This window comes from Protopterus annectens, chromosome 2.part0 (assembly GCF_019279795.1).
Source record: "Protopterus annectens isolate FY-2018-M chromosome 2.part0, PAN1.0, whole genome shotgun sequence".
Taxonomy (NCBI): domain Eukaryota; kingdom Metazoa; phylum Chordata; order Ceratodontiformes; family Protopteridae; genus Protopterus; species Protopterus annectens.
This window is the reverse complement of record NC_056728.1, coordinates 698,614,935-698,903,292: the sequence shown is the minus strand read 5'-3', so window position 1 is coordinate 698,903,292 and position 288,358 is coordinate 698,614,935.

The following is a 288,358-nucleotide window of genomic DNA, read 5'->3' as shown; positions in this document are numbered from 1 at the left end:
TACCAATTCGGCAATTGATACTCCAAGATTCAGTTTTAGTGCTTGTTGTTTTGTCTTGCCCTTAGTCCATTAAATGGTAACACCATTCAAGTTCTGATTTTTTCTCATCATAAAATGTTGTTTGTTCTCTTTACTCTAACTGCAGACACATCACATAAAAATAAAATGTATATAACTTTATATCCTTCTGTTTCCTGTGTGTTCCAAAGACTGAATTCCATGGGCAAACCATTTTGGCTGTCGTCATACCTATCAACCTCATAATGCAAGAAATCTGGACAAAGCCTAAAATAATGGGGGAGTAAAGCCTTAAAAATAGGGGTAGACTTTAAATATTGCTCTTACAAACTTAGAAAGTTGCTAGAATAACAGGATTTGCGTTAGTGTGCATTTCCTGAAGTACATGAAGCCTGAAACTCAAATGTATATCATTATTCAGTGACTTCAATACTCAGTGATTTGCCAGAGAACCAAAATTTTACAAGGGAAATACAAAAATATGAAGCAAAAATCTGGGCATTCTGCAAAAATCTGGACACTTGAGAGATATGGGCCAATCTCAAACTGTTCTCTTAGATATTTGCCACATGATCTGCTACTTTATAGGGACTCCAGTGAAACTGTAGAAAATGGAAGGGGAAGCTACATCCAAGGTATTCACTGTCTCAATAAAATAAAGTGATGTGGCCAAAATTCAGAACTAGTTTTAACATTCCCTAGAATGATGTCAGGTCATTTCTACAAGTGACTTATTGGTCAGAACAGTAAGAATTCTAAGTGATAGGTTAATTGACATCTTAAACTGCAATGGTAGTTTAACAAAAGTGTATAACTTTGCAGTTCTTTCTGGCAAAACATTAAATCCGTAGAAGATTAATACTAATAAAAAAAAGCACAGGAACTCATTAAAATAGTTATTGACATTTTCCAGAAACACTTGTAGCAAAAATTTAGAGCTCTTACACTGTCTGTAATGATTCCAATACTGATAAAACTAGACGGTTAACCTCACCGTCACGGCTATGTTTTGAAAAGTAGCATGCAGGCTCACTCGAATAAGGCAAAAAAGCTTTTTCTTCCAAAAATAATCAATTTAATGAACTCGTAACACCAACCACAATATTACAGATTAAAATCCATATGTTAAGCGCTTTCATCTGTGTATCGCAGACTTCTTCAGAACAGCTGATTAACACACATTACATTCCTTTTAAAACCTTTTTGGCGCCATTCTGACCTACATTTAAAGTGCCAGTGCGTATCTTTAAACTATACATACATAATTAAAAACAATAAATACTTGATTATGCCTTAAAAATTACTTAATATCATGATACTGTAACAGATGAAAAAACAATATTAATAAAAATGCTAAATACGTATGACATGAACAATAATATAATTCATAATTCATTTCATATTTGTATATCATAACCTAAGACAATATAGATAAATAACAAGATGGTAAATTACATCAAGCTAACAAAAGAAAGGATTTAATATAAATAAAATCATTTATACCCGGTTCCCTTGTAGAATCAGTCAGCACCTGCGAAATACTTTCTTTTTTACTTAATAATGCCTTAAAATTACCTCCTCTATTGGAAGTAAAAACTTGATCAATTATGGCAAAACTGAAACTATGTTGTTCTCCTTTCTTCTCTATATGTCTATATAGAGAATTTTTAGTATTATGCACCCTGATTCTATAAATATGATCATAAATTATTTTCTTAAATGGTCTCTCAGTTTTGCCAATATAATAGGCAGGGCATGATGTACAACTGGCTAGATAAATGATATTATTGCTATTACAATTCCCCCTTCTAAATTTTATATAAGTCCTATTTAAATTTTGTAATTTTATTCCTTCTTTCTCATTAATCAAATAACACTGATTGCATGAACCACATTTAGTAGTAACTTTACTAAAATTATGTCTCTCTCTTTTTGTATTCCCTATTTGTAACAACCTCTTAATGTTCAAACCCATCTTGTACACAAAACATGGTTTATCCCCTAATACTTCTTTCATTTCATGAGCAACTATTAAATTCTTCCAGTATTTAAAAACAATATTCATAACTTCGTTCACATACGGTGAATATGTTAGTGTACAGACTCTGTTAATTGGTACATTTTCTGACTTTCCATTTTTCTGTCTATTAATCTCTTGACCTATTCCTAATATGGGGGGGTACTTATTTCCCCATTCTTTAATGACAAATTGTGAAACATCCTTCAACAACCACTCCGGGTAACCTCTATTGATAAACATAGATGTTATGAATTCAATTTCCTTAATCATAACTTCATGTTTGGAGGACATTCTGGCTGCTCTTATGCATTGACCCTTAAAAATGTTTTTTAACATATGTCTTGGGTGATGGCTTGTAAATTCCATATATCCATTTGAAAATGTTTTCTTCCTATATATCTCTGATTGGAATCCCATATCAGTGTGTTTTTATGTAAGTATCTAGATATTTAATAGTTGCTGATGAAATGAAAGAAATATTAAGGGATAAACCATGTTTTGTGTACAAGATGGGTTTGAACATTAAGAGGTTGTTACAAATAGGGAATACAAAAAGAGAGAGACATAATTTTAGTAAAGCTACTACTAAATGTGGGTCATGTAATCAGTGTTATTTGATTAATGAGAAAGAAGGAATACAATTACAAAATTTAAATAGGACTTATATAAAATTTAGAAGGGGGAATTGTAATAGCAAGAATATAATTTATCTAGCCAGTTGTACATCATGCCCTGCCTATTATATTGGCAAAACTGAGAGACCATTTAAGAAAAAAATTTATGATCATATTTATAGAATCAGGGTGCATGATACTAAAAATGCTCTATATAGACATATAGAGAAGAAAGGAGAACAACATAGTTTCAGTTTTGCCATAATTGATCAAGTTTAAACTTCCAATAGAGGAGGTAATTTTAAGGCATTATTAAGTAAAAAAGAAAGTATTTCGCAGGTGCTGACTGATTCTACAAGGGAACCAGGTATAAATGATTTTATTTATATTAAATCCTTTCTTTTGTTAGCTTGATGTAATTTACCATCTTGTTATTTATCTATATTGTCTTAGGTTATGATATACAAATATGAAATGAATTATGAATTATATTATTGTTCATGTCATACGTATTTAGCATTTTTATTAATATTGTTTTTTCATCTGTTACAGTATCATGATATTAAGTAATTTTTAAGGCATAATCAAGTATTTATTGTTTTTAATTATGTATGTATAGTTTAAAGATACGCACTGGCACTTTAAATGTAGGTCAGAATGGCGCCAAAAAGGTTTTAAAAGGAATGTAATGTGTGTTAATCAGCTGTTCTGAAGAAGTCTGCGATACACAGATGAAAGCGCTTAACATATGGATTTTAGTCTGTAATATTGTGGTTGGTGTTACGAGTTCATTAAATTGATTATTTTTGGAAGAAAAAGCTTTTTTGCCTTTTTTGAGTGAGCCTGCACGTTACTTTTCAAAACATAGCCGTGACGGTGAGGTTAACCATCTTGTTTTATCAGTATTGGAGTTGTTGTTCGTTGTAGACTTCTTACTGTCTGTAATGATATGACAGAAAAATGTTTCCAATCTTACTATGCCATACAACAAAGCTAAAGACTGCATTGTGAGATGATGTTTGGATGAAAAAAAATCACATCAGTATAGGAGCCCCAGGGATGTCATTTTGAGGTACAACAAATTACAAAACAGTATCAACCACTTTTACTTTTGCAGAAGTATTATTACTACAGAGAAACCATTTATTTATTTATTTATTTCCAGTTTGATGACTGGGGAGGTCCACTGGGCTCAAATAGCCCATTTTCAGTGGAGGCCCAGGGAGAAAGGCTCCAGTACTACATAGTACAAGCTTCATAATATGAAGTACAATACATAGTAGAAACAGAAACAAACTAAGCAAATTTTACATACAAAATAGCAAAAACTAAACAAAAGTTAAACAGCAGCTTGGAGAAGGATGTAAAACAGATTTACATGTTTAGTGGTTGAGAACAGTAGTACAAGGTTAAATTAATACAGAGGTTTAAATCCTATGAGAGTGGTATAGAGTTAGCATTAGCATGAAGGCAGTACATAGGGTTGATCAATAGTGTGTAAGGAAGAACAAAGTTTGTGTGTTATAAAGTATTTATGTATTAAGCAGGTTAGATAGGTGCAGTGCAATTGCATTTCCATTTTTGGGAGAGGTAAGAATGCAGCTGAGTTTTGAAGTATTCAGAGTTCTCAGAAATTCTTAGAGATGGAGGGAGAGAATTCCATTTTATGGTGATGGAAAAGGATAGGAGAAGCTGACCAGTAGGATGGTATGGTTTATAAACAGAGATTAGATTTTGGTGGGTTCTGTTTGGGGTGTATAATGTTAAGATGTTTGTTAGTGCTGGGCATATAGTTGGTTTGAAAATAAGCTTATGAGTGGTGATGAGTTGGAGGTAATCAAGGTAGTTTGGGAGTTCTAGCCATTGCAGCTGGTGGAGAGGTTTACAGTGTTGAGTGGAGTATTTGGAAGTGGTGGCAAACTTTGAGATTTTATTGTAACAGGATTCTAGTTTAGAAGATATGGAGGAAGATAGGTTGGTTAGTAGTGGAGCACTATAAATTAGTGAAGGTAGTAAGAAGGTAGTGGCGAGGGTCTGTCTTGTTGAGGTGGAGAGGAAGTGGGAGTTTCTGTACAGCATGCCAAGTTTCTGATGGGTTTTCTTTATATTTAGCTGAATATGGGTATCGAATTTTAGGTGTTCGTCAATAGTAACTCCAAGAGGTTTAGCAAAAGAAACTATGAAATAAAAAATCCACCATCTAAATGGACTCGTCTTTTGCATCATTTCCTTAACCGATTCAGTTACGACTACAGTTTAAACCCAGAAAAGAAAATTGCCAAGTAACATTCATCCTCCTTTTTGAGGAAGCCTAAGATTTTATGGTTTATCCCATAACTAATTGAGATTACAACTACAGATGGCTAAAACATGTTTTCAGATGATTATAAGAATAACATGTGACATTGATAACTATGCAAAAGTTATAACTATATCAAGAAACTTGATAAATTGATACATCAACAAAGGAGCAGTGAATGTGGTAAAAAAAGAAATGGCATACATGTATATGATATATCAAAATATAAATATGAGAATCAATTCAGCATAAAAATAAACATAAAGATTAGTAAGGAATAGTTTTGAAGACCGTGGCTAATAATGGAAATTGATTTGACAAATTGTTTTACTAAGAATAAAGTTCAAGCTATAAAACAACCAACCTTAGAAATTATATTGCATAGCTTAGGTGCATTTGACTGGCCACAAGAAAACTGTTTAATGCCATTCATGTTGGTGAACAAAAAGCAGCATATGGAAATATTATGTATTACGGTCTTAAGGTAAGTACATGGCTCTTTGAAATCAGTCATATGTACAGACCTCAAACAGTGGAACTGCATAAATACTTACTAAATCATCAGATATCAGTACAAAAAAGTTCTAAATCATTAAAAAAAATAGATGACCTCCTTTCTCAGACTAACGGGAGCATTTCAAAAGACACCAGAGTTGTGTATTAAGCCACAAGATGACAAGCTGCAACAAAAAGTCCAAGCAAAATAAAATTTGCAAGGGATGAGGAAAGGAAAGGAAAGGAAAGGAAAGGAAAGAAAGCCCACAACTATAATGACAAAATACTGAATTACTTGAAAAGCAATACGATTATGAATAAATGACGCATGGATGGCTAAAATGATACTTTTACGCTAAGGATGGTGAAGATATCTAATGATGGAGGACTACAGTCATACAGGTTCCAAAACTGTGAAGAGAAAATATAAGAGATGTAGACAAATGCAGGCTCTATAATCAAAAACTAGAAAGAAATACACATTAGGTGGCTACCTGAACACTATGCATATCTGATGGTTTGTAAACTGAAAAATGCAATAACATGACAATATTATACCACTCAGAATATTATGAGTGGTATAATGTACACACATCTGAGAAGCTCTTGGGAGCAAGAAAGACAAACAATTATTGATAATTAAGAATTAATTGTCATGTTGAATTACTCACTACCAAATGATAAGAAAGCTGATGTGAGAAAACCAGATATATTTTATTGAAGGGAAGAAATGTTAAAGTTGTGTTAATTATTGATTCAATCAGTCCCTGTTACTACAATGCCCTCTACTGCAAGATATATGAAATATTTAAACTGTGCATAAATTATGAAATTATAGCACTGCAAAAAGATATGCATTACAATATGTTACACTTCATCTGCAAGACTAGAATATGAAATAGTAAGTCCATATATTCTGATTTTATACAAATTTAATATTTTACCCTCCCTCCAGCCCTACTTTCTGCCCTGCTCTTTCTCTACTTGCCCCATGCCTTCTTGAATCTCACTATGGATTTCTCCTCACCACACATTTTAATAATCCATTCCATGGGTTTAGAACCTTTTCTATGATTAAACACTTTCAGAGATCCAGGGGCTGTTAGTCTGTACAATCTGTTGCCTGTGATCCCTCATTCTGCCATTTCTCATTCCTGTTCAGGATGATTCCTTTACATCTCCCTGACATCATCCTGTGTGCTTGTATCATGCCCTCTGTACTTCTTCTGGCCACTAGTGAGAAGAGTTCCAGTGCCCATGCTCTCTATTCATATTACTTTTTTAGCACCGTCCAATGCACCTTGGTGGTAACTTTCTTCCTGACTCTTTCCAGCAGCCAGATATTTTTTCTTTACATGACTTCTAGAAATACACCCACATCTCAAGGTATGGCCTGACCAAGGTCCATTAGAGCAGAAGCATTAGCTATTTGTTTCTGGATTCAGTGACCCTAAGGGTATACCGCAATACTTTGTTTGCTATTGCTACTGTTCTTTCATGCTCTATTAATGGTGGTCTAGTGCTGATGTTGCCCAGTACGCACTGTTTCCTGTTCTGTTTCCATCAGTTTCATATCCTCAAATGACACATCATACCATGATTTCTGTGGCAGATGTGACATCACTGAACATCATTTGCTGTTTTTCCACCTAGATGAGTAGCCTTTCCAAGTCTTTCCTTTGACTCTTCCCCCTATCTGCCATTTTTGCAAATAACTTTTTTCTTCAGTGAAGAAGATGCTTTTTTTTCTTGTTTCTCTAAGATATATCTGAAGTAAGTGCAAAACTGAATCCTGAGGTACAGCACCAGTCTTTAATTCTGAAGTCAGTCATTTCCCTACATCCCTCCGTATCCTACACTTCAGTTCTCTAGTCTTGGTTCTACCCACAAGCAACGCGATTTTCCTAACAACCAACTGTGTGGTATGAAACAAAAAGTTACCAGTGAAGTCAAGGTACACTATATCTACTGGTACTCCCTAATGTACACTGTATCTATCAGTACTCCTTAACGTACACTGTATCTACCAGTACTCCCTAATGTACACTGTATTTACTGGTACATACATTGTATCTACCAGTACTCCTTAATGTACACTGTATCTACTGGCACTCCTTAATATACATTGTATCTACTGGCACTCCTTAATATACATTGTATCTACTGGTACTCCCTAATTTACAATGTATCTACTGGTATTCCGTAATGTACACTATCTACCAGTAATCCCTAAGGAGCACTGTATCTACCGGTACTCCCTAATGTACACTGCATCTACTGGTACTCCTTAAAGGACAGTGTCTCTATTGGTACCCCCTAATGTACACTGTATCTATCAGTTCTCCCTAATATACACTGTATCTATGGTAGTCCTTAATATATACATTGTATCTACCAGTACTCCCTAATTTGCACTGTATCTAGCAGTACTTTCTAATTTACACTGCATGTAACATAACTATCTAATTTATAGTCTATCTACCAGTACTCTCTAACTGACACTGTATCTACCGGTACTCTATAATGTACACTATCTCTACCAGTACTCCCTAAGGAATGCTGCATCTACCAGTACTCCCTAATTTGCACTGTATCTACCAATACTCACTAATGTATACTATATCTAGCAGTAAACTTAAGGTACACTATATATACCAGTATCTCCTATCATACACTGCATCTACCAGTACTCCCTAACATACTCTGTATCTACCAGTACTCCTTAAGGTACACTGTATCTACTGGAACTCTGTAACTTACACTGTATCTACCGGTACACCCTAAGTTACACTATGTCTATCAGTATTCCCTAATGTACACTGGGTTACACTATGTCTATCAGTATTCCCTAATGTACACTGTATCTACCATACTCCCTAAGGTACACTGTATCTACTGGTACTCCTTAAGATACACTGTTTCTACTGGTACTTCCTAATTTATATTGTATTTATCAATACTGCCTAACGTACACTGTCTCTACTGGTACTCCCTAATGTAGATTGTATGTACCAGTATTCCCTAATGTTCACTGTATCTACTAGTACTCCTTAATATACATTGTATCTATAGGTATTCCATAATCTACACTGTATCTAATAGTACTTCCTAATTCACACAGCATGCACCAGATCTCCCTAATTTACATTCTATCTACTGGTACTCTCTAATTTACACTGTATCTACAGGTACTCCCTAAGGTACATTGTATTTACCAGTTCTCCCCAATGTACACTGTATCTACCAATACTTCTTAAGGTACACTATATCTACTGGTACTCCCTAACGTACACTGCATCTACCAGTATTCCCTAATTTCCAATGTATCTGCTGGTACTCCTAAATGTACATTATATCTAGCAGTACTCTTTAAGGTACACTGTATCGAATAGTACTCCTTAATTTACACTATAGCTACCAGTACTCCCTAACATACGCTGTATCTACCAGTACTCCCTAAGTGACACTGTGTCTACCAGAACTCCCTAACATACACTGTATCGACAAGTACTCCCTAAAGTGCACTGTATCTACTGGTACACCCTAACACAAAGTGTATCTGCCAGTAGTCCCAAATTTACACTATATCTACCAGTACTCCTTAACGTACACTATATCTACCGGTACTCCCTAATGTATATTGTATCGACCAGTACTGCCTAAGGCACAGTGTATCTACTGGTACTGCGTAATGTACATTGTGTATACCAGTACTCCTTAAGGTACACTGTAGCCATTGGTACTCCATAATGTGCACTGTTTCTTCCAGCATTCCTTAATGTACACTGTATTTACCGTTACTCACTAAAGTACACTGCATCTACCAGTACTCCCTAAGGTACACTGTATCTACCGGTACTCCCTAATATACACTGTATGTACCAGTATTCCTTAAGTTACACTAGATCTACCAGTACTCCCTACTGTAACACTGGATCTACCAGTACTCCCTACTGTACACTGTATCTACCAGTGCTCCTTAATTTATGCTATATTTACCAGTAATCCCTAACATACACTATATCTACCGGTACTCCTTAACATACACTGTATCTACCAGTACTCCCGAAGGTACGCTGTATCTACCGGAACTCCCTGCAGGCACTGTATCTACCAGTCCTCCCTAAAGTACACTGTATCTACTGGTACTCCCCAACATACACTGTATCTGCCAGTACTCCCTAATATCCACTGTATCTACCAGTACTCTCTAATGTACACTATATCTACTGGTACTCCCTAATGTATATTGTATCTACCAATACTCCCTAAGGTACACTGTAACTATTGGTACTCTCTAAGGTATACTGTATCTGCCAGTACTCCCTAATTTACACCGTATCTACTACCACTCCCCAGTCTACAGTGCATCTACCAGAACTCCCTAACATGCACTGTATCTATCAGCATTCCATAAGGCACATTATTTCTACTGGTACTCCCTAATGTACACAATATCTACCGGCACTCCCTAATATACACTGTATATACCGGTGCTCCATAATTTACACTGCACTACATCTAATGATATTTCCTAAGGTACACTGTATCTAACAGTGCTCCCTAAGGTACACTGTATCTACCAGTATTCCTTAAGGTATACTGTATCTGCTTGTATATCCTTGTTAGGTTCTTCTGTTACCCAGCCATAAAACTGAAACAGGTTTGACTGACTGCTACCTCTGTCCATGAACCTTCCTTATTTGATGTACTAGAGATTAGTAGCCTTTAAGAAGGCAGCCAGCCTTATCTTCAGGATACCTTTCATGACTTTTAATGCCACTGGTAGTAAATTAATTGTCCCATAGTTCAATGGATCTTTACTTTTCCCGGTTTATAAGAATATAATGCTTACCACTCACCAGTCCCTGGCACTTCTGAATCAGATGGTGATCTGCTAAAGATCACAGTTAGGGGGATATATTAACACATTGGCCAGATTGCTGAGGATGGTGGATGGTAGCCATTCTAATCCTTTTTCATTAATCTCCCTAAGAGCAGCCAGTTCGATTTCCAATTCTTCATTCTCTATTCTGGTATCATTGCACTGCTCTCCTCACTTGTCCATGCCTACCTTCCAGTGTGCAACCCTCCCCTGGCTTACTATGTGTAGACTGAAGCAAAGTCTTCTTTCAGTGCTTCTACTCATTATTTCCAGTCTCCTATGCCCCCTCATCCATTGCCAGCCTGTCAAAGTATAACCCTTCCTTCTCCTCCTCATTTTCTTCTAAAGACCTCTGCTGCCCTCACCACTTTTGTTATCTGCTGCTAGCCTTCATGTTCTTTCCTACCTCTACCCCTCCTCCTTTTCTTTTCCACATCTTCTATGCCTTATCCTTTACGGTTATTTTAGGCTTCACAATCTTAGTTAACTACACTGTCTTTTTCCCAGTCAGTTTCATTGGTAACCAAGGAAACCAGACAGGCACCAAAAATTATGTGAAGAATATTCAAAATGCATTTAGTGCTTTTGTCCTTGTATTACAAACACCAGGATTTCATCAGAATAAATATAAATGACTCATACAAGCTGGGATTCAATAAACACTGTGTTGGCTTCGTGCACGGCCTACACAGAATTTACATGTGTGAGCGGTAGTGTATGGCAAGCAGCAGCAGCATGCATCAATGTGCAATGCATATACATGCCACTCGCCATGTCTAGTTGAGGTTTCGTGGCTAGCAACAGTGTTGCTGGCCAGGAAACCATGTAAGTGAACATGGATAGCAATCCTGCTTAAACCAGAACTCTTACTGCCTGTGGTTTTGTGTGGAATGCCACAGTGATCACCAGGGCTTTACAGATAGCTCTCATTCTCTAAGTTCAGCACATCTGCACAAAGGCCAACATAATGCAGGGACAATACCTAGAAATAGGGTCATACCTGACATAGATGCCTTATAGAAATGTAGTAGAAGTACATGTTCTGAAGGATTTTAATTATGAAATTCAAACATACCTCTCAACCTCTTAGAGCAAGAAATCTAGACAAAGCCATACATAATGGGGGGACAAAGGCCCAAAAATAGGTATAGATTTTTTAATGTTGCTCTTACAAACTAAGAAAGTTGATAGAATAATAGGTTTTACATTAGCATGAATTTTCTGAAGAGCATGAAATTTGAAACTCAAATGTCTGTCATTATTTTCTGACTTCAGTCCAGAATGACATGCTAATGATTTGCCAGAAAACCAACATTTTATGAGGAAAAGATCCTAAATATGAGACACAAGTCTGGACATTCTGCAAAGATCTGGACAGTTGAGACGTATGAACTCAAATGTATATAATATTGAGTCACATCAGTCCTGAGATCATCCCAGCGATATGGCAGAAAGCCACAAATTTGATAAGGAACACATCTGGATATCTTGTGAATAACTGGACAGTTGAAAGATATGAATACAAAGTATACAGTCCAAACACAGAACAGGACAGTGCATCTACAGTGCAAAGAATTGTGATATCCAATTCCTGGCATGCTGTACTGAAGTTGTGTAAATAATCTGTAATGGTACACACTGCTATCTACAATAAACACTGAGGGGAAGTGTGTGCATTGAATAGGGACACACAGATGAATTGTAGGAATGAACACAAGGAAAGAGGACAGGTGAAACAACCTAATGTACAGCAGATGACACCATGTCAATGGCAAATGGTTGTAGCAGTAGCAACAATCACATATCTATATGGTACAGTAGGGACTGCACAGTAAAAATGTGTTTAATGTGACTGTCACACAAGGTGACATAATAATGGGGATGATGTCAGTGTGAAATAAGCATCCTTACATTAATAATGCAGAGGACATCTATCAGGGATCTGACATACAACTTGGGTAGGATGCATTTTGTGAAGCTGTGTAAACTGTTTTGCCTGAATGAGTGTAATCTCACCAGAGATCTCCAGCAAGTGGGGCACAGGTAAAGGCTCATGAAAAAACATTAAAAGAACCAACCACAATCATGGACAATATCAGTATAATACCACCAGTAATCCCATACCTCTGACATAACATATGTGATTTAGAATGATAAGAGATGAGTCTGCACAAACACACTTAAACAACTGTTGTCAAACACCAGTGTATGTGGTGAGTGCACCAACAGACCAGATAGCACACATGCATCTGCTGTAACAACTTGATTGTTCTTCTGCACTATCAGACAGTCATGTATATGCCACAAAAAGAAAACCTAGGCATGGCCAATAAGCTGTGTGACATCTCACTGTGACAAAGGTGGTGCACTTTAGTTACACATCACTGGAGAATGTATAGAGAGGTACATGAAGAAGGGTGCATTGTACTCAGTTACTGCTGTCATGAAGGGTTGAAAATATGAAAGTATTATGGCCTCTAATGTGGGTGTTCTTCACATACTTGGTACTTGTGTTACACACAAGGGAGTAGTCAGCACTGTGACCACATGCTGGTGGATGTTCTGCTTAACATCTAGCCTGGAACACAGGTCACATACCTATTGGTCTGATTATGAGGTATGATGTCCACATTATACTTGAGTTTTGTGTAAGTTTTCTTGACTTAACAAATCCTCCCATGTTTTCTTGTCATTGCAGGTGTTGTCATGGCTGTGGCAGCAATCTGTGGTATGTGTTGATACTGTCTGTATTATATTAATTTCACAGCTGGAGTCAATGATTACCCACAATTTGTAGCCCTTCAGGTAGCTGTTTGGACACAGGATGTGAATGTCATCTGTGATGTCCATCGCTTAAATAATGAACAGGAAAGAGCCTAACAAGACATCCATGATGTACGGACCTGATCACTGGACCTGAGATATAGGTCACTTTACAGATTTCAACTTAGTGGGATGTCACTTATGTGATACACTGGTCTATCCACTTGCTGATATAGCTGTTTATGGCCACATATGACAGTGTAGACTGAATACATCAGTGTGGATTTGTGTCAAATGCCTTCACCTGGTTAAATTCCACAAAACTATACTGTTGTCATCTGTCATTGTGCATGCCATCGATGACCTCTTTGAGAGCATCTATCAGATGTAACAGACATGATGTAGCATTAACAACTGACACAGGTCTGCTGCACACAGCCAGAATATTACTAATGTCCATTTTGAAGAGGTCCATGATGACATGTTGGTCTATCTCACAGCTGAGGAGAGTCAGGATGTCTCTATACATGCATGCATCAGGTGCAGTCCCCCCAACTTAGATGGGTGCATGTTGATAAACCTAGCCCATGTGGAGGGTGTTTGAAGTGTGTATTCAACTGTATTAGGAAGGTGTATGTGCTGAGTCACAACATGGGTGATCTGTGATGTCACATCCCATTAATTCCATGTGATATGACTGGATGAAGGTAAGTCAGAGCACACTGACTATTGTGGTATGGCTTAGGGTTTGTACACAATCTCCCATGCAGGAAACATTGAGAAACTCTTCCAGCTAGGAAGTAACCCTTACATCACTAGATGGATAACCAATTGGTTCACTGACAGAACAAATACTATGAAAGTTGGTGAAGCAACCTGTACTAGTAGAGCTGTCACCACTGGCAAAACCCAGGGATCTGTGCTTGGCTATTTCCTGGTTGGACTCTATTTCTTGGCAGTTCAGGCTAAAGTATATGGCCTTTGGCTTACCATATTTGCCGATTATTGCATATTGGATGCAATCACTGAGTCCACTAATGATGATAACATACTACAGGAAGAACTAATACAGACAAATGATGGTGAGAAATCCACATGATCTAAAAATAAATACAGAAATGTGTCTTTATATTGTTCTTCTGAAAAGTGGAAGTCCATGTTAATTACATTATAGCATTGATAACAGTCCTGCTATGCTGAAACCCAGGTCCAGTGATGCAGGTACTGGAAACACAAATAGATAACAATCTGAACTTCGACCAGCAAGTGTCTACAATGGCATTGAAACCCTATGTTGTACACATCATACATCGCACCATCATATTCAGATCTTAGGACTGTATAACAGCACTGCACTCAAACCTCATTAGAGCACTAATAGAGTATAATGCTCTGTTATGCATGTACCACACCAGTCACATGCAGCAGCTGGACAGAACAGGGGGCTTTCTCAGTAAGAAAACACAGAGTCTACAAACCATGCCATGATGTATGTGGATAGATTGAAAACCATGTCACTGTAATCTCCACAAGTGTGGATGACTCCACACTTATATCCATCTCAAATAACATTCCTGAACTACACTCCCTGACCCAACAGGCCCTACTATCCACTGAACAATGTCTCTCTCACAACCTATTGATCCTAAATCCCAAAAAGACCAAACTTCTACTTTTCCTTCCCCGTTCTGTTTCTCATCACAAAACCTCCTTTTTTATTACATCTTCTAACAATACAAATATCCAACCTGACACCCACACAAAATTCCTAGGGGTCATTATCGATGACGAACTCAAGTTCAACCTACACATACTCCAATGTATAAAAGAAAACAAACCAGAAACTAGGTCTGCTATATCAGAACAAAAAATTCCTAACCCCTGAATCTAGACTTACCCTGGGCCAGGCACTTCTCCTCCCCTCCCTCTTATACGCCGCCCCAGTTCTTACCAATATCCAGGCCTCCACTCTAAACAAACTGCAACAGACTTACCATAAAATAGCCAGATTCATTACTAACTCCCCATACAACTAACACCACTGCATTTCTTTAAACTCTCTTCAATGGCTTGAACTTCCCCAGTTTCTGCTATCTTATCAATTTCATATGCTACACTCTATTCTTTATAAACCCTCCTTCTGTCCATCTCTATCTTCCTTAGTCTCCATCTACATCCCATCCCGGACCCTCCGTACTTCTAACCAACAATTACTTGATATCTACCACCCAAAAAGGTCAGTAGGCAAACTACTCTACCAACACTCCCTTGCCCATGCTTGGAACAAACTTCCCCTTGACTTACATTCAATCTCCCACACCTCACACTTTAAAAATGAACTAAAAGCTTATTTTCTCAATTCCAGAACCTGCCCTTGCCATGACCCTACCTAGTCTTCCTTCCATTTATGTACCCTCAAAAGAACCATACTTAGTACCTCATTACACCTCTCTCTCCAATGTGTCTACTATGCATTTGTACAATTTTATAGAAACAAAAAATGTTAATTGTTGACCTATTGAACTATATCAATGTAAAATTGTTACTTAGCTTCTTTTTAATGCAACTTTAACTTTATGCATGTATCCCAACATATGTGAATCATTTTGCTATAACTGCTATTATATCAATATTGTTTAAAATTGTACTTGTTTTAAAATGTATTACTGGAGCTTTTCTCCTCGGGTCTCCACTGAAAATGGGCCACAAGCCCAGTTGGACAAACCCGGTTAACAAATGTCAATAAATAAATAAATAAATAAATAAAAATAATCTGTATGGTATAGGAGGAGGTGACTTCTGCTTGGCCTCCAGGCCAGTCTCTGATCCTGCCCTGCTAAGAATCATGCATATCCACAGAACTGATATAGCTGATGACATCAGCAGTGTCTGTTAATGAGAATATGGTAATAACAGTGTCCCATATGCTGGTGTAGGTCTGTGTAATGTCAAGCAAGAGCACACACACACACACACACACACACACACACACACACACACACACACACACACTCACACACACACACACACACACACACACACACACACACACACACACACACACACACACACACACACACACACACCAGTTGTCTGCAATGACACTACAAAACCTACCTATCCAAGTATACAAACTACAGATCTCTGCATTTAAGGCAAACATCACAGCTCAAGTCTGACTTGGAGTGTCCCATGCAACACTTTATAGCTGATGACATCAGCAGTGTCTGTTGAGGATAATACAGTAATAACAGTGTCCCACATGCTGGTGCAAAAGGCTGTAGTAATGTCAAACAAGAACACAAAGACACACCCACACAAGTTCTCTGTAGTGAGAAGACAACCCCTACCTATCTAAAGACACAGACTACAGAACTCAGTATTGTACACAAGCTCCATGGCACAAGGCTGACTTGACGTACCTCAGGCAATACCTCAAAGCTGATGACATCATTTGTGTCTGTTGAGGAGAATATGGTAATAACAGTGTCCCACATGCCAGTGTAAAATGCTCTTTGTAATGTCAGGCAAGAGTACACACACACACACACACACACACACACACACACACACACACACACACACACACACACACACACACACACACACACACACACACACACACACACACACACACACACACACACACATACACACACACACACACACACACACACACACACACACACACACACACACACACGCACACACACACATTTGACTGCAGTGAGAATAGAACCCCTACTTATCTAAATACACAGACTACAGAACTTAGTACTGTATGCAAGCAACACTGCACAAGTCAGACTTGGAGTGTCTCAGACAACACCAGTGTTTGTTGATCAGAATATGGTAATAACAGTGTCACACAAGCTGGTTTAAAATGCACTCTATAATGTCAAGCAAGAGCACACACACATACACACAGTTGACTGCAGTAAGATTAGAACCTCTACCTACCTAGGTACACAGACTACAGAACTCAGTACGTTATACATGCACCACAGCACAAGTCTGACTTTTACATGAGTGCAGGTCAACTTATAGTGGATTACATCAGCAGGCCATGTGGGACAGCAGATGTTAAGAGGCCTGCATAAGTTCATAGCTTCATAGGTTCATAACTGGTTACTAGCCTAATGGTCCTAGGGTGTTTACAAGTCTAGCTGTGTAAAAACACGAGTACCATTATTGAGCATAGTTAGATGGTCATTGTTAGCAGAGCGATTTTGTGAGCAGCACCAAATGGCCCTGTCCGTAATGGGCACAGGTGCCACCCCAGGGGTGACTTTACAATCACCCAAGCAGTTGTTAAGGTTGCACTTGAACAGGGCCATTGAGGAACACTGCTTTAGATGCAGTGGGAGCCTATTACAGAGTAGTCATTTGCCTGTTCTTTTGGGTGGTGGTGGAGCAAAGCATTTCTGTTATGGCACAAATAAGGATATGTTGCTGTTGTTACTGTCCTTTGTTTGCATTCCAGCCTGCACATATAAGTCAACTATGTCTCTGGTGTCAAATTTTAATGTAATTTCTGTACAAATCTCCCAACTTTTACTTGCTTACACTGCCAAGTCAGAACATGCAAGGATATGCCAATCATTCATATTATTACACAATACACTCCAGGTTTAAGACTTACTGTGACTGTGTAAATGCAGCAGTTGCCACATTTTTAGTTCAGGGCTGTCTGATACAAGCAGTACACAGTCAATACATGGAGAGGTAAAGGTTGTGAGAGTTGCCTGACATCAATGTTACTATATGTATATGTGTAGGAGGAAGGTTTTAGTCCGTAGGTGGTGAGTGAGTGTGCTATGTGTTGTCTCTTAAACAATGCAAGGGCATATTGAGCATGCCTACATCTGCCTACACCCACAGCAGCTGAGGGTTCCCCCCTCTGATTCCTTATCTGCCTGTGGCTGTGGTGACCTTGGCATTAGTGGTGGGATGTGTGCTCCTTCCCCTTGCTAATCCTGTTGAAGCTGTTTTCTTAGTATGATGTTATCTAGCATGGCACAAAATGTGAATATTTCAGTACATATACATGACTGTACTGCAGGGCTCCCCAGATGTATCTAGATACCAGAACCGTGACTTCAGCAACTCAAACACATGCTCTATGATATTTCTGGTTTAAGAGTGTGCCTTATTATGGCATTCTTCAGTGGGTGTGTATGTATTTCTGATGGGTGTCATCCAGTGCATAGCCTGCAGCCCCAAGTAAATGACCCTGTAGGATACTCCTCGTGAACACCTGGTACAGTTGGGAGGTGTGCCATATATGTGAGTTATGGTAATTGTCAGCACACATGTTCAAGATGATTCCCTTGGCATTATATATGACTTGCCAGTTAATAGAGTGGTAGCCCTTTCTGTTTATGTAGAGCCTATGCTGTTCCCCAGGTGGTGCCTTAATTTCTATATGTTTGCAATCTATGGCACCCAGTACTTTAGGGTAGTGTGCTACATGGTAAAACTCCTGCATATTTCTGGCCCTCTCTTCAGGTGTATGGGCAAAATAGATGTGGTCACTAGCATGTTGGAGCATTGCATAGCAGTTACTGATGGAAGATCCTGGATGCTGATGCCTGTGACACTCCCAGTATGTCCCCTGTTGGTCTCTGAAAGGTATATGTAGCTAAGATTCTAAGTGATATACGTACCTTTGTCTCCACTGTGATGGGTCCCCCTTGGTTGGCTCTAGCTCTGAATTGAGGATGTGTCCCTATCCACCCTGTAGCACTCTACAATTTCCGCATCTGTAGGCTGTAAAAAGTTAAATGAGGCATAAAAACTCTTTTCCTTCTTGGCCTATGTCTATTGGCAACACCAGCAGAATAGGCTTCAGCATGTTGCACATACAACTGAATTAAAGTAGCAACAGCCTCTAACATTCTTTCTACATAGAATCCTTCCTGTGGCTGTATTCCAAAGATTTGGAATTCAAAGGGAAAGTGAACACTGAGTCTATACAATTGTTTTATAGCTTGTTGAATAGATCCACCATGTTGGATTGGTTGATTAGCATGCAATTCAGCTGCTTATGCTGTAATTAGCATGCCACAGCATTTACCGTGTTTTTGAGGTGGTGGGCACATCTACACAGTGCTTACTGAATTTAAAACTCTGTGCGTCCATATGTGCATCATGGTGTGATGCAAACACAATAGAAACAGACCATGTAGGATGTGACTGTCCCTACTTTGGGCCAGTAATCAAGAAGCCTCAATCCTCACTACTGATACTGGTGAGGGATGGCCACTAGGAGCAAAAATGGATACACTCAGTATTTTCAGATGTAGTTCTCTGAACCAAGCACAATTTCCCTTAAGAGCATACAGGGAACATACTACAAACCTGGGGTTGGACTATGTTTCTCTCTTGAGGCCCCAAACAAGACCCCACACTGACCACTTTGGAGTTCTGTGTCCCTGTTCCCAGTAGCACACACTTGGATATTTGATTTTCTCACACATACACACATACACTCTTGGATATTTGATTTTCTCGCACACACACACACACACACACACACACACACACACACACACACACACATGCACACACCTGGGAAAGGCTGGCATGGATTTACCAGTTGTGCCCCCTCTACTCAGACTATGAGGTAATTATGCTGCCACCAGTCAGCTACTCTAAGGTTCTTACAAGGGTACCCAATTACACTGAATAAAAGTAATACTAATACAAATGGTAGAGTTTGACCAATGCAGCATGGCTTTCAGGAGCAGCCACAGTGTCACCGAAATAATCATAAGTACTCTCAAGATGTTAAAAGTATTCTCTAAAGGATCAGACACAATTAAAGGTATAGAAATATTTAATAATACATATAATAAAATAGAAAACATGAGAATACTGAATACCTAGTTACAATAAACACCACCGTTTCAAGTCACAGGAGACATACAAAGTAACTCAGTTGGATAGATTCACACAGAGGCAGAAAAACAATACTTAACTAATCTCACCATATTTTCATGACTGACTAAAGTATTACTGTTCCCTGGTTACTTAAGCAAAGCAAGATGACGAGTGCTGAATTGCTTACTACAGCAAGGCAAGATGAGGTGTGAGCTTGTGTGAGTTATCTGTGAAAGATCTTTCCTGTCAGGTTCCAAAAAACAAAGTGCTGCTGTGAGATTTCTGTCATATCTCTCACTAATATCTAATCTCTCACTAATATCTAAAGAATAATTTCAGTGCTGGTTATAGAATGACATCACATCTGGTCATCTGACTCTTGTATATTGCACAGCCAGAGCTTTGCTAAGATCTGTTGCAGCATCTGAAAGCTATAAAAAAAATTCAAAAACTTCCACCCTTCCAGGGTAGGAATTAGTTCACCCCTAAGGACAATACAGTATGATTCATAGTCCTGGTTTTCCAGGACATTTTTGTCTCTGGTTACAATCAGACCTGTAAGATAAAATCTTTATGGCCTAAACCAATCAGTTACATTTTCAACCTATTTTTCAAAATTAGCTGGACTGAGATTAACCTCTTCCCTTCCAGAATTCTCTATTAAAACATATGCATATAATCATTTATAATAATACTGTCCGGCATACACACACACACACACACACACACACACACATATATATATATATATATATATATATATATATATATATCTTTTCTGTCCAGCAGGACCCACTGTTGATGCATGTTGAACACAAGCAACTTTACAAATACATTTTTAACACAAGCATCTGTTCAAATCAGTGTGATAGTCAAATGACATAAAAGTCTTTACAAAGCTCCAGCTAGCTATGCTGGCATATGTTACACATACACTGCCCTACTCTCCCTGGCACAGATGGCCCTACCTCATATGATCACATATTGTTTATTGAATTTGGCTGAAGGTTTAAATAACCTCAAAATTAACTCATGGCCACAGTCATGACCCACACAAAATAGGCATATATAAAAATCATGAACATACTTCCAAAACATTCACAATTGCAAAAATAATTTGAACTGATATAAATAAAAACATATATAATTTAGATGCACGTAATCTTAAAATACAAGAAATAGAAATAACATTGTTCAGACCAGGTAGCTAGCTAGCATTAAGTCTTAACTGCCAAGCCAGTTCCTGGGATTCCAACTTGTCACCTTCATGACCCACTCTAGGATCCCTTAACATGTATTCTACAAAACTGGAAACAAACTTACTTAAATTAGGACACATGTCTGCATGTTTTACCAAGGAATTATTACAGTCAAGTTTAAAAATGCCAAAAGTATGTTCATATTTTTTTTTTCCTAAAATACAAGACTTTTTTGAACATAAAATGCCAGGCACTAAATCTATACCACTGTGTACACTACACCAACAGAACCACAATTAAAATGTCATTACAACTTATTAATGATGTATAACCATGAATTTTAATACAACCTTCCCCACCATATATTCACACCAAGGAATAGCCATGCATTTAAAGAACCATGAATACCAACTGAAACTACAGCCCATATTTTCCCAAAGTGTGCTTATAATTCTTGTCTCTACTAAAAGCTAAATAACATTTAAACGATATTCTTAAAAAGCACATTCAACATCAGATTTAAAGAAATTTCCAGAATAATCCAATTAATAAGTATTACAACTGGATAAAACTGGAGTGAACCTGGTAGACCTATTTTTGGTCATATATTCAGCACTATCCTGTAAAATTTTTAATGGGTATCCCCTCAATAAAAATACTTTTTGAAAAAGTAAATTTCCTGTAAAAAATATGTATTGTCAGCAATGCACCTGAATACTTGAATCATTTGGGATTTAACAAGCCCCCCCCCAGGTGTATAGGGTGGCAACTTGTAAAATGCTGATAATTTGAAAATGTGGGCCTTGACAAACTCTCAACAAATGCCCATTATTTAAAATGTCCTTATATATACTAATATCCAAGTTATCTATAACATCCTTGGAAAACCTATGTAGTTAATATAATCTAAACACTCTTCAAAACTCAATATTTCACCAAGCCAAATCAATGAAAAGATCATCCAAAAACCTGAACTATATCTTAATATGGTCCCAAAGAATATAATTAAACACAAAATAATGTTCCCAATAAATCAATACCATATCTGCATAAATGGGGCTGTCAATGCATTCACTGCAACTCCCTTCTTTTATCTGTAATATTCTCCTTCAAAAAAGAAAAAAATGCAGTAATAAAACATCCATAAAATCCCCAATAAGTACTAAGAATCCAGTTGAACTATCATTGTCTCTGACAAAGAGGTAATGAAACCCATTCTAAGTTTTCCTGTGTGAGACATAAGTAAATACATTTTGAAGATCAATACTAACAAAATAAGCTTCTGAAAAAGATCTTTACACATAGTTCTTAAAAATCCCATAGATCATTTCAAGCATGCCTATGTTTGTTTAAAACAGATTTTAAGTTTCAGTTAATAAATATAGACAAAGGTTTGAACTTAGAACTGTAAGCAAATAAAATATGATGTAAACTTGAGTCCCTTTTCATCCTTATGAACTCTGGGTATCTCAAACATCCCCACTGAGTCCTTAAGAGTCAAAAATTTACTTAACATTCAACATGAAACCTATCTTTCTATAGGAAAGATTTACCTCATGTTTTAAGGCTACCTTGTAAAAGGAAAAAGCTGACAAAATGTCACACCTTTTGCATAAATATTCTATATAATCCATAAGAACCATGCTATTTGGCAGGTTTCATAACCTGAAGAAATGTACAATTAGATAATTCCTTTAAACATTCTGTCTCCTGATTAAATTGCAAAATATGTGTTTCTAACTTAATTTTCTCAAATCAAATTCACAATGTTTTTTAAATAAAGAAATCATGGGATGAAAAGGGAGATTCATAATGTTTTTCCTTCTAAGATTTCAAGTAATTGGACCATTCAAGGCCTTCCCCCCTCAAAAAAAAATGCAAACTTTAAATCAATCAAGCAGTTAGCTAGATCAAAAACATTATGCAGGAAAAAAGAAAAAAAATCTCTCATAAAAAGAGAATAATGTGTTTCTGACAATACAAAATTACTATAAGTAAAAACTCAAACATGTCCTGCCCAACTGTGCACGATTGACAGTTCCTGAAATTAAGTCTACCCTTCCTCAAAATCTTTGAGGTCTGTTGGAGCCAGTGTTCTGGTAGGATGTCTTTCTCAGGTGTTGCTTCTGTGCTAACATATTTGAATGCCAGAAATGGGGAAACCCCCCTTCTCCCAATTATTAATAATGTCATTGATGCCTTATCCAAAAGAAGATGTGCCCCTTTAGCATCATCACCAGTTAAGCAATATACTTTTCCTTGCTCATAAACAATCTTATCTCTTGTGACCTTTTCTCCTTATGAGACAAAATCATTTCACATGACATACTTTGTATTCCTTGTATTTTAAGATTACATGCATCATAAAATATATATTTTTTATTTGTATCAGTTCATGTTATTTTTATAATATTGAACATTTTAGAAGGAAATTAATGATCTTTGTATGTGTTTATTTTGGGTTCCTATGAGTACAACAAAAACGCATTATGCCGAATGCGTTTTCATCCACACATGTAGAGCGAACAGGCAAAACAGTGAAGTGGCTGTTCAGTGAATTCTTTCCCTGAGAAAGAAGTCGCTTGACCGCTTCGTTGTTTTGCCATGTTCTGAAGTGTAGTGTGGTCCTTTGTCCGGTATAGCTCCCGAGCATGATTGTGCAGCAGTTACTGACCTTATGGTTAGGGTGCGGGTTAAGGTAAGTGTATATGTATGAAAGTGTTTACTGTTTTATATTTTGTGTTAAATGTATGGTTGAGTTACGTGTATGTGTTTTCAGTTGTTTACTTATGTTTTGGGGGGTAGAATTAGGGTTAAGGTAAGTGTATATGTGTTTGGATCTGTTTATGTAAATGTGCGAGAGTTACTGACCTTAGGGTTAGGGTGCGGGTTAAGGTAAGTGCATATGGTTTAAAATGTTTACTTTTTTTTTTCATTAAATGTATGTTTGGGTTATGTGTATATGTGTATTTAGTTGTTTACTGTTTTTGGGGGGGGGTATAATTAGGATTGGGTATGTGTGTATGTGTTTGGAAGTGTGTAATGTGTTTTAGGAAAGAAATCGCTGTTCTTTGGATTCGATATTTTCAGCTTTCACTGAAAATGTGTCGATGTAACATCATTCGCTGTTTTAAGCGTTCGATGTTGCAATATAGACCCATTTATTTTGTGTGGGTCATGTGTGGCCACTTGAAAATTTTGAGGTTATTTAAGCTTTGTGTGAGTTTGAGTATTCTTCACATCTTTCTGGACATCTGTACAGTTTGTTTGGTTACTGTATTTATTATTATTGCATTGTTTTACCTTCTTCCATCTTTGCCAGTTCATCTGTACCCCAGTCATAAAATTACAAAATGTTTGACTGACAGCCCTTTCTGGCCATGAACTTTTATTGTTTGCTGTTTGGAACACTGTTGTCCTCTCAAAAAGCAACCAGTCATATTCTAAGGATTCTTTGCATGACTTTTCATGCATGCAACTTCTGCCTCTATCTCCTTGTTATTACTTGCACTTCTGTCTGCACCTCTTCTGCCTCTTTGTCTTCCTACTCCTTATCCTTGTTTTTTATGGCTACTACCTTCCTCATGTCAGCTTGCCTCTACTCCTCAGATGAAACCTGCCTATGTAACTCCTATTTCCTGCCATGTTTCCATATCTTTTTTATCCTCATTCTCTCTTTCTCTCTACTGTCCACCTCTTGCTTCCTCTTCTTCTACAGCCCAACTGTATTCTCTCAAATGACTAAGCAAACCATTATCGTTTATCCCTCTTATATCTTCCCCTATGGTTCTCTGTTCTGTGACAGACACTGTATACTTTGCCACACTACTATTTCCATTGCCAGACAGATCCCATGAATCAAAAGCACCTCACAGATCTACAGATCTGTCTCCCAGCGCACCAGTCTTCCCAACCTATATATATATATATATATATGGTTCTACCTGACGTTGCAGAACATCGACAATGCAGAAGACCGGAAAGGCTGTGTGAGGTATCGGATTGACTGACGGACGTTAAGAGGTAGAGGGTAAGTGTGTGGATTGGTGTGTGGGGGGGTGGGGGTTAGGTTAGTGTTGTTAGGTTAGGGTAGGGGGGGGGTTAGGTGGAGTTAAGTGGGTTAGGGTTAAGGGCGGCTGGCGAGTAGTGTGGTTAAAGTTAGGGTTAGGGGGCGGGTTAAGTGAGTTAGGGATTGGAGTTAGGTTAGTGCAAGGAGGGTGGGTTGTGAGTTAGTTGGTGTGCCTTGTGTTGTGTGTGTGGTTTGTGGAATGGGGATGTGTTTTGTTTTGTATGGTTATTTGTTATCGGGTGTTTATGGACTGTCTGTGGTTGTCGGTGTTGTGTGGTTTATATATATATATATATATATATATATATATATATATATATATATATATATATATATATATAATCTTCTATATGTAACATCTGTCATTCGGGAGTCAGCAGAGTTTAGTTATAAATAAATTCCAAATGCTTCCACTATAAGTGGATGAATGTCAGTCTGCCAAAGCACTACCTCCCCAAACACAAATCCCTGAAAAAAAACCTCTCTCAAAGTACTATTTTCAGTGTTTTTTGCAGGAGGGCCGTGCCCCCCAAACCTAACTAATATAATCAACCCTACAACTGCACTACAAGAGGGAAGAGGCAAACTCCCAGAAATGGCATTCGGTGTCTGCACAATTCCTTGACAATGCTTTTCAATGGAGATGCCAGCTTTGTTGAGGAACTTAGTTTCAGGGAGTTGAGGCTTGTGGATTTGGGATTTGTCCAGCAATAGAATAGCTCTTCCAAACATGTTCACATGTGTTATGAGTAGTGGTAGCAGTTTCCCCTACACACGCACTAATTGAAATAGTTCAAAGTCAGCCCAGAGGAAAAAAAAGCTGACTGTCATAACACTGAACACTGTTTACACACAGAATCATTACTGCTGCAATTGCTAATTGTGCATCAAGAATGATTCACTTCTTTATGGAGTTTTCTTCCTTCTTTGAGTTGTTTTCACCATATAGTTAGTATATATAAGTTCAGGGTAAGGGGGCTTGCCCTAATATCTAGAGGGTAAAATGGGGCTTGCCCCCTTGCAAAGATCAAAAAGAGATTTTCATCTTTTTGGATTTTGGGCACTTATTTTCATTCTTTTGGAAAACTAACTTTCAGGAAGTTAGTGTTTCATAGTAAATCCAGCGGTAACTCTATATGAATTAGTGAAATATTTAATTATAAGTACTCCAAGAGTGCAAGCAAAGTGTTTTCTTAGTAAAAATGAAAATCAGAAGAAACCTTTTTCTCATGAAATTTAAGTATGCCCTGATTTATGAATGGGATCTATTCCCACTAATATGATTAAAAGAACTTATTATTGGGAGAAATTGTAGTCTCACAAAGTATTACTGCATACAAATCTTCCTGTTCACATCATTACTATTCCTCCATACTACTCTTCCTTTTCACATCATTAGTATTGTACATACTAATCTTCCTCTTCACACCATTAATATTGCTGCATACTAATCTTCCTCTTCACATCATTAGTACACTGCATTCAAATCTTCTTCTTCACATCATTAGTGTATATATGAATAATCTTCCTCTTCACATCACTACTATACTGCATATAAATCTTGATTTTTACATTATACTAATCCACTTCCTCACACCATTAGTGCACTGCATTTAAATCTTCCTCTTCATATCATTAGTATTGCTGCATAAAAATCTTCCTCTTCCCATCATTAGTACATAAATCCAGATCTTTCACGTCACATCATTAGTATGCAGCATACTAATTATCCTCTTCACATCATTAGTATTTTTGTATTCAAATCTTCCTTTACACATCATTAGTATGCAGCATACTAATCTTCCTCTTCACATCATTAGTATGCTGTATACTAATCTTTGTCTTCACATCATTATTATGTTGCATACTAATCTTCCACTTCACATCATTAGTATTGCTACAAACTACTCTTCCTCTTCACAACATTAGTAGGTTGCATACTAATCTTCCTCTTCACATCATTAGTATTGCTGCATACTAATAATCTTCTTCACATCATTAACATGCTGCATATTAATCTTACTCTTCATATAATTAGTATTGCTGTATACTAATCTTCCTCTCCACATCATTAGTACTGCCACATACTAATCTTCCTCTTCACAAGATAAGTATGCAGCCTACTAATCTTCTGCTTCACATCAATAGTGTTGCAGCATACTAATCTTCCTCCTCACATCCCTAGTATTCCTGCATACTAATCTTCCTCTCCACATCATTAGCATGCTGCATATCAAGCTTTCTTTTCACATCATTAGTATGCTGCATACTAATCTTCCTCTTCACATCATTAGCATGCTGCATACTAATCTTCCTCTTCACATCATTAATACTGCTGCATACTAATCTTCCTCTTCACATGATTAGTATGCTGCATATTAATCTTCCTCTTCACATCATTAGTATTGCTGCATACTAATCTTCCTCTTCAGATCATTAGTACTGCTGCATACTAATCCTCCTCTTCACATCATAAGTATGTTGCATACTAATCTTCCTCTTCACATCAATAGTATTACAGTATATTAATCTTCTTCTTCACATCATTAGTATTGCTGCAAACTAATCATCCTCTTCACATCATTAGTATGCTGCATATCTAGCTTCCTCTTCACATCATTAGTATGCTGAATACTAATCTTCATCTTCACATCATTAGCATGCTGCATATTAATCTTCTTCATCACCTCATTGCTATTGCTGCATACCAATCTACCTCTACACATCATTAGTACTGCCACATACTAAGCCTCCTCTTCACATGTAAGTATGCTACATACTAATCTCCCTTTTCACATCAAAAGTATTGCAGCATAATAATCTTCCTCTTCACATCATTATTACTACTGCACACTAATCTTCCTCTTCACATCATTAGTATGCTGCATATTAATCTTCCTCTTCACATCATTAGTATTGCTGCATACTAATCTTCCTCACACCATTAGTACTGCTACATACTAATCCTCCTCTACAAATCATAAGTATGTTGCATACTCATCTTCTCTTCACATCAGTAGTATTGCAGCATACTAATCTTCCTCCTCACATCCCTAGTATTCCTGCATACTAATCGTCCTCTCCACATCATTAGCATGCTGCATATCAAGCTTTCTTTTCACATCATTAGTATGCTGCATACTAATCTTCCTGTTCATGTCATTAGCATGCTGCATACTAATCTTCCTCTTCACATCATTAGTTTTGCTGCATACTAATCTTCCTCTTCACATCATTAGCATGTTGCATAGTAATCTTCTTCACATCATTAGTATTGCTGAATACTAATATTCCTCTTCACATCATTAATACACTGCATATTAATCTTCCTCTTCACATCATTAGTATTACTGCATACTAATCTTCCTCTACACATCATTAGTACTGCTGCATAATAATCCGCTTCTTCACATCATAAGTATGCTGTATACTAATCTTCCTCTTCACATCAATAGTATTGTAGCATACTAATCTTCCTCTTCACATCATTAGTATTACTGCATACTAATCTTCCTCTTCACATTAGTATGCTGCACACTAATCTTCCTCTTCACATCATTAGCATGCTGCATACTAATCTTCTTCACATCATTATTACTGCTGCATACTAATCTTCCTCTTTACATCATTAGCGTGCTGCATACTAATCTTCCTCTTCACATCATTAGTACTGCTGCATACTGATATTCCTCTTCACATCAATAGTGCTGCTGTATACCAATCTTCCTCTTCACATCATTAGTACTGCTGCCAACTAATCTTCCTCTTCACATTATTAGTATTCTGCATAATAATCTTCCTCTCCACATCATTAGTATTGTTGCATACTAATCTTCCTCTTCACATCATTAGTATGCTGCATATTAATCTTCCTCTTCACATCATTAGTATTACTGCATACTAATCTTCCTCTTCACATCATTAGTATGCTGCATACAAATCTTCCTTGTCATGTCATTAGCATGCTGCATACTAATCTTACTCTTCACATCATTGGTACTGCTGCATACTAATCGTCCTCTTCACATCATTAGTACTGCTGCATACTAATCTTCCTCTTCACATCATTAGCATGCTGCATACTAATTTTCATCTTCACATCATTAGTACAGCTGCATACTAATCTTCCTCTTCACATCATTAGTACACTGCATTCAAATCTTCTTCTTCACATCATTAGTGTATATATGAATAATCTTCCTCTTCACATCACTACTATACTGCATATAAATCTTGATTTTTACATTATACTAATCCACTTCCTCACACCATTAGTGCACTGCATTTAAATCTTCCTCTTCATATCATTAGTATTGTTGCATAAAAATCTTCCTCTTCCCATCATTAGTACATAAATCCAGATCTTTCTCGTCACATTATTAGTATGCAGCATACTAATTATCCTCTTCACATCATTAGTATTTTTGTATTCAAATCTTCCTTTACACATCATTAGTATGCAGCATACTAATCTTCCTCTTCACATCATTAGTATGCTGCATACTAATCTTTGTCTTCACATCATTATTATGTTGCATACTAATCTTCCACTTCACATCATTAGTATTGCTACAAACTACTCTTCCTCTTCACAACATTAGTATGTTGCATACTAATCTTCCTCTTCACATCATTAGTATTGCTGCATACTAATAATCTTCTTCACATCATTAACATGCTGCATATTAATCTTACTCTTCATATCATTAGTATTGCTGTATACTAATCTTCCTCTCCACATCATTAGTACTGCCACATACTAATCTTCCTCTTCACAAGATAAGTATGCAGCCTACTAATCTTCTGCTTCACATCAATAGTGTTGCAGCATACTAATCTTCCTCCTCACATCCCTAGTATTCCTGCATACTAATCTTCCTCTCCACATCATTAGCATGCTGCATATCAAGCTTTCTTTTCACATCATTAGTATGCTGCATACTAATCTTCCTCTTCACATCATTAGCATGCTGCATACTAATCTTCCTCTTCACATCATTAATACTGCTGCATACTAATCTTCCTCTTCACATGATTAGTATGCTGTATATTAATCTTCCTCTTCACATCATTAGTATTGCTGCATACTAATCTTCCTCTTCAGATCATTAGTACTGCTGCATACTAATCCTCCTCTTCACATCATAAGTATGTTGCATATTATCTTCCTCTTCACATCAATAGTATTACAGCATATTAATCTTCTTCTTCACATCATTAGTATTGCTGCAAACTAATCATCCTCTTCACATCATTAGTATGCTGCATATCAAGCTTCCTCTTCACATCATTAGTATGCTGAATACTAATCTTCATCTTCACATCATTAGCATGCTGCATATTAATCTTCTTCATCACCTCATTGCTATTGCTGCATACCAATCTTCCTCTGCACATCATTAGTACTGCCACATACTAAGCCTCCTCTTCACATGTAAGTATGCTGCATACTAATCTCCCTTTTCACATCAAAAGTATTGCAGCATACTAATCTTCCTCTTCACATCATTAGTACTACTGCACACTAATCTTCCTCTTCACGTCATAAGTATGCTGCATATTAATCTTCCTCTTCACATCATTAGTATTGCTGCATACTAATCTTCTTCCTCACACCATTAGTACTGCTACATACTAATCCTCCTCTACAAATCATAAGTATGTTGCATACTCATCTTCTCTTCACATCAGTAGTATTGCAGCATACTAATCTTCCTCCTCACATCCCTAGTATTCCTGCATACTATCTTCCTCTCCACATCATTAGCATGCTGCATATCAAGCTTTCTTTTCACATCATTACTATGCTGCATACTAATCTTCCTGTTCATGTCATTAGCATGCTGCATACTAATCTTCCTCTTCACATCATTAGTTTTGCTGCCTACTAATCTTCCTCTTCACATCATTAGCATGCTGCATAGTAATCTTCTTCAAATCATTAGTATTGCTGAATACTAATATTCCTCTTCACATCATTAATACACTGCATATTAATCTTCCTCTTCACATCATTAGTATTACTGCATACTAATCTTCCTCTACACATCATTAGTACTGCTGCATAATAATCTGCTTCTTCACATCATAAGTATGCTGTATACTAATCTTCCTCTTCACATCTATAGTATTGTAGCATACTAATCTTCTTCTTCACATCATTAGTATTACTGCATACTAATCTTCCTCTTCAGATTAGTATGCTGCACACTAATCTTCCTCTTCACATCATTAGCATGCTGCATACTAATCTTCCTCACATCATTATTACTGCTGCATGCTAATGTTCCTCTTTACATCATTAGCGTGCTGCATACTAATCTTCCTCTTCACATCATTAGTACTGCTGCATACTAATATTCCTCTTCACATTATTAGTATTCTGCATAATAATCTTCCTCTCCACATCATTAGTATTGTTGCATACTAATCTTCCTCTTCACATCATTAGTATGCTGCATATTAATCTTCCTCTTCACATCATTAGTATTACTGCATACTAATCTTCCTCTTCACATCATTAGTATGCTGCATACAAATCTTCCTCGTCATGTCATTAGCATGCTGCATACTAATCTTCTTCTTCACATCATTAGTATTGCTGCAAACTAATCTTCCCCTTCACATTATTAGTATTCTGCATAATAATCCTCCTCTTCACATCATAAGTATGCTGCATACTAATCTTCCTCTTCACATCAATAGTATTGTAGCATACTAATCTTCCTCTTCACATCATTAGTATTACTGCATAGTAATCTTCCTCTTCACATCATTAGTAGGCTGCACACTAATCTTCCTCTTCACATCATTAGCATGCTACATACTAATCTTCCTCTTCACATCATTGGTACTGCTGCATACTAATCGTCCTCTTCACATCATTAGTACTGCTGCATAGTAATCTTCCTCTTCACATAATTAGCATGCTGCATACTAATTTTCCTCTTCACATCATTAGTACTGCTGCATACTAATCTTCCTCTTCACATCATTAATATGCTGCATATTAATCCTCTTCTTCACATCATTAGTATTGCTGCATGCTAATTTTCCTCTACACATTTGTACTGCCACATACTAATCCTCCTCTACACAGTGTAAGTATACTGCATACTAATCTTCCTCTTCACAGCTAAAGTATTGCAGCCTACTGCTCTCCCTCTTCACATCATTAGTACTGCTGCATACTAATCTTCCTATTCACATCATTAGTATTGCTGCATACTAATCTTCCTCTCCATATCCTTAGTATGCTGCATAATAATCTTCCTCTTCACATCATTAGTATGCTGCATACTAATCTTCTTCTTCACATCATTAGCATGTTGCACACTAATCTTCCTCTTCACATCATTAGTATGCTGCATACTAATGTTCCTCTTCACATCATTAGTATTGCTGGATACTAATCTTCCTTTTCACATCATTAGTATGATGCATAATAATCTTCCTCTTCACAATATTAGTATTATTGCATACTAATCTTCCTCATCACATCAAAAGTATTGTAGCATACTAGTCTTCCTCATCACATCACAAGCATGCTGCATACTAATATTCCTCTTCATATCATTAGTATTACTAAAAAACAGGAAAAAGAAAAAGCAAACTGGTAAAAACCTCAAAACAAGAACAGAGTTCCCCAACACAAATTTATTAGGGTGAATTGAGTTCCAAATAACAGCTTTCATCTACTCCAATGAATAGACTTCTTCAGAATAACCCAACAAAAAACAAATGAGTTTAAATACACTTGCTATAGATATACCCCCAAATGCATAAATGATTAAACAACAAGCAATATAAAATTTCATAAAATAATCCATAAAACTAATCTTCTTCTTCATATAATTAGCATGCAGCACACAAATCTTCCTCGCATCATTAGTGTGATGTATATTAGTCTTCCTCATCACATCATTAGTATTGCTGCATACTAATCTTCTTCACAGCATTAGAATGTTGCATACTAATCTTCCTCCTCACATCATTAATATTGCTGCATACTAATCTTTCTCTTCACATCAATAGTATTGCCACAGACTAATCTTCCACTTCACATCATTAGTACTGCTGCAAACTAATCTTCCTCTTCACATCATTAGTGTGCTGCATACTAATCTTCCGCTTCACATCATTAGTATTGCTGCATACTAATCTTCCTTTTCACATCATTAGTATGATGCATATTAATCTTCCTCATCACATCATTAGTATTGTTGCATACTAATATTTCTCGTCACATCATTAGTATTGCTGCAAACTTATTTTTCTTGTGACATCACTAGTATGATGCATACTAATCTTCCTCTTCACATCATCAATACTGTTGCATACTAATATTCCTCTTCGCATCAATGGTATTGCAGCATACTGATCTTCCTCTTCACATCATTAGTATTGCTGCATACTAATCTTCCTCTTCATATCATTAGTATTGCTGCATACTAATCTTCTTCTTCACATCATTAGTAGTACTGCATATTAATCTTCCTCTTCACATCATTAGTATGCTGCATACCAGTCTTTCTCCTCACATCATTAGTATTGCTGCATACTAATCTTCCTCTTCATATCATTAGTATTGCAGCATACTGATCTTCCTCTTCACATCATTAGTATTGCTGCATACTAATCTTCCTCTTCATATCATTAGTATTGCTGCATACTAATCTTCCTTTTCATATCATTAGTATTGCTGCATACGAATCTTCCTCTTCATATCATTAGTATTGCAGCATACTGATCTTCCTCTTCACATCATTAGTATTGCTGCATACTAATCTTCCTCTTCATATCATTAGTATTGCTGCATACTAATCTTCCTTTTCATATCATTAGTATTGCTGCATACTAATCTTCCTCTTCATATCATTAGTAGTGCTGCATATTCATCTTCCTCTTCACATCATTAGTATGCTGCATATTAATCTTCTTCACAACATTAGCATGCTGCATATTAATCTTCCTCTTTACATCATTAGTATTACTGCATACTGTACTAATCTTCCTCTTTATATCACTATTATACTGGATATGAATTTTTCTCTTTAAGTTATACTAATCCACTTAGTTACATCGATAATGCACTGCATTTAAATCTTCCTCTTCATATCATTAGTATTGCTGCATACTAATATTCATTATCACATCATTAGTACACTACATCCAAATCTTCCTCTTCAAATCATTGGTATGCTGCATAGTAATCTTCCTCTTCACATCATTGGCATGCTGCATACTAATCTTCCTCTTCACATCATTAATATATTCCATACTAATCTTCCTCTTCACATCATTAGTATTGCTGCAATCTACTCTTCCCCTTCAAGTCATTAGTGTGCTGCATACTAATCTTCCTTATCACATCATTAATATGCTACATATTAATCTTCTACTTCACGTCATTAGTATTGCTGCAAACTAATCTTCCTCTTCACATCATTAGTATTGCTGAATACTAATATTCCTCTTCACATCATTAATATGCTGCATATTAAGCTTTCTCTTCACATCATTAGTATTACTGCATACTAATCTTCCTCTACACATCATTAGTACTGCTGTATAATAATCCTCTTCTTCACATCATATGTATGCTGTATACTAATCTTCCTCTTCACATCAATAGTACTGTAGCATACCAATCTTCCTCTTCACATCATTACTATTACTGCATACTAATCTTCCTCTTCACATCATTAGTATGCTGCATACTAATCTTCCTCTTCACGTCATTAGCATGCTGCATACTAATCTTCTTCACATCATTAGTATTATGGCATACTAATTTTCCTCTTCACATCATTAATATGCTGCATACAAATCTTCCTCTTCATGTCATTAGCATGCTGCATTACTAATCTTCTTCTTCACATCATTAGTATTGCTGCAAAATAATCTTCCACTTCACATTATTAGTAATCTGCATAATAATCCTCCTCTTCACATCATAAGTATGCCGCATACGAATCTTCCTCTTCACATCATAGTATTGTAGCATACTAATCTTCCTCTTCACATCATTAGTATTACTGCATAGTAATATTCCTCTTCACATCATTAGTATGTTGCACACTAATCTTCCTCTTCACATCATTAGCATGCTGCATACTAATCTTCCTCTTCACATCATTAGTACTGCTGCATACTAATCTTCCTCTTCACATCATTAGCATGCTGCATACTAATCTTCCTCTTCACATCATTAGTACTGCTGCATACTAATCTTCCTCTTCACATCATTAGCATGCTGCATACTGATCTTCCTTTTCACATCATTAGTATTATTGCATACTAATCTTCCTCTTCACATCATTAGTATGCTGCATACTAATCTTCCTCTTCACGTCATTAGCATGCTGCATACTAATCTTTCTCTTCACATCATTAGTACTGCTGCATACTAATCTTCCTCTTCACATCATTAGCATGCTGCATACTAATCTTCCTCTTCACATCATTAGTATTGCTGCAATCTACTCTTCCTCTTCACATCATTAGCATGCTGCATACTAATCTTCCTCTTCACATCATTAGTATTGCTGAATACTAATATTCCTCTTCACATCATTAATATGATGCATATTAATCTTCCTCTTCACATAATTAGTATTACTGCATACTAATCTTCCTCTACACATCATTAGTACTGCTGCATAATAATTTGCTTCTTCACATCAATAGTATGCTGTATACTAATTTTCCTCTTCACATTATTACTATTAATTCATACTAATCTTCCTCTTCACGTCATTAGCATGCTGCATATTAATCTTCACATCATTATTACTGCTGCATACTAATCTTCCTCTTTACATCATTAGCGTGCTGCATACTAATCGTCCTCTTCACATCATTAGTACTGCTGCATACGAATATTCCTCTTCACATCAATAGTACTGCTGTATACCAATCTTCCTCTTCACATCATTAGTATTGCTGCAAACTAATCTTCCTCTTCACATTATTAGTATTCTGCATAATAATCTTCCTCTCCAATCACTGCATACTATCTTCCTCTTCACATCATTAGTATGCTGCCTATTAATCTTCCTCTTCACATCATTAGTATTACTGCATACTAATCTTCCTCTTCACATCATTAGTATGCTGTATACAAATCTTCCTCTTCATGTCATTAGTATGCTGCATATTAATCTTCCTCTTCACATCATTAGTATTACTGCATACTAATCTTCCTCTTCACATCATTAGTATGCTGCATACAAATCTTCCTTATCATGTCATTAGCATGCTGCATACTAATCTTCTTCTTCACATCATTAGTATTGCTGCAAACTAATCTTCCCCTTCACATTATTAGTATTCTGCATAATAATCCTCCTCTTCACATCATAAGTATGCTGCATACTAATCTTCCTCTTCACATCAATAGTATTGTAGCATACTAATCTTCCTCTTCACATCATTAGTATTACTGCATAGTAATCTTCCTCTTCACATCATTAGTATGCTGCACACTAATATTCCTCTTCACATCATTAGCATGCTGCATACTAATCTTCCTCTTCACATCATTAGTACTGCTGCATACTAATCTTCCACTTCACATGATTAGCATGCTGCATACTAATCTTCCTCTTCACATCATTAGTACTGCTGCATACTAATCTTCCACTTCACATGATTAGCATGCTGCATACTGATCTTCCTCTTCACATCATTAGTACTGCTGCATACTAATATTCCTGTTCACATCATTAGTATTGCTGCAAACTAATCTTCCAACTCACATTATTAGTAGTCTGCATAATAATCTTCCGCTTCACATCATTAGTATTGCTGCATACTTATCTTCCTCTTCACATCATTAGCATGCTGTATATTAATCTTACTCATCACATCATTAGTATTGCTGCAAACTAATCTTCTTCACATCGTTAGTATGCTGCATACTAATCCTCCTCTACACATCATTAGTGCTGCCACTTACTAATCCTCCTCTTCACATCATAAGTATGCTGCATACTAATTTTCCTCTTCACATAATAGTATTGCAGCATACTAATCTTCCTCTTTAAATTAGTAGTATTGCTGCATACTAATCTTCCTCTTCACATCGTTAGTATTCTACATAATAATCTTCTTCACATAATTAGTAAGCTGCATACTAATCTTCTTTTTCATATCATTAGCATGCTGCACACTAATCTTCCTCTTCAGGTCATTAGTACTGCTGCATACTAATCTTCCTCTTCAAGTCATTAGTATGCTGCATACTAATCTTCCTCTTCACATCATTAGTATTGCTGCATATTAATCTTCCTCTTCACATCATTAGTACTGTTGTATACTAATCTTCCTCTTCATATCAATAGTATTGCAGCATACTAATCTTCCTCTTCACATCATAAGTATGCTGCATACTAATATTCCTTCATATCATAAGCATTGGTGTAAACTAATCTTCCTTTTCACATCATTAGTATTGCACATACTTATCTTCCTCTTTATTTCTGTTTGACAAGCAGTGGGGTAATTCTACTCAGAAGCTCAAAAGCTAAGTACCCATAAAACAAAACAGTTGAAAGTTATGATAGAAAAGATTCAGTATGAATTTACTCAAAAATGATAGGCTTAAATGAATTAACATAAAAGTTAAAGTTGGTCATTTTGAAACTATTCTTTGGGATATAGAAGTTGAGAATAAATAGTATTGTGGCTTGAAATGCATTTAAAGAAAATGTTTATGACTGTACTAGATTGTATAATGCCAATAAAACCCAGAGTTGAAATATATACATTTCTGTATAAAAGCTAAAAAAGGAAACAAAAATAGTGAACTGAATGAATAGTTAGAGTAATAGACACAATGTATAGCAGTACCCATTTTTGCTCACTGAATGAGACAAAAAATATTTTGAGGATTAACAGGATGGACATATGGAGTTTTTGACCTCAAAAATCCTGAACTCAGGATTTTACAGCTTTATTCTTATGTGCACTAAATTTTCATTTAATATTTTATTAAGTATTTAGACAGTGTGTTATTGTTACACAATTTACGTTAACATTAAAATGCAAAGACACATCAGACGAATGAAGAAAACATTAGTATTAGCTTCTCAAATTTTAAATAATACTACAACTCTTCAGGCTTCGTTTTTTATGACAAAATGATAAAGCCATTATAGAAGAAATAATGATACATAGCTGTCACTAATACAACAAAAAGAATAATAATGAGTGTGTATGTGGGGCAGTTGTTTTCCTGGGTGTTAACCGCATATCTAATTTCGCTAAGTGGAACTTCATTTATGACTACTTTCAATGGATTTGTCAGTTTGGTTTGACATTGTATATGTAGGTATTGTAAAAATACTAATGGTGCTAACTATGCTAAATGCATTAATATCACCATTATTCAGAAATATAATGGGAGCTGTCAAAATTTATGACTGATAATGAGTGTGTGACCTTCGTATAAATATATCAGCTATAGCAACCTTATATAGAACATCGACGTCACTGTTCAGATTTCATTTCTGAGTAATTATTCCCAGAAGGAAATGTCACCTCAGACCGGATCATGCTACCATTCTTCCAGTTACTTAAAAGCTTCTCCAATATCATGTTCAGATTTCACTATCTGCATAGTCCTTTGAATCATATATCATATTTGCTGTGCTGACTATTATGTTACTCTTCTTTTACTGAAACGTGTATAGGGACTATTGTACATTGTGGAACTGATATTTTTCAAATCACTTTCCAACATGACAACTTTGCAATCTTTCTGTTATATCTCATTTCTGGTTGTGAAGAAATGGAATGTAGACTGAAGAAACAGCTGCAGAATTAATGTTACAGCTATCACACAGGCAAATTATGATGGCAAACCTCTCTCTTATCTATGGAAATAACAGATAAACAGAAGTTCATAAGAGCTGTAAAAGAGGAAATGATTCATTTTCTTACAGATATATGACCCAGGTCATGCCATTTACATAGGCAGCAAAGAAACACAGGAATTTTTGATTCAGTGTTTAGTATGCATCTTGTGTGACAGACCTTTTCTGTTTGCTATTTAACTGTACATTCTATCTGTCTTTCCTATGAAATTAAACTGCAGATTTGTAATTGAGCTGCATTCATCTGATTTTAAAATATCTTACTGAAACTGAAGAAGGGTACCATAGTTAAATGATGGCTATAAGTAAATTATAGAACCTATCTAATATATTAAGTGCAGTGTTTTTCAAGAAGTCCCGAGTTTTATATATAAGCGCTGAATTTCTTATGGAAGATCATGAGCTTTGTCTGTGCCTATGCTGACCTGCTATTTCTATGCAAAGCTTCACTTAACAGATAAATGTTTTGTAAAATAATTTAATTTATTAAATTTAATATACATTGAAGTGTCATCAAGGTACCAAAATGAACAGCAGTCATAGAAACACAAACTGACACATTCATGCTAGAACATAAGTGAAAGGAACATTATGCCTTCAAAAAAACAGAAGCATGACGTACAAGTGGTATCCTGACCCTGATTTAGTCACAAAGAATTATCTAAATGTAAATTGAATGAGCTGGTATTTAAATTTCTAATGGAATGGAAAGCTTTCCAGAATGTTGTGAGTATTTTTCAACTTCAGTATTTTTAACTTTATTTTATTTTATTTTGCATTTGTTGACCAGGAATGTCCAACTGAACAGTGACCCATTTTTAGCAGAGGTCTGGGGAGAAAAGCACCAAGACAGTATATCCAAATGCTTAAGGTCAGATTGGGACATCACAGGCATCAGCCTCTAGAATATTATATAAATTTGTAAATGCAATGCTACAATATCCAAGGGATCACATCTGTTTCCCACACACCTCACAGAAGAGAGCAAGAACCATGCAGGAATTTTATGCAATAACAGTGCTGGGGGGGGCAAAAATTGCACACACATAGAAATAAAAGCTTCACCTGGTGAACAGAGAAGGAGGTACATCAACAGAAAAGAATATCCATCTATAAACTATTAGGCTGGGTGTAATAACCAAGGAATCATCTACAATTTTGTGCAGGTAACCCAGGTAGTTTTCATGACTCACACATATGGCACACCTGCAAGCTCTATACAAGGTTTGCTAGAGATTATGTTCCACAAGGGCATATAGTGAGGGATGCTGGTTATGCATTGAAGTCCTGGCTCTTGACATCCATGAGAAAGCCACACAACCTTACTGAGAAAGGATATGAGGCCCATCCTCAAACTAGGAATATCATAGAAAGTGTGTTTGGATTGCTCAAATCAAAGTTCAAGTCTCTAGGCACATCTGGAAATGCCCTGCAGTATGACCCCCTGCCCAAATACTCACAGTCTGTGCCATGTTACTTGAATAATTCTCAGGAAACAGCTTCAACAGGGACAGCAAGGTGCAGGACCACAGTTTCAAGGACCACAGATAGGGCCAGCAGCAGCAGATATAGATAAGGTGTTACAGGAAGAATCACCAGCTGCCGATGGTGCTGGCAGATGGATGCATGCAGAGAATTCCCTGGCTCTGACTAAGAGGCATACAGATAGCACACACACTCACTATATAGCTCAAAGCCTAAGATCCCACCCTTATACAAATAGGAAAATTGATGGCTTTCAGATACAACCTTTACTTAACCATGTAATCGCTGTGTTCTGATAGCAACAAACATGGACAAGCCCAGGACACAATTTCTACATGCAGTAATGGCAAGATATGTGTGGGACCTGCAAGGAAAAAAATGTATGTATAACTGAGTACTCTCATATGTAAATATGTATATGCCCCTAAGCAGAACCTTTGTCTGAAGTGTACATTGATGTTAGTAATAGCTTATATGAGTGATGTTTGTAATATAAAGCTATTTATTCTACCCAATACTGTGCATCAAGCATTTCACTTAATCACTGTCTATAAACCATGGAGCAAATCAGTTACACCCCCATTTGCACAAATATATCAAGAAACAAGACCGAGGTACCTACTGGTTTGACTACTTTACTTACAATACTAACTAAAGTGCAGTCAAGTTCAACAATTATATAAGCAATCATTCAGAAATGAATAGGAGCAAGAAATCAAAACTCTTCTTCTGCAATGCATATTGATAAATGAAAGCTTGTGAGTAAGCAAGCAGTAGCTATCTACTGTGTAGATCAGACATATAACCAACCCTAAGTCATAAAGACATGTATAAAGGGACAGGGCAAATTCATCCTCATTTGCAAAGGGTGGGGAGGGGGTGGCAGGAGGGCAAGGCTAACACCTAAGTAGTGAATATGTGTGTGAGTAAAAATGCAAGTATACAGTGATCTCAGGGTCAGTACCAAGAGATCTATAGCACTCAAAAGTACTGTTCAGATAGCTTGCATGTGTGTGAAGTGGTATGGGCAAGTGTTTTTTTTTTCATTTTGTGTATGTGTGTATGAACACAGTCAAGCACTTGTGCTAGCACTACATCCTGGCATCTCAGACAGGTGTGAGCCTAGCATATTACAGTAGTTACTTCAGCATCATCATCCCAAACGATGACAGCTATCTCTGCCAGGAGTTGCACTGCTACTTCCACAGCCCTGGCTAGAAGTCAGGGTGCTACCTGAATGTGATTGATGCCTGTTGGACTAGCTCTCATCACAGCTACATCCAGAATCATGAACCTGTGGCCTATAATGTCCTGTTGTGGATACTGCAATCACTGTTGGAGAAGTGGGAGTAGTACCACTGTGGAAATGGGATCTGGTATAGCCACATCTGCTAACACTTGATGATGCAATTACCTCTCTGGCCATGGGGACATCCACTTTCGCCTAGCTGAGGTTATATTACTGGCACTGCCCGATCCAGTGTGTCATTCATCTTGTCCAAGGAGTGATACATATGGTTCAGGGAGTCATGCATCAGACCACACAACATTTATTACTCACACTATCTCTACTTAGGCCCTAGTGAAACATGCCTGTGCCTCCATTATGGCTCTTCACATGAGACTGGTGGCATCTAGTGACACACCAGCATTAGGAGGTAGGTAGGCAGCAGGCCTCCTTCAAACACCTCTACATATTCCCCTGTGTGGCACCTCACCCTCACAATGGCTATGGAGAGAATCAACTGGTTCTGTAACTGGAGTAACCACACTACCCTGATCAGCTGTGTCACCCTCAACCTGTCCTATATCAGTGGGCTCCATACCATCATTATGTGTAGGCATACTGACTGTGTTGGAAGTATGAGCAGGAGGTGTGGCAGCCACAACCTCTGTGTCAGACTGACCCTCTGCATCCCCAGACTGGGCCTCTTTATTGCCACTATCATCATCAGAGGTTACTGATATTCTGACTTCAGGTGGTAGGAGTTCTACAGTGCCGCTGTCAGGATCATCTATGATAACAACAAATAAACACAAAAAAGAGAGAAACGGGAAATGAAAGTGATTAAACCTTTGTTGAATGAAAGGTATGTTAAGCTATAATAGATGCAAAAGCAGTACAGACATTAGTCTACGTTAGACCTAAATCTGCCTTATATGCACTAATAACAGTAAAAAATGTCTGCTTACCATGTGCAGATCATCTTGCAGACTACAATCCAGATGTCCCTGTATGTAACGAAGAAAGAGGAAAGAAGCCTGATAAGTATCACAATGCAAATGAAACAAGAATCCGAAAACAATCCCTTTTACATGTGCATATTAAAAATCATTACATACAGAAAGCTAGTAACCAGTTGAATACCCACCAAACATCCTCCTCTTTCTCTCTTATACTATGTCTTCTAACTGACACTTATTGCTGGTTCTAGATATATCAGACATATAAGATATATGCAGATAAAGATATATAGAATGACAGTTGCATTATTGTTATTTTGCATACCCAAAAGTTCTGCTTGAGACACACTGGGTCTGTCGTCTACATCAGTACCAGCCTCGAGGTTTCAGTGAGAACCCTATGCTGAGCTATCTGGATTTCTGACAGTGAACAGGAACTCCTCTGTTTTGTCAGTAATGGTTTGGTAGCAGGACCAACTCAAAAACCACTGTTCCTGGGTAACTGCAGATAGCCTACAGTGGGTAGTGATCATATCACTTTCCCTGTGTCATATCTGAGAATAAGTTCTTCCATGCCCTCTGATAGCACTGATGTCATCAACTACATTCTTCCATATCATGTCTCAGGTAAATTTGTCACCTCTACCTCTCCCTAAGAGAAAAGCTCCATGGTGACAAAAGCCTGGGTAATTACCTCATCTTCTGCAGCAGTGAATGGCAGCTTGTGGGGTACAAATGTCTTGGGCACCATATCCCCTATACGAGAAGAAACAGAAAACAGACACAAAAATAATTTTATAATACACAGACAGGATGGATGTGAACTCAATTATGTATAAATGTATCAATACATCATGCATACAATTGAAAAGGTAATACTCCCTATGACTACACTCAGGTTAAGACAGGCCCCCTACAATAACAGTTCAGTAATGCAGACAACAGTTGTGTAACTGTATAGTACATTACAACATTATAAATCCTAATTAACAATGTCAAGTAGAAATGAAGAAATCATAGTGCCATCTCCACTGGTGTGGATGGCAGGCAGGTAGATATCACAATATTAACACATTTTTGAGCTACGCATGTAAAAATACCTGACCTTGCTGCAAAATTATAGAATGCTGTTCTTCAATAACTGTTCAAATTTCCAGAAAATAAAACTTACACAATTATGTCAGGTAGCATTCTTTACCAAACCTTGTAATGCAGGCAAATAACTGATATATATGGGTTATGCCAACAATAAATGATAAAGAAGATGCAGACAAAACAATGGTTGTTTTGGGAATTGCACTCCATCCTTAATGTTAACTAAAGGCATTCTGCAAAAAATGGTAACATACCTTGACAAGAAAGAAGTTGAGAAATTGATAAATCTCCTCAAAATGTATTTAGCAGTATAGAGCTTTCTGGATCCAAACAGTCTTCCCCACTATGATACAAGTTCCTTTAGTTCATACGTGTGTGCTAGGCTAATGGTCCTGGAGCCTTCTCAAGCCAAGCCCATAAAAGTGCCCTGGCATCATGCCACCCAATGTTGGCTCCCAGTGCCCCTATCCAGTAGCGGCACTGGATTGATCCTAGGGGGAACTTTCTGTTACCCATCCACTCATCGAGATTCTTCTTGAAGAGGGCGAGCGAGGTGTTCTGCTTGACATGTATGGGAAGCCTATTCCAGAGCATGGGCAGTCTCTGGGTGATGAACCTGTCCCTCCAGCATGTTCTGTTGATTGAGGTAATGAGATTAAGGTCTCTGGAGCATGTGATGTGGTGGGATTGGGATTTCTTTAGCTGTACCATTTCTAGCAGGGCTGGGTCAGACATGGCTTTGTAAGTCAAGGAAAGATAGCCTCTAAGTAGGTGATAAGCGATGGAGAATAGCTGAAGTTTCCTGAGTCTGTCCATGTAGGACATGTGTTTAAGGCCTAGGATCCTCTTCTTGAGGTACTTCTGTGGCCTCTCCAGCTGTTGCAGGTGTCTAGCGAGATACATGCCAAATGGAGCATTATACTCAATGACTGGTCTAATGAGGGATGAGTAGAGAGAAATGATAATCTCTTTCTTCCTGGATGCAAAACCCTTGGTTATGAGATGTGCCCACATAGAAGGACTTTCTGACTACAGTGGTAATGTTATGGTTGAAGGAGAGGTTGCTGACAACCTGGGTACCCAGATCTCTTGTAACACTTTCAGTGTTCAGTGGGCTCCCATCAATGTGATAATTTGTGGGAACTGAGTTTCTACCATAGGGAATAACAATGCATTTTTTGGCGTTAAGCTTAAATCCATGGCTCCAACACCAGTCATTGGTCTCAGTGAGGGCTTTCTGCAGGATGTATGCATCACTTGGGGAGTTAATAATTGTTCCCAGCTTGCAGTCATCTGTGAACTTGGTCAGCCAGAGTCCTTCTGCATTGGCCTGAACTTCTGAGAAGTAAATGCCAAACAGGAGAGGACCCAGGACCCAGGACCGATCCCTGTGGGCCTCCACTTGAGACTGGTCAGCAGTCTGACTTGGAATCCACTACTTTCACTCTGTGGGTCCTATCTGTGAGCCATTTTGCACCCCACTTGGTGATATAGGGATTGATGCCTAGTTTGGTGAGTTTATCAATAATTCCTGAGTGAGAAATGGCATCAAAGGCCTTGGCCAGATCAACATAGGCTGTGTGCACTGCCTTACCCTCATCCACAGTCTTGGTGACTGACTCAAAGAAGTCAACCAGGTTAAGTAGGCAGGATCTTCCTTTAACAAATCCAAATTGCATGGGGTCCAGGGTTTGGAGATTACCTATATCCTTGTTAATCAAGTCCATGATGATGCGCTCCATAGCTTTACATATCAGACTTTTCAAGCTAATGGGGCAATAATTCCTAGGGTCTGTAGTCACTCCCCCTTTAAGGAGAGGGATGACTGTAACAGTGTGCCATTTGGTAGGGACAAAGCCTACGGTAAGGCTGTGACTGAACAAGGCACAAAGATGTGGTGCCATTTCATTTTTTAGTTCAAGTAGAACACAGCCTTGGATATTGTCAGGTCCCATGGATACTGTATTCTAGGCTATGGACAATGCAGTTTTTACCTGTGCAGCAGCGATGCTGGGTACTTGGCATTCTTTTGGTATTGTGATTGGTCCTTTTGGGGGAGAGAGAGGGATAAAGTTGGCACTGAATCTGTTGGCAAGTATGTTGGCAATATTTGTTGGCTCAGTATAGGAGGTACCATTGTGCAGTAACTCATAGCAAATCTGGGTATTGCCATGAAGGTTCTTGATATAGCTATAGAAGGCTTTGTGGTTGTTTTTTGTGTCTGTCACAATTCTGCCTTTATAGCTGGCTTTAGAGGATTTGATAAGGGATCTCAACTTTTTGTTGAGGCTAATAAGGGAGTTTTTCCAGTCTTGGGGCTTCACCATTTTCTGCAACAGTTTCTTCCTTCTGTTGTAGAGTTTATTGGTGGCTGCGGAACACCAGATTGGCTTCCTTTTTTTGGAGGAGAGTGTCTTGGTTCTATTGGGTAGGGCTAGTTCCATGCATTTATGTACGTGTTCATACAGAGCATTGGTGTATGATTCGGCTGTCATGCAGCTATTTTCCATTGACATGGGTGCAATGAAGTTAGTCACTTCTGTTTTTAGGAGCCCAAAAGTCAGCTTTGGAGAAGTTTTTCAAGGTGGTTACCTTTGTGGGGGGTGAGATGTGGATTTCCGGGGTGATTAGTTTGTGGTCAGATCTAACCAGGGAGGAATGGGCTATTGATGTAGTGCAATGGTCACCCATGTTAGTGATAACCAGGTCTAGGATGTTGCTTCCTTTAGTGGGGGTCAGGACGAGCTGGTTCAGGGCATTTGGAATTGATGAAGTCCAGGAAGCGTTGGGCCAGTGTATTGGTTCTTGAGAAGTTTTCCCAATTGATGGAGGGGTAGTTGAAGTCTCCTAGTATGAGAGTATTGGTCTGGATCTTGATTGATTCCAGGGTGCTTAGGAATGTGGGGGGTGTGAGTCTAAGGACATGGTTGGGGTCCTATAGCAGACTATGACCTGAATCACCATCTTACACAGTGAGAGTTGTATCTGAAGTATCTCAGATGCATTATGTGGGGCTACCAGTCTGGAGGTGTGCAAATTCTTTAAGAATATGGAAACACCACCACCTCTAGAGCTTACAGCCATGTTCTGGGGCTGAAAGCTGTGGAATGAGTTATAGTCTGGAAGTGCAGGGGTGCTTTCTGATGCTTCAAACCAGGTCTCCATGACAGCACAAATGTCAATGTTCTCCAGTTTGAGGAGTGCTTCGAGCGAGTGCATCTTGAGATTTAGTCTTCTAGCACTAAGCAGCATGACCCTCAGATTGCATTTGTTTGCAGCTGTTATGGTGGAATTTTGCTGTTTGGAATACTGCCTAAAAAGGCACTATAGGGGTAGCAAGAGCCTTAGCCAGTACCTGGAATCCCAGGGGTGACAGATGCAGGCCATCTCTGGCAGGGCATCAAGGCCTGTCAATCATGTCACCCCATGCAGACAGATACTGGATCCCCTTAGAATGACAGCAGAAAGAAGTCAATCATTTTCTGCTTGTACTGTGGTATTATTCTGGGTGACATTAGGATACTGCTCAGGGTTAGGGTCATACCTGCCTGGGCCACATAATCCGAGAGCTCCTCCATGTCTCTTTTCATGTAGTCTGTGGAAGTGTGTCTCAGGTCAATCACACCCACATGAACAATGACTGAGTCATGCTTGTACTTGTTGTGGAGTGACCTGAGTGCATGTGTTATGTGGCAGATCCTGGCACCTGAGAGACAAGAGACTGTTGCCTTCTCCTTACTCAACCTAGTGAGTGGGACATCTGTGTGCCTCACTATTGAGTCTCCTATGATTAGTGTATTGGGATAAGTGCTTAGGTTGAGGGGCACATTGTGGATGTGTGCTATGTGTCCTGTGGTCGGTGCTGTGTTGTGGTGGTTGAGTGCATTTCTGCCTTGGAGGTCTCTGCTGCTTGGGTAAATTTCTATTGACAGCCTCTATGAAAGTGGGTGTGTGATTTGTGTTTCTATGTGTGAGCTGTGATGGTGGGTGTTCTGGAGGGCTATGTGTTCTATGTGGTGTGGTGTGGGTGTTGACCTTCTCCTTTCGACCAGCTAGTCTGGTCTTGGCTGGAGAGTGCATAGCTTCCAGTTTGGTGATATAGCTTCATATCTCACAAGTCCGAGTGTTGGGAGGTAGGAGGAGAGGGTTGTCTGTGTACAAGAGGCAGTTGCTACCCTGCCTCAGCATGCCAAAGTGCACCAGAATAGCAGGAGAAAGCACAGGAAGCTGCCCTGTAAACATGACAGGGGGGATGGACATAACTACTAAGTACTGGTGCTTTTACTGTGTAAAACAACTGCTGATAGCACCTAGGTGAGCTATAATAATTGCTACAAAAGCCTGATAAAGTGCAGAGCAATTAAGCAATTAGAAGTGCAAGAAAGAAGAGAGCTAGCAAGATCTAAGGGAAAGTTAACAAAGCAAGGCAAACATGGTGTAAGGATCTACACAATTGCATGTACACATCCTAACACTGCAAGGACAAGCATTGAGAAGTGTTATCTATTAATGGCTTTTAGGTGTCAATGATTAGTCTGACTGCAGGAACAATCAGTGTTTTACAGTCTCCCCTGTTTGACGTACACTTACTATCAATGGCTTGCAGGTGTCAATGATTAGTTTGACTGCAGGAACAATCAGTGTTTTACAGTCTCCCATTTGACATACACTTACTAAGAATGTGGCAGGAAGTAGAGACTTACCAGAAGGTCTGAAAATACACTGATTGAGTTAGAAGAGCAACAACTGCAACATTCATATGCTGTTTTTAAGACCACAGTTACTGCCTTTTACTAAGAAATATTGTGCATATTCAAGAGAGTTCATTACTTATTGATACAGATACCATATTCAATAAGAATGAGATAGCATTGCTTTTAGGAAAGCATAGATAAATGAATGAAGCACTCCAAATAATGAGCTTAATACAGCTGCAGTCTTTGCATTCATTGTTTAACATTATGTAAGTACATGGGTATCCTAACTGTCACCAATATCCAACCCATCCAGACATATACTGGCAAATGAGAAAGGACAACTTTCATAACTTGTTTCTGTTGCACCTTTAATGTGACTTTATACAATGTCACATTGGGTGCATTTAAACAGTTTTTGTCCTTGCTAATATGTGTCTTTTTCTGTGGCAAATATGGGAAATAATCTCAAATTAATTTTCTTAATACCCTGGTATGATGGTTCAAATCCATACAGGTTACTGTTGCAAGATAAAGATGAGGAATCATCAGAAATATACATTTAAAGTACAGTTTCAAAATGTGTCCTTTTTTCTTTATCCCTTGTTGCAAGATAAAGATGAGGAATCATCAGAAATATACATTTAAAGTACAGTTTCAAAATGTGTCCTTTTTTCTTTATCCCTTGTGCACTGTTCGACATTGTACTCCATTGACTGGTAGTGGTCAGTATCAATGAATGGCAGTTCACCTCCTTAGATAAAAACTGGCAAATTTAATTTGGAATACCATCATTAGAGCAATTGAGATTGACATTGGTGCACTTTTCTCAGCACTCTGAAGACTACTGAGTGAAAAAATTCAGACTATCACATACCTATCTCTGTGGAAAAATGAGTAAATGAAATGAGCTTAGAGAAACAGTACAGGTGATGCAGGGTTCAAAACTTGTTTACAAATCATTTTATAGTTTGGAGGTTATAATAACTATTGACACTCATTTTAGTATATGAATGTGCTGATGTGGGAAACTCAAGTAATGTGAGTATTAAGTAAACCTGAAAGACAGACATGCCATTTGAAATTATTTCGCTAGTAATTGTATGTACTGTGCGAAAATTTAAAGCAGTTCTGCTGTTCCCTGTCCCCTTTTCCATTACCACAGCATTAGCCAAGTCCTGGTGTTGTAAGACAGGAATGATAGTAGTGATGTGGCAAAGAGATATGAGAAGGCTATGAGAGATGTGCTAGATATACACTTTGATTCATTTCATGTTGCTTTAAATTGTTATCCAAGACAAAACAATTTTTGCATTTTTAATAGTGCCTTCTGCATTTGTCAATCAAGTTTCATGGCTCCAGGAAAAAAAGTATCACAAATAAGTCTGCCATCAATACATAGCTGTCAACACTGTAGATAGTAATGACTGCAAATAATGTACCTGACAGATGTCCAGCTCTGTGGTATTAGGTGTAAATGAAGTGAACCAAGAGAAATAAGACAGATGATGCAGTGTTTGAATCCTGTTTACATATCATGATTCAATTCTTCTCAATGTTTTCCTTTTTTATTTGCAATCTCTATTTGCACACTGCTCAGCAGCAAACAAACCAGGTCCACTACCAAAGGAAAAAAGTGAAAAAAATAATTTGGTCTGCCTTTTGTACTACAAACATGTCTGGCAATGGTGCATGAACATCAGCACTCTGGTAATACTTAGAAAATACATTCCACATCTCCAGATAACTATCCATGTGGCACAAGGTATAACTGAATTAAATTGAGAGAAATAAGAATGGGGTTGCAAGGTTCAAATACAGTCAGTTATTAATTTTACAGAGTGTGGTATGAATGCACATTTACTCACATTTTGTGATCTCATTGTGTTATTGTATAAAAATCAACTATTCTTGGGAGTTCAGAGTGGGTGAAAGCCAGAGGTGATTATATTACTCTGGCACAGAAAACTCCTTTGGCAGAAGCAACTGTATCCATGGGTGGTCCTAGAGACAGAGGTATTATGTTTTCCCCAGGTACTGGTGAAATGATGAGGAACCCATCATGGCAATGACTGAAGGACTGCTTTAAAGAAAAAGTTGAATTACATGGCAGTTCTAATGCTGACAATTCCAACTATGGCTCCATGGATAAGCAACTACATGCCTTTGAAGCAAAATTAACAATATAAAGGAAATTGCAAATGAACAACTGTTATTTGAGAAAGTGTATATGACTTCAGTGAGTGCCTAAGGGCATCAGGTATTAGAAGTATACAACAGGACTTTTGGCAGATTCCCAACTGTACCAGGACTTAATTAAATTATCTGATCGATATGGTTGTCAATATATGGAACTCCTTATCAAATATAACAGTAAAGGCATGGATATTTTAATGCATGAATTAACAGGTTTGGACAAAAATATTAATAATGATCTGCTAACTTAATGACTTTGAACTAGCATATGAAAGTCTGTTGGCATATTTAGCTCCAAGGGAAAAAAAAAGGTTACTTATTAGTTATAGACAAAGACAAATGTATGTGTATGTATGCATGCACATATACACACATACAGACATAGAGACATACAGACAAGCACACTCACATGCACGCATACACATAGTTGCACATTCAGAGATAGGCACATACACATGCGCGCACAAATGCACACATACACGCTCATGCACATACACTAATGCTATTTCAGGGGGGTGGGTTGGAAAAATAAGTAAAGAATTAAAAAAATACAAAATTTGGGAAGTGGCTATACTTCTCATGTAATTATCTCTTATTTCTTAGTCCTCTAATACAATTGCATTTGTTTACAGACATGGGGCTCGGAAGCAACTGGAGCAAATATGTATTTCAAATCCATGGAATAAACATCAAATAATTTTGCCAACACCATTGCCTTTTACATACCTGAAGCAATTTCTCAGTTAAGAAGTTTTGTGACATATTTCTAATAAGAATCAGTCAGGCTCACATTTCTGAATATGATACATCTCCATGTGCTTTTACAATCTGTGTTGTCAAATATGTACTCGAAGCACAGAGCAATGGATAGGAACATATCAAATGACCACTCTGCAGTTAAGATCCACTTTCAGTTTTTATTAGAATGCAGCTTTTGTTAACATGGAGCCATTTCTGCATTAGGAAAGTAGGTATGAAACCCACATGACCTTAAATTGTTTACTTAAATATGGTTTGTGAATGTCAGTACAACCCATCTGTACTATTTACCCACGTTAAACATACTGGTGGACACAACATTGTTCTAGTCTTTTCAAGGCTTCTGCATAGGAAGATGTACAGAAACATAACATACTAAAATGAATTTAGAGAAGTATTGTAGTCTTTAATGTAATGCTTAAAAGTTGCTTTATTTTAAAATAACTAATTTAAGTCCCATGTACCCAGACAGAATCAAGCATTTCTACTACCTATTCCCATTTCCTTCCAGGCTTATATTTTCTCATCACATTCATGAACATGCCATGTGTCCCAGCCATTGACACAACACACTGAAGAGTAATTCTAATTCAAATGGTAATGTGCAGGGCAAACACCTGAATGTAAGAAGTAGTGCTTAGCTATGATCAGCACTGACTTCTTATTTATAGGTGGCCTGGAGGAAGTATTTCTTCATCTCTGTTTTATGGTTTTATTGTGTGATTTGATAAATATAGTATCATTACTGCTTAGATGATAAATAACATTTTACTTAAATCTGTCACAGTCATCAGGGACTTGCCTACCTATGCTGATTAAAGGCTCTCCTTTGAACAGTGTCTTGGTGTTGGTTAGAAAATCCACTTTGCTCAAATTATGTTTCATGGTATTTTCTCAAGGAAGAAAAATATTAGTCTCACCTTATTTATCTCTTATTAGGCTCATCATTTAATGTGCCCTTCAGCATGTACCTCTCTAAGCACCTAAACCAGCTCAAGAGGATGCATCCTCTCTAAAAGATTTCTTGTCAGTGACCATAAACACTTTGACAGAATGAAAACCCTATCCTACTTTTCAATGCCATGTAAACTCATGAGAAATTATGTCTATTTAGATTCTCATGCTATGAATGACCCTACACTCTCTGAACTATTTTCTGAAAATGGAACCAGTGTTATAGCAACCTATATTATAGCAACCTATCTCTGCAGACCTGAATGTCAGTTGCCTTACAACAGTAAGAAGCTGAGATCCCTTATAAGATCCTCCAAAGCTAGCTACGAAAACAAAATCGCCAGTAATTCTAAGGACAACCACAAAGCATTCTATAGCTATGTCAAGAATCTCAATGGCAACACCCAGATCTGCTCTGAGTTACAGCACAACGGCACGAAAATTACAGAACCAACTGATATTGCCAACATCCTGGCAGATAGGTTCAGTGCTAACTTTACCCCCCCCACCCCCAAAAGGGCCCATAACTATACAGGAAGAATGCAGAGTCCCTGTAATCACAACTACCCAGGTAAAAGCTGCACTCTCCAAAGCCAAAAACACAGCATCCATGGGACCGGACAACATCCCAGGCTGCATTTTACATGAACTTCAGAACAAACTGGCTCCCCACTTAAGCACCATGTTCAATAATAGCCTCGCATCAGGCTTTGTGCCCCCTGAATGGCGCACAGCAACAGTTATCCCACTCCACAAAGGGGGAGCCACCACTGATCCCAGGAACTATCGACCTATTAGCCTGACGAGCCTGGTCTACAAGGTCATGGAACGTATCATCATGGAACTCATAAACAAAGACATTGGTAACCTCCAAACTCTGGATCCCACCCAGTTCAGGTTTGTGAAAGGCAAATCATGCCTCCTGAACCTGATTGACTTCTTTGAGGCAGTCACCAAAGCCGTAGATGAGGGTAAGGTGGTTCACACAGCCTATCTTGACCTCGCCAAGGCTTTTGACACCATCCCCCATTCTGGAGTTATAGCTAAACTCACTAAACTAGGTATAAATCCCTATGTCACAAGATGGGTTGCCAACTGGCTCACTGACAGAACCTACACTGTAAAAGTTGCAGACTCCAAATCTGACCTCAAAGCAGTGACAAGTAGAGTACCACAGGGTTCCATCCTGGGACCTCTCCTGTTTGGTATCTACTTCTCTGAAGTACAGGCTAACACATAAGGCCTCTGGCTAATGAAGTTTGCAGATAACTGCAAACTAGGAGCCATAGTCAAGTCCCCAAATGATGTGGACATCCTACAGAAGGGCCTCTCTGAGACAGATGCCTGTTGTCAGAGCCATGGCCTCACGCTCAGTGCCAAAAAGTGCAGTGTCATCCCCTTTGGTAAAAACTCTGTACCCATGAAATACCACATATGCAGCAATCTACTTAACATGAAATGTGTGATTAGAGACCTTGGGACCCAGGTGGACAATAGCCTCTCCTTTGATAGTCACATCGCCACAGTAGTCAGGAAGTCCTTCTACGTGGCACACCTCATCATAAAAGGGTTCACATCCAGGAAAAAAGAGGTCATTGTTCCCCTCTACTCAACACTCATTAGATACATTATAGAGTACAACGCCCCTTTTGGAATGTACCTCACAAGACATCTGCAGCAGCTGGAAAGGCTGCAGAAGTACCTCACAAAGAGGATTACTGCCCTCAAACAAATGCCCTACACTGACCTTCTCAAAAAACTCCATCTTTTCTCCATAGCATATTGCCTACTCCGAGGTGATCTCTGCCTAACATATAAAGCTATGTAAAACCCAGAGCTGCTGGACATGCTAAACCTAAAGAAATCCCAATACCTCCAAGCTACATGCTCTAGGGACCTAAATCTTGTCACCACAATAAACAGGACATGCTGGAGGGATAGATTCCTGTCCCAGAGACTTCCCATACTCTGGAACAGGCTACCCATCTATGTCAAGCAAAGTTCTTCATTAGCACTCTTCAAGAAAAATCTTGATGAGTGGATGGGAAATAAGAAATACACCTCTGGGATCACTTCTGTGTCTCTGCTCGACAGTGGCACAGGAAAATAACTTTCTTGGGTGGCATAAGCCAGGGAACCTTGTTGGCTAGGCTTATGTAGTCCCTTGGGCCGATAGCCTAGTACCTACCTATCAACTTATGAACCTATAATACCACATTAACACCACCAGATGGCATTTTAGGTACATACAGTGGCTATAAAAAGTGTACACACCCCTGTTAAAATGCCAGGTTTTTGTGATATAAAAAAATGAGACCACAATAAATAATTTCAAAACTTTTCCCACCTTTAATGTGACCTATAACCTGTACAATTCAATTGAAAAACAAACAAATCTGTTAGGGAAAAATATGAAAAATAAAAAATGTACAACAAGCTGGTTGCATAAGTGTGCAAACCCTTAAAATAATACTTTGCTGAAGCACTTTTTGATTTAATTACATTCAGTTTTCTTGGGTACACACCTGCCATCAGTTAAAGAGACTCTGATTAACCCCAAATAAAGTTCAGCTGTCCTAGTAGGGTTTCCCTGACATTTACTCCATTGCCTGCTACAGCAAAGGCCATCGTCCACAGAGAGCTTACAAAGCATCAAAGGGATCTCATTGTTGAAGGCTGTCAGTCAGGAGAAGGGTACAAAAACATTTTCCACAGCATTGGATATACCAAGGAAAACAGTAAACACAGTCATCAAAAAGTGGAGTAAATATGGGAGAACAGCGATGTTGCAAAGAACAGGACATCCCTCCAAAACTGATGAAAATACATGATAAAAACTGTTCATGGAGGCTGCTAAGAGACCTACAGCAACACAGAAGGAGCTGCAGGAATTTCTGGCAAGTACTGGTTGTGTACTACATGTGACAACAATCTCCCGTATTCTCCATATATCTGGGCTAATGGGTAGGGTTGCAAGACAGAAGCCTTTTCTTACACTGAAAAACATCCAGGCCAGGCTATTATTTCCAACACAATACATTGAGTTTCCCAAAAGCATGTGGGAAAATGTGTTATGGTCTGATGAGACCAAGGTTGCACATTTTGGCCACATTTCCAAAAGATATGTTTGGTACAAAAATAACACTTTGCATCACCAAAAGAACACCATCCCCACGGTGAAGCATGGTGGTGGTGGCAGTATCATGCTTTGGGGTTGCTTTTCTTCAGCTGGAACTGGGGCTTTAGTTAAGGTGGAGGGAATTATGAACAGTTCCAAATACCAGTCACTTTTGGCCCAAAACCTTCAGGCGTCTGCTAGAAAGCTGAAGATGAAGATGAATCTCACCTTTACGCATGACAATGACCCCAAGCATACATCCAAATCAACAAAAGAATGACTTCACCAGAAGAAAATTAAAGTTTTGGAATGGCCGAGCCAGAGCATAGGCTTAAATACAATAGAAAATCTGTGGGGTGACCTGAAGAGGGCTGTGCACAAGAGATACCCTCGCAATCTGACAGATTTGGAGTGCTTTTGCATTGAAGAGTGGGCAAATATTGCCAAGTCAAGATGTGCTATGCTGATAGACTCCTACCCAAGAAGACTGAATGCTGTAATTAAATCAAAAGGTGCTTCAACAACGTATTAGTTTTAGGGTGTACACACTTATGCAACCAGCTTATTGTACGTTTTTATTTTTTTATAATTTTTCCCCCTAACAGATTTGTTTGTTTTTTAATTGAATTTGCAGGTTATAAATCACATTAAAGGTGGGAAAAGTTTTGAAATTATTTATTGTAGTCTCATCATTTTATATCACAAAAACCTGGCATTTTAACAGGGGTGTGTACACTTTTTATATCCACTGTAACTCAATGTATTCCCTACTTCTGGACTAGGCTGCCTTTACAAATCAAGAAGGATACTTACTCAGCAACCTTTAAAAAAACAGTGTGGATGTTCGGATGGGTAACTGCAAATTTCAAATGAAATATGTGGGAAAAATGTGGGGGCATTGTTAGTCACCCACCTTTAATGGGTGATATAGCTGAGCTTCACGATGGTCTCTTTTGCCATAAGCTTACTGTAAGGTAGTACTTCTTCTTGTCTGTGGATAGAATGTCTTGGGAGTTGTCTGAAATCTGTGCATGTAGGTCTGTATGCATACTTCTTAGATTGATATTAGTAAGTTTTAAAGGAGCTTTACTGAGTGATTTGCAATGTGTGTAGGGTACACTGCATTTTTTTAACTGGGGTAAATGTCCCTACACTGAAATATAGTGCAGGTTAGTATGTAGGTGGATGGAAACCATTTGTATTTGGCATGTGATAGTGTGCAGAGTGTGGACTGAGTCTGATACAGTTTTAGGTAGGTAACATTGAAAAGGTGAATGCCATTGTGTGGTTGTATAGGGTGGATGAAACTCTTACTGTGTGGTCATCAGTGTCTTGTGCAAATGTAAATGAAGAGATTGGTAACAGGAAGTTGGGAAGGGGAGAGTGGTATGATGCTAGATATGGGAAAGACAGTATTTTGGTAGACTTAATAGCTTAATGAGAATTATGCAGTTTGGAAGAGTTGTTCCTGAAGAATAGAAAGATTATATAAAATTACTGAAAAAGACTGCTAGGACACATGGTAAAGAAAGCGTTTGTGTGTTGCAGTGGTTGTATGCTTCAGTATGTTATAAATCTTTGTGATAGTGTGCTTAGGGAATATTATCAGTATGTTGTGACTATGTACTGTTGAATGGCTTGGTGATTTTAAGGATGAGGCAAAGACAGTAAACTGGGGGTGAGGATGGTTAATATAAAAATGAGTTTAGAGGATGACTGGGGAATTGCAGCTGGGAGGGAAGCAAAGTGGGATTCATCTCCAGTTTTTCTCCTGAAATTAATCAGTCTGATCAAGCCCTGAACCCCTGACTCACAGAGCCAGGATTCAGACCAAGTAAGTAAACCAAAACTTAAGTTGAATACCACAAAAAATGAAATATTCTATACCAAATGTGCTGTAGACGTTACTCTTAAAGCAAAATAAAACAAGAACTCTAGCACATAAAGGGAGATAGTCCCTTACTGCTGAACTCATCAAATGCAAAATTTCAATGACGTAGGGGTATCAAAGAACAAAGCACTTAACAGAGAGACCAAGTCTAACAATTATTTCTCTATAAAGGGAAAAGCAGCTGAAAAATGCTGCAGGTAATCTTACTTGTGTCTGCAGTACAGTGTGTCATTTACCTAAATGTCTTCTTAGAAAGGGGTACAGAAGCACAGAAAAGGTAAGCAGCTACTCAGCTACAATGGGATATGTTTACAGTTCTCTGTAGTCCACATGGCTTTGCATTAGCAGCCCTTTGTAAGCACACTACCTACATGCAGAGATGAATGATCTATTAAGAATCCTGTGCTAAGTATAAAATGTAACACGCCTGTATAAAATGTAAATGTTTTCAAGTTTTAAAAAGCTTATTTTATTTTCAATTTTTTTTTCTGCTGAAATTCCGTACCTTATTTCCTATGAGCATGTTTGTGAGAGAAGGTACATGGGTGGCTGTAAATGTACGAGTATGTATTCACAAAGACGTGTGCAGGGGGGGGTAGATGGATGACTGCATGTACAAAAGTATACGTATGCAGAAAGTCAAAAAAAAACACAAATTGTTTAGCTTCTGTATGACTTCTGGAGGATCATACTGAAAATGTTACAAAAATTAATGCTTTTGAAAGCACATTAGGAACTCTCTCTCCTACTTTGCATATAATGGATGGTCGACTTTATTGCTTGCCTTTATATTTTGCTTATTTTGTATTTCACATATTTTACTACTTTATTATTGTCTTAATATTTGTAACCATTGTTCAGTTTAATTTTCTTTATGTGTACTGTGGAGCTTTTTTCCCCGGGCCTCCACTGAAAATGGGCTCATGCCCAGTCGGACTTTCCTGGTAAACAAATGTCAAATAAATAAATAAAATAAATATAATGTTTCATTGCACATACATTCTTTAATCCTAGTAATAACTTGAAAACTAAGCTTTAATCCCACTCTCATTGTGATTGGAAGAGTAGTTTCTTTTGCTGCTTTTTCTGCTCTTAAAGCTGGTTAATAGATTTCTTCCCAAAAATGTTTATATTTAAAATCAATTTTGTTTCTTAAGGTATTTTTAATGTAACACTTGTAAAAATGATAAAGTAATTGCTGAAATGTCTCCTTCTCTCTTTTAGCCATTTCCTGGTGTGACTGAATCCTACCATATATGTATGCCTTGTTGATATTAGATATTTGTTTGGTGGAGGTTTTATTACTTTTTAGTAATGAGATGATTATGAGACTGCAGAACATTAGGTCGACAGATGGTTGCTTTACTGTCCCATAACCACAAGATAAGATGTTAATAAAACCTTTACATAAATGTGACCAGTGAATTCTGCAAGGGATATACAGAACATTCACTTAGAAACATCAGCAAACACATTAACTTACAGTAAATCAGTCATAAAGAAATGTCCCTATAATTTAGTTTTTGGAAAGCTTGGCTGAAGAGACATTTACTTAAAGTACACAGTGTGAATTATTTTTTTTTTAAATAAACTTTAGTTTACTTGGAGACAATTACCTAGCATAGCACAAAATATAAAGAAACAGAAGACAAAAATTGATGTTTGAGTTCTGATGATCCAAGCATTTAACTATAGTTTTGACGTTAGTATCAAGGTAATATTGTAATTTTCAGGTACATTCAGTGGTGGCTGGTGACTTCAAATCAAAGGGAGGCTGCAAGAGACAGCTGAATGGGAGGAGTCAATGGGAATGGGGTGTGGTCAACTAGAAAGGGGAGGAGCTATGTCCAAAACCACGAAAACTGTAACTTTAATTAAATATGCTGCCCTGGGTGCCAAACTGTCATTATGAGAGTCCAATCAAGACAAAGTGAAGTGTAGAAGAAAAACATATTTCAATGCATTGGCTGTATAACAGCTTACTTAATATTTAAATGGAAACAAAAAGGTTGAGAGGCATGAAAAAATAAATTACTTTCTAAATACATTACTGGAATGCCAGTCAAAATCAAGTATAAGAAAAACAAGCAGCACTCAACTCAAACCACTTCTCCTTGCACTGCAGTTTTAATTATAATTTATATTCAGCTTTATTAAATAACCAAGTAACATGCTGAAGGTAGCAATATCTGTGATACCCCCACTTGTAAAAATGTTTATTATCCAAAAAAGACCTGCTGCCTGACAACAGCTATCTATTTGTTTCATGGGGAAAACATGATCAAAGTAAAAAATGAAAAGCAAACAAGAAACAAGCTCAAGATACATTGCTTAAAGGATTACTGCACAGGTTATGGACCACACATGATATATTTGCATTCTGTTTAGTTTACAGGTAAAGCCTGCAAAGATGACTGCAAGTCTCCAATAAATGTAATGAGCTTCTTAAAATAATGTAATCCTGTCCTTTATTACAAATACTGTCATATGCATTTTAATACCCAAGGCTTATACGTTATCTAGTTAAGTAAGTATTCCCTGCATGGCAACAACAGAAAGGCTTTCAAAATGTTGGCATTTCTTTAATAGTATACGTATTAAAGCTTACTTGCATCTTATAATCTCAAGTAAGCTTACCTGATGGTTATTAAAGCATTGCTACTTAAACACAGAGCAACAGGCACTTTCTGAATAAATAATAAGCATAAATCAATAGTATAAAAATTTGACAGAAAGCAGAACATTCTGCAAAATCAAGGACAGATGAAAAGCCATTGTAGTACTTGTGTCTACCTTGGATGAGGGGATACTCTGCACATTTACATTGCATAGCTGCTCCTTTCCTTGCTTGGACACATCCAGAGTCACTACATGGGAGAGTGGGGTGCAACATGTATGTCACAATTTGAAATATCTCTGGCTGACTGTAATGGCCCTGACACATTTATCATACCTCTCAACCTCAGAGCAAGACATCTGGACAAAGCCATAAATAGAAGTGGGAGAAAGGCCCAAAATAAGGACAAATTTTAAATATTGCTCTTATAAACTTAGAAAGATAATAGAGTAGTAGGTCTTGCATTAGTATGAATTTTCTGAAGGGTATGAAATCTGAAACTCAAATGTCTGTCATTATTTTCTAACTTCAGTCTTTAATGATTTGCCACTAATTCACCAAAAAAAAAACACAGTTTTATGAAAAATGGACCAAAAATGTGATGCAAAAATATAAAATAGCCACATAATATAGCCAGGAACCTGTCAAAGAAGGGACACTTTTATAATATTAGTACTACTAACTTGAGCAGCTGACAAAATAAAAGGATCTACATGCATTTCTGAAATAAAAGTAATCTATAACTCTGATTATTACAGTTATTTATTAATTGTAAACCCTCCACGTTTTCTTCCAAAATTGCCATTTTGTGGAGGGATTATTAGGGGAAGAGCAACATTTTTGAGTCAAAATCGGGGACAGTTGAGAGGTTTGGATATTCCTAATTCTATAAAGCAATTTATTTGCATGTACCTCTCAACCTGTTAATGCAGGAAATCTGGACAAGGCCAAATATATTGGGGGAACATATAAACAGTACTAATAATTGCTCCTGCATAAACTGAAACAGTTGATAGAATATAACAGGTCTTGCTTTAGCATGCATTTTTCTGAAGGTTATGAAGTCTGAAACTCAGTGTCTGTCATTATTTAGTGACTTAATTCCTAAATGATTTGCCAGAAAACCACAAATGTTATGAGGAACAAACCAAAAATAAGAAGCAAAAATCTATTCATTCTGTGAAAATCTGGACAGTTGAGAGGTATAGTTCAGCCGGGGCTGTATTTGAGTTTGCCGCCCTTCCCACTCTCAAAAATCATTGTCGAATGGAGCCTCCCCCCTGAAGCCATTCCAATGAACCATTACTTGGCTAATTCACTTCATCTACCATAAACACTAATGTGCATACTGTTTTACCTCTATGATGATTTGGGCTTCATTTGAAAGTTTTATTTTGCATTTTACAGCACAAACACTGAGACATCTGCTAAACAAAGCAATGCAGTCTCACAATGAAAACAGACTTAGCATTAAAACTTCTCTGCCCTTAAAACTCACATTCATTGAAACAGCATTGAAACCCACATTCAAAGAAAATACATTTTGCCAGTGGCAGATAAAGATTAACTTTGGGCTGTTTTCAAATCATAGGCCCCTTGCACACCGAACATACACATGCTCTTTGATACACCTTCCTGATTAAATTATATTCCTTGTACAATATAGTACAGTTGTTAGAGAGCGTTTTAAAGTTATTGTTTTGAACATTTTTCCAGTAAACAATGAAACAAAATGCTTGCACCAATAATGACAAAACTGCCTAATTCTGAACATTTTTCCAGTAAACAATGAAACAAAATGCATGCACCAATAATGACAAAACTGCCCAATTCAGAACATTTCCATCATAAAAGTCTACTCAAACTTCTACAGTCCACTATTATTAGTAAATATGCACAATCTCTGAAGAAGTAAAAGTCATCTAAATAATTTCACATTAAAGGAATCTTTAACTAATGAAGAGGTTGCTGCTAGCAAACAACTTTATATGTCATTCTTTCATCTACAAATAAAGTGCTTGTTGCCCTTGAGGAATAAATTACCTATGTTGCATTAAAAAAATGATAAGCTAGTAATATTGCAATAGGGAATAGATGGCAAACTGATAACAGGTTCATAGTTACTAGGTATCTTCGCCAAAAAGGACTGCAACATCCACTCCTTTTACAACACAGTACAATATTAGCAATGCATATACCTACTGCGGGAGTAGAACCCACAGCCTTCTGCATCAAAAGCAAGTACATTACCCGTTGTGCTATTAACAATGCAAGCAAGTCCACCATAAGCAGCACTAAACTTTTGTTCCCCTGCAGCTCTCAGCTTCTTGTAAAATCTACTTGACACTCAGCTGTATCTCTGTACTTTGTAGTCCAAGAAATCTGGAAAAAGCCAACATTTATCGGTGGGGGGGGCAAAAGCCCAAAAACCAGGGACACATTTTAAACATTGCTTGTATAATGTTGGAAAGTTGCTAGAATAAAATGCTGTGTTACCACCATACATTTCACTACTAAGTATTGAACCCAGGACCCTGTGCAAAACAGTCAGAGAAACATACCACTATGCCAAATATTCTGTTTTGTGAAAGAGCAGAAGATTGAAACTTAAATGGCTACCATTTAGTGAATTCAGTTTTCACCATAGCTGTCAACCTCTTAGCGCAAAACACCTGAACAAAGCCAGTAATGGAGGAATACAGCCCCCAAACATATTCAGCAAATTCAGTTCTTACCATAGCTCTCAACCTCTTAGCAACAAACACGTAGACAAAGCCAGTAATGGGGGAATACGGCCCCCCCAAATATATTCAGTGAATTCAGTTCTCACCATTGCTCAACCTTAGCACAAAAAACCTGGACAAAGCCAATAATGGGGGAATACAATCCCAAAAATAGGGACAAATTTCAAATACTCATGTTATAAACTTAGAAAATTGCTAGAATAAAAGATCATGTACTTTCTGAAGAATATGAAGTCTGAAATTCAAATGCCTGTTATTTTTATTTAACATTTGTTAACCAGGAAAGTCTGACTTGGAAAAAAAGCCAATTTTCAGCAGAGCAGGGAGAAACACTCCAGACACATGTCTTTGTAAGATGGAAAGATATGCAGACTCCACACAGAAAGCACCCCAGCCAAGAATCAAACCAGAGAACCTGTAGGTGTCAGGCAACAATGCTACGAGTGAACCACTGCACTACGGACTTTGCCAGGAACAACAAACATACAGAAACCACAGATTTTTATGAGGAACAGCACAAATATGATGCAAAAATCTGCAAATTTTTTTATAGGGAATTTAGGCCCTTACCACCTGCATCAAAAGTACAGGGTTCAAGCCTGAGTATCCTCTAGCCACCAGTATATAGCAACTGGGGCATTACACACACACACACACACACACACACACACACACACACACACACACACACACACACACACATACACACACACACACACACACACACACACACACACACACACACACACACACACACACACACACACCATTCGTCTTTCATAGCAGCCAGATCAGTCCTGAATACACCCTGCCTCCATAATAGCAGATCAAACTCTGTTTGTCCTCTGTAGCAGCCTGAATCTGCCCACTGCAGCAGCCCACTCAAGCTATACAGACCATCCATCCTTTGTAGCAGCCTGCGCAAGCTATACTGGTTTCCCCATGAGACAAGAGTAGGTTGGAGCCCCCAGCCTGTGGCTGATGCAGTCCGGTGTCCTCCCAGTCTGTGTGGTCATCACTGCACAGACTTCTGGGGCTGCAGGGCAGAGATCCCTTTCTTCCCTATCTGGACTGCCTAACACAGCAGTCTGGAGTTCTGTGAGTACCAGGAACTCCAAGCACACGTGTGGAGTTCTGGGACTTGCAATATTTTTTTTATTCTTTTTTTTTTCTTTCTACAGGTGGGGGGGGGGGCTGCAGTCCTGCAGTCCTATAGCACGAGCCACCCCTGGGTACATTACATATGTTATAATGGGTCTGCCTTTTCATCTCTTTGTAAAATGACCGGTGTTTGGCTACAATTATGAAGTACCAGGACGTACTATACTGCACTAAAAACCTTCTTCTATTACTTTGTAACAGAATATAAGACTTTTTTTCCACCACATTCCATTTAAAACTGATTTTATAAATAAAATGTGACTATATGTTTTGATTAGTACCCCAGTTCTTCATACAGTATGTTTTAGATATATATATTTTTTTTTTGACTGAATGGTATGGTTTTGCTTAGTTGTCTTAAAAATAACCATACACATATTTTTTGCTTATGCACTGCCTTTCTTCTTTGAAAAGTTGCATTATATTTTTTTTCATTTTCATATTGTCTGGCTATATATTTCCTTTTATTTAAAGACTTTTTTTATTGTAATTGTGCTTCTGTTATCTTTCAGCTTTTCTGTTTTAGACTCCAATGAAAATGGAATATTCCCGTTTGAACATTCACAGTCAACAAATGCAAATAAAAAAGTTGTATCTGTTTGACGTGTATCCTTGTTACAAGGTTTTATTAGCTAGCTAGTTTGTCTTCTTATTTTGATAACCCACCAGTAAAAGGAGCAAGTAAACTTTTTGTGTGAATGATCATGGTTACTATAAGCATTGCAAAGTGAAATTCATATTATTATTAGTATTAGTAGTAGTACTATTATTTTTACTGTTATTATTAAAGTAATTTTGAATGCTGGCATTTAACGAAAACTAAAGAGCAGTCTATTCAATTGCAAGTATGAAAACCATCTTTCTCTGAAGACAGTGTCATCTCATTTGGCTACACTATATTGCACAATAATGTTTCTGAAGACAAAACTTTAGTTTTGTCATTGCAACTATTCCATGACAAGGCCTCCCCAAAAAACAGCTGGGAAGTAAGTCTGGGATGGCAGGGCAGACGAAAAGTATGACTGACACTGTTTAGGCTCACAAGCAATTTCTGAACAAATTAGGTATATGAACTTGTATGCCCCATGTGAACAACTGAGCTTCATTGTTACCAAATTTAAAAGGGAGCTTGACATTCTTAAAGACCTTCCCCGGGATTCATGAACCTTGCGCCAGGCGCCAGCATAGCGTCGGCGTTATAACGCCAAATATGGCTGCTTAGCGATTCAGGTATGAATGAATTCCACGTGCACTACCGGCGTGCGCCGGACCGTCCCCGCCCCCGGCGTAGGTATGCAAAACACACTGTGTGCGGTATTGCACCATGCAAATGAGGGCAAATAGCGATCCACGAAGTGGCGCAGGCGTAGCGTAAGGGCACGGCAATGTAAACCAAAAAAAACGGTTTACATTTACCCAAACATACCGGAGGAGTAACGGAAGGCTGTCAAAGTCAGGTATCATATAGGTGCAATATGCCAATGTGGAAAGGCACCGAGAATGTCCAAAGAAAATATGCACAAAATGTAAAAATGACATAAATGGCACGTACGTAGAAAGAACAGCAGACCCCCGGGATGTGTGCACAGAAGTTGTAAAGCAATGAAATAATATGATAATGTCCGAAAAGAGCATTAGAACACAAATCAGCTGCACAGCCACCACACACCATAGTATGTATGTAAAGCTGCAACCCCAGCGCAATGGTTGTCAAGGAGTGGAGGCGGTGTCCGGCGCCGTAACCAGGTATTAGTAGTCAATTCCATGCAAATGAGGCAGATAATAGTGAATCGCAAAAACGGCGCCAGCGTAAGGATGGAGCAAACGGCGTAGCGGTACTACACCGAGGAGTGGCCTACACGAGATACATGTCAACCACACAGGGTGTGCCACTGTAGGAGGAAGGATATTGGAGGACAGCAAATCTGGGCTGTACAATGCACATTACAGCATCATGACTGGCGTGTTAGGAAATAGATGCGCTGACAGTACAGAATGCGCGTACAAATGCATGTGCACGAGGATGACTACGTTCCCGAAACCAGTCATGTGACGGCCTCACCGGCAACAACCAGGGATATAGGAAGGTAATGCGGAGAATACGAGGAAATGCGGAAGCAGTGTAAATGTATCCGTAACGAGCAATTAACACCAATCAATGCAGGAAGGGCAAACGCCGGCAGCTGATAAGTCTGCATGCAGACTCCTGCAGAACAGGAAAGGGGAGGCATATGAGAGCAAAGGTAATAGGGATGTAGTAGAAGTAAAAAGGCGAACCGGACGCCGCGAGGTAGCAAACCGGCGAAAAAATGCACTTTCCCATTGGCAATGCGAATTAGGCCAGGCAAGGAAGAGGCAATGTAAAAACTAACATACCCACGAAGGTAAAAAGGAAATAACCCATATGGGGCCCAAACCCCAATGAACCCCGGGATGCCAAAGAAAAAGGGAATGAAAAAAAATTTTCCCACCGGGGGAAAAAGGGGGGGAAATTTTAACAGAAGGGGGTCCCCCGGGGGATATAGGTATGTGGAAGACAAAAAATTTGGTCCCAAAACCACCACCTAAGGAGAAGGGACAGCCAAAGGGGTGCCAAGGGGCTGCGGCCTAGTATAGGGGTCATGGGGGGAAGCAGAAATAGGGGAGCCGGCCGCCTAAAAAAAGAGAAACGAGGGACCCACCCAGTGGCAAAAAGGTATTGTACCAAATTGGCACGGTAAAAGGGGGGACAAATGGGCTTACAGGCATCAGCACCCAGGGTTAAAGTTCCGGGACCATTTTCCCAATGCCCATACAATAAAGCCCCCAATCTCAAAGTTGGCGCTACCGCCCACCGGGGGAAATAGGAGGTTTCGAAGATGAAAAATGAAAAAAGTAACCTGGGGAGCAAAACCAATAAAGAAAGGGAACCCCTATAATTGCCGGGTCGGAAGGGGGCTTTATAGGAGGTTTGGGAGTGGAATCCACCCCCCCAACGGATCCCCACAGCGTACAGGTATTCCGGGGGCAAAAAGGCATTTTTGGGGGGAGGGGCCGCAGGACCCGTTTGATCCCCCCCCCAAGAAATGCAAAAACCCCAATGAAAACGCCAAAAGGGCAAAAAAAAACCAGAAAATATAAGGGGTTTGGGGAAACACCCTGCATCACCGGGTAGCCCAGTATTAGGAAATGCCCACAACAAGGGTTCAACGACTGGGAAACAGCGGCCAACATAATCCCGGGGGCCCCCCCCGACAAGAGGGCAAGCAAGGAAGGGGGGGCCACACCACGAGCCCCCCAGGGGGAAAAGGGGGCCCCAAAATTGCCTACGCCCTGGAAAAGGGGAAGACCAAAAACGGGGTCCCCCCAGGACGCATTGACCGCCCCAGAAAAGGAGCCAAAAGGGCCCTTGTGACCAGGGGTTGTGTGACTAAAAAAGGCCCCGAAACCTAAACCCCCAAAAGACAAATGGACCCAACACCTAAACCCCGGGGTTCAACAAAACCCGGGAGCCTTTGTCCACATGCCCTGACCACAATCCCAAAAGATGGTAATATCGTCACTGTGAAAAAAGGGCTCCGATAAAAAGGACAACGGGGAATAGGAACCCGGGAGAAAGTTACGTAATAACAAATCCCACAATTAAAAAAGTGACCGAAAACCCATACCCTGGAGGGTGGGGGGGGGCCCAGCCGGGAAAAGAAACCGACCATACCCTGTCGGGATGGTGGGCCAGGACATAACGGATTGGAGGGTACCCCCTGCCCCGGGGGGGACACCATTTCGGGTTTGCCCAAAAACTTTGCAAAAGGCAAATGGGAAAGGAAAAAACCTTTTTCCCATAAACTTTTTGTTCGAAAACGTTTTTTGTGGAAACATAAAAAATTGAAAATAAACAAATAAAAACAAATCAAGTTTGTTTTCCAAAAAAGTGAACGCTGTCCGTAGGGCCGGGGAGGGGCGCAAAATCGCACAAAAGCCCCGGCCTTTTGAAAATGGCAACCCTAAAGGGGCAAAAAGGCCGGAAAAGCCCCCGGCCAACTTTGGGTTTCCCCGGGTCCCCAAAAAAGCAACCAGTAATGCCCCAAAAACCATTGGGGGAAAAAAGTCTTTTCCCCATTTCCTCCAACCACAAAAATGCCCCAAACAACCAGTTGGAAGAATAAAGCATCCGGTAAAAGAAGTACCATATGTTGAAACTTCCGAAGTAAACACAATTAAAAATTGCCTACAGTAAATTTTCATATCCATTACATGTGAATTATGCCCATTTTTTTAAACACGGTTGCCCAGGGAAATAAAAGGGTTGCAGAGGCGGAATATTTATTGGGGGGGGAGGGTCTTTTGGGTGGGGGTAAGGGGCCATGAAATTTTATGGGGGACATTCCGCATGTTAACGGCAGGTACAGTACGGAAAGGGGTGTACACGTCCCACGTGAGACATCCCTGGGCTTGCCGCAAAAATGAAAAGGGAAATGCCCCAAATGTAACACCATCAAACAAGTGCAAAACGTTAAAAACACCTATAGGGGATAACGAACCCACGGTTCCCCGAAACCGATCGGCTGCCGGGTACTGGCCTGGAGTGTAAAAATCAGGGTCCTAAATCCCTTGCCAAAAGGTGCAACCAATAGGGGCTACCTAGCATACAGTCCCCCCAAAGATGGCCACAAAGAACTTCGCGCAAAATCCAAAGGGAGGTACCAAAAATGAGAAAAAAAATGGGGGAAACGGGGGGGCCCATCCATCCAAAAGGGAAAATCCAAAAAAAACATTGGGAAAAAAAGGCCCCCCGGTAAAGGGGGGAGGGACCAAAAGATAGGTATGTATAAATGCAAACTACACCTAGCCCCCCACCCCCCGGGGTTTCCCCTTTGCCATAAAAAAGGGTAACAAAAAACCGTAAAAAATACGGGGGGCAGGGGGAAAAAAAGCCCTGGGAAAATAGGGGTAGCCCCTGTTCGCTTGTAAAAAAATGCCATGTAAACTTTGAATGAAAGTGACAGGCCGCCGGAAAGGGGAACAGCAAAAAATCCCATCCCCAAAACCAACCAGGTAACAACAAAATGTCCCCAAACACCTAGGGATGCAGTCCCAAAAATGATCAAAATCCATTACAAGGTTTTGCAAAAAAAGCCAAGGAAAAACCAGGCCAGTGGCGGCCAAAACAAAAGGGGGGGTCCCGCGAACTAAACAAAAGGGCAGTAGGCCCTTTTCCCCAATGCATCGGCACCAAATAAGGAAATCCTGGTACAAACCGATTTTATACCAAAAAAACAAAAGAAAAAACAAAATAAACGAACTCAGAACAAAAGGCAAAGGATGTCCCCACGACTTTCGGTTTACAAAAGGGAATCGTCAGAGGAACTGGGGAAAAACCGCCATCAAAAAACGAAAAAAGTAACGCAGCCCAAAAACGTGGACAACCACAGCATGGGAAAATGAAACCCCCATCCCCCAGGGCGGGACCCCAAAACCAAAGGGAAACGCAACCTTCAATTTACAGGTGGACACATACCCACAAAAAAGGTTGAACCCACTCGCTAAAAAAAATGATCTTGTACAGATTTTTTTTTTTTAAATTGGAATGAAAACATAAAAAGGAGAAACCACATAAGAATATAAACCCACAATCCAGGCACCAGGAAAATTTTGTCGGACACAACTCCCCGGGGGGGAGTCCCCAAAGGGGACATTCCCCTCCACTCCAAGGGGGGTTGCAAAAAAACAATGCCCCCAAAGGGACTGGCAGTGGTACCAAAGAAGGACACGGGGATAGGCTTTTAGTAACACAGAACAGTATGGGCTATACCCCATGAAAGGAATTTAGGGGCCCTATCACCGTGGGGCATACAATTAAAGAAAGGGAAGGATAGAAAAATCAAACAACAAGGATGACAGAGGGACGGCAATTTATATACATAAGTATGTAGGTGAATAGGGACTGTTAGCAGAAAGGCCAAATGGAGGAAAAGCAAGGCCAGTCCAAACGTAACGGTCAAGTGGACAAATGTACACCGTAACGGTGACCTCAACCCCCATGGATGCCACACCAGAACGGTGCAATTCATGTCATACAACCCCCTTGGGGGGTTAATTTTGTGCCCCCTACCAGAAGGGCTATTGCTGTAACAGTTGTGTATTAAGGATATGCCCCAACGGGGGTTGGTATTGGGGATGTCCAAAACCGGCAAATTGTGAAAATGCAGGACCCCCCTGCCCAAGAAACGCCTGAAGTCACATGACTACGGGGCATGGACAAGACATTCACCCCGGTTGTGGCATGATACACGAGTGACAGTGCATTTGATATGTCAACCTGGCTGGGAAACCAGCATACAATGGGACTTTATCCAAAAAATTTTTTTGAAAATTTAAAGGGGGGAAAAAAAGGTATCAGCTAGACATAGGCCGAAATTTTTTCCTCACAGGAAAGTATGGTGAATATGGCAAAAGAAATTTGGGGCCTTGGTACAAAAATGACAAGGAAGTTATGGGGCAGCCCATGTGCACAATGATGTCAAGAAAAGGGGTGTACACATGGGGATGTAACGTCTAAATTCCATGAAAATTTCCACACGAACCTGAGGGGTGTCAGCAACAAGGGGGGTGTGTCCAGGTTGTGAATTAAGAGGCAGTACAGATTTGGTGACACGGGTGTGCCCTTGAAATACGACGGGGGGGGCCCTTTTGGGGAAACGTAAATGCCACACCCCCTGAAATGTGAGTCACATGAATGCCTCCCCGGGAACGCAGAAGGAATCAAACATCCCATCATAGGGTAAAATGCATGGAAGTAAATAAAAAAGGGGAATGGTGCGAAGGGAAAAGGCGGTCATTCTATTAACCCCTCTGCCCCCCCAAACCCAGAAATAATATACTGGACAGGGGAGTGGTTCTGTAAGAACCCAAAAAGGGTCCGGAAAGGCATGCAGGTAGCAAGAGGGAACAGTATGTAAATTTGGGCCCAGTGATCTGAATGGCCCAGTATGGTGTAAATGCACCCCAGGCCCAATGGCCATTTTTATTAAAAAATTGGGGGGGCCCACAAAAAAGGGGCAGAGCAGGGGTGTGCCAGGAATGTAACGATTGGCGGGATACAACAATAGGGGGATGACAGGGGATGGTTCCCAACATAAAGGGGGCCCAGACTAATGTGAAGGGGTTTAAATAAATGTCCAGAAGGTTGGGCCCCCGTAGGGGTAGAGGGATTTTGGTAGGCCCCATTGGAGGAGGTCCCAGCAACACTTTTCCCAATGTGCAGCCGGGGTATGCTGCAAATGGGGATGTAAAAAAGCAAGCAACCCCCCAATCTGGGGGCCCCAATGAATGCTGGAGTCATGTATAGCTATGGATTGTCTGAAGCAGGCCCAACCATGCTGAAGTGAACCCACCAAAAAAAACCCCAAATGACAGTGCCCAAAGGTGTGCTGGAACGGGAAACCACGGGGCCAAAAACCCAGCAAAGTCTAGTGGGGAAAAGCAGGGTTCCAGTGTGAAATGTACGAAGGCCGTATTTTTGGATGGGCCAAAACGCCATGGGGGGGTCCATCCCTTATTGATGGATGTGAAATGGGTAGGTGAACCATGATGCTGCTATGGGTGTGTTTAGGGGGGTACGGGGAGGTGCGGTTTTCAAAAACAGGGGGAGGGGGTTGGCCGTCAAACATATTGCATGCGGGGGTATTGGTATGGTAGGTTAATTTTCCCCCAGGGGCCCGGGAAGAGTGTGGGGGGGGTCCAATGGGAAGGTGGGTTTGGGGCAATCTAGCGTGAACTCCCCATGAATGTAAGAGCCCCCCCGCGGCTTTAACCTGTGGGCACTGCATGTCGGCAAAATGTTTTGGGAAAAAACTGGGTATTCAGGGACACCAGACAATGTGTCAGGGAAAAACAAGGGGAAACACGGTTTTTAACCCACCCCCCTGGGGGTTTTCAGCCATTTGTGAGGGGAGGATACTGTGCTTGGGAGGGCGGGGGCCGGTAGGGTGGAGGCAGGTCCCCCAGTAAATGACAGGTGCACTGGGGTTCATGTGGAAAGCACATGGATGTCTTTGCCCTCCCATGCCCCTACCTTGCAGTGCCAGAACGCTGTGAAGTCCAGGCAGCTGCATGGGTGTCTGGGGCTGCAATTACCCGATGTCCACACCCAGGGGAGGTTTTGGGTTCAACAGACAAAAGGGGAAAAAGCCATCCCTGTAAAAAGTATGAATGTAAAAGTCCCAGTGAAAAGGAGGCCAATGTGACTTTCATCAGAAGTTCTGGCATCTAGCAACACCGGGGCTTTTTCACCTTTGGCCCCCCTGCCAGCCTGTGGGAAATGTCTCACGGGGGGTCACAATGGGGTGGCAACAACAGGTGTACCAGGGATTTCATGTGCAATGTTATGAATACATTTGAAATACTGGGGGTGTAACACTGTGTGGAATCAGTAACTGGGAGCTGGACATTGGGGGTTGCGGTGTCCAGTTTGACAGGTCCAGTTTTTTTAGGACCATGTGGGGGCCCCCGTGTTTGCAGGGGTATACAAACATAGAACATGTTCACAAATGAAATTGTCACTGTGCGCGGGAAGGGGGGAATGTACACCCGAAGCACCATCTGGGAGTCATGGTTGAAACACCTAAAAAAGAGTCAAACCCAGTCCCGAAATGTTTTCACACCCTTGCCCGGGGACAAGGCACAGGGCGGAACACCTCCATGTCACAAGCGGTACAGATGGCGGGAAGGGCTGTAGAAAAAAACTGGCCCCTAATACCAATAGCCATCACATGTCAGCCATGTCCGCAAAAATGCCCCCAAAAGCACAAAAAGCATTGCAAGGAACAGGTTACAAATGGGTATGTTAATTGAGTACAAGTCACATGGCCATACTGGTGCAAAAATACTACAGGAGACCATGTAAGGGGGGGGCTTTGCTTGTGTATTGTACTGTTCACAGACATGTTGTAGCCGCCATGTGGGGACGGGGTATTCCATGGCATCCCATACGTTTCCCATCCCCCGCAGGAATTTTTAGGTGTGCCCAATGTGCTGCTAAAAATTGGGTTTTGGGTGGGTGTACCTTTAAAGCATGGGTGAAAAGGAAATGTTGAAAGGCACACAACCCCACATGGGCCAAGCCGAAATCAGTCATTTTTGGGTGTGCCCCCAAGGAATGGGGGACCCCCCACCCACAGGGGGACGGTTTTAGCCCAAAATGACATTGGGGTAGCCAAGGTACGGGTCGCAGTACATATTTTCAGCAAACCCATGCCCACCAGGGCCGGGGACCAGGAAAACAACAAATTGCATTGAATGTGCCAGCAACACGAGTACCCAAAAGGGTCCCATGTAACAGGGCAAGAGGTCGCCCACCCAGTAAACATTTAGGCCCCCCCCCCCAAAAATGTCCAAAACAGAGGGGCCATGCCCGGTATTTTGTTGTAATCTGGCATGCAAATACCGACCTTTGTCAAAATTGTTTGGGTTTTTAAAGGGTGCACATATGTGTATGGCGCGGGTACCTGTGGGCCTGTTGTAAAACCCCAGCCCCAAAATATCCCTTGTGACCAACCCACATTCAACGGGAGGGAGGGGTGTGATGAGCACAACAGGGGTGGAGGGGAATGAGCACAATGTGCCCCCTCATTTCAGGCAATACCATTGAGGGTAGCGGTTGTAAAATCGCATTTTCAAAAACCCCCAGCACATCCCTGGGGGGCCAACGGGGTTGTGAACCGATGACACAAATAACAAGCACCAGACCCCCGGGGGGACAGGCCCAACCATGGTGTAAACATGTTAAGCCTATTAAAACAGTTGAAAAAACACCACCCCCCAAAACCCCAGTGGGGGGGGAAACCCCTTGATGTATGTGGATCCCTCCCATATCTGCAAATGACCACAATGATGGTATAAGTCCCAAGGGTGAATGGAAAAAAGGATCACATAACCATAAAAGTGTTGTTGGGATCACCCTGTCTTTACAGGTCTTGTGAGCCCACAATTCGGAATTTGGGTTTCCGCAATGTGTTGGCACCCCCATTTACACATAGAACCATAGTGGGGAAAGTTTCCAGCAGGAAGGGCGTGGGGAATACATGGCACAACACGCATTGCATGCCAGGTAGTGTACATGGTGTGGTCCGGGACAAACATTTCACAAACACGGGACGGGAACAGTGCCACCCATGGGGAAACCAATGAAGGGCATATCACCGGGTACAAGCCATGGCGGGCAACTCAATTTCGCCGGGGTTTGGGGTCACACAGAATGAGTGCACCCTGCCAATTGGAAACAACAGGCTGTGCACCCCAGTCCCCACAGTCATGGCAAGCACTTCATACAAATTTCCAAAGTTGCCAGCACGCATGTAAGTGCCTGACCTCAATGTTTCCGTAATCCCAGCCCTTCCCCATTTGGGAAAAGGGGGAAGGTCACATACCATACCTAAGTCAAAACGCCCTTTTTCCCTGTGAACAGGCAAAAACCCGGGGAATGTGGGGGGGTTGTCGGGGGGGGTGAACAGTGGGGAACCCCGCGCTCCCAAATGCGGGCATGACGCCCTCCCCCAAAAGCAGGGCGTGCAACGCCAGGCAACAACGTGGGACATGGTGGGCCAAACACAGCCCCCACTACACTACGGGGGTCCGGATTGGGGACCCCCGAAAAAGGAACCATTCCCATGTGGGGGTGGGTGTCCCCACAGGGCCTAGTCAGGGTGCAGTTTTGCATTTTTTATAAGGCCGGGGGGGGTTCAAGTACAACACAGATTGAATACTGCCATATAGGGCCCCAAATAAAAACCTTGTTCAAGAGAAGTCATACACTCAAAACACAAGCTGTTTCACACGGGCGCCAGAAGAAGGTAATGTGAATTGGAAGTTTAGGGGGGGCCCCCAAACAATCGGCAGGAAGCTGTTCCAGCAAACGCTTTTCCTTTTTGAACCCCAGTGCAGGTGGCCACCGGGGCCCCCCTAAACAAGCTCGCCCACCGAAAAAACCCCCCCAACAGAAAACACCCTCGGAGTGGTTGCCCCACAACCTTGGTGTGTTAGTCATTGCTATTAAATGGGAGGGTTCAAATCCATTGTATAGTTTTTATGCCAGGATATGGACACAGTCCACAATGAGCTTGTTGGGAGAGACATGTTACCAAGGGACCCATCCCCCTGCATCGGTCACCGGAATGGGATCCCATGTATCCGGGGTGCTCGAGCTTGTCCAAGAAGCCTTGCAAACTGGCATCAACGCAGTTCCCGGGAATTGAACCCATGTAGGGTGATGTCACGGGGCCCCCAGGGGGTTAAAAGCTCCAAGAAATAAAACAAAAAGGCCAGGTTGATACCTACAGGGTTGCCACACACAAAATGGGTTACCATTCCCCCCTGAACAATGTGGGTTCACAATGTAGGGGCCCCCCCTGGAATCTGAGTAGACCCCAGTCATAAAATTTTCCCAAGCACAAGGTGCCCCCAAATGTACCTTTTGTGCTGGGCACAATGCCAGACATGGCAATGAAGGCCCAGGCACGATCGCCGCACATTTTTCCTGTAGGGCAGGGGCACAACCCCGCAACACCCCGTCAGCTATAAAAAGCCACAGAAATAAAGCACACGCCTACATTGTTCACACTGTCAAAAAAACCGCCCCAGACAGCCATGTGATTTCAGCGGCCCCCACACCCCACATGTACCCACATTTTGCTGTACAACATAGTGTTCACCAGGGTTAAACCCCGGCCACGGTGTATCACCGTGCATGAAATCCAAAGGTTTACGTGCCTCAAATGCCCCCTTTGTCTCCCCCACCAGGGATGTTACGCCATTGAATGTCGGTCTGCACACTGGCTGTGTTTGTAATGTGCATGCCACCCAAAACACAGCAGGGGGTTTTTTTTTGGGGGTTTTTGGGGTTTTGTTTTTTTGTTTGTTGTTTGTTGGGGGTTGGTATGCCTTTTTAACAGGTCGATTTTTTCCCTTCTCAATTGAGCAGTGTCCCCCAATCGGGTATAGCTGTGCATGACACAAGGGTACGGAAAGGCCACTAGAACTCCCCGCCCCACCCGCCAGTTTCCGCACTAAAACCCGTCATAATGGGGTTTAAGGCTGTTGCCCCGACAGGAAGGGTTGGTGGTGGGGTGGGGTGTGTTGCCATGTAAGGATGGTACCCCCCGGGTTTGGGGCAGGTGCTGGGGGGGCCCGCGCACCCCGGTCCACGGAAAACCAGGGGATGCCAGAGAATGGGGGCGGGCCCAGGCAAAACCAGGGGGGGCAACCAAGGCCCCAATCCGCAAAAGCCCCGGGTTTGGCGAATCCAAAAACCCCTTGCCATGTTGGGGATAGGGTTCAAGGGTGGTCCCTCCCGGGCCCCCTTTGGGGAAGCCGGGGGCACCAGGAGGGGGGAAAGGGCACGGGGCCCCGGGAAACACCCCCCTTGCGGTCAGCGGGGTTTAAACCCCCACCCCCCCAAAAGACGTATGGGCGAGCACCACGCACCAAAACCCCAAGGCGACGGCCATGCGGGCCCGGGCGGCGGGGCACCCCCGGAATGTGAATGGAGAGGGAAGCTGTCCTCCCCCCGGTGGCCTCCCCCCGGCAGGCGCGGCCCGGGAGCACAGGACCCGAACACCCCTGTCAGTCAGGGGCCCCAACTCCCGGGGCACACAGAATAAAGTGTACACCACCCACCACAAAACAAAACGGGGCCCCAAAACCCCACAAAAACCTGCGCCCCTAAAGCACGGCCCCAAACCCACATGTGCACCCATTGGACAGCCCTCCTGTTCCCCCGGAAAGTTGTCCGGCAAACGTGACCCACACCATAATGGGGAACTAAGATCACAGGGGGGCCCGAAAAAGGAACCTGTGGGAAACCCCGGGGGTTATTTTTGGGGGTTTTGATGGCTTACATTGATGTATTTTGGGGCCATGGCAAATACCGGGGAAGGTAGCTTCGATATGTGCACAATTTGGGGTTAAGTGACAATTGGTGCATTAACCCGATGTAGAGGTGTTTTGGTCCACGGGGCCCTGTTTGTTGGTTTTGGGGGGGCCCCAAGGATGTTGGCAAAATCAGCAAGACATCCCCAATGGGCAGGCCCCCCTTTGGAATGGACACATATGGGGTATGTCCCACTGGGGGATACGATGTTGTGGTCTCCCCCCCAATGGGAGCCTTATCCCCCCCGGCAGGGACCACAGGGTTGCTGGCAAAAAAACACCCCCGGGTTTAAAAAGGTCGGGGTTTCCCACATGGCCTGGCACCCCCCCCTTTTAGGTGTTTCCTCCCTTTTCCCCACAGCCCACCCGGGTTGATTTCTAAGTCCCCCCCGTTTCGGGGGGGCCCGGGGAGGGGTTCCCCTTCCCCCAGGGACTGGGGGGTGGCACGTCACCAGGGGCATTGGGGTTAAAGTACAGGGTCCCTTTGCATGGAAATGTCCCCCCCGCGTGGCGTTTGCCCCAGGTCCCAGGGGGGGTTTAAGGCCACAGTGCCGGCCCACTTGGGGATGTCGGGGGACATAACCCCCTTGTGGTGCCTTCCATCCAGCCGGGGGCCCAAAAGGAATGCCACACCCACTTTGCCTTGTGTGTGTTGCAGGGTCCAACAGGGGGGTGTTTCCTCTTTCCACCAAAGGGGTCCCCACAACTTTGGGGAAAAATGTTCCAGGGGGCCCCCCCGGGGTGGGGCCCATCCGGGCCCCAGTCACCATTTAGGGCCCCCATATTTTTGGAAAGGGTTTGGGTTCCCCTTTGGCATTGAAACCTGTCTGCACAACCCCTTTTCATGCCTTGGGGTGGATGTACAGGGGCGGAGGGGCCCCGTGGGCCCCCCCGTTTGGGTGTACAACCCTTAGCACCCCCCTGGGTGGTGCCTAAGGGGTGGAGAAGCCGGGGCTTTGCCCCCATGATGCGGCCCTTTTACACCCTGTGTGGGGCTCAACGAAGGGCATGGGGGTTTCCCCCTTCCCCTAAAGGGCCTTTGGGTGCCTAACTAAGGGTTGGGGGGACCCCCCCATTGTTGGGGTACCATTGGTACAGTTCGAACCTGCCCATGTTGGTAAATTTGCGAAAACCTTTTGGGTATGGGGGGGCTTTTGACCCCAAAGGGCACCCCCTGGAAGGGGGGGTGCCTTGGCATCCTTTGGGACCCCATAGTGGCAAATGCAATGGCCCTTTGGGGGGCCAGAAAAGGGGAAGGGTACAACACCAGGGAAAAGGGCCCAGGGGGCAAACCCCAAAGAAATGGGCACCCAGGCCAAACATGTTTGGGAATCACCGGGTGGGAGTTTCCCTGTTGGGGGATTTTCTGGAAATGTTGGGGATGAAAAATGTCGGGGGTGCAGTGCTTTTTTTTCCCCCTTTTCCCTTTTCCCCCCCTGTCCCCCAAAATTAAACCCTTGGGGCCCTTTTCTAAACCCCCCCCCTTTTTGGATGTGGGGGGGGGGGGAAATGGGGGGTTTTGGTAGCATTCCCCCTGCCATGTAGTGCTCCAACTGTTGATGTACAGGTAGTCAGTGGCTGCGTCCACCACACCATGTGCCACCTGTGGTGGAAAGGTCCTGATGTCACATGTTTGCCTGTTGGAAAGCATGTGGGGGGTCGGGAAGGCATTGGTTTAGGCCGTCCCCCACATGGGCCCCCATTTTTGGGACAACTGGGGGTTTGTTGTGTGGAACCAGGTGGTCCCATTCCACCCGCGCCCCTGTTGCATGTTGATTTTCCACGTGTCTGACATCCCAGTAGGCAGTGGTGCACACCGGCCACCTGGGGAGGTGCATGCCCCCCCAATGGGCCCGTGGCATGGCCAGGTTTCTGTTGTGGGTGCACACAGGTCCCCCTCCACCCTCCCCGGCTGTGTTTCATGGGGGGTGTCTGAGCATGCCCATATGGTTGTCCTTTGGGGTTTTTTTTTCCCTGCAGCCAAAAGGTGTGTGCTGGGGGGGTAAAGGGTGCTTGTCCCAAAACCCCCCTTTCCTTTTGCCACCCGGGGGATGTCCACAGCCCTGCCCGTAAACTTGCGTCTGTAAATGCCATAGTGTGTTCTTGTGGGGAGGTTGCCCCCCCCTTTTGGGGGTGTGTGTGTGTGTGTGTGTGTGTGTTTTGGGGCGGGTGTGTGGCCCGGCCCTGGTGTTTGCTTTCAACACATGCCGGGATTGCCAACATTGTCCTGGGTGAACACCACAAGTATGCCTGTGACAGCCTGTTAGAAACCTGGTCTGTAAATGCCAAGTGTGTGTTCATGTAGATAGTGAGGTTGTCCCGCCCCTTTCCGGTGTGTGTTGTGTGTGTTTCCAGCGTCCACATTATGCTTTTTGAGGAACACATGCCTTTGGGTATTGCCAACATTGTCTTTGGACGCCAGCAGCCTGAGCCCGTGACAGCCTGTTTGAAACCTAGGGCCCGTTGCTTCAAAAGTGTGTGTTCATGTAGATAGTGAGGTTCCCCCGCCCTTCCGGGGGGTGTGTGTGTCCCGCTGCCTCCCGATTATGCTTTTGGCGCCCACATGCCTTTGGGATTGCCAACTATTGTCTTGGGGGCGCCCGCAGCCTACAAGTATGCCTGTGACAGGCCGTTTAGCAAACTGGGAGCCCTCTGTAAATGCTTCATACAGTAGTGTTTATGTAGATAGTCGAGGTTCGTCCCCCCCCTTCCGTGGTGTTTTTTGGGGTTTTGTGTTTCCAGCGCCCTGCACTGATTATGCTTTTAGCCCCCAAAAATGCCTTGGCTATTGAAAATTGTCTTCTGACGCCAGCAGCCTACAAGTATGCCTGTGACAGGCCCGTTTTCCTAGCGTTTTGTAAATGCTTCATACAGTAGTGTGTTCATGTAGATAGTCGAGGTTCCCCGGCCCTTCCGGGGTGTGTGTGTTTCCAGCTGCCTCTGGGCTGATTATGCTTTTAGCCCCAACACATGCCTTGGCTATTGCCAACTATTGTCTTTGGTGATGTCAGCAGCCTACAAGTATGCCTGTGACAGCCTGTTTAGCAAACTCGGGAGCGCTCTGTAAATGCTTCATACAGTAGTGTGTTCATGTAGATAGCGAGGTTCGCCCCCCCCCCTTCCGGGGGGGTGTGTGTGTGTTTCCAGCTGCCTCTGCGACTGATTATGCTTTTAGCGCCCGAACACATGCCTTGGCTATTGCCAACTATTGTCTTGGTGATGTCAGCAGCCTACAAGTATGCCTTGGTGACAAACTCGGGAGCGGTTTTGTAAATGCTTCATACAGTAGTGTGTTCATGTAGATAGTAGGTTCGCCCCGCCCCCTTCCGTGTGTGTGTTTCCAGCTGCCTCTGCGACTGATTATGCTTTTAGCGCCCAAAACATGCCTTGGCTATTGCCAACTATTGTCTTGGGGGGATGTCAGCAGCCTACAAGTATGCCTGTGACAGCCTGTTTAGCAAAATGAGCGTCTGTAAATGCTTCATACAGTAGTGTGTTTATGTAGATAGTGAGGTTCGCCCCGCCCCCTTTCCGGGTGTGTGTGTTTCCAGCTCCCCTGCGACTGATTATGCTTTTAGGGCCCCCAAAACATGCCTTGGCTATTGCCAACTATTGTCTTTTGAGCCCCAGCCTACAAGTATGCCTGTGACAGGGCCCGTTTAGCAAACTCGAGCGCTCTGTAAATGCTTCATACAGTAGTGTGTTCATGTAGATAGTCGAGGTTCGCCCCCCCTTCCGTGTGTGTGTGTTTCCAGCTGTCTACTGATTATGCTTTTAGGCCCGCCCCATGCCTTGGTTTTCCAACTATTGTCTTGGGGGATGCAGGCCTACAAGTATGCCTGTGACAGCCTGTTTAGCCTCGGGAGCGCTCTGTAAATGCTTTCAGTAGTGTGTTCATGTAGATAGGGGTTCGCCCCCCCCCTTCCGGGGGGTGTGTGTGTGTTTCCAGCTGTCTACTGATTATGCTTTTAGCGCCCCAACACATGCCTTGGCTATTGCCAACTATTGTCTTTGGTGATGTCAGCAGCCTACAAGTATGCCTGTGACAGCCTTTTAAAAATGCGTTTTTAAATGCTTCATACAGTAGTGTGTTCATGTAGATAGTGGGTTCGCCCCCCCCCTTCCGGGGTGTGTGTGTTTCCAGCCCTCTACTGATTATGCTTTTTGCGCCCGAACACATGTTGGGTATTGCCAACTATTGTCTTGGGGATGTCAGCAGCCTACAAGTATGCCTGTGACAGGGTCTGTTTACAATTTGGGGGTTTTGTAAATGTTCCAGTAGTGTGTTCATGTAGATAGTCGGGTTCCCCCCCCCCTTCCGGGGTGTGTGTTTCCAGCTTTTGTTATGCTTTTAGGCCCCAAAACATGTTGGGTATTTAATATTGTCCGGGGGAGCAGCCAGTATGTTGACAGCGCCCGCCGTCGGTTGTAAATGTTCATAGTTTGGGTTTATGTAATGGAGGTTTCGCCCCCTTCCGTGTGTTTTGTGTTTCCGTTTTGCTTTTTAACACCCTTTTTTGCCCAAATTGTTTTGGGGTTCACACCACAAATTGTTAATCTGTTAAAAACATTTTTTGTTTAAAATTTTAGGAAAAGCAATTTTCCGTTTGGGGCCCCCCCTTATTTTTTGGGAAAAATGTTTATTCCCAAATTTTTTGGGGACCACAATATTGTGCAGGTCGTTTGTGTGGCGTAAAAACATGTAAGTGTGTTTATAGATTGCCCCCCCCTTTTGTGTGTTTTGTGGTGTTTGTTTTGCGGCCCCCCATGCCCTTGGGTATTTGCTGATTAGATACAAATGGAAGTTTTTTAAATGGTTTTTAAAACTTATACTATTTTTATGTGTAGTTTGGGCCCCCGGGGGTGGTTTGGTCCCCTGCCCCCGGGTATTTTAACCGCCCTGTTCCCAAAAGTTTTGGGGGGGGACACCTAAAGTTTTGACAGGGCCTTTGGGGCCGGGAAAGTTTTCCCTGTTCATTTGGGGTTTGCCCTTGGTGTTTGGGCTCAAACCATTAATTTCACCAAAGGTGTTTTCTGAAACCCATTTTGGTTTTGCATTCTTGTATTTCCCCCAACCGTGGGCCATTGATTTTAAATGAACTGCAAATTTTAAACGGGTGTCCTGATTTCTTCCAGGGTGGGTGGGCAAAATTTTTAAAGGTTTTCTGATGTTTTTTGATTTACAGTTTGTTTTGGTAGTTCCAGCTGGGAACCCCCTTGGCTAGGGGGCAAAAAATTTGGGGGTTTCCTGGGTTCCTTTTTGGCTAGGGAAAGGGGGTCAACATTCAAAGTCCTTTTATTCCCGTTAAATGGTTTTTTATTCCGGTACATTGTTTTGGCCAAAGGGACCCCGGGGGTGTTTCCAATACACAACCATTAAACAAAGGGGTTTTTTCCTGTTCAAGCCAAGTTTTCCCCTTTGCCCCCAGTGTGGATTGGAACCCAGGGACCCCCGCCTGGGGCCTATCCCCCTAAAGTCTGGGACATAGGTTTTTTTGGCCCTGTGGGGGGGACATATCTTTTTCCTGGGTTTTCCTTAAAAGCTGTATTTCCCCCGGGTTTCATATGGGGGGCCATCTTGGTATTTTGGGTGCCATGGACAGAGGGCTGAAATTTACATGATTTCCATTTCCGGGGTGGGTTTTAAACTGCCCAAGCCCCCCGGGGGGTTTCTGTCCCCCACCCCATATAGTAAGGGCTGAACCCCCGGCCTTCCACCCATTCAAGGGTTTAAACTGTGGGCGCAGTGGGGGGGCCTTTCATATTTCCCCACAGGACCTTCATCCCCCTTAAACAGTTCAACTACCTGTGCCTATCAGGCGTATTTGGTTAATTGTTGCCCAATTTTAGGGGAAAAATTTTTTCCTCAATGGAACCCTTGTTGGTTGCATTTATGTTTCCCAGGGGTTTTTCGGTATGTTCCCCATGGAGCGTGTCCCAATTTTGATCATCCGTGCCTTCCCAATTTCCCCAGGGGGTTTTGTACCCGCGGGTTCCATTTTAAAATTTCCGGTCCCTTTTAAATGCCCCGTTTTTATCCAGGGCTTGCCCATTATTCATCTTTTCATTTTTCCCCTTTTAAATGCCCTGGGCCGTTTTGGGTGAAAATTTTCCACAGGTTTGTTCCCATTGATCCTACTATAGCACCCCCTTTTCGCGGGTTCCCCGGCGGAAGGATTATCGCCACACCGGACCCATTTTGGATTCCCCAGGGTAAGGGTGCCCCCCCGGGACGTTTTTCCATCCTTAAAAGTTGGGAAATGGGGATGGACCCTTTACAGCCAGTTCCCGGGGACCTTTGGGGAATGTCCCAGTCCCCCGGGGGCGGTTTTTCAACCCAAACACCCCTTTTGCATAAGGTCCAGGGGTGAACCCCCCCGGGGCCATTTCTGTTTCTGGGAATGGCAAAACAAATCGGGGGTTTTTTGGATTTTCCTTACAATTCCCGGTGGGGCATATGTTTTGGGGGTAGACGGTTTGACTTTTTTCCCTCTGGCCCAGTTTTTGGTTTCTGGCCGGGGGGTTTTTTATTTTTTCCCCCCCAGGGTTTCGGTGTGTTTTGCTTGACTACCCATCGTTTGTATGACATGGCCTATCTATATCCACGTGCCAGTATGCGAATACAGCAAACCAGGCGCCCTGCCCATCTTCATAAACGACATTATGGAACATATATCGGCAGAAACAGACACTGTCAAATACGATAGACTCCACAGTGAAAGGATACTGAGCTCTCTCAACTACTAACATGGGGCACCGTCCGAGTAATGCGGATGTCATGACATAGCCGTCTCCTAATTCACTTCCTTCAGAGTCGGTTTAGCGAAATAATCAATAAACCTGCTCATAGTTAGGTGGACAGTGCTCCAAGTCTTGATTATAACGTGACATATACATATCAGTGTTGCATGCCTTACTTCATGGAAACAATAACACGGCAACAATGTGTTAATATATCTACAATATTGGTAAATACAATCAGTATCCGGACACATAGTTGATAATTGGTGAGAGTGCACCTTAGAATGTAGTGTGTTGATCAGGTTATTGTATATCGATGTGTATATTAGTAGCATTACGATAACAAAGCATGGAATCAATAGGTACTATTTAAGCATATATTTGACAATTATGAATGTAAACGCAGGAGGAGACATCCGTAACCTTCCCTGGTTCCACTGGATCACCCACGACACGCATACACTCGCATGTCCGGATTGTGGGTTACGCCCACGCGCACATGCATATGCGTGGTCCGGTTATATATGTTTACTGTGGCTGGGTGGGTACGTGTTTTGCGTTACTTGTGACTATTCCGGTAACATATGTCTGATCCGCTGACGGACGTGTGAAAAGCACACAGCTTTATATATGTAACAGTCTTCGCAGCATGGGCGCTTTACGTATTGCAGCACATCTATATGTTCTATAGTCATAATTCCAACGTGACTGCAGTCACGCTTGACTCTACTGTGACCAGTGCACGTTAGCTGTTCGTTGTCATTAATATGCATACCCGTGGTACCTATGTACATTTACATATCACCCCCGCACACACGCACGCCACAGGCATCCATTCTCCTGCTGGGAAAGGTGCGGTACTGCATGTTGAACATTCCTAATTCCTCGCCATGGCCCAGGATGCATATGTCGTCACCACAGGGCTGTTCAGATGACAGCTGCTTATATCCCATATGCATACAGGCCTTCATTGTCAGGGTGTTGCTGTGGTGCTTTGGGTTTGGTCTTGGCAGCCCACTGTACGGGACCGCCTGACCCTGTAATAATGTTAGATGAGTCACATGGGCACGTTTTGTCCGTGTCCATGGTACTATGTCACGCCCCCAATTAGTCTTAACCGTGCCCGATTGGCGGTGTATCCGTTGTAGATCTCGTTATACTAATTGCACACGGTCTGATCGAATCCAACCTACTGCCATTACTAACCCTCCGTGATGTATGGCCTGTGTCACAATATTACAAGGGTTTAACATTGCGTGACTTTCACTGAGCCACAGACATGTCCGTTGCTTTGTTTGGCCTGGTTCCGCTGTGCTACACACATTTAACATGGCGTAACAGGTTGAACAGCTCAGACACGAGGACATCGGGTTGTCCGTCGTTGTCTATTATTGAATGTCTCTGTGGAGTTTGTTTCACAAAGCGACACATTGTCGGCATTGTTAACGGACATCTCGTGCAGTACGTCCGCAACGACGCGGGTGACGTATGTCTGCCTTTGGCCGGCGAACAGGCATTATGCTGTGCCATTATGTCTGGGGATATATGGTTTCCTTCCTTACGTAGATGATGTGCCATACTAGCAATGACCCTAGCGATGACCCGCGTCTGGGTGTGGGTACTGCTGTATTACCCACGGGAAGAGTGGCCTTAGGGTAAGTGGTGACCTAGGCAGAGGTTGCCACCGATACGCTACCGCCCTCCTGGTCTACCTACACCAAATAGAGTCTGGAAAGGTGCCCCGAGTAGAGCAACACCCTAGACGGCTACCTACTTGGCCTATGCCTAAGGCCGGCTATGTGTGTGGTCCCTTGGGCATCGGACTCGAACGTGGCACGCCTGCCGTTGGTATGTCCAGCATTACCCACATCCAGCCCCAAGGCAGTCAACACAACATCCATGGGTCCACATGGTGTCCCAGCTGTGCACTCCAGGAACTCTATGGGGAATTTAACCCACACTTCGGACAGCTGTGTAATCCTAGCCTCACCTCAGGATACGCATCCTGAGTAGTAGCACAGGCGACTGTAGTCACACTCCACATAGATGGTGCCTCCACTGACCCTGGGTATTACCATACCATTAGTTTGACAAGCCTTATCTGCAAAGCCATGGAGATGGATCATAATGGGACACATAGATGAGGACATAGGGACCGCATACTTTGGATACAACCCAGTTTAGCTTGGTCATAGTCAGATCATGCCCTTTACACGTGTTTCACTTTGTAGAATCAGTCACCAAGGCCATTGCTGAGGGTAAACCAGTCCATACAGCCTACCTCAACCCGGCAGAGGCCGTCGACACAATACCCCCTTGGGTATACTTGATAAACCCGTCATCTTGAATGTAAATCCATACATCGCCATATGGGTTGCAAACGGGCTAGGTCACAGAACACACATGGCCATAGTTGCTGGCGCCATGTCATACTCACAGCCAGTCACAGGTGGTGTCCCATGGGCTCAGTCCTGGGTCCACTATTTCCAGCATCTACGTTTCCAATGTACACGCACACACAGGTGTTATGGGTGACTATGTTTGCATACGACTGCAAACCGGATGCCAAGTCAGACACACATCTGACACAGATATCCTTCAGGAGTGCCTCACAGATGTGGATAAGTGGTACCAGAGACATGTCCTACAGCTAAATGCCAGGAAATGCATAGGCATACCCTTCGGGATGAACAAGGTTACCCCGAGCTACCATATAGGTGGCAGTCCACTGAACACGGAGGGGGTTACCAGTGATCTGGGGACACGTGTTGTTGTTAACCGTTCATTAGACACACATGTTGCTAACATAGTTGGGTAGACCTTCCACATTGCCCACATCATCATGAAGGGATTCACATCTAGATCAGGGGAGGTCATTGTCCCCTTGTACTCATCACTCAATAGACCTATGATTGGGTACAATGCCCCGTTCAGAATGTATCTGACCCAACACCTGCAGCAGCTGGAAAGGCACCAACAGTTCTTTGACAAACGGATGCAGGGTCTCAGGTATATGTGTTATACTGACCGACTGAAAGGATTCCAGCTGTATACAGTTGCATACCACTTGCCCAGAGGTGACCCGTGCCTGGCATGCACGGCTAGGTCGAACCCAGATCTGATGACTATGCTTCACGTAAATAAGGTAGATCCCTCAGAACCACAAGGGCAGCTGATGTACACCTTGACACTGTCATTAATCGAACGTGTTGTTGGGACGGATTCATCACCCAGACACTCACTATGCTGTGGAACGACATCCCAGTACATGTGAGGGCAAGCACCTCGCTGGCCTTCTGTTAGTATTTACACATGGATGTCTGGATTGATTTATTTCAGTAACCTTCTAAATGAATGTTACATTAGCACATTGTGAATCTTTACATTTCGTTGGTCTATTTTACAGTAGTCATATTCATACGGTTTATGTGTATATATTATGGTTCATTCATATTACTAGGTGTCTGCAGTTCTGTTAATATATTGGCACAATCTGTAGGACATATATATGTAGCTTACACAGTCAGACATTTGGAAAACATTTTATGTTGGTTCATGTTTCATATATGTACATATATTTCCATTTTCCGATGAAGACTGTACCTTCAAGCAATGTCTGATGTCCTCACTGTGTGGGATGTGTAACCCAAGTAAGGTTTGTTCGCTTGTCTGCCTTTAAGGCATGTAATTAGTACCTAGCACATCTAATGTACCAACCAATTAATGCTTGTAAATGTAGTAGGTTGGACTGCATTGTATGTAGTCTGAATAAGTCTGCTTATGAAGCAGGCGGAGTGGGCTCCAATAGACTATGGTGACTGCCTTTAATTCTTGGTGTGCTCTGGTTGGTCACTGACGGTCCCTACAGTACCTCGTCTTTGCTTTGGACTTCATCGCTGGTTGTCTGTGTTTCTTGTATGGGGAATGTCAACTGTAGTCCCTATGTGTATGACTTGTGTAATGCCTTACTACGGCAGTGTAATTCCACCGGGTTTGCATTTATGTGTGCCATCTTAGTCATAATGCTTGTCCATCCATGTGAATTGCCTACTATACACTGGTATGGGGCTGTACACATTTCACACCTGCATTTTGCATTCCCGGAGTATGGTGTGCATTATTAGCGGAGAGTGGCGCATGTGCTACGCACGTCCCTCCCACGGGCGGACAAAGGATTGCCTGTGAAACAACACGAGGCCAGATTCTACATACCCAGACTCCCTTGACTGCAACAGTGGACAGTACCCATTACACATCCTTCATGTGTGCTGCAGTGTGATGTGGACGCAGCTGAATGGACCCGATACCCTGGGTATTTCTGTGCATGTGTGCTGCAGTTCATGGACAGCTATCATCAACATTGAACACGCTTTGCGTGCCTATGTGTACCTGTGACGTGGTGATGACAATTAGATCACATGAGTAATGCAGGAAGCTAGCAGGCATTCTCTGAACAGAATTTTGGGTCCTACAATGGACACCGATGTGCATATGTCAAGTTAGATGTTGCTGGACTGTGTCCACCTGCCCAGAGCTTTTCACTGCTGGTGTATGTTCCCCAATCGCTGGATGTCTGTTTGACTACCCATTCCACATGGTGCTACATAACCGCTGCGTTAGTACTGTGAACAAATGACATACATCCAAAGATGCTGGTTACCAACTGCTTCATATAAACCTCAGACATCCCAATGGGACATATCCGTCACTATATTTCCAATATAACACCACCGGAACATGTTGCTTACCTATGCATTCATTTAACCATGTTGTCTTCGTAGGTGGGAATGCCATAGTTTACACATCCTACGTGACGTTGTGTGTGTGCCATTAGTATGTGTTCCACAGGTCGCACATCTGTTCCGCGGGTGCTCCTCAGTCTGTTGCTGGCAGACTGAGTGCTGTGTACGCCGGTGTTGGCACGAGTCCGCTCTGTATGTGGAATGTCAACTGTGGTCCCTATGTGTATTTCCTGTGTCATGCCTTACCGCGGCTATGTCATTTACCCGGGTTTGCAGTTGTGGGTGCCATCCTGGCCATACGGGTGTCCATCCATGACAATTGCCTACTGGACACTAGTATAGGGCTGTACACATTCCACACCTACATTTAGCATTCTCCGGAGTATGGTTTGCATTATTAGCGGAGAGTAAGGCAGGTGCTACGACACATCCCTCCCACAGGGCGGGAAGAAGGATTGCCTGCGAAACAACACCGAGCACAGAGTCTACATACCCAGAATCCCTTGACCGCAACAATTGCCGGTACCCATTACACATCCGCCATGTGTGCGGAAGTGAGAGGTGTATGCAGTTCTATGGATCCGGTACCTGGGTATTTCTGTGCATCTGTGCTGCATTACATGGAGAGCTATCAGCAACATTAAACACGCTTGCGGTGCATATGTGTACCTGCGACTACAATGAGTTCCGTTAGGTGATTAAATAAGGCGGAAGAGCTGTCTTTAGACAAATTTTTGGGTCCTACAATGGACACCACTGTGCATATGTAAAGTGTAGAGCTTGTCGGACTGTGTCCTTGTGAGCATTGATTTCACTGATACTGTGTGTTCAGGAATCGCGGATGTCTGTTTGACTACCCATTCCACATGGTGCTACATAACCAGCTGATTTAGTACTGTGAACAATTGACATACATCCAAAGATGCTGGTTACCAACTGCTTCATATAAACCGCAGACATCCCAATGGGACATATCCGTCACTGTATTTCCAATATAACACCACCGGAACATGTTGCTTACCTATGCATTCATTTAACCATGTTGTCTTCATAGGTGGGAATGCCATAGCTTACATATCCTACTTGACGTTGTGTGTGTGCCATTAGTATGTGTTCCACAGGTCGTACATCTGTTCCGCTGTACGGTAGCGGGTGCTCCTCAGTCTGTTGCTGGCAAATTGAGTGCTGTGTACGCCGGTGTTGGCACGAGAGTCCGGCTCTGTATGTGGAATGTCAACTGTGGTCCCTATGTGTATTTCCTGTGTCATGCCTTACCGCTGCTATGTCATTTACCCGGGTTTGCAGTTGTGGGTGCCATCCTGGCCATACGGGTGTCCATCCATGACAATTGCCTACTGGACACTAGTATAGGGCTGTACACATTCCACACCTACATTTAGCATTCTCCGGAGTATGGTTTGCATTATTAGCGGAGAGTAGGGCAGGTGCTACGCACATCCCTCCCACAGGGCGGGAGGAAGGATTGCCTGCGAAACAACACCGAGCACAGAGTCTACATACCCAGAATCCCTTGACCGCAACAATTGACAGTACCCATTACACATCCGTCATGTGTGCGGAAGTGTGATGTGGATGCAGTGCTATGGACCCGGTACCCTGGGTATTTCTGTGCATCTGTGCTGCATTACATGGACAGCTATCAGCAACATTAAACACGCTTGCGGTGCATATGTGTACCTGTGACGACAATGAGTTCACTTAAGTGTTGAAAGAAGGCGGCATTCCTGTCTTTAGACAAATGTTTGGGTCCTACATTGGACACCACTGTGCATATGTAAAGTGTAGAGCTTGTCGGACTGTGTCCTTGTGAGCAGTGGGTTTCACTGATACTGTGTGTTCAGAAATCGCGGATGTCTGTTGGACTACCCATTCCACATGGTGCTACATAACCAGGTGATTTACTACTGTGGACAAATTACATACATCCAAAGATGCTGGTTAGCAAATGCTCAATTTAAACCGCAGACGTCCCAATGGGACATATCCGTCACTGTATTTCCACTATAACACCACCAGAACATGTTGCTTACCTATGCATTCATTTAACCATGTTGTCTTCATAGGTGGGAAAGCCATAGTTTACATATCCTACTTGACGTTGTGTGTGTGCCATTAGTATGTGTTCCACAGGTCGCACATCTGTTACGCTGTACGGTAGCGGTGCTCCTCAGTGTGTTACTGGCATATTGAGTGCTGTGTGTACGGTGTTGGCACGACGGTCCTGCTTTGTATGTGGAATGTCAACTGTAGTCCCTATGTGTATTTCCTGTGTTATGCCTTCCGCCGGCTATGTCATTTACCCGGTTTGCAGTTGTGGGTGCCATTCTGGCCATACGGGTGTCCATCCATGACAATTGCCTACTGGACAGTAGTATGGGGCTGTACACATTCCACACCTACATTTAGCATTCTCCGGAGTATGGTTTGCATTATTAGCGGAGACTGAGGCAGGTGATACAAGACACATCCTCCCACGGGCGGAGAAAGGATTGCCTGCAAAACAACACCGAGCACAGAGTCTACATACCCAGAATCCCTTGACTGCAACAATTGACAGTACCCATTACACATCCGTCATGTGTGCGGAAGTGTGATGTGGATGCAGTTCTATGGACCCGGTACCTGGGTATTTCTGTGCATCTGTGCTGCATTACATGGAGAGCTATCAGCAACATTAAACACGCTTGCGGTGCATATGTGTACCTGTGACGACAATGTGTTCAGGTGCGCGTTGGAATAACACATTATTCGATTCTTTCCACAATTTTTGGGTCCTACAATGGACACCACTGTGCATATGTAAAGTGTAGAGCTTGTCGGACTGTGTCCTTGTGGGCAGTGGGTACTCTTTTATGCTACCATTTTGATATATATCTGGGAAATGTTTGTCCTGAGATATCAGGACATTTGACATGTGTTCGGTTTATTTACAGGACACGGCTGGCCAGAGAGGGCATATCCCTCTCAGGGTGGAACAGGTGTTTACCTTGGTACATATGCATCGGATTTTCAGCGATTACAATGTTTCAGTAACGGTATGTTGCCTAATATACCATCAATGTCATATTTATTACCCCATTTTGCTGCGTAACTCACATTATGTGCTCTCTGCGATTGCATATTCTTCACGCCACCGTCAAATGCGGATCACATGATCTGTTGCTTCAATAATCTCCCATATCCTCTACACGACTGCTACGCACTTCTGTCATAACACGTGTCTCCTTCCCTGTATCCACTGTAGTGTCTACATTCACTATTTACTCTGCTGTGTGTTCCCCTGACCTATGTTCAGATTTAACAGTATGTGGGTAGGTCTTCGACCCGATATCACTACTGTTAACAGAAACACAATGTTGTCTGGTCCCTGATCTACAATAGACACATAAAGGCAGACACTCCTTACCTGGGCCTCCTGTTTAAGGCTGCACGTTTTCTTCTTGGGATCCAGTTTTCCGCTTTTCAGCCACAGATCAGACAGTAAACAGCCTCTTTACACACAACAATTCAGTCGGAGGTCTTTTCATTCAAGAAGAACCATTTATGCATATTCTCCGCGCATGTCTAACCAGCCATGCACTCTGACCTGTAGCTTACCAAGGGAATTCGGTTACAAGGATCACGAGGTCAAATAAATTGTTACAACCAGACTGTAGTTATCAGTAGACTTTTCTAAGTGACAGCCGATAACACAGAAGGCTCGGTTCGACAGTTTTAGTAGTGTACACAGGCAGGCTAAATAATGTACAGTCCAAGTATGGGAGTTTTGTCTGACTCTATACAGTAAGCAGTTTCTTTATATAGTGTTTACAATCAGCATTTGCCCAACTTACTGACGGGTCGGTCACAGGGCATTTCCATCACTATGGTCCGCAATAGTGTATACATACGAGGGTGCTGGGCTCGTGCTTTTAAATTGTTTTCTCATGGGAATAACGCAGGCTTGCAAGGCACCTTGTACATTACAGTATCCTTTTGTGATTGTAGCTGTTTCAAGGACCCTAGACTGTTACGATACAGTGGACAGTTAATTTCTTGATACGTTGCTTTGTCTGTCTGGTAGGGAGTTGTACTGCTATCTTCCATTGAGCTCACAAGGCCATCCTCCTCTGGGGAAGGAGTGCTGTTATGCATGTACATACATTTATTGTTCTGTAACCCAGCAAATAATTAATGATGACAGACATGAGCCTGCTGTCCTGCTTACTGCCAGGTTCAGAATTCCATCACAGTACAGCTTAGCTTCACCAATTACATGCAGGCTTAGTTCTGCTGCCATATTGTACGGTACAATTCAATACATTATATAGTATTTCGAGTGTAAACTGGAACTTCATATGTGTTTCTATATATTTTACTTAACAACATCCATCCAGCCATATGCATGTTGTTCCATCCTTTACCTTGACCGTGTGTATTTGTCCATCCAGCCACGCCATCTCCACATGTGATGTCCCAGTTTCCCCTTCTTTGCCTGTAGCACCCTGTTAGGATGTCCTGTGTGTTAGGCACCTGTTCCGCTATATGTGATCGACTTCACTGCAGAGATGATCGCCGATGTGGTGGTCCACCGACCGACTTGTCCACATGTGTACACTTATGTGCACCGTGTCGTATGCAAACCTAGATGGTTTGGACGGGTACATACTACATGCCGGATGTACACATTCTGCTGACACATTCACATGCAGCCATTTACATATCTGTACCTGCGGTGGGTTGCTGACATGTGGGTACGATTTGCCCGTGTGGCATTGCCTAACACAAACATCTTACCACAGTTCAGGTATGCACATTGTGTGTGGTTGTATAGCTGCACACGGATGCTAGCAGGTTTGGGTGCAGGGGTATACATGGGTGTGACTGACATGTACAATGAGGCTATTGTGTAGTACATCCGAATGCATGTGTTCTGCTTCTGGATATTACACTTCATCATACACCATCCGTGTATGCAACAAAGATGTTGCTGGGTCTGGGATATGTTGCTATGCACATGTTTGCCTGTGTTTGGGGTATCTTGCTTCCTTACTGTTGTTATGTCGGCACAGCTACCCGGCTATGTACTGTCACTACTGCTTGTGACCATTATGGTTGGCACCTTTTCCAATGCCCATGGTGGGGCATGTTATGTGACACTTCGATATTTGCAGGACTACACATACCCAGGGCTAGTGCAGTGGACAGAACTTCACTTGTTTGCCATACTATGAGCCTATTCTGTTAGCGTTTGGGTTCCTTATTTATTTTCTTATGCCATGTCTGTGTTCCATACCGTAATGTATATGTTTTATGCTACTATTTACATGTATATTGCGGAATTTGCGTGGCAGGGGATCGCAGGTCATTTTCCATTTTACGATTGTTGCAGGGACACGATTGTCCAATCAGGGACTGTCCATGGCACTTTGGGACAGCAGGTAACCCTGGTGACCATGCCCATGTCGCTGCTGGGGTTTCCACCTTTCCATTTTCCGATCTGGGATATTTCCGGGACTCACATCTGCCTTTACAGGCCGACACATACAAACGGTCACTATATAGCATAGAAATTCACTTGTTTGCCTAAATAATTTGCTTATTATTGTGGCAATTTCCTTGCTTATTCTGTTTATTGTGTCATTTACGTATTTCTGTTACAGAAATTTCCAATTCATGCTACCATTTCATTAAATACGCGTTATCATTGTGTCCTACATTCAGTAGCACATCAGCCATTTCTAATACGTTTTTCGGGACACACCTGTCCATGGAGAGACTGCCCCAAACACAGTGGGACAGGTGGTGACCTTAGTCGCTGCTCCTATGTCGGTGCGGCGCTGACATGCGCTGTACACCTTCTCTGAGTGTAAACACTGACAGTACATTGCGGACGGCGGTCTTATCGTATCCTTTGCTCCTTGAACGGGTACACTTATGCCTTGGTGGCTTCTATTTGCTTCTCCGCTGATTTGGAACGGGACTATGTTATGCATACGTGCGTTTCATTCTGCACGGGACCTGGCTGCTGCCATTACTATTGTGGGCGGACCGTGGCTGTCAGCACATTAGGTTGCTCACCTCCTGCCGGCTTAGACACGCCTCCAGACGCATCCTACCTGGGCTCGCCACGCACACACGCGTGTCTGTGATTCCGGTGCACTCTCATTAATATGTATATGGCGCTACTGCGCCGGATATTCCATGCACCGCCGGCGCAGGCCTTACGCCGGCCTTGCGCCGAGCTTCATGAATCCCGGGGCTTATCGTAGTAGGGTTTCATAAAATGCAAGGAAGTATACTGATTTCTGTAGGCAGAAACAAAGACTGCCAACAGCCATGTAATGGAACGGTACAATATAAGGCAGCTTATACCACGGTAAAAAATTTCTCCAAAGCCATCTTCATGCTTCTTAAGACAGAAGTGGTGAACTTCATGACACCCATGCAGATGGACAATACAGTTACTGCACAAACCAAAAAGAAAAGATAAACTGAAGACCACAGATGAAGAATCCACCTAAAACACCAGTTTATTGCACCTCTAGCGCTACGGCAACCGCCTTCAAGGAGTATAAAACATCACATAACTTACACAGTTTATATACCCTGATACATCTAACAATTAAACAAGCAGCCTAAACCAATTAATCAATAAACATTAAAAAATACTTAATACCACTTTCTCATCAGATAAGAAGCCTCCAGTTACATTCCACATTCAGACCCTGAGGAAATAAAGTGTCATATTTCAAAATAAAAATACTTTCTTTATATAACAACTTCTTTTTATACAAATCATCAGAAAATACACCCTTCATAATATGCTCTAAGATAGTGGCTTGTAAGCCATTTGGATTAGAATTGTGAACCAGCATAAAATGTTTAGCAACAGGGCTATCTTCTTTATTATTTATAATATTCCTGACATGCTCCTGCAGTCTAGTTTTAAACTTCATTTTACTTTCTCCTATATATACAAGGTTACAGGGACATTTCAACGCATAAATAATACCTTCAGTATTACAGCTATATATATTTTTAACCTCAAATACACGGCCATTTATATACTTAAAAGTTGGAACAATATAATGACATACATTGCAATGACCACAGGGTGAAGTTCCTAGTTTATGCATGGTCCTATATTGTAATGTCTCAGTGGGATATTTAAATTTATTATGTACCAAAATATCTTTTAAATTCCTACTTCTACGAAATGAGATGCCTAAAGACCTAGACAATAAATTTTTTAGGTCCATTGATCTAAACAAAAAATTCCGGTAGTGTTTAACAATATCTATTAAAACATCACTGAAAACACTATATGTAGAGACAAAATAAATTAATGTTTTCTCTTGATTTTTAACATCTAACTTATACCCCTTGCTTCCATACTTATAAGTACCAACTTTATGTTGTTCATTAACAGCCTTATCTATAGCTGTTTGAATACTAGCTTCACTATAGCCCCTCAATCTAAACATCTCACTAGTCACACTAATTTCTTTAAAGAAGTCCATGTCAGTATTACATAGCCAACTAAGTCTCATACATTCCCCATAGGACAAAGAGGCCAAAGTATGAACTGGATGACAGCTAGTTTAATTGTTAGATGTATTAGGGTATATAAACTGTGTAAGTTATGTGATGTTTTATACTCCTTGAAAGCGGTTGGTGAAGGACAATACAATTACAACTGCTGAATCCTACACAAATACACTCTATAAGCACTAACATGAGTGCATGGATCATGCTATCCTAAACACAACCAAGATGCTATCCTCCAAAAAAAGGAAGCCAATCTGATGGTCCCCTACCATAAACAAACTGTACAACAGAAGGAAAAACTGTTGCAAAATCTCATGAGTGGATGAGCTCCTTGGTCAGCCTCAGTAAGAAGCTGAGATTCCTTATAAGATCCTCCAAAGCTAGCAATGAAAACAAAATTGCCACTAATTCTAAGGACAACCACAACGCATTCTATAGCTATGTCAAGAATCTCGATGGCAACACCCAGATCTGGTCTGAGTTACAGCACAAAGGCATGAAAATTACAGAACCAACTGCATTGCCAACATCCTGGCAGATAGGTTCAGTGCTAACTTTACCTCCCCCCCCCACCCCCTAAAGGGCCCATATCTATACAGGAAGAATGCAGAGTCCCTGTAATCATAACTATGCAGGTAAAAGCTGCACTCTCTAAAGCCAAAAACACAGCATTCATGGGACTGGACAACATCCCAGGCTGCATTTTGCAAGAACTTCAGAATGAACTGGCTCCCCACTTAAGCACCATATTCAATAATAGCCTCGCATCAGGCTTTCTGCCCACTGAATGGCGCACAGCAACAGTTATCCCACTCCACAAAGGGGGAGCCACCACTGATCCCGGGAACTATCGACCTATTAGCCTGACAAGCCTGGTCTGCAAGACCATGGAATGTATCATCATGGAACTCATAAACAAAGACATTGGTAACCTCCAAACTCTGAATCCCACCCAGTTCGGTTTTGCGAAAGGCAGAACATGCCTCCTGAACCTGAACGACTTTTTTGAGGCAGTCACCAAAGCTGTAGATGAGGGTAAGGTGGTGCACACAGCCAATCTTGACCTCACCAAGGCTTTCGACACCATCCCTCATTCTGGAATTATAGCTAAACTCAATAAACTAGGTATAAATCCCTACGTCACAAGATGGGTTGCCAACTGGCTCACTGACAGAACCCACACTGTAAAAGTTGCAGACTCCAAATCTGACCTCAAAGCAGTGACATTTGGAGCACCACAGGTTTCAGTCCTGGGACCTCTCCTGTTTGGTATCTACTTCTCTGAAGTACAGGCTAACACAGAAGGCTTCTGGCTAATGAAGTTTGCAGATGACTGCAAACTAGGAGCCATAGTCAAGTCCCCAAATGATGTGGACATCCTACAGAAGGGCCTCGCTGAGACAGATGCCTGGTGTCAGAGCCATGGCCTCAAGCTTAATGCCAAAAAGTGCAGTGTCATCCCCTTTGGTAAAAGCTCTGCACCCATGAACTACCACATAGGCAGCAATCTACTTAACACCGAATGTGTGATAAGAGACCTTGGGACCCAGGTGGACAATAGTCTCTCCTTTGATAGTCTCATCACCACAGTAGTCAGGAAGTCCTTCTATGTGGCACACCTCATCATAAAAGGGTTCTCATCCAGGAAAAAAGAGGTCATTGTTCCCCTCTACTCAACACTCATTAGACCCATTATAGAATACAATGTCCCTTTTGGAATGTACCTCACAAGACATCTGCAGCAGCTGGAAAAGCCACAGAAGTACCTCACAAAGAGGATGATTACTGGCTTCAAACAAATGCCCTACACTGACCGCCTCAAAAAACTCCAGCTTTACTCCATAGCATATCACCTACTCCAAGGTGATCTCTGCCTAACATATAAAGCTATGTCAAACCCCAGAGCTGTTGGACATGCTACACCTAAAGAAATCCCAGTCCCTCCGAGCTACACGCTCTAGGGATCTAAACCTTGTCACCACAATAAACAGGACATGCTGAAGGGATAGATTCCTGTCCCAGAGACTTACCATACTCTGGATATATATATATATATATATATATATATATATATATATATATATATATATATATGTACTTTATTCAGCTGTTCTTATTGTAACTGTCTTAGTTGCTGTTCTGCATGCTATCTGTTCAGTGGCTCTTAATTTGCACTTATTACTGCTTGTTAGTAGCCTTCTAATTTAATGCCTTCTGCACTTGTTTTTTTTTTGTCATTTGTTAATTTAATTGCATTTAAATAAACTGTATTTGCCGTAATATTGTTACATATTTGTGCTAGCCTGCACTGCATTTGAATTGTATATACTTCTGTTTTAGCTGCTTTTCTGTAAAAAAAAAAAAATCTAAGCTAGTTTCCTGCCTTTCCTATAACTAGTCTAGTCCACCAGGACAGTTTGTAAGCTCCTGAGCCGCCCAAGCCTTTTTATGTTGAAGGGAAGCCTTCTAGCTTATCAGTGGGAGTGGTAAGCACTAGGTAGCCTATCTACCACAGGAGGAGATGTTTCTGGCTCAGAAATTATAGTTTTTTGGCTGTTTGGGAAGCTTTTCCATCTCTTTCAACCTTCTGATTTAAAAGCTTGTGTTTGCACTTGTTCCCCGCCTTTCTTGTAACTAGTCTAGTCCAGTTACAGATTTGATGTATCCGGGACTCTTTGTAAACTTCTGAGCCCTCCAATCCTTTCTGTGTTAGAGGGAAGCCTTCCAGCTTATCAGTGGGAGTGGTAAGCATTAGTTAGCCTATCTACCACAAGAGGATTGGTCCCTGGCCCAGAAATTGTAGCTATTGGCCGTTTTGGGCAGTTTTCTTCCATCTCATTCAACTTTCTGGTTTGAAAGCCGCACATGTGCTTGTTTCCCACCTTTCCTGTAACTAGCCTAGTCCAGATACAGAGTTACTGTATCCAGGATTGTTGGTAAGCTTCTGAGCCCCCCAAGCCTTTCTGTATTGGAGGAAAGCCTTCTAGCTTATCAGTGGGAGTGGTAAGCACTAGGTAGCTTATCTACCACAAGATGAGTGGCTCCTGGCCCAGAACTTGTACCTTATTGGCCATTTGAGCAGTTTTTTTCCCATCTCTTTCAACTTTCTGGTTTAAAAGCCACATTTACGCTTGTTTCCTGCCTTCCCTGTAACTAGTCTAGTCCAAATACAGACTTGCTGTATCCGAGACTGTTGGTAAGCATCTGATCCCCCAAGCCTTTCTATGTTGGAGGGAAGCCTTCTAGCTTATCAGTGGGAGTGGCAAGCACTAGGTAGCCTATCTTCCATGGGAAGAGTGGGTTTTGACCCATAAATTATAGTTTCTTGGCCGTTTAGGCAGTTTTCCATCTCTTTCAACTTGTTGGCTTAAAAGCCTGCATTTGTGCTTGTTTCCCGCCTTTCCTGTAACTAGTCTAGTCCAGGTACAGATTTGCTGTATCCAGGACTCTTTGTAAGCTTCTGAGCCCCCCAAGCCTTTCTGTGTTGGAGGAAAACCTTCTAGCTTATCAGTGGGAGTGGTAAGCATTAGGTAGCCTATCTACCACAAGAGGAGTGGTTCCTGCCCCAGAAATTGTAGCTACCGGACGTTTGGGCAGTTTTTTCCCATCTCTTTCAACTTTCTGGTTTAAAAGCCACACGCGCTTGTTTCCTGCCTTTCCTGTAACTAGCCTAGTCCAGATACAGAGTTGCATATCGAGGACTGTTAGTAAGCTTTTGAGCCCCGCAAGCCTTTCTGTGTTGGAGGGAAGCCTTCTAACTTATCAGTGGGAGTGGTAAGTACCAGGTAGCCTCTCTACCACAAGAGGAGTGGTTCTTGGCCCAGGAATTGTAGTTTATTGATCATTTGGGAAGCTGTCCATCTCTTTCAACTTTCTGGTTTAAAAGACCACATCTGTGCTTGTTTCCCATCGTTCCTGTAACTAACTTACTGGAAAGCACCAGAAAGCCTTAAAACTGATACAAACCTTTTAGCTTAAAAGAGTCTTTGGAGTGATTAAGTATCATTTTTCTGTATTTTCTTGCTGTACTTAACTGTTTTCTGCCTAAATGCTGATTTTCCGGTGTTTATTGTGATTTAAAAGCATAGCTTTTTCACATATTGTACTTATTTGACTGCCTGCACTTTTAAAAAGTCATTTTTTCTTTAAATAATTTGTTTAACTGTTGTAGGCTACACACTAAAGTACAATAGTCTTTTTTGATCGCTTGTAGCCGTTTAAAGCTGTTTTAAGTGTATTTTTTATTGTTTTTGCCTTATCTTTTCAAAAAAAAAAAAAAAACAAAACAAAAAACAAAAACATTCCTTGTTTCTCACCCTTCTAAGGTAGTATAGTCCAGTTTTCAGGCTAGTGCTGAATTAAGGGCTGTGTTACAAGTTTCTAAGTTGCCCATACCTTACTTGGATAGAGGGAAGTTTCTCTGTTCACCTGTGAGAGAGGGGAACTTTGAGCAGCCCTCTTTCCCTGGAGGAGTGGTTCTAGCCCAGACGTTAGTAGTTTAAAAACCAGGTTTGCATGGTTTTGCTCACCGGGCAGCACCGGTTAGCTACGGTTAAATTATTCCCGGCTCCACTAAGTCTCCTCTTCAGTTTTTCCCTTGAAACTAGTCTCTCAACCTAAGCACTCAAAAATCATCCTACAGTCCAGCACTTGTTCAGACCTAATAGCAAGCACTAATATACCCCGACACTTGCTTGCCCAGCAGGCAAGGCTCTTTATCCAACCCTCACCAACCAAGCGACTAAGCAGCTCACCCTACTATTCAGGCATGACCAAAGGGCAACTTCAGGTGTACTCTCCAGTCCAGCTGGTGAACCTGGTTATCCTGAAGCAATGTTACATCTGCCTCATGTATACAGACAACCCTCTCCTCCTACCACAAAACACTAACATATGCGAGAGATGCAATTATACAGCCAAATTTGAGGCTAAGGTCTCTCCACCCAAGACTGGAACACACAGTCATGAGGAGAAGGTTAACACTTGCACCACACCTCCAGTCTCACATAGACCTACTAAACCAGCACTGGCAAAAAATACACATAAATACACAGAATCATACTTGGAAGCTCTAAATAAAAACCTGCAAAAGCATCCAAGAGCTCCAAAGCAGACACCCAAAAAACCTGCACCTTCCATCACAAATCAGACAACACATAAAACACAAAATCAATGTGGTGCACAATCACAGCCCTTAAGGTGAAATAACATACCTAACACACTAGTAATGGGTGACTCTATAGTCAGGTACACGGATGTCCCACTCACTAGGCTGGACAAGCAGAAGGTTACTGTTAGCTGCCTGTTGGGAGCCAGAATCCGCCACATAACACAAGCACTCAGGTCACTCCAGAACAAGTACAAATATGACTCTATCATTGTTCATGTTGGTGTGAATGACCTGAGATGTACCTCCCTGGACTACATGAAAAGAGACATGGAAGAGCTCTCTGATCATGTAGCCCAGGCAGGTATGACCCTGACCATGAGTAGCATCCTGCCCTCACCAAGAATGATACCTCAGTATAAAGAAAAAATGATCAATTTCAACAATTGGCTAAGCTTCTGGTGTCATTCAAAGGGGATTCAGTGTCTGTCAGCCTGGGACGGCATGCTCGGCAAGCCACGTTGCTTCACAAGAGACAGCTTGCACCTGTCAACCCTAGGCTTTCGAATATTGGCCAAGGCTCTTGCTGCCCCCATAGTGCCTTTTTTAGGCAAGGCTCAAAAGTCAAACCCACCTCCGTAAACAGCACAAATAAAAAAATGAGGGTTATGCTACTCAACGCCAGGAGATTAAATCTCAAAATGCATGCACTCGAAGCACTCTTCAGTATGGAGAACGTCGACATCTGTGCAGTAACTGAAATCTGGTTCAAGGCTCCAGAGAGAACTCCAGCACTACTGGGCTACAACTCATACCACACATTTCAGCCACAGAACACGGACCGAAACACAAAAGGAGGGTGTGTATCCATATTCATCAAGGATACCTACACCTCCAGGTTAGTGGTGCAGCATGATACCTCTGAGATCATCCATGTGCAACTAACATCAGGCAAATCTGCAGTGCAAATTGTGGCCTGCTACAGATCACCCTCCATGACTCAGGACCACCACTCTGCCTTTCTGGAGACACTGGAAAACATGAAGGTCCTACTTAACACGCTGATATTGGGTGATTTCAATTACCCTACCATTAACTGGGAAAACTACTTGAGTACAAACTCCCAAGCTCAGCGCTTCCTGGAATTTATCAACTCAAATGCCCTGGATCAGCTGGTAAACTCCCCTACCAGACGTGAAAACATATTGGACCTGGTCATCACCAACATGAGCGACAGGTCTTCCGCACCGGAGGTCAACCTGCCACTGGTTATATCAGACCATAAACTAATCACTCTGGATGTCTACACCCCACCACCACCCCCAACCAAGGAAACCAAAGTGAAAAACTTTTCTAAAGCAAACTTCACCTTACTTAAGACAGAGGTGGCAAGTTTCACAGCCACCACGCTAAGGGATAACACTGCCCAAGATGCAGAATCCTTTACAAATGCACTCTATGAGCATCTACAATGATGTATGGATTGTGCCATCCCTAGCAAAATCAAGACTCACTCCCCTAAGAGAAGGAAACCAGTCTGGTGGATCCCTGCCATAAACAGGTTATACAACAAAAGGAGGAAACTAGTTCAGAAAAAAAGCAAATCCCAAGAAGGAAAGACATCCCTGATCAGTATCAGTAAGAAACTAAGGTCCCTCATAAAACCATCCAAGGCTAACTTCGAAAGAAAAATAGCCAAGGATTCAAAAGATAACCACAAAGCCTTCTTTAGCTATGTCAATAATCTAAGTGGCAACTCACAGATATGCTCTGAGCTAGAGCAAAATAGCAGAAAATATACTGAACCTACTGATATTGCCAACATCCTGGCAGATAGATTCAGTGCAAACTTCACCCCCCTCACACCTCCAAAAGGGCCCACAACAATACCGGAAAAGTGCAGTGTCCCAGAAATCACAGATGCACAGGTGAAAACAGCCTTTTCAAAAGCCAAAAACACAGTGTCAATGGGGCCAAATGGTGTCCCAGGATGCATCTTGCATGAACTACAAAACAAACTAACCCCCCCACCTAAACATGCTGTTCAACCTCAGCCTCTCCACAGGCTACATGCCCATAGAATGGCACACAGCAATGGTTATTCCACTCCAGAAAGGAGGGGCCACAATTGACCCTGGTAACTATCACCCCATAAGCCTGACTACCCTGGTCTGCAAGGCTATTGAGCGCATCATCATGGTACTCATTAACAAAGACATTGGGAACCTCCAAACTCTTGACCTGACCCAGTTCGGCTTTGTTAAGGGCAGATCATACCTACTAAACCTGGTTGACTTCTTTGAGACAGTCACCAAGGCCATAAACAAGGAAAAGGTGGTTCACACAGCCTACCTTGACCTCGCCAAGTCATTTGACACCATTTCTCCATCAGGTGTTATAGAAAAACTCAACAGCCTGAACATAAACCCCTACATCACAAGATGGGTTGCCAACTAGCTTACAGACAGAACTCACGCGGTAAGAATAGCAGGCTCCAGGTCCGACTCTAAACCAGTCACAAGTGGTGTCCCACAAGGCTTGGTCCTGGGACCCCTACTGTTTGGCATATACGTCTCAGGACTATGGCTAACCAAGTTTGCCGATGACTGCAAACTAGGAGCCATAATTGACTCTCCGGCTGACACGGACATCCTCCAAAAAGGCCTTACTGAGATAGACACCTGGTGTCAAAGTCATGGCCTCAAGCTAAATGCCAAAAAATGCATAGTCATCCCATTTGGGAAAAACAAATCACCCACGAATTACCACATAGGTGGCAGCCCCCTTAATACAGAATAGGTAATAAGAGATATGGGGACCCAGGTAGATAGTAATCTCTCCTTTGACAATCATATTGCCAAAGTAGATAGGAAATCCTTCTATGTGGCCCATCTAATTACTAAAGAGTTTGCATCTAGAAATAAAGAGGTTATAGTGCCCTTCTACTCATCACTCATCAGACCCATCATAGAATACAATGCCCCATTTGGGATGTACCTCACAAGACACTTCCAACAGCTGGAAAGACCAAAAAAGTACCTCACCAAGAGGATTACTGGCCTCAAACATATGTCTTATGCAGACCAACTGAAAAAACTCTGGCTGTATTCAATGGCATATTGCTTACTCAGAGGTGATCTCTGCCTGACTTACAAAGCCATGTCCAACTCAGAATTGATGGACATGCTCCACCTAAAGAAATCCAAGTCACTACGAGCCACGCGCTCTAGTGAGCTAAACCTCACCACAACAATAAATAGAACATGCTGGAGGGATAGAGTCCTGTTACAGAGATTCCCCATGCTTTGGAACAAAATTCCTATCTACATTAGGCAGAGCCCCCTCACTAACACTCTGCAAGAGAAACCCTGATGAGTGGATGGGTAACAGAAAATACACCCCTGGGATCACTTCATTGGCTCTGCTTGACAGAGGCTCAGTTAATTAATCAATGGGGTGGTGAAAGCTGACACAGTCTGGCTAGGCTTATAAATGCCCTCGGGCAGGTAACCTAGTACCTACCTATGAAAGGGCACTTTAAGTAAAACTAAAGCAAGGCAACTGCATGTGTTTTGGCAAAGGGCTATGGTTTGGCATAACTACGACTTCATATTGTATCAAAGGCATAACTAAAGTTAGTCGAAGTATCTCAAAGTGTGTAAAAGTGCTTACATTGTGCGCATATTACTGTCATGTATTTTGAAGAGTTTATTGTGTGCAAAGTGCAACTATTTTGTGAGATACAGTCAAAGTATAGCCATTTTGAAATGTTTCTTGGGCTGGGTGTCTATATGCAAAGAGATGCCATTACAGAGTGTTTCTTGCACTGTAAAGAGTTGCCTAGCTAGTTACTGCCATTCTGGGGACATTTCAGTGTGCAGTTATTTGCAAAGTGCAATTACTTCGGAATGCTATTGAGTTTAGGGCAAGAGATGTCCAGTTTATTCACATTGTGCACTTATTTGAAATGCTTTTTAAAATGTTGATAAACAACTTTAGCATTGCAAAAAGAAAAATTATATTACAAGAGTATTACAGTGCCCAACAGTTTATTTCATTCAGAACCTAAAGTTGTTTGAGATGTTTCTTAAAATGATAAGTGACTTTAGCAATGCAAAACAATATTACAAGAGTGTTAAAGTGCCCTAGAAGTTTATTTTGCAAAGTCCAGTTAGTCAGAGGTACTATGAGTTTGTCCATTAGCATAATTTTGAAAAGGCCAAAAGGTATAAAATTCAGAAGCACAAAGACATTAGATAAAGTTACAAATAGTAGCATAAGTGTCTGGCATATGTGCATGTGTGTATGTTTGTGCTTATTTGCAAAACCCTTCACTGGCATGTGTTAATATGGCAGACGGATTTCAAAAGCCCCTACCATTTATGTTTGATCAGAATATTGCAGAGAATTGAAGAATATTTAAGCAAGAGTACGATATTTTTATGCAAGCAGCTTATTCAGATAGCGATGCATGCATCATTTTGCTAAAACTATCTGGGTCAGAGGCCATAGAAAGAGAGCATTCATTTCTGTATGCACCTGCAGTATATGAAGAAGGTGAAAACTGACATATTGTTGTACAGGGTGAATCAAGAGAAGACGCTGAGTTTTTGAAGTGCAAGTTCAGAGAAATGTGTAACCCCCAGACAAATATTACATTAGGGAGTCACTTGTTTTACATGAGAGATCAGAAACCAGGGGAAACATCTGCAGCTTATATAACTGACCTGAAAAATAAAGCTCAAACGTGTTAGTTTGGTGACTTAAAAGATGAGTTGATAAAGGACAGGCTTGTGTGTGGTTTTAATAGTGCTGCTGTGAGAAAGATTTTACTTCGTGATAGTGATTTAATGTTGAGCAAAGCCATAGAGATTTGTTAAATCCATGAGGTGACAGAAAAACACACAAGTATGCTTGTCAGTGATAAGAGCATGGTTTCAGTTGGCTCCAGAGCAAATGCAGATAGCATGCAACACATGGCAAACAAAAGCAGGTCCAAACATATGGTAGCTATGGGGTTTCCAGGGAAGACATATAGCTTTCCAGCAAGTTCTAAGAAGGGAGCAAGCTCAATGCAGTACAAGCATGACTCAACAAAACCCAAGTCTAGCTTTATTGTTAACTGTCGCAGTTGTGGTGCAAATCATGAATTGAAAATAGAGGCATGCTTAGCATTTGGCCAGCAATGTCACAAGTGTAAAAATGGGACCATTTCCAAAAGTTTTGCAAATCAAGTAAACCTCACACAATTGTAAAGAAAGGTCACACAAAAAAAGCAAGTTGATTAAGTAGAGCTGAAGCAGTCAGCTTTTTATGTAGATGGTCTATCAGTGCTTAATGAAAGAGTTGACGCAGTGAATTTATTAACAAGGACCTAAGTGTTTTGTACTGTCTGGATTAATGGAAGATCCACAGAGCTTAAAGTAGACACTGGTTCAAAGTGTAATGTTATAGCAAATGCAAAAAACATAAATACATTATTCAACACAGTCAGGAAATAAAATCACTGCATATATAAACATATTAAGATTCATCCAGATCATAATTTTAACTGTTTGGTTTTGCAACTGATAAACACTGGATTTCGTGGGGGTGACATAATTAACAAAGCAGAAGTAGCTGAGATTGGGTGGATCACTACCCTTCAAGTGCATAGGAGTCCTTGTTTGAATGGGACTATACCTTTAAAACCTTTATTAAAGGCAAGGGGATTGTTTCATTGATTTGTTAACTGCCTGATTTCTTGATTATTTAAGGCTGCGTTGTTTTGATGCACTATGGTCTGATGAAGTGCATGGTGTATACACGAAAGAAATTACCTGTTTTATCTGTTTTATATTAATAAGTATCCAGTGATTTTATTTCCTGGCTGTGTTGAACAGTGTATTTTTGTTTTTTGCATTTGGTATTTTGGTATCATCGTTCTTTGTTCACTTTGTCTGTTACGTTTATTTAAATTTTTGTAATGTTATATCAGCAGACACATTTGTGCAGTGAGAACTAATGAACAACTTAATGTAGCCAGTAGTGTGAGACTTGCTTATGAAGGTGAAGAAATTCAAACCGAAGGTTCCGTGATGCTTTCATGTTATTTCGCCAGGAACTGTTACAGCTTCTTATTCTACATAGTCCGAAAACTCTGGCAGATACAGATTCCTAAGGATGCCATTTGGAATAAATTCTGCAAGTGAAGTCTTTTATCGTGCAATGGAGCAAATTTTTTCCAGTTACCCTTGTGCCACAACAGTAGATAATTTATTGGTTGGAGGCAATGGTGAAGCAGAGCATCACAGAAAGCTAAAGAAAATTCTAGACAGAGCACGTGAAGTAAACTTGAAGCTCAATCCTCTGAAGTGCAAATTCAGACTTCCAGAAGTTACCTACATAGGTCATTTGTTCACAAGTGCAGGCTTGAGACCAGACCCGACCAAGCAAACAGATATTTTTGCGATATCAGCAACAGATAATATACAAGCTCTACAATGCTTCCAGGGCATGGTCAACTATTTAGGCAAGTTTATACCAGAGTTCAATGAGTTGACAGCACCTTTAAGAGAGCTAACATGCAAAAATGTTGTATAGTCATGGTAGGAACAGCACCAGAAGACATTTGAAGATCTTAATCAGAAAACTGCCTCCCACCTACATTAAGATACTATGATGTGAACAAACCAGATACTCTTTCCTGTGATGCTTCAAAATTTTGTCTTGGTGCAGATATACTTCAAGAGGGCAGACCAGTAGCCTATGAATCTAGAAAACTTACACCAACTGAAATGCAGTATACTCAAATTAAGAAGGAGCTTTTGGCAATAGTATTTGCATGTTTCAAGTTTCATGATTATATTTATGGTCAAGTTATTCAGATTGAAACTGACCACCAACCTCTAGTTGCTATTCTAAAGAAACCTACGCATTCTGCTCCAGTGAGATTACAAAGAATGATGCTCAAATTGCAAAAGTACAATTTCAAAATGGTCTATACGAAAAGCAAATTGCTCTGTCTGGCTGATACCTTATTTAGATCACCCAGAAATATCACAGAACAGCTTGATGCAAAGAATTTTGAGTTTGATGTGATGTGAGTGCATAATTTTTCTACCACCAGACTTGATGAGTTAAGAGATCACACTTAGACTGGTCCAATTTTACAGAAGCTCAATCACTACATTAATGTTGGATGGCCGTCAAAGCAATCTAGTGTATCACCTGAAGTGTAAACCTATTTTCCTTACACAGATGAATTGTTGATGGAACATGGCATTATTTTCAAAGGTCCTAAAATCATTGTTCCTGCCTCCTTACAACAATAATATATACATATTTTTGCATCATGATCACCCAGGATCCACATCCACTAAGAGAAAAGTGAGTGAATTAGTATTTCTTGTTCAGTATGCAATAGTTAGTACTAGACCACATTTGCAAAGAGAACCTCTTCAGCTAAGTCCAGTTTGTGAACTACCTTGTTCAACCATTGCAACTGATATATTTGAGTGGAACAATCAACACTACTTGGTTTTGGTCGACTCTTATTCGAACTGATTTGAGATTGATCTACTACTACCTAACCTAACATCCACTGCTGTTATTACTAAGTTGAAACATCATTTCTCAGTTCATGGTAGTCCACACAAAGTTGTTTCTGACAATGGTACTCAATTTACTAGCCAGTTGTTTCAGAAATTTGCAAAAGACTGGGACTTTGTACATGTTACTAGTAGTCCTGAATATCCTCAGTCCAATGGTCTAGCTGAATGTGCAGTGCAGAGTGCAAAGCCATTACTTGAAAGGTCAAAGCGTGACAATACCGATGTGTTCTTGAATTTGCTTAATCTCAGAAACATACCCCATGACAATATTCTTGGCTCACCTGCTCAAAAACTATTTTCCAGGCAAACTAGAACTATGCTATCCATTACTTCAAGTTTATTGAAGCCTAAACCTAAGAACAAAAAAAAAAAATCAAGGCTTAATTATTTAAGAAGCGTAATAGTCAGATTTCTAGTTATGATTCATCAAGCAGATTACTTCATCCATTGAGGGAAGGAGAGAAGGTATGAATTCAGACAACAAAAGGTTTTGATTGAATAGGACAGATTACAGGCATCTGTGTTGAGCCAATATCCTACCTGGTAGACTCCGAGGGTGTGGAATATAGGAGGAACCATTGACATCTTCTTACTGTACCAGAATCATCATCACCATCACAACATTGTTTCTGTGATGCAGACTTGAAATCTAAGAGTGACTCATACACTGTTCCCATGCCAGAATGTGTTCAAAATTCTGATTCCATTCCTGTAAATTTTCCGAACATTCCACAGGTCAAATATTTTGCAGAGACAGTTCCAGTTGCTAAATCTAATTCCCAGTTTTATGTCACATGATATGGACGAGTATCAAAGCCTAGTGTGAAATACGCAGCAACGTGGACTTGATTGTAATATTTGTGTACTTAGTATTGTATAATGCATGACAAAGAATTACCTGTGATTTCTGCATGCTAAATAGACTCATAGCATTGTATGATCCATTTCTCAAAGAGGGAGGATGTAGATCAGAGTGCAAGTTAAGTGTGCTGTATCTTTAAGAAGTATGTTAAGGATGTACATGCACGTGTAGCTTACAGACACGTGCACTCCCTAGTGCCATTTTGTAAGAGCAGCCAGAGTGAGAGCATGCATGATCGCAGTTGTTAGTTTGTATATAAGTTACTTAAGTTAAAGTCAGTAAACTTCTATAGTGATGTGTTTGTATAAAATAAAGTTGTTCGAACTGAACCCATGTGTCCAAAATAGGAGAGCGACAAAAACCCCAGGGCCCAGATGCAGTATCTAACTTCTGGCTAAAAGTATTAACATCTTTGCACAAAGATTTAGCCATGAGTAAGAACTATTTATAGCATACCCTGAACAGACTCCAACCTGGTTAAATCTTACATAAGAGCAAACCTGCAAATTATCCTAAGAACTATAGACCAATAACTTGCCTTCTGGCAATGTAAAACTATACACTGGAATTGATGCAAACAGAGTTTATAGTCATTTAGAAAAAAACTCAATCATGACAGAGCAAAATGGTAATAAAAGAAAGCCATGTGGAACAAAGGATAATTTGATCTTAAAGTCATAACAGAGAACTGTAAAAAGGGGAAGAATCTAAGTATGGCATGGATACACTACAGAAAAACATTTGACAGTATCCCACATTCATGGATAAAAGAGTGCTTAAAAATGTAGAAGATACATCCAACACTGATGGATTACATTACAGAAATTATGAAACAGTGGCAAACCACTTTGCAGTTAAACCATGATAAATGACAAATTATTATTCCAGGGATAAAAATTTAAAGGGGGATATTCCAGTGTGACTCTCTGTCACTGCTGCTCTGTTGTCTTGCTCTTAATCCATTAAGCTGTCTACTTTACAGATTAGGTCATGGTTAAATCTGACTCCCAGAAAACAACAAAGTGCTTTTGTAGCTGATTTAAAATTGTTCATTAGATGAGGAACTAAAAGTATGAATGCAAGTGGTCAAAACTCTTTCAGATGATTTAAGAATGTCATTTGGCCTTGATAAATGTGGAAAAGGAACCTTTAAAGCAGGAAAGCAGCAGCACCAAGAAAATAAGAAGTTATGTACTTACCATAATGTTCCATGTTTGTAGTCCATCTCATCTACATTCTTACTGGATGGGTTCGGAGCTGATCCCTGGCTCCAACTCGGCCGATACTAAAGCTCGAGAGTTTTTACTGGCTTGAGGCTATCCTATATCCCATGGTGCACCACGGCAATTCCCCTTGTTTACAAGAAAGTAAGTAAATACATAATAGTAATTATACTATCAATAACTTTGTACATACAAACAAAAAGACTTTGTTTTACTATTTATGCAATGTGGACAGACAACTATAACAAGGTCAGACAGCATAATGGATAGTCCGCCAGTTCCTCCAGGATACAGGAAGGGGGAAGGAGGGTGGGACGTAAGAATGTAGGCGAGATGGATTACAAACATGGAATGTTAAGTACATAACTTCTTAATGTTATGTAGTCCTATCTTAACGTAATTCCTGCTGGATAGGACAGCGTCCCCAGCACCTTTATCTCGGGTGGCTCAAGCAAGACTCTTCAGCACAGTGGACCCAAAAGATGGCCTGTCCTGGGAGGCCAAATCCAATTTGTAATGAGTGACAAAAGTATGAGTTCATGCCCAAGTAGCTGCTGCACAAATGGTATCAATTGGGAGTTTTGATTTGAAGGCATATGAAGCTGATACTGCTGTAGTTGAATGGCCTTTCACTTTAACAGGTAGTTGTTTCCCAACATTTATGTAAGCAAATGAGATGCAATCTGAAAGCCATTTAGACAGATTCACCTTGGAAACAGGCAAGCCTTTGTTTTTCTCTGAGAAGGGAACAAACAATTGATCCAATTTCCTAAAATCTTTAGTCCTGTGCAGGTAAAATCGGAGAATTTTATGGACATCTATTTGATGCAGTCTGTATTCTGATTTACTACTGTAATTGGGGAAGAATACTGGTAATTCAATAGTTGTGTTTAGATTATGTTTTGAGCATACCTTAGGGAGGAAAGAAGGATTAGTTCTTAGAGAGACTCTATCCTTATGGAATATAATATACGGAGGTCGAATGGTCAGAGCTTGCAATTCTGAAACCCTCCTAGCAGATGTTATAGCTACTAAGAACAATGTCTTCCAAGACAACAATTTCAAGTCGGATGAAGAAGATGGTTCAAATGGTGGAGAAATCAATGAGGTCAGAACTAAGTTTAAGTCACAGGGCTCTGGAGGTTGCCTGATTGGAGGTCTGAGAAGGAGGACTCCTTTCAAAACGGTTTTACATAAAGAGTGGGACATAATAGGATTTCCCATGTTCCCAAAATTATAATTTGAGATTGCAGCCAACTGAACTTTAATGGTAGCAGCTGCAGCTCCTTCTTGAAAAATAGATGCAAGGAAGGACAGGATAGACTATATGGGGCTGAGTAGGGATCCATGCATTGTTTAGCTGCCCAAATGGAAAACCTTTTCCATTTGCTGGAATATAATTTCCTGGTGGAAGGCTTGTGGGAAGAAAAGATGATGTGTTTAATGGTAGGAGAAAGGGCTATACACCTGGCTATTCTTGGAACTGGAGCAGCCATGCCGTCAATTTCAGGGTTTGGATGATAGGATGGAACTATCCTGACTGGTGAATCAGAAGGTCTGGAGATGTTTCCAGAATCCATGGTTCCTCCAAGAGATAGGGCCACAGGAAGGGGAACCAGACTTGGTGAGGCCTGTAAGGAGCAATGAGGATCAGGGTACTCTTCAACAGTTTTGCTTTCTGAATCACTTTAGGTATGAGAGGGAAGGGTGGAAAAGCATAAAGAAGTCCCGGAGACCAATTGTGGACCAGAGCATTCCTGGATGACATCCTCAGATGGGGAATGAGGGCAAAGTAGTTGCTGCATTTGGCATTCATGTACATGGGGAATAGATCACAGCAAGGGTGGCCCCATTTGTGGAAAATATCTTCTGCAACTTCTGTTTTCAGTGACCACTCATGAGGCATCAGAATTGCTCGACTCAGTTTGTCTGCTATCACATTGGACTTCCCCGGAATGTGCATTACTACCAGAAAATGTTGAGAGTCCATCGCCCATTTCCATACTCTTTGTACCTCTCGACAAAGTGGGTAAGACTTGGTTCCCCCTTGCTTGTTATGTACCACACTACAGACATGTTGTCTGATTGAATCGCAATTGTCCCGGTGGGAAGAGAACTGTGAAGTGCTTGCAACGCATATAACACTGCACTTATCTGCAGAACATTTATGTGCAAGTGGTTCTTGATATCCTGCCAGATACCTTGGACCATCATTCCCAGATAATGCCCCCCCCCCCCATCTGGGAAGCGTCCGTGGTCAAGACTGCATTTTTTGAGGGAGAACAAGGGGACAACTTAAATAAAGCTGATCTGTATGTAACCGCCATGTTAGATCCTTCTTACAGGAGTTTGTAATGAGTATTTGGTGGGACAAGGGTAGATCCTGCATTGACCACTGGGCAAATAGTAGCCACTGAAGTACTCTCATGTACTCAGGTGAAGGCTGCCCTCTCCAAAGCAAAAAACACTGCTTCCATGGGACCAGATGGCGTCCCAGGTTGCGTCCTACATGAACTCCAAGAGGAACTAATCCCTCAAATAAAACAGCTATACAATCTCAGCCTCACTACAGGATATGTGCCCACAGAATGGCGTACAGCAACAGTGGTCCCACTCCACAAAGGTGGAGCCTCTACAGACCCTGGAAACTATTGCCCCATAAGCCTGACTAGCTTAGTCTGCAAGGCTATGGAGAGGATCATCATGGAGCTCATAAACAAAGACATTGGGGACCTACAGACACTAGATCCTACCCAGTTCGGCTTTGTCAAGGGCAGATCCTGCCTTTTGAACCTGGTTGACTTCTTCGAAACAGTCACCAAAGCCATAGATGAAGGGAAGGTAGTCCACACAGCCTATCTGGACCTTGCAAAGGCATTTGACACAATACCCCACTCGGGCATCATAGATAAGCTATCCAGCTTAAATATAAACCCCTATGTCACAAGATGGTTCGCAAACTGGCTAAAAGACAGAACCCACAGAGTGAGAGTTGCTGGAGCCATGTCAGACTCGAAACCGGTCACAAGTGGCATCCCACAGGGTTCTGTCCTGGGACCACTCTTGTTCGGTATATACTTTTCCAAGGTACAGGCAAACGTGGGAGGACTATGGCTCACCAAGTTCGCAGACGACTGCAAACTGGGCGCCATAATTGACTCTCCAGCTGACACAAACATCCTTCAAAAAGGTCTCACAGAGACAGATAACTGGTGCCAGCGCCATGGTTTAAAGCTAAATGCCAAAAAATGTATAGTCATACCTTTTGGCAAAAACAATGTGCCCACAAATTACCACATAGGCGGAAACCCATTAAGTACAGAGAAAGTTATTAGGGACCTGGGGACCCAAGTTGATAGCAATCTCTCGTTTGAAAACCACATTGCCAAAGTGGTTAGAAAGACCTTCTACATAGCCCACCTCATCACAAAGGGTTTCACATCTAGATCAAGAGAGGTAATCGTGCCCCTTTATTCATCCCTCATCAGGCCCATCATAGAATACAATGCCCCTTTTGGGATGTACCTTACCCGACACCTGCAGCAATTAGAAAGACCCCAAAAGTATCTCACCAAGAGGATCAAGGGTCTCAAACAGATGCCATATGCTGCTCGGTTAAAAAAACTCCAGCTCTACTCAGTTGCATACCGCCTACTTTGAGGCGATCTATGCCTGACATACAAAGCTATGTCAAATCCAGAATTAATGGACATGCTCCACCTCAGTAAATCTAAATCCCTTAGAGCCTCACGCTCGAGGGACTTGAACCTCAGCACAGTAATAGATAGAACTTGCTGGAGGGACAGGTTCATAACCCAGAGGCTCCCTTCGCTCTGGAATAGAATTCCAGTTCATGTGAGGCAGAGCACCTCACTGAATTTCTTCAAGAAGAATCTCGATAGGTGGATGGGGGATCATAGGTTTGTCCCAGGGATTACTCCCGTGTCGCTATTAGACAGAGGCACAGTAAACTAAACCTTAAAAAGGGCACAGTATACTCAAATCAAGGGGTGGCATAAGCCATACAGAATCGGGCTAGGCTTATAATTGCCCCAGGGCAGATAGCCTAGTATGAACCTATGAACCTATGAACCTATGTGTAGGCAGGCTAGGGGAACTAAAAGAATGGTGGATGCCATAGTCCCTAGAACTTAAAGAACTATCCTGGCCTGTACTTTTTCTTTGCTCAGCAAGAATCTGACGTGGTTGTGCAACGATTCTATCCTTTCTGGTGTCAGTTTTGCTGTCATGGTGGTTGAGTCTATGTCTGAGCCTAAGAAGACAATGCGCTGTGATGGAGATAAGGTGGATTTTTTTAGATTTACTGTAATTCCTAATCTGGAGCACAAGGATAGAGTCTCGTCCCTGGCTCGGATTAGTTGGTGCTTGGTGGTAGCAGTGAGGAGCCAGTCATTAAAGTATGGAAACACCTGGAATCCCTAACATCTCAGGTGAGCTGTGACCACTGCCATATATTTGCTGAACACTCTGGGGGCTGTAGTGAGGCCAAAGGGCAGTGTTCAAAATTGAAAATGACTGGCTCCCAGCCAAAAGCATAGATGTCTTCTGGAGCACCTGTCCATTCTGATATGGTAGTATGCGTCCTGAAGTTCTGTGGAGCACATCCAATTGTCTTTTCTGATAAACAGAAAAATTGACTGCAGAGGGATCATACAGAACGTTGATTTTTTACAGACTTGTTTAGCTTGCTGAGATCTAGAATTGATCTCCAGTCCCCGGTCTTTTTTGGAACTAAAAAGAATCGTAAGTTCCGGATCCTATTTGCTCTATGGGGACTTCTTGAATTACTGTTTTTTGAAGCAACAAGATGACCTCTGATGTTGCACGGTCTATTTGATTGGGTGGTACATCTGGTAAAGACTGATTTGTAGGGGGATCGGAAACAAAAGGAATGAGGTAACATCTGGAAATTATATTTTGTACACATCAATCTTGGGAAACTTGTAGCCAGGTGCTTGAGTACCGTGAGAGATGACCCCCAACTGCCTCCAGAGATGGACAGTTGGGCAATCCCTCAGGGGAGATGAAAGGGTCGATCAGAGAAAGCATCTCTATCACCCAGGTGTTGCGGACCCCCTCTGCCATGAGAGCAGCGTTTTCTATTATAATCTCCCCCTCTACCTCTAGGGGAGGGTTGACCTTGTGCTTGAGGGAAACCTTTTTGGGATTTACTGAACTACATTTTCCCTCCTGTTTGACTCTTGGGATAGGGTCTGGAAGGAAGGGAGAAACAGACTCCGACAGCAGATAAGGTTTTCCCTTCCTGCTCACACCTGGTCAAAGTCTCTTTTACCTGAGGTCCAAAAAGAGTTGAACCATCAAAGGGGGTGTTGGTAAAGGAAGACTTGAAGGATTCCGTAAAGATGCATAGAGGCATCCAAGAATGTCCCTTAAGAAAGATCCCTACTGTGGCTACCCTGCTCACTCCGTCAGCTGCATAGGAAATCAGCCTCATGGAGGAGTTAGCAATAGAGGTTAAGGGTGGAGAGCTGTGCAGATACCTTGTCAACGGATCCCATACCTACTGAACCCTGAAGGGTATCTCCCAACTCCTTTAGGAGACCCCTTTGAAGCCTAATATCATGGGACAGCTAATTCAGTGATCGTAAGGTAAAGGCCACTGAAGAAAAGGTACACTTTCCATACCTATCCATCGTCCTAGACTCTTTATTAGGAGGATGGATATTTGAGGATGTCTCAGATAACTCCTTCTTTGTGGCTACTGCTACCACCATAGCATCCACAGGTACTCCCTTGGTTAGAAATGATTTGTCTTTTGGAGCAGTGATAAATTTATTTGGCCTCCTTGGGACAGGATCCACTGTGTCCAGAGAGGTCCAAGCTTTCTGAGATATGACCCCTAACAGTTGGTCATATGGCGGTGTCACCCAGGAGGTGGAAGGTCGGGAACCAAAAGCCTCAAGGTGCACTGATTCATCTTCAGTAGGGTTAGAGGTCTTCCAATCACCCCTCTGTCTAAGGATTTCAAGGATGTCCACAAGAGAGACATCCTCAGGGTGGGATCTTGGGGACCCTTCTGACTCATCCAAATCAGTATCAGAAGTGACAGACTCAGGTGAGTCAATGTGCTTCCTCTTACAAACGCTTTTCTGAGGGACCTCTCCAGTGGGGTAATCTGGGGAGGTCTTGGAAGAGGGGACACCTCCAGTGGGGCCTCCTTGGGGCTCTGGCTCCCTACGCTTAGGGGCAGGTGGGGGAGAAAAGGCTGCTGCAGGCTGCTGGAGGGACATCAGGTCCAATGGCAGGGTTTTAGCACTAGACAAAGCTCTCTCTATTGCCTCAAAAGCCTTACCACCACACTCCAAAGACCTCCGCTCTGAGGAAATGAAGGTTGACTCCGAGCAAGAGGAGCAGGCTCTGAAGTGGACATGGAAGATGAGCTCACATGAGCCGAAGCACTGAGAGGGAGGGTCGGTTCCAAAGGAAAACTGGGGTGACTATCCCTCTCGGAGTTGACCAGAGAGCGTCGGCTCCCAGACCCCTTGGCTCCAGACTGAGCCGATGAGGTTAGAGTTATCGGTTCCAAGGAAGCAGGAAGAATTCTCGGAACTGAAGGTTCCAGCACTAAAGGACCCGAAACACTAGACTCCAAGAGCAAAGCAGTCAGAGGAGGAATGGTAGACTGAAGACGGGATGGCTCCAAAGCCTTTGAGTCTGGAGGAGCGAAAATTTTCAACAGCGCCGGGTCACAGAGCAGCCTCTTCACCACCCACTCTATATCCTCATTAGATAGTGTCCTGGATGAACGGGTGGAGATAGATTGAGATCTCCTCCTTTCCAAAATTTGAGATCTTAAGGTTGGTGAAACCAGTTCCAAGATTGGTGAGAGTCTAGACAGAGAAGATTGTTTCGGCACTGATGAAACAGACAGCACCAAGACTGAAGAAGCAGAATTCGAGTCAGAACTCTTTGGCTCCGTCGCTTTTGATTTGTTTGTCAGTTCCAAAGCAGGAACCAATGGAGATTTCCTTTTGTGACTTTTAGGAACTGTCTAACCTTCCAGCTGTTATTGGAAGGAACTAGTCATAAGGCTCCTACTGATAAGTTTTCTTTTCTTTTCATTAAGAACTCTGGTACTGAACGCATGACAGAAGGTACAGGGTTCTTGCAAATGAGCCTTTCCAAGACAGTACACACAATTGGTGTGGCTGTCAGTCAATGACATTTTTTGAGAACATTTATTACATTTTTAAAACGAGATGGGTGGTGTTCTTTGTGTTCTGTCTTTATCCTTTGACATATTTCTTTTGATAAGAAAGAACAAATACAATAACAAAAACCAATAGTGCAACTATAAGAAGAAGTATATATATTTCTGTTTTTTTTTTTGTTTTTTTTTTATAGAAGAAGAAAAAGACTAGCACACAGAGAGGAAAGGCCCTTTAATTTAAACAGGCAACTAAGGCCCTCTAACTAAACCGGGCCATACAATCCTTAAAGAAAGGGGACAGGGGTAGCAAACACTCACGACAATCACTCAGATAATAAAGGAAAAAAACTATTAATGAGAAAAGTGAAGAGATATAGTCAAAAATATCAAAATATTTCACTTAGTCAATGAGCCAGTAAGAAGACAACCTCAAATCTTTCACAGCAGACGAGATCTAGGGAATTGCCGTGGTGCACCATGGGATAGAGCTTTAGTATCGGCCGAGTTGGTGCCGAACCCATCCAGCAAGAATTACGGTGAGATAGGACTACATAACTTCATCAGTTTGGGACAATAATGTGATATAAAAGAACTTGGGAAAGAGGGAGTGTATAAATATTTGAGAACCGATGACGGATCAACAATAAAACATGAACAAATGCAAATAAAACTTAGTAAGGAATATTTTAGAAGATTGAAGTTAATACTGAAAACAGTGTTGACATCTAGAAATAAAGTCCAAGCTATAAACCAATTTGCTCTTCCTGTCCTAACCTACAGTTTTGGAGTAATTCACTAGCCCCAAAAGGTGTTGGACAGGTTGGACAGGAAAACAAGAAGGATGCTTCATGCTCATCAAATGATTTATAAAAATTAGTGCATACCAAGATTACATATTCCCTGTTCTGAAGGCGGTATAGGCCTCCTTAAAATTGATTACGTGTACAGATCTGCAACAGTGGGACTGCTTACATATCTGCTGACCTCTCAAAATGCAAATGTAGTGAAAGTGTTAAAATATGAGGAGAATACATCTAAGATGACTTCCCTGCTTAGTTTAGCAGAAGCATATTGGCATCAAGCAGAAATGGAAATCAAACCAAAAGTAGATAAAAATCAGGCAGCAAATGAATGTGCCAAAAACAAAAGAACGAATATAAGGGGAAGGATCAGAAGAGAAGGCAAGAAATGTGGAAAGTTGCATAAATACAGTTGCAAGTATAGAAAACTCTTGGAACAACCCCATGTTGATCAGGACAGAACACAGGAATGGTTAAGGAGAGGTGAATTTAAACCAAAAAATGAAAGGTTAATATTGGCAGCCCAAGATAGTGGACTACGTACACTTTGGTTTACAGAGTACACTGAACATGTGAGAGAAAGGGGCAAATGTAGATTTAGTAAAACAGAATTGGAAACATTCGCACATCTTGTTGCAATTGTGGTATACTAATGGCAGAAAGACTCTATACTTAAATGCATAATAATGTGACAAGATTGTTGTATTGTGGATTGTGTAAGCATTTTAATAGTGAAGTAGCTGAAAAACACTGGAAACATGAGCAACAAAGCATTACAGAAGAAAATGACAAAGTTTATATCTTGTAGGATCACCCAGTACCAACAGTTAAAAAAACTGACGCGAGAAAACCAGATATAGTTGTCCATGAAAAGAAGGAAAAAGTAGCATTGATCATTAAATTGCTACACCCAGTGACTACAGTGTCTTACATACATAGAGACACAAAGTCATAAAATACCAGGATTTTTAGGCAGAGACAAGGGCAGTGTGGAAGAAGGATACCCAGACAGTTCCAATAGTAGGGGCAATGGGTATTCTAAAAAAAGAATTTACAATCATACTTAGATATGTTACTGATGATACATGTAACTCTGTACGCATTGCAGAAGGAGTCATTACTGGGTACATTGCAGGTGCTGTGAAGAGCATGTCTGGCTAACAATACTAATTTCATGAACTTTAATCATGCTTTGACTTAGGAATGGGGTTCATTCCTGTCATAATACTAGAAACCCAAAAGACTTGGAGAAATTAAAGAATGAAAATCCAGAAGATATAGCAAATGTACTGTCAGTTTCAGCTCTAACTTTATCTCTCCCTTCTTCCCTCTCAACTTCCCATGAAGAAGTATCATCAAATTTAACATGACATTAAGTTCAGTGCCAGACAAAAAAAAATTGCATTCCACCATCTTCCTGAATCATTCTAAGCTGATTTAATTTGGAATTGCAGAAAAAAGATCTACCACTCGCACAGTAACTATATAGTCATTTGTAGTGATGAGATCATTGTTCAGCATGTTTAGAATCTAATCTATTAATTAATGATTACAGCACTTCATAAAGGATTTTGTGTATGTATCCACTAGCATACCCAAAAGTGGCATCTTAGACTTCTGGCATCCACTATCAGGTGTAAAGGGGGGGAAGGGTCTAGTAAAGACTTGTGTGCACCTTTAGTATCTCACATATTTGGTTATAGCAGGCTTATACATACACACAAATACCAGTATCTGTCAATGTCAACAAATTTCTGTGACAGTAAATTATTAAAGCAAAACATCAATTTTATAGCATGCAATGTTGATTCAATAATAGTTGCTTCTATATAAGTGTGAGTATCATTTAAAATCCAGAGCATTTTTGCAATATAAGCAGTGTTGTCCATAATTACAATGCATTCTCCTTTGTCAGGCTTCCTATAGTTGATTGAATGATCTTCTGTTAAAGTTTTCAGCAGAGCTGGTTTAGCATAGGAAAGGTTTGAAACAACCCATCTCTTCCAGCTAATAAGACATTCCTTAATGTTATTTTCAGAAACTCTTTCAAAAAGATTTAGAATTGTATTTAAAGAAGGGTTAGAATGCTTCATCATAAAATTTTAAAGAATCAAGTTTGTGTTGTAGTTAAAACAGCTATTTAAACATTAACAATGATGCATACTATGCTTTGCCTGCCAAAGGGTTCAATTTTGTGCCCAAAATTACACCCAATTAAGCAGATTGTTTACTTAAGTAGTTCCATGAGGAAGCTTAATCTTAGTGTAATATTTAACTCAGGTAGTGCAAAAATTGAATGCGACAACAACAATTTAATTTTGAGATTAAGGAACAGTTTTAACTCTCCTTTAAATGCAATTCTAAATCTTTTTGAAAATGTTACTGAAAATGACATCATAGGATGCCAGGAGAGATGTGATGTTCTGAACCTTTTCAAGCTGATGCATCCCTTCTTTGTATATTTACACTGAAAAAATGTTTTTTAACAATACTAACATCACTATAACAGCATCTGCGATACTCCTACCCCCAACTCTAGCTGAGGACTAAAAAAAAAAAAAAAAAAAAGTATTCTGTCCAAGTTGAGAGTTATAAAAAAGTCCTCTCCAGCTAGAGGTCTAAAAACCTCTTATGCTGTCAAACTGTAGACTTGTTACAAAAGTAACAAGCAGTTTGTTATCATTGTAATACTGCACATGAAAAGATTCAGTGCTTTGGTTATGACCACAAATACAGTAATGAGATTTACTTCTGAATGTTGGTACTGTACTTCCCTCCCATTGGCATCTGCCAACCATGCCCACTAACACTCTGCACCCAGGGCAATTGCTCCCTTTATCCTGCCCTAGCTACACCTCTGCCCAGAACTAATGGTTAGTGAGCATGGACATATTTTCTCCTAGGTGCTAGGAATGAATCATGTACTGTAAAAGGAGATATGTCACTGAGTGTTGAGGTAAATCATGATAGCTGAGTAAGTACTGTTGAGACTCTTGTTATCTTGACTTTATATATACATATATGTACATATATATATATATATATATATATATATATATATAATTATATATATATATATATATATATATATATATATATATATATATATATATATATATATATATATATATAGAGAGAGAGGGAAAGAATTGATAGGACTGTAGAATACTAGGATGAGATGGAAACAACCAGAAGAAACTGGAAAGAATGTCGTAAATGTTCTTGTACTTTTCAGAATGAAGTTTGCACATGCTGTAGTTCAGCTAAGAATGCCTTATTATGTGTAGTGTAGGAAGATGTCAAAAATATCACAATACTGTTTCTAATAACAGTGCTGAAAAACTGACAGTCCTCTGATTTCATATTCATATTTCTTTACTCAAAATTTTTTTATTGAATTATTTCAAAAGTATTGGATATTCATATTTCTTTGATAAACTGAAATAGTCCTCTGCATTCATATTTTTTTTCTCCTGAATAGTATAATTAATATTCTGAAATACTGGATATTTGGCCCGACTTCTGCTCTCATAGCCGTACTCCTTCCTGAAGACTGCACTGCCATGAATTTCTGCATATCAGTCCAAACGAAGCTAACTTAATTAACTGTATCCGAAGTATTTCCTAATCATATCAAAACACTGTAAAGTTCTACACGCCTCTTAAGCCTTGGTTTCCAAGCATTGTAGCATACAAACAAGATGTGTTTGTCCTCAAATGTATAGCACATTCTGTTCTTATCAGTATTCTTGACTGATGGTTATTTTTACTGAACCTGAATGCAAACTGAAAAGCCTGCTTTAATATAGCTGCATTTCTGGAGTTACGCAAAGGGAATACTCTATTTTTGTACATTTAAATGACACCTGATCTAACACACACACACACACGTGTGTGTGTGTTTGTGTACTTCAAAATGCTGAAATAATACAAAGTCAAACATCAAAGGATCAAAAATAAAAACACTGAAAAAAAAAACTAAATATTTATTTTGCAGGTGGTGGTCAAGCCCACAAGCACCCCAAGTGAGGAACTATGCCCCCAACACCCTGCTAATTATATATACCAACTCCAAGACCTCCCATGAAATAATGCTGGGGATATGAAGTCAGAGGTTGCAAAAAATATTCAGAAGAAATAATAACTGAAAAGCAGATCCCATCTCTGGGCCCATTCATGCGTACTCTGATATGCACTATATTTCTGCTGGGAATAAATAAGCCAAAACTTACATGCAATTATTTGCTACTTATCCAAGATCCTAGGAGTGTTCATGGTGCCAGAATATACAGCAGTGTTGGCCAGGAGCTGAGAAGTTTTCATAATGGCAAAACATATGGCTCTATGCAGTTCTGGTTATGGTGACAATGGAAAAACAATTGCACAAGCTGTGAGGTATAGAGTTCCTAAAATGAAACAATGCCCTTCAGTGTCAGACAGTTACAAGTAGCTTGATACTTCTTCCAGTGACCTTAACATGACCTTCATAAATCAGTGCTGTACTCATGGTTAGGTCTACCCAAATCCATGCCAGACAGGGATTTATTTATTCATTCACAGAAACTGCTGTGGAACAGACTCCCCATCCACATAAAACAAAGTTCATCCCTGCACAGAAAATTTATCCTAGGACTGCCCCTTGTACTACTAATGGACAGAGGCAACTCCTAAATGCTTTATCCCATGCAAGGCTCCTCTGGTGCTGGGCATAGACTACTTCAGATATGTTAGATATCATACTCTGACAGTGAAACATAGTGCCAAATGTAGTCTTCAATGGACCAGAGCAAGCCCTGTCTTTTTCCTTATGCATTTCTAAATCTGCCTCTTTCTCTACATCAGTAGTCCCCCTCTGAAAATGAATAAAGACTTGTACATGTATGATAGATACATGGTAAGATCCCAATTACTGTCACTGGGGCAATATTTAATTATCAACCATGGTATGGTTAAGACCAATCCACAACCAAATTTATTTTGAGCACAAAAAGAAATTGGCTAAGTTTAAAATGGCCCACAAAGGCAGTAAGCCCATAGCTCTCAACCTCTTGGCACAAAAAAAAAAAAAACTGAACAAAGCCAAAAATAATGAGGGGATAAAACCACAAAAATAGTGCCAAATTTTAAATATTGCTGTTAAAAACTTAGTAAGTTGCTAGAATAAAAGGCCTTGTGTTACCATGTGTTTTCTGAAGGACATGAAGTCTGAAACTCAAATGTCTGTCATTACTCAGTGAATTCAGTCCTCACCAAGTTGTCACAAAAATCCAGAAAAGCACAAATTTTATGAGGAGAAAACCAAAAATATGAGACAAACATCTGAACATTCTATGAAAATCTGAACAGTTGATAGGTATGAGTAAGTCTAGTGCTCACACATGAGCTTATGAACCTATACCCACAAATCACATTTTGGAAAAATCTAATCATACCTATTTAGTCAAAAGGGTGAACACCTCCATTTTATTTAACTTACCCTTAGGTTGTGCAGTCTTGGACATGGTTATATTAGTTTAGGAGGTGCAAGAGGTGAGAACCATCATATGAGGTGGAGTGGATTGCTCTTCAAACACTTAAAAAGCTATTTGTGATTCTGCATTCAGATGAATAGGTAAGAATGCGTAGGCATCCTTGGAGAAAGTGGTTTGCAGACACAAATTATATTAATTAGAAATGCCAGTCTGAAGGACGTTTCAGCCAGAGATGCACTGCACTATTACCCATCGTATATGTAGAAAGTGCTTTTTGCACATATTCAGGGGAGAAAGAAGAAACATTTGCAAACTGGAAGTAGGTTGTTCTAAAGGGACAAATGGCAGAAACATCACTTTCTTAGTGCAAGACTTCAGCAAATGCAGGAGGAAAAAATGTAAAAAAAATAACAAAGAATGCAACAAGGAAGGAGGAAACATTTAACCAATTCAGTTTCCGTGAAGGAAGATCAATATGCAATTAGAGCTGGATTTTAAAATAGGTGAAACATTCTTTAAGAAAAAGTATAACTAAAATACACTTTGTATTCCTTATGAATGCTATGACTTCAGCAATTATGACAGCCAATTTTTAGATAGCCTTAAAAAATGAAGTTAAACAAAACATCACTTTCGTTTATTACTTTATTTAACAAACTGAAAAACACTAATGGAGCCATAGCATTACTGACCTACATTTTATGTAGCAGAGCTAAGAAATCGTTTATATGTATCAGCATAATAGGTCACATCTTTAGTATGTTTCTGATTGTTTCTTTTCTTGATTTTTATCTATTTTGTCTTCTTGTGTTTTGGCAAAAAACATCATCCAGTTTCTGCCTCCATTTTACTAACTTCTTTTTGCAATGAAAACGCTCTACTGCATACTGCATCCATGGTCCTCTGTGAGCTTCTGTATAGGCACCATCTGGGTCTAATAGCTCATAGACTTTGACATGAGGAAAAAAGCGAACCTGCAGAAAGAAAATGTTACAGGATTAAAGGAAACTGCACCACTTTAGATTTCACATCTCTGTAACATTGCTTGGCACAGCCTATCCTTTCTCCAGCTATGTAAACCCTTACTTGCTACTTAACATGAAAGATTCCCAGTGAAAGGCAGCAGGCCAATGTAGTTCATGATATGTGGGCATCGGTCTTCCTTGATCTCAGAATTCAATGTGCAAAACTCTTCCTAATCCTTTTTCATTAAATGATCTATACTATTTCAGAGGCAGGCATCTAACAAATGTAATATAGCCCTCTTCAAATAAATGCAGTTTAATCATAGGATCATATGAGTTTACTAGGCCATCGACCCAGAGGTCATTTCAAGCCTCGCCATTTCATTCCAATATAATACTACAGAAATACTAGTCAATACCCAGGATTGCATTTAGTAATGACTGCCCATGTCCAGGAGGGTGTGGGTGCTCTCCCTGGAAAGAATTTACTGCGCCCCATCCACTCGTCCAGGTTCCTCTTGAACAGTGTCATAGAAGTGCTCTGTTTGACATGAATTGGTAGCCTGTTTCAAAGACATGACAGTATTTGGGAGACAAACCTGTCCCCCCAGCTTGTTCTATTTAAGTCACAGGCCATATTTAGGTCCTTGGAATGCATAGCTCTAGTCCTGTTTGATTTACGAATGTGCAGCAATTTCATAAGGTTTGGATCTGAGATTGCTCTGTAAGCCAGGCACAAGTCTTCCCTAAGAAGTTTATATGATACAGGGAATAGTGACAGTGACTTTAGTTGGTCTGAACTTCATTGTTAGAAAGCTTTGAGGTCTCTCCAATTGTTGCAGGTACTTTGTATGGTACATGCTGAATGAGGTGTTATACTCAATTATGAGCCAGATTAATGCAGAGTATGGAGGGGTTATAACCTCCTTTGCTCTCGAGGTGATGTATTTACTAATCAAGTGTGCTATGTACAAAGTCTTCCTTACTACAGTAGACACATGGTGGTCAAAGTTAAGGTCGCGGTCAACTTGTGATCCCAGATCTCTTACCACTTCATGGGTACTTACGGCATTGTTGTTGTTTTGATAGTGTGAAGGGACACAGATTCTGCCAAAGGGAATAATGGTGCACTTCTTTGCATTCAGTTTGACCGTGGCTATGACACCAGTTGTTGGTCTGTGAAAAAAAGCACCTGGAGTATACTGACATTATTTGGGGATGCCGTAATTTCACCCAGTTTGGAGTTGTCATGCAAACTTGGTCAGCCATAACACCTTCGTTTTGGTCTGAACTTCTGAAAAGTATATAGCACACACTAGAGGACCCAGCACTGAACCCTGTGGCACCCTGCTGGTGACAGGTCTGCTGGATGATGTGGAGTCACCCACTTTGACATTGTGTATCCTGTCTGTGAGCCAGCTGGCAACCTATCTTACAACAAAGGGGTTTACATTCGGTTTGCTAAGTTTATCAGTAATGCCTGAGTGTAGGATTGTGTTGAAAGCCTATGCCAAGTCAAGGTATGCCCTGTGCACAGATCTGCCCTTCTCAATGGCTCTGGTCACATTTTCGAAGGAAGCCACCAGATTTAACAGGCAGGATCTGCCCTTGATGAAGCCGAATTGGGTTAGATCCGGGGTTTTAATTATTTAATACAATATATGCCTCCCCTCATAAATGAGACAATCTATAAGGATTTCCCTGTTTGAATTAGTGATACTGAATATTGCACTTAAAGACAGCTGGCTGCTTTCACAGCAATGCTGACTACAGCACTGCAAAATCTAACCAGCACAATAGAATGTTGGCTTGCACAACTAACCTCATAATAAAGCCTGCGCAACACACAACTTCTGTTGCTCCTGTGGCTTTACACAATATTGCAACCACAGATAGAAATCAGATACACATCTGCCAACCTGTCTCTCAGATGACCATTGCAAAGTGAGGGAAATAACCAGGTTATTTTAACTTTCCAACACAGGAGAGTTGGAGCCTGTTCTACTTACTGATGTGACTAACTTAACGACTTTTAAGCAGCACATGGGGTTTGTTGGCATATGTAGCGCTAAGAGAAATAATGGTTACATATTATACACACACACACACACACACACACACACACACACACACACACACACACACACACACACACACACACACACACACACACACACACACACACACACACACACACACACACACGCACATGGATGGATGCATGCATGTATACATATACACACATACACATAAATGCTGTTTCAGCAGGCTGAAGAAATAATTAAAGAATAAAAAATTGTACAGAATTTGGTAAGTGGTTACACTTCTCATCCAGTCATCTTTCACTTCTTAGTCCTGTAATAAAATCGCATATGTTAACAGATTTGGGGCTTGCAAGCAGCTGGAGCAAATATGTATTTCAAATCCATGGAATAAACATGAAATTATTTTGTCAGCCACACTGCCTTTCATATACCTGAAGAAATTTCTCAAGTTTGCTTTTTGTATCAAATTTCTATTACATAAGAATCAATCAACTCAAAACTTCTGTATAGGATACATCTCCATGTGCGTCTAGTATCTCTGTTGTAAAATATGTAGTCAGAGCACACAGCAGTGGGTAGGAACTGATCAGATGACCACACTGCAGTTATGATCCACCCTCCATTTTTGTTAGAATGCAGGTTCTGTTCACATGGAGCCATTTCAGCATTAAGAAAATGGCTATGAAACCCCCTGATCCTAACTTGTTACCTTAAATATGGTTTGTGAAGGTCAGTACAACCCATGTATACCATTTATCCATTTTAAATATTCTGTTTGACATAACATTGTTCTAGTCTTGTCAAGAATTCTGCACTAATCCTTAAAACTTCATGGCAGATTGGGAAAGCACATGCCTCTTTAAATTAGATTCGTTCCAGTCATGTGTCAAGTTTTATGCCAGATTTGTTGACGACCTTTTCCTTATTTGGAATTCAGGAGAATATGAGTTGAATGAGTTCTTACATCAAATTAATAGGCTGACGAGTTTCTTGAAATTTACTATCGTTGCTTCTAGAGAAAAGATCCCTTTTTTGGATGTTTTTGTGGAGAGATTGCCCTCAGGCTTGTTGAATACAGGTGTGTTCAGGAAGATGTGTCATAGGAATGCTTTGTTGCACCGCTCCAGTATGCACCCTAGATTTGTTTTTAGGAACATCTTAAAGGGACAGGCTATGAGGGCATCTCGCTTAAATTCATCCGATGGAGGCTTTGTTGATGAAATTTTGAATCTTGAACAAGCCTTTAATGACAGGTCCTATAGTCAGGATGATATAGCCAATGCTGTCACCGAAGTTACGGGCTTGAGGCAGGGGAGAGCCCAACCATATTTCTCTACTAGTGGCAGTTTTGATGTTCATCAAACTGATGTAAATGAACCTCAGGAAGTAGCTGGCGTAAGAGTCTGCATTTACTACACAAGATGTGAATCAGATAATGGACTCTTACCTAAGGTTTTGGAATATACTTACAGTTGATCCCAATATCCTTGAGGTGATTGGTGATAGACCCAGATTTACTTATAAAAACAAAATTAATTTACATAGAATGTTATGTGGACCAAACAAGTTACAACATAGAGTCCATACAGCGACTAAGAATGGTTGCACGAGACCGTGTTATAAATGCAATTACTGTGAGTTTATAGATGGTTCAGGAGGATTCACACATCCACTTACCAACAGATTTTATTGTTTTTATGCACAGGCCACTTGTGACACGCAACATATTGTTTATCTTGCGACCTCTTCGGCTTGTCCTGCATTTTATGTGGGCAAGACCGACAGAAAATTAAAAGAAAGGGTTAAAAAACACGTATATAATATTAGGATCAGATCAGACAATAATGCCCTTTCCAAACACGTCACCGAGAATACGTCTGAACATAGGTTTAAATTTCAAGTTATCCAAAGGAATTTCGTTAGTATTAGAAGAGGGGATGTCAGAAATATGACAGAACAGATTGAAAGGAAATGGATCATTAGACTAAGGGCTGACAAGCAGCCTGGGTTAAATGATAGAGTTTCAATCAAACCTGCTTTAAAAGCAAGGAGGTTAAGGAAATAAATACGTAGGGTTGCTTTGTACTTGGACCTTCCTTTCAACAGGGGTCGCTAAAGTCTAGAGTCGATATAAATTTGTTAATGAATGTGCAGTGTTAGGTAAAAATGTGCCACACATTACATTTTAGTTACTGCTTTATTTAATATATAGGTTTTTACTAAAGTATATATTTATATATTTATATATTTTTTATCAACATATTCATAGTTATATGCATTTACTTCTAATCTAGACAGATTGTATTTTTATAATATGATTTTTATGTGAATCGAATGTGATTATATTGTAATGCTTTTAAATAGGCATGCGGAAGTGATGTCAATGGTGTGTAGACTATTTAAATGTTTGAATACTAAATCTTTTTAACTGGCCTGAAGAAGCCTATATGGTGAAAGTGCTTGCCTTTTAATTCTGTCAATAAACAGATGTCACGTTGCTAGTTGGATTTCCTTTGGATTTATTCGTGGTGGATTGTGAATTGCGGTTTCAGAGTTTTTCTTGTTGAGTTGTATTCGGCTTCATTCATTTTGCAGTTTTGAGCATATTGTTCTGCCGTCCTCCCGTTGTTTCTTAGTTAATCCTTAAAACTTGCTTTGTTTTAAAATAAAGTCTTAAAAGTTTAAAAATGTAAGCCCAATGCTCCCAAACAAAATAAAGCATTTCTACCCCCCCCTCCCCTTCCTTCCAGTCTTTTTTTTTCTCAGCATATTCATAAATGTGTTGTATGTCCCAGCCAATAACACAACAGCCTAAAGAGTAATTCAAATGGTAATGTGTAGGGCACCTGAACATAAGAAACAGTGCAAAATATAAACAGCAGTGGCTTTTTATTTATAGGTAGGACTCACACATACATATGTTGTTGTTGTTGTGTCTTTCGGCTTTTCCCGGTTAGGGGTCGCCACAGCGGAACTCCGGTCCGCTAATGATTGGTAGTTGATTTTTACATGTCGAGTTACCAGCCCTGATGCACAACCTTCAACCAAGGTATGCCCATTCACACATGCCTCCACACAGAAGACGCTCTAGCTGAGAATCGAACCAGACAGTGTCTTACTGTGAGGCGATAATGCTACCGCAGCACAACCACCGCGGAATCACACATACATATGTAAAAAGTATATAATGCGCAGTGACTTCTCATTTACAAACAAGGCAAACACCTACTTGCAAGAAGCACTGCTCAGATGTAATCAGCAATGGTTTCTCATTTAAACTGCTTGAGACCAGTCCTATGTACTCAAGTCTCTCTCAGTTCAGGAGTTAAACTTGCCTTTACCTTTCCACTGAGGCCAAGAGTGTCGTAAAACTCTTTCTGTTGCACTTTTCACCAGTGTGGTCATAAATGTGAGTTAGTTTACAGGGAATACAAAAGAAAAGAATGAATGAGGGTGCATGAAGAAGAAATGCTACATTTTATTATGCTTATGTTCTATACTCAAAACACAGCAAACATATTTACACAGAACTGCTGAAATGATTACAGGGCACTAAAGCAGAAACTATGTATTGCCTTTAGAACTGTCGCAATTTACATGGCAACGTCCAGAAATCCTATTCCACTGAGAAATGTAACCCTCCCATGGCGGTTGTATTTGTATTCAGAGTAGACAAACCCACAGTACCTTCTCATGTGGTTGGCAGTGTGACTGATGAGGAAACAGCCAACTAACATGAGAAAGCAACCCAGAATCTATGAAGGGTAAGGGACAAAGATATTGAAACAGCCTACTCTGACTTTACAAGTGGCTGAGGGAGTAGCGGAAACAACCCAGGTTCCAAAAAGACACAAGATGTGGAAACAGCCTGTTCTCACAAATGGATAAGAATCCAGAAGGAGGAAACACTATGCAGCCACACAAACAGAATATAGTGCATGCACACACACACATTTACACACATAGCTACATATACAGGAGAGCGATATACTTGTCAAAAAGTGAAACATGCCTTCTTAAAACTCTTCCAGTGGTACTGTGCATTTTCAAGGTTTTCTTCAGCTGTTTAAGCACTTGACTGTTCATCTTTATCAGTAGGCTTCCCTGGTGCTGGGCATGGACTGCTTCAGGTATGTTAGATATTGTACTGTCACACTGATCCATACTGTCAAATGCAGTCTTCAGTGGACTGGAGCAAGCCCTTACATTTTCCCTATGCATTTCTATATCTGCATCTTTCTCTACATTAGTGGTCTCCCTCTGCACAGCTGCAGATTGTCAAAACTTTTTCAGATGATATAAGAATGTCATTTGGTCTTGATAAGTGTGCAAAAGCAACCTTTAAAGCAGGAAAACTGCAGCACCAAGAAAAATATCAGTTTGGGACAAGAATGTGATATAAAAGAACTTGAGCAAGAGGGAGTGTATAAATATTTGGGAATTGATGAAGGATCAACAATAAAACATGAACAAATGTGAATAAAACTTAGTAAGGAATACTTTAGAAGACTTAAATTAATCCTGAAAACAGTGTTGACATCTAGGAACAAAATCCAAGCTATCAACCAATTTGCTCTTCCTGTCCTAATTTACAGTTTTGGAGTGACTGCCTGGCCCCAAAATGTTTTGGATAGATTGGAGAGGAAAACAAGGATGCTTCATGCTCACCAAATAATTTATAAAAATCAGTGCATACCAAGATTATATTTTCCCTGTTCCGAAGGAGGGATGGGCCTCCTTGAAAGTGATTACATGTACAGAGCTGCACTTGTGGGACTCCACACATATCTGCTGACCTCACAAGAACCAATTGTAGTCAAAGTTTTGAAACATGAGCAGAATAAATCTAAGATGACTTCTCTGCTTAATTTAGCAGAAGCATATTGGCATCAAGCAGGAATGGAAATCAAACCAGAGGTAGATAAAAATCAGGCAGCAACTGAATGTGCCAAAAACAAAAGAAAGAATATAAGGTGAAGGACCAGATGAGAAGGCAAGAAATGTGGAAAAAGCATAAATATAGTTGCAAGTATAGAAAACTTCTGGAAGAACCTCATGTCGAGCAGGAACAAATTCTGGAATGGTTAAGGAGAGGCAAATTCAAAACAAGAGATGAAAGGTAATTATTGGCATCCCAAGATAGTGGGCTGTGTACATGTTGGTTTGGTTTACAAAGTCCATTCAACATGTGAGAGAAACAGACAAATGTAGGTTTTGTAAAACAGAATTGGAAACAGTTGCATACCTTGTTGCTGGTTGTGACATACTAATGGCAGAAGGACTCTATACTGAAAGGCATAATAATGTGATGAGACTTTTGCACTGGGGATTGTGCAAACATTATGGTATTGAAGTGGCTGAAAAACACTGGAAACATGAGCCACAAAGCATCATAGAAAATGATGAAGTTTATGTAACATGGGATCATCCACTGCCAACAGTTCAAAAGATAGATGCTAGAAAACCGGATATAGTGGTCCAAGAAAAGAAGACAAGAGTAGCATTGATCATTGAAATCACCACACCCATTGACTACAGTGTCCTGCATACAGAGAGACACAAAGTCATAAAATATCAGAGTCTGCAGGTAGAAACAACAGCAATATGGAAGAAAGATACCCAGACAGTTCCAATAGTAGTAGGAGCAATGAGTTTTATAAAAAAGAATCTACAATCGTATTTATATATGTTACCAATCCATGTAACTCTGTACAAATTGCAGAAGAAGTCATTACTGGGCACACTGTGGGTGCTGCGAAGAGCATTTTTGGCTGACATCAAAGATTGAAACAATACTAATTTCATAAACTTTAATCGTACTTTGACTTAGGAATGGGGTCCATTCCCGTCATGGTATTAGAAACCCAAAATAAAGAGTGAATGAATGAATAAGGACTTGTTCAGATATGTTATTTTGCTGTGACAGGCATGCAAAGTATCAAATGCAGTCTTCAATGGATTGAAGCACAACTTTTCCTTATGTGTAGCAAACTCTGACTCTTTCAGTACTTCTGTGGGACTCCTTTGAAAATGATCATGGACTACTTCTAGTATGTTAGATATTGTGCAGTCACAGTCATCCAAATTGTCAAATGTATTCTTCACTGGACTGGAGCAAAACATTTTCTTTTCTTCATGTTTTGGAAAACTTCTCCAGAGTTTAGAAAAGGAAAGTGGATAATAGTTATTATTGATTAAGGAGTTTAGCTGTTGCTCGCCATCATCCAAGTCTATATTATCTTCATAATCAGTGGACCTCACAGTGTCGTCATCATCATCAAAGTGTAAATCATTCTCAGAGTTAATGAACCTCTCACTGTCATACCTGTCACTATGGTCAGACATGCATTTTGGAACAGTGTGCTCATCTTTAACACCAACTTGAGTGTCATGATAGCTTCTCTGTTTATCAACAGAAACAGTTTGGATATCTCACCAAGTATCCAATGACACATCTAAGCTAACCATTTCTATGGGACAATCAGATGTTCTATCTTTCTCGTCCTTGTCCTCATAAGCATAAAGAATCTGGTGAATCTAGTTTTGAGGGTTCTTCATCATGGGCATTAGTAATTTCTGGCTCTTCTTTTTCAGTCATGTTTTCTTCACTAATGTTACCGAATGTCAAGGGCATTGAACTAGACTTGATGCAACAGCTTTTTGATGTGGCCTTGTCACCTGCTGTAGCACCTGTATGGATGTCTGTATCTGAGTCTTTTGTTGATTTAGAGTTGGTGTTTTTTTACCACACACTTGGAACATGTCTTCTTCAGATTAAAGCAGGGCTTATGCAATTTTTTAAACTTTCTAAAGCACAAGGCTGCTTTTCTCCTCTCTTCCTGTAAATATAATAAAACTATTTAGAATATTGTATTTCAAAAATGAATCGACTAATAATATATAAGGAAAAGTAAATAATAAACACCAGCTAAATAATAAAAATAAGGACAATAAAATAAAACATAACCTAATATTTAAAAATAAGCAGGGAAATCTAGCTAATTGCATTACTGATGAGTTGTTTGTAAAAAAAATGTGCTCCATACACTGGGAAAAACAAATCCCTTCCGAATAATGATAGCTTCACAAATAAATTATTCAGCTTAAGACATTCCAACAAGCCAAGAACCAAACAGTACAAAAAGGAGATGAGGCAACAACACAGGAACCAGGACAATTATAATTTAATCCAAGTTTCAGAAACTGTAGTAACAATTCAAAAACATCCATTTAAATAACCCTCCCAAAAACCATGTGACTAAGAAAAAAACTTCTAAAGAAACAGCTACAAATTCAAACAAATACTCATAACCACTATAAATATACATAACAACTATACATATAAATATGCAGAAATGTTAAAATACACATTCAAAAAATGCATTTTTTTAAAAACTCAATTAAACCAAATAAGAATGTAGTTTGAGAATACAGGCAATGGAAACACTATCATTAAGCCCTGGATGAAAACAGGCATTAAGTCTAATCTGCCACCTCAGTTCTTTAAGCTCTATAAATTCATTCCAAGGGCTCCTCTAACATCCTTATGCACAATATTAATACCCATAAAAGCAAACTCATGGTCAGGATTCTCAAGTACATGTCTCGCCAAAGCATTGTGAACATTCCCCTTCGTAATATCAGAGATATGTTCATAAAAAAAATGTGCTCCATACTCTGGGAAAAACAAATCCCTTCCAAATAATGATAGCTTCACAAATAAATTATTCAAGCTTATTCAGAACAGTTTTCCCATCAAAAATGTGGCTTCTGCCTTTAAACAAGCAGGAGGCTTCTCTGTCACTTTATTACTTATCTTGGAATCCACCGATATACAGTGTGTCTAGCCTATATTACCATAACAGGAATTGTCATACTGATCAGCCAAATACTGACAAACATGGAATTGTGTCTACAGTGTACTGAGTATGCCTCAGGATACGTATGGACATGCAGAGTAATTGAACATATAAATTACCACAAAAAGAAAAGTCTGTCTGTGTAGACATAAGTGGCAGCCAGAGCAAACTGCTAGCCATCCCCTTTTCTTCTCATCCTCCTGTGCCCTGCCTGTTAAAAGTATATCAGTGTATGCACTCTTTACCTTCTAGCACTACACTTTGGGCCCTAACATAATTTCTTGAAAGAGACAGCTCTTGTAACTATATTTTGAAATTTCTATCCTTTTTGCTATAACTGTATTCCGTGATCTGCACCTTCCCATTTCTTGTTAAGCATTCACATTACTCTGTCCCATCCTGGTAGGATTTACCAACCCCAGCTGCAGAACTATTGGTGAAGTTTGCAGCATTCTTCTCTGTCTCATGGCTGTAGATGAATATAGCAGTGGACAGCTTCCAAAGCTATAGAATGATTGCTAGCATAACAAGGGCTAACCTACAACTGTGCACACTAATTCATAAAGTTTAAATCAGAAACACTGCCCGGTACTAGCCACATTCTTGAATAAAAGTCAGACCTACAACACTAAAGACCCCTGCATGTGCCCAAGCACCCATTACTTCCCACCATACCCTATACTTTGCACATGTATGGCATTTGCCATTAAAGGGCTAGAATACTGACACTCACTGTGAGTCTCTTACATATCAATCTGCTGTAAGTAGATTCACTGTGTGCTATAAACAACACTTCACAGTTTAATCTCTGTACACTGACTTTGTAAACTTAGAAAAAATATGACTAAGGAAACATAAAATGTCATGCTGATGACAGAAGATCTATGGAGAATTTCTTAAAATGTATATAAGTGATAACTTCTTCATCAGCCCCACTGCAAACATGTGATCCATTGATTCCTGACTCCCTAACAAACATGAAGTTGTGTCTACAGTGTACTGAGTATGCCTCAGGACATGTATGGACAACCGGGGTAACTGAATACATAAATCAACAAAAAAAAAAAAAAAAAAAGTATGTCCATGTAGACTTAAGCAGCAGCCAGAGCAAACTGCTACTCATCCCCCTTTCTTCTCATCCACCTGTACCCTGCCTGCTACAAGTGTATCAGAGTATGGACTCCCTTTACCTTCTAACACTATACTCTGGGGCCCTAACACAGTCTCTTGGAAGAAACAGCTAATTGACAGGAGGGCTTAGTTACCAATGTTATGCATGTGTGTATTTGTGTATGTATGTATGCTTGTGCATGTGTGTGTATATGTGTGACTGTATGTATATTTGTATGTATGAAATGACTTTACTTGCATGTAAGATTTCTGTTGTGCTTTTTCATGCTGTGATTATTTTGTATTACAGTACGACATTTTCTTATTTGTGTAATTATGTCATAGTTCACAAAGGTAGGAAATTGGTCCACCCCACTTACTTGCTTAATAAAAAGAACTAGAACATGGAATCTTGCTGCTCCTTCTCATATTTACCCCTCTCTTACCAGAGTATGGACTATTTCAGCAGAAGATGATACCCATCACAGGGTGAGACTATCCCATATAGATTAGTGGAAATTTCCAGAATGAGCAGACCTCTTAAATGTGTCAGTATTCTAATAGCAACTAGCCTTCCAGTTTTTCCTCTGTTTTCTAACTGGTTACAATGAGCATTACTTGTAACATTCAAGTCATGTTTGCACATTACATAAACATGAAACTGTAAAAAAGGTTTGCAGTTTATAGAAGAAGCCTAAACTGTAATCATTTCAGTTACACATACACTCAATAATTGACATTAAATGCAGGTATCCCTATTAGATTCCCACCAGGACTAAGTTGCATTTTGTTTAAGGAGTAAATATCTTTAGATTAAGGCACAACCTGTATAAATTATCATTGTAAACTATTACTCCATCCAATCCTGGAAAATGCTGAATCAATAAACTGGGTACTTACTTAAAAAGGCTTAAATAATCAGTAACAGTTTCATGTTGCTTCTTAATTTGGGAAATACCACAACGGAAATGACTAGACAAACAAGCATGAAAGCAGATAGGTCATCTATTTTTCTACAAGTTCTAGAATTTTACTTTGTGACCTCATAATACAGAGTGAGATGACTGTTGGTTGTTCTGTTGCTTTGGTAACTGTAATGTCTCTGTTTACATGTAAGTTTTAATGTACCAGATTCTTTAATTATGTTGCTTTGGTAAGATCAGGTATGCTGGCCACAAGTGTCCTTTTTAAAAAACAGCTCACAAATCAGTTAAAAACTAAACAATATTGCATGTTAGGGTGGGCATTATAGGGAAATAGACCATCCAGGGATGGTGGCAGATGTCCTCACCACTCCTGGAGGGTCCATTATTTCCATGTAGGGCGAACCCTGTGGAGGACTGTTGTGGTTATATAATGGGCTACTTGTTAAATTGTTTGTATTTGTTTTATTAATATATACATTTTTGTATTTTCAATTTAAAATAGATTCATCATATATGAGGCTTGCACTGGGAGGTTGCTGCTGTCTCCATTTTTAGACCTATCAGACCTTATGCTGAATGCCTTCCCTGAAGTCTACCATAGGATATCTTCAATTCTCTTTTGACATTGCTGTGTTGCACAATTAGTGACACCGACTACATTGATGTCTTGGTGTCCTAGGAGCAGGTGGGCACTTCCTGTCTCAAAAAGGCATTGGCTATAAGTCTTTGTAGCAGAACAGCATTGTCCACAGGGCTGAATTGGTCTAACCTCTGCCATCTGCTGCTTTAGATGAGACTGTAGTTGTAAGACACTGGTATCTCAGGGGAGTGGGGTAGGGATGGGGTATAGCAACTTGATTTGGCAGTACACAACAGGAGAAGATGCCACAGGGCTAGGACATCAGGTAGAATAACAGATATGATATAGACATGTCATCAGTACATGTAATGTTAACCAAGGTAAACAAGGTTTTGAATGTACTAAGGAATATCTACAACTGGAGTGAGTAACATACTATTGGAATCCACAGGTAGATGTAGGTGAAGGGGGTCACCACAGGAAGCAGAGCTGGGGACTGAATGGTGAGTCTAGGTGAAACAGTGTCATTTACTATTCCAACAGGAGATATGGGAGTGATTTTAGTACCCAATTGGCAGAGGTAGTGCCAGTGATGGTAAATGAGAATTTAAGGCTAGGAAGAAATACACCATCACTATTTGCACACCTACCCTGTTTTGTTAGGAGGTTGTTTATACTACTGTATGCATAAATATAGATATAATTTTCATAGTTCAGACAAATTAATTGAGTAGCTAAGCCAGATCTCGTACTACTTTCAGACAACTACCATCTGGGGGGATGAGTTTCCTTTTGTCATTGCATAAGCTTAGAGAGTTATGAGTTTCAAAACCCACTGCACTTGTTTTGTTAATATTACCTATGAGTCTATTGTGTTTGCATGCCTGACAAAGTTCAGCATAGTCGTGCACAATGATACTCAGATATTTTGAGGTAAACTGTCCCTGTGATTCCCTAATGTCAATATTATATAAGAGGATGTTTCTTGTTCTGCTGGATGTGAGGGAATTAATGTAGATGGTAAACAGAAATGGACTAAGGCACAGACTTGTGGAAAGACAGGGTAGAAAGTGAACTGTGGATCAGGAGAACAGTTATGAAGAAATTACTACAAAGGCAGTCAGCAGGACAGTATAAATGAAGGTTGGTTACGCTGAATACAGTGAGAGTTCTTTAATCAATAAGTGATGGTCAACAAGGTCACATGCTTTGGAGGTATCTGTGAATAACAGCCCCACCAAAATTCTCTTTGTTGACTACATGGTAATACTGCATCACTAAGGGACACTGCTGTTGTCGCAGGGCTATGTCTCTTTCTAAATCCATTCTGATGGCCAGAAGGAAGGACACATGTCTCATTGTGGTGCTGTAGCTCAGAGGCATTAGTCTTCTCTAATATTTGACAATACGTGAAGCAGCTGGCTGAAATAAGTCAGGGTTTGATTTAGTACATTTAGGAACTGGAATGACATCAGCAAGTTTCCATAGGTTTGAAAATACACCAGTTGAGAAGGATGTGTTGATAGTATGCTTTAGTGGAGAACAATGAAAGTATTAGATTATTTTTTGCATAATTCATAAAAATTCTTAGATACTTAAAGTCTGTTTTAGTCTAATGACCATGTATGCCTTTCCAATAACCACCCTCAGACTTTCTCTAGGAGGGAGAGACCACTTAGTCATGAGATACATTTGAGAGCACTCAACCAGTCACTAAGGTTTAATTAGAAGGGAGATATAACGTCACATTGTTAAATGTGCAGAAAAAGATTATCCCAGAGAAAAGGGATATAGTGGGTGATTAAACTCTCTCTCACTCTCTCTCTAACTAATTCTGTTTACCTGCCAATGAAAGTAGAGGTCTGTGGTTCTACAGTTAGCTAAGGTTTTCCTTACTGAGATAAAAAAAAGGTCGAGGACCACTGGATTTTTAATGGCATGGTAAGTAAGGCCCACATCAAGGCAAAGACAGAATGATAAAGATGGTAGTCAGGCACCCTTCATATGGGATGCCAGCAACAACATACTCACCAGTCCGCAGAACATCAAAGGCAGATGGAAGGAATACTTCCAACAGCTTCTGAATAAAAAAAACCCAACATAAGCTGTTCTGCCACAGACACAACCTAGGATGAGAGAAGAGGAGAAGTCCGCCCTAAAAGAAGTAAGAATAGCATTAAGGAAAATGAAGTCAGTGCAAGCAGCAGGGTCAGATGATGTTACAGCAAATATGATAAAGATGCATGGTGAGATGGGGATAAATGGCTGCTGAGAGTACTCATAGCAGTGTGGAGAGAAAAGCAAATCCCAGATGTGTATAAGAGTAAACTGGACTTCCACAACTGTGGGCAGTACAGAGGTATCAAATTCCTGTCACACCACATGAAAGTTCTGGAGAGGGTGATGAATAGACAGATACGTAGAAAAGTAGAAAGTAAGATGGGAGATGAACAGTTCAGATTCAGATCAGGAGGCAGCATAATTGACCTAATGCTTCCAGTCAGACAGATAGATGAGAAGAAGTTAGAGATGAGGAAAAGCTAGAGATAAGGAAAAAGTCCAACTGGGCATTACTAAACTTGGAGAAAGCATGACAAGATCCCAAAAAAGCTGATTTAGGCAGTACTGCAGTGGTTCAAAGTCCCAGAAACATTGGTAGAATTAGTGCAGGTTATGTACAAGGACCCAGTGACTCATGTACAAACAGTGTTTGGTCTCACACTGGGGTTCCCAGTGGAAGTGGGTGTGCACCAGGGTTCAGCTCTGAACCCATTGCTGTTCATACTAGTGATGGACAACATTAGCAAATAGGTCAGAGGGTAGAGATCAACAGAGCTGTTGTATGCAGACAATATGGCATTACAGGCAGACTGAGCAAGAATGTCAGCAAAGGATGGGCGATGAATCACAAAACTGATGGCATATGGGATGAAACTAAGTACAGGTAAGACAGTGGCAGCAAACTGAGGAAATCAGCTGAAAATTGAGACAGAAGGGAAAATAGTGGAACAGGTTAATAACTTCAAGTATCTGGGAGGTGTGGTTGAGGAGAAGGGAATCTGAATGAAGAGGTCAAAGTTAGAGTAAAAGGGGCTGTAGCCAACTGGCACAGAATGTCAGGTGTAGTGTTTGACAGAAGAATGCCAAAGAAGCTTTGTTGGGACCAGTACTACTGTATGGTACAGAAACCTTGGCAGTAAAGGCAGAGCAGATGAGGAAGCTAGAGGCGATGGGAATGAAGTATCTGAGAAGGGTGGTAGGATGCACACTGTGGGTCAGATGAAGAAATGAGGACATAAGAGCAGAAGCCAAAGTAGCTGCAATTGCAGAAACGATCAAAGAGAACAGATAACAGTGGTTTGGGCACATGTGCTGAAAACCAGAAGACAGTCTGGTTAAGAAGATTTAGGACAGACAGGAAGAAGGTAAGAAGAAACAAGGGCATCTAGCAAAGAGGTGGAAGGACTGTGTAAGAGAAGATCTGTGACAGTCAAGCACGAGTGTTGAAAAAGGCAGGAGTGTGTCATTGAATTGAGAGAGAGATGGTGACAGTTTGGATGACACCCTGACGCCATGTAGAAAATAGGAAAAAAGGGGGATGATAATGATGATGTGAAGTCCACATCACCCCCGGGATATCCATAAGACATGCACTACAGGGATAGTAGTTTGTCCTCATAGCTAAGGTTCTTAAGACCAGACAGGGGTGCAGGAAGCTGCTGAAAGCTGTGGAGGTGAGAGGAAAAGGGGTACTTAATCTAAAAGGTCAGAGTTTTAGCTGTGTAGTGCCATAACAGAACCATATCTATGACACAATATGCATATAATGTAAATATGAGTTACATTTGGAATGACTGCATAGAAATTTCATAGAAAAGTACAAATGAAGCTAACGTAGCACATGCGTGGTATGTGTTCTGGTAGTCATATATTTAAAAGTTAGAGAAGTTACTGACAGAACCCACACTGTAAAAGTAGCTGACTCCAAATCCAGCTCCAGACAAGTGACAAGTGGAGTAACTCAGGGTTCAGTCCTGGGACCGGTCTTGTTTCACATCTACTTCTCTGAAGTACAGGCCAACACTAAGGGACTCTGGCTAACAAAGTTCACAGATGACTGCAAACTGGGAGCCATTATTGAATCCCCAAATGATGTGGATACTCTACAAAAGGGCCTTACAGAAATAGATGCTTGGTGCCAGAGCCATGGGCTCAAGCTCAATGCCAAGAAATGTATAGTTATCCCCTTTGGGAAAAAACATGTACCCATGAATTACCACATAGGTGGCAGTACACTAAACACCAAAAGTGTGATAAGAGACTTAGGGACACAGGTGGACAGTGGTCTCACCTTCGATAACCACATCACCACAACAGTCAGGAAATCCTTCTATGTGGCACACCTCATCACTAAGGGCTTTTCATCCAGAAAAAAGGAGGTCATTGTCCCGCTGTACTCATCCCTCATTAGACCCATTATAGAATACAACACCCTGTTTGGTATGTACCTCTCAAGACATCTTCAACAACTGGAAAGGTTGCAGAAATACCTCACTAAAAGAATCACAGGCCTAAAGCAGATGCCCTATGCTGACCGCCTTGAAAAACTCCAATTATACTCTGTTGCATATCGTCTACTCAGACGCGATCTCTGCTTAACATACAAGGCCATGTCAAACCCAGAGCTGTTGGACATGCTACACTTAAAGAAATCCCAATCCCTCAGAGCCACATGCTCCAGGGATCTAAACCTTGTCATCACAATAAACAAAACATGCTGGAGGGATAGGTTCCTGACCCAGAGACTCCCCAGACTCTGGAATAGACTGCCCATACATGTCAAGCAGAACACCTCTTTGGCCCTCTTCAACAGGAACATTGACAATTAGATGGGAGAAAGGAAATTCATCCCGAGGATCACGTCAGGTCCAGGGAAGTAAATAGTGTGGGAAGAAATAGCCAGGGAATTGTTATGGCTAGGCTTGTATAGGCCCTGGGGCCGATAGCCTAGTACCAACCCATGAACCTATAAGAAAGTACATTGAGTGGTAACATACCTACCTCTGCTATGCAGAAAAAACACCACAGAAATGTGGTGGGAAGCTGTTAAACACTTCATTCAGACTTTTATGCACTTCAGTCTGACTTTAGAAAAACATCTAAATGAAGTGTTTAACAGTCTGCCACTGCTCTTTTATGGTAATTGTGGACTGCTGTTAATACTCTAGTGTGTGACGAGAGCTTAACAGTAGTAAGATGTACTAAATAAAAGCTTAAGAACATTTCTGATGTCCTGGCATCATCCACAACTCAGGTTGGAGAACTGATGGCTTCTGCCTTGGACTCACCTGTTCTACAACTTTCCCTACTCAGAGGTGGGCATAGAAGGTTGCTACAGATTGTGTTTGTAAACAGTGGAGGCTGAAAACAGTGAGATTATTTCTTAAATTCTTCTTGCAATCAAACCTCAGATTTGTGCACAGAGGGTCGGTATAACTAGTTTGGGACTCTGGAAAGTGTGGCCATTATTTCTCAAATGTTCCTCACAATAAAACCTTAGAGGTTTGCAGAAAAGGTTACCATGGCTTTTGTGGGACTGTGACAGTGGGGTTATTGTTTGTTTAATTTTTCATGCAGTCCTATCTCACAGGTATGCATATAACATGACTGTAACTTGTGTAGGGCCAGTGTACTGTTTAGGAGCAACAGGCTGGATTACATGACTGTGATAATTTTTCTCTTTTCTCACAATCACATATCAGAAGTGTATATACAGGTGGCTAACTTTGGATAGTAGGGGTAAGATGGTATATTGTGAATATACACCTGTGATCAACAAGTTAAAATATGTTAATATATTCTGGTCATCAGATGGATACACAGATGGTAGCTGTCTTTCAGGGGTAGTGGTGAAGAGGCAAGTTGCATGATGTATGACAGCAGCAAATTGAATTATATGACACATACCTCTCAACTGTCCAGAATTTTGCAGAATCTCCAGATTTTTGCTTCATATTTTTGGTGTGTTCCTCATAAGATTTGTTGTTTTCTAGCAAATCACTGGGGATTGAAGTCACTAAATAATGGCAGACATTTGTGTTTGCAGCCTGCAGACTATCACCTTAATTCTACTATTTCCTCCAGTTATTATTACACTGCAGTCTTGGCCTTTTAGGGAGTGGTGAGAGGACGCAGGAAGAAAATTAAGCGTAAGAATGAATTTGTTTCTTTAGCCACAATTTTTGTTCAGGTCATCTTTGTCTCAAAAGGTTTGAAAAAAAAGCTCTAAAATGCAACTCAGGGCATCTAGAACCCAGTGGCTTCTGGGGCAGGGTGGACAGTTAGGATATATTGAAACAATGCATAAAAAATCTGAAGTGTACAACAAAGTATGAGAAAACAAGAAAAAAGTAATCTAAATGGTGTGGCAAGGCCAGGATAGGGGAAAGTAGTGGGCACACTGGAAGGACAGTAGACAGCATGGGGTCCATGGAGTCCTCTTCCAAGGGTTTCATTTCATCAAAAGTCAAAATGTTCAGCATTGCCAGGGACTACCCCATTTAAGTACATCAAGCAGCTTATCAGCAAGGTCTGTTACTTTACATAAAATACAACACTGAAACATCTGGATGAGAAAAAAAAACTCAATATGCTTAATTTAGTCAGATTTCTATTGCACAGCAATCCTTTTGATTATATCTTTATTTACTATTACATATCATATACCTGGTTGCATAATAGCGCTAAGCATGCCCTTGCAAACACTCCTCAAACTGTTTAACATAAGTCTAGCTAACTACTGGCATTGTCCCTGATTTTTATTTATTTAACAGTTGTTACCAGGTCTGACTTGGAACAAGTCAATTTTCAATAGAGGCCCAGGGAAAAATGCTCCAGAAGCTTGTCTTTGTAATGTGGGAAGAAACAGAAGCACCATCAGAAAACTCACATGAACACAGGGAGGACATGAAGAATCTGCCTAAAGGGCACCCCAGCCAAGAACCAAATCAGAGAACCTCTTGCTATGAGGCAACAATGCAAACCTCTGCACCACTGCACCATGATGAGTGGCACATTACAGTAGTGATGCCCCTTGATAAGGGTGGCCTTACAACTCAGCTGGATAGCTAAAAGTCCTATTAGCCTTACAAGCCTCATGTACAAACCATGGGGTGTACTATTAACATCGAAGAATTACATGAATAACAGATTTTGATTTCACAATACATGACAGACACGTAACTTAAAGTAGAGTCGACATAGAAACATTGAAAATAGTATAAATATTACAAAGGTACATTTTCAGGCATATGCTAATAGGGAGTGCAAGGAGCAAAACAGAAAAAAAAAAGTTATGTACTTACCATAACGATCCATGTGAGTTGTTCATCTCGTCTTCATTCTTACTGATGGATTCGGAGCCGATCCCTTGGCTCCGAGTCAGCCTACTACAAAGCTCGAGGTTTTCAAATAGCTTGAGGCCAAGTCCCTATCCCATGATGCACCTAGAGTTACCTCAGATCTTGTTTGCTGTGTATAATAATACCATATGTCATTCTATAACTCCATAAGAGAAAGTACAGAAGGGTTGAGTGACCGGGAAGGATCTAGAATCTCCGTCTTCAGAAAACCCAGGAGGGGGTAGGAGGAAGGGACATAAAAATGAAGGCGAGATGAACAACTCACATGGAACATTATGGTAAGTACATAACTTTTTTATGGGAAGTTGCTTTGTCTCGCCGTTCATTCTTACTGATGGGTAGCATCCCAAGCACCATCTATCTCGGGTGGCTCACGGGAGTATATTTTTCAGGACAGTGGATGCAAAGGAGACTCTGTCAACTTTGTAATGAGAGATAAAGGTATGAGGTCTTGACCAAGTGGCTGATGCACAAATGTTAGCAATAGGAAGTCTAGCAGAAAAAGCAGAGGATGTAGAAACTGCTCTGGTTGAGTGAGCTTTAATTTTATGTTGCAAAGGCATACTGGCAGCTGAATAAGCAAATGCGATACAATCAGATAACTATTTAGACAGAGTTGTTTTAGCCACTGGCATACCTTTCCTGGAGTCTGAAAATGAAAGAAAAAGCTGTTCCGATTTCTTAAAATATTTTGTTCTAAGTAAAATCTGAGCTGTCTGTGAACATCAAGTTTATGCAGCATGTATTCTAGATTGTTGGAGTGATTGGGGAAGAAAACTGGCAAATCAATAATTTGGTTAAGATTAGTTTCAGTGCAAACCTTAGGCAAAAAGGAGGGGGTTGTTCGAAGTGAGACTCTGTCAGCATGGAAAATAAAGTAAGGAGGTATAATGAACAAGGCTTGAAGCTCTGACACTCTGCAGGCAGAAGTAATAGCCACTAAAAAGATAGTCTTTCATGACAAAAATTTGAGGTCACATGAGGATTCTGGTTCAAATGGAGGAAGAATGATGCGGGAAAGCATAACATTTAGATTCCATGGGGAATAGGGAAATTTCATAGGTGGTCTGAGATGAAAGATCCCTTTGAGAAAGGCTTTCGATAATTTGTGTGACATAATATTCAATCCTTCGAATCCAAGATGAAAGTTAGAAATGGCAGCAAGTTGAACACAGACTTTATTGAAGATCATGATCAAGAACTCTAGTACAGAGGCCATAGGGGCTTGGAAAGGATCAATATTGTTTTTAGTGGCCCATATAGAATTTATTTTTCCATTTGCTAAGGTATAGCTTCCTCGTAGAGGATTTATGAGAGGATAAGAGAATTTGCTTTGTCTCATTGGAAAGGTTATGGAACCTGGCTATGATGGGAATTGGTGCAGCCAAGCTGTCAGCTTCAGGGACTGCAGAGAGGGATGAAGTTCCCCCAACAAGTGCATCAGAAAATCCAGAACTGGGTCCAGAATCCAAGGGTCCTCCAAAAGATGAAGTTGAAGAAAGGGGAACCAAATCTGATGAGGCCAATGAGGGGATATTAGAATGATGATCCTTCTCACAGTTTTTGTTTTCTGTAAAACATTGGGTATCAATGGGATTGGTGGAAAGGCATAAAGGAGACCTGGAGGCCAATCATGAATGAGTGCGTCCCTTGGGGCTTCTCCTGGAGGGGGAATTAGGGCAAAGTAGCTTCTGCATTTCATGTTCATGTGACTGGCAAAAAGGTCACAACAAGGCTGGCCCCACCTGCAGAATATCCTGTCCACTATTTCTTTCTTGATGGACCACCAGTGGGGCAATAAAATTGCTCTGCTCATCTTGTCTGATATCACGCTGGATTTCCCCAGGATGTGCATTGCTAACAGAAAGCACTGGGTGGATATAGCCCACTGCCATACTCTTAGGGCCTCTCGACAAAGGGGATATGACCTTGTTCCTCCTTGTCTGTTCAAGTACCAGACCACTGACATGTTGTCTGTCTGAATCGCAATCATACCCAGAGGAAAAGAGTCCTGGAAGTACTGCAACACTAAAAGCACTGCTCTCATCTCTAAGACATTAATATGCAGATGTGTCTCTTGATTGGTCCATGTGCCTTGGGCTGTCCTTCCCTGGAAATGCCTCCCCACCCTATCAGGGAAGCATCCATGGTCACTGTGGCCGCTGGTGTGGATAAAACAAAGGGTTGTCCTATCATGACATGAAGTGAAGTCAACCACCGCTGAAGATCCTTTTTGCAAGAGTTTGTGATCATTATCAGGTGAGATATGGGAAGCTGTTGGTAAGACCATTGAGTGAACAACAGCCATTGCAGTATCCGCATGTGCATACAACCCAGCGGTATGGCCAGAATTGCAGCTGCCATCATGCCTAACAACTTCAGAACTTCTGATGCTGGAGCTTTGTTTTTGAATATCAGAATGCAGACATGCAGATGGAGTAGTAAGACTCTTTCTACTGGAAGTCTTAGCATGGTCATGGTGGTGTCCAGTTCTGCTCCAATAAAAATGATATGTTGTGATAGCGACAAGGCAGATTTTTCTGAGTTTATCGTAATGCCCAGCTGGCTGCAGAGTGACAGAGTGGACTCCTTGGCTTGAATGAGTTGATGCCTGGTGGTGGCGGTGAGGAGCCAATCATCTAGGTACAGAAACACCCGGAATCTTAAATGTCTCAGGTGAGCCGTGACCACTGCCATACATTTGGTGAACATTCTGGGGGCTGTAGTGAGACCAAAGGGCAGGTCTCAAAACTTGTAATGATTGGCTCCCAGCTGGAAGTGCAGATGATCCCTGGATGGTCTGGCCATTTTTATGTGGTAGTATGCATCCTTGAGATCTATCGAGCACATCCAATTGTCTTTCCATAAAAAGGGAAGTATCGACTGAAGCGTGACCATCCAAAACTTCTCTTTCTTGACAGATTTGTTTAATCTGCTGAGGTCCAAAATAGATCTCCAGCCCCCTGTCTTTTTTGAAACTAAAAAGAATCTTAAGTAAGTTCTGGATCCTGTCTGGTCTGCTGGGACTGGTTGGATGACTCTTTTTCTTAGCAACGCTTGGAACTCTACTGTTGCTTGTTCCCTGTAACTGGGTGGAACGTCCAGGATTTTTCTTGTTGGTGGAGGGGATGTGGCGAAGGAAATGAAGTATCCTCTGGAAATGATACTTTGTACCCAGTTGTCATTTTGTATTTTGAGCCAGGCATCTGGCTACAAAGATAAGTGACCCCCCAACTGCTTCCAGAGCAGGACAGTTGGGCCTCCCTTCAGGAGCACTGGTAGGGATTACCAAAGAAGTGATCTCTGTTGCCCTGGTTTTGCGGACCCCCTCTGCTGTGAGGGCAGCGTCTCCCATTATTGCCCCCTGGAGGGGGGGTCACCACGTGTGTCCTGAAAGGCTCCTTGGGCTATTCAGAAACATATTTTCCCTCCCCTTTGACCCTTGTGGTAGGGTCTGATAGGGGTGGAAAAATGGACTCCAATGGCAGATAGAGTCTTTCCATCCTGCTCACACCTGATCAAAGTTTCCTTGACTTTGGGCCCGAAAAGAGATGAGCCCTCAAAAGGGGTATTCACAAAGGATGACTTGAAGGGCTCTGTGAAGGAACACAAGTGCATCCAGGAATGTCTCCTAAGAGCAATTCCTGTACCCGCTGCCCTACCCATTCCATCAGCTGCAAAAGAAATGAGGCACATAGACGTGTTAGCAATGGAGTTGAGGATAGCAAGCTGGGAAGCAACTTTGTCTGAAGCTCCTGCAGCTACTGTACCCTGAGGAGCATCTCCCAGTTCTTTAAGGAGATCTCTTTGCAGTCTCCTGAAATGGGCTAAGTAGTTGAGCGAACTGAGTGCAAAAGTCACTGAACTAAACATGCGCTTCCCATATCTATCCATGATCCTGGAGTCTCTGTTAGGAGGACGGATAGAAGAGGAAGTTTCTGACATTTCCTTTTTGGTGGCGGCCGCCACCACCATGGCATCAACTGGCACACCTTTGGTCAAAAAAGATTTATCTTGGGGAGCAGATATAAACTTATTAGTCCTCCTAGGGACAGACTCCATGGTGTCCAGAGACTCCACCGCCCTTCATGAGACCAGCTGCATAAGCTCATCAAAGGGTGGAGACACCCACAAGGTGGAGGGCTGAGACCCGAAAGCCTTCAGGAGAACTGACTCATCTTCAGTAGGGTTTGTAGACTGCCAGTCACTCCTCTGCCTAAGGATTTCAAGTATCTCTGCAAATGTGATATCCTCAGAGGAGGACTGTGGGGACCCTTCTGATTCATCCAAGTAAGTATCAGATGTTAGGGACTCCTGAGAGGAGTCTAGATGTTTCCTCTTACAAACTCTCTTCCTGGGAACCTCATCAGTGGGAGCTTCTGCTGAGGTCTCGGAAGAGCATGGGCCATCCAATGGGGCTTCCTGAGGCACTGGGTCTCTATGCTTTGCCAGGATCTGTGAAGCAGAAGCAGACACAGGCGCTTAGGGGATGAAGAAGCCGGACCTGAGGTTGAAGATGTCTTAGGAGACATAACTCTCCTCATGGCTTCAAAGGCACCCCTGCTCCGATGCGAAGGGACCGATGGATCCAAGGAAATCGTCAATACCCCCAGCACCAGGAAAGTGGGCTCTGAGCCTGAGGTAGGAGCTGAGCTCATCCAAGCTGAAGCTCTGAGAGGCAGAGTCAGAACTGACAAGTTGGTCCAACTATCCTCCCCGGACCCAGCCAGAGAGTGTCGGCTCCTAGAGTCCTCAATCGGCACCGAGGATGTCAGAGTGAACGGAGCCAAAGACACTGGAGCAGGCGTTGGCTCCAAAGGCTCCACAATCAACACGTCCAACTCCTCTGGCTCTGAAGGACCGGTATGGCTTGGAGGAGGAAGAGTTGCAGCTGGCATAAGGGTCTTCAGCTCCAAAGCTGCCTTGGTTGGAGCCGATAACAATTTTGCAAAGGCTGGTGCCTGTAAAACCTTCTGCACCACATGATCCACATCCAAATCCGAAAGGCTAACAGAAGACTGAGATGAATGGAACGATGGTGGTACTGACTGTAATAATGGAGATTTTGGAATTTCGGTTACCGGTTCCAAAACCAGGGACCGGCTCTAAAACGATAAGACAGTCAGCTCTGAGACCTGTGGAGCCAATGTCACAGACTTTTTAAAGTTTTTTTTATTCCATGAAAGTCTTGGAAGACTTTGAGGACTTAGTAGATCCATCCTGGTCACTCAAAGTCTCCTGGAAAGAAGGTTTCAATAAATCTCTATCGATAAAGTTCCTCTTTCTGTCTTGGAGAACTCGAGAAGAAAAGGAATAGCATATGGAGCAGGTTTCTTGCAAGTGTAATGCTCCTAAGCAATAAACACAATTGACATGACTGTCAGTGACAGATATCTTCTGCCCGCATTTAGGGCATTTTTTAAACCCTAACTTAGAGTTTTTTCCTTGTCATCAGCCACGACAGAAAATTAGACACACCCAGCATTAATCAAATATATCAATAAGCCTTCTAATAAAAAACAGGCTAAATATAAAAACAGAAGCCCTTCAAACTAAGGCTAACAAATCACACACACACTATTTATCTAAGCAGATAATACCCAGTAGTAACAAAAATCACTATCTAAATGCAAATAATCAAGCTATACTCTAATAAAGTTAACTCTAATAACTATAAAGCTGTGACAAAGATCACTATCTAAGCACACAATACTATTTCTAAGAAAAAAGGTGACAGAAGGTCACTGTTTAAACAACTTTTTAGTCAGAAATTTAAATAGGGCTAAGAAAAAAAATGAGGCTGAATATTAATCTATGAAAAAAGGCACACAAGGGAAAGGGAAACTACAGATAAAGCTGTAAGAGCTTAGCTAACTAACTATCTAACTAACTATTTTTTGAAGAAAATATCAACAATATTTGAAATATAGAGAAAAGTAAGATTTTTACTGGGCCGAGCTAGCGGGAGCCACTGATCTGTTGCAGCGGCAAACTAGATCTGAGGTAACTCTAGGTGCATCATGGGATAGGGACTTGGCCTCGAGCTATTTGAAAATCTCGAGCTTTGTAGTAGGCAGACTCAGAGCCGTGGGATTGGCTCCGAACCCATCAGTAAGAATGAACGGCGAGATAGAACAACTTCACATCATGCATTATTAAAAACTATTTCACATTACCAATTTAGTAAAAAAGCAGTTCATATAACAGACTTTCTTGTCTTAATATCGAGACAGTGAAATAATGCAAATATTGCAAGAATTAATTGTTTTTGAATTTGCATGTAGATGAACAAGCAGCAAAAACAGAAAAATGTACAGATTTGTATATTTTTTTACATTTCCAATGGAGAGATATACTGAGGTATATTTATGTAATCAATATTTCAAAGATAAAAGAGTACAGTGAGCACCGATCAGGGTAAGAACTAGAGGAAAAGGTTAAGAGAATAGATTGAATGATTTGGGTAAACTACTGACTAGTTTAGGTCTGTGCACAAGCACTTCCATTTAGTTGTAAAGTGGTGTTATTATTTTAAAGTTTAATGTGTTAGTAAATCTTACATTTAGAGGTAAGGAATTCCCGATTTTCACTACACAATTAGAGTAAAGGGAGTCACCTGCAGCATTTTTACTTTTGCCCTTGACCTTCTCTTTCTCCACAGGCCCAATATCTTCACAAGTATTAGTACCCGGAACCTACATCTTCACCAGCAGATAAATACAGCACAGTGGAGAGGCATGCTTATATCAGCACCTCCCAAACTTTCAGAATAAATTTCCCCTATATGTTAAGAAGTGTGATTCACTATCTTACTTTAAACATAAACTAATGACTGCATGTGTATCCACAAATTTACTCTAGGTTGCACTGGTGGTAATGCTCTCCTGGAGAAAGGAGATGCTGCTTGAGGGAGGGTACTGGCAAGCCGTGAATGGTCATTAGATTCACAGATATTCCAAGGCAAAAGAATCTTACCTGTTTTTAATGTTTACTCTCATAGCTTGTCAGGACATCTCTGTCTATTCTCATAAAGATCTTAAAACAGCAGAAAGTAGGTGAATAATTAAATACAGTAAAATGATTACTATACTGTAAGTCAGTCTAAGTCCAGTGAAATGTACCTTTGTGGAAAATTCTGCCTCATACAGCCTTGTAGACAAGAGTGAGAAATTATCCTTGCACTCAGTGGGTGAAAGACAATAAACATGCAATTAAACTTCACTTGTAGAACATACCTTTCAACTGTATGAAGTATGTGCATGAATGTAATGTCTCATTCTGCTTTTCTGAAGTGTTGTCATTACTGCTGTTGATCCTGGGTTGTTCTGAAAAGGATCAATACCCCACTTACCTAGTAAACAAACAGCAATCAATCAATGAACAAATAGACTGTCCAGAATTTTGAAGCGCATCCTAGATTTTGCCTCATATTTTCCCCTGCCCCCTGTAACACATTTAATTTTCTGGTAAATCACTCAAAATCATACTTCTCTACTCATCCAAAATTTCACAGAATGTCAACATTACTGCCTTGTGTTTTTTGGTCTATTCCTCGTAAAATTTGTGGTTTTCTAGGAAATTGTTGAGGATAGTGCTCACTAAATAAGGAAACATTTAAGTCTGAGACTTCATATCCTTCAGAAAGGATATGCTAATGCAAAACCAGTTATTCTAGAAGCTTTCTACGTTTATAAAAGTAATATTTAAAATCTGTCACTGATTTTGTCCCCTTATCCCCCCATTATTTTTGGCTTTCTCCAGAATTCTTAAGTAAAGTTGAAAGGTATTCAGAGGATTACAGTCAGCCACTAAAGTCAGACATTAAAGTTTCATGTCTATTGTTCAGAAAATGCATGTTGATGCCAAACTTGTTCTGTTAAAATTTTAAATTAATAAGTTATAGTCAAAACATTTCCCTAGTGTTAAGCCTTCATTACCTTGTTATTTTTAGCTTTATCCAAAATTCTTTAGGAAAGAAGTTGATTGGTATTCCTTAGAAACACTCACATGAGCATTTCCATGATAATTGCTAGCTCAGGCAGCAGGAAAAAAGATGGGTTTTTACTTAAATTGTCATCTTCTGGCTGCCTGAGCTTGCGATTACCTTGGAAATGCTAATGTGAAGGATTCTGTGCAACTTGTACTCCAGTAGCAATTTCAAGGCACTTTGGATAGCTGTTGAAAGTGGGGGGGGGGCACTTACCCACCTCCCACCCTATGGCTCCACCACCCATAAGACTAGAGTTTTTTGGTTTTTTTAGTTATACACCTCTGGGACTTTTTGAATTTCTTGAATGTCATTTGACGGATTTACTTCATATGGTTGACATTTCAGAATGTTGAAGACCATATGGCCGAGTCCATATGATCGACATTCGAAATGTCTACCATTAAATTAAAAAAAAAAAAAAAAAAAAAACACAACAAAAACTTACCTTCACCCTGCTAACAGGGGAGACTACACCCCCTGCACCCCCCCCCCGGAACTTAAATATACCAACTCTGAGATTGCACTACAGTGCGGAAAATGGAAATTTTCCATTACACACTGTATGGAGATGCCGGTTCCGCATAGTCGGCATTTTGAATGTCGATCATATGGTCTTAGCCATATAGTCTTCAACATTCTGAAATGTCGAACATGTGAAGAGGACCCCATTTGACATATATCAAATGTAGCTCTGTACCCTACAATAGGTCTGATCACTGCTGAGTATAGTGGGACAGTAAACATCTTTAGATTATGATGAAATACCTTTGGCTACTAATTGTAGACTAATTTCCTGGCAACAGTTGCTACATGATGATGAAAGGAGATGAACTGTTGATCCAAGTGCCCAGTTCCCTGCCTACCTTTTCATTTTATAGGGCTGTGCTATTTATACTGTATATTGTGGGTAAAAAGAAGTTATGTCTTACCATAATATTCCATCTGAGTTGCCCATCTTCATCTGTCATCACCTGTGGGTTTGGTTCAGAACTCGGCCGTTTCTATAGCTCATGGACTCCAAAAACTCTCGAGCACATCCCTTGCCCATAATGCATATGGTAGATTACCTCAGATCGAATTTGCTGATTACAGAATGAAAGACCTAAAAGAGTATTGAAAGAGACCATATCTGGATTATAATTATATTCCAAAAGGAACTCACGTGTGAAAGCTGTTCATCCAGGAAGTCCGGTAGGGGAAAGGTGGTGATGACAGATGAAGATGGACAACTCAGATGGAATGTTATGGTAAAATAAAACTTCTTTATCTGAAGTTGTCAGTCTTCATCCTGTCATCACCTGTGGGACAGATTCCCCAGCTACCTAGAACCCTGGGTTGATTCAAAGAAGGATATTCTTGAGCATTATTAAACAAAATGGTGCTCTTTCCCTAGAGACCATATCTAACTTGTAATGAGTAATAAGTTATGGGGAGATGCCCAGGTTGCAACTGCACATTTGTCATCCATGGAAGTTCTTGATTGAAAAGACCGCAGAAGTAGCTGTCACTCAAGTTGAATGCGCTTTTGGCGATAAAGGTAAGGACATACCTCTCTTCTTATAAACAAAGGAAATACAGTCTGAAATCCACTTAGGTAGGGTTACTTTTTTTACAGGTTGTCCCAATTTGATATGTGAAAAAGAAACAAACAAGTGGTCATATTTCCTGATGTCCTTGGTTTTGTCAAGGTAGAATCTTAGCTGTCTCTGAACATCTAATAGATGTAATGTGTACTCTCCCTTGTTAGAATAATTTGGGAAAAACACTGGAAGATTAATGCACTGATTAAGATTGGTTTCTGACACAGCTTTATGTAAAAACAATGGGTTGTTCCTGAGAGAAACTCTATCCTTGTGAAAAATCTAGTATGGTAGTCTACACAAAAGTGCCTGAATTTCTGAAATTCTTGTAGCTGAGGTAATGGTATTAAGAAGAGTTTTCCAGGATAGAAAGTTCAGATCAAATCTAGAGGTCGGCTCAAAAGAGATTTGTGTTCATGCCTGCAACATTAAAGTAAAGCCCCAAGGAGGAGTAGGGTCCTTGTAAAGGGGCTTTAAGAGGACAGCACCTCTTTAAAGGCTTTGCAAAGTCTATGCAAGACCATGGAAGATCCATGGAAACCATTGTGAAAATTGGAGATGGCTGCCAGTTAAACTTTAATCGTAGAGGTGGAAGTGCCATCACTGAAAATAGAGGCTAGGAAGTGAATAATTTCATGGATTGGTGCTGAAAGGGGATCAAAGTCATGTAAGGAAAAGTCATGTAAGGAGGCTCAGTGAACAAATCTCTTCCATTTACTCGCATAATGTTTGTGAGTAGATGGTTTATGAGATGCCAAAAGCATGTGTTTAACTGGGGAAGAGAGCATATCATGCCTGGCCACTAATGGAATTGGAGAAACCAAGCTGTCAGCTTGAGACTTGTAATGTCTGGATGACTGATGCCCATTGGGTGTGACTGGAGGTCTGGAGTTGGATCCAGAATCCATGGTGCTTGCACCAGATGAGGCCATAGGAAAGGGAAGCAAATCTACTGAGGCCAAAAGGTGGCAATAAGGATGACTCTGATCTTCAACTTGGCTGCTTTCTGTAGAAATTTGGTAATTAGTGGGATCAGAGGAAAGGTGTAAAGTAGACCGGGGCCAATTGTAGAGAAGAGGGTCCCTCAGTAATTCCCCCTCTGGGGGGATGAGGGTAAAGTAGCTGCTGCATTTGTTGTTCAGAGGAGAGGCATAAGGTCACAGCAAGGCTGATTCCATAATTGGAAAATCCTTTTTGACACTTTTGGATTGAGGAACCACTCATGAGGTAGAAGGATGCACCTACTCAATCTGTCTGCTATCACACTGGACTTCCCCGGAATATGTCTTGTGATCAGAAAGTGGTTGGATGAGATGTCCCACTGTCAAACTCTGAGGGCTTCTTGGCATAACAGGTAAGATTCTGTTCCCCCATTTGTTGATGTACCAGACCACTGACATGTTGTATGGCTGAACTGCACTCGTCCCCAGAGGCAGAGAGTCTCGGAAAGCTCGCAATGCCAGTAGCACAGCTCTCGTCTCTAGAACGTTTATGTGCAGCTTGGCTTCTGATGGGGACCAAGTGCCTTGGACTGTCTTTCCCTGGCAACCCCCCCCCCCATTCAAGCTGGGAACCATCTGTGGTCACTGTAGTCTTGGGCTGAGCGGGAATGAATGGGCGTCCTTGTTGAATTAGCTTAAATGAATCTACCAGAGAAGATCCCCTTTGCATATACTGGTGATCAATACTGCCATTTGTTAAAAGATGTTGAAGGATTGACCATTGTACCGCATGTAGCCATTGCAATATTCTCATATGAAACCTGGCTAGGGGAACAAAAGTTATGGCTGCCACCACTGATCCTAATGCTTGAAACATTACATGTGCATGGACTTAGTTTCTAGCAGAACCTGAACTTGAGTATGGATACTTTCCAATCAATACAGAGGGAGTGAGGCAATGGAGTTTCTTGTGCCTAACAGTGCTCCTATAAACATTAGATTCTTTGTGGGTTCCAGCGAGGATTTGTCGAAGATGATCATGATGCCTAGTGGCCACATAACTGTAGAACCTTTTGTTTTGCTGCTAGTAGTAGTTACCTGGTAGTAGCAGAAATGAACCAGTCATCTAAGTACAGAAACACCCGGACTCCTTGGAGTCTTAGGTACGCTGCTACTACTGCCATTCATTTGGTGAACACCCTGGGGGCTGTGGTGAGGCCAAAGGGCAGAACTCTGAATTGGTAATAACTGGCTCCCAGCTGGAAGTGAAGGAATCTTCTGTACATATCCTGAAGATCTATAGAGCACATCCAGTCATCTTTTCCTAAAAACAGATGAATGGACTGAATCGTGACCATCCGGAATTTGGTTTTTAAAACATATTTGTTCAGTTCTCTGAGATACAAAATTGGTCTCCAGCCCCCTATCTTTTTTGGCACTAAGAAGAATTTTGAGTAAAATCTGGATCATATTTGGTCTGGTAGGACTTCTTGGATAACCTTTTTTTCTAGCAGCTTTTGGGTGGAACATTGGGGGATCTGTTTGAACAGGGAGGATGAAGGAAAAAGGAATGATGTCATCTCTAGAAATTATTCTCTGCACCGAAGTAGCGGAGGTGATTTCTTGACAGGCTTTTAGGTGCAGGATCAAGCGACCCCCCTGATTGCCTTCAGAGGTGGACAATCGTACCTCCATTCAGGATCCTTGGAAGGGTTTCCCAAAGAAGGAATCCCAGGAACCCTGATGTTGTAGGCCACCTCTGCTGCAAGGATGGCATCTTCCATTACTGTTATCCCCTCTGCCTCTGGGGGAACTTTCACCAAGAGTAGTCTGGAAAGACCCCCGAGACTTCCTAAACCACATTTTGCCCATTCCTCATTGGTTCCTAGAAAAGGGCCTCTGAAGAGTGGAAGAACGGGTTCCTATTACATGATCGAAGTTTTGAAACTTAGAACATGACAATATCGAACTTGTCTGTTCGAAGTTTCAACACTTCAAACACGGCAAAAAAAATGAAAGATGCAACAGTAAACTAACTGTTACAAGCAGGGGGGCAAGCCCCCCTGCACCCCCCACTATAGTGCGATCTCGTAGTTGGTATATATAAAGAGCATGGGGTGTGGGGGGCAGGGGGGCTTGCCCCCTGCTTGCAACAGTTAGTTTACTGTTGTAGCTTTCATTTTTTTTGCCGTGTTTGAAGTTTTGAAACTGTTGCATCTTTAATTTATTTATTTTTCTGTATTCGAACTTCAGCAAGTTCGACTATATGGTTTTGACCATATAGGGTTCTAACTTGTTGAAGTTCGATAACGTAATAGGAACCCTGGAAAAACATGCTCCTATGGCAGAAGGGGTTTTCTCATCTTTTTCACACCTGGTTAAAGTGTATCTAACAGTTGGGCCAAAAAAGGAAGAGCCGTCAAAGAGTGCATTGACAAACGAAGACTTGAAGTGCTCCGCAAAATTACACATGTGCATCCAGAGATGCCTCCTTATGGAAGCTCCTGAACCAGCTGCTCTTGTCATTCCTTCGGCATGAGAAATGAGTTTCATGGAAGAATTGGAAATGGATGTCAGGGTAGCTAACTGAGAGGTAACTGAATCCTGTACCTCTTCAGGAACAGGTCTTAAGACAGTATCTGACAGCTCCTTGATCAGATCTCTCTGAAATCTTGTAAAATATGCCAGGCAGTTCACACATCATAAGGCAAAGGTCGATGAAGCATAAACTCTCTTCCCGAATCTATCCATCACCCTCGACTCTTTGTTGGGGGGATGGATAGAGGAACTTTTTTTCCAGTAGTTCCTTCTTAATGGCCACTGCTACTGCCATGGCACCTACAGGAACTCCCTTAGTCCAAAAAGGCTTGTCTTCTTGGGCTGTAATGGTCTCTTGAGAATTGGTTCAGTAGCACCAGGAGCCTTCCACACTCATCAAGAGATCAATTAGATGAGCTCATCAGCGGGTGAAGACACCCAAGAAGTAGACGGGCAGTTATCACAGGTACACATATTCCTCAGTTGAAGGATTGTGGGATTTCTAACCACCTCTCTGTTTAAGTATTTCCAAGATGTCTCCAAATGAGACATCATCAGGAGGTGATCTGGGGACCCTTCACATTCTTTGAAATCCATGTCTTCTGTGACAGACTCTTCTGGAGAGCCCAGGTGCTTCCTCTTGCATGATTTCATTTGAGGGGCCTCTTCAGGGTAAACATCTTGAGAGGTTTCAGAAGAAGAAGAAGAAGGGGTACCCCACTGGGTAGCCTGAGGTTGCAGTATCAAGTGTCCCTTTGAAGGAGTTAGTTGATGCTCCAGAACTGAGAGGCCAGAGACAGAGGCTCCAAGGAGGAAGGAACCAACCTGTTGGAAGTAGGCAATACCCTCTTCATGGCCTTGAAGGCTGACCCACCAGAAGAGAAAGGGTGCTCCAGAGCCAAAAAGGAAAGCCTCAGCTCCAAAGTCCCCCCTGCCTCGATGAGTCCCCATCAAAACCGAAGTGGGACCCAAGCACATCCTTGCCAACTTACCAAGGTGCCTAGACTGCTCTGAAAACCCAGGAGCAGTCTCGAACAACTCAGAACCGACCTCCATGCTGGGGACTCCGAGAGAACTCCGGTTCAAATACAACTGGAGTAGAAAGAAACATTTGAAAATGACATGGTCAGTTCCGGGAAACTTGGAACCAAATACTCTTAAGTTATCTGTGGAGGTTAGAGGAGGATAGTTAGCAGGGAAAGTGTAAGGTGTCAGTGCCTGATATAAAGGGGTAGGAGCCAATGGAGTGCCTGACACACCTTGGTCCCAAAGAAGCTTCATCACCAACCTCTCCACGTTGACTTCAGTGAGACTCCTGGAAGAACAGCCTGAGACCACCGAGGGGGACTTTAGTCTCTCTAAAAAGGGAGACAGTGGTCTATCTGCAAAATGATCCAGTGAAGGGGAACATTGTGTCCTTGGCAGGAAAGTGATTGGTATAGCAGGGTGTTCTGAAGCCAATGAAAGAGTCAGAACCGATAAACAGTAATAGACAGTTCCAAAGAATCGTTCAGGATCGAAGCTTTAGAAGTCAGCTCCAATGTCCTTTTTATTTTAGATCTCAGCACTGAGGAAACACTTGGAACAGAGGAAGGTTACATCATCACCTCTGTGGAGCTAGAAGACAAGGAAGAAGAAGAAGATGTACATCCAGATTTATGTTTTGACATGTCCCGAGAACCAGATAAGGCCTCCCCAAAGGAGAAGGGAAGGAGACCTTTAAGTATAAGCTTATTCTGTCTATCTAACAACACTGAGTTACTAAAAGTGTGGCAGACAGAACAGTCCTCTTGCAAATGAAGAGGACCATGACAAGAGACACCAAGAGAATGCTGGTCAGAAAACCGAATCTTACGACCACATTTAGTGCATTTTTTGAACCCAGTCTGACTTTTCTTTTTATCAGCCATCCTAAGAAACAAACACACACACACACACACACACACACACACACACACACACACACACACACACACACACACACACACACACACACGAAACACTCTGTGAGGAACAAAAAATTAGAAAGGGAGAGAAAGATTTAGACTTTTCTTTTTTTGTTTTTTTAGAAATTACCAACATGGTAACTGAAGACTTACCAAGAGGTAAGAGGGAAGGGTAAGGGATACCAGTGATGGTATTAGAGAGTTACCTTACATTAATTATGGAGGGAGAGAGAGAATAAATATATTGAGGAAAAAACTGCCTAAAACACAATGGCTATAAGTTCAGAAGATGCGATAGCGGTAGGTAAAGGTATTTAAAAGGATAGGAAGAGATTTAATGTACATTATCACACTTAACTGGTAGGCTCAAGAGTGATATGGAGAAACCATGTCTGAAGCTGAAAGCAGCAAATGAGATATGAGTTAATCTACCCTATGCATTATGGGTAAGGAATGTGCTTGAGAGTTGTTGGAGTCGAGCTATAGAAACAGCCGAGTTGTTTCCTAAGATTCGGAACTGAACTCACAGTTGATGACACGATGAAGGTTGACAACTTCAGATCTTCTTTTTCTGAAATAAACAGTGCTATACCTTTTGTTATTCAACTGAAGTTTATTTTCCACCAAGTAAGGTAAGCTTTTTTTTTGAATGGTGCAGATAACTGAAGGTTTTTTAACAATTTCACTCATTTTGCTTGTCTACAAATTTAGTTTACCAGAGGGCCTAGTTATTACTATTTTGTATCAGCAAAGTAGATTCCAAACAGAAGATGGCCAAGCACAGACGCCTGGGGATGTCACTAGTTATCTTAGCACTATTTGAAGAGTCACCTTTCACTTGAACCATGAAGGTTCTGTCTTTCAGCTATTTGACAAGTCGTTCTTATCATATATGGATCCACGTTTAAGGTTGATATTTTCCACAGAATTCAGATATGGGGTATGTTATTGAATGCTCTACCCAGATCAAGATATGCTCTATGAATAACATGACCACTGTTGAAAGCTTGTGTAACCCCTCTGAAGAAATTAACAAGGCTTACAAAGCATAACCTTTCTTTGATGAAAGCAAATTATTAGGGTACAAGCTTGGTGACATTTTTAATATCACAGCTAATGAAGTCAGTTATGATATGCTCCACAGTGTTACAGGTCAATGGTAGAGCTACCTTTGTAGAGGGGCATTACCACAACAGTGCACCAGGATTTAGGTACATTGTCTGTGGCTAGGCTTTGATTAAACAATTTAAGGAGAGGTTTACCTAGAGCCTGTTTTACACTGATTAATAGGCACCTATGTACGTTACTCGAAGCCATGTAGGAAATATTTTCGATTTAAGATAATACCTTAAAAATGTTTTTTTTAATAATCCTGGAAGATAAAGACATCTGAGGTGAGTGGTACTGGAATAGGGGTTTTGTGGATGAAGTTTGCTGTGACCTTATTTTCTAGTATATTTGCAATGTCATTTGAGCTGGAATGGGTAGTCCCATTAAAATGTTCAGTCCAGTCTTGAATATTACTCTTTAGTTTTCAAACATAATATAAGAAGAGTGACTTTTTTAAGAAATGAATATTTGTTCATGAGTTGCTTTATTGGGCTTATAGTGTTTTTCATTTTCTTCGTAATATATTTTATACTATCCTCATTCCAAGAAATTCTTGCCTTATTATACAGTTTAATGAGCTATTTGTCTTGTAAAGTTTGTTAATGTCAGCTGACCAGATGATTTTAAATTTCCAGTTGTATCTGGCACTACTATGGAGTTCTAGATCTATGCATTTGTCTAAGTGGGCATAAAACTTCTTAGTGAGGTGCCCACACTTCACCTGTCCCAGGAATCCACACCCAAAAGAAACAACATTAAAGTAAACCACAAAAACACTTTTTAATGCAAAGAGTTAAGTACTTTCATCTTATCTTTTACAAGACTTCATCAGTTCAGTTTGTGTTGATTCCTTAATGAGGTTGGCTGCAGTCCCCACAGAAAGTTTGCCCTGTACAATGGAACCTAAACGTTGCATGGAATTTCTTGCTGCTTATCCATTTATCCTAGAAGTGTTCATGGCACCAGAATGTACAGCAGTGTTCCTAGGCCAAAGTTAAGGCACCATGCAATTCTGGTCATGATGGCAGGGGAAAAGCAATTACACAAGGTGTGAGGTATATAATTCCTAAGATAAAACAATGTCCTTCAGTGTCACACGGGTACAAGGAGATTGATACTTAGTGATCTTATCATGTCTTAGAACTAGTGCTCTGCTCATTGCCAAGCCTACTCTAATCTATGTCAAAGAGGGTTTATGTCCACAACCCAGATAATCATACCCACTCAGTCAAGATGATGAACACCTGTATTCTATTTAACATACACTTGGTTGTGCAGTCCTGGAACTGGTTATGTTAGTTTAAGAGGTGCAAAAGGTAATAATCCTCATATGAGCAGGAGTGGATTGCTCTTCAGACACACAAAAACGCTGTTCATGCTTCTGCATTTGAATAAATAGACAACAGTGTTTAGGTATCCTTAGAAAGTGATTTGCAGACACAAACTGTATTAATTACAGATACCAGTCTGAAGGAAGTTTCCACCACAGATGCACATTGTACTATTACCCTTAGGGCTATCCTACATTTAGAAGGTGCTTCTATTTCATATTAAGGGGATAAAAACTGAAGGTATGTATGCTGGAAGTAGATTGTTCTGAATGGATGGGTGGCAGAAATATCACATCTGATGTCAATTTTCATTCTGTCCTCAACTGATGGGTTTGATCAGAACTGTTGGACTTAACTTGACCGTTGCACAACCAACATAGAACTCTTAAGCGTCTCCCTTACCCAGAATGCACCAACCCCAATTACCTCTGATCTCGTTTGCTGCTTCCAGCAAAAAACTAAGTTGTTAGACTTTCAAGCTTAAAGTTGGATAAGTGCATTTTTATATTAATTTTCTTGTTTCTTGTATTCCAATTGTCTTTTTTCTGTCTCCTAGTACTAGCGTACACTGTAGAATACTATTGATAGTATTTTTCTCTCTTTCTCTTTCTTCTTGTCTTCTACGCTCATCGTAGCACTTATTTACCTTTGAAGATAGTTTCCTGTTTCTTCCTCTTCCCTTTTCACTTCACCAAAAAAAAAAAAAAAACCTTTATAGTCCTTTCCGGGTTGTTTGACTTTACTGTTTTGAATTAGATGTTGACAGTTTTCAAGCTGACAGGTTAAAGTTCAAGTTAGACTTTAAAAATTTAAAGTTACAGTTTTACAGTTTTTGGAGTGTGTTTGTTGTTGTTATTATCCTATTAGTTGTTAGTAGAAGCACTAGAGTTTGCTATTAAGATGTCTGAAAAAGAGAAAAGCTTGGCAGGCTTTAAGAAATGTAGTAAATGTAGTCAGAGAATTCATTTTTCTGAAGCTCCCATACTTTGTGAGTACTGTCTTGGACCCCTCCATCTCCAAGAAAATGATTCCATTTGTCATGCATTCAACCCAAGGGCCTTGATTGAACACAAGTACAAATTAATACTGAAGGGTTTGCTTCTGTCATCCTTTAGTGAGGCTTTATGTGGAGCTACAATAGAAAAATCAAAGAAAGTGTCTTCCACTTCTCCAAGTACCTCAACTGCCTCTTCTAAGGCTTTAGAGAAGTCCTTGAAAAAAAGAAGTTATGTACTTACCATAACATTCCATGTTTGTAGTCCATCTCACCTACATTCTTGCTGGATGGGTTCGGAGCCGATATTCGGCTCTGACTCAGCCAATACTAAAGCTCGAGAGCTTTTACTTGCTCGAGGCTAGCCCCTATTCCATGATGCCTCACGGCAATTCCTCAGATTTAGTTGCAAGAAAGCAATAAGTACCTATCAGGTAAGAAATATTAGAGCTGCATATATACAGACAATGGATTTTGAAATATAATCCATGTCAGGTGGACAACAAATGAGAACCAGGTCAGACAGCACCAGTATAGTCCACCAGATCTCCCAGAAACAGGAAGGGGGTTGGAGGGAGGGACGCAAGAATGTGGGTGAGATAGACTACAAACATGGAACATTATGCTAAGTACATAACTTCTTTATGTTATGTAGTCCTATCTTGCCGTAATTCTTGTTGGATGGGACAGCGTCTCTAGCACCTGTATCCCGGGTGGCTCAAGCGAAGAGACTCTTCAGCTCAGTGGACCCAAAGGAAGACCTGTCCCAGGAGGCCAAATCCAATTTGTAATGAGTGACAAAAGTATGTGGTCCTGCCCAAGCAGCTGCTGCGCAAATAGTATCAATTAGATCTAAAGGCACGTGAAGTAGATACAGCTCTAGTAGAATGGCCTTTGACTTTGATGGGTAATTGTTTTCCAGCTGATTGATAAGCAAAGGAAATGCAATCCGACATTTTGAAATAGTAACCTTGGAAAGAGGCAAGCCATTCTTCTTGTCAAAAAAGAAAACAAATAATTGATCTGATTTTCTGAATTCTTTAGTCCTGTGTAAATAAAATCTGAGAATTCTGTGAACGTCTAACTGGTGTAGTCTATACTCAGATTTATTAGAGTGGTTTGGATAAAACACAGGTAGTTCAATAGTAGCATTCAGATTGTGGTCTGAGCATACCTTAGGAAGAAAGGAAGTGTTTGTCCTGAGTGAGACTATGTCCTTGTGAAAAATAATAGAAGGAGGTCGAATAGTAAGAGCTTGCAGTTCTGAGACTCTCCTAGCAGATGTTATGGCTACTAAGAATAGTGTTTTCCATGACAACAATTTTAGGTCTGTTGAAGAGGATGGTTCAAATGGTATAGACATCAAAGATGAGAGGACTAAGTTTAAGTCCCAGGGTTCTAATGGCTGCTGGATTGGAGGCCTGAGAAGAACTCCTTTTAAGAAGGTTTTACACAAGGAGTGTTACATGATTGGATTTCCCATGAAGCCAAAATGGAAATTGGAAATGGCAGCTAACTGAACTCTAACTGTAGCGGCCTCAGCTCCTTCATGAAAAATTGATGCTAGGAAGGATAGGATAGATTCTATAGGAGCCATATATGGATCTAAGCCCTGGTTCATAGCCCAAATCAAAAACCTTTTCCATTTGCTGGAGTATAGTTTCTGAGTGGAAGGTTTATGGGATGAAATTAGAATGTTTCACAGAAGGGGATAGGGGAATACACCTGGCTATTCATGGAACTGGAGCAGCCATGCTGTCAATTTCAGGGTGTGGATGGTGGGGTGGAATTGTCTCGATCGATGAATCAAGGAGTCTGGAGATGGGTCCAAAATCCATGGTTCCTCCAAAAGATAGGGCCACAGGAAGGGAAACCAAACTTGTCGAGGCCAGTAAGGAGTAATGAGGATCAGGGAACTCCTCAACTGTTTTGCTTTCTGTATTACCTTCAGGATGAGAGGAAAAGGTGGAAAGGCATAAAGAAGTCCTGGAGGCCAATCATGGACTAGAGCGTTCCTGGGTGACATCCCCATATGGGGAATGAGGGCAAAGTAGCTGCTGCATTTGGTGTTCAGGTGAGTGGCAAATTGGTCACAGCAAGGCTGGCCACATCTGTGAAAGATCTTTTTCGCAACTTTTGGATTCAGGGACCACTTGTGAGGCATCAGAATTGCTCGGCTGAGTTTGTCTATTACGTTGGATTTCACCGGGATGTGCATTGCTATCAGGAAGTGCTGAGTATCCATTGCCCATTTCCAAACTCTTAAGGCCTCTCTGCAAAGTGGGTAAGATCTGGTTCCCCCTTGCTTGTTTATGTACTACACGACAGACATGTTGTCTGACTGTATCGCAATTGTCCTGGTGGGATGGGAGCTGTGAAGTGCTTGCAATGCATACAGCACCACTCTCATCTCCAGAACACCGATGTGCAAGTGGTTCTCATGGTTCTGCCAAGTACCTTGGACTGTCATTCCCAGATAATGCCCCCCCCCACCCTATCTGGGAAGCGTCCATGGTCAAAACTGCTTTCTCTTATGGAGGAACAAGTGGACGACCTAGGAGAAGTTGTTCTGTGTGCAACCACCATGTCAGATCTTTATTGCAGGTGTTTTTTATAAAAATCTGATGAGACAATGGAAGGTCTTGCATTGACCATTGGGCAAATAACAGCCACTGAAGTATCCTCATGTGTAGATGAGCAAGAGGAACTAATAAGGTGGAGGAAGCAATAGTCCCTAGGACTTGAAGGACTACTCTGGCCTGAACTTTTTGTTTGTTTAGCAAGGATCTGACTTGACTGAGTAGAAACTCTACTCTTTCTGTTGTTAGTCTTGCTGACATGGTGGTTGTGTCTATTTCTGAGCCTAAGTATACAATGTGCTGCAAAAGTGATAAGGCTAACTTTTTTAGGTTGACAGTGATGCCTAGACTGGCGCACAGGGATAGAGTCTCGTCCCTGGTTCCGATGAGTTGATGCTTGGTGGTAGCAGTGAGGAGCCAGTCGCCTAGGTATGGAAACACCTGGAATCCTTGACGTCTCAGGTGAGCCATAACCACTGCCATGCATTTGGTGAACACTCTGGGGGCTGTAGTGAGACCAAAGGGCAGTGTTCTGAACTGAAAATGACTGGCTCCCAGCCAGAAGCATGTGTCTCCTGGAGCTCCTGTCCATTTTGATGTGGTAGTATGCGCCCTGGTGATCGATTTAGCACATCCAACTGTATTTCCCGATAAAGGGAAATATCGACTGCAGAGTGACCATTCGGAACTTCGATTTCTTTGCATACTTGTTGAGCCTGCTGAGATCTAGGATTGATCTCCAGTCCCCTGTCTTTTTCAGAACTAAAAAGAATCGAGAGTAAGTTCCGGATCCTACTTGCTCTGCGGGGACTTCTTGGATGACTCTTTTTTGCAGCAACGAGATGACCTCTGATGTTGTACGGTCTAGTTGGATGGGTGGTACGTCTGATAGAGACCAGTTTGTTGGGGGATCGGAAACAAAGGCGATCAAGTAACCTCTGGATATTATGGTGTGTTCCCAACGATCTTGTGAGATGGTTAGCCAGGCGCTTGGGTACAGCGATAGATGACCCCCGACTGCCTCCAGAGATAGACAGTCGGGCAACCCCTCAGGGATGATGGAAGGGACGATCAGAGAAAGTTTCTATGTCTCCCTGATGCTGCGGATCTCCTCTGCCATAAGGGCAGTATCTTCCATTATATCCCCTCCCTCTGCCTCTAGGCGAGGGTTGACCTTGTGGCTGAGGGAAACTTTTTTGGGATTTACAGAACCACATTTTCCCTCCCATATTATCCTTGAGATAGGGTCTAGATGGGAGGGAGAAATGGACTCTGATGGCAGATAAGGTTTTCCCTTCCTGCTTGCACCTAGTCAAAGTCTCTTTTCACTTGGGGTCCAAAAAGAGATGAACCATCAAACGGGACATTAGTAAAGGAAGGCTTGAAGGACTCCGTGAAATTACAAAAACACACCCAAGAATGTCTCCTGAGGGATATTCCTGCTGGGGCTGCCCTACTCGCTCCATCTGCTGTGTACAATATCAGCCTCATGGAGGAGTTAGCTATGGATGTAAGGGTGGAGAGCTGCACAGAAACCTTATCCACGGAACCCTGAGCTACTGAACCCTGGAGGGTATCTCCTAACTCTTTCAGGAGATCCCTCTGAAGATGAGTAAAATGGGTAAGGTAATTCAGTGATCTTACTGCAAATGCCACTGAAGAAAAGGTATGCTTCCCATACCTATCCATCGTCCTGGACACCTTGTTACGAGGATGGATATTAGAAGATGTTTCAGATAACTCCTTCTTGGTGGCTGCTGCTTCTGATTCCTCTAAATCAGTGTCTGACATGACAGAGTCAGGTGAGTCAACATACTTCCTCTTACACAGCCTCTTCAGAGGGAGCTCTCCAGTGGGATAATCTGGGGAAGTCTTGGAAGAGGGGGCACCTCCAATGGGGGATACTTGGGCCTCTGGTTCCCTATGTTGTAGGGGTGGCAGGGGGAAAGAGGTTGCTGCCTGCTGCTGGTGGGACACAGGTTCCAAAGGCATGGCTTTAGCAGAAGACAAAGCCTTCTCTATAGCTTCAAAAGCCTTTCCCCCTCGCTCCGAAGAAGACCTCTGCTCCAAGGGGATGGATGATCGGCTCCTAGCAAGGGGGAATGGCTCCGAAGCAGAAGTGGGAGCCGAGCTGAGTTGAGCCAAGTCTCCGAGAGGGAGGGTCAGTTCTGCCGAGAAGCCAGGGTGACTGCCCCCCTCAGAGTCTACTCGAGAGCGTTGGCTCTCAGATCCCTCTGCTCCAGACTGAGCCATCGAAGATAGAGTAATTGGCTCTGAGGAAGCTGGTTGAAGCCCTGGAGTCAACAGGTCCAAAACAGAAGAACCTGAAGTAATAGGCTCCGAGAGTGAGGCAGTCAGAGGAGGAATTGTGGCAGGTAAAGGGGTCGGCTCCAAAGACTTTGGGTCCAGAGGGGCCAATTTTCTTGCCAGAGCTGGATCTGAAAGCAACCTCTTCACCACCCACTCAACGTCCTCATCTGATAGAGTCCTGGAAGATCTGGTGGAGACAGAAGGAGATCTCCTCCTCTCCAAAATAGGAGATCTCATAGGGGTGACACAACATCAATGTCCGGTAAAATTTTCGGTACCAAAGGTTGCCTCAGCACTGAGGAGACCGACAGCACCGATATGGACAAAGCTGAATTGGAGCCTGAACTTCTTGGCTCTGACGCTTTGTTCTTTTTTGTCGGCTCCGAAGCTGCGGCCTAAGATTTTCTCTTAGAAAATTTAGGAGCAGCCTGACCAAATTCCAGCTGTTCCTGTAAAGAATTGGTCATAAGACCCCTATCAAAAAGTTTTCTCTTCCTCTCATTTAAGGCCCTGGTGCTAAATGCATGGAAAAAAGTGCAGGGCTCCTGCAAATGGGCTTCACCTAGACAGTACACACAACTGGTGTGACTGTCTGTAAGAGACATTTTCTGTGAACATCTATCACATTTTTTAAACCTGAAGGGTGATGATCCTTATGCTCTCTATCCTTATCTTTAGACATTCCTACTACAAGGTATAGACTAGCTAGATAAACAACAAGAACAGCAATACTAATTGCTAACTACAGACAAAAAAAGTAGTTAAGAAAAAAGAAGTGTATAACTCTTTTTTTTTTTAGACACACACATACACACAGGGAGGAAAGGCCCTCTAACTTAAACGGGCACTATGGCCCTCTAACTTAAATGGGCCATACAGTCCTTGGGGAAGAATAGTGGTCAGAAACTCTCAAAAAAACAGTCATACAAGAGACAAATATTATTAAAGTATGTAAAGGATAGAAAAAGTCAAGAAAAAAGTCTAAATTTAGTAAATAAAGTTTTACTTAGCCAACGAGCCTGTAAGACACAACCTCAAAGCTTTCGCAGCAAACGAGATCTGGGAACTGCCATGAGGCACCATGGGATAGGGGCTAGCCTCAAGCCAGTTAAAGCTCTCAAGCTTTAGTATCAGCCGAGTCAGAGCCGAATATCGGCTCTGCACCCATCGAGCAAGAATTATGGTGAGACAGGACTACATAACATGATCTTTTTCAGATCCATCAGTTCCCTCGGATCCGAAAAAGAAAAGGCCTAAATCTTCACATCTGACTTCATCCTCTGATCTGAGAATTATGAAGAAACAATACTTGGATCCAACTACCTTTATGGATCTGAAAAGCTCAAAATTTAAAGATACCTAGGATCAGACAGACCTCCTAGGATTTGGCACAAAGACCTGCTGATGTGGTAATTTTGCCAAGAACAAGATACTCCCCTCAGTGGACCCAGTTTCATCTAGGATTCCTCCCCCTTTCTCTGAGAAACCAAGATCTCCTCAGGGCTATCCAGAAGCCTTACAGAAGAGCATGTGGAGAGGATAGTGAGAAAAATTCTCTCAGCACAAAGCCAGTCAGTGATCTTGTCGGTTCCTACCTCATTGAGTCAGGAGATCCATACATCCATTACTCCACCATTGCCATTTCCTCCTCTGACTCCTTTCAAGACCATGGAGCCCTTGGATCCAAGTTGTCTGGCCCACTGGCTTTGGATTTACGATCCTTTTATCCTTGAATCAGAGGCTTGCTCTGAGCTCTTCAGTTCAGTCAGATCTGAAGATCTCTTGGATCTGATACTACACTGTCGGGTCTGAGGTACTTCAGTTGACTCTGAGGATTTTAGAGCCATCCATACATCTCAGAGCCTCAGCAATGGTCAGTTCAGTTCTGACTTCAGCGTTGGGAGGACTGTCCTAGGAGCAGGGTGGGACCATAGATCACAGACTTGCCTTCTTGGATCTGGGCTCCTATCCATCTCCAGGGCAGTCTGCCTTTGGGGTCATGGAGAAAATCCTGTCTGCACCCCTGATTCAGATGGTGCCTACCTCCTTGGATCCTCTGTCTACAACTTTACTGTCTCTGTGTCTTGAGTCTCAACTCTCTTCTCCATAAGGACAGCTGGTGCCGAAACCTCAGGCTCCCCATCAGGGTATCCAGACTTCTTTTGACACCTCCCCATAGTACCCCACTGAGGAGGTCCCTAAGAAGAAAACATAAAAAAGGAAGCATTTAGATTTCCCTGTATCTGTTACTGAAGATACAGATTTTGTTGAGGGCAAAGGGTCCCCAAGGTTACCTCCTTATGATGTTTCATTCGTTGACATCTTAGAAATCCTGAAACAGAGAGGTGGCTGGAAGACCAGCAACCCTTCATCAGAGGAATCTGTACTCTGGAGGCATTTGGTACCAGCCCCTCTACCTTCTGGGTGATCCCAACCACAGACAAGCTCATTAATTCGATCTCTTGGCAGGCATGGAAGGATTCATACACCATTGAGACAATTCCCAGGAAGCCCGATAAAATCATGACAGCTCCACAGGATAAACAGTTTTGGTCCAAGGGTGTGCCTGTTGATGTCATGATAATCTCGGCAGCCACTAAGGAGGAACTTGAGGAAGAAAATCCTCTGTTCATTCTCCCAACAAGGAGTTGCAGGTGATGGACAGATTTGGGAAGCATGTCTATGCTTCAGCGACCTCCTTAAGGTCAATGAACTCTCTGGTACATTTCATGAGACTACAAGAGACTTGATTAAGGAGGTATCAGACACACACTCAGGATCCATTTCTGAAGAGGTGAAAGCCCCTGTCACTTCTCAGTTGGCTACCCAGCAATCAATATCCAACTCTTCCATGAGGTTCATTTCTAATGTAGCAAAAGGAACCTCAAGGGCAGTGGGTTCAGACGTTTCCATTAGGAGACATGCCTACATGTGTTATGTGATTTTGCACAGTCCTTTAAGTCTTTATTCATTAATGTTCCTTTTGTTGGCATGTCTCTTTTTGGCCCCAAGATTAAAGACACATTGTCCAGGTGTATGAAAGATCCTAGCCAGGCTAGAGTTTTCACTGTGTGATTCCATAAAACCTGTTGTAAAAGAGGATTATGGGATATATGCCAATGTCCCCTTAAAGACATCAGGTGTTTCAGCTATTCAGCAATTCTTAATGCCCGTGACTGATTTCTTTTTAAGTTTATTAATGGACACATTCAAGCCAGTAAAGCCAAACCCACTAGCTGTGTGGACATTCATGTTTCAGTCTTATGACATCATCAGCACAGCATAAGTAGATTATTTGACTGCCCTTTAGAAACCCAGAATTGTTGTACCCAGCTGATGTCCTTAACCATTAAGGTACCTGCAAAATATCCCATCTAACAGCTAAATAATAGCATAAACAGGACACATAGCCAAACCAATTAGTAAAAAACTACAAGAAAATCCTATCCAGGCTATAGTTTTCACTGTGTGATTCTTAAAACCTCTTGTAAAAGAGAATTATAGGATATATGCAATGTCATAAGACTGAAACATGCATGTTCACAGCTAGTGGGGTTTGGTTTTACTGGCCTGAATTTGTCCATTAATAGACTTAAAAAGAAATAAGTCATGGGCATTCAGATCTGCAATATAGCTGAAACACCTGTTGTCCTAAAGGGTCATTTGCATATATCCCATAATCTTCTTTTATGAGAGGTTATAAGGAATCACACAGTGAAAATTCTAACCTGGCTAGGATTTTCTTGTAGGTTTTTTACTAATTGGGTTAGCTGTGTGTCCTGTTTACTCTTTTATTTAGGTGTGAGGAAGGATGGAAAGACTTTCTGCCATGGGAGTACATTTTTCCTCCCCTCAAAAGTCCTTTTGAAGGACTCATCCTAACAGTGATAATATGAGGTTTAAAAATCCCAACAATCCTTCCAGGATATACATGGAGAAAGTTTCCCCAAGAGGCAGAGGGGGGAAACTCAAATGGTAGACACTGCCCTCGCAGCATAGGTGGCCCACAGAACCAAAGGTCTACAGAATATTTCTTTGGTAAACTCTTTCAGCGCTCCTTAATGGAGGCCAGATTGTCTCCCTCTGGAGGCAATCGGGGTTCATTTGTCCCTGCTCCAGAGAGTCTGATTACAAATAACAAGAGATACTTGGGTGCAGGGGGTCATTTCCAGAGGTTATGTAATACCATTTTCCTTTCTTCCTCCCAATTCAAAAAAATAATCCGATGTTCCACCCAGTCAGAAGGAACAGGCAGCAATTCAGACACAAAAGCTGCTAGAGAAAAGAGTTATCAAAGAGTTCCCCCAAGACCAAACAGAATCCGGAACTTACTCAAGGTTCTTTTTAGTGCCAAAGAAAACAGGGGACTGAAGACCAGTTCTGGATCTCAGCATCTTAAACAAATCCATTCAAAAGACCAAGTTCTGTATGGTCATGGTTCAGTCCATTCTACAGTTTTTGGAAAAGGATGACTGGCTGTGCTCGATAGATCTTCAGGATGCATACTATCATATAAAGATGAACAGGTAATCCAGAAGGTTCTTATGCTTCCAGCTGGGAGCCAGTCACTGCCAGTTCAGGGTCCTGCACTTTGGTCTTACCACAGCCCCCAGGGCATTTACCAAATGCATGGCAGTAGTACCAGCTCACATGAGACTGTTTCCATACTTAGACAACTGGCTCATCTCTGTTCTGACCAGGCATCAGCTCATTATGGCAAGAGAAAAAGTGATCTAGACATGTGCCCTACTAGGAATAACCATAAACTACAAAAAATCTCATCTAGAACCAAGTCAAAGTCTAGAGTTCATAGCAGCACTGCTCAATACCAAATCAACTATAGCCTCACTTTCCCTCTCCAGAGTTCAGATGATAAGATCACAAGTAAAAAAGATAGTTTGCAGTACTGGAATCTTAGTCCACTTGGTCCTCTGGTTTCGGGATCAATGGCAGCAGCAATAACATTACTACCCTTAGCCAGATTTCATATGAGAATTATTCAGTGAATGCTGGCCTCACAATGGTCAATACTTTATCTTCCTTTATCTGCTCTAATAAGAATCACCAATATATGTAAGAGGGATGTAATGTGTGGATTCAGTCAGAACAAGTTCTACAAGGCCATTTGTTCGCCCCTCTCAGCCCAAGGCCATTGTGACCATAGATGCTTCCCAGCTGGGGTGGGGGGAACTACCTAGAAAAGACAGTCCAAGGCACATGGTCTCCCAAAGAGGCCAATTTGCATATCAGTGTTCTGTAGTTGAGAGTAGTGCTTTTAGCATTGCAGGCCTTTCAGAAACAAACAGGCATGATACAGCCAGACCTCTCAAATCTCAAGCTGATAGCTAGGTTTCTCCATTTCCAGTAATAACCTCACAACCTATGCTCTCATCCCCTGTCCACCAGATTTTATAGTTTCATAGGTAGGTACTAGGCTATTTGCCCTAGGGCCTATATAAGCTTAACCAAAAAGGTACCCTGGCTTTTGCCACCCAAGAAAATTATTTTCCTGTGCCCCTGTCGAGCAGAGCCACAGAGGTGATCCCCGTTGTGTATTTCCTATTTCCCATCCAATCATCAAGATTTTTCTTGAAGAGTGCTAATGAGGATCTTTGTTTGATATAGATAGGTAATTTGTTCCAGAGTATGTGAAGTCTCTGGGACAGGAATCTATCCCTCCAGCATGTTCTGTTTATTGTAGTGACAAGGTTTAGGTTCCTAGAGCATGTAGCTTAGAAGGATTAGGATTTCTTTAAGTGGAGCATGTCCAACAGCTCTGGATTTGATATAGCCTTGTAAGTTAGGCAGTGATCGCCTCTGAATAGGTGATATGCAACGGAGTAAAGCTGGAGTTTTTTGAGACGGTCTGCATAGGGCATCTGTTTGATGCCAGTAATCCTCTTTGTGAGGTATTTCTGTGGCCTTTCCACTTGTTGTAGCTGTCTTGTGAGGTACATACCAAAAGGGGCGTTCTACTCTATAATGGGTCTAATGAGTGACGAGTAGATGAGAACAATGACCTCTTTTTTCCTGGATGAGAAACCTTTTGTGATGAGGTGTGCCAAGTAGAAGGATTTCCTGACTACTGTGGTGATGTGATTATCAAAGGAGAGACTACTGTCTGCCTGTGTCCCAAGGTCTCTTATCACACTTTCAGTGTTAAGTAGCTCATGGGTACAGATTTTTTACCAAAAGGGGATGACAATGCACTTTTTGGCACTGAGCTTGAGACCATGGCTCTGACACCAGGCATCTGTCTCCATGAGGCCCTTTTGTAGGATGTCCACATCATTAGGAGTTTCGATTATGGCTCCTAGTTTGCAGTCATCTGCTAACTTCATCAGCCAAAGACCTTCTGTGTTAGCCTGTACTTCAGTAAAGTAGATACCAAACAGGAGAGGACCCAGGACTGAACCCTGTGGTACTCCACTTGAAACTGGTCTGAAGTCGGATTTGGAGTCTGCTACTTTCACAGTGTGGGTTCTGTCAGTGAGCCAGTTGGCAACCCATCTTGTGACATAAGGATTTATACCTAGTTTAGTGAGTTTATCTATAATTCCAGAGAGGGGGATGGTGTCAAAAGCCTTGGTGAGATTTAGATAGGCTGTGTGAACCACCTTATCCTCATCTCCGGCTTTGGTAACTGCTTCAAAGAAGTCTGTCAGGTTTAGGAGACATGATCTGCCTTTTACAAACCTGAACTGGGTGGGGTCCAGAGTTTGGAGATTGCCAATGTCTTTGTGTATAAGATCCATGATGATACATTCCATGGCCTTGCAGACCAGGCTCATTAGGCTAATGGGGCGGTAGTTCCTGGGGACCATGGTGGCTTCCCCTTTGTGGTGTGGGAGAACCATCACTGTGCGTCATTCAGTGGGCACAAAGCCTGAGGTGAGGCTATGACTGAACATCGTGCTTAGGTGGGGTGCCAGTTCATTCTGCAGTTCATGTAGAACACAGCCTGGGATGTTGTCAGGTCCCATGGATGCTGTGTTCTTGGCTTTGGAGAGTATGGTTTTTACCTGTGCAGCCGTGATTACAGGAACTTTGCATTCTTTCAGTATAGAGATGGGCTCTTTAGGGGGTGAGAGGGGGTAAAGTTAGCACTGAACCTATCTGCCAGGATGTTGGCAATGTCAGTTGGTTGTGTATATTTAGTGCCATTGTGCTGTAACTCAGAGCAGATCTAAGTGTTGCCATTGAGATTCCTGACATAGCTATAGAATGCTTTGTGGTTGTCTTTAGAATCACTGGTGATTTTGTTTTTGTAACTAGCTTTGGAGGATTTTATGAGGGATCTCAGCTTCTTACTGAGGCTGACAAGAGAGTTCCTCCAACCATGGGATTTTGCTATTTTTTGCAACAGTTTCTTTCTTCTGTTGTATAGTTTCTTTATGGCAGGGGACCACCAGATTGGCTTCCTTTTTTTGGAGGATAGCATCTTGGCTCGGTTAGGGATAGCATGATCCATGCACTCGTGTAAGTGCTTATAAAGTGCATTTGTGTAGGATTCAGCAGTCATACCTCTATTGTCCACCTGCATAGGTGTCGTGAAGTTTGCCACTTCTGCTTTAAGAAGCGTGAAGTTGGCTTTGGAGAAATTTTTTACGGTGGCTTCCCTAATGGTGGGTGGGGGCGGGATGTGGATGTCTAGGGTGATTAGCTTGTGGTCGGATCTGACCAACGAGGAATTGACTTCTGGTGTGGAACACCAGTCACCCATATTGGTAATGACCAGGTCTAGGATACTGCTGCTCCTGGTGGGGGTGTGGATAAGTCTTCCCTTAGACCATCTACAAGGAAACTTTATGCTAATAAATGGAAAAGATTTGTACACTGGGCACTTCAAAATCATGTGGAACACTTTTCTGCCATGATTCATAGCATTCTTGAATTCTTGACTTTTTAATCAAGGAGCCAGTTCTTCAACAGTTAAAGTTCAGGTTGCAACAATTTCTAATTTCCATATTGGATTTAATGGTTCCACACTTCTCATAAACTTTGTAAAACCTTTTTACAAGGCACACTTCTGTTAAGACCTCCATTTAAAGATCCTACTCCTCCATGGGATCTAAATCTGGTACTGCAAGCCTTGGTTCATCTATCCTTTGAACCTGCACACAACCGTGATCTTAAATTTCTTTCTTGGAAAACTTGTTTTTGGTGGCCATTACTTCTGTCAGATGAATTTCTGAAATTCAGGCCTTATCTCTGAAGTCCCCATAACTAATTTTTCATAAAGATAGTGCCATATTATGAACTAATGCATCTTCTTTTGATGAAAATAAGAGTCTAATTTTAACCAGTCTATCAATTTACCAGTTTTCTTTTTGAATTATTAAAACAAGGGCAAATATTTATTGCATTTACTGGATATTCATAGGCAACTGTGTTCTATTTACATAGAACAAAGGACATCAGAACTACAGATCAATTATTTGTTTCATTCGCTGATGTGAAACTGGGGAAACCAGTGTCCGAAGGCACTATAGCCAGATGGCTTACTAGCTGCATCTCTTTTATTTACAACAAACTGGATATCCCTTTACCAAAGCATTCAAGACATCCATAGCAACTTTCTCAGTTTTTCATTCCAGAGGTTCCATGGATGAAATATGTGCAAGAGGAACTTGAGCTCCCCCCCCCATACCTTTATCACTCATTACAGATTGGATTTGGTTCCAGAGGTAGAGCATCATTTGGCTCAACGGTGCTTAGGAATATCCTTCCTTAAGTCCACTCTGGGATTTAGAAAGCTGGGGACTCTGTCCCATCTGTTGAGAACAGAATAAAAATTGACATCATATAAAGAAGTAATGTACTCACCATAACATTCCATCTGTGTTGTCCATTTTCACTCTTCCTCAACTCCCTACCCACCAACCCCATCATTATGATTCTTCTGTAAGAGTGGATTTGGAACTTTTTGTCTATTCCAAGCTTTATAAAGCTCCAGATATAGCATTGTCTAGCCTTTTTCTATGTTTACATTTATGTCTATTTTTATAAGAATTATTTTTTTATGCTATAGCCAACAAACAAGATTTGAGGTAATTGGGTTTGGTGCATTCTGGGTAATGGAGAGGCTTGAGAGTTCTATGCTGCCACAAGCTTTTTGTAATGGCCGACTCGGATCCAATGGTTTGGGTCCAAGCCCATCAGGTGAGTAAGAATGAAAATGGGCAACACAGATGGAATATTATGGTGAGCACATAACTTCTTTTTTCTTAGTGCAAGACTACAGCAAATGCAGGGGGGGGGGACTATAAAATATTAAGAGTACAACAAGGCAGGAGGAGAAATGTTCCTTAAAAAAAAAAAAAAAAAACTAAAATATACTTTATATTCATTAAGAATGCTATGACTTCAGAAGTTCTGACACAGCCAATAGTTATTGTTAGCTTTAAAAAAAATAAAGTTAAACAAAACATCACTTTCTTTTATTACTTTGTTGAACAAACTGAAAAAAGTAATGGAGCTATAGTAGTGCTGAACTACACTTTCTGTAGCAGAGATAGGAGAGCATTAAAATGTACCAACATAGTAGCTCACTGCTTTAGTAAGGTTCTGCTTTTCTTCTTTTCTTAATTTTTTTGTATTTTGTCTTCTTGTGTTTTGGCAGAAAACAGCATCCAGTTTCTGCCTCCATTTTACTAATTCCTTTTTGCAACGAAAGCGCTCCAGTGCATACTGCATCCATGGCCCTCTGTGAGCTTCTCGATAGGCACCATTTGGGTATAATAGTTCACAGACTTTGAAATGAGGAGAGAAGCAGGCATGCAGTATAACAATTTCAAATTATTAAAGAAAACTTTACTGCTTTAGATTTTACAACTCTGAAGCATTGCTTGGTATACCCTACCCCTTCTCCAGCTATGCAAATTATTAGTTGCTACTTAAGTGACAGGGTCCCAGTCAAGGGCAGCAGGCCAGTGTAGTTCATGATATATGGGCATCAGCCTTCCTTGGCCTCAGAATTCAATGTACAAAGCTCTCCCCAACCTTTTTCCATTAAATGATCTATGCTATTTCAAAGGCAGGCATCTAACAAATCATAGCCCTCTTCAAATAAATACAGTTTAATTATTTCATATAACATATGCCTCCCCTAATCAATGAGACAATCTACAGGAATTACCCTGTGTGAATTAGTCACTATTAGATATTGAAGTTAAACACAGCTGATTGTTTTCACAGCAATGCTGGCTACAACATTGGAAAAACTAACCAGCAGAAAATAATGTTGGCTTGCACAAATAACATCATAATAAAGCCTGCGCAACACACAACTTCTGTTGCTCTTGTGGCTTCGCACAGTATTGCAGCAGTAGTTAGAAATCAGAGACTCATCTGCCAATCTGTCTCTCAGTTGACTATTGCTAAGAGTGGGAAATCACTAGGTTATTTTAATTTTCCAGAACAGGAGAGTTGGGAGCCAATTCTACTTTCTGCAATGACTAACTTAACAACTTTGAATTAGCACATGGAAGTTTGTTAGTATATATAGCTCCAAGAGAAAAAATGGTTACCTATTAGACACAGACACATACACATGGATGCATGCCTGCAGGCACATTTGTGTGTGCGTGCAAGCACACACACAAACGCACACACAGATCTATTTCAGGGGCTGTAAAAATAAGTAAGGAATAAAAAAATTATACAAAATTTGTTAAGTGGTTACACTTTTTATCTAGTCATCTTGGTTTTGTAAAACAATTGTGTATGTTTACAGATGTGGGGCTTGCAAGCAACTGGAGCAAATATGTATTTCAAATCCGTGGGATAAACATGAAATCCTTTTTTCAGCCACCTTGGCTTTCACATACATGAAACAATTTCCCTGGTAAGACGTTTTGTAACAAATTTCTATTACATAAGAATCAATCACCCCAACTGTTCTGTGTGGGATAAATCTCCATGTGTTTCTAGGATCTCTGTTGTAAAATATGAACTCAGGGTCCTGGAAATGCACAAGATGTGGAAACAGCCTGCCCTCACACGTGGTTGAATGTCAGGAAGGAGGATTTAAATCCTATCTGGCCACAGAAAGAAAATATAGCATGCGTATGTATACACACACTCACCCAAACAGACACACACACACACACACACACACACACACACACACACACACACACACACACACACACACTTATATACTTAAACAATAAAGAGCGAGAGAAAGTCAAAAAGTGGAGCATATCTCCTTAAAACTCTTCCATTGGTATTGTGAATTTTCCAAGGTTTTCTTCAGCTGTTTTAGTCTCTGACTCTTCGTTTTTATTAGCAGGCCTCGCCTAATGCTGGGCAAGGACTGCTTCAGATATGTTAGATTTGTCACATTGGACCAAAGTGTCAAATGTAGTCTTCAATGGAATGGAGCAAACCCTTTCCTTTTCCCCACATGTTTCAAACTCTGACTCTTTCAGTACTTCTGTAGGACTCCTCTGAAAGTGAACATGGACTACTTCAGGTGTGGTAGATATTTTGCAGTCACAATCATCCAAAGTGTCATTTGTATTCTTCACTGGACTGAAGAAAAACATTTTCTTTTCTTCAGGTTTTAGAAAACTTCTTCAGGGTTTGGAAAAGGAAAATTGATCATAGGTATTATTGATTAAGGAGTTCAGGAGATGTTTGTCACCATCATCCAAGTCTATATTATCTTCATAATCAGTGGACCTCTCAATGTCGTCATCATAATCATCAAAATGTAAATCATCCTCAGAGCTAATAGACCGTCATATCTATCAATATCCTTAAACATGCATTTTGGAACAGTGTGTCATCTTCAACACCAACTTCAGTGTCATGATAATTTATCTGCTCTTCATCAGCAGAAACACTTGATGTTTTACCAATTGTCTAATGACACATCTACACTAAACATTTCCATGCAGCAATCAGATGTACTATCTTCTTTCACCGCTTTCTCCTCAGCATCACAGAGTGAGATAGTGTTATGGTTTAAGCTTGATGAATTTGACGTATCTAGTTCTGAGAGTTCTTCACCATGGGCATTAATAATTTCTGCCTCATCTTTTTCAGTCATGTTTTCTGCACTAATGTTACTGAATAGTAAGGGCATTCAATTAGACTTGATGTCACATCTTGTTAATGTGGTCTTGTCACCTGCTGTAGCAGCTGTATAGAAGTCTGTATTTGAGCGCTTTCTTGATTTAGAATGGGTGTTATTTACCACACACTTGGAAAATGTCCTAGGATTTCTGTCAAGAGAATTCCACCAGCACTAAACTCTTGCTTGATCAAGGAACAGAAGATGTAGAGCTTTCTCTGAACAGTTTCTGATAACATCAATGGCTCTGTCCAACTTGAGACCAAACTTATTTAGATTAAAGCAGGGATGAGGCATCCTTCTAAACTTTCTAACACACAGAGCTATTTTTTTCTGCTATATCTTCCTGTAAATATAATAAAATGATTTGGAATATTGTACATTTCAAAAATGCCTCACATTCTAATATATGAGGAAAAGATAAATGACAAATGCCAGTTAATAAATAATGAAAAAATAAGTAGAATAAAAAAATAAAACATAAAATAATAAATATTTAGAAAATAAGCAAGGAAAACTACTTAATTGTTTTACTGATGACTTGTTTGTTAAAAATCTGCTCCATGCATTGGGAAAAACAAATCCCTTCCAAACAATGATTGCTTCAGAAATAAGTTATTCAGCATATTCAGAACAGTTTCCCCATCACAAATGTGGCTTCTGCTCACAGATGGGAAGGAGTCTTCTCTGTCACTTTATTTATCTTGGAATGTCTTGATATGCAGTGTGTCTATATTAGCATAACTGGAATTGCCATATTGATCTGCCAAATTCTGAGAAACATGGAATTGTGTCTACAGTGCACTGAGTACGGCTCAGGATGGACATCCAGGTTAAGTGAACACTAAATCACAACAAAACGAAAAGTCTAGCCACACAGACATGAACAGCAGCCAGAACAAACTGCTACCTACCCCCTTTCTTCCATTCCACCTGTGCCCTGCCTGTTAAAAAGTGTACCAGTGCATGCACTCCCTTTACCTTTTAACACTATAATCTGGGGCCCTAGCATAGCCTCTTGGAAGAAACAGCCCTTGTAACTACATTTTGAAATTTCTGTCCTTTTTTGTCTGTGAACTATTCTCCATGATCCACATCTTCCCTTTCTAGTTAAACAGTCACATTTTTATGTTCCATCCTGATAGGATTTAGCAAACCCAGCTGCTGACGTATTGGTGAAGTTTGCGGTATTCCTGTCTCCATCTCTCATGGCTCTTTCTCATGGCTATAGCTGAATATAACAGTAGACAACTCCCAAAGCTATAGGGTGATTGCTAGCATGACAAGGGCTAACCTACAGCTGTGCACACTAATTCATGAAGTTTAAGTCAGAAACAATGCCCAGTACCAGCCACATTCTTGAATAAAAGTCAGACCTGCAACACTACAGTTCTCTGCATGTACCAAGCACCCACTACTTCCCACCACACCCTATATGTTGCATATGTAAGGCATTCGCCATTAAAGGGCTAGAATATTGACGCTCAGTGCTAGTCTCTTACATCTCAACCTGCTGTAAGTAGATTCACTGTGTGCTGTGAACAACACCTCACAGTTTAGCTTGTGCACACCGACTTTGAAAACGTGGACAAAAATGTGAAGACTGAGGCAAAATAAACCAACATGCCGATGACAGACATCTCTGGATAATTTCCTTAAATGTAAAAAATAACTTGTTTATACAGCCCGAATGCTAACATGTGCTTCTTTGATTCCCGACTCCTAGGTTGTCCGATTAAAGGACAGGTGGGGTTTGTTATCCATTGTGTGTGTGTGTGTGTGTGTGTGTGTGTGTGTGTGTGTGTGTGTGTGTGTGTGTGTGTGTGTGTGTGTGTATGAATTTGTTTTACTTGCATGTAAGCTTTCTGTTGTGCTTTTTCTTACTGTGATTATTCTGTATTACAGTACGGCATTTTCTTATTCAAGTAAGCAGGTCAAAGCTGAAAAAATAGGAAATTAGTCCATCCCACTTACTTGCTTAATAAAAAGAATCAGAACATGGAATCTTGCTGCCCCTTCTCATATTTGCCCTTCTCTTACCAGGGTATGGACAGTTTCAGCAAGAGATTATATATGTCCAGCACAAGGTAAGACTGTCCCAAATAGCTGACTGGAAATTTCAAGAATGGGCAGTCTTGTTAAATGTGCTAGTACTGTAGCCATCAGCATTCCAACTTTTCCTCCTGCATTTTCTAACTGGTTACAGTGAGCATTACTTGTAACATTCAAGCCATGTATGTATATTACGTAAACATCAAATCTGTAAAAGGTTTGCAATTTATGGAAGAAGCCTACACTGTAATTATTTCAGTTACACATACACACAAAAATTGACTTTAAAGGCAGGTGTCCATGTTAGATTTCTATTAGGACTAAGTTGCATTTTGTTTGAGGAGTAAATATCTTTAGATTAAGGTAAAAACGGTCACTGTAAACTTTTATTGTGCTTAAAGATGACGGTGACTATTTACACTTTTCAGTCTGTATTTCATTGTTGCTTGATATACTGCAATAATCCAGTGGACTTGCTTTTTATTGGGCTATATCTGTACATTAACAACATGTCAGAGAACTTTTGTTCACCAATAGGGTATTGCTGTACTCTTTTGCACATTATCTAATAACAATTAACAGAGATAGAATTACTAGTAAAACTTTCATTAGAAAACCTTCACTAATGGTGGATGTTTGTGTGTGTGTGTGTGTGTGTGTGTGTGTGTGTGTGTGTGTGTGTGTGTGTGTGTGTGTGTGTATTATCACCCACCTGGATTCCAAGATATGTGTAACTCTTACTATCTCAGCTACAGAGACCTTTCAGTGACCTACTGTTTACACCGTGTATATTTGCTACTAAATGGAGATGCGCATATATGAGTCCCCAAATGATGACCAAATGATAAAGACAGCACTATGAATGGTTTCTATAACAGTGCAAATGTTTCTGAGGTAATGAGTACTCACCTGGCAATAAAAACTCCATCTGGCCCATAGTCACAGACGTAAAGCGATTGAAAAATCTTCCTTTCTCTTAACTGCCAGGTAGTCTGCAATGGATAGGGGGTTATTTCCAATGTACATAACTTACAAAGTGACCAAAATACAAACTTTATTAGATCTACTGCCTCTGCAACATACCTTTAAAGACTCATAAAAAACATTGCATTCATTTTGACCCATTTAAATAGCAACATTTTGCCACATGACAGTAGAATCAATTAAACAATTAAAAACAATAATAAAATATTCTAACCAACATCAAATCTATCAGCATTTGAAACTTATAATTTTAGACAGTGAAGCTGACTCAATTCAAAAACAACTAAAATGTTAATATTATTATTGTGCCCATTATTATCATTATTATTATTATTATTATTATTATTAATAGCTACACTATATATCTGATAAAAATAAACACTAACACCCTCACATGCTTATAACTTACTTCCTTCTAACATAGCCATTAACACTTTTCTAGACTTTCTTTCCTTTATCTCACTCACCCGTTTACTACTATCCATACACTATTTGCTAGACCTTGTTTCTCTCTCCATTCCAGCAAATTTAATAGCCTAGCTATCGCGGTGGTACAGCGGTAGCATTGTTGCCTCACAGCAAGAGGTTCTCCTGTTTGATTCACGGCTGGAGTGCCTTCTGTGTGGAGTCTGCATGTCCTCCCCACGGCCGAGTGGCCTTCGAAAGACATGCGTGAATGGGCGTGCTTTCGCTGAAGGTTGGGCATCGGGCTGGCAATTCGGCACCATAAAAATCTACTGCCAATCATCAGCGGACCGGAGTTATTCTTTGGTGACCCCTAACCGGGAAAAGCCGAAATTACAAACATCCAATATAAAAACCCCAACAGTACCACCATTATACAACACCTTCCTACATAACTCCTCCCATGTTATCTCCTTATATCTATATCAGCCCTTGTATAGCCATCCATTCAAGTACAGGTGCATAAAACAACAAATATTCCTACTTTATCATAACTCTAGGCCTAAACCCAAACAAAAACTAAGTTCTACCCACAATGTTATGTGTGCATGTCAGTAAAATTAAGTGTTGACTTTCACCCAAATCTTAGTCCATCTCATCATACTCCCACACTAGATAACACTCTTCAGATTAATAGTGTTCTCATCCAAACTGATCCTCAGCCAGCCCCTAGTCTCCATTTACATAATATCAACAGACGAAGCATTATTTATTTATTTATTTATTGCATTTGTTGACTGGGACAAATACAACTGGACAGATGCCCCTTTTCAAAGGAGGCCCAGGCAGAAAAGCTCAACCAAGTTACACTGAATACAATAACGAGTTCAGCTCAGTTATTGTGTTAGAAATACGGCAGAGCAATAAGCAGGGTGTTCAGATGTACTTGGGATAACAAATCAAATAATAATAGTATAAATGCATACATTCAACAAATAGAAATACATAGGGTATTCAGAAATAAAGTCATAACATAATATTCATAATTAGAAGACACAGCATGATATTGCACACAGTATTCAGAAAAAAATGTAGGTTCCATTTCATAGGATGAGATGCATAGTAAAGTGCAGCAGACCAGGAATTTAATTTATAAAACCTTCCTGTCTGGATGACTACTCAGCTCTCAGATGTCCTTATAATCACTGTCATGTAACTGCAACCTGAAACAAAAAATGAGAAAATACTACCTTTTGGATACAGTATTATAAGACGAGATAGTATCAGAAAAAAAAGCTGGTGGACAGGTAATACTCTACAAACATAGTACTGAGATTTCTCTGTTCCCTCTAACTATTCCAACTTTTTCTGATTGTGAAATTCTGATAACATTACTCAAAATAAATAACCACAAAAATAGTCATCATAGGAATCTACTTACTTCAGGTCATAATATCCCCATACTTGAAGATATCCTATGTTGGATTACTGTTAAAATCCCATACAAAACCATCATATTAGGTGGCACTCATATCAACTGACAAACAATATGACATGACAGACCAAGTAGAAATATCCAGCATTATAAATTCATTCGACTCGTTACCAATCCAACTAGTTATAGCAAGCCTACTGCAAGGCAGTCCATCTTGAACTGGATACTTATAACCTCTCCTGATAAAATCTCTTGCTATTACACTCTTCTGGATTACCATCCTGTCTATGCAGTCAGGCACCAAAGCAGCAACCCTAGAACTCACCACAAAACCCTGGTTACAAAAATATCCACCTTCCATAAATAAACTTTCATCATCTCACTTAACGAATGCAACTGGGAATCACTTAGAACCATCACTTTAGATGATGCTGTAATACAATATATTTCAGTCTTCCAAACCATCTTAGACTCCCTCGCTACCTTTAGATCAAGGAGAAGAAAAACAAATACAGCTACACGGTTATCCTTAGAATAAAAACAAATCATGAAACAGAGCGACAGAGCATGGAAAACTCGATCAACAAATAAAACAGACAATAACCTACAAGCTTACAGACAACTAAGAGAGAAAGCTAAACATCTCATCACCAAAACTAAGAAAATCTATTACCACAGACACTCCAAAACAAGCATTCTAATAACCATTAACTCTTCTGAGCATCAGTTTAAAAGCAGCTAAATCCAAAACAAGCTACACAACCTACCCACACAACAACATGATAGTGTTGCTAATCGGTTTAATACCCAGTTTATTAACACAGCCATCTTTGACTGGCAACACATTCAATGATTCCAACTGCCATGATCAAAAAACTACTCCATCAACTAAAACCCACTACCAATGCACCAGATAATTTGCCAGGTTAATATCTTAAAACAACAGCAGAAGCAATTTCCTATCCCTTAACAATCCTGATAAATAGATACCTGGCTGAGAACACTGCCCTGTCAATTTACAAAAAGTTGTTTATCATACCTCTTCAGAAAGGAAGTACATCCACTGAATATTCTAATTACGGGCCAATTGCTATGTTATCATCTTTATCAAAAGTACTAGAGAAATATGTACAAAAACAGACAATAAGCAATCTGATAGAAAAAGCAACTTCTCTCCCCTACACAACACAGCTTTAGACCCATTTACAGCACTACTACTGTTCTACTGAACTTCAGTACAACCATAAGTACACAAATAAATGGAGGTAACCTAGTTTCAACACTTTTCTTAGACCTAGCCAAAGCTTTGGATGCCATGTCCCATCTGAAACTTCTTCAAAAACTCCCCTCCACTGACCTAGCTAAACTCTCCTGTTAAAGTTTTATGCAGTCAAAATGAGGTATCTCCTGAAGCAGAACCCATTTAAGCAAAGTTCAATGCATGTGCTTTTGAAGTCAATGACATAAGGAGATGAACTAATAAAGACAAGCACAATTTTCTTTCATGCGTTCAGAATAGTGCTCAAGCATAAAGAATCATGGTCTTATATATCTTCGTCTTCTTTTGGCTTTTTCCCGGTTAGGGGTCGCCACAGTGGATAACCTGTCCGCTCATGATTAGCAGTGGAGTTTTATGGTGTCAAGTTGTTAGCCCAGTGCCCAACCTTCCACAGAAGGCACACACATGCACACACTGACACCTAGGGCGAATTTAGAGTGCCCAATCCACCTACAGCATGTCTTTGGAATGTGGGAGGGAACCGGAGCACCCAGGGGAAACCCACTTGACCACAGGGAGGACATGCAGACTCCGCACAGAAGACACCCCAACCGGGGATCGAACCGGAGAACCTCTTGCTGTGAGGCAGCAATGCTAACCGCTGCACCACTGTGGCCACCCCATGGTCTTATATATCTGATACTTATATATTATTATATATCTGATACTTATATATTATTAAATTAAAATATGTTCATCTCTATCGCCCTTAAAAATTTGCAATGATCACAATGAGTTAGTTTTTCTATTTTGCTCAAATTCCAGGCCAGAAGGCCAGTTTTGGCTGGCATGCATACATTGAAATGTCTGTTGTATACTGAAAACAAAACAGGCTTAAATGTTTATTTAATGTTAACTTGTGACATAGCTATCTCTTGTACACAGTACGGAAAATAAGCACATGTTTCATGTTTAAGCTAAAACAGTTTCTTGTTTTGTAAAAATATGACCACTAAACTGAGGAGAGATGAATGAAAAGTCATCATAAACAAGAACGACAACACTGACGATCTAGACTTATTTCATTAGCTACAGCCCTCAAAAATGGGTATTACTTTGTTAACCTAGAAATGCATAAAAAACTGTGATTTTCTGTAGGTTAATTGTCAGTCATTTGAGTCTGAAAGTCAGTCACTTGAGTCTAATTCAGCTTGTTATGATGGCTATAAAATTAATACCTTTAGGTGTCTCACTTATTTTATATTTATATTTATGCTAAAATGAATTTCTATAGGGTTTCTCCTTCTACAGGTTTCCTTTTATATCTCCTTACATTGGTTTCATAGCTATCAAATACAGCACTAGCTATAAAATGGCAAACTGACTTCTCCTCTTTCCTACTCATAAACTTATGAAATCCACAAGGATCACTTCAAGGCCCCAGAATTTTTAACCTCTTCATTAATGACCTACACACAGCTGTTCAACATTCTACTATAATCTAATATGCAGATGATTCCACACTGGTCTGCTCAACCAAAGCTATGAGACCTCACACAAGAATCATTCTCCTTTGATGAGTAATGCTTAAGTAATACATAACTCGCACTAAATCTCTCCCACACAAAAAGCATCTTTCATCTTAACCTCTGTCAACAACACCAGGATCAATCAGACAGCCCAAGTAAAACCACTAGGGTCATCACAGATGAGTAGCTAAAACTAGACCTCCACATATCACAAGCTAACACACACACAAACATATATATATATATATATATATATATATATATATATATATATATATATATATACACACACACACACACACACACACACACACATATATATATATATATATATATATATATATACACAAACACATACACAAACACATATACTCACGCACTCACACACACAATGTACACACACACAGATATATATTATATATATGTATATATATATATATATATAGAGAGAGAGAGAGAGACAGATAATATTTATGTAAGACTTGTATCTGTATACAGATATAAAGCATACCTCACTGATGCAACCAGAAAATGTATAGCCACTACTTTCTTATTGCCACCAATTCTATATGCTGCACTAATTTTTCCTAACTTTCATGCCACACATTTAAACAAATTGGAGCAATATTACAATAAAATAGCAAATTCTGTCACCAACCTGCACTTTAGAGGATACCATTGCCTGGTACTCAAAGACCTAAACTGGTTGGAACTCTCACACTACTAAATACACACCCTACTCTCAACAAAAACTGCTCATCCCAAAACAACATCATTCAACCATACTTCCAAAACTGGGCTTTATGTTCTAGAGGTAAATCACTTTTCATTATCAATAAAGAATACATCTGTGCAGGACAATATTTCCAAAGCCTGGAATCACATCTTATTAACACTGAACTCAATCCAAGAGCTAAGTGCTTTCAAAAACAATTAACATTTCATCTGATGGACAGATGGCACAAGCTAGTTCTATAATTTTCATCGATTTTTTTTTACTACAGACTGGTTTCACCACTAGTCTAACACTGTACACACAGTTTGCATCTTATCCAACCTACTCCCAATCCCAGATGGTCTCTCCCAGTGTCAGTTTTACTCTTCCACAGCTCTTTCTAAACTAAACCTCACTGCTCCCTACCTGTCCTCATATCTCTATCAGTACCAACGCTCTTATCTCTGTTCCCATACACTCTTCCTGCTCAGTCTTTTTCTACCTTCTCCCTTACTTCTGCCTCTTTCACATTCACCCCTTTTCACCGTCCTTTCTGCCTGTACTCGCAACTGTCAGTCCAAATACATATCACACTTCTGTTACTTTTCTTCCTAATGCATGTCACATACTTGTTACTCTCTAATACACTTGCCAAGACTCTACAGTCATAATCTTATCAACAAGGCACACTATACCTTTAATACATAGAGTTCCCTTACACCACTACCTATTTCCTTTCCTCCTCTCTATTTTTTCTCCGTCTCTTTTTTTTCTCTGAATCTCGGTTGGACACAAACACAAATATAATACCTCGTATCTTCTTGTCTCTCATCCTGTAAAAACTGGGGCTCTAAATACTAACCACCAAAATAATGCCTCTAAGAAGACTGTCATCTCTTTTTTTAAGAAAACTGTATGGTTTATACTTTGTATGCTATTTTTTTCTCTTTCACTGTTGCACCGCCAAATGTAACAGGACCTACACTACAACTGACTTAGACTTATGAGGACACTTTGAAAATAAGATATATAATGCTATATTTATTGAGATGTGCTTGAGTTATTTGAGATGTAAATATATAGACACTAACTAAATATTTATGTACCCTGCAAATTTACACACACTGTTTAAAATGTGTACTCTGTGTAATTGTAGTTTAATAGATTCATAGGTGAATACTAGGCTAATTGCCCTGCAAGGTCATTTTAAGCTTAGCTCATAACCTGGTGTAGAATCAAACCCTATATCATGTGTCTATGAGATACAGTTTTAACCAGTATGCCAAACCCACCCAACCCATTTTGATAATTTTTATAAAAAGTCAGAGGAGGTTTTCCCCTAAACCTCTGCTGAAAAGTGGTTTAGCTAAACCAGTTAGACTTTTCCAATAAACAAAGGCAAAATAAATAAAGAAGCCAACAGATACGCCTTCCAGTCCATCTAATTATTTAATAAATACATCCTGAGGGTAGGCAGATGATGAGAATGATGGAGAAATGAGAGATACTGAAAGCTTTCAGACAGGAAAGCACAGTTATCCAATGGATGGAAGAAGAGCCTAGTTTTACTAATATGAAAACAAAACAATGGACTTAAGGCATGCGGAAATAAATGCATAACATTAAAAAATTCTGTGACTTTTAATGACTGTAACCAAATTAGCGGGTGCCCTTTAGATGTGTTTGTTTTGAAAGAAAAAGTTAAAACTCTTTCCTTTGGTAAGACTGTTATAAATATGATGGACATTAATATTTCAGACATCTTACTTAAAGTTTTAAAGTTGGATTTAAAATTTGTACCCACTAATATTCCCCATTGGAGCCTCACTGAAAAGAACGTTATGCTCTCGTACGGGAGTTATATTTAAAGAAATATTTTATAATATGAAATATGGAAATGAATGATGAAACAATGAGTGATTCTAGTGCTTCTGATGTTTCTTTTATCACATGTGATGATGAAACTGAAATAGAAAATAGGAAGTTATATAGGTTTGTACTTTATATTAAAATCAATGTTATGCCAACTGTTATGAGTTCTGTATTGCCAAACTGTTTAAGATATTTTAAACTATAATATATCAGATTTTACTGTTTTAAACAAAAGAACCACACATGATTTAATTAAGGGACATTGGAATGAACTGAAACAATTATAGCAGAATAAAAATATTATAGTTAAACCATCAGATAAGGGTAACAATACAGTTACTATAAGGTCTGATTTTATTATCAAACATCTGATGAATAATGAAGTATATAAAAAAACATTTAAAAGAAAATATTTAGATGTAAAAATAAAATTGAATGACTTACTAAGTAATGTAGTAAGGCTGAAGCTTTTAACTGAAACACAAATGCATAAGATAATGGATTCTATTCTCAGAATTCCATGTTGTTATTGCCTTCCACAATGAAATATGAATCTAAATAATTCACCTGGCAGACTAATAGTTTTGGGATGTGGTAGCTATGTACAGGTATGATTTTTTTTAAATGCTATTTTGTTTCCATGTGTTAAGAAGTTGCCTTCCTGTTTAAGAGCCCTATGGATTTAATGACATAATTGTTTGATATAGAGTGAAAGAGTGACTATTACTGGGTTATATTGGATGTAAACCAAAAAAATAGAGCCTTCCAAACCAACTCCTGGAGGCAGATCCCCTGCCTATGGTTGGGGAACCAGCCTAAAAAAAAATCTGTGAAAAAACCTTGACAGTAATAACTCATGGCTTACAGGAAAAAACTAGCAGTGTCCCTGTAAAAGTACCATATTCTCCAAAAGAGTCTAGTGGTGAAAAGATCCTTTGCAGTATCACACAACAGAAAGCTGGTTAAAAATGAAAGTAGGGCTCTCAAAGCTGCTTCTTTTCTGAAAATATCTCTTTATTTGTAAATACTACTTTACAGGCAGGTGAGTGCTGCACGTCCGAGGAATTTGCATTTAATTGTTATGTTTATCAGTTCTGTAAAATGTATCATAGATTAATAGGCACTATATTTATTATCTGGTCACGTACTAAAGTAAAATTTATAGAATTTGTGAAATATTTAGAGGGCCCTCCTCCATTTTGAGATTTACATACAATATTGGAACACAATCAATTAACTTTCTGGACATTAGTCTAGATGTCATTTAAGTTCATAGATTAGTACTAGGCTGACTACCCTTGTGGGCCATTTTAAGCCTAGCCAATTATCCCGTGTGAGAATCAAATGCTGCACCTTCTGTCTGTAAGGTAAACACCGCGTCCATTATGCCAACCTCTAACGATAGAGATCCCGAAGGAAGATTTAACACTGCTATATATTGGAAGCCCACATAACAGCAATACTTTTTTTTTTACATTTTTTAGTTGTTACCTTTTACAACAAAAGATTGTAAAAAGTTAGAACATGCATCTATCCAAGATTGTATCAGACAATGAGATTTATCTGACACAAGTTTAACATTTAGTGGGAATATTTATAGAAAGAGAGTAGCAGAGAAATTTGGTGGAACAAGTGGTACCGGAAGTAGTAAATCAAAGCAGTGATAATATAAACCTATAGTAAAGATTGGCTTGGATATGACTAATATGGTAAAAAAGACAAAAAGTAGCAGTGGGTTTCAACATTCTTTAATTTTACATTCTTCTAATGAATGGAAAGATGTGGGTCAAATAGTTAGTAAACAATGAGTAATTTTTGGATATCTCAGGGTTTTGAGTGCCATTACAGGACAGAAACCATAGTTTTAATAAAACATCTAATATAACAAAATCTTATGGAAAAACCTAAGAACCCCATAGATGGAATATTAATTATAGTACCTTGAAATGTGGCCAGTGCAAGTAGGGCCCTTTTATTAATGGAAAAAAAGGGAGATGTGATAAAAAATATATATTAATGGAGAGACAAAGACAGGTTTAATTGTAATATATGTAGTATTGTTTATTTAGCTGGCTGTGAGTCCTGTAATACATTCTATATAGACAAAACTGAATTAGCCTTAAGGACATGCATTTATCAACACATTCAGTATTCTTAAGGAAAATCGTAGAGATGCACTGGCAAGACATGTTTATAGTAATCAAAGGTGTCAATCTTTTTTATTTTTAATATTACAAAAAGTAGACATTCCACAAGGGGGATTGGAAAACAAAGCTAGAATATACATAGAGCATTTGGCAGCTTAAATTAAATTACTCCATATATCTAAGTTTAAATGAGTTGATTAGAATAACTACTGTTTTTAAACAGTTGGTTAGGATTTTAAATTGAATGGACAGGAATAGAAAGTTTACTTTTATTTCTTATGGGTTTTTTTTGTCAAAATTAAGTAGTTTCATATTTAAAGAATGTTTTCATGGTAGTGTGATGTAAATTTTATAGGTAATCTAACACATGATTTGGAGATTTTAAAGGTACTGATGATTATTGACTGAAATGGTTCTAAGGAAGTCCTGTATTGTAATGGATAAAAGCACTTAACCTGTTTCAGGTATTTTTCTGTTTGAATAAATTGTAGTATTTCTCCACGAAACTCCTTGAGTTGGTTCTGCTACATTACAGTGAGGTGATCATATGGACATCTTTGTATTTGGATTATGATTTGAAGTGGGCATAGAAATTATTTGCAGCTATGGCAGTATGCACTATGGGGTCAGCAAGATGAGGAGGGAGATGAAATTTCATCACTTCACCAGTTAGCTGAGGAGGTTTGCCTTAGAGTAGCCTTTAAAGACAAAACAGTTTTGTGCCAGATCCAGTTTTACCCTAATAATGACTGTTACTGATTGTCAGATTTGACCAGTGATGTAGTAAACAAAGGTACTGAGCATAAAAGGCTTATATTGGTGAGAAGTAGATCCAGTATGTTAGTAGCCCTAGTTGAGACTGAAACTGGTTGGACTAAGTACCTGGCATAAATGAAGTCCAGGAATCTTTGTGCAAACATATTGCTGCTTACAAAATTTATCACCCCTTACAGTAACCTCAAGACACTTCGCTCATCCAACAAATTAGTAGTCCGAACGCTCAAAAGCAACAACTCATCTGGAGACTCTCTATATGCCAACTCTGTTGGTAAAATAAGGAACTCACTTCCTGCTGAGCTTACTTCAGAACCCGTTCTAACCTAATTAAAAAAATGTAAAACAGTACTTTAAAAGGCAATGGCTATGTCCTTGTTCTAATCCTGACTAACTCTGGCAATATAAACATGTGCTAAAGAGGTCTTTTGGCCATCCCTACATTGCTTCCTAATTGTTACTCTATAACAAATCAGATTTATATATGACAGAATGAATTACTTTTATCCTATCTATTGTATCTGTAACGGTGCTTTAACTTGTTTAATGTAGCAGTTTTTTTGTATGTATGCATGGAGCTTTTCTCTCTGGGCCTCCGCTGAAAATGGACAAGTATCCAGTTGGACTATCCCAGTCAACAAATGTGAAATAAATAAAAATAAATAAATAGTGGTTTTGTAGGTTTCTGGTTAGTGGACAGATAGTTGAAATCACACAACAGAATAGTATTCGGTTCGATGGGGAGGCTAGCTTGTTTAAATATGCACTTTGGGCTGCAGGTGACATGGTGGGGGGTTGGTAGTTTGCTATGATGAGATACAGAATTATATTTACTTTGAGAAGGACATGGAGGAGTTCAAAGGTCTTTGCCCTGCCTAAAGAGTCTGGAGGAGAACTGACTTCTTAGGAAGACAGACACTGTATAATTTTTGATGTTGAACCCTGCACTGTAGGGTGTTGGCACTATTCTGAAGCCATGTTTCAGTAAGTATATATATATATATATATATATATATATATATATATATATATATATATATATATATTCAAGAGTTAAGAATGCCTGTAAAGGGTTTAGCTTTCTGTTATGGCTTCAAGCACTGAGATTTGCGATCTTTATGTAGTCTTGATTTTGTCTGTCCATGCTGGTAATTTGAGGAGGCAGACCTTGCCTAAAAAAGGAACTATGAGGGAAGAGAAAGTCCTGGCCACTATACAGATGCCATGAGGAGAGAGGTGTAGGCCATCTCTAGCAAAATAGTTAGGATTGTCAATAATTTCCTCCCAGGCTGATACATTTGTGTGTGTGTGTGTGTGTGTGTGTGTGTGTGTGTGTGTGTGTGTGTGTGTGTGTGTGTGTGTGTGTGTGTGTGTGTGTTTATTCGACCCTCCTTGAATAACACTCACTCACTCCCATGTGCACAATTACCCGGTCATGTATGTGTCAGGGGTAAAGGGACTTACAGGGCCTTAGTGACATTGTGGATTGCCACCCAAGAGGCAGTTAACCATCTTTGTTCAGGTTCAGTTCTTTGTTTAAGTCTTTGCTCAGGCTACTAACTGGTGCATATTTGTCTGACTTTGGAGTCACCTGTAACCAGGATGTTGCCAGTTGTATTGTTATGGCCTTGCTGCCTTAAGGGCTTCTGCTTGTCAGATGAGTGACCCTTTCTGTAGTTATGATGAAGTGTGCTGTATGCTGGTTTTGATTTTTTGATGAGGGCTTGCATTTAGGAAGTTAGTAGTTTTTTGATGCCTAGACCTAGGAGTTGTGGGAGACTTGGGCAGAAATATTTTAATGGCATCAGAGTATGACAGCTTTGACTCTACATTTGGGGATGTAGCATAGATGTATGGGGGGGGGGTAGACAGTCTTTTGCTCTCTGTGTGCAACAGGCAGTGAGAGAGATGACTCCAGTTTAGTAAAGTATTTATACCTCTAACAGATAAAGTCCTTTGGGTTGAGCAGGAGTTTTTTTTCAGTGTGCATGTGGCAATTCTTACACTGCCTTTAGAAACCAAGTGCTATAAGGCTGGCAAAAGAAAAGGAATTAGTGGGGGGGGGGCTTGTAAATGGTAAATGTGTTGATACTTTGCTATAAAAAATATTTTCTGACTTTTCTCTAAATGTCACAGAAAACTTACAGTGGATATAAAAAGTTTACACACTCCTGTTAAAATGCCAGGCTTTTGTGATATAAAAAATGAGACCACAATAAATAATTTCAAAACTTTTCCCACCTTTAATGTAACCTATAACCTGTACAATTCAATTGAAAAACAAATCTGTTAGAGGAAAAATATAAAAAATAAAAAACATATAATACACTGGTTGCATAAGTGTGCACACCCTTATACTAATACTTATTTGTGTGTGCACACTCTTACGCTAATACTTTGTTGAAGCACCTTTTGATTTAATTACAGCATTCAGTCTTCTTGGGTAGGAGTCTATCAGCATGACACATCTTGACTTGACAATATTTGCTCACTCTTCCTTGCAAAAGTGCTCCAAATCTGTCAGATTGCGAGGGCATCTCTAGTGCACAGCCCTCTTCAAGTCACCCCACAGATTTTCTATTGGATTTAGGTCTGGACTCTGGTTGGGCCATTCCAAAACTTAAATTTTCTTCTGGTGAAGCCATTATTTTTTTTATTTGGATGTATGCTTGGGGTCATTGCCATGTTGAAAGGTGAAATTCCTCTTCATCTTCAGCTTTCTAGAAGACACCTAAAGGTTTTGGGCCAAATGTGACTGGTATTTGGAACTGTTCATAATTCCCTCCACCTTGACTAAAGCCCCAGTTCCAGCTGAAGAAAAGCAACCCCAAAGCATGATACTGCCACCACTATTCTTCACAGTGGGGATGGTATTTTTTTGATGATGCAAAGTGTTGTTTTTGCGCCAAACATACGTTTTGGAATTGTGGACAAATGGTTCAACCTTGGTCTCATCAGACCATAACACTTTTTCCCACATGCTTTTGGGAGACTTGATGTATTGTTTTGCAAATTTTAGCCAGGCCTGAATGTTTTTCTGTGTAAGAAAAGGCTTCAGTCTTGCAACCCTACCCTATAGTCCAGACATATGGAGCATACAGGAAATTGTTGTCACATGTAGTACACAACCAGAAATTGCCAGAAATTCCTGCAGCTCCTTCAATGTTGCTGTATGTCTCTTGGCAGCCTTCCTGACAGTTTTTGTCTTGTCTTTTCATCAATTTTGGACGCCACTGTTGTCCCATATTTTCTCCACTTTTTATATCCAATGTTATGGAAATTTTTTTGTACCCTTCTCCTGACTGATACCTTTCAACAATGAGATCCCTTTGATGCTTTGTAAGCTCTCTGAACCATAGCTTTTACTGTAGCAGGCAACTGAGTAAATGTCAGGAAAATCCTACTAGGACAGCTGAACTTTATTTGGGATTAATCAGAGTCTCTTTAATTGATGGCAGGTGTGTACCCAAGAAGACTGAATGCTGTAATTAAATCAAAAGGTGCTTCAACAAAGTATTACTTTAAGGGTGAGCACACACAACAAAGTATTAGTTTAAGGGTGTGCACACTTATGCAACCAGCGTATTGTACATTTTTTATTTTTTATATTTTTTCCCTAACATATTTGTTTGTTTTTCAATTGAATTGTATAGGTTATAGGTCACATTAAGGGTGGGAAAAGTTTTGAAGTGATTTATTGTGGTCTCATTTTTTTATATCACAAAAACCTGGCATTTTAACAGCGTTGTATAAACTTTTTATACCCACTGTAAATGCAGTATCAAAGATATCTTAACATATAAATTATTATAAATAACCAACATTTAAAGCTTAGTATTTCAATACTGTGTTGCTGCTTATAAAAATGTGTCAGAAGTGACAACTGCCTTTAAACCCCTGAATGATCAAATTGCTTTATTTTGATATGAAAGTGGAGTACCGAGTTCTCCTCCTCTCTGTAAAAACAGGAGAAAACAGTCCCACAGCTTTCTGTCTTTTTCATATCAACTGCTGTGTTCCTGACATTAGCAGGATTAATTGCCCATCTAACTTTGACAGCAGTACTTGACATGATAAACTATAGTCTATGATATATGATGCAGGTGGAGATAAATTCATCTACAAAGTATGTCAGAAGTTAAGCTTAAAAAAAAGTAGGTGGGCTTTCCCTTTCTTTGATTCCAATGCAAGGAAAAAAGAAGTTATGTACTTACCATAATGTTCCATGTTTGTTGTCCAGTATCTCGCCTTCATTTTGCTGGTTGGGTTCGGAACCGAGCATTGGTTCCGACTCGACCTTATACTAAAGCTTGAGAACTCTTTACTGGCTTGAGGCTGCACTCTATCCCGTGAAACCTAGTGGCAGATACCCAGATCTCATTTGGTAAGCTAATAACACTAGACCGACATGAGATTTGTGTAATTTAGAAATAATTACACACAAAAGTATATAGCACTATATACACATATGTACAACAAAAGGCACAAATCTTAAAGGGCCCCAGAACAAGAGAGGGGGACAAGATATTGGACCAAAAGACTTCTCCAAATAATCCAGGAAGGGGGAAGGAGGGAGGGACGCAAGAACGAAGGCGAGATACTGGACAACAAACATGGAACTTCATGTTGAGTACATAACTTCTTTATGTTATGTTATCCCATCTCACCTTCATTTTGCCGGTTGGGACAGTGTCCCCAGCACCTACTTTCTTGTGTGGCTCAAGGGAATAAACTCTTCAGAACAGTGAAACCAAAGGAAGCCCTGTTCCTGGAGGCCACATCTACTCTGTAATGAGTAATAAAGGTATGAGGGTTAAACCATGTGGCTGCAGCACAAATTGAATCCAAAGATAGTCTAGCTTGAAAGGCAGTGGAGGTAAACACAGCTCTAGTAGAGTGTCCTCGAATCTTTCCTGGAAGGTGTTTATGTTGAGAGCTATAAGCATAAGTGATTGTGTTTGTAAACCATTTAGACAATGTAACCTTAGAAACTGGGACTCCTTTTCTGTTTTCCGCAAAGGATACAAACAGTTGGTCAGATTTCCTGAAAGATTCTATGCAGATAAAAATGTAACTGTCTATGTACGTCCAGCTGATGGAGTTTATATTCTGCCTTGTTGCCATAATTTGGGAAAAATACTGGTAGCTCAATGGATTGATTTAGATTGGCTTCAGAAAAAAGAAGTTATGTACTCACCATAATGTTCCATGTTTGTTGTCCATCTCGCCGTTCCTTCTTACAGTGATGGGTTCTGAGCTGATCCTCGGCTCCAACTCGGCAAAATACACAGCTGAAAGACTCAAACTTGGCTCGTGGCAAGTAGGTGTCCCATAATGCAGTGGTGTAACTCCTCAGATCTTGTCTGCTGCTACTACTAAAGGAATTGTAAAGAACACTCTCTCTCTCTCTCTCTATATATATATATATATATATATATATATATATATATATATATATATATATATATATATATATATAAATATATATACATATACACACACACACACACACACACACATACACACATAAATATATGCTATCCCCAACTGAAGGAGAAACAAACTGAAGCAAGGAACTCCTGAAGGGAGTAAAATATCCACCAGGTCCACAAGGAGTCTTTGGAAGGGGGAAGGAGGGAGGGTTCGTAAGAATGAATGGCGAGATGGACAACAAACATGGAACGTTATGATGAGTACATAACTTCTTTATGTTATGTTGTCCTATCTCACTTTCATTCTTACAATGATGGGACAGCGTCCCTAGCACCTTCTTCCTGGGTGGCTCATGAGAGTACACCTTTAAGCACAGTGGACCCAAAGGAGGCCCTGTCCCTGGAGGCCAAATCCACTTTGTAATGCATGACAAATCTATGAGGAGTAGCCCAGGTAGCTGTAGCACAAATATTATCCATAGGAATTCTGGCCTGAAAGGCAGAAGACGTAGCCAGTGCTCTAGTGGAATGAGCCTTAACCTTAAATGGTAAATCTCTGTTACCTGAGGTATAGATGAATGTAATGCAGTTTGAGACCCAGTTAGAAAGTGTAGTTTTTGAAAGTGAGCTACCCTTTTTTGTGTCTGAAAAGGATACAAACTGGTCAGATTTTCAAAAATGTTTTGTCCTATGCTAATAGAATCTGAGTTGTCTGTGCATGTCCAGTTGATGTAATTTGTATTCTGCCTTGTTGCTGTGATTAGGAAAAAACACTGGAAGCTCAATAGATTGATTTATGTTAGGTGAACAAGAAACTTTAGGTAAAAAGGATGGATTAGTTCACAAGAATACCCTATCCTTATGAAATATCAAATATGGCAGTTTGATAGATAGGGCTTGCAACTCTGATACTCTTCTAGCAGATGTTATAGCCACCAGAAAAATGGTCTTCCAGGAAAGGAACTTCAGGTCTGAAGATGAGAAGAGTTCAAAAGGTGGTAACGTTAGGTGAGACAGAACAAACTTTAAATCCCAAGGTGGAAGGAGTTCCTTAAAGGAGGTCTTAATAAGTAGGCACCTTTCAAGAAGACTCTACACAACCTGTGTGACATTAAGATCGAGGTAGGATAACTAATGTGGAAATTTGAGATTGCAGCGAGTTGTACACTCATGGTTGCTGCAGCTGAACCCTGTTGGAAGAGTTCCACCAAGAATTCTAAAATAGAGTGAATAGGCATAGAAAAGGGGTCAATGATCCTGTTTTAACCTTTTCCATTTGCTAGAATACAGTTTTCTGGTGGAAACTTTATGAGAGGACATCAAGATAAGTTTAACTGTTGGAGTGAAAATCTGAAGCCTGACTAGAATTGGGAAGTGGAGCAGCCACACTGTCAAGTTGAGGGTGTGGAGCGAAGGATGAAGTGCACCTGACATATGTTTCAGCAGGTCTGGAACTGGGTCCAGAGTTCAAGGCTTCTCCTGAAGATGAGGTCAAAGGAAGGGGAACCAGACTTGACAAGGCCAGTTAAGAACATTGAGAATCATCCTGCTTCCCAAAGACTGTGCTTTCTGAATGACGCTGGGTATGAGAGGAAATGAAGGAAAGGCATATAGAAGTCCCGAGGGCCAATTGTAAGTGCGTCTCTCGGTGTCTCCCCTGGAGAGGGGATCAGGGTAAAGTAGTTGCTGCACTTGGCATTCATGGGAGTGGCAAAAAGATTGCAGCAAGGCAGACCCCACATTTGGAAAATCCTTTCTGCTACATTCTGATTGAGGGACCACTCATGAGGCATTAAAATTGCCCTGCTCAGCTTGTCTGCTATCATGTTGGACTTCCCCAGAATGTGCATTGCTATTAGAAAGCATCAGGAAGAAACTGCCCATTACCAAACTCTTAGGGCCTCACAACAAAGAGGGTAAGATCTGGTTCCCCCCTGCTTGTTTATGTACCAAACCACAGACATATTGTCTGACTGTATCGCAATTGTCCCTAGAGGGCGAGATTGCAAAGTGCTTGCAACACAAGAAGCACTGCTCTCATCTCTAGGACATTTATATGCAAGTGATCCTTGTGTTCTTGCCATATACTTTGGACTGTTCTCCCCAGATAATGCCCCCCCCACCCTATCTGGGAAGCACCCATGGTCACCATAGCTAAGGGTTGTTGCGAAACAAAGGGTCTCCCTATGGTCACATGGCTGGAGTGTATCCACCATCTTAAGTCATTTTTGCATGATTCCGTTATCCTGATCAGGTGAGACATAGGAAGCTCTTGAAGTGACCATTGGGAGAACAACAGCCATTGAAGGATCCTCATGTGCATTCTGGCAAGGGGAATCAGTGTTATTGTGGAAGCCATTGTTCCTAATAATCTTAGAACTATCTTTGCTTTCACCTTGGACTTGAGAAGAAGATGAAGTATCTGATGTCTGAGTACTGAAACTCTGTCTGTTGGAAGATGTGCTACCAGAAAAGCAATGTTTAGATCTGCATCTATAAATGTAATATGTTGACAGGGCAACAAGGCAGATTTTTGAAAGTTGACTGTAATACCCAACTGAGTACAAATTTCCAAAGTCAGATCCCTGGCTTGTTGGAGTAGATGCTTGGTGGTGGCAGATAGGAGCCAGTTGTCTAGATAGGGAAACACTCAGAATCCTGGATACCTCAGGTGAGCCGTGACTACTGCCATGTATTTGGCGAACACTCTGGGGGCTGTAGTGAGACCAAAGGGCAGAGCCCGGAACTGATAATGACTGGCTCCCAGCCGGAAGCATAAGTACCTTCTCAATGCCCTGTCCATTTTTATGTGGTAGTAAGCATCTTGAAGGTTTATCGAGCACATCCAATCGTCTTTCCCTAAAAAAGGAAAGTATAGACTGCAGTGTCACCATTCGGAACTTTGACTTCTTGACAGATTTGTTTAATTTGCTTAGGTCTAATATGGGTTTCCAGTCCCCTGTTCTTTTTGGCACCAAAAAGAATCTTGAGTAAGTTCCAAATCCTATTTGGTCTGCGGGGACTTCTTGGATGACTCTTTTGTGCAGCAACTTTTGAATGTCTATAGTTGATTGCTCCCTCAGACTGGGTGGAACATCTGGGATTGTTCTGGTCTGTGGGACAAAATTGGAAAAGGGAATGGAATATCCTCTGGATATTATTCTTAGTACCCACTTGTTTCTTGTGATAGTTTGCCAGGCTTCTGGGTACATAGATAAACATCCCCCCGACTGCCTCCAGAGCAGAGCAGTTGGACCTCCTTTCAGGAGCGCTGATAAAGGCATCCACGAAAGGAATCACGGTCACCCTGGTTCTGCGGGCCCCCTTTGCCTCTAGGGTGGTGTCTATTGTTGTTACCTCTCCCTCTGCCCCTGGGGAAGGAATCACCCCATGCATCCTGGAAAACTCTCTGGGATCTTCTCAGCCACATTTTCCCACTCTTCTGACCTTTAGGATAAGGTCTTGAAGGTACAGAAAAATGTACTCAGCTTGTCTGCTATCATGTTGGACTTCCCCAGAATGTGCATTGCTATTAGAAAGCATCAGGAAGAAACTGCCCATTACCAAACTCTTAGGGACTCATGACAAAGAGGGTAAGATCTGGTTTCCCCCCCTGCTTGTTTATGTACCAAACCACAGACATATTGTCTGACTGTATCGCAATTGTCCCTAGAGGGAGAGATTGCAAAGTGCTTGCAACACAAGAAGCACTGCTCTCATCTCTAGGACATTTATATGCAAGTGAGCCTTGTGTTCTTGCCATATACCTTGGACTGTTCTCCCCAGATAATGCCCCCCCACCCTATCTGGGAAGCATCCATGGTCACCGTAGCTAAGGTTTGTTGCGAAACAAAGGGTCTCCCTATGGTCACATGGCTGGAGTGTATCCACCATCTTAAGTCATTTTTGCATGATTCCGTTATCCTGATCAGGTGAGACATAGGAAGCTCTTGAAGTGACCATTGGGAGAACAACAGCCATTGAAGGATCCTCATGTGCATTCTGGCAAGGGGAATCAGTGTTATTGTGGAAGCCATTGTTCCTAATAATCTTAGAACTATCTTTGCTTTCACCTTGGACTTGAGAAGAAGATGAAGTATCTGATGTCTGAGTACTGAAACTCTGTCTGTTGGAAGATGTGCTACCAGAGAAGCAATGTTTAGATCAGCATCTATAAATGTAATATGTTGACAGGGCAACAAGGCAGATTTTTGAAAGTTGACTGTAATACCCAACTGAGTGCAAATTTCCAAAGTCAGATCTCTGGCTTGTTGGAGTAGATGCTTGGTGGTGGCAGATAGGAGCCAGTCGTCTAGATAGGGAAACACTCAGAATCCTAGATACCTCAGGTGAGCCATGACTACTGCCATGCATTTGGCGAAGACTCTTGGGGCTGTAGTGAGACCAAAGGGTAGAACCCGGAACTGATAATGACTGGCTCCTAGCCGGAAGCGTAAGTACCTTCTCAATGCCCGGTCCATTTTTATGTGGTAGTAAGCATCTTGAAGGTTTATCGAGCACATCCAATCATCTTTCCCTTAAAAAGGAAAGTATAGACTGCAGTGTCACCATTTGGAACTTTGACTTCTTGACAGATTTGTTTAATTTGCTTAGGTCTAATATGGGTTTCCAGTCCCCTGTTCTTTTTGACACCAAAAAGAATCTTGAGTAAGTTCCGAATCCTATTTGGTCTGCGGGGACTCCTTGGATGACTCTTTTGTGCAGCAACTTTTGAATGTCTATAGTTGCTTGCTCCCTCAGACTGGGTGGAACATCTGGGATTGTTCTGGTCTGTGGGACAAAATCGGAAAAGGGAATGGGATATCCTCTGGATATTATTCTTAGTACCCACTTGTTTCTTGTGATAGTTTGCCAGGCTTCTGGGTACATAGAGCAGAGCAGTTGGACCTCCTTTCAGGAGCGCTGATAAAGGCATCCACAAAAGGAATCATGGTCACCCTGGTTCTGCGGGCCCCCTTTGCCTCTAGGGTGGTGTCTATTGTTGTTACCTCTCCCTCTGCCCCTGGGGAAGGAATCACCCCATGCATCCTGGAAAACTCTCTGGGATCTTCTCAATCACATTTTCCCACTCTTCTGACCTTTAGGATAAGGTCTTGAAGGTACAGAAAAATGTACTCCAACGACAGGGAGAGTTTTTCCTTCCTGCTCGCATCGGGTGAGAGTGTCTTTTACTTTGTGTCCAAAAAGTGAGGAATCGTCAAAAGGGGAATTAGTAAAAGTAGACTTAAAGGGCTCCACAAAATTGCACAAATGCATCCAGGAGTGTCCTAAGGGAAACTCTGGAACCCTCTGCCCTACTCACTCCATCAGCTGCGTAAGAGATCAGCCTCATGGAGGAGTTGATGATGGAATTTAAGGTGGATAGCTAGGAGGAGACCTTCTCATTCTCACCCGCAGCCAATGTACCTTGTAGAGTATCTCCTAGTTCTTTCAGGAGATCTCTCTGCAGCCTTGTGAAATTAGTGAGGTAGTTCAGCAATCAAAGAGTAAAGATCACTGGTGAAAAGACATGCTTCCTGTATCTGTCCATCATTCGACAATCTTTATTTGAAGGATGAACAGATGAGGATGTCTCTGAAAGTTCCTTCTTGGTGGCTGCTGCCACCACCATAGCATCTACAGGTACCCCCTTTGTGAGAAAATCCTTTCCGGAAGGAGATGATAAGAATTTGTTTGGCTTACGAGGGACTGGTTCCATTGTCTCAGGTGACTCCCACGCCTTTCGACTGAGCAAGTTCATTAGCTCGTGGAAAAGCGGAGACACCCAGGAGTCTGAAGGTTGACATCCAAAAGTCTTTAGTTGCACTGACTCCTCATCAGAAGAGATGGTGGCCTGCCAGCTGCCTCTCTGTTTCAGGATCTCAAGAATATATGTGAATGAGATATCAGAGGATGACCGTGGGGACCCATCTGACTCCCCAAGGTCAGTGTCTGAAGTGACGGACTCATATGGAGAGTCTACGTGCTTCCTCTTGCAAGTTCTCTTCTGAGGGGGCTCCTCAGAAGGGTATTCTGGTGAGGCCTCAGAAGAGAGGGGTTCGCCCAATGTCCTGTGGAATGGGTATTGCCGAAACAGTAGCCGGTGCCTTAGGGAGACAAATGCTGGTATCCTTATGTAGAGCTGTAGGGGCAGACAGCACACTCCTCATCAGCTCAAAGGCGGATCCCACTAGCTCCAAAGTCTCCCTCGGACAGAGGAAGCCACCGGACCCAGCGAGATCAGACCCGAGGCCAATGTAGGAGCTGAGGTAACCCGGGCTGATGCTCCAAGGGGTAGGCTCGGCACCAAAGAAGAGAGGGCCCAAGAATCCCCCTTGGGGCCCACTGGGGAACCTCAGCTCCCAGACTCTCCGGATGGAGCCAAGAGTGTCGGAGCAGAAATCGGCTCAGTGATCACCGAAAGGGGGTCTCGGAATCAACGGATCCACAGTAAGTGGTGCCAAACACTCCAACTCCAAAGGCCCAGCTTGACTTGGAGGAGGAACAGCAGTGGGTACAATTGGTATAGTAGGCACTGGGACCAAATAGGTCAGAGCAGAAAATAATTTGGTTAGTGCCGGCAACTTCAAGAGTCTGCACACCACCTGTTCCACGTCATTGTCAGATAAGCTCCTGGTGGACCTGGAGGATAGGGAGGGAGAACAAGACCTGTGCAAAATGGGAGATCTCAGTGTAGGGGAAACCGGTGAAATCTCCATAGACCAGCTCTGAGATGAGGTATCTTGCAGCTCCGAAGACTTTGGAGCTGAAGAGCCAGGCTCATCAATCAAGATAACCTCCGACGGCTTCGAGGACTGTGGAACAAAGGAGGTAGTAGCCTTAGAAATTTTAGGTAACTTGACTGGAGGCTCCAAATGAGCCGATGCAGCAGGTGATTGTCTCTTTTGAGGTTTGTCCTTTTTTGAAGAAGAAGAAGAGGAAGAAGAACTGTGGATAGCTTCCTCAAAAGTTGGCTTTAAAAGCCCCTTAAGGATCAATTTGTTTCTCTTTTCTTGTAAAAACCCTGGCACTGAAGGAATGACAGAATGTACAATCCTCTTGTAAATGAATAGCTCCAAGGCAATATACACAAATGACATGACCGTCAGTGATAGACATCTTTTGTGACACTTCTGGCATTCTTTGAAGCCCGAAGGCTTATGTTCCCTCTCATTTTGGTCTTTGGACATGATAATGACAAAAAAACACAATATAACAACAAGAAAATTCTAATTACTAAAACTACTAAATATAGCTAACTACAGGAAAATACTGAGGAGACAGATGTACAAGGGAAGAAAATAGGGCCTCTAACTAAAATGGCCCTAAATCCCAGAAAACAACACACCAACTACAAGCCCACTAACTAAAATGGGCGAAGAGCTCTCTGACTTAAACGAGCTGCTATTAGCTATATGACAAGACACAACAACAGCAACCACTACAAGGGATACAGCAAGGCCTACGAAAATGATGGGCAAAGGCAGCACCCCAAAGCGAATACTAGCTATAACTATGTAACTACAATGCAAGAAAAAACATCCACTGTAATACAGAAAGGGATTAATAAGGTAATAAATAGAAAAAGTTTTCACAACTTAGCCATGGCCAAGAAGAGTGCATCCAACCTCATAAAGCAGCAAACGAGATCTGGGGAGTTACACCACTGCATTATGGGATACCTACTTGCCACAAGCCAAGTTTGAGTCTTTCAACTGTGTATTCAGCCTAGTCAGAGCCGAGGATCGGCTCTGAACCCATCATTGTAAGAATGAAGGCGAGATAGGACAACATAACATCATACCTTAGATAAGAAGGAGGGATTTGTTCTGAGAGAGACTCTGTCTTTGTGGAAGACCAAGTAAGGAGGACGAATAGACAGAGCCTGTAATTCAGAAATTCTTCTAGCTGAAGTGATGGATAGTAGAAAAAGAGTCTTCCAAGATAAGAACTTTAAGGGACAAGACGCAGGCTCAAAGGTTGACAATATCAAGGACACTAATACCAAATTTAGATCCCACGGTGATGGAGATTCTTTGATAGGAGGCCTTAGGAGGAATGTGCCCCTCAAAAAAGCTTTACACAATCTGTGAGATATAATATTTGAACCCTTGACGCCTATGTGAAAATTAGAAATAGCAGCCAGCTGAACCCAAACAGTAGGGGCTACCGATCCATTTCCATCAGGAATTCCAGGATAGATGAAATGGGAGCTGTGAGAGGGTCCAATTGTTTTTTGTTCGCCCAAAAGGAAAATCTCTTCCACTTACTCACATAACATTTTCTTGTAGAGCTTTTGTGTGCAGACACTAAAATATGTCTCACTGCTGGGGATAATTCTGGAAGCCTAGCTAAGACTGGAAGTGGAGTAACCAAGCTGTGAGCTGGAGAGTTTGGATGGAAGGATGGAGAGACCCGGACTGATGAATCAAGAGATCCGTCACTGGGTCCAGGACCCAAGGATCCTCCTCTAGATAAGGACATAGGAAGGGGAACCATATCTGATGAGGCCAGTAAGGAGCAATGAGAATTATCTTGTGACTCAACAATTTTGCTTTTTGGATTACCTTCGGTATAAGGGGAAAAGGTGGAAAAGCATAAAGAAGTCCCGGGGCCTGTCGTGAACAAGTGCATCCCTGGGTGATTCCCCCAGTGGGGGATTAGAGCAAAAAAGCTGCTGCATTTGGCATTGATGGATGTGGCAAATAGGTTGCAGCATGGCTGGCCCATTTGTGAAAAATTTGTTCGCAACTTCCTGTTTTAGGGACCACTCGTGTGGCATTAAGATTGCCCTGCTCAACTTGTCCGCTATCACATTGGACATCCCTGGAATGTGCATCGCAGTGAGAAAGGGTTAAGAAGAGACTGCCTATTGTCAAACTCTCTGGGCCTCTCAACATAAGGGGTATGATCTGATTCCACCTTGTTTGTTGATGTACCATACCACAGACATGCTGTCTGAATTGCAATTGCCCCCGAAGGATGAGAGATTTGGAATGCCTGCAGCACCATAAGCACCACACTAATCTCCAGGGCATTGATGTCCAAATGGTATTCATGATCCTGCTAAGTCCCTTGGACAGTCTGTCCCAGATAATCCCCCCCCATCTGGATAGTGTCTGTGGTCATTGTTGCTACTGGTTGGGGGAGAACAAATGGCCTGCCTACTATCACTTGTGTAGACTGGATCCACCAATGAAGATCCATTTTGCATGTGTTGGCTATCAAAATTTTGTGTGACATGGGCAACTCCTGCATGGACCATTGAGTGAAGAGAAGCCATTGTAGTATTCTCGTGTAGACAGGCCAAGGGAACCAAGGTTATTGCTGCTGCCATTGAACCCAGAACCTTGAGCACAAACATGGCTTGAATATTCTTTTTCCTCAACAGGACTGGCACCTAATGGTGTAATGTTAGGACTCTTTCTGTGGGCAATTTTGCTACCATGCTTTTTGTATTTAAATCTGCTCCTATAAAGGTAACACATTGAGAAGGCAACAAGGCTGATTTTTCAAAATTGACTGTAATGCCTAACTGAGCAGAGATGAATCATAGTGTCCTCCTCCCTGATTAGTAGATGCTCAGTGGTGGCAGTCAGGAGCCAGTCTCTAAGTATGGAAACACCTGGAATCCTAGATGCCTCAGGTCAGCCATGACCACTGCCATATATTTGTTGAACACCTTGGGGGCTGTGGTAAGACCAAAGGGCAGGGCTCTGAATTACTAATTACTGGCTCCCAGCCGGAAGCATAGATATCTCCTGGAGCGCCTGTTCATTTTGATGTGATAGTATGCATCCTGGAGATCAATCGAGCACATCCAATTGTCCTTTCCCAGAAAAGGGAGTATGGACTGCAGTGTTACCATCTGAAATTTCACCTTCGTTACTGACTTGTTTAGTGAGCTGAGGTCCAATATTGGTCTCCAGTCCCCTGTCTTCTTTGGTATTAAGAAGAATCTTGAGTAAATTCCGGATCCTGATTGGTCTGCAGGGACTTTTTGGATGGGCCTTTTTTCTAGCAACCTTTGGATTTCTAGGGTTGCTTGATCCCTTTGATTGGGTGGCATGTCTGGGATGGATTTTTGTGGATGAGAGAAGGGAATGATGTATCCCCTGGATATGATCGACTGCACCCATCTGTCTTTGGTGATGTTTTGCCAGGCTTCTGGGTACAGTGATAGTCTCCCCCCAACTGCCTCCAGAGGTGGACAGGTGGCCTCCTTTCTGGAGTGCTGGAAAGGCCTACCAGAGAAAGTATCTCTGTTGCCTTGGTTCTGCTGACCCCCCCTGCTGCAAGGATGGTGTCTTCCATTATTATTTCCCCCTCTGCCCCTAAGAGTGAAAACTCGCTACGTGCAACAGACAAAGCTCCTTGTGATTTGCAGAACCACATCTTTCCGCTCTTCTGACCTTTGGGCTAAGGTCTAGTAGGGGGAGAAAAATGCACTCCCATGGCAGATAGAGGTTTGCCGTCCTGTTCGCATCTGGTGAGAGTTTCTTTAACTTTTGGCCTCAACAAGGATGAGCTATCAAAAGGGGCGTTAATAAAGGAAGACTTGAAGGGTTTAGCAAAGTTGCAAAGCTGCATTCAGGAATTTCTCCTCAGAGTAATTCCTGTGCCTGCTGCCCTACTCACTCCATCAGCTGCATATGAAATCAGGCGCATGGAGGAGTTTGCTGTGGTGGTTAAGGCTGCAAGTTGAGTCATTACAGTCTCCGGGAACACCTCAGCTGTAGCACTTTGGAGGGATTCTCCTAGCTCCTTGAGGAGATCCCTCTAAAGTCCATGAAATGAGAAAGATAATTCAGCGACCTCAGAGTAAATGCTGCTGAGGAAAACATACGCTTTCCATATCTGTCCATCATTCGGGATTCTTTGTTCGGCGGATGGACAGATGAAGTTTCAGCTGATTCCTTCTTGGTGGCTGTTGCCACCACCATAGCATCTACTGGAACACCTTTTGTAAGAAACTGCTTGTCCTCGGGGGCAGTGATAAACTTATTTGATATCCTTGGGACAGGGTCCACTGTCTCTGGAGAGCCCCACGCCTTTTGACTGACTACCCCCAGTAGTTTATCAAAAGGCAGAGAAACTCAAGAAGTTGAGGGTCAAGAGCCGAATGCTTCTAGGTAAACAGACTCATCCTCAGAAGGGGATAGGTTCTTCCATTCACTCCACTGCTTAAGGATCTCCAGAATGTCTGAAAATAAGACATCCTCAGAGGGTGAACGTGGGGACCCTTCCAAATCCTATAAATCTGTATCCGATGTGACAGACTCAGGGGAGTCTATATGCTTCCTCTTGCATGTACACTTCCGAGGGATCTCCTCATTGGGATGCTCTGGAGAGGTCTCAGAAAAAAAGGTCTCCCCAAGTGGGTAACCTGAGGTATGGGCTCTCTGCACCTGGGCTGGAAAGGTGGCGTGGAGGTTGACACGGGCCCCTTCAGGGGAAGAGTGTCTGGAGCCGAGGGTGGAGCAGACTCAGAGAAAAGCATGGTCCTCATCATCTCGAAGGCACCTCAATCCTGGCTCGAGATAGTCTCCAGTTTATGAAGAACTTGAAGATCTCCCCCGCACCATGGATGAGGGCTTTGAGGCTGATGTTGATGCTGAACTTACCTGCGCCAAAGCTCTAAGTGGGAGAGCCAGGTCCGACAAGGGTCCAAGCCAACTCCCCCCCAGAGCTGACAGATGAGTGTCGGCTCCCAGTTCCTTTGTTGGAAGTGATTGGAGTGGAAGTCAGTACTGAAACACCAGATGTGGGTCTCAGAACCAAAGGTTCCACCACTATGACCTCCAGACACTCTGGCTCTGAACTGGATTGAGTCAGAGGAGGAATAGCTGGTACAGAAGAAATGAACTTCGGCTCCACATCCTTTTGGGCTGGGCTGGACAGAATTTTTTCTAGGGCCGGTGTCTTAAGTAACCTCCATACCACATGCTCCACATCATCATCTGATACACTCCTGGATGATTTGGAGGAGTACACTGAGAACTTGTGGCTACAAGCCACAGACTGTAGTAAGGGGGATTGTGGCACCGAGCGTACAGGCTGCAAGGACGGTGACCAATCGGTTACAAAGAAGCTGGTGGAACCGATGAAGATTTGTCTTTCTCAGATTTGACAATCTTCAGATCCGAGACAACAGTAAGTGAAGCCAAATGTTTTGCCAGCTCAGAAACCAGAGCCGATGGCAATTTAGAGGTTGAAGGGTGCTGAAGGGCTTATTCAAAGGGTCCCTTAAGAAGACCTCTGTTAATAAGTTTGTTCTTGCGCTCCTGCAGAACTCTTGCACTAAATCCATGACAAATAGAACAAGAGTCCTGCAGGTGCACTGCCCCTAAACAATAAACACAGCTGGTATGTCCATCTGTGATGGACATCTTCTGTGTACAGGAGTCACATTTTTTGAAACCTGGATGTTTTTCTTTAGACATAATGCAGAAAAAAACAACAAATACAACAGTACACACAATAAGAAAAAAAACGTTTTTTTTTTTTTTTTAAATAGGGACTAGGGCGTTTGAGGAGAGTCTCAGATTAAAACTAACTCCTCAACCTGAGAGAATGCCTCTAACTTAAATGACACTCTGAAACAAACAGCAACAACAGGGAAAAGCCCTCTAACTTAAGCAGGCTATAGGGAACGAAGCAGGATAAACAGCTCACCTATTCCTCTAAGGGGGAGCACCAGTAACAACACAGGCTTAGTAGCAGACAAAAACAAACGACGGCCACAAAAATAAACCCACAATTCAAGAAATGGAGTAGATAGGATAGTCAACAACACTAAAAGGGACTATAAGTAACTTTGAATAACTTTTAGAAGACAAAACCGTCTAACTAATTAAGAACAAATTTTACTCAGCCTGAGCCAGCAGAGAGGAATCCCGAAGCTTCAAGCGGCAAATGAGATCTGGGTATCTGCTGCTAGGCTTCATGGTATAGAGTGCAGCCTCAAGCCAGTAAAGAGCTTTCAAGCTTTAGTATAAGGCTGAGTCAGAACCAATGCTCGGTTCTGAACCCAACCAGCAAAATAAAGGCGATATGGGACAACATAACATTAAAAGTTTTAAAAAGTACAGGCAGGTTTCCGGTACCTACACAATACTGAAACCATACCGTAAGGAGAAAAGCAACATAAGGATTGAGTTAAACTGTAGGACAAGGCAGAGTTTTCCTTTAATCCTAATTCACAAAGCTTATAATAACTAAGGCAGAGCCCTTTAATCTGTATAGCTAGCTAAATGTTGAAATAATATCCCATCTGCAGTATAACAAACAATTACAATTCATAGCATCAAAATAAACCTTAAAAAGTCACCTTAATGATGTATGGCTTTACCAATGCTCATCTTTCCCAGGGTAAAATCAACTCATAAATGCTACACCTCTCAGAATTCATTACTGCTATATATCTGCTGCACTGTCTAACAATGATGCCTGAGATACATGAGGCAATCTATGTAGCTACCAGATGCTACAAAAGACTAACTATTAAGTGCCTGTTTTTGCTCTAATATTGCACTTTTAATTAATATTTGCATTCTACTGTCAGTTTGAATTGTCTGAACTTTATTTTTGCTGCATTTTACTGTATACTGTACTAGTTCAGCTGTAGCATAGCCCAGTTCCAGGTTTGCTGTTTCTGGGTCTGTTTTGTAACTTCTGAGCATCAAATTCAAACCATTTTTGTTGGTTAAGGCCCTTCTGCATCCTTATGGGAGGAGAATGCTGTCTGGGTCCCATCTAATTGAGAGTGATGGACTAGAGTTCAGAGAAAGTGTCCTTACTGGTTAGTTTGAGTTGAGTTATTTCTTGTTTTATTTAAGCCCAGCATTTGCTCATGTTTGTGTATAGTGCACCATTGTGCAATGCCACATAGCGGTGATTACTGTTGGTGGTTACAGACGCAAACATTTTGCTTGTTAAATTTTCCCTTAGCACTTTGCTTGTGGTCATCCAGAGGTTTTTTGCAGCCTTGCTCTACTGTCAGGTGGAACACTAAGCCTAGCCTCAGAGGTACCAACACACCTGTCACCCACTAGCCATTCCTAAGTGCCACCTCTTTTCCTGACCATATAAATTTACCTAACACTATGGACGGACAATTTCCCACAGTTTCTCCAGCTATTTTGGTTGACACGGGCATCCTGAGGCAGTGTAGCAACTACCTCAAGTTCACTGACAACTCTCTACTCCTAGTCCACACAAACTCAATATGTGAAAAATGCAACTATATTAAGAGCCTTGCATCCATGCTCTCTCACACACCAGTCAGTACATATGACAATAAGCAGTTTGTCAGCATGCATACCTCACCTCCTACTCCACCCAAACTCACATTGCACATACCTATATATGTGGAGGTCCTCACCAGAAACACACCTAAACACCAGAGACCTCCCAAACACAAACACAAGCATGCTACACATAGTACTTTCTCTGCAGAACACAGTACACATAATAGCTCAAGCACCAGTATCTCTTGTCAAGCCCTTAAGGCAAACCACAAAACCAAACATATTAGTCATAGGTGATTCTATCAAGAGACATGCAAAACCCTCGCACCAGGCTGGATAAGGAAAAGGAAATGGTCAGCTGTCTGTCAGGTGCCAGGATACGTCAAATCACACCTGCACTCAAGTCTGTTAATAACAGGTACTGTTATGACTCTGTCATAGTCCATGTTGGTGTGAACAGCTTGTGACGTACCTCTCTGGACTATATGAAGATGTGTCTCAGGCAGGTATGTCCCTAGCCTTAAGCAGAATTTTACCTTCACCTAGGATGATGCCTCAATACAAACAGAAAATGGCTGACTTCAGTAATTGACTTAGTTTCTGGTGTCATTCTAAGGGGATCGAGTATCTGTCAGCCTGGGATGACATAATTGACAGACCTCAATGCTTTGCCAGAAATTATCTTCATCTGTTACCCCTGGGATTTCAGCTACTGGCTGATGCACTTGCCACCTCCATAGTGCCTTTTGTAGGCAGTGTTTCAAGGGCAAAATACCCAGTGTAAAAAACTATGTCTAAAAACAACCTCAAGGTTATGCTGCTAAACACTAGGAGTCTTAACACAAAACTGCACTCACTGGAAGTAGTCCTCACCTTGGAAGATGCAGACATTTGTCACAGAGACCTGGTTCAAGGCTGTGGAGAGCACACCAGCCCTACCGGTTTACACCTCCTTCCACACGTTCAGACCACAAACTGAAATCATGAAAACTAATGGAGGAGGTGTATCAATATCCATTAAAGAGAAATACACCTACAGACTGGTTAAACAGTATTCTCTGGAGTTACTTTAGGTGCAATTAATTGTTGGTAGGACACCTAGTCAAGTCATTGCCAGCTACAGGACCCCCTCCATGAATCAGGACACCCACTCTTCCTATTTGGATCTACTTGAGTCTATCAAGATACATCTGAGCACCATGGTTTTAGGTGACTTTAACTACCCATCCATTGACTGGGTAAATTACTCATGCTCAAACTCACTTGCTCAAAGGTTCCTCAACTTTGTTAATTCCAGTGCCCTGGACCAGCTGGTTGACACCTCCACAAAGGCTACCAACATCCTAGATCTGGTGCTTACTAATATAGGGGACCACTATAACACCCCCAGTGTGAGATCTTCCCTGGTGAGATCTGACCACAAATCAGTCTCATTTGAAGTAACACCTGACCCCCAGCAGCAACTAAACTAAAAATCTTCTTCAAAGCAGATTATAACCTCCTTATGGAGCAGTATAAATAGCTTCACTGCACCACCTCCTCAGATGGAACTGGCAACTTTGCCAACTGCATTGACTCTGCCGTACCTGATAGGACCAAAACAAGCTCCTCAAGGAAGAGCAAACCTGCCTGGTGGATAACTGCCATTAACAGGCTTTACAATAAGAGGAAGAAATTGCTAAGAATAATAGGGAGTGATCCCTAAACTGTAAATACTCTTTCTTCAGCTTAAGCAAGTGAATAAGACTTCTTGTGAAGTCCTCCAAACCAAACTATGAATCCAAATTAGCTTCCTCAACTACAGATAACCATAAGGCATTATTTAGTTAGATCTATAACCTAAAAGGAAAGGCCCAGATTTGTGCCGAACTGGTCGCTTATGATACCACATATAGTGGGCCTGTGGACATAGCTAACCTGCTGACTGGCAGGTCCTATGAAAACTTCATTCCCCTGTTCTCGTCACATGTACCCCATGACATCCCTACCACCTGTCACCTACCCTGTATCTCTAAAGAGTAGGTCATAAATGCTCTCTTTGAGGCCAAAAACACAGCATCTATAGGACCTGATAACACCCCAGGAAGCATCCTACATGGGCTCCAACAAGAATTAGCAAACATCATTGTGTACTCTTTTCAGTCATAGTCTAAGCACCAGCTTCTTTCCAGCTGAATGGAAAATGGCCACCGTTATTCCCTTGCACAAAGGTGGTGCTTCCACTGACCCCTGGAACTATAGACCTATTAGCCTGACTAGCCTCATCTTCAAGTCTATGGAGCGAATCATCATGGAAGTTATCAACAAAGATATAGGTAATCTCCAAACACTTGACCATATTCAATTTGGATTTGTCAAAGGGAGAGGGAGATCATGCCTGTTAAACCTGGTGGACTTCTTTGAGACGGTCACCAAGGCCCTGGACAAGAGGAAATATGTTCATACAGCCTACCTAGACTAAGCCAAGGCATTTGATACTATCCTCCACTAAGGCATCAATGACAAACTCACCCACTAGGTATCAACCCTTAAATCATTGGATGGGTCGCTAACTGGCTCACTGATAAAACCCATATAGTCAAAATAGGGCAATCCACCTCCAACAGCAGACCTGTAACCAGTGGTGTTCCACAGGGATCAGTCCTGGGACCTCTACTATTTGGAATCTATTTCTTGGAAGTACAAACAAAAACTAAAGGTCTGTGGCTAACAAAGTTTGCTGATGACTGCAAACTGGGAGCCGTCACAGAATCTCCAAATGATGTCAACATCCTACAAGAAGGTCTTACACAAACAAATGATTGATGCCAAAGTTATGGCCTTAAACTAAATGGATCATCATCCATTTCGGGTAAAGGCGATGTTCCTGCTAACTACCACATCAATAGCAACACCGTAAGTACGCACTCAGTGGTGAAACACCTGGACACTCAGGCTGACAGCAGCCTCACCTTTGACCACGTTTCCACAGTGGTAAGAAGGGCATTCTATACTGCTCATTTCATAAGTAAGGGCATTGCCTCCAGAAAAAAAGAAGTTATACTCTTCCCTCATCAGGTCACTAACTGAGTACAACACCCCTTTTGATATGTATCTTTCCAAGCACCTGACTTCACAAGGAAAATTCGATGTCCTCAGCATCTGTCTTATGTGGATTGCCTGAAATCACGGTCATTTTATTCTGTTTCATACAGACTACTCAGAGGCAATCGCTGCCTTGCATACAAGGCAATCTCTGACCCTGCATTACTGGAAATGCTGCATCTCCGTAAGTCAAATGGTACAAGGGTTACTCTTGCTAAAGACCTTAACCTGGTATGTGACATTAATGGAATCTGCTGAAGGGACAGATTTGCCTTTTAGAGATTACCACACCTGTGGAACAGACTCCCACTTCATGTCAAACAGAGCACCTCATTGTCCCTCTTCAAATGCAATCTGGGTGACTGGATGGGTAACCATACATTCACCCTGGGGGTTCCACCTGTGTCTCTCTTGGACAGGGGCAATGATTTCTGATCATGGAAATAAGGGTAGAACTTGGCTAGACTTGTAAGGTCCCTAGGGCCATTAGCCTAGTACCTTCCTATGATCCTTTGCTGTATCTTCCCAGACTAAGCCATCAAAATTGGCACTATCAGCACTCGGTATGTCTGTAGTCCCCTTTATAAATGCACTCTTATACAGTATAATATAGTACCCTCCTTCATCCATGATAAAATATCTTCTCTAGCTAGATCACTACCATAAACATCCTCCTTGAATGATATTCTCTGTGTAAATAGGACAATGCCATGCTACTGTCTCTCTTCTCTGGTCACTGACTAAATGCTATTTTACAAACTATGTAAGCCTCTGTGTACATCTGCATATATCATGTTACTGTACATCTGTCTCTGTCATCTTCCTATATGTAATTATTCAGACAATGCAAAAGAACTGCTTAAAGCCTCCTGCAAGTTTTTCAATGTGTTGTTATTCATTCTGCTTAACAATTGCTACTAAATGTTATACGCATGCTTTGAATGTTTTCTTTGATGCAATATATATATATTTTTTGGGGGTGGGGGTTCTACCCAGGTACCTACTGAAAAGGTGTATCATACTAAGTCATACTTTGCCAGTAAACAAAAGCAGATAAATGAATAAATAAATAAATTAGTTAATTAAATAAGTATTTATTGATCAACTGTTATTTAGCTTCACTGGAATAGTGAAATACTGTACTCCAGCTTGTAGGTCTGTCACATGGTCAGTGGTTAATAGTTTGCAGACTAAGCAGAACTCCTATGCCTACTTCGCTGTTGACTGCTGGGTTTTGAAACGAGTCACACAAGAAACAAACAAAAAAGCAGTCAAGGCAAACATGAAAAGCATGACTCTTTCTGATATGAAAAGAGGATATAAGCTGAAAATTCAAAAGAGCTGCCTTGAGAAGCAGCTTAAAGCTGCTGATTTGTCAAAATGTGTACAATGTGCAACCAGTATCAAATGTGCTGGGAGGAAATGGGAGAATGTGCTCAAGTAAAGTGAGGGGTAAAGAACCTTAATCCATGATGCCTCATTCAATGTACAGGTTTCATGCAGACATCCACAGAGATCTCAGAGGAAGCGGCAATAAGAGAACATCTATTAGATCTGTCACTAGAGATAGTATTAAAATATTAGAAGAAAGATCATATCCATCTTTAGTTGCAAGAATAACTGATGAATGCAAGTTTACATACCTGAAGCTTTTTTTAGATTTGGAACTCTTTAAGGAAGCCAAACACCATATTTGAGCTACTGCATGTCAAAATGACCATAACAATATTCATTACAGCTACATAGCTAGATATCTATAGAAAACCCTGTATGTCCCCTTTTGAACACAATAGCTATCTTAACACCTTAGCTGAAATCTCCATTAAATCCAACACTTTTTTTACTGGGGTACTTCAACTACCCATGAATAAAATGATTGTGCTACACTGCCAATGGTTGACTTTCCAATATTTCACTGATATTAAAAATGCTGACTTAATTGTACAAATAGTTAATTATCATACTAGGGCTCCCATACCCTTGATTTCCCTCACAGATATGCAACTTTTTGTACAACCCCATATCTGTCTTTTGCCTTATTAAATCAGAGCATAAATCAGTTAAATTGTCCTTTTACTTTAAAACTGGTAGTAATTCCCCCGTGTTTTGAAACATCTCAAAAGCAAACCTTCTTCAGTTACTTGATAACCTAAGTAAATTAAACTGTAATCCTCCAATGGATGTCATTGCTAAACCTGCAGCATATGTTTTCTGACTTCTATTCCTATTTAAATAGTTGCATTGATAAGGCAGTCCCTATTCTCAACAAATATAATGATAAATTTAAAAACAAACTTCTAAGGGGGCATACCCATATAAAAGACTTGCATAACAAGAGACAGGAACTACTTAATAAAGCTTTTCGGAAGTCTATTCGATCTACCTTAAGAACACACTTAAGCAAAATAGTAAAGAGCTTAAGAAAACCATTAGAAAACCCAAAGCTAAGTTTGAACTTAAATAGCCACAAAAAATAAATAAACAGCAAATTTGAATCACATATTATAAAACCTTCTTTAACTTTGTCAGGAAGTTAAGAACTACCACCTAGCAATGTTCATGGGAAGTCCATAACAATGTACCCACTCTGCTCCGAAGGGAATAGCTAATATCTCAGCTGACAAATTTAATACAAATTTTTCTCCACCTACAGGTATAGCCCACAGATTTCACAGTCCCACCCACCCCTTAATTATTATTGAACAAATTCTCTCAGCCTTCTCAAAAACTAAGACCACATAGGTGCTGATAATATACCAGGCTGGCTCATTATCAGTACCAAACACAGCTTATCCTAACTGCTGTTTAACCTCTTTCATCAAAGCCTCTCCACTAGTTACATTCCTGAAGCCTGGAAAATAGCCACTGTAATGCTGTTACACAAGGGTGGCCCAATCATTCACCCTGGTAACTATAGATCCATAAGTCTCACTAGCCTCATATGTCAAGCTATACATTATTTCAGACCTCACTAATCTTGAAAATTATTTAACTTAGACCCTTATCAATTTGGCTTTGCCAAAGGAAGGTCTCTTTAACATAGTTAATGTATTTGACAAAGTCAGTGAGGCAGCTGATAGTGGTTACACAGTACATATGGAATATCTGGATCTGGCCAAGACTTTTGAAATCATTTCTCACACAGGTATTATTGACATACTTGTAAAATCTGAATACAAATTCATAAGATATGTGGCGGAGAGTTAACTGGTTATCTGACAGAGTCTATGTGGTTAGAATCACAGATGCCACTTCTGAAAGCAAAATAATTACCACTGGTGTACCACAAGGGTCTGTGTTTGGGAGTTTTATATTTGCCATCTATTTCTCAGACCTTCTAATAGCCTATGGTTATCTAAGTTTGTGGACATATTTAAAATGAGTGCTGTTATTCAATCTTTCTTTGGCTTAAAGTTACTTCAGCATGGTTTAGGCAATGTTAACATTCAGTACAAGGAAAACGGTCTCAAATTAAATGTAAAAAATGCAATATAGCTCATTTTGGTATACAGAACATTTTCCCGTACTACTTTGGTGACCCACCCATCCTAAAAGACACCATCATAAGGGATCTTGGCACTCTTGCTGATAATTCCATCTTTTGACCATTATGTTGCCACACTAGTTCAGAAATCTTTCTATTGTACTCAGTTTCCTAAAGCTTTTCCTCTAGATCAAAGAAGTCTTAATCCCCCTTTCCTTGCATCTCATCACCCATTATTGAATATAATATGTTTAAACATATTATTTAACTTGAGAGACCAAATGAAAAAGATTTATGGTTTCAAAAATCTTAGCTATCACAACAGGTTAGCAGCTCTCAATATGCTCAGTTTCTTATGGACTCTTCCATGAAGACTTATCCTTTCAAGACATAAACAACCCATCCCTCAGTGTCTTCCTTTTCCTTAGCAGAATAACATGATTCCTCAAATATCTTTCAAGGATCTACAACTTCATCAGAGAGGGATATGTTGGCATGATAGATTTATAGCCCAGTGTATCTCCTATCTCTGGAACAACCTTCCACTACATATCAAGAAGTGTAACCTAGCCTCCTACCACGTACAAAGTAAAGCTTCATAACTGAATGGGCAGCCACAAATTCTTCCCCAGTCTATCCTGTACTGCCCTCCTTGCTGCTTGAGAGAGCTTTTTAATACTGGTTATTGGCTAGGCTAGTACTGGTCTGCACATTGATTGGCTATTACTTATCCATGAACCTTTGATAAATCAGATACAGTGACGGCTCCCGAAGTATTAATTCTGATACTCATACTGCTTAGCTGTCCCTGATTTTTCATAATGTGCCTGATTTTGATCTTTTTTTTTTTTTTTGCCAATCCCTCAAACCATTTTTGAGTTTCTGATAAAACATTAAGGATTAAAGTCAGTCATTAATGCCAGACAATAGAGTTTCAAACTTCTTATTCTTCAAAAGCAGAACCTGTACTATTAAATTCCTACATGAATTAAAGTAATACTTAAAAAATATATATACTGATTTTGGGCCTTTGCCCCCGGTATTTTTCTCTTTTCAATGAAAATCAACAAAGAAGTTGAGATTTATCCTGATATTAGTATTAAATGCTGCTGAACTGTTTTTTGTGTGTTATCATTGCAAACCTCACTATAAAATTCTCTCTCTCTTGTTCTCTTTCTCTACATATATATAAATGAAAGAAAAACAAAGCAAACAATACAAATGCTTCAATACATTATAAGTAAATCATACACACACACACACACACATATATATATGTGTGTGTGTGTGTGTGTGTGTGTGTGTGTGTGTGTGTGTGTGTGTGTGTATGTATATATGTATCTCTGAGATAGAATTATATATATATATATATATATATATATATATATATATATATATATATATATATAACACAAAATTAAATATACAGTATAAGGTGCTTATTTAAATGCCTTATAACAATGGCTAACAGAAAATTAATGCACATTTTGAATATTTATTAAAGCATAAATATAACATATAGTATACTTGCTTAAGACGCTAGCACCCTTAGAGAACCAGGATGTAAAGTAATGCGTGCTTTAAGTGTACTACTCCACAGTCTAAAACTACAGTTAAAGAGCTGGAAACACTGCACCTCATATCCATCTCATTTGTTCTGCCTTAATGAATCCAAATGTTACAATACTTACTGTATTCTTTTTAACTGTATTTATCCTTAATGCTTATGTTATATGTTTGTAAATGATGGTGTTTTGCTTTTTTATTTACACGTGGACATTGTTGCCTCATTTCATTTATTTTTTAGGTACTATTAAATGTCTGTGGTTTGGCAGCAATCTGTTGTCATGCTTCAACACAGAGTAGCCTTGTCACATTAGTGATGCACTTTGCCTTGCTATTTCTTCATGGATTACAGTCTTAAATCTGCATACAGTTTCAGTTCAGAGATCCACATTCGGCAAAATGTAGCTTTTCACAAAATTAAGACGAACAGCGTAACATTATATTTCAGATATAACATTAAATGCTTCTTGAGCTTTCAGTTCTTACATACTGTATCAGCCAAAGGTGTCTTTAGCAATCACGAAGATACTTGCAATACAAATTCATTTCTGAAATACATGAACCTGACACACACATAAAGATATACATTGGTACCATAAACAGACCACTGGTCCTGCCTTCCTGGTTTGTGTAGCAACACCCTCACTCTACTGTTGCTTCCTTTCTACCTGTCCTGCACGCTTTTGAAGGAGATTTCCTCTTGTTCATATGAAAAAAAATATGTTCCCATCTAGTTTTAGGTTGTTTCTCTTCCTCAATCTGTGTCCTTTGACTTTATCTCTTCCTTATGATCCCATGACTGATGACAAAAGCTGTCAATGTGTTATTAACAGCTAATAAATGAAAAGAGTTAGAACTCAAACTACAGTGTCACCTGTAGAAATAAGCCTGATTCATCTCTGTGCAAAAACTGAATTAGGCTGAAGCCGAAAATATTCATAAGGTCTTCAGGCTCCAACAAATGAGCAGAAATGAAGGTGGAAACACTCCTTGGCAGCATGCTGAAATAATAGCCAGTCAAGAAATGTACAGGTGTTAAAAATGTTTAAACACGTCTTCCCAAACACTACAGCTGTCTGCTCTGATAGTTTTCCTCCATCTCCCAATGCTATTCAACTTCAGATCAACCCAAATTAAGACAAACAAAACACTGGCACTTTCAACAATATCTAGTCCAGTACTGAAAACAATGACCACTGAACCTGATAACTCTCTCTTCCATTATCCTGATGAACACCTGAGTGTCCTCTTCCCTGTGCATTCTCGAGAACTGGACACAACACAAGCTGTGATCTCAACAGCGTGTTGTATAGAGATACTGTGACTTGCCTGTTCTTGCAGTTTAAAGGTTTTATCAAGATACTGGGCATTCTGTAAGTTTTAGCTATGTAATTTTGGATTCAAGTTCTGCTAGAACAAGTACATTGCCACTGTATCATGAAATATGATGGCTTGTTCTAATCTTTTCAATATTTTCATTAACAATTTCACATGTTTCCTGGAGGACATTATGTTGTCCGGAAGGCTGACACCCAGATGTTGGGTGTCAGACAGACAGATTTTGGGGCACTGGCGAATATTGACTGATATAAATAATAAAGGCTCATAAGGACAAATTCAGAATCATACTGGTAAAAGTGGACATACTCTGACTTGTATTGCTTTTTTTTCAGTTGCTCTTGTTGTAGACTTATCATGGTAGTTGTTTATCTAATGAATTTTATCACCCAAATCTGGAAATCAAGCAGTTATTGGCAAATCAAATATGTTCTAATCTCACTCTTATTTCTGACACAAATAGTTTAGTACAGTGTGAGTCTTTGTATGTTTGTAGAGGTTTGCATGTGCACAGGTGACAATATTTGGATGACTGTTTTTGGAAACTGTGATAAAAATAAATACACAACTTAATGCTTTTAGGAGCTGTGATAAAATAAACAGCTTAATGCTTTTTGCTCACATAACTGAAAAAGTTCAGTATATTAGCCAGCTGACTACATTATGAATAACCTGGGAAAATCAGGTATCCCACATGTGATTATGGACATTTGTGATAAAAGCATTTATCATTATGATTGGCTATGAGAGGTTATTAAAATTAATTTTCCTGGTTGGAATGAAATGAAGATTATTTTCACAACATATAAAACCTTCACGGCTAGGTTATCCATGTGCAAAATGTTGCCAAGGTAATTTAGCTGATGTGTGAGTGTGTGTGTGTGGGTGTGTGTGTATGGAATACATACATACATGTGAGTGCATACATACACACACACACACACACACACACACACACACACACACACACACACACACACACACACACACACACACACACACACACACACACACACACACACACACACACACACACATATACATACATGCATGCAAGCACTACTCATATTAAGTGCCTGATTTCAGGCAAATTTTGAATATTAAAATGTATTTTCAGTGAAGGCCTCATTGCCAAAGTACATAAATGACAGTTTCGTTAAAAAAAAAAAAAAGAGAATTGCTGCATTCTGCCCCATGACTGCATGATCATGGAGATATATTTAAATAAGGGGGATGGGGGTAAAGTCCCACTTCACATGGAGTAGCATGTTTTGTAATGTTGCCTTTGTAACTTGGATTTGACCACAGCTGAGATAATCAGAATTTTATAGTGGCACAGGTGCTGAAGGAGCCAGTTCAACATGAGAGGAAATAATTAAGCATTTACTTGCCTATCACTCTCAGAGCAAACGGAATGTATTGGACATACTGGCAAGTGCTTGATATCACAGCTGCTGTTGGGAGGCCAGGTCCAGTGGCATACAGATCAACAGTTAACAAAGTTAGAAGGACATTTGAGGAATGCGTCACCATGAAGGTGAGGTGGATCCCTCACAAAACCCTCACATCCAACTGGCAGTATCACCCAGGGCTCACAGATTTAGAGTTTAGCCTGTACAAAGCACTATGGCTGCAGTGAAAGTGTTGGTGCAACAGCTCTGATCACCTACTTTGGCAGCAAATGAGAGTGCAGACCATCATGGGAGGCTTAGCCAGACCCCGATATAGAGGAAGGCTGCTTGTGAAACACAGATGGTTCAGTTGTCCTAAGGGACAATAGACAGATGGATGGATAGATAGAGAAATAAACAGACAGAGAGATAATATTAGGATGGCTGTGCATACTAAGTGCTGCAAGTTCCCTGCTTAAGTCTAGTATTGATCTGAAATCAAATCATCAACATCCATAACAGGCAAATATAAATTATACCATGCTGTACGTTTGCTACAACATTTCCGTCAGTTAACTCACAGCATAAATGATCTGAGCTATTAATGAGCTGCTTCCTCTGCCTAGAGTAGAGGGTTTGATTCCTTCCATCTTCATTTACCAACTGTGTGACTCTGAGCAACTCACTAACCTCAAAGTGCTCTCAGGTCACTCCTGAAAAGGGAAAATTTGTACAGTGAGCTTACCTGGTTAACAAATATCTAAAAAGAAATATTAGACTATATACAATATTATATAATAATAATATGACAGAGGCAGCTCCTAAATGCTTTATCACATGCATTGGTCCCCTCAAATTATCTACAGTATGATCCCAATTATTCTCATTAGAGGTAATGTATAATTATCAGCCATGTGATATACAAGGCCAATCTATAACCAAATGAGATAGGTTATTCCAAGCACCAAAATGGAAACTGGCTAGGCTTAAAATGGCCCGTAAGGGCAGCTAGCCTAATACTTACTTATGAACATATATGTGCATATGGATCTAGGACTTTTGACCTAAAGATCAAAAGTCTGAATCCATTATCACCGAACACACTTTAGCGAAAGCGCTTTTCACCAAAAAAGCGATTTTGCTAACGTGTGTTAAAATAAAAAAAAACAGTAAATTAACATTTATGCAGGGGGGCAAGCCCCCCCTGCACCCCCCACACCCCCTACTTTATTATTCTCACTCCGAGATCGCACTGCAGTGGGGAAAAGGGAATAATTCCCTTAACCGCACCATAGTACGATCTCCACAACATTCATTCTCCCACAACTCCCTCTACCTCTAGGCATACTTCCGCGAAAGTGCTTCTTTGGTGAAAAGCACTTTCGCATAAGTATGCCTGGCTGTTTCAGATTTAGTGAAATTGCCGTTAGCGTATTAGTCCCAGACCCATGCATATATTGTACTACAGTCATCAAGTGATTACCAGGAATACCAGTGTACCATAAGTTAGTTTTGATTACTATAGTTTTGTCACTGTTACTAGACAAAGCATAACATATTGGGGAAAAAGTTAACCAGAAAAAAGGTAACCAGAAAATGTGGTTTGCATTCTGTATAAATTACATGTTCATTACTATTGTGTCTGGGTTGTGATTTTTTGGTTGAAAGAAATCCACTGGACCAGCCCACAAACCAGGTTAGCATATGTATAAAAAGATACATGAAGTGCTGAACTTGCTTTTTATGACTAAGAAATTGGAAGTTAACGCACAGGTAATGTCATGTTTATTGCTTAGAGAAGTCTAAATTTAGATAACTCCTTTTATACCTAAGGCATGTGCTGCAAATGAATATTCAAAATGACCATGCTTTATTTATAAGCCAGTTTAAGCTCTCTAACATGAAATTTGGATAACTCCTTTTATGCCTAAGGCATATGCTGTGAATGAATATTCAAAATGAGCAAGCTTTATTTATAAGCCAGTTCTAGCTCTCTGACATGAAATAAGCTATGCAAAGTTTGTATATTTAGCTTCTGTAAACTGAGGGATGTTTTAAATAGATGTCAGAAGCAAGACATGGTAAAGCAGGGAGCAATTTAAATAGACATTATTTTAGCCAGAGTCATTGTTGTTCCTTATTTGTTATATGACTTCAACAACAGATACTTTTAGGTGGTGTACCATGCAACTTTCTTTTATATGCTGTATATCTTTTAAAATTAATTTTAATATTATAAATTATTTTTCAGTAATTTTGATAGAATATAAATGCATTTGTTTAGAACTTCAAAATTAGAAACAGTTTGGGGGGGTATTTCTACTTTTTTAAACCAAAGTACTTAAATCATATAAATACAGTCACTCTACTTCAGAAATTAAAGTTTTCTCTTAATTTTCTGAAGAAGACAGGTGATCGCTTGATGTTTTTGAATAAAAGTCAAGTATTTTTCTTTCCAGTTATGAATGATGACCTCAAAGATAATTACAGTATTTATCAGGATGTGTGGGAAGCAGCTTACCATGGAAGATGCATAGGATTTGTTTTTGTACAAAATATTAATTTTGGACAAAATGTCCATTTCTGCTATTTATTCACAATTTTGTGCATTTAAGTTATATTTGATATTTTGTCTATGTATGTTGTTTAGGAAATTTTTTTAGACTGGAATATTTGACTAACAGGAACAACTTTATTATAGTTCAACATAAAGGACAGCACTTTTGGAAGTCATTATGTTAGCTTGTAAAAGATAATTGTTTTGTAAAGGACAAGTAATGTACCTAAATGTTGTATATTGCATGGTTAAATATATTAATAATGCTGAACTACATAAACTGCTAGGGGGGAATTTAATAAACCCTAAACAGTCTTTTTTTACCATGTAAGCATTGTGCCATACTACTTACACGAAAGTAAGCAGGTTTGTGATCCAGTAAGCACTGCTGGGTGGTGCACATGTACGTGCCAACACAGGAAGTTCAGTGGCATGTGAATCACCTCATAAGCAGGTGAATCTCATGCAAATGAGGCAGGTAGAGTGATCCAGAAAGCAAACCCCGTGTCAGTGTTCATAGCGTACATGGAAATGGACAGAAATGGAATACCACACACAGATATGAGTGAAAATATCCTCTGTGTCTCTCAAAAGTTACAGTTACAGAAAATGTTAAAATATATATATTTTTTAATAATCTGAGCATGTTTGCCCACCATGCAGCAGTGTGCAAACATGCCTTTAAAAAAAAAATGGAAATAACAAAATTAATATTTTGACACAGAAATGTATTACAGAACCCTTCATGGGGTATCTACAATGGTGTATTGGTGCTGTTGCTAACATGGCAAGGCTTGTAAGTATGTAGTTTCCAGACTGTGAGCACAGATCCGTATGTAAATGAGGTGGAGTTACTGAACAGCATAATGGGGTAATCATCTCTGCATATCTCCTCTGTGTAGGCAGAGAACCATGTTGGTGTCCACACAGGAGGTAGCTGACATCAGGAGAGAGTGTGTCCAATAACTACTAAGCTGACTGGAGCTTAGCTGTACCTGTTTGCACTGCGCGCCACTGTGCTGAGCATGGAAGTCTGGGGGGGTACATTGACTTCTAAGCTTTGTTTACCTATGGGGCACGTATTTCCACTTGTTTGCATGATGTGCCACTGTGCTGAGTGTGGAAGTCTGGGGGTGTGTGTCCACTGACTGCTAAGCTTTGTTTACCTATGGGGCGTTTTTTTGTGCATCGCGTCACATTGCTGAAAGTATCTAAAAGCAATGATGTATTAATTAGTTTTTACCCTTATTTAACTTAAACTAAGGTCATTAAATTATATTAATGGCATACTAGGCAGGTGCAATGCATCATAGGTAGCCAATCACGCAGGCAGCACCTATAGTAGAATACTATAAAGTAGGCATACACCCTACAATTTGATTTTTCCCCCATACTCTGCACCACTGGAGTACAGACTTGGGAATTTTAACTGAAAGAATGCTAGGAGCTGCTGCAGGTCTGCCACATCTGTATGTGTTAGATGTTGAAGTCAATGCTGTTGCTGCTGACAATAGGCTTAGGCAGAGAAGGAGAAGAGTGTTCAGCCCCAGGGTAACCTTCCAGGTGCTACATGAGCTGGACATTGTAGAGTGCTACAGGGCGGACAGGGACATACTACAAGAGCTCACTGAGCTCTGCCACCCTCAATTCAGACCCAGAGCCAACAGAGGGGGAACCATCCCAGTGGAAACAAAGGTATGTGTAGCCATTAGGATAACAGCCACAGGTATCTTCCAAAGACCAACTCAGGACATGATGGGGGTCTCACAGGCATCAGCATCCAGGGTGCTCCACCATTTCCTGGATGCCATCCAACCACATGTCAGTGAGCACATTTCTTTTCCTGTCACCCCTGAGGCGAGGGCCAGCAATATGCAACACTTCTACCATGTAGCACACTACCCTGAGGTACTGAGTGGCATAGATTGCACTCATGTACACATCAAGGCACCACCCAGTGAGAAGGGTAGAATCTACATCAACAGCAAGTGGTAACACTCCCTCAACTGCCCGGTCATGTGTAATGCCCAGGGCATTATCATGAATGTCTGCGCTGGCAGCCCTGGCAGTTATCACGACTCCCATATCTGGCATGCATCACAGCTATACCAGATGTTTGCTAGGGAGGACATCCCACATGGCCATTTACTGGGGGATGCTGGCTACACACTGGAACTGTGGATGATGACACCCATCAGAAATGCACACCCACCCACAGAAGCATGCCATAATGAGGCACACACACAAACTAGGAACTTCAAAGAGAGTGTATCTGGGCTGCTGAAGTCACAGTTCCGGTGTCTCAATATATCTGGTGAAGACCTGCAGTGTTCTCCAGCCACATGTGCACATACATTCACAGTATGTTCCATGCTACACAATATGACCATGTGGAAACAGCTGCAGCAGGACGAGCAAAGGAAAGGAATACACAATCCCCCCACCAGTGCCTAGGGCACCTCAGCCACACTCACAGGAGGACTTGGAGGAAGAAACCCCTGATGATGTCCCTGTAGGCAGATGCAGGTGTGCCCAGTATGCCCTGGCATTGTCTATGAGACAATTCATAGCACATTCACTGACAACCTAGGGCCCTAGGGACTGACACCTTACTCCTATTCACATACATATATTAAAAATAGCTGATGTCAGGCAACCCACACAACCTGTACCTATCCATGTATTGGCTGTGTACTGCTTGCATCACGCAGAGTTAGCCCTGAACTACAGGTTTGTCAACTCCTGCATTCGCAAGGTAAGTCTCTAACCTACACACTAATTGTAAGGATTACTATAATATGGTATCATTTTTAATTTCTCCAAGTCTTTTGGGTTTCTAATACCATGACAGGAATGGACCCCATTCTTAAGTCAAAGTACGATTAAAGTTTATGAAATTAGTATTGTTTCACTCTTTGATGTTAACCAAAAGTGCTCTTCACAGCACCCGCAATGTGCTCAGTAATGACTCCTTCTGCAATTCATACGGTGTTACATGAATTGGTGACATATCTAAATACAATTGTAAATTCTTTTTTATAAGACCAGTTGTTCCTACTACTATTGGAACTGTCTGGGTATCTTTCTTCCACATGGCTCTCATTTCTGCCTGCAGATCAAGGTATTTTATGACTTTGTGTCTCTCTGTATGCAAGACACTGTAGTCACTAGGTGTGGTGATTTCAATGATCGATGCTACTTTTGTCTTCTTTTCTTGGACCACTATATCCAGTTTTCTGGCATCTATCTTTTGAACTGTAGGTATTGGGTGATCCCATGTGATATAAACTTCATCATTTTCTATGATTCTTGGTATCGTATATATATATGGATCTGCTGCTGTTATGCAAGAAAATATAGCGGGCTATTTGGACAGATGTTACATCCATATGGGACTACAGATACCCAGTCCAATAGTATGTGTTCCTTAATATTAACTAGGCCTTATGGTTGGAATATTCATGACATCAGTCAAGGGAGATATTAAACAGTGGCCACATATATGTGGACAACTGTCTACTCAAGCTGATCATGTACTGTTGTTGCCCCACTCCCAACACAGCAGTGTACCCATATAACTGTTTTTAACAGAAAATCAGCTGTGGTATATCAGTGTCAATCTCAGGGCTGTAACACAGATAATGCTCACACATTGTATGTCTCTTTTCGTGCAGGATAGCAATCTACATATTTATGAGGTTGATTGTGTGATGAATGACTGCTCTCTGTCTGGCGACCTGTGTTGCTCAGTGGAGGGTAGCATGGATGATTGTGTTGATGGTTCTAATTTGGAATTGCTGTCATCTTTTGCATGTGAGGTAGTACTGTGTTGGTGTTTTTACAGATTATCATACCTCTTAGTGCAAGAAATCTGGACAAGGCCAGGAAAGATTGGGGGGACAAAAGCCCAAGCATAGGAAATATTGTTCCCATAAACCTAGAAAGTTGCTGGAAGTAAAGATGTTGCATCATTACATATTTTCTGAAGGATATAAAGTCTGAAACATGAATGCTTGTTTGTAGTTAGTATAATGTAGTGAAGTCAATATTCAATAATTCACCAGAAGACCAGAAATGTATGAAGAACAAACCAAACATATGAGGCAAAACTCTGGACATTCTGTGAAAATCAGGACAGTTGAGAGGTATGCAAACTGTCAGTCTGTTTGTGGTGTAACATTACCAACCTCAGTCACATATTAAGTACATCACACAGCTGGGGAATGGTGTGGACATTTTGAGTGAAGTGCAGTAGTGCAGAAGCAGGGACAGATGTTAATGTCTGTAACATACAAAATCCCAGACTTGAGTACAGGTATGTGTGGCCTGGAATCACTTTAAAAGTACTGACAGTCCCACTGGGCATGCCCAGACACTTAGTTAAAATGAGTGCAATTCTGTTGCCCCTTCATCAAAATGACTTAAAATGAATCTAATTATGTTACCCCTTCATCAAAATGACCTGTTATATATAAATGTCTATACATACAGACATATATGTATACACATCCGTCTGTCACTCTCTCTCTCTCTCTCTCTCTCTCTCTCTCACATGCATAGTATATTTATTACTATGTAGTATCAAACATATATACACACACAGCTGCATTTATATATACAACCCTGTTATATATAGAAATATGTGTGTGGATGTCTGTGTTGTCCGACATACCCTAATAATGGTGAGCAAATCTGCACTATCACACAGCCATACTGTTGCTCAAATGATCCAAACTAATAGCTTAACAGTACATAATCCACTTACCTACAGACCCTTGTGCCTGCTGGAACTCACCACATAGGCAGACACATGTGAGCAGGTGATGTAATGTATAATGTTGTCAGCGCATGTATGGACAGGGCAACTTGTTCCTCCCACATGTTTGCCTATGTAACTGCAAACAGCCACATATGGCTATACTGGTAATTATACATACATAGCTAGGATAAAAACAGTTATCTCACTGCTAGGATACTAGATGCAGATAACAGTACAAAGCAATATCACTCTGCAAACCACAGATACTGTTCAACACAAGCCTAGTCTGTGTAATGCACAAGTATTGTACCTGCAACCACATATACTACGGACTTGATCCGTGGCACATGTGATATATACTGTGATTTGCAGTGTATAGGACTAGATAGGTTAGGGTTCTACTCTCACTCCAGCCCACTTGGTTTGTGTGTGTGTGTGTGTGTGTGTGTGTGTGTGTGTGTGTGTGTGTGTGTGTGTGTGTGTGTGTGTGTGTGTGTGTGTGTCTGTGTGTGTCTGTATTGTCCTGCAAAACAACGGACATGCCCTCATGAGCTATATACATGCAATGGTTGTGCACTTTTTGCACCTGTAAGTTGCTGCTGACTTCCAAACTGCCCTCTTTTACAAGGCCTGATGATGTCAGCCACCTTAAGAGTACCAGCTGAGAGTGTAGTATCAGACATTGGCCATGGCGCATGTGATAATTACTGTGATCTATAGTGTATAAGACTAGATAGGCATGGGGTTCTAATCTCACTCCAAACCACTTGGTGTGTGTGTATATATCCATATGGCACAACCCTGGTAACCTAGACATAGGTAGGGTTTTGCAGTGTTTTATTTGTAGCAAGTGATGTGATCTCCAAAGGACTGATCACAACAAGGCCTGCTTATGTCATCAAGCATAATATGTCCTAAATTAATAGTACTGGCAGACATGAGGTGTGTTGTTTACAACATGTACTGTGATCTGTAGTATGTACCATTATATAGGTAAGTGTTCACAGTGTTGTAGTGAACATCTACATACAGCCAACTTGCAATATGTGTGTGCATGTCCTGTATGCAGTGATTGGAAGTGGTGATAGCCTCAACATAACCATTTTTGTGTGTGAGCCTGTTAGAGCATTCTACATCATGTTATGGAACCATAGGATGTTTGAAATGCACTAGAATAATGTCCATACAGCTCTCATGATCACAGACATCATCATATCCATAGTTACAGGATCAGCACATATTGCCCCAGTTTAAAAGGGACACAGGCAGACACCCTGCGTTGAGATGACGGTCACCCAGCCAATCAGACAGATGGCATGTACTGAGGTGCACTGAGATGCTCTGTGTGACATTAAGCAGGGGACATCTGCAAATTATGTAATAAGTGACTGCAGCAACTTAGTATAGACATGCAAGGAAGACAGTCATACTGAAGTAGACAGATTTATTTATGAATCAACAATGTTGAACACGTTACTCTTATCAGTTTTAAAACTCTGTAAAATCTAAACACAACATCTGATCATAACATGGGCTACCTCATTCATATACCGTTTGTTCCTGGGGAGAGAGAAAATGTGAGCATTACGTGACTGACAGTGGGCTGTAGATAACTTTGAACCATACTATGAGTTTTGAGCAATACAAATTACAGAACATTCTTTTTGCATTCTAGAACTATTACAGTGTTGTAATTGACTGCAGTGACAGTAGAACACACATGCATGAAAAACAGCCATTCTGCATATATTAAAATATTTTTATTTTAGTATCAATAGTGCTGGTGAACACTTTGTATTGTTATTGCTTTGAAATATCTGTGAAGTACAACCACAATATCTGCCCATGGAGTGGGCTACCTCACCCATATACCTTTATTACTTGAAGTAGAAGACAGCCCTAGACAGTACTGTAAGTTAAGCAATGCAGTTTGCAGGCCATTAGTTTTGCATTCTACAGCTATTACACTGTTACAGTTGACTGCAGCAACTTTACCACAGACAGTCAATGCATACAGCTCTACTGCAATGGTTATGACAACAAAATCCTGCTGAACATCACTTTGCTTACTGCTACTGTTATTGTTTGTTGAACTTCAGTTAATGTCCATGTATTGCACTACAGCTCTAATTGCCCATTTATTGCAATACAGTTCTACTTGCCCATTTATTGTACCAGAGTTTTTCTTGTGAATACTTTATTGCAGTAAATGCTTTACTCTTTCTTGCTTACTGCACTACTGTTAGCATACTAAATCCGTACTTACCACACTCACGGTGCAACCTGGCCAGGCACTCGGTGTGGGACACAACATTGTGAGCCCTCTCAGCTGCAGTTGTTGGGAGAGAAGAACACCATTATGCATACCAGTTTTGCAGACATTCAGCTTGCATTTTGGTAAGACAGAGGAAGACATACTTACATACTTGTGGGGCATTCCCATTTGGACCCAGGTGTCCAAGGTTCCCCTCTTTCTCTTTTTCAGGTCATCATAATGGTGATGACACTGCTCACCTGTGTGGGGGATACTAGTAACACTGGTGAGTTCCCTGGCCAAACGGTCCCAGGCTTCCACACTACACTTCGAGCCCTGAAATCCACCTTGCATCAGCCAGGGTGCATTTCATAGTTTTGGACCAGGAGCCCAACCATGATTCTGGACTCCTGAATACCCCACTTCTGCTCCCAAAAATGAACACCTTCACCAGCACTGCCTGCCATGCCAACAGTTGACTGAACTTCAAATGAATGACGCAGAATTCCCACCTATTGGGCTTAATATAGCCTGTTTTCCCACTCTTACATGTCACTGAGCAACATTCAAAAAGCACCACATTGCTTAGCACCGCACAAACCAGCTAAGCGGTGTTAGGCAGCATGAAAACATGCAGAACTGTGGTTTTAGTGAAGCTTAGCACTGTGCAAACATTGGTAGCCATTAACATATTTATGCACTGCTTAGCATGAATGAGCAGTGCTTAGAGAGCAGCAGTGCCACATTTCACAATACTTTTATTAAATTCATTCATTTAATAATTATATTACTATCCGTAACCAAAAAAACTTTAACCCAACAACCTTTTCAAACTCTTTAAAAGCAATAAACTGGAATTGTCTAAAAACACTATCTCTAGATAACACAGTTGCCCACTTCAACTCAATATTCTTGAAACTACTAGACTCCCATGCTCCCTTAAGGACAAAGAGAATAAAAATTAAAACTGCCCCTTGGCTTACCAAAAACACACTATCAACCATGCGGCACAGAGATAAAGTCTGGGCACATTACGAGAAAAACAGGAGTCCCCTAGTCCATAATGAATACAAAACACTTCAAAATAAAGTAAAAAAGGTCATCATCTCTGATCGACAAAATTATTTCTCCATACTCCAAAATAATAATAAAACAACCCTCAGAAATTCTGGAAGGGTATCTCTACTCTCCTTAACCCCAGCAAACCAGACAGCCCCACCCCAGACCCTAATGCTCCTGATTTAGACTTAGCTACCCAAGTTAACTCTTTTTTCATTGAATCTATTTCCAAATTAACCTCAACATTCTCTAACACTACCACATTCTCCAACACACCACCACCCTCCCTTACCAACACTCTACCCTGCACTGCTACCACTCCCTCATTACCATCTAGTAACTCTCTACCCTCCACCTCTTCTCCTACTCTGACTTCCGCACATCTTCATCACCCCTTAATAGCCCCTCTACCCACTTCCCCTCTATTCTCATTAAAACCTATACCCACTTCTACTATAAAGAAACTCCTTCTGAAACTGAAGCCATGCACTAATGCTCCTGATAACATCCCGTCTTACTTTCTCAGCATAGCTGCTGAAGTAATTGCCTACCCCATTAGCATTCTAATCAACCGCTCTATCCAAGAATGTATAGTACCCCAAATCTGGAAAAAGGCCTTTATCATACCTTTACATAAAGGTGGCAGCAATAACAATGTTACTAATTTCCGCCCCATCACCATCCTGTCTCCCATCTCCAAACTCCTAGAAAAGTGTATCCAACTTCAACTCCTACCACATTTCTTAGATAATCACCTACTAACTCCCACACAACATGGATTCAGACCAAATCATAGCACTATGACAGCCCTCCTCTCCTTACTTGAAACTGTAAATAAAGCTCGCGACTCTGGCCAAATTGTTTCTACCCTACTACTTGACATCTCTAAGGCCTTTGACACTATCTCACACAGCCTGCTTTTAACTAAACTCTCAAAACTTAACCTACCTCCCTCCTTTTTAAACTGGTTCTCCAGTTACCTATCCAAAAGATATCAAACAGTAAAATGGAAAAAGGTCACCTTCTCATTTCTTAATACCCTTACTGGAGTTCCCCAAAGCTCCATACTGAGTCCCCTTATCTTTAATATATTTATAAATGATTTCCGCAACTCTAACCCATTCTCAAACATCATCCAATATGCAGATGATTCAACTATTATCTGCTCTGCCTCATCCATCCCCACCAGGGTTGCCAGACGTTTTGGGCGAGACTGTCCTGAGATCAGCAGCCTGATCCTGAGTCTCACCCTGCCGGTTTAAATCCCGGCCAGCCTCCGCTTTGTTTGTTTGTTTTTTTTTTTTTGATTGTCCCGTATACCTGGCATATGGGCCAATCAAAAATTGCTAAACACGGAGCTTCTTGTGTTCTGCATTAAACACAAGAAGCGCCATGTTTAGCGATTTTTGATTGACCCATATGTCGGTATACGGGCCAATCAAAAATCGCTAAACACGGAGCTACTTGTGTTGAATGCGGAACTGCAATGCATTAAACACGAGAAGCTCCGTGTTTAGTGCAGAGCTACTGAGCGAGCTCAGTTCTTTAATGTGGAACTGTGTTCCGCATTAAAGACCTTTTTTTTTTTTCTTGAAGACCTTTTTTTTTTTTTTGGTCTTCACTTTCCGTGAGAGACCTTTTTTTTTTTTGTCCCGACCTGGGGGGCTGGAAATCTGGCAACCCTGATCCCCACACTCCTAAAGCTTACTCAAGATGCCTTTTCAACCACTGAGCAATGGATGAAAAGTAATCACCTAGCACTCAATGCCTCTAAAACCAAATTAATGTTATTTATCCCCTCTAAAGTCACTTCTTTTGACATAAACACATTCTCTATTACTAGTCAAAATAACTCAGCTCTGGAACTGGTGTCAGAGATCAAGTTACTTGGGGTCCAAATTGATAGCCAGCTCAAATTCAACTCCCACCTACAACTAAATATCAAAAAATCCCATCAAAAACTGGGTATGCTCTACCGACAAAACCATTACCTTACATCTGCCACTAAAATCACTCTTTCTACTTCCTTTCCTATCCCCTCCCTTCTCTATGGAGCTCCACTCCTAAGTAATCTACAGTCCTCTCTAAAAATACAACTTTCCTCTTGCTACAACAAAATTGCCAAATTCGCTACCAGCCACAAGTCCTCCACCCACCACTGTTCCTCTCTCCAAAAACCAAAATGGCTAGAACTACTCAATCACCTAACCTATACTCAACTAAGTCTTGCACACAAGCTCATTTTAGCCCCTCCCTCTGTCCCTCCCTTTCTACTGCTTTTAAAATGCACCTTCCTGATAAGAGTATTAAGGTCTAACAATCAAAATCTACTAGAAGTCTACAAACCAACTCATCCCTCAGGTAAAAATCTTCTATCCTATGGCCTAGCACGCCTCTGGAACTCCCTACCACCGCCCATTCGCACAACCTGTAACCATTTTATTTTCAAAAAATCTCTTCATTTACATCTAGTATCCCAGTGGGAATGCTCTTGTTCCCACCCCACATAACTAACACTGGTAATGTCCATCTTCCTCCTTTTCCCTGTTTACACCAGCAATTTTCCTTATTATTTTCCCCCAACTCATACTTTATTATTATTATTCCTGTGGTATTTCCAAGAAATGCACTAGGCTGCACCTCTTAATGTGTATGCTTCCTAATACACAATGACTTCTCAGTATTTTACATTGCAATATTCCTCTTGTTAGTCTGTATCATCTGTAAGTTTCATCACAAGTCTGTATTACTCCTAATGTTCCTGTACTATTTGAAATTGTATAAGTGAATCTTAATTTTTGTATAATTATCATTAATAACCTACTGTAACCTAGATTGTTTTTGAGCTTTTCTCCCCAGGACTCCATTGAAAATGGGTTCATTTTGGCCCAATGGACTATCCTGGTAAGCCAACTGACAATAAATAAATAAATTTACAGACATATTTCGCCTGTTATGGACTCAAACCCAGGACCTACTACACATAAGTCCATAACTCTACCCATGTAGCTAGTTGGATGTTATAAAAAAATGGTATACCTTAACATATACTACTAGGCTACCTGTTAGCATTGCTGAGCACCACAGCATGCAAACATGCTTAAAGACACCTATAAATAAATAATTATATCTGGTTTTTATTTTTAGATGTCTGGCAGGTGTCGGGTATGTATGTATAAGCTCCGCTCGGCTTTGTGGCTCTCCGTGCCGCAACATAACGCTCAAATGACAATTAAAAAATATTAAAAAATGTAACTATGATAATTAATTACATCCGGTTTCTATTTTTAGATGTCTGGCAGGTGTCAGCTGTCTGTATGTGAGCACAACTTAGCATTACTGAGCTCCGCACTGCACAAACATGAAGAAAAAAAAAATAATAAAAGATCATAAAAATGACATATTATACATTTGACACACTTCACAATATTGCAACAGTGGCAGGGAGCATTACAGAGAGCCTCACACACATCTGTAGCCACAGGTAGCCACTACACCTCTCCCTACACTGATTCAATATCCCTGTTCCTTGGCTCTCTTTCAGCAGCATGCCATCATTAATATGCATAAGGCGCTGCCGAGGGGGAACCATGGCTGTGTACACAGATACATTTCATGTGGGCTCTGCACGGTGTCTACACAGACTTTATTAAATCGTGGGGCTAGTGCTGCTCTCTGGATTACAACAGTGATGTGAGTTAGGCACCTTCTCCAATGTGTCCCTTGCATGGATAAAGTGGGTATGAGAGAATGTGTAAAAAGTGTTTATTTTCTCATGTGCTTATATACATATACATGCAGGCATATATGGTAGATTGTTTACCACCACTGCCTTATAATACTTAGACCCTCCAGTCAGTTCTCTACTGAGGTGGCTTCTGTGAATAGTCTGAACATTCTCACACTATTTCATAAGATTTTTACTCTTGCTGCAGTTTCCTCTTACAACTAACACATATGATGTAGGTGAAATGTCCATTTTCAAAATGGCCAATACACGTGTGTGTGTGTGTGTGTGTGTGTGTGTGTGTGTGTGTGTGTGTGTGTGTGTGTGTGTGTGTGTGTGTGTGTGTGTGTGTGTGTGTGTGTGTGTGTGTGTGTGTGTGTGTGTATCTGTGTGTGTCTGTATGCAATTCAATCCATTGTGCTCACTGAGATCTGCTATAGGCTGTGGCTCCTCTGCAAGCATGAACTGAATTAAGCAAGAAATCATAGAATGAATGACAGTGAATATGTATGACATATATATATATATATATATATATATGTATATGTATATATATATATATATATATATATATATATATATATATGTATATGTATATATATATATATATATATATATATATATATATATATATATATATACATATATATGGGATCCGTACAGATGCTCAACTGCATGTTTTACTGATTCCCAATTTAGTGAGCATACTTGCGTGAAAGTGCTGTTCACTGAAGTAGCACTTTCACATAAGTATGCTTGTTGTTCTGGTCGTACTACGGTGCAGTAAGGGAAAATTCCCTTTTCCCCACTGTAATGCAACCTGGGAGTCAGAATATTAAAGTAGGGGATGGGGGGCACAGCCCCCCACATTGGGGGGTGCAGGGGTGCTTGCATTCAAGTAGATTTTTTTTTAACATACTTTAACGAATACACTTTTTCAATGAAAACTCTTTTGTTAAACTGTGTTCAGTGGTAATGAATTTGGGCTTTTGAACTTTTGTTCAAAAGTCCTAGATCCATATATATATATATATATATATATATATATATATATATATATATATATATATATATATATATATACATATATGTATTTTTTTTCAGTCATTTGTGATTCAGCAAAATGAGATTCAGTAAAAGGAATATACTTACACACACACACACACACACACATATATATATATATATATATATATATATATATATATATATATATATATATAAGGATATAGATGTATACACACACACACACACACACACACAAATACACACACAAAATCGTCATCAACCTATGTTTTCCCATTTTTCTACTTAAGGTTGAGTTGTCGCATGAACTGTCACCGTCTCTCTCATTTTAGTCCCTCTCTCCTACCTACTTTATCAGTCATGCCTAACTTTTCAGAGGTCTTCTCTAATGCATAAAAAAAAACAAAAATAAGTGAAACAAGTCAAAGAAAAATTAAATAATGCTCTTTAATAACACTCTTGTGCCTCGGATATAATAGCCTTCAAGGAATAAAATCATTAAAGCACATTACATTTTATAACTCAAATACAATCAAAATTAGTCAATTATACAATCAATTAAAAATCAATCAAATTAAAATCTTCCAATTGCATTCTACATTCAGACCTATGGGGGATAACAGTGGCAGGGGGATAAAGTATTACATTTTAGAATGAACAAAGATTCTTTATAAAGCAACTTCTTTTTAAGAAGCGAATTGCAAGTTATTGTTTCGCAGTTTGGATTACTCTAATGAAATGAAGAATTTGCTCTTTGATGACAATACATATATTGGGATATCTAAGAACCAGATAAATATTGCATATTCCAGGACTGATTCCTATTTACAGGAATATTTATTGGATGGAAGGATTGATGTGGATACATATGAATTTCTTTACAGAAGGGACCCTGTTGTTCCGGTATTCTTCAGAATACCTAAGATACATAAGAATATTAATAAACCTCCATTTAGACCTACCCCCAGATTCATGAAACTCGGCACAAGGCCGGTGTAAGGCCTGCGCCGGCCGTGCGGCATATAAATGGTGTAGTAGCGCCATATGCATATTAATGAAGGTGTGCCGCTACCACATCCACGTGCATAGGACACGTGCGCGAGTGCATGGGGCATTACTAAGCTGTGGCCGGAGGCGTGTCAATGTCGGCTGGCGATGAGCAACCTAAACTGCTGAATATTATAGCCTGCCTGCAATAGTAATCACACCTATCAGTGTCCGTGGATAATGAAACGTATGCAAAGCATGCAAGACAGTTCCTGGCCACACAAAATGGAGAACCAAACAGTAATGCACGCAACATAATATGAGTTACCGTCCATTGAACAAATGATATTTAAAATCATGTGTCCGTAATGTACTGCACTGTCAGAAGTTATACCCAGTGGAAGTGAAGCGCATCATGTCAGCGCGCCACCAATACACACGTCTAGCCCCATGGGTATGGTCACCAGCAGTCCCACAGTGGTAGTGATAGTACACAGCTGGGCAGTTGTGGCTATATAACAACTGTAAAGAAACCTGACAGTCCACATTGTATACCAAACACACACAAACATATGTATATTAAAATGTGCTATACACATGAACGTAACCGTCACATACACATAGGATGCAATATGTGGAACTGGGATATCCAAAAGTAGAACCCATGCATGCAAATGCAATACGCAACAACCCCTGTATAGCACATAACCCGCACCCATGTCCGAATGTCCACCAAATCCAGCTACCAGCCTTGCGCATCCGTACACCTACACATAGCGGGTATTCCCCATATGTAGTAGGAAGTATCATCCTAGGCAGTGTCCGGATTGCAAATATGTATCCCATGTTTGTAAACATCCCATCACAGGTACGTAAATCCAAATGCCTGCGCGTTAATGTTACGGCAAAATGTGTGTACATCCCGCGTGGGATAAGTAACCTGTTGAAACCTCAGAGTTGTTTACACGCCACGGTGTCCATTACTGTACACATCTGGACAAAACATGTATGTGCAGTCACAGTACTGGTCAGTATCTACACAGACATGCAATTCATACTATGCAGGATGGAACAGCTGTCCACCATGCAGGTCACCCCACTAGGGTTGCCACCCATTCAGATGGTCAAGTTGGGACATCCCTTGTAGAAATGTGAGAATTTGCAGGATAAAACATACCCCCGGCCTGTGCAAAGTACAGAATTACACGTGTATGCCAAGATAAAAGCTAATGCCATAGCATTTGAATAGCTTATCTATCTCAAATAATAGTTATGTGTACCAGATACAAAATACCTGTATCATGCAACTAGTACAGAAATGAAGAAATATATTATTGTCTTAAAATCACAGGACATTTGCCATGTCCTAGGTGTCGTCGCAGGACACAACTGTCCAAAGTGGGACCTCCCCTCGCAAAGAGGAACAAGTGGTAACCCTACTCCCCACTGAATTATCGACAGTATATATTCAACTCAATCACATACCGACACCACCTCTCAACCTATTACAGCAACAAAACCTGGACAAAGCCTAAAAGGATGGGTGGACAAATAGGGACAGATGTAATTACTGCTCTCACAAGCTTCAAAAGTTCAAGGAATAATAGTATGTACATAAGCAGGAAATGCTGTGAAGGATGTGAGGTAGTCCCCAGTATTACAGAGGTCCGTACATATATACTGTAACAAGCCGTCACATATGTTGACTGTACTACTGCATACCCATAGTTAATTCATAGTTAAGTCATGTGCAAAATAATAACCCTCGTAAGAATGAATACAGGAAATAGTCAAATGTGAATGGGAACACCACTCACCGTGGATTATGTATCATAACCGCCCCCACCCATATTATGTATTGCCAACATCATAAGCTGCTGACAGGTGCCCAAACACCTGTCTGTAAACACAGATTAAATGTTTAAAATAGACAAACCCTGTCCATGTGCTTTGTCTGACATTTGAACATGGTCAGGGCAGTTCCGTTCACCAGGCGGACAAGCCTAAACTCAGATCACCACATGAACACCCTGACAGTTAAAGACCTGTATGTGTCAGGACTATAAGCCTTTGGGTTCTGAATATCCCTGCAGTGATGAAATATGCAGCGTGGGTCCAGAGCAGTAGGGAATAGGGAATGTGTAACATGTAGTACCCCATTTTTCCCAGCAGGAGAATGGATGCCTGTGACGTAAGTGAAGCGGTGAGGCATATGTTAATGTAGCTATGTACTATGGGTATGCATATAAATGAGTTAGAACACCAAACGTATAGTGGTTACAGCATCCGGCCAACGTGAATGCAGTCCCGGTTGAACAACGACTACAGCACATATAATGTGAAAGTGTAATGAATGCGTCTGTGATGTACAGACAGTTAAATATGTAAAGGTGAGCGTGTGTTTCGCAAACATCCATTAACCGTATTACAGATAATTACTGGTACTGTCACAAGTAATAAAGCCCACATAAGCACAAAGACTTACTAAACATATGTAACCCACAATAAGGATATGCATGCGCGCCTGCGCGTAACCCACAATAAGGAAATGCAAGTGCGCCTGTGCATGTGTGATCCGCTCACAGCATATTAAATGAAATCTGTTTCCCCCATGTTAGTTATACATGGCTCAAACCTGTTAACCTCGTAAAGTATGAAACCGGACAAAGCCATGCAAACTACCGGTACAAATAGGGACAAACACCAGATATGTGCCAGAACAAACATAGAAAGTGGATAGAATAACGGGTGTGTCAGTAGCATGGATTCTCTGAAGGGTATGCAGTCGTAACCTGAACTGCTTGCCAGAAATCCCCACTGTAAGTCTCAAATGAAATGCCATGACATTGCCAGATAGACACATGTTTATTTAAAACACAGCGAAGATAAAGGGGCAAGCAGCTGTACACTCTGTGACAATCTGTATAGTGGAATGGTATGGTATGGATATAGATATATGTGTATACACATAATCCACAGACGTAAACCAAAGCAAGTTATGAAATGAGGATTGTACATGTATATATGTATACACAACAGACTTATGTTCCGTAGATATGACATATGTACATAAATAGGCGACGTTATATCTAATATAGGTAGACAAACAGACATGCAGGAAAGGTGAATAAACCGCAGCATTCTAAACCAATGGCCAGAAAGTGACAGTCCAGCAAGTTCTACACTTTAAACATGCAGATAGGTGTCCATTGCAGGACTCCAAAAATTGAATCTTACGTAGTGTCAACTGACATTGACGCAAAAGAAGTGACCGCAGCAAATACGAAATAGCTGTACATGCAACAGTATCAGGTGCAAGGGTGACGACACATGTGTCGATAGAATGTATGACGTACGAACTAATATCCGGAGAGTGGGGAGTGCATATAAGTGTCTCCACACTTCAGTACCGCACACATTAAACATGTGTAATGGGTACTGTAGAGGGTTGTCAGGTATGTGAATCATGGGTATGCAGAAATGGGCCTAGGTGTTGTTTGGCAGGGATTTCGTAGGCCCGCCCCGTGGGAGTGATGTGGGTATAGCACACGCGTATATTCTCAATAATGGGGCAAACTATCCACTGGATATTGCGGAAACCATTTTGGCAATATATAGGGCCCTATATCAGTGTCATGTAGGCGATTATCATGGATGGACATGCGTACGACCAAGATGGTCCCCATAACTGGCAAACTGTCAGAATAACACAGCTGCACTAAGGCATAGTACATGAAATACACATAGGGACTATATTAGATATACCCTAGACAAAGTCAGAACGTCGTGAGAATACTGGCGTACCCATGAATACGGATGTTATGAGTGTTACTAATCATGTAATGGAAATGTCAGTCACTATTATCTACCACACAGTCCATAATGCCTTGCCAGCAATTTACCAGAAAGGCACATCACTATGACAAATGTAACAAGGTCAAACGTCAGGGCGTTTACCCATAATGTGTACAGGTTAGGGGTATGAAGGTAACCTGTCCAAAATACATGTACAGAACTAGTGATACTAGGTGGACAGGTGAGAAGAAAGACATCAGGACAAATGAGAAAACATGTACAAGACACACGCATGTACTCCGACAAATGTGAATGACAACGTATGCCCAGTGAATGTCAATGTGGAAGGTTAATAGACACAAAAGTAATGTGTCCCTCAGGGTGTCATGCAGTGTCACCGTAACAATGTCCAGTCTCCCAGACACATATGTGAGCTCTGCCACTGACGGAAAGCGCAAATACCGGCGCACACATACGGTACATGGTAGATCAATTAGTGTGGATAAGCAGCTGTTGGCCTGTGTGAGGAATACAACTGTCTGGGTGGGTGTGTCCTGCAATATAAATGTAATGGCATGTGGCCTGTGATGCCGCCATACAGTGTGTGTATTGGTGTCAGAAAATTGATATTTTGTTACAGACACATACTCTGCAACTGTACAGATTTACGCAGAATGTGCAGAGTTCTGCCTCATATGTTTGGTGTGTTCCACGTAACAACAGTAACATTCTGGCACTTTCATGATAACTGAAGACATGAAATAATGACAAACATGTGAGTAAGACACCAAATCCAACAGAAAAGCCATACTAATACAAAACCTATTATTGTGTCAGCTATCTACGTTTGTAAGAGCAACATGTCAATACTGCCCCTATGTGTCCCACTATCAGATAAGGCCTTGTCCAGCAACTTGCTCTAGGAGGTGGAGTGGTATGAACAGAAACAGATCCATGTTTGAGGAAACAGCAATATTGACTGCAAGATAATGCAGAAGGTATGACATGCGTTGCAGTAGGACGTGCAGTACTGTCCGCAGGTATGTGCTGACATGTCAAATGACACAGCAGTCTACATGAAGAACCTATAGGGCTGTCACCTTTACAAATGATGATAGTGGGGCATACCCAGAGCCATGCACACAGCACAAATAGACATACACACATCAAAACTAGGCCATGATACATGAAGCCTCCGACATGTACGAGTACAATGAGAGTACAGCAAGGATAGATGTCTTTCAAGATATACAGCAAACACCTGTAAGGGCATGTAACACCGCCTGTAACACGGACGTTGCATGGACAATGTTGGGAGTTGCAACATACCTCATTGGTATGTGAAAGCTATGCAAATATGCAATACATGAAACAGTCAGCTGTCCATGCAAGAGCAGAGGTATGGGCAGAAAATAGATTATATATATATATATATATATATATATATATATATATATAGAGAGAGAGAGAGATACAGACATACACACACACACACACACACACACACACACACACACACACACACACACACACACACACACATGTGGCAGGGCTGGTAATCGAACCTACACATGACTACCCTATCACACAACAGCATGACGCATTTACAGAACACGCTACCGAGATTACTAAACACAGTAGACACACAGGCATTCTACTAGGTGCATGTCAACATCTGCAAAGACAAAGACGTCAGCAGGATACATTTGTGTTGCGAAGCGTCTAAAAGCATAACCTGAGTCCCCAGGCGGACAGGAGCATGCACATACACACACACACCTGGCAGGCCTGGGAATCGAACTTACACCTAACTACCCTATCACACTACAGCATGACGCATTTAAAGAACGCGCTACTGAGACTACTGAACACAGCACTCCCAGAGGCATACTTCTAGGTGGGTGACATCATCCGCAAAGGCAAAGACGCCGATAGGGAATGTATGTGTTGTGAGGCATCTAAAAGCATTACTGTGTCGCCAGGCAGCTAGAATCACACACACACACACGCATACACTTGGAAGGGCTGGGAGTTGAACACACACCTACCTACTCTAACACACTACAGCATTACGCATTTACAGAACGCGCTACTGAGATTACTGAACACAGCACTCCCAGAGGCATACTTCGAGGTGGGTGACATCATCCGCAAAGGCAAAGACGCCAATAGGGAATGTATGTGTTGTGAGGCATCTAAAAGCTTTACTGTGTCCCCAGGCAGCTGGAAACACACACACACACACACACACACACACACACACACACACACACACACACACACACACACACACACACTTGGAAAGGCTGGGAGTTGAACATACACCTACCTACTCTAACACACTACAGCATTACGCATTTGCAGAACGCGCTACCGAGATTACTGAACACAGCACTCCAAGAGGCATACTTCTAGGTGGGTGACATCATCCGCAAAGGCAAAGATGCCGATAGGGAATGTTTAGAGAGTGAGCGGTCTGAAAGCATATTACCGTCCCAAGGTAGACGTACACAAACACGTCAGTGCTGTCAACGGGCCAACTAAATATCTATGGTGCACAACAACACTGAATAGATACGGGATGAGCCACAGACAGTACACCCTTCAAGAGAGCAACAAGTGTGTTCAATGTAGGCATCCATCGTGACATTGAAATTGGACATCTGGTGCCTGGATGACCACCATGGCTATACAGGATGTCAATGGCCATGCCCACATGCTTAGTATCACACGTCTGTTTGGAATGTACTGTGTGTCCATCTACACAATGGTGTACTGGGCATGCTCACACACTTAGCTGTTGCAAAGGGCCAACTTGCATGCACATGGAGTCTAATCATGGAAGGGCGCAGTGTGGAATGTACTGTGTGTCCATCTACACAATGGCATACTGGGCATGCTCACACACTTAGCAGTTGCAAAGGGCCATCTTGCATGCACATGGAGTCTAATTATGGAAGGGCGCAGTGTGGAATGTACTGTGTGTCCATCTACACAATGGCGTACTGGGCATGCTCACACACTTAGCAGTTGCAAAGGGCCATCTTGCATGCACACGGAGTCTAATCACGGAAGGGCGCAGTGTGGAATGTACTGTGTGTCCATCTACACAACGGCGTACTGGGCATGCTCACACACTTAGCAGTTGCAAAGGGCCATCTTGCATGCACACGGAGTCTAATCATGGAAGGGCGCAGTGTGTAATGTACTGTGTGTCCATCTACACAACGGCGTACTGGGAATGCTCACACACTTAGCTGTTGCAAAGGGCAATCTTGCATGCAGATGGAGTGTACACACAGAAGGGCACAGTAAGGTATAACTGCCCTTACGCACAGGGTGGTCACACATGCAGTGACCTGTACACACACAGTTGCTATCACAGCTGTCACAGGTGCAGGTCACACACGTACACACTGCAGTGTACACTGTAGCTGTCAAGTCAGCACCATGTCATTGGTGCAGCACTACACAGCCATACGGTCCAACAACACCATGTGACACATGACCACTGGGCTGTACAGGGGTGTACACCAGCTGTGCAGAGTACACACGTACCAACAGGGATCCAACAGGTGTTATGCATTGCAATGATACCAGTATACATGAACAGGTCGGCTCAAGACATACCATGACCCTTACACAGCTGTGACACCTGACTGTTGCTGTACACCAATGAACACACATCTGGGTATGTCATACATGTGATTGTGTGGATGTCTGCATGGACTGCACACACAACACATACATACATGGCCTTTGATGTACCTCATGCATAACACTGGCCTAATCAATGCTACACACACAAATTGAATGTGGGCCCATGTCTGTTGAATGCTCACACTACAGGGGGTAGCAGTGTTGACCGGGACACATACCCTTGTAGTGGTCGCCTGTGACACCCGTGATATCATACCGCAGTCCATGTGTTATGTATGTCAACACACATGTCCAACAATAGCAATGCATACAAACATGGCAACAGGAGACACATGTGACATCTGTACTGTGCATGCAGCAAACATGCATTTGCAGTGGCCGATGTCCGTAACATAGTTGCACCTACCTACGACATGCAGACGCAATGCAGACCCATCATTGACATCTGTATACGGTGACATACAAACAGCACGTATGGAGGGATGTGTGTACATAATGTGGTGAACCACCTGTCTAGATGTAAGTGTGCAGGGGGTGGCTCACAGTTGTGTCACACACCATCCTATCATGCCATGTGCTAACTGTATGCTATGTCGCTGTTACGTGACGGTGCTGACATAATGCATACACAGCGGTCAGGTGTTAACAACTATATGTCATATGGCACCTGTAACACCTACAACCTCTCGTGTGTATATAGCGGCACATTTGCCAGATATAGCGTTGGTACACATAATGCAATCAATACTGATGCATGTCCATCAAACGTGTCATCATATGGCTGGTGTATCTTTCCCAGCACTGCCATGTGTGTCCGAATGTGTGACCAGGGATGCCACATATCACGGGGAATATGTCCCAGTTGCTACACATCCCTGTACAATATTGTAGAGAAGTGTACATACGTCAGTGTGGGAAGCATGATGTTCGCCGGTGAGGTGCATCACACACATCGGCTGTCCGTATACACATGTGTGGTCACCACAGTGTGTGTGTGTCTGTATGTATGTCTGGTGCTTGGTGTGAGTGTGTATGCTAATATACGGTGGGAAATTATCACTGGCCCCACGTGTTGACTAACCCGTAATGGTGATGCATTGCACAACCCTGTTGATGCCATAGGTCCCAGCCATCCTGGCTACCTGTGCATGTCCCTTCTCTGTGACACGTCATGTGGGTGCATAGTACTATGCGGGTGATGACCACAAAGGCAAGGGTCCCCAGCTGCACACTATGGGGTGTGCGTTATAGTGGTGTACACCCCGTCACTGCGGCCATGTTCACGTACTGTTACAGGGTCCTACTGCTGCACAGTGTAGCCTCCAGCTACCAAGTGACACCTCACATCATCATTGGCCAGGCCGCTGTGTACAACCCCTGCACCATGTCACCATACCTGTAATGTGTCCTGCTATGTATGTCACGTCTCTGTCCAGTGTAACCTGTGGCACCGACCACATGCGTCAGGTGCAGTATATGTGCAGACATCTGTGTCATGTTTGTGTGTCCAACAGTCAGGATGAAGGTACATGTAGCACGCTGATATTGCCAGACATGCCTGTGTGTACTCCACAGTTACACGTGGGGGACTGCAAACACTGCTACCTGTAGGAACATGCAAGTACACCATAGGAGGGAACCAGGGTATCACAACCAACATGGTGCTACAGATGTAACCGAGACACATACCGTGAACACATCACAATGCATGCTGCACCTGCACTACATGGTGTGACCGGTGCATGTTGACAGTACACAACCTATGCCACATACACAACTCAATATTCACACACAACCACTGCAACATACACATCCCTCACTATGCATAGACAGGTATTACATACACCTCTCACTATGCTGTTCACCCTGTGCATCAGAATATTTGTGCATAACCCTGCACCGATGGTGTGGATGACAGGGATGTGGCACAGGCTTCATCATATGCACAGGGTGATATGTTTGCCAGGAGCATAGGCTGCACACAACCACTGCAACATACACATCCTTCACTATGCATACACAGGTATTACATACACCTCCCACTATGCTGTTCACCCTGTGCATCAGAATATATGTGCATAACCCTGCACCGATGATGTGGATGACAGGGATGCGGCACAGGCTTCATCATATGCACAGGGTGATATGTTTGCCAGGGGCATAGGCTGTACCAATGGATGACATCATGTGTGTGTGTAAGGGCCAGTGAGTTGACTGGACATGTCTGTGCAGAATGCATGTGGATGTTGTGGAGCCCTACAGTTGTGTTTGCTGTGTGCGTGTATGTGTGTACACAGTTCTGCCATTTGTGATGCCTACACGGGATATAATTGACAGCCCCAGATTGTACAGTGCAGGTTGTACAGCTCACTGCGTCCGTCCACGGCCACGTGACCTGTGCCTGCCTGGGGTTGCACAGGCACTACCAGGTGGAGGTACAGAGTGGCTACTGTCCGACGACACATGTTTGCTGGAAACGTGTCCCCGCTGAGACCATCCAGGGCCACATCCACATGGCCTGCTGTGTCCTGGTGTTGACAGCGCAGCAGCAGCTGCACTGCTACTGCTACCGGCACTATGGGAGCGGGCATGTGAGGTGGCATGCTCACGCTGACCTACACTAGCTGGTGTTGCTGGCCTACGTCCACGTGGCCTACACCTCACTCCTACCAGGTGTTCCAGCACAGACAGCTCCCGCTCATGGATTGCCATGCCTCGGTCAAGGATTCCGGCCATTTCACCTAGTCGCCTATCCAGAACATTAGCAATCTGCTGTTGAGCATTTGCCAATGCCTGGATGTTGTCATTTAGGGTATGGATAGCAGCCCTCTGCAGCCTCTGCCCTTCTCTGTTCTGCCATTCAGCACGTGCCTGTGCCGCCATTACAGTCTGGAACATGCGTCTGATGATACCAGCTGCTGCACTCTGTCCTGCAGGTGCATGTCTGTCAGAGGTCCTCCTATGAGCAGCACCGGCCACATGCCTGTGTGGCACATCTGCAGTCATTACACTGACACTATGGTGTGTAGACACACCTTCTGTAGCCACCACACATTCCTGTTCCATGCCAACAGACACTGACTGTCCTTCCACTATGGCCACCGGTGATGCGGTATGTGTTGTCAGCAGAACTGTGTGCGGGGAAGAGGGGGACATAGCTGGGATGGTAACCATTGGCACAGATTCAGCCCCTGACAACCCTGACTGTACCTCATGCATATGTTCATCACCGCTAGTATCTGTGGGGACACTAACATCAGATGGACCGCAGGAGGGTAACGCACCTACATCACCTGTGAATGCAAAGAAGTACTGTAAAGTACAATAGACACAGACACACAGACACACACACACACACACACACAGACACACACACAGACATACACACACAGACACACACACAGACACACACAGACACACCATGCATGTGATTTGTCAGATGGCATGCAGCATGCCTGCGATAGAGCAGAGGGCATGCAGCTCAGACATTAATAGTGTTAGTAAGCATACCTCCCTGGGGTGCACACTACAGCAAGCAGGTGTCATATCAGTAGGCATTCAGTTCACACAATCATGGTAGTATGCATGCATCCCCGTGATACACCATGTGGCCCAGAACAGGATAACAGTACACATGGCTGACGTGACCTTGACATGTAATTTGCTGACATGTGCATTAACATGCATACATGTTTGACACAATGGTGTCCTGACACATGTACAGCATCATAATGGGCTTCACATTGCAGTGTTGTGTGTATGCCCTACAGATGTTTAGCAAATGTGCATGAGCACAGGAGGGTAGTGTGAGCCATCTACATTGCTATACAGTGTGAAGTACAGACACTGTGCCATTGCATGGCAACATGAGGCATGTATGTTGCTGTAGAATGCATAATATGTACACATTGCATAGCCATAACTGCAACGCAGTCGTGATGTTCGACAGATCGTATATGGTAGAATTCAGTGACACCTCCAGTAGCTGTGCACAGGCTTTTAGGTTGTCCACTGTACCACATCAACTGTATAATCGGTCAACTAAGGCTATAATTGGACCATGTGTGGACAATATGCAACAGGGTGTATACACATCCCATGTACTGTGTGGCTACATGTCTCTGGCCATACCCCATGGCCATGTGTGCACATGTGGTGGCCAATTGTGTGTGATGGGCATCTTCTCCACATGTCTGTGTGGTCCCATATGACATACACCCATACATGTCAGATATGTCACATTCCACAGGTCTATGCAGACAACGGGTTGTATGTTTGGTATGTGGGGTATAGGTCATGTGATAGTGTGACAATATTGCAGACAGAACACTACATGTCTGGGACATGTCAGGTGGCACATCACAATGTGTGCATCCGATGCAGGGGCATATGACACAATGGTGACACTTGTGGGCTGCCCATATCACAGCTCACTGTGTGGTACTGTGTGCATACTACACATGTTGTTCCAATGCATACTACATATGCCTCCATTGTAGAACACCTCCACCGTTGTATGCACAGCTGACCACACATGTCGCAATGACAAGTACTATGGTTTCAAGTCTGTGTATCATTACGTGTGAATATATTGCACATGGGTGGTGTGTGTGAATGCACGGTGGTGCGACCTGCATATTGTGACTGGAACAAACTTCAAGTGTGCAAGTGCTAACTGGCCACATGGCAAATAGATCTACACTGTAACATGCCTGATACTGATGACAGTCTCACCTGCAACGGACCCATGTCTGTGTGGCATACCAGAGGTACCTGTATAGGGGTGATACACCAGTAAGAACATTATCCATAACTGTATTACAGCCACAGGTTGCACTGTGCATGTGCACACATTCACCTGTGTAATAGCATATAGTATGCACATGTGTGCATACACAACGTAGCATACTGTAGTATGCAGCATGTGTGTCCACATACCTGGCATATGTTGTTACTTTACATTATGTACAGTGACACATGCAACTACATGGGATATAATAGCCATATGTGCATTACTGACTTACCAGGCAACTCCAGGCTCATTGGTTGGGAGACACCCACCTCCACGATGGCAGCTAGTGTTTCTGGATGCTGTTCCCTGGGTGTCCCCAGACTGGCCAGTAGCTCCTCGGTGTGTGTGAGTGAGGGCTGGGTTGGTGGCCCACCACCTGTTCCACCTTGTTCCCTGGCGATTGCAGTGGCACGCTGTTTTGCATGTCGTATCAGGTCCATGCAGTGTCTGCGCATCTGCTGGTAGGTGCGGTTATGGCCACCCACATCGTTCACCCTCCTGTGTAGATCCTGCCACAGGTCATCCCACTGCTGGGCATGCTGTGGCACATGGCTGAACAACAAGTCATAGTTGTCATGGAGCTGTGGGATTAGGACATCATCCTCCTGGCGGGTGTATGCTGGGAGGCATGTACGGGGCATTATCTGTAAAACATAATGATGGTGACAGGTCACAGTTTCAGAGATGTACAGAGATACTGCTGCACATACATTTCTATGACATCTACTGCATCTGCACAGTTATCTTTGCAAGGCACCATGTCACTGAGACGACTGACGTTTTTGTGTCAAACATGTCACACCCATTATGCATTGGATATCATCACCATATATGTGTGTCACCTCATTACAGTGTTCATACTCCATGTAAATGCTGTCTTGCTGTGGGCATGTCTATTTGCCTGCACTTGTGTTCTTACCTATCTGCACATGCCTCGATGTGTCCACGGTACTACTGTTGACCTGGATGCTGTGTATATGTCACATATCAACACAGACACAGCCGGAATGGACTTGAGCAGTGACAATGCACACATACGCATGGACACCTGTACATGCATGTGTTTTGCCATATACATCTACACAGCACTGTACAACTGTTCAACATCCTGATACGGATCACCTGTATTACACATGTGATAGACATGGGACAATAGATAGTCAGACGACATTCGCAGGGATGGTCATCAACCATAGCATGTGCGGGCACGGTTTCCATGCTGTTACAGACAGCCATTGTGCCACCGCAAGCTGCATCAGTGCCACATTACTGATCCAGTCAGTTGATAGTACATCTACCATGCGGCCATCACACCATGTATGACTGGGATGACATCTGCAGCTTTGATGGACAGGTTTGCATGGTATGGTGGGAGTATGTCACATATATGGCACAGGGATCTGTCCAGCCTGTGGCGATCCTAGTATTAGGACGGTGGCTGTCCATGACATATGTCATATAGATCAGGATATGAACATGTAGCATGTCCATTATCATGGTGTAGCAAATGTCCTTCTGCAAGGTAGATGGCATGCTGCATAGTGGAGGTGTGGATTGTGAAGGCTGTTATCGCACATCCATGCATAGCCATTACCCCTTACAGGTGGTATGTGATCCAATATTGGTCACCACAGTGCTATATATGCCTGGCCACTGCTCTCCGTGCTCATGGATGGCACCCTGACATGACATGGGTACCTCAGATGACTACCTAAGGGGCCTGGAGACGTCACCATGTTGGGGGTGCACTGCACAGCACCATCCCTTACACAGTGTCCATAATGTTGACCACAGCCTAGGTAGGAGTTTATGGGTACAGGGATGTTTACCTAGCTGTGACACTGCTGGTATCATCCATCAGACTGTGCACATATGCCACACACCTCACACAAACAGCCCATTCTGTATGTTGTTCACAACACTGACACAGCTAAACTGATAGGTCATGGTCATTCACAGCCTTACATACACAGATGCCTAACATTTGTGTGTGTGGTATGGGCTACAATGAGGATGGGGTACAACACATTAACCCTGTTCTACTGTATCTGGCACAGATGTGCTGTGCACACGTCACTCTTGCACCTTTTGTAGTTGTGGGTCTGTCAACAGGCCACTGGTGGAACACACCTGTGACATGCAAAGGTATTTGTAATCAAATATCCGTGCTATCTTATACATCTGTACTGCTAACATCTACACTGCTAATGGTTCATGGACATGCACACCATACTCAGCAGGGTTATAGTGCGGTGCCACCCTAAATGACTGTCATCACCACTTGTGGGTTGATATTATCCAACACCCTATCTGTATTGTATGGTCATGCTAGGCACTTGTTCAGAACATATGAGCATGTCATGAGCTAATGATTACTATAGCGCCCATTCCACACCATTTCCCACAGGTACACTGGCTGTCCTACACTTCCCAGCTTGCTTAAGGTACGACAGCTGTTGTACACACGTAACGCACATATCCTGTGGGACATGGTTGTATATGCAGGCATGTCCAACTGTCACGTACCAGTGCTACTGCCTGTCTATATGAGGGATATGTCGTACATGTGGCAATAGAGCAATTGTCTTGTGTACACATTCAATGCTCACTTCCCAACATATGGCACTACAGCCTGTGGGGGATGCACGTCTGCAGCCGTGCTGGGCCCATAGCTCTCAGGTGTACCTCATTACGGGGAACGTACCTCATTTGGGGTTCTAAAAGGTGCATGTTCCTCAAGGTTCCACATTGGAAGGGTCTGTCACACATTCATTGTTGTACATGGTTTACCTGCTAGCTATGGCTAGATAGATGAGAATCATAGTCATTCATTGGAATATCTGTTTTATACGTAAGACCAGCCTATTTTAGCCATCATATGCCTTTCCTAGTTGACGCTGTTAGTAAGCCAGTTGTAAGTGTTCCACGTTTCGCCCATTTGGCACACTGTATGAGGGCTAATGTTCCTCATTTTGGGGACAGGGGGCTGACAGCTATGGCTGGGGGTAATGCTGTTGCCAACCCTGACTGCACCTGACAGTCATTTGGGGATGTGTAACATTTGCAACACACCCCACCCATCACATAGTCTCACATTATCTACACCACTGGCCACACCTACGAGGACAACCTGTGCAGTATGTCTCCATACTCACTGTAGGCACCAGAGGTAGCCCCATCATGGAAGACAACATCACCAGCTTATAGCCCACAGACTCATGTGTGCCCACCACATACAGCCAATAGTGTGTTATAACATTCACAACACACCAGTCATAGCTGACTCTGTAGGGTGTCACACTGCAGTTCCACACAGCAGGCTACACAAGGCGTTAGTTGCTTACATCTTGCTGTCGGGTAACTGCTTCTGCAACATAACCTATGCACCCATGCCACACCTCACCAGGTACGATATGTCTGTCATTCACCATGTTAGTGTGACTGCCCTGTGATGCCACTTCACAGACTACGTGTGCAGGGACATGCAATAGTTCACCAGTCTTATAGCCCTGAGGGTGTGGGCCTAGCCCTGGGGAGCATTTTGCATTCGTCCAGACATGATACCACTGTACAATGACCGACTGTGTCACTTCAACAGTTGCCTATGCTCCTATTGTCATTCCACAGGCATGTGGTATCTGTCCGCTATGACTGTCCTGGTCAAACACAATGCTGTGGCACAGATGACTTGCACCTGTCAGCCCTGGGAGTACAGCTGACATGCTAGGCTCTTGCTGCTGCTATACTGCCTGTCCTGCACAGTTTCCAATAACTGTCACCAGCAGGGCGGTAACTGGCATGCGCGACATGGGGTCATGTGACACATTGCTTGCATCTTCCCCTGTGATGCACGCAGGCAAGGCACACCTTATAATGCACCACTCCAACATCTCTGCAGTGACTGGGACCTGCCAGTAGGCTCTGCAGAGCACACATGCAATGACAGGTTATAGACGGACCATACCTTCCAGGCACATACCTGGACCGGCACACCCACAGCTGAGGGGTTCCCATATCCCACTATGTTTTGCAAACATCCTGGCAAGTTGCTTAGCACAATGCATCAGATGTGCTCCACGTGCAACTAACTGTGTCCGGGACCGCTATACACATTGTAACAAGCGACAGAGTCAACATCATACCCCACGGGTAACATACCTTCTATGGTGGTATAGTGGACAGTGGGCCTCAGCTGCTACTGATGTGTGACTGACACTACCCCACACTTCACTGGGATAGCCACTCATGTACCAACACATCCATGACTCATACCCTCCACTCTGCTGGATCAACACATACACACCGCCTCCAAGACCTACATTACCCTTGGCATGAACACTACCACCATGTGACTGGTGTTACACACCTGGGGTTATCCCCTCATTGGTGGATTCCAAACATATGCTAATCTACCTTGTTAGCCACATCCCGGAAACACACCCATCACAGCATACACAGTACATGTGTACTACTACACCTACTACAGACGTCTGCTGACAGCGGTTGTTAACATCATGACACCCGTGCAGATGGACAATGCACATACAAATGCTGACACATACCCCAGTGCACTTAATTAGCATGTACACAACTGCATGGATCATGCTATTCCACACAGAGCCATGATGGTACACACCAGATAACAGATGCCACTCTGGTGGTCATGTTCCACGGACATATGATGTACAACAACAGGTGTAGGCTGTTGCACAGTGGTGTACATTCCCATGTGTGGGGTGGCTCACTGGTCAGCCGTGGTGGGGCCACAGTGTCCCTCATCACATACTCCAAGACTAGCTACGTAAACATGACTGCCACACATTCCGGGGTGTACCACCAGGCATTATGGTGGTATGTCAGTATTCGATGGCAACACCCACATCTGCTGTCACATACAACAGTCACTCAGGAACATTGCAGACCCAGGTATTGTTGGCAACATGCTGGAGGATGGATTCAATGCTGACAGTACACCCTCTCACTCACTACAGGGCCGCAATCCATACATGAACATTGTGGTGTCCCTGTGGTCACACCTACACAGTACTGACCTACACTCTATGTGTCCTGGGACACTGGCCCCATGTCACCTTCCAACGTCCCAGGCTGTGATGTCCACCAACCTTTGAATTACTTGTCTCCCCACTAGGCCACCATATTCAGCAATAGCCTTGTTTCAGACATTGTAGACCCTAAATGGCACACAGCAGCATTTATCACATGACACACATGTGGCACCGCATTGCACGAGTGGGACTATAGTCCTACACACCTGACTGGACAGTTCTGCGTGGCTATGGGGCACATCGTCAAGGACGTCATTCTCAGAGACAGTGTTGGTCTCCCGTCCTCTGCTGCCACCCGGGTTGGGCTTGTTAAGGCCAGAGCATGGCCCCTACACATGGTGGACTCCTTTCATACAGTTACCAGGGCAGTTGCTGATGGTACGGGAGTCCACATATCCTACATTGTCCTCTCATTGCCTTTCAGCACCATTCCCCATTCTGGTATTGACAACATACACATCCACCTGCACATCGTACCCTGTGTCTCAGGATGTTATGCTATGTGGCTCATGGACAGGACACACAATGAGGCCAGCATACCATAGTACCTACTACATGTCAGGTACTTTGGCATACCACAGTCCTCAGTCATAGGGCCCCTCATGTTAAGTATATGCTTCCCTGCGGAACAGGCTGGCACAGGGGACTTTCCCTGCCTAGCTTTAGAACCCCTACATACCAAGTGCCATGATTGCTCCACCAGCTGATACTGACTCCAACCATATGGGTGTCGCTGTGACAGATACATAATATGACTATCCTGGCATCAAGCTGCATGACATAAGGTGCATGCACATCACCTTTGCATTACACCATTCACCCACTGACTATCACATGGATGGTAGTTCCCTACATACATATCACATTGTACATGTTTGCAGTACACACATATCTCGCACCCACTCCTGTGGTTACTGTATTGCCACTGTCGCATGGATATCCTCCTATGTGGCCACACCTATCTGTACTGGGTGTGTAACTGGTACATAGGCACCCATTGTACCTCTGAACTCAAGACATCTACACACATTCAAGGGTACACCACCCCATTTAGGATGTACCTTACACAACAACTACAGCTTTACATGCCACAACATTAACACACCATGATGTTTACTGAGCTCCGACAGTTTAAATATGCGGCTGCACTACGGACACCACATCTGTACACATTTGCATACTACATACTCAGGGGTGACCTCTGCTGATCAGACAGGGCCCATGTCCACAACATTATTGATGGATATACTCCTCATACGCAAGATAAGCAGAGGCCACTGTGAGCATCATGCTCATGGATATGTGCACACATGCCACAATGAGTGGGATGTGCTTCTGGGTTACATTCCCAAACAGGACACTCACCATGCTGTGGAACATATGTCCTCTGTACATCACGCAGGGACACTCAGTAGCGCTGTTCATGTGATACCTCCCTTGGTGGTTGGGAGACACATATAGGCCTGGGATCACTGCAGTGGCTGTACTGTGCAGTGGTGCAGGTGACACCTGGCTCTGCTCTTCACAGGACACTACCCTGGAGAGGTGCCACTAGTGTGAACACTGTAGTTGCGCTTACACATGGACTTGACAGACTGCATAGTACCCCACTATGCACCTGTGCAGCTATTACATGTCCTTTGTGCATGGTTACTTGGAAGCCCTTCCATTTAGATTAGCTATCATGCTATTACTATGTCCCATACCTACAGGCCATATGTATCCTGTTATTGTACATACCAACAGACGATACCTGTGGTATGCATGATATGCCTGTTATGCTGTGTAGAATATCTGTCATATCTACCTATAATACTATACATTACACATATTTCACATAGTATCCCATAATGCAAATCATACTTGCTCAGCGGGACCACCTTACATATGCCATTAACGTTATTTACCCATACACATGCGTGCTGTGACAGTATATCAACATATACTATCCCCTGCTATGGCACATCCTTGTTGGACATACCCTACCACTGACGGCGGGTTGTATGGCATTGTTCTGTTTAATGGCCTCATGTAGCATCCCTTCTGGTGTCTGTGCTGTGTACCTTGTGTCCCACTGCTGGACGCACAGATTCTACAAGCGTTAGTATGCTCAGCAAGACATCACTACATCAATACCTTTCCCCACTTTATGCATTGCGGACACGTTTAATTAATGCAAACCAGGCTATACATACAGTAAAACTAATTAATACAGATCATGCTATACATAACCTTACATATCGGGCATTCTACATACCTTGTTGTCCTTACAGCATTTCATTTCTATCTCTCTCACAGTGTTTCAACTGTTTTTTGGTATGGGCATACGGTTTGAATGTCTGGCAAGTCATCCTTATATACGTCGATAACTGAAACATGTGGATTCTACCCGCCAATTGGTGTTCCTGAGTGACTAATTACTTGCATATCAGCTGTGCAGCTACTCCATTCGCCAATTACGCGGTGACAGTGGGGTATAATTGGATTCTCCACTTGGGCGTTGCCTATTTGCCCTACCTTCGGGGAGACGGTCTGTATTGTGTTTTGTTATGAGTAACTGCAACTGCTATGCATGGAGACAAGTATAGTTTGGATTCATGTCCCCCATGGATTGTGTGTGACAGGTAGAGTATTTGGTTCAACATGTGGGTGTACCTGTCATCCCGACATCTGTTAACGGAGTATTGCAATCAATACCTGTAACATGGCTGTTTGTTCCATTATACAACTCCTGCAATTTTGCATGTCGCCTTTAATTGTGTCTCTCACACGGTATGTTGAGGGTTCTGCAGATGTAATTGACTGACTGGATGTTTGTGCTGCTATTACAGTTTGTATTGCTTCAGTTTCTAGTGTGGGTGATGTCGGTGGTTGTACGTAACATATACAGTTTTTGGGCCTTGCATTTCTACATAATCCATATATATGTGTGTGGGCTCTGTCCATGATTAGAGAGCTAACAGTTAGTAGACATATGTTACGGGATTGTACGTTGGGCCATTGTTAATTGGTTTCTATATCGTCTGCAGGTAAGCTTGCTACTTGTATTCCTCCGTAATTGCAGCGATATATCAGGGGATATGTGTAGGTGACAGCTATCCCTTGTATTTCTGTCCCAGATATTTGCAGTCATAGTGGTTGTGTTGTTAGAAGAGCCTGTTTGCCATGGGTTGCCACCTTATCATATGGTCATTGTTGGACACTTGCGGGACACAAAGCAGTGTTTACAGGCCAACACGTAGCCACGGTCAGTACACAGGTAGCGTATACTTTTATCCCCACTACATACCTATTGTTGTGACTTTGGATACTTATCATATTGCATGTAACATTTAAGTTTCTTACATACAGGCATAACTATTAAATACGACTGTTACATTATATATGGGACATATTTATGTCCTACCATCTCGGACATTTGCCCTTTGTACTGTTTATGTCAGGACACGCCTGCCCAGGGTGGGGATGTCCCTCCTACTGTGGTACAGGTAGTAACCGTATGCCTACGGCTAGCTATACCCACACCTACCATACTGGTCTGCCTCTGACGTGGCACCAACATACACATGTTGCAGACACACACACATTAGTCACACAGAAACGCACACGGCAACCTCAATGCACACTTACACAGACTACGGCACTCACAGACATAGTTGAACACTGTACCTACATGGACTGCGACACCGTCAGCGGTGACTAACCGTCCCTTTATATCATCATACCATTACTCGTAGATGTACTGTTCCAGTACTGTGTTCTATCGGTCTTTCAGCCTCGTGGTTACGCATGTCGATATGTTATGCATTCCATGGTTGGTGGTATCCTATTTATTTGATCCTCCAAGATGTTATGAATGTCGTTGAACTATCTATCATATTTGCAGATATCGCTGAATCCATCTATATCACCATATATTCCTCTATTGCCCTTTCTATCTGTCTTATATATATGCATATGTGTACATATATATATATATATATATATATATATATATATATATATATATATATATATATATATATATATATCTATGTACATATATATATATATATATATATATATATATATATATATATATATATATATCTGGTGGGGAACGTGACAGGCACACAGCACCACCAGATGCTGTAACACCCGCTACCCCAAAACAAAACACGTGCAACACATATCTCACAAAGCCAGTGTGCCAAACAGTCACAGCCCTTAAGACTAAACAACACACCTGATACACTTGTAATAGGTGACTCTATCGTCAGGCATACTGACGTCCCGCTCACCAGGCTGAACAAGGAGAGGGTCATGGTGAGCAGCCTGTCGGGTGCTAGGATCCGCCACATAACACAAGCACTCAGGTCACTCCAAGGCAAGTACAAATATGACTCAGTCATTGTCCATGCTGGTGTGAATGACCTGAGACGTACCTCCCTGGACTTAATGAAAAGAGACATAAAGGAGCTCTCTGAGCATGTAGCCCAGGCCGGTATGACCCTGACCTTGAGTAGCATCTTACCCTCAGCAAGAATGATGCCACAATATGAAGACAAGATGATCAATTTCAACAATTGGCTTAAGTACTGGTGTCATTCAAAGGGGATCCAATGCCTGTCAGCTTAGGATGATATGCTCGACAAGCCACGATGCTTCGCTAGGGACAGCTTGCACCTGTCACCCCTGGGCTTTCAGATATTGGCAAAGGATCTTGCTACCCCCATAGTGCCTTTTTTAGGCAAGGCGCAAAAGACAAACCCACCTCTATAGGTATCACAAGGGATAAGAAACTAAGAGTAATGCTACTCAACGCCAGATGTCTAAACCTCAAGCTGCACGCACTCAAAACTCTCCTTAGCATGGAGAACATCGATATCTGTGCAGTAACAGAAACCTGGTTCAGGGCTCCTGAGAGCACCCCAGCACTACCAGGTTATACCTCATACCATGCTTTTCGGCCCCAAAACTTGGACGAACCACAAGAGGGGCAGTATCGATATTCATCAAAGATACCCACACCTCCAGGTTGGTGGCAAAGTACGAAGCATCAGAGACTATCCATGTGCAACTAACAGTGGGTAAAACTGCCTTCCAGTTTATAGCCTGCTACAGACCACCCTCCCAAACCCAGGAACCCCACTCGGCCTTCCTGAGAACACTGGAAAATATGAAGGTCTCTCCAAACACCATTATATTGGGCGACTTCAACTACCCAAACATAGACTGGGAGCATTACTCTAGCTCCAACACCCTAGCCCAAAGGTTCCTAGAATTTATAAACTCAAATGCTATGGAACAACTTGTTACCACTCCCACAAGAGGGAAAACATACTGGACCTGATCATCACCAACATGGGAACTCTATGCTCCAGACCAGAAGTGTATCCCTCACTGGTAAGATCAGACCATAAACTAATATCACTGGATATTCACATCCCGACCCCACCCCCTGCCCAGAAAACCACAGTGAAAAACTTCTCTAAAGCAAATTTCACACTCCTCATAACTGAGGTGGAATCCTTCAAAGCCCCCGGGCCTGTGGAAAATACGGCCCAGACTGCAGAATCCTTTATAAACGCATTCTATGAACACCTTCAGGAATGCATGGATCATGCGATCCCAAATAAAACCAAGACCCAATCCTCCAAAGGCAGGCGTCCTGTCTGGTGGACCCCAGCCATAAACAAACTATACAATGGAAGGAGGAAGCTACTAAATGATAGAGCAAAATCCCAAAAGGGAAGGCATCACTGATCAGTATTAGCAAAAACTACGGGCACTCATAAAATTGTCTAAGGCCAGCTTCGAGAGAAAAATTGCACAGGACACTAAGGATAATCACAAGGCTTTCTTTAGTTATGTTAGGAACCTGGGTGGTAATTCCCAGATATGCTCAGAATGAGTCCAAAATGACAAAAATACACCGAACCCACAGACATTGCCAACATCCTAGCTGACAGGTTCAGCTCAAACTCCCCCTCCCACCAAAGGGCAAATATCTATCCCAGCAGAGTGCTGCCCCTGACATCTCAGATGCTCAGGTAAGAGCCGCTCTCCAAAGAAAAACACAGCATCAATGGGACCAGATGGTGTCCCGGGCTGTGTCCTACATGAACTCCAAGAAGAGCTAAACCCAAACATAAAACTACTGTTCAATCTCAGCCTTACTACAGGATATGTGCCCAAAGAGTGGCGTACAGCAACAGTGGTCCCTCTCCATATAGGTGGTGCCTCAACGGATCCTGGAAACTATTTCCCCATAAGCCTGACTAGCTTGGTCTGCAAAGCTATGGAAAGGATCATCATGGACCTCATAAATAAAGATATTGGGGACCTACAAACACTGGATCCTACCCAGTTCGGCTTTGTTAAGGGCAGATCCTGCCTCTTAAACCTGTTTGATTTCTTTGAAACAGTCACCAAGGCCATTGACGAGGGGAAGGTGGTCCACACAGCCTATCTGGACCTCGCAAAAGCCTTCGATACAATACCCCACTCGGGCATTATAGATAAGCTCACCAGCTTAAATATAAACCCCTATGTCACTAGATGGATTGCAAACTGGCTCAAGGACAGAACCCACATGGTTAGAATTGCTGGAGCCATGTCAGACTCCAAACCAGTTACAAGTGGTGTCCCACAAGGCTCAGTCCTGGGACCTCTCTTGTTCGGCATATATTTCTCGGAGGTACAGGCCAACACAGAAGGACTGTGGCTGACCAAGTTCGCAGATGACTGCAAACTTGGCGCCATAATCGACTCTCTAGCCGACACAATCATCCTCCAAAAGGGCCTCATAAAAACAGACAACTGGTGCCAGAGCCATGGCCTCAAGCTAAATGCCAAAAAGTGTATAGTCATCCCCTTTGGCAAAAACAAAGTGCCCACAAATTACCACATAGGTGGTAATCCATTAAGTACAGAAGAAGTAATTAGGGACCTGGGGACCCAAGTTGATAGCAATCTCTCATTTGACAACCACGTGGCCAAAGTGGTTAGAAAAACATTTTATATAGCCCACCTAATCATGAAGGGATTCACATCTAGATCAGGGAGGTCATCGTGCCTCTTTACTCATCCCTCATCAGGCCCATAATTGAGTACAATGCCTCTTTTGGGATGTACCTTACCAGACACCTGCAGCAACTGGAAAGACCCCAAAAGTACCTCACCAAGAGGATCAAAGGGCTCAAACAGATGCCATATGCTGCCCGGTTAAAGAAACTCCAGCTCTGCTCAGTGGCATACCGCCTGTTCAGAGGCGATCTGTGCCTGACGTATAAAGCCATGTCCAACCCGGAATTAATGGACACGCTGCACCTCAGAAAATCCAAATCCCATCGAGCTACGCGCTCGAGAGACTTGAACCTCAGCACTGAAATAAATAGGACATGCTAGAGGGACAGATTCATAACCCAGAGGCTCCCTTCACTCTGGAATAAAATCCCAGTCCAGGTTAGGCAGAGTCCCTCATTGACTCTCTTCAAGAGGAATCTTGATGAGTGGATGGGAGATCATAGGTTTACCCTGGGTATCACTTCTGTGTCACTGTTAGACAGAGGCACAGTATACTAACCTCAAAAAGGGGCATAGCAAAATACATTTAAAATGGGTGGCGAAAGCCAAACACATTCTGGCTAGGCTTATAAATGCCCTAGAGCAGATAGCCTAGTATGAACCTATGAACCTAAGACTCATGTACTGTTCAGGTGTTGGCATTCCGTGTTGCACTGGCTGTTGTGTTTACAATGTTTGAGGGCTGCCTATGTCGGAGTCACACATTGGGCAACCTATACATTACAATTTATAGGTGGTTATGTTTGTGTGCCATCCATTTTACTGTGTGTGCAGGTGGAGAGGTGTCAGTCTGTAGGGGCCTACATGTTCAGTGTATGTGCTATACGTTCCCTCTTTGCCAAGGCGTAGGCATATTGGGCACACCTCCATCTGCCTACTGGGGCTGGCACAGTGTGTTCATGATCTGAATCCCTCTGTGCCTGTACTGGCCTTAGCAATTGCGGTGGGCTATGAGGGCCTTCACCATTTTGTCCCTGCTGCAGCTGCTTCTGCAGGATCATATTATGTAGCATGGCACATACTATGACAATGTGGGCACACTTGCCTGGAGAGTACTGCAAGGCTCCACCAGATGTATCCAAGCACCGGAACCGTGATTTCAGCATCCCGAACACACGCTCTATGATGATTCTGGTTTGTGCGTGTGCCTCATTATGGCGTTCATGCATGGGTGTGTGTGCATTTCTGATGGGAGTCATCATCCACGGCTCCAGTGCATAGCCGGCATCCCCCACGAGATGGCCATGTGGGATGTCCCCCCTGAAAAATACCTGGTACAGCTGTGAGGCATGCTAGATATGGGAGTCATGGTAGCTTCCAGGGCTGCCAGCACACACATCCATGATAATGCCCTGGGCATTGCACATGACCTGGCAGTTGATGGAGTGGAATCCCTTGTGGTTTATGTAGCGCATACCCTGCTCACCGGGTGGTGACTTGATTTGTATGTGCATGCAGTCTATCGCACCCAGAACTTCCGGGTATTGTGCCACATGATGGAAGTGATGCATATTGCTGGCCAACTCCTCCTGAGATCTGGGGAAGTATATCTGCTCATTGGCATGTGGTAACATGGCATCCAGGAACTGGTGTAGTACCCTGGATGCTGATGCCTGTGAGATGCCCATTATATCTCCAGTTGGCATTTGAAAGGTACCTGTGGCCAGTATTTGCAGGCTTACACATACCTTCGTGTCCACTGGTATGGGTTCCCCTCTGTTGTTTCTGGTTCGCAGGCGTGGCTGGCACTGCTCCACTATTTGCTGTAAGATGTCCCTGTCCACCCTGTAACGCTCTACTATCTCCAGGTCATGTAGCCCCTGGTAGATTACCCTTGGTCTGAACAATGTCCTTCTCCTCCGAGGTTGTTGGCATCATCCTCTAGAACACCGTCAGTCTCTAACACATGCTGATGAATCACAGCTATGGCAGCTCCCAACTTGTACATTTTAAAAGTTCCCCGTGTGTTTACACCTATGGTGCAGTGTTTGGGAATACACAGGTGTGTGTTGGGTGCTTACACACTTTATACTATTGTGCTGTGAACACCAATGATGTCATGGGGTATGTATGTACGTTCGTAGCTACAGGTTATGTTATGTGTTTTACTGCCGGAACTACTACTGTGGTGCCTTTGGTGTTGAATTACATTTGCCTGCCATGGATTACCTCTTGACCTTCCCTTTACATTTCTGCGTGTTGCACCTACCATTTTCTGGCGTGCATCCTGCAGCCTACTTTCATTTGTGCTTTCCTGGACCTGGCGTATCTTGCGTTATGTGTGCTACTGCCGGTCTGCTGTCGGTTTGCTTTGCTCTACTGTGTCAGGTCTCCTATCTTTGCAATCCAATACCTCCCCTCCTTTCTTTGCATTCACATGCCTCCCCTATCCTGTTTTGCAGGTTTCTGCAAGTGGACTTGTCAGCTGCCGTCGATTGGCCTTCGTGGGTTGATTGGTGTTGATTGCTCATTAGTACTCCAATTATCTTACTTCCGCATTTCCTTTCCTTCCCCTGACCTTCCTGTTTCTGCTATTGTTTGCGGCGCGTGCATCCGATTACTGGGTTTTGGGCACGTTTTCATCCTTGTACACATGCGCTTTTGGCCACCATGTGTGCTCTCAGCTAAACGATTCCTCCCCACCCCTATCCTGCAGCTTTGCTTAGCAACAGACAGGCCAGATTTGCAATGCTCCAATGTGCTTAGTGCTACAGTGGCACACCCCTCTGCTGATGTGATGTATCTCCTCTGAGCCACTCCTTGGTGTTATACCGCTGCGCCGTATGGTACAACCTTCCTCCAGCGGGACATTTGCGATTCAGTATTATCTGCCTCATTTGCATGGCATTGACTACTAATTCATAGTTACCGCGCCGAACACTATCGCAAGCCCTTAGCAACCCTTGCACCTTGGTTGTGGTGTTCCATGCCTACCATTGTGTGTTATACTGTAAACCTGATTTCTATTACGTTGCGATTTTATTACATTTTTATATTATTTCTTTATGTTACAGCTTCCGCACACATGCCCTGCGGTTCTGCTGTGCGTTACTGTGGACATGACATTAAATGTTGTTATTTACGTGTTGTGCATCTTTTCTTATGCCATTGGCTGTGTATTTCACCATTGGCATATGTTCACGTTGTGATACCTGGGTCTGGCCCTCTTCCAGAGCTCCGATGTTATGTTTGGGAAAATGTAAACCATGTTTTTTGGTTTACATTTCCGTGGCCTTACGCTATGCCTGCACCACTTCATGAATCGCTATATGCCTTCATTTGCATGGTGCAACACTGCACATGGAGTGATTTGCATACCTACACTGGGGGCTGCACAGATCTGGCGTATGCCGGTAGTGCACGTGGAATTGGATCGTACCTGAATCGCTCGGCGGCCATATTTGGCATTATAACGCCTATGCTATGCGTGCGCCTGGCGCAAGCTTCATGAATCCCGAGGCTGTTGTGGCTATAAGAGGTCCTAAATTCATCCATTGGCAGTGGTCATTGATTCCTGTGTACAACATGTAGTGGACAGGACCCCACATTTGTTAAAGGACTCTTGAGAATTTTTGAAATGTATAAGGCAAGAATTATGGAATGGGGTATTTTTCCTGACTATCGATGTTAAGGACCTGTTCACAAGTATTCCCAAGGAAAAGGGTTTAGCTCTTTTTGAACATGTTCTATTTCAAACATCAGGGTTGGAAAGTGACATGGTTAACCTCATTTGTGAATTGATGGGTATCATGTTAGATAACAATTTCCTTTGGTTTGAGGGTGAACATTATCAGCAAGTGAGAGGTGTTCCCATGGGAGCAGTATGCTCACCCGTTTATGCCAATTTGGTACTTTTAGGGTGGGAGAGTCTACATGTTATTGGAAGCCCTTTCTGGAGGCATATTAATTTATACCTCCGATATTTGGATGATATTTTTATTCTCTGGAATGGTTTGGAACAGGAAATTCCACAATTTATACAGTACTTGTGTTCTAGCACTGAATTTCTTGAGTTTACATATCAATATGATAAGAAGGGGATTAACTATCTGGACACATTTATCACCAAGGAAGGGGAAAGTTTCAAGTCCCAAGTATATAGGAAGAATACTTTTTGTAATGCCTATCTACATTTTAAAAGCAACCATCCTTTAGGGCAAATGAAGAGCATTGTGAAGGGGTAGTCCATTAGAGTAGCTCGTATGACTTCATGCAAAGAGAAGATTTAGCCAAAGAATTTGTTAACATCTCCAACATGTTTCAAGAGAGGGGTTACCCGGTTGACTTGTTAAATCAGATACTTAAAGAGGTTTATCACAAATGGCGGAGCATATACAAACCACTTTTAGGGGCCAGTTCAAATTTGGCACGAGATGATCAGAATATACAGATCAATCATACACAGAATAATTTTAGTAAGGCTTGTATTTTGCAGCATAATGTGAACACATATAAGGTTAGAAAAGCACTGGAAAAAAATGGAATATATTTAGGGCAAATCAGGAGATTTTTAAAAAAGTGGGGGAAAGACCTAGGTTTGTAAGCAAAGTGGGGCTTAATATGAAACAGTTGTTGGAAATAAGGATAGAAAACAAAATGGTGGTTAAGCAAGGTACACAGGCCTGTGGTATGTGTTCCTATTGTTCATATATTAATAAGCAGAATAGTTTGGTTTTAAACAACAGCATTAAGAGCAGAGTATTTTTCAAGAAGGGAAATTGTAGTACCATGGGAGTGATATACTTGGCATTGTGTAACACAAGTGGGTACTTCTACATGGGAAAAACTGAATGTATGTTAAAAAATAGGATATATGAACATTTAAATGATATGAGAAATAAAATATTAACCAATGCCCTTATAAACATGCAGCAACTTGTGTAGATTTTGATAAATTTGTGTTTGCGATTCTAGATATTGTAAAGATTAATCCAAGAGGGGGCGACTGGAAAAACATTTTAAAAAAGAAGGAGACTCAGTGGCAGTTAAGATTAGCTGCTATGCTACCACCAGGCTTGAATGACAGTGTGTCAATAGCCCCTATGTTATTGGAAAGAGCCAATAGGTTATAGAACGTATTTGACATGTTTTAGATAACATTATTTTTTTAATTTTCAGTGTCTATGCATATTAAGAATTAATTGAATAGCCCTATGGCATTAATGTATACTATGGAAAAGTTCAAAAGGTTTAAATTATTCTGATTTTAGCAGGACCTTGTTTCTTTAACATGATTGTAGGATTTGTGATATCATTGGTCTTAATTTATCTTTAAATGTGGATAATTGGTGTGTTTGTATTCTGAAGAAGTCTCTCTTTTGAGATGAAAGTGCTTAATGTACGAATAAACGTGTTTTATTTTTCCTACTCCAGTGTATCGGATGTATTATACTTTATTAAGTTCCCTAAGTGAGTTGCAGTGTTGGCTATGGTAGGATGCACCTATTGCAAATTTAGCAATTCTCTTTTAGCAGGCTTCTAGTCTGTTTAGATCAGTCTGTCTAGGGTTGGTGAGTATGGAAGAAGCATAGAGTAGGGTGGAGATTAGCTGGGAGTTGGCAATAGCAGTCCTGGCTGTTTTGGTTAGGTATTGTTTGTTTCTATATAGTGCTCCAAGCTTTTTATGAACTTTTCTTATGGTAAGAGATATATGGAAGTCGAATTTGAGATTGTTGTCAATCTCCACTCCTAGAAGTTTGGTGTGATCTGATGGGGGGATAATGGTGTTGTTCTTGGCATGAATGTTGAAAAGGGTGGTAGACAGGTTAGATTTAGAGGGTTGAAAGATAAGAAGCTTGGTTTTGTTAGGACTGAGTAGAAGTTCAGCATTGGACAACCAGCTTTCTAGAGATGTGAATGACTCCTGTGTGATTTTTTGGAGTCCTGGTAGAGTGGGGGCAGAGCAGATGAGGGTGGAGTCATCTGCGTAGTGTGACATGTTTGGTTGAGGTAAGAAGGTTGTTGATGAAAAGGGAGAATAGTAGGGGGCCAAGAATGGAGCCTTGGGGGACCCTGAGTGAAACAGGGAGATGAGGGGATTGCCGTTCTTGCCAAACAACAGATTGCTGTCAACCAGAGAGATAGCTGTGGAACCAGTTGGTGGCAGAGTGAGAAAAGGAGAGATTAGTGAGGACAGAGAGAAGTATTTTGTGAGATACTCTATCAAAAGCCTTTGATAAGTCCAGAAATATAGCAGAGGAGAATAGGCTATTGTTTTTATGGTGTAGAATTGTGTCAGTGAAGGACAGCAAGGTGGTGATGGTGCTGTGATATGGCCTGAAGCCGTGTTGGGTTTTGTTGAGATTATTAGTTAGGAGAAAATTGAATACCTGAGAGTAAATACATTTCTCAAGAATCTTGGAGAGTAGGGAGAGGATGGCAATGGGGCGGTAGTTGGAAAGGTCGGTGGAGGAGCCACCTTTGTGTAGGGGAATGATGTGTGAAATTTTCCATAGAGTGGGCACATGGCTTTCTGATATGGAGCTGTTAATCAATATGGAAATTAGATAGGCTAGGGTGTCTACTGCTATTTTTAGGTATTCTGAAGGTAGGTTGTCAGCTGCGAGTTTAGTGGGCTTAAATTTTGTTAGAAGTTTTTTTTATATAGGAGGTGGGTACTGGAGAGAAGGTGAAGGAGTGGGGGTGGGGTTGTGTGGGGGATAGAGGATGATATTATTGGATTAAAGTCTGTTTCATTCTCTAAAGGTGTTTTGTGGTGTTTTGTGGCGCTTACTCCTACAGTGCCTTGTGTTTTGGACACTTATTGGTGTTTGCTGGCACTATTTTTGCCACTTTTCTTCTTCCATTTACAATTTTACTATTTCTTTAGTTTCTCTGCATTGTATTGTATTATACTTGCAAAAATGATAATCTTGATAACTCTGTTATTCTATATTGTACTTTTATAAATGACAATATCACGTTTATACTTGTTGCACTCTGTTTTGCTTTAATGTAATATGTTAGAACTTTTTTCTACTGGTCTCCACTGACTTTTGCCTAGTTGGACTTTCCTGGTAAACAAATGCCACTAAATAATTAAAACAGTTACTTCACTGATACATAGTCATATGGTGATAAAAGTATTCTTCATCATTTAACAGTGACCAAGGAGTTACTCAGGACTCAATTATGAAGCCACTTTTACTCAGTTTGTCTGTAAATTCATTCCAAAACACTGTAGGAATATCACTGTTATCCACTATGCAAATGGTACAGCTCTTCTGTGTACAGCTGAAAACCACCACACAGCTGAAACAAAACTATGTGCTGGTTTCTCTATATTGGAAAGGTGACATTGATTCACACCTCATTCTAAATGCAGAAAAGCAACTCTCTTTAGTTCCGTAGCAGATAGATAATTAAGTGTGACATTCCTGACTGCTGGCATGACCTAGATGAGATAGATGGAACATTAATAGGGTTACCACCTGTCTCACTTTGCAAGGGACAGTCCCACTTTGGGCAGTTGTGTCCTGCAAAAAAATTGTAAAAATGACAATTGTCCTGAGATATTAAGGCAAAATGATTTCCTATATTTTATGTAATAGTTGAATAAAACATTTATTCTGTATCTGAAACACCTAAATGTTATAAGAAACAGAATAAGCAACTAAACTGCTACAAGAATATGATTTTATTTAGGCAAAAAAAATGAAGTTCTCTCCCTTATACTGGCCGTGGATATGTTTTGGCCTGCAAAATCTGATGTTTGTACCACAATTGTCCCATTTTGGGCATCTGAAAAGATGGCAACCCTAAACATTAAATGGGAGAAAATATTTTCAGCTGAACATGAAAACCACCACTAATTTATTGTGCTTGTGTCACTGAATACTGTAAATTCATTAAAGTAATTAAGTTACACTGAGACAAACGCAGTGCACATGACCTATGGTCTAAGGCAGCTCACACAGCTAGTACTACAGGCATGATTAACACCACAGTATGATTAGTGCTGTCAGCATTAGTTTGTTTTGGACAAATTTCTCTCATTTATTTTCACTGATTTATATTCATATTTATTAATGCTGTATTTTGTTTGCGTTTTGTTGTCCTCTGTATTTATTGGAGTACTGGTATGGATCAGAGAGCCATAAGCCCTGTATCTCATATGCTGGTAGAAGGGGGACTTTGCATATTAGGGGCAGTGGTGTAGAATGAATAACTGTAGCTTCTCTCCTTCACAGTATCATCTATACTGTATGTTTCTCTGTATGTCCTTGAGCCCACCCCCCCGGCCTTCACTGAAAATGGGCCATAACAGTGTTGGGCATTCCAGTAATCAAAAGAATAACAAAATAAAATAGTTGCTTCGTTTTTCTCTGTAACCAATCAAGTTATCTTATCCCATCTTTCATTAAATATATGTTTCTGTTTAGTTTGTTTTTTTAATTTCTTGTTTTTTTTTTTCATAAAAGCCTCTTCCGTTCCTTCTAAGGGTAGTTTTCCAGTACTTTCTGTCTCCAGTGCCTGCAAACCATCTAGCCACCACCAACCACCATAAACATGCCCATTAATTTTCTATCTCAAGGGAGAGCTGCTCATGTCATGGCTTTCATCAAGATAGCCATCAAAGATTTTTCCATATTCCATCCATAACCCCCTACTGGTGGCTGATATGCATGCACGCAGACATGAAGGCCTGTTATGCCTTCCACTTTATGTGTATACATTCCCACACATACACCCTGAAGACTACCACTTATAAACTGTTTGTCAGAACCAAGCATACAGCTCTGGCTTGTATGCAATCTATCAGGGATCTCAAACTCATGGCCTTCAGACAGCAAGCAGCCTTCAAACCAGCATAATTCTAGATGAAGGAAGCAACTACACAACTTCTCTAGCTACACTCCCTGCACTTTGTCCCTGCCTGAGTTTGCTAGTTGTCTTACAGCACCAATGGTTATCTAAATTTGAGACCCTTGCTGTATGTTTTGCTTCTCTTTTTCCATTAGGTGTTGGCAATTCAGCACAGTTTCCCAGAAATGGTAAACTGCTGTCAACCACTCACTACACCCTCCCTTTACATCCCCATCTGGCACCTATGTTGCTATTCAATTGCATGTCATCAGAGCTGAAATCAGTGCTTTAATCCTCTGTACCATGTAGGCAACTTTCTAAGTATATTTTTCTCCCAAACTTACTTAGTCCAGTGTCTGTGTTTCCATCAGTCTTTATTATAAGATAATTTAGATAGCTATTCATTTAGTTTCTTGTTAAAGCCTGTTATTACCTCAATTTTGCAGCAGTTGATGCTGATGCATGCTATTTAAATAAACTTAAACTCCTGGCCCCAAAAATATTTTGTTTTCTGTCATAAAATAAAAGCTACCAGCTGCAATCAGATTAAAGACAGAAGATATGAGTCACTGGGCTAATTTCCATTTGTCTAAAGTTCACTGCATTGTCTCAATGTACCTTGCATCTGTTTTTTGATATAGTTCTTCTCCAAACGTTTTACCCTCGTAGTTGTGCAGACATAACAGCAAATGCATGGTATCTGTCTTGCTCTCATTGTTTTACACACAGCTCAGTATAGTGAGGGTAGTGTATTCAGATGTACTTGTTTTTCTAGATGGTAGTGTGAGGGTTATGGGCACTGAGTTTACAGGGGAGAAAAAAGCCTTTCTGAATTTGTTTGTGGTCATTAACTTACGAGTTACTCTGTACTTATGATAACTATTTATTTATGTTTTGTAATAGGGTCAGGCTTGTATTTTTGTGATGCTTGCTTATAGGTTTGACCGATTTGTCTTTGTGCAATTTGGAAATTATATTTTTACAGTAATTGTTGTGCTGGGGTTATTTCTTTTAACACTGCCTTCCAAGGGGTCTTTAACGAACATATTTCCTGATTGTCAACTGGCCGGTATAGCCTTGAAAAATCTGGTTGTGATAATATGCAAGTACCAAATTTTTTTATCCCCTCTGCCTGTACTCTCCGACCTGTGTAGCCCATGCATTCCTCTCTGGGGTGAGGGTGGTCACCGGCCTATTTATCCCCCACTGAAGAGACAGCCTATTATAGTGCCATTATCAAGGTAGACATCATGGTCTTCCCTCCAGTCCCAGGAGCTCCTAACACACCTCTGCAGCTTTGAAGGGATGTTAGTGCTACCACTCTATGGGGGAACATCACACAAACTTTCCCACATATTTGCCCTCTGAAGAGCTTCCTCACTTGTCTCCCCTTGACCTACACATGTAAGCTATGGTAGGTAGCATATCCTTCTTGCCCTGTTTCCGTGGGCTACATCACTCAGAATTCCTACTGAATGTCATTGAAGTAATGAGTCAAGCCACCTCCCTCTCCCAGGATGGATGGGACATATGTTGCTCATTCCCATCATCTCACCCCCACTTCCACCATCTCCCTTGCCTGTTAATTAAACAATCATTTCCTTCAACTATTCTCACCTGCCTTTTCTAATGCCTTCATATCTCTCTATATAATAATATGTTGCTAACCCTGTAGCATGTCATCTCAGTCATTATGGCTACATCTTATCCAAAAAGCTCTGCTAATTATAATTCCATTTTGTAATCCATGTTTTGACATTGTAAACTGCTTCTTGAACTAAATGCAGCATATTCGTGCATCTGTGTTTTTAGCATATTCTTGTATCTGTAAATATATTTTGTTCATTTCTTATGTGACCCTTTTCACCCGGGCTGTGCCTGCAAATGCAGCATTGAGATCACTGCACTACTCCAGTAAACAAATATAAACAAACAAACAAACAAATAAATAAATAAAGCTTCCTTATTTTTGGAATTAAAAATATTCCAAATAATGCTTCCTTATTTTTGGAAGAAAAAATATTCCAAATAAATAGTCAGATTGACCTGCAGGGTCATCCATCACTCATAAAATCACAGTACCATTTAAGTTTTACATTAACTATTTTCCTTAACATAAATAATATACCTAGGATTCTGCAACCCAAACATATCCGTGTCGGTTTCATAACCCAGACCTAGTTTCATTATATGATAGCAATCATTCCTTACCTGAGTTTAAAGTTTACCATGCATTCAGACTTGAGAGAAACTGTGGGAGTTTCAGAGGTAAGAGAGAGACAGGGCAGAAATTATATATAGATTGTATAAAACAATTTGGTACTTTTCCATTAATGGGGCAACAGCTTGCTTAGCCTCGTTAACGGTTTTGTCATAATGAAAGTTGCCATTCATTTAACCTCCTGAATCTTTTTTTAAGATTTGTCCCTGATTGGTTGACATAGATGCTAGTCAGTGGAAGGGGGTGCCTGACAGATATGAGTGGGACTTAAAGTGCCACACGCTCTGCCCCATTTTTAAATTTCATAGGCATTTACCGTTTTGGGTTGTCATTTAAATAACACAAAGGAAAAGCAGCTGTCTGACTTGTTGGTTCTCACCCTTAAGCAAATTTGAGGTGATAGGCCTGTGGGTTGCCTGCTCTGTGTTTAGGCCCTTACCAGGGTTATTTTCTTGTTTTGGTAACATGCTGCTGTTCATGTAGAGCAGTTGTAGCTGTCTATATCTCTGTTGTCCTTCCATCCATGGTTATACAGGCCTGTTTGTTAGCCTGTGTTCAATATTCCGCTAACATTACATATTTATTCAGAGTTCAGTTAGCTACGTTATGTTCTCTTTTTATTTTTTTTCTTCCTATAGCCCATCTGATGAGTTTGTTTCAACAGTGCATATGGTCTCCTAGTTTTTTTTGGTTTTTTAGTTCCTTTTAGGCACTGTTAACAGCTAATTGGCATGAAAACAGAATGCTGTATTCTCTACTGTTAAAAGAGCATGCCACTGTTTGATATATTGCAGTCTGTCGAAAGACACATCTGTCAGATGCCAGTGCTCACGTTTGTTTGGGTGAGTGTGATTATAATCAATCCACAACTCCTCTTTCCCATTATTGTACATAGGGTCGGGGTGTCACTTCAACATCGACAATCGTCTAGAGCAAAGGTTTATACTGGCGGATGGCTACACTTGTGCGCTGTTTCATCCGCACTGCACATTTGTACCCAGTGATAACATATAAAGCAACTATTTTCTGAACTTGAGCAACATAATGTGGGAGCAAGGGAAGTATAACCTTTTGTTTAAAAATCAGCAGCAGCAGTGTGATGTTTGCGACCACGGGCTAACATTCCAAATGCTGATTACAGCTGTTGTCCCGATAACGGAAAAGTTCCAACAATTTATATCTAAGAAATCAAAAATAATGGTCAATGTTTGTTAATTACATTAGACTCAAACTTGAGCATGGAACAACAATATGGAAACATCATAAAAAAATAACCATAAGCATGAGTAAACTGGAAAGAGTACAGCAGAAATATACCAAGAGAATCCATGGATGTGAAAATTTAAGTTATTATGAAAGACTAAAATATCTGAACTTGTACAATGCCTCATACATATTTAAGAGCAGATCTTATTCAGGTATATAGGACAGTTAGAGACAACTACCTTTGTAAATGCTTGGGGCTGTCAAAGAGTTGTAAGAGAATCATCATACAACCTATGTAGAAGATTGTATAGAAATGAGAAGTTTATTAATTGGTTCTCAGACAGCAGCTGACACATGGAACAGACTACAAAACTACATTACAGCAAGCACCAGTTTGAATATTTTTAAGAACAGCCTGGACGCTTATTATGGGAACAACCGTTTTGGTATACTAGCAGGCTAACAAGGCATTAATTCCCATGTTTAAAATATCTGTATATGATGTTGGCCAGTTATTGATCATCTAGCACTTCTTTGTTCAATAACCAAGGACAAAGCCAAAAACAGTGAAGGACAAAGGTTGAATTCAGGAACAATTTTAAAAATTATTTTAATCCACTCTGAACTTTGAAACAATGTATTAACAAGTACTTTCTAAAGATGTATGCACATATAAGCATGAAACTCAATGTATAGCATTATTGACAGTCTGTAACCCTCAGAGGCTTACATTTTACAAAACAGAAAGGCAAAAATACGAAGCAAAATCAAGGACAGTTGAGTGAAATCCCCCAAAAGACGAGTATTTGTCCTGGTGTCACCTGTTACAAACTATTCCAAAACATGAAATTAAAGTACCACTACTGTTAAAAAATAGAGTGACTCTTTAGACTGTACATACAACACTTCAACTTTAGAAGAAAATGTCTGCTTCCCTAAGCAAAACACTCACATTACCAACGCATTTCCATCTATAGCTCTCAACCTTTTACCACCAAAAATTAGATTAGAGACATCTTTTTACATATTGCAGTTATTAACATAAAAATTTTAAAAAGCAACCATGTAATTATAAAGACTGACATTATTCATTGATTACAGTCCACCACATGTTCTAAAAATAAATGAAATGCAAAACAAACACATATCTGATATGTACTCCGATTCTTTTCTGCACAACTTCAAAGGCACGTGATTTCTGGCGTAAAAACAACAGTACTGAAGTACATTTGCCGTCCTTTACTAGGAATAATTTGTATTAGATCCACATATTCCTGCACAAGTTTTTTACAAACACCTTCATGTGAAGCTGTTCAGTCTCACTGTTCATTCTTTACTGATGGGTTCGGAGCCGATCCATCGGCTCCGATATGGCCGTTTGCAAAGCTCGAGATTTACCAGTAGCTCAAGACCAAGCCCCTTATCCCATCATGCACTGTTGGAATTACCTCAGATCTAGTTATCCACGACATGGATCAGAGGTTCCAGTTTGCTCGAGCCATTTTTGTCATCAAAATAAGCATTTTTTGCAAGTTGTTTCTAAATTTTTTTCTATTATTCTATAGTTATTAGAGTAGTTTGTGTAGCTTCTTACAAACTCCCCTTTCCCTTCTATATTATCAACATAGTTTAGTAGTTTGTAGTGGCCTGGTGTTTGGCCTAGTTGATAACTTACTTAGATATATAACATTTAACTAGCGTTGGCCCCCTTTCTTTTGGGCAGTTGTTTATAGTGTGTGTGTGTGTAATTTTTTTACAGTTATATCTGTAAATTTGGCTGTTTGCTAGGCTTGTCCTGCTTTGAGCCTAGATGTGGTCTTATATATTATATTCTGAGTGGTTCTTACTAGGCTTTTTGTGTGCTTTATTTGCTGTTAAGCCTAAGGCATTGTCGTTTGTTGTTTGATTGTTAAGCCTAAGGTATTTGTTTTGGAATATGTCTGAGGACAAGGACAAGCACCCAAAGTCTGGGTTTATGAAATGCCTAGACTGCGGGCAAAGGATGTCTGTGACTGATGGCCACGTTCAGTGTGTCTATTGCTTAGGTGCTGTACATTTGCAGGAGTCCTGCAGCATTTGTCACTCCTTTTCCTCGAGGGTCTTATTGGAGAGGAAAAGGAAGCTAGTTGACAGAGGCTTGCTGAAGCATCCTTTTTCCGAAGCATTGAGTGACCAGGATGGGGCCAGCAAGTCCTCCAAGTCCACAAAGTCTTCAGGGGACTCCAAGGAATCTAAAGTGTCTAAAAAGTCTAAAAAAGTGAAATATCCTAGAACATCGGCTCCACAGATCTTGGAGCTGAGTGTCTTTTTGTTTCGGAGCCGGCCCACAGTTCTGGAGCCGGTATCTGAAAGGCCTGCATCTCCACTCCTTCAATCTGCACCATTGGTGCACTCCTCTAGGTCTTCTGTCAGCCTCTCAGATTAGGATATGGATCGATTAGTGCAGAAGCCCTTACGGGCACCAGGCCTTGCTAAATTGTTGTCAGCTCTGTCCCTAGCGTCGGAACCGAAGACCACTACCCCGGATTTGACTGCTCCTCCTCCAAGCCGTTCCAGACCTAGGGAGCCAGAGGGGGCTGACCTGTTGATCATGGAGCCTTTGGAGTTGAGACCTGCTTCGGTGTCCTCGGTTCCATCTACTTTGACATCCTTGGCGCTGACCGGGGACTCAAGGAGCCGACACTCTTCTGTCGGGTCCGGGGAAGATAGTCGCACTGACTTGTCAGTGCCGACTCTTCCTCTCGGGGCTTTGGTTCAGATGAGCTTGGCTCCTACCTCCGGCTTGGAGCCCACAGCCTCAGTGCGGAAGGGGCTGGTGGGTCCTTTGGGTCCATTCAAGCCTTCTCATTGGGGCTGTGATGCATTCGAAGCCATGAGGAGAGCCTTGTCCTCAAAGACTTCCCCGACACCGGGTCTGGCTTCCTTTTCCCCCAAAGCACCTGTGTTCACCTCTGCTTCCATCGTCCAGACTAGGCGCAGAGATCCTGAGCCTCAGGTAGCCCCACAGGGTTTCCCCTGCTCTTCTGAGACCTCCCCATAAGCTCTCACTGAGGAGGTTCCCAGGAAGTGATTGTGCAAGAGGAGACACTTGGACTCTCCACAGCAGTCTTTGACATCTGACACTGACTTGGATGAGTCAGAATGGTCCCCACGATCCCCCAGTGAGGATATCACCTTTATGGAGATACTTGAGATCCTTAGGTAGAGGGGTGATTGGCAGTCCAAAAGCCCTACTGAGGACGAGTCAGTTTTCCTGAAGGCTTTCAGGTCTCAACCTTCCACCTCTTGGGTGACTCCGCCCTTTGATGAGCTCATGAAGCTGGTCTCTCAGAGGGCGCGGAAGTCATTGGAGTCCATGGAGCCTGTCCATCGGAAACCTAACAAGTTTATTTCTGGTCTCGTAGATAAATCTTTTTTGTCCAAAGGAGTCCCTGTTGATGCCATGGTGGTGGCGGTGGCCACCAAAAAGGAGATGTCTGAGACTTCCTCGTCTAACCATCCTCCTAACAGAGAGTCTAGGATCATGGATAGATATGGGAAATGCATGTTTTCACTCCGATCCCTAAGCTATTTGACCCATTTCACTAGGTTGCAAAGAGATCTCCTTAAGGAGCTGAGAGATACTCTTCAGGGTACTATAGCTGCAGGGGCTTCTGATAAAGTTGCCGCCCAGCTTGCTGCCCTCAATTCCATTGTGAACTCATCCATACATCTCATAGCATATGCAGCTGATGGGACGAGTAGGGCAGCGGGTACAGGAATTGATCTCAGAAGACATTCCTGGATGCGCTTGTGTTCCTTCACGGAGCTCTTTAAGTCTTCATTTGTGAACACCCCTTTTGATGGCTCATCTCTCTTTGGGCCTAAAGTGAAGGAAATGTTGACCAGGTGTGAACGGGAGGGAAAGACTCTGTCTGCCGTCGGAGTCTGTTTTTCCACCCCTACTTGGCCTTACCCCAAAAGACAAAGGGGAGGAAAGATGTGGTTCTGAAAAGCCCAAGGAGTCCTTCAGGACACACATGGTGAACCCCTCTAGGGGCAGAGGAGGGGGTAATAATGGAAGACGCCACCCTCATGGCAGAGGGGGTCCACAACACCAGGGTGACAGAGATCACTTCTCTGGTCAGCCCTATCAGCGCTCCTGAAAGGAGGCCTGACTGTCCTGCTCTGGAGGCAGTCGGGGGTCGATTATCATTGTATCCAGACGCCTGGCAAGATATAACAAATGACAGCTGGGTACAAAGTATTATTTCCAGTGGGTATTTCATACCGTTCTCCACTCCACCCCCACGTGCAAGGAGAATCCCGGATGTTCCACCCAGTTACAGGGAACAAGCAACTATAAAGGTCCAAGGATCCAGAACTTACTCAAGATTCGTTTCGGTTCCAAAGAAAACAGGGAACTGGAGACCCATTTTGGACCACAGCAGACTCAACCAATTTGTGAAGAAAGAGAAATTCCTGATGGTCACGCTACAGTCTATACTTCCCTTTTTAGGGAAAGACAATTGGATGTGCTCGATAGATCTCAAGGATGCATACTACCACATAAAAATGGCCAGGCCATCCAGAGATCACCTGCATTTCCAGCTGGGAGCCAATCATTATGAGTTTCGAGCCCTGCCCTTTGGTCTCACTACAGCCCCCAGAGTGTTCACCATATGCATGGCAGTGGTCACAGCTCACCTGAGGCAGCTAGGATTCCAGGTGTTTCTGTACCTAGATGATTGGCTCCTTACCTCCACCACCAGGCATCAACTGATTCAAGCAAGGGAATAAACTCTGACACTCTGCAATCACTTAGGCATTACAGTTAACTCAGAAAAGTCTGCCTTGTTGCCGTCACAGCATATCATTTTTATAGGGGCAGAGTTAGACACTTCAACCACCACTCTACGACTGCTAATTGAAAGAGTCTTTCTTCTTCGCCAGCATGTCAGCTCATTGGTATCGAAAGACAGAGCACCAACCACAGAAGTTCTAAAAGTTTTGGGTCTGATGGCTGCAGTGATCTTGGCCATAACATTAGCAAGGATGCACATGTGGATTCTTCAATGGCTGCTGTTCACTCAATGGTCTTATCAGGAACTCCCAATGAATCATCTGATTTTAATTATGAACTCTTGCAAGAGAGATCTCCAGTGGTGGTTGATGTCTCTTCAGGTAACCATAGGACACCCCTTTGTACTACCCCCTCCAACAGCCACTGTGACCATGGATGCTTCCCTGATAGAGTGGGTGGGAGGCATTTTCAGGGAAAGACTGCCCAAGGCACATGGACGGACCAAGAGTCACATCTGCATATCAATGTTCTGGAGATGAGAGCAGTACTTCTGGCATTGCAGTACTTCCAGGACTCTCTTCCTCTAGGAACCATTGCAATTCAGACAGACAATATGTCAGTAGTCTGGTACTTGAACAAGCAAGGTGGACCAAATCTTACCCCCTTTGCCGAGAAGCCCTCAGAGTTTGGCAGTGGGCTGTCTCCTCCCAGTGCTTTCTGTTGGCAATGCACATCCCAGGGAGATCCAACGTGATAGCAGACAAACTGAGCAGGGCAATCTTGTTGCCTCATGAGTGGTCCCTCAAGAAAGAGATTGCAGACAGGATTTTCTGCAAATGGGGCCAGCCTTGGTGCTTTTTTTTTTTTGCCAGTCACATCAACAGAAAATGCAGAAGCTTCTTTGTCCTGATTCCCCCTCTGGGAGAACCCCAGAGAGACACACTCGTACACGATTGGCCCCCAAGTCTCCTCTATGCATTCCCTCCTATCCTGTTGATACCCATATTTCTACAGAAAGCAAAATCTCTGGGAAGGACCATCATTCTTATAGCTCCTCACTGGTCTTGGCAGATTTGGTTCCCATTTCTTCATCATTATCTCTTGGAGGATCCATGGATTCTGGACCCAGTTCCGGACCTTCTGACACAACCGTCGGGGGATCTCCATCTTTCCTTGCAGTCACTGAAGCTAAAAGCTTGGCTGTTCCAGTTCCCCTCATAGCCAGGCTTCATAACATTTCCAATGAGACAAAGCAGATCCTTTTGTCATCCCATAAGCCTTACACCAGAAGACTATATCTTAGTAAGTGGAAGAGATTCTCCATATGGGCTTCTAAGCAGAACATTAATCCTTATCAAGCCCCCTTGACGTCCATTTTAGAATTCTTGACTATGATATTTAATAAAGGAGCAGCAGCCACAACAGTTCGGGTCCAGTTGGCTGCTATATCTAACTTTCACCTTGGGGCTGATGGGCTAAACATAATGTCTCATAAGTTGTCCAAAGCCTTTCTTATAGGAACCTTTCACATGAGGCCTCCAGTGAAAACTCCATATTCTCCTTGGAATCTAAACTTTATGCTGTCTCATATAATTCTTCCCCTGTTTGAACCAGCATCATCTTGTGATCTCAAATTTTTGTTGTGGAAAACCATATTTCTAGTGGCTATTACTTCTGCCCACAGAGTGTCAGAACTTCAGGCTTTATCTATCAGCCCTCATTTGATTTTTCATGCTGATAGAGTATCTCTTAGGATAAACCCCTCCTTTTTGCCCAAAGTTTGTTCGGAATCTAGTATCAACCAGGTCATTGGGTTACCATTGTTCTTCCCTAATCATTCCAATAAATTGGAGTATATGCTGCACAAACTTGACATTCACAGACAACTCAGATTTTATTTGGACAGAATAAAAGACATTAGGAAATCAGACCAGCTTTTTGTGTCATTCTCTCAAGCCAGAAAAGGTAGACCAGTGGCTAAAACAACACTTTCTAAATGGCTACATGATTGTATCACCTTTGTTTATTCAGCTGCTAATATGCCTTTACTACACAAGATTAAAGCTCACTCAACCAGAGCTGTTTCTACATCTACCGCATTCCAAGCCAAATTGCCTGTTGATAACATTTGTGCTGCAACCACTTGGTCTAAACCTCATACCTTTATCACTCATTACAAAGTTGATAAGGCCTCCAGGGACAGGGGTTCTTTTGGGTCTACGGTCCTGAAGAATGTACTCCCGTGAGCCACCCGAGATTGAGGGTGCTAGGGATGCTACCCATCAGTAAAGAATGAAAGGCAAGATTGAACAACTTCACATTAAGAAGTTATGTACTCACTATAACATTCCATGTGAGTTGTTCCATCTCGCCTTCATTCTTACATCCCTCCCTTCTTCCTCTACCTGGCTGATAGTTGACCTAGAGGTTGGTCTCATCCTGGTTGCTCAATTGTTCTTCCTCTCCATGGGAGGGTAGTTCACTTATATGACTATAGTACACGCAGCAAAGAAGATATAAGGTAAATCCAGCAGTGCATCATGGGATAAGGGGCTTGGTCTCGAGCTACTGGTAAACCTCGAGCTTTGCAAATGGCCATATCGAAGCCGATGGATCAGCTCCAAACCCATCAGTAAAGAATGAAGGCGAGATGAAACAACTCACATGAAATGTTATGGTGAGTACATAACTTCTTATTTTCCCCTCTCATCCCAAATGCATGACCATTCAAATTTCTAGTTATGGGGCGTAAATTGGCGCGCCCATCTCACAATAAGCTAATGCTAAAACAAGGATTTGGATGTTAGATTGTCTTCACATTATGGCCATTGTAGGGCTGTATGTGGTTCCTATGGTTTGCCACCATTTTTTTACTTGCTTTACCAGGTAATCAGAGCATGGTGCATGTACATACATGAGTGTGTGGCATATCGCTTCAATCAAGACACAGTTATAATAAGAATAAACAAATTAGGAAAAAATACCCTGGATCAGAGACAAATTCTATTATGCAGTTAGGCAGTTGTAAATACTGCGATCTGTATTAGCGTGGGTTTTCTGAAAAAAATATATCTCGTTTTAATTTTCGATGAGGACTGAAGTTAGTAACCAGAGCCAGATATTAGGCTTATATATATTTTGGAAAAGGCTGTAGGTTGAAACACCGTGTAGCTCTCAACCAGTCAAGTACACATTTCAACAAACTCGGACAAATCAAGAAATAATCGGGGATACTTCTAAAATATTAACACTTTTAACTTGAGATATTGACAGGATAAGAGAATCTGAATTAGCACATATTTTCTGAAGTAAAAGTAGTTTATAACTATTATTATCATTTATAAAGTGTAATTCATCACCTTTTCCCCAAAGGTCACCAGTTTTAAGAGGGGAGAAAAGGTAAAAATTGAGTCAAAATCAGGGACAGTTGAGAAGTATGCCCCCCCCCCCCTTTAAATAAACTTTGTTCACAAAGCAGCTTGGAAGAAAAATCAGCAGGATACTTTACAACACAAACAGTACCAATGAAAGCTGTCTTAAATTTGTTAAACAATAAAATGATCAGCCAAAAAAGACATTTTAATTTATTTGTTCAGAACAGAGCAATGGTACCTCAGAGAAAGGACATAATGTAAATCACAAACCCTCTATAAATACTTTGCAGATGTAAACAAGGGTATGTGGTCCACTTGTCCTCCCACTGAGATCAACCCCACCACACTATGCTCCTTCAACGTTAATATTTATAGCAGTATTTTCTCTCACCAGTGAATAATAAAGAGGACAGAACTTCTTTGTTCCCTTTATTAATGTTGCCTATACTTAAGAACAATGACTTGTATTATGTGCCAGTTATATTATAAATCACTGACATCCATGAAATGACAACCAGTCCAAAACTGCTGGTAGCAAGCATTAGAACACATTATTCAGAGGTATTAACCTCATTCCATACCTACTTTACAGAACAATGTGGAAAAGAGAAACTTCTTACGAGAGAGAGAGAGAGAGAGAGAGAGAGAGAGAAAACAGCTCACTTTGCACAACTGTGATCTTTCAATAGAGCCAATAAATGTAAAAATATTCTGGGAGTTGCAGATTCAGGGAGGTGGAAACAAGAAGACTGTGTTCCTGTAGCTACAATTCATCAAATAATAAATACCCTAAAGACTACAGCTTATTTACATTTTATCGTCAATACTTTATTTTCAGTAGAAAATGTTTACTTAACAGTATACTCCTGCCAAATGTCTATCCGCAACCTTCAGTAACTTAAACTGACAACCTAGGTAATGTAATGAGGCTCATTTCTCTGCATGATTACTATCACCATATTATTAGTAGTAGCAATAGTGGTAGCATTTTATTATTATTATAACAATTACAGTACTGTATTACATTTTGTCATTTGTTTCTTCACAAATTTTAAGTAAAATGAAGCAAATGTTTTAGGATGTCTTATAAGAAAGAATGCCTGTCAGTCCCACATGCAAAATGAAATCATATAAAAATGCTTTGGATATATTTAGGGACTTTTGTTGTACGACCCTTTGATATTTGAGAATAAATTTACCACTGAGAACTGCACTTAAGATTTGTAAAAATATGCATCAGGAAACTAAAAATATGTGGTTTAATCTGTAATGTCTGCTTTTTTTAGTGGCATAAAAATACACATGAATCTTTAAGCTTTTTCTAGGATATGCGTAAAAAAGGATTCAACTACGAAATCTAACTTTTTGACAACCAATGAGTTGAAATGCCAAAAAAAAATGTTCCAAATAGAGAAGGGAAAAAAATCAATTTTAATATTTTTTTGCAGAGGAGGGGCAAGCCCCTTGTCTCTATAAAGGTACACACACATACACACACACACACACACACACACACACACACACACGTGTGTGTGTGTGTGTGTGTGTGTGTATAAACTTTACTGTTTCACCAAGTCAAAGAAGGGAGAAATCTCCCAAAGCAAGTCAATCATTGCCAGTGTACCATTAGAAATCACATCAGCAATGATTTCCTGAGGGAATTATGCCTCCCATCTTTTTTTCTACCTGCTGGCACTCAAACAATTTCACCTCTAACAACTGTAGGGAAGCTTAAAAGAAGTATACAAAATTGAACTCAAGTTTTAAACTGCCTTTTCCTGAGAAATATAACAATTTTATATATAGGATGTGAAATGTCATGCAGAATTGTGAACCAAATAATTTAATTATTCTGCCCTATGATTACATGATATGTGACTATTTCTAGGCCATGGTATTGTTTAAAGTGTAAGATTTAAAAAAAAAAAAGCAAAAAAAGACATTTAAGGAGATAATATAAGAAATAGCTGAATGAACCAAAGTAAAAAAAGAAGGAAGTGAAGAACTGTTACCCTGTAGTGAGTGACATCTGAGTTGTTTTATCACTTGTGCATTTCTGCTTGGAAATTCACAAAGTTTAAGTTAGGATCCAGTAATTCTGATATGTGAGAAATAGCTAGAACAAAGTCTAGCTGTAGGCTTATATTTTTCTTTCTTGTGATCTATTTGTTCAAAAGGATTGTTTTCTGTTTCTGTGTCCAGTTTTATAACTCTCTGCAAATTTACCTTTTAACTGTACTTCTTAACTAATTCAAAAGTATTTGTATTTATTCACCTTTAAAAATCTCCCGGCTGGTTGCCTGCTGACTTCTTTATTAAATGATAAGAGGGTATAAATAATGGCAAGTTGCAACATCCGCCTCTAATTGACCTGACTGCTCTGCAACATACTATCATTTGAGTATATAATTATTTGCCTTACTATTTATTACCTTGAACTATGACAGAAAGCTTTAGCGACATACCTCTCAACCTTTCAGTGCAAGAAACCTGAACAAAACCAGAAAAAATGGGGGGACAAAGACCCAAAAATAGGGACATAATTTAAATATTGCACATATAAACTTAGAAAGTTCCTACAAAAGCAGTCTTTGCATTATTATGTATTTTCTGAAGGATATAAAGTCTGAAACTCAAATGTCTGTCATTATTTAATATTATTTGGTGACTTCAATCTTCAAAGATTTGCCAGAAAACTTTAGATTTTATGAGAAACAGACCAAAAGAATGAGGCAAAAGTCTATACAGTTGAGAGGTATGTTTAGTGATGGAGAATATCACATGCCTTCCCTGGCAATCAATGTTTGTGCATGTACATGTGTGTAAATATGAGTTTATTTGAAGTACAGTTAATGTGAAAAAGGAAAATCTCCTTTGCTTCTTTTTATAATAAATTTTGAAATCTGTAACATGAAGACAGTCTAATGCTCAAATACTCGTTTCAGCATTAGCTTATCATGAGACAGGTGTGTCAGTTAATGCCCACCCCCACCCCCCGCAAAGGGAAACTTGAATGGTCATTTGTTTGTCATGAGA